Here is a 288,358-nt window from a genome sequence, read left to right on the forward strand (position 1 = left end):
GGAATGCCCTGACTGTCTGGGTTGTTGGAGCTATCCAGTCCATGATGGCCTGGATCTTGGGCTGTAAGGGCTGTACCTGGCCTCCACCTACAAGGTGGCCCAAGTACACCACAGTGCCCTGCCCTATCTGGCATTTGGATGCCTTAATAGTGAGACCTGCATTCTGCAGAGCCTCTAAAACCTTCCCATGGTGGATCAGGTGATCCTGCCAGGTGGAGCTAAAGACAGCAATATCATCAAGATAAGCTGCACTAAAGGACTCCAACCCAGCTAGGACATGGTTCACCAACCTCTGGAAGGTGGCAGGGGCATTCTTTAACCCAAAGGGCATCACAGTAAACTGATAATGCCCATCAGGGGTGGAGAATGCTGTCTTTTCTTTTGCTCCTGGGGCCATGCCAATCTGCCAGTACCCGGCAGTTAAGTCAAAGGTACTGAGGAATTTGGCAGCCCCCAATTTATCTATCAGTTCATCTGCTCTTGGGATAGGGTGAGCATCTATCTTGGTGACAGAATTGAGCCCTCTATAATCCACACAGAACCTCATCTCTCTCTTTTCACCCTGTTGATGAGGTTTGGGGACCAGAACCACTGGGCTAGCCCAGGGGCTCTTAGAAGGCTCAATGACCCCTAACTCCAGCATCTTGCTGACCTCAGCTTTGATGCTTTCCTTGACTTGATCTGACTGTCGATAGATTTTGTTTTTGACAGGTGCACTGTCACCAGTGTCCACATCATGGGTACACCAGTTTGTCAGACCAGGGGTCAGGGAAAAGAGGCTAGCATATTGTTGCAAGACTTGCTTGCAGTCAGTCTGCTGTTGGGCAGAGAGGGTGTCTGAGAAAATCACACCCTCTACTGACCCATCTTTTGGGCTGTAGGATAGGAGATCAGGGAGTGGTTCACTCTCTGCTTCCTGTTCTTCATCAGTCACCATCAGCATGGTGATGTCAGCCCTATCATTGTAGAGTTTAAGGCGGTTCACATGGATGACCCTTTTGGGTGTCCTGCTAGTGCCCAGGTCAACTAGATAGGTGACCTCACTCTTTCTTTCTAGGATAGGGTAAGGGCCACTCCATTTATCTTGGAGAGCCCTTGGTGCCACTGGCTCCAAAACCCACACCTGTTGCCCAGGTTGAAATTCAACCAGTCCAGCTTTTTGGTCATACCAGTGCTTCTGGAGCTCCTGGCTGGCCTCAAGGTTCTTGGATGCCTTTTCCATGTACTCAGCCATTCTGGACCTTAGGCCAAGCACATAGTCCACTATGTCTTGTTTGGGTTCTTGAAGAGGCCTCTCCCAGCCCTCTTTTACAAGACAAAGTGGTCCCCTTACAGGATGACCAAACAGAAGTTCAAAGGGTGAGAAACCTACTCCCTTCTGTGGCACTTCTCTGTAAGCGAAAAGCAGGCATGGTAACAGGACATCCCATCTCCTTTTGAGTTTTTCAGGGAGCCCCATGATCATACCTTTCAATGTCTTGTTGAATCTCTCAACAAGGCCATTGGTTTGTGGGTGGTAGGGGGTAGTAAACTTATACTGCACCCCACACTCCTTCCACATGTGTGTTAGGTAAGCAGACATGAAGTTGGAACCTCTGTCTGAAACCACCTCCTTAGGAAAACCCACCCTGGTGAAGACACCCAGGAGGGCCTTGGCTACTGCAGGAGCTGTAGTAGTCCTAAGGGGAATTGCTTCAAGGTACCTAGTGGCATGATCCACTACCACTAGAATAAACTTGTTCCCTGAGGCTGTGGGTGGCTCAAGTGGACCCACAATGTCCACTCCTACCCTTTCAAAGGGGACCCCCACCACTGGTAGTGGAATGAGGGGGGCCTTTGGGTGGCCACCTGTCTTGCCACTGGCCTGACCGGTGACACAGGAGCTGACAAACTCCTTCACCTTTTGGTGCATCTGGGGCCAGTAGAAGTGACTCACTAGCCTTTCCCAAGTTTTGGATTGCCCCAGATGTCCAGCTAGGGGGATGTCATGAGCCAAAGTTAGGAGGAACTCCCTGTACTTCTGTGGCGCTACCACCCTCCTGGTGGCTCCAGGAGTGGGGTTTCTTGCCTCAGCATACAGTAATCCCTCTTCCCAATAAGCTCTGTGGGTACCACTGACATCTCCCCTGGCTTCTGAAACAGCTTGCTGCCTTAGGCTTTCAAGAGTGGGACAGTCTTGCTGACCCTGGCACAGCTCTTCCCTAGAGGGTCCCCCTGGGCCCAAGAGTTCAACCTGGTAAGGGTCAAGCTCCATGGACTCAGTTCCCTCAGGGGTATCCAAATCCTCTCCCTGGGGAGAGGGGTCCTGAATGGTTTGCTGTGTAGAAGCTGGTTCCCCAGTCTTCTTTCCTTTTCTCTTGGTTGGCTGGGCCATTATTCCAGACTCCAGACCTACTTTTTTACCCTTCCTCTTGCTCTGTGCTCTGGTTTGCACACACACCAATTCAGGGATGGTTAGCATGGCTGCATGGGCCTTCAGTTCAACCTCAGCCCAGGCTGAGGTTTCCAGATCATTTCCAAGCAGACAGGCAGCTGGCAACTTTGGAGAGACCACTACCTGTTTCAGGCCAGTAACCCCCCCCCCCCCCCAGCCTAATGTTACCATGGCCATGGGATGACTAGTGGTGACACTGTCAGCGTTGGTGACTGGGTAAGACTTCCCAATCAAGTATTGCTCAGGGGAAACCAGTGTGTCTTTCACCATTGTGACATTGGCACCTGTATCCCTCAGAGCTTCTACCCTAGTTCCATTCACCCTGGGGTACTGTAAGTATTTCTTTAGGTTGGGGGGCCACACAGCTACAGTGGCAAAATCCACTTCTCCCAAGGAGACTAAACTTGCTTCAGTGTGTTCCCAGATTTGCTCAGGGTACACCTCTGATCCCATTTGTATGCTTGCTGCCCCAGGAGTAGCTGTACTGGGTGCCTTAGGGGCTTTGTTTTGGGGGCAAGCTACAGTTAGGTGTCCCTGCTTTTTACAGGTATTACACCAGGCCTTTAAGGGATCAAAGTTCTTCCCCCTATATGGTTGGGGCACATAGGGAGTAGTTTGGGTCCCACCCACCTGAACAGGTTTTTGGGGCCCTTTGGAAGACTCAGACTTTTTATCTTGGGGATTCTCACCACCTTTCCCCTGGGGAGGTTTTGTGACCACTTTCTTTTGGTCACCCCCAGTGGTTGTCTTGGTCACCCTAGTCTTGACCCAGTGGTCTGCCTTCTTTCCCAATTCTTGGGGAGAAATTAGACCTAGGTCTACCAAATGTTGATGCAACTTTTCATTTGTGCAGTTACTCAAAATATGTTCCTTCATGAATAAATTGTACAATCCAGTAAAATCCTGCACACCATGTCCAGCTAACCAACCATCCAGTGTCTTCACTGAGAAATCTACTAAATCAATCCAGGACTGGGTCTGGGTTTTGTGAGCCCCCCTGAATCTAATTCTATACTCCTCAGTGGTGAATCCAAATCCCTCAATCAGAGCTTTCTTCATGAGGTCATAGGATCCTGCCTCTGGCCCAGAAAGGGTCAGAAGCCTGTCTCTGCAGTTACCAGAGAACAGTTCCCACAGGAGTGCCCCCCAGAGAGGTTTCTTCACTTTTCTGATATCACAAGCCCTCTCAAAGGCTGTGAACCATTTGGTGATATCATCACCTTCCTCAAATTTAGGGACAATCCCTTTGGGGATTTTAAGGTCAGAAGTTTCCTCCCTATCCTTATTTTTGTTATTGCTGCCACCATTGATGGGTGCTAAACCCATCTCTCTCCTTTCTTTTTCTAGAGCCAGGAGCCTGGACTCTAGCTCTAATCTCTTGGCCAGCCTCACAAGGCTGTCCTCTTCACTGGGGGGTCCCCCCGTGTTCTCTCTTGGACCAGAGCCACCTGTGTAGTCTCTAGGTTCCCAGATGCTAATTCTTGAGAGGGAGGGTATGGGTGCCCTCTCCTCCCTAGGGAATAGCCCAGGGGGGTTGTTGTCAACCTCTTCTGCTTCCCTTTCCTCATCTGACTGGCCATCACCATGTTCAGATGTGTGGTCCTTAGCATACTCAGCCAAGAGCTCCTGGAGCCCTAGTTTGGTTGGATGCATACCCATTTGTAATTTTTTAAGTTTACATAAGGACCTCAATTCCTTGAAAGACAAGTGTAAGTAAGGTGTGAGGTCGAGCTCCTCCACCAGGTCCATATTATTATTATCACTAATAGCTGGGTTTGTTTGAGACATTCTAAACTGACAGTTCTAACCCTCTACCCTGACTATAGTGACTTTTATTGTTCTAATTTCTAATGGGACTTAAGCAAGGCCCTAGCAAGACTTTTAGTAATTTTGGAAAGACCAATCAGATTTCTAAAGGCAATTTTTAAGAGTTCTGTCGTGTGATCATATGGTAACCAAGTAGTCCAACAAATGCAAGTTTGTATCCCACCGCTGCCACCAATGTGAGAAAGTGGCTCTGTATATACTGTACCCTAATAGGTACAGGGTGTACAGAGTCCACAGTCCCCCAGGGGCTGATAGAGGTTAACGTTAGGTATGACCTTACTCTCTAAAGTGGTAGCTTGGTCGAGCAGTAAGGCAGTACCAGAGGACAGTGTAAAGCACTTGTTGTACACACTCAGTCAGCAAATGGTCTCACACACTCAATAACTGAACTCTAGGCCAATGGTTTATATATATAAAATATATGCTTGTTTTATTTTTAGAACCACAAAGGGAATAAAAATATACTTTCTCAGAATGAGAGGTTGAAAATAAATACTTTTGCAATAAGCAATGGATTTTTGTAAATAGTCACAGTTGGTTGCAATAAACAATCCTATTTCCTAAACATAACAATGCATTGAGCTCAATGATAAATTCAGGTTATTTGTAATAAATTACTTTTCAGATTACTTTTGGAATTCCAGGTCTGGTTCCTAAATCCAGCCCTGGGACAATATTCAGAATCAAGTGGTGAAAGTCGACTTAATTACTGTACTGATTTTTAAATAATACTTAGCTATTTAAAAAGTTGACACTTAGAAAATATTTCAAAGAAAACATTCAATGGATCTCTATGGCAAGAAATTCAAGTTGCAGGTAGAGTACTTTATCGTTACTTTTGTAATCCAGGTCTGGGTACCTAGACTCAGCACTGGGGTCTTTATCAGAAACAGGTAAGTAATTACGTTTGCAGAAATTGTACGATTTTAAAAGAATATTTCAAGATTGCAGAAATCAACACTTAGAAGAAATTTCACAGAAAAGCTTTCAATGGTTTTCTATGGAAGAAAAAGGAGTTAAAGGTAAGTGTAGTTGTGGGTACTTTTCAGAGTCAGTGCTGGGCACCAAGATCCAGCACTGGGAGCTCACCTAAGAGCAGGTGAGTAAATTCGTTTTTGGTACTCGGCTGATTTTTGGTGAATATTTTGAGTTTTGAAAAGTTCACACTTAGAAGAATTTCCAAGAAAAAGCCAGCCAATGTAACCCAATGAGGAACATGAAGATCGCGATTTAAGGGTAAGTTCTCGACTGGCAGAGTTGAAGTTCTGGGCATAGACTCAGGGGTCTCCCAGTGTCAGGTAGGTACAGTCAGTTCACCCTCAGCGGTTTCAGGACGGCCGGGTGCAGAGAGTTAGGCCCAATGTTAGCCTATAAGAAATAGGGGGGCCTGGTTTGGTGGCTGCTGACTAGCAGGCCACGCGGCTGTGGGAGCTGGGCTCCTGGTCACTCACTCAGGGCAAGTGGGGAAGTAGGCTAGTGTAGAGATTGCACTGCCAGGGCCACTCGGGCGGCTGGGTGCAGGGTGCTTTTGAGCCGTCGGGCGCTCAATGGAAATCAATGGGAATGTTCCGGTTAGGAAAAAGGCTGCAAGCTCGGGGATGAGGATGCTTCAGGTGCCACCACCACTTCGAGAGGTAAGTTGGGTAGTTGTAGGTTAGGTGGGTACCCCGGGATTGGGCACAGGGGGCCGCAGGGCGCCGGGTGCAGGGGTGCCTTTTGATGTCGGAAATCTTACCCTCTTGTTGATCGCGGTTGGGGTGGCACTCTGTTCTGAGGCTGCAGGCTTCTTCCGGAATGTCGAGGGGGGTCCTTGGGTGCCGGACTCGGGGTCACAGTCGCCGTGGTGTCGTCCTCAGGGTCTTTGTCCACTCCGGCACTGGCCAGGCTTGGCTGGTGCAGAGTGTGCTGGGTTCGCGGTTCCGGGCTGCTGCCAGGGGTTAGAAATAGGTTTCTGAGTAGAGCCTCTACTCATGGGAGTCCCAGGGGCTTAGAGCCAAAAGGTAGCCAGGTCCTCCGGGGTTTGGTGAGGTTGCTGGCCACTAGAGATGCCGCGCTGGTGCAGGTCCGGGAGTCGACAGGCCGGTAGGGCTGGGGCCAAAGCAGTTGGTGTCTTCTTCCCTTTTTAGCAGTTGCAGGGCAGGTCTTTGTTCTTCTTGCTCTTCTTATAGTTTTTCGAATCTGGAATCTGGGGAAGGAAGGTTCAGGGTGCCCCTAAATACTAGATTTAGGGGCGTTACAGGTAGGTGAAGGCCAGGGACCAATGGGTCCTTGTCCTGGGGTGGGTACACCCCCTATCCTGCCTCTCTCCTGTGGGAGGGGGGCAGTAGCCTAATCCTGATAGGGTAGGGCCCCCCCATCTTCAAGATGGCGAGAGCCCGGAGATGTGCTTCACCACGCCTCCCCCACCTGAGGGGTGGGGTGGGCAGGCTGGCACATCCCCTGTCCTTGTATGGGGTTTCCGGCCAAGCTTCCCGCCAGAGTGGGGGGTTGCAGTGGCCTGGGGAAACTCCAAGAGGCGGCATGCCTTTGAAGCTTCCCTTTGCTCATCCTGGGGGGAGGAGATTTATCACCTCACCCAGGATGTGCATTGTTGCAGGCCCGGGAGAGCAGGGGCTCTCCCACCCAGGGGTCCAGCAACGTGTCTGCTGTGTGGCAGCCTGGGCAGCCTCAGAGCAGACGTGGATTGTAGGTTAGTTGTAAGGGGGCATCTCTAAGATGCCCTCTGGGGTGCTTAGTACATTAAATCCCACACTGGCATCAGTGTGGGTTTAATGTGCTGAGAAGTTTGATACCAAACTTCCCAGTCTTCAGTGTTGCCATTATGATGCTGTGGAGCTCGTGTTTGACGAGCTCTCAGCACCATGTACTCTTAAATGGCAGCACTGCACTTACAGTGCCCAGGAATGGACCCGGGTACTGTAGGGGCACAGGGCTCCTGCTCCTGTGCCCACACCATAGGCGTAAGGCACCCAGCTAGAGGGGTGACTGATATATGCCTTGGCAGTGTAGGTGATGGGCATGGCACACAGAGATGTGTGCCATGTCGACTCTTTGTTTTGTCCTGCACCCAGACACTCAGCCTGCAAAGGCAGTGTGTGTGTGTGTAAGGGTACAGGGCCTCTAAGGGTGGCACAATGAGTGCTGCAGCCCCTAGAGGCCTTCCCTGGCCACAAGGCCCTGGGTACCTAGGGTACCATTTACCAGGGGCTGACATGTGGCTAGGGTTTGCCAATTTGGAGTTGGTGTGTTTTAAGGAAGGAACATAGGCCCTGGGCACCTGATTGGCAGGAGTCCAGGGTACACTTAATCAAAGTACATTCAGCAATTTAGCAAAAAGTGGGGGCATACCATGCAAGAAAGATGGCACTTTCTCACACTCCCCGGTTACAAAGGGGACTATTGCGAGATGGATAATGCAGCCCTTGCACAAAACTGCAGGAACATCACTAAAAGGCCAAGAGCCCTGCTCGACAAGGAAAAAAAAGAGCAAAACTCACTTACCTAATAAGTGTTGCTACGGGATATTTTCAGTGCCGCCACAGGGTCTTCTGGACCCACTTTAACACTGTGTGGATATTCAAGCCAGCAAAAACGCCCAGGCTGGACAAAGAAAGTTAGAAGAAGTGTTTGCAAATACACACTCAAACAGTTCTGGCCTCACTACAAAATCAATGCACAGCCTGTGAATCCAGAAAAGATTCATGCTGCAGAATGTAAAGGTTACTTACCAGTAGGAGTGGTTGTGCAGCTTGAAGAATTTTCTGGATTCACATGCAACCGGCCCACCTCGGAAGGAGGAGGTGACTAAAGAAATGATATGAAACAAAAGGAAACCACCCAAGTCCCCCAAGGGGGAACAAATCGGAAGATGGGAGCCACGTTGAAGGGTTTCCGGGGCATAGTCTACCAACATTCAAGGAGACTTATGCTCTGTCTTCAGAAATCCAAAGTTGCCACTCCCTGAGATGATGAAGCTGATTGTTCCTAAGGACAGTTAAAACAAGCATTGGCACAGTCAATAGGTCCCGCCTATGTGAGATCAATTTGCTTTGCCATTTTGTTTTATAGTCATGTTGTGCAACAGCCCACCTGCTTCGCAGCATGGCTGAAAAAGTTGAGAGAAAAAAAAAGTTCTATGGCGCATAGCACTTTTCTTTTTTTCTTTACTTTTTACATTTTTAACCATGCTGCACAGCAGCCACACAGCTGTATAACATGGCTTAGAAAAAATTCAAAAAACAAATAGTAGAGCTATTTGTCATTGTCAATATTTTCTTTGCAATGTTGAACAGCTGCGTGGTTGCTGTGCAGCATGGCTGAAAGTTAAAAAAAAAAAAAAAGCATTATAAAGTGGGCAGCATTTACTGCATCATAGCACTATTTTTTTCCTTTTCCTTTTAACCATGCTGCACAGCACCTGTGGCGCAGTACAACGTGGCAAAAAAAAATGACGAAGCCAATAGATCTCCCATAGGCAAAACCTATTGTCTTTGCAAATGCTTGTTTTTAAATGACAGATAAACGGCTAGAGCAATTAAGCCTTAGGGTGGGCGTTATGCCGATTTCCTGCTGCCCCAACATATGGTTCCATCGATTGTAAACATGTGTGGCACTTTGGTGGCACTTCTGTGTTTCAGGCAGGCATAGGTAGGTTCTTAACTTCCAGAGTGCTGCTCTTAATATTGTGCGCCACTGGTTTAAAGTTGTCTCACAGAGGGATTTTCTTCCTCAACATCCCAAGAGTGCAACAGGGATGCTAAAACTCTGGACACGAGACATCAAGCAGAAAAACCTGATTGGCCTCAAGAATAAAAGCAGATGAGGGATCAATACTTAAAATGTTGACTCTGGTGCGTTTTAATAGCAGCAACACATTTGGAAATTACAAGTTCTGTGTGGTTTATTGAAAGCACAAAAGACACCACAAACTGATGTGCCTGATTAAAGGAAGAGGGAATAAACATGTGAACGAAGTCGTGAAAAATGAAGTGTAAGGATAACTACAGTGTGATGTAAACAAAAGCAGGCAGTAAAGTGTGAAAACGTGTGTGAGTGTAAGAGAAGGATCTGCTCAAAGGAGAACAAAGTGAAAGAAAGAAGAGCGGGAGAATGAAATAGGTAATAAAGGAAGACTGGAGAGAGGTGTAAATGGGTAACTAAAGACGGGGTAAAGTGAGAAAAGGAGCGTTTGAGCTGGAATAATAGCATGAGGAGCGGATGGACATTAAGATAAATCCAGCTGTATTTGGTCCATGCTCCACACAGAGAAAAGGAAGTGATGCTTTGCACGTGCTGCCAAATTAGAAGGCCACAAAGAAGAAGGATATTGATGCCAATAAACTGTAAGTGATGGGTGAACAAATTGCAACTGGAACCTACCTTGGTGAAGAAGCCAGATCCACACTCAAGATCTCAATCTCTTATGGTGCAGATTCTGTATTTTTCACTGTCTGCTTTTCTTTCTCCATTGTTAGAATACTCTACAGGTGCTGTACTGGATCTGGAAAACTTTCTCCATAGGAGTGCTGTGCAAATTTGTGCTGACTCGTGACACCAGATCAGAAGTGACAAAGCAGAGCCACATATAGGCACCACCCCTGTCCACGGACGCCCGTTCCTTTCTTTCCACACCTCCTGATGTATATCAGGTGCTCCACTCCAACTGTCATTTTTTCTGATGGCTTCTAAATGGATTTAACAAGTGTGCTCGGAGAGATTTCCCCACTCAAAACAACAGCTTTTCAAGAAGATGTAGATCACAGACCCGCACACTGTTTGTCGTTGGTTTGTGGGCTCGGGACACAACTCTAAAATTTGGTGATAAGTGTGACGTCGTGAACCCACAGACAATCTGAGACCAGAATACAAAGCTGTATGTCACTCAACACAAAAAAATGATGCAAGTCCTGCTGCAAGTCTCGACATGGTCTCGGATCAAAGGCCATTCCCACGATTGCTCAACCTCGCCCTCAAAATCCTCCGGCAAGTCCAAACACAAGCATAAGAAGGCAAAGCAGAATTTAACCCCATCTCTGACTCCAAAGAGAGGTAGTGAGGGCATTACAGTGTCTGTTGCACCCCTTTGGGGTCTTCGGCCACAGGACAAATTTCTCATCTGGTCCCGAAAAGCCCCACATTTCCCAGGCCATTAGCCCTGCAGCAAATCAAGAACTTCAAGGAGGCTATGCTGCAAATTTTAGGTGTGCTTCTGGCTTCCTCAGGCTCACCTTCAGACCCCATGGACATATAGGCACCTTCATTTGGGTAACTACCGGCTGGTCTGTGCCTGATGCCATCTTTTTTCTTGAGACCCATCACCGGGCGTGTACCGGCACCAGTACAGACTTCTACTTGGGCCTAGAGATCCACACCAGTTCCTGCAACACTGATGCTTGAAGACAATTTTGTGCCAATATCGGACCTCAAGACACCTCACATCACCCCGACCTTCAATCATTGAAATGTCTACCCTTTGAGGCGAGAATCCATCTCAACATTGCCTGTATGACCCACAAAGCACTACACCCTCTCTTATCTGTCTAGGAATTTACCTTATCTGACTGAAACTGACCTTCCAGAAGTACTAGCACCCTTCTACTTAAGCCATCTAAATTCAACAAAATGAAAACCTTCAATCGATCCTTTTCTGGAATTACACCTACTATTTGGAACTCCCTCCCTCCAGAGACCAGTTGCAACCCTTCCACTTCCATCTTCAGGAAAGAAGTGAAACTGCTACTAGCCAATAAATTCCTCTCACACTGAGGTCACACCCCCCTCGTGTCAATCACGGGCCTACCTGCCTGTGTGACGTTTTATCTTTCCACGCATCCGTCCGCATCGAGTTCAAGCTGTATCTCCTCTCCCAACCTTTACATCATCCCGACACCAATCGGACTCCACCCATGCCAGTATTTATGAACATTTGAAGGTTCCTCTCTCTCTTCTACTTGCTTATTTATCCATACCAATCTGTATTTATTTTTATGTATATCATTTTTCGTATGTATAATAACTGCCTCTTGTTATAGTTGTAAAGCGCTCTGTCGCCCACAATGGTCTTGTTTGCGCTGTATAAAATTCTGAAAATAAAAAGAAATAAACATCTTCAGCTCAAGCTCGACTGATTGTTCACTAGTAAGTCACTAAACCAGTGGACACGCAACTTGACTCTAACCCATTGCCTCTGCCAAGCCACACGTATGAACAGAAGCTCCATTATCTTGTTGGTTCTGACTGTGATGGGGTCACCCCACAATGTTTTTGATGCTGCTGATGGCTTGCTCCCCTATCTCTATACTGATGATTCCTTATATGTAGATTTAAGAAGGTACATGCATGTCACCTTGACGGAGTGTGACTTGCCACTTGAGCTTTGGCCACCAACAGAAGAGTGCCTCGGGTTGTGAGGCTCTGGAGGGCAGTTGTCTTTAGAATTGCAGTTACCCTAAATTGAGATTATGGCACATGTTCCAACAGAGATTTTAAAGCCTGGGCCAGATACTTCTGATACCGTTTAACAATCTGCTCACTGATAATTTGATGGCCACTTCGTTGAAGCCTTGTCCTTGCCGCCATTGAGTAGGCAGGTGGCCAGACATCACAGACCGGCGCCTGGGGACCTGGGTTTTCTCATGTAGCAGCCCACCTCAGAAAGCCTCATTGCACTGGTTTTGACCAGTAAACTGAATCCTATCTCCCTTTCAACCACTCCTCCATATAGAGACTCCTAGAAGATTGAGGCTTTTGGCAAGCACATTTTCTTCCACAAGTTTATCATTGTGATACATAAATGCTGTTTGTTTCCGGGCTCGTTACAGACGTGCCCTGTGGGGCATGGTCAGCGACATCATGCTAGCAGTCCCAGAGGACGTTGGAGCCTCTTTGGCACACAAGATTCATGACAGACAGGATGTGGCCAAACATGTTATCCGCCCAAGTCCAGATACTATGGATTGCTTCTGGAAGGCAGTCAGTAGTAGTATTGTGCTTCATAGACCCTCTTGCATGAGTTCCACAGGCTTCTATGGGGATGGACAGGCCCTCATGGATATGTCCTTTGTCACATTTGTTCAGTGAGAAGGTAGACTCTGTTTTGAAACGCTTTCGGCACAGAAGAGTGAAGGTGTCCTCTTTTGGACTGTTGACGCTGCCAGTTCCCGCATCAATGTCGAAAGTTTAGGGGCTATTCCAGAAGACAGGTGTATACCTAGAGACAGCCTTCCATCCAGTGCAGCAAGCACCCGGGTCCCTTCAAGGCCATACCTGTGAGTATGGCAGCAAGCGTGCTGGCCAGCAGGGGCATCAGTCTTCCACTTCACCTCTCCCAACAGCCACCAAGCCAATTTATTTTGCCCGTAATAGTGCATTCCCAACCGGTAGGGGACAGGATGTCACATTCCCCCCCAGGTTGGCGATCCATCGCATCCTATAGATGGGTCTTACAGATCGTTCAAAATGGCTATGCCCTGCCTTTTATTTCTGCCTCTCCCACTAATTCCTCCAACACCAGTAGTAATTTCAAATAAGCACCTTTCCATTCTGTTACAGGAGGTGCAGCTGTTACTCTCCAAGGGAATTATTGAGAGGGTTCCAGTCTCGGAAAGATGAGGGAGTTGTTTCTCTGTGTTCTCGGTCTGATGGAGGACTGGGCCTGAGGTCTATCTTGGATATTCAGCTTAAAGAAGGACAAAATAAAAATGCTCACACTGGTCCAGATTCTGCCTGCTCTGGCCCCAGAGCAGACAGAATCGTGACCAGTGTGAGCATTTTTAATTTGTCCTTCCATAGGCAATCGGAGGCCGAATGTCCAAAATAGACCTCAGTCACCAGTCCTCCTTCAGACCGAGAGCTGGTGACTAGATGGTGTCCTTAGACCTGCAGGACACGTCTTGCAATTTAGCAGGTATCTACCTTTGAAGGTAGGCCATGAACATTTTCTGTTTTCAGTACACCCTTCCAGCCTTACCAGAGCCCCTTGAGTGTTCACAGACATGATGATGGTGGTCGCAGCCCATCTTTGGATGAAGGGAATACAAGTATCCCTGTACCGTGTGTGCTCGCCATACTTGTGGTACTTTACCTGAGAATATTTTTTGGCAGCCTACGCAGCAACCCTACACACATACCTACTCCCTGCTGACGAGAGGCAACTACCTCGAAACACGTGTCCAGGGATGGCTAACGCGACACTTATTTTCATTTTAAACTTTTGGCATAGGCGTACCCGCCGACGCTACTTCATGGACCACAATTCTTTGGGGTAACACGCTGGTAGGACTAGCAGAGTGCGGCCAATCGGATTTTTGTTTACATTCAGGCTCCCTCGAGCCGGTGGGGCTGACGAGCCCATGGCTACGCACCTGCGCGCCTTGAGTGGTACTTTACCTGAGAATATTTTTTGGCAGCCTACGCAGCAACCCTACACACATACCTACTCCCTGCTGACGAGAGGCAACTACCTCGAAACACGTGTCCAGGGATGGCTAACGCGACACTTATTTTCATTTTAAACTTTTGGCATAGGCGTACCCGCCGACGCTACTTCATGGACCACAATTCTTTGGGGTAACACGCTGGTAGGACTAGCAGAGTGCGGCCAATCGGATTTTTGTTTACATTCAGGCTCCCTTGAGCCGGTGGGGCTGACGAGCCCATGGCTACGCACCTGCGCGCCTTGAGTGGTACTTTACCTGAGAATATTTTTTGGCAGCCTACGCAGCAACCCTACACACATACCTACTCCCTGCTGACGAGAGGCAACTACCTCGAAACACGTGTCCAGGGATGGCTAACGCGACACTTATTTTCATTTTAAACTTTTGGCATAGGCGTACCCGCCGACGCTACTTCATGGACCACAATTCTTTGGGGTAACACGCTGGTAGGACTAGCAGAGTGCGGGCAATCGGATTTTTGCTCGCCATAGTCAGTTGTGGACCATTCCAGATGACGGTGAACCTCTTGACATCGGTGAGATTCACTATAAACAAATCGAAGTCCCACCTGACACATTCGCAAAGGTTTCCTTCATTGAAGTTATCCTGGACACAATGGATTTCAGGGCTGTCCTGCTTCAAGTCCAGGACATTCAGGCTATGATTTCAATGATTCAGACTCAATTGTGATGAGAGTAGTCCGGAGGTTTCTTGGCCTTCTGCATCTTCCTGATCAGTTATGCCTAGTGGCACATGTGGGCTCAGCAAGGGAATTTGGATTTCCAATGGGCCGTGCACACAGGCAATCTGAACTGATGCCAACTAGGTCTCGGAGGAGGTGGTTCAAGATATGCAATAGTGGTTCTCCAAACGAAGTTGGTCCAGCTGCAGGCCGCTTTTCCTTCTCTGCCGGAGCTGATTGGGACTGATGCGTCTCTCTTAGGCTGGGGGAAGTCATGTGAGGAAGGTGCCAATCAGGGGACTTGGTCTCCTGTGGAAACATTAACCCCCAGTCAAGATATCTGGGTTAAATCCATTGTTCTTTTGCTCACCATGTCACCCCAGTTTGGACCCAGCTATATGCAAATCAGTCTTGACCCTATTCCTCATGGGAACAGTCCAGCTGAACTGCCTGGTGGACGAGGAGTGAAACCCCGAAACCGGTCCCAGTATGCTTGTTTCCAGTCCAGGGAGGACCTGGCTTGGCAGTTCAGGCTAGACTGTTCCCATGAGGAATAGGGTCAAGACTGATTTGGGTATATATATGACTGGGGTGAATGTTTCATTTGTCTGCATTCCAGCCATCATCTATGTGTCTTTTTCTTTCTCGCCCTAAGTGCACCGGGTATGCCCAGAAGTGAGTCCCAGGCTCACTGTGTCACTGGATTCAAGCTAGCCTGGCCGATATGGGGTGATGCTCCAAAACCGGTCCCAGGATGCTTGTTTCTGGTCCAGGGAGGACCTGGCATGGCAGTTCGGGCTGGACTTGTTCCCATGAGGAATAGGGTTAAGACTGGGGTGGCGTGGTGAGCAAAATAATGATGGATTTAACCCAGATCTCTTGCCTGGGGTTGAATGTTTGATTTGCTCTGCATTTCGTCCATCATCTGTGTCTTTTGCTTTCTTGTCAAGGGGAACCTGGTGCAGGTTCTCATACACAACACCGCTGCCATTGGGCACTGCTGCAAGCAGGGTAGAGTGGGCTCTTGGCTCAACCCAGTAGGCTCTGTAGGTTTTTAGAGTGCCAGGGCATTTTCCTGATTACAAACACCTGACAGGGTGCCTGAATGTAAGAACCATTGAGGGAGCAGGCAGTGTCTGGCAGACCACTAATGACGTCTATTTTCTGAGGTGGAGCAGGGTGTCTTCCAACAGTGCAGATAATGATGGCTCGATTGTTTTTCTATTTTTATTTATTTTCCTCCACAGTTCCACAAGAAAACTAATTGGGAAATAAGTTCTGATTGGAATGGAACATAGGACTCCTGTCTGCCATCCCGCCCTTGCCTCAAATTCTGAAAGTGTCAGAGCAGAAAATCCTCGGGTTGGTTTGTTGCTCAGAATGATCCACGTCTTGATATTCCCAAGCCAAAATAGTTGTGATGGCACAGGTCAGTGGGAGGATCAAGTGAGAGAAAGAAAGGAAAGGAAAGGAAGGGAAGGGAACAGCGGGGAGGGAGACACCAGAAATCATAAATACTTCTACTCCTATCTCATATAGTATGTATACCACCATACATCAACGAACCATATAAGGCAACTCCATATACCTGTAACACAAAGAATTACACAAGCATCGTGAAGTATTCTACATATTCTGTGGCTTCGGTGTAGGAACATCAATCCCTTCATCATGGTTGCTGTGTAAGAATATATAAAAGAACATTTATAGAACATTGAAATACCATGTATATTTATATACTGTAGGTAATGGTTATCACAAAAGAAACCAGTATATTGCTCCATATGATGACATACCCTCTCTAGACTCCATCCATTAGGCGTCACAGGGGTCGAGTGTAGTCCCGTACCACTCCTGAAACCACCCCTGTTAAATAGAGCCAGAAAAATAGCAAACATATATATCACTTTCCAGGATTGTAGGAGTTCACATTTATCCCCAAAAGACACTCATGAGTTACTAGCCACAATGTTCTCGCTAGTTAAAATGACCAAAAAATCATAATCCCATAAGCGGAAGGTAATAATAGTTTACTCTCCACTTGTTGCAAACAAATATTATTCCCGCCACATGAACCACAGGCAGTGGTTCGCCAAGGGCAGGAATCACAGAGCGTTTGTAAAGCAATGTGGGTGGGGGTGATCGAAAACTCTTCCTCCGCATGAGCAGAGAATCTCGCCAACGGAAGACAGAAAGATTTCCCACCCTGCATGTTAAGAACGAGTGACTAAGGTTCATGGTGCAGAGCACCCTTACCAGACCACTGGGAAACAGCAATCCAACCGCGTTGATTCCAACATCAAAATTTCCGACGCTGCAGCAAGTTCCGTAATCTCCTTTATGGGCGGTTCTAGACTACGCAGTGCGTTGGTGTGCACTGCATCAAGGAAACAGTAGTCCAAGTCTTCTTCTGTGTTGTTTCCTTCGCTGAGCAGCAAGGATCAGTAGCGCACAGCGCAATTACGGTCCCAGTTGACCAAACTAGCGCGCTCGAGGCAGTGTGCTCATTACAGTACATCCCCTCCCTAACAAGAGTGCGCCAGGGGGCTAGGTTTCACTGGATTCTGTGAAAGGAAGACACTAGTCTAGGAGCGTGAACACCGGATGCTGGTTCCTAAGAGTTCTCCTGAGGTCCAAACCCTTTCCAAGCTACTAGGTACCATAGCTTGCTTCCTCGTAGTTTTGCGTTGATGATTCCTCGTACCTAGTATTCTCTGTCATCATTTACCAGAACCGGTAGGGGTAGTTTTCTCACTGGGGTGAAGGAGGGTTTCAACAGAAAAACATGAAAAACTGGATAAATCCAGAGATGGGTAGGTAAGGTCTGTTTCATTGTCACTGGACTAAAACATTTGCTGATTTTGTATGGACCTATATATCTGGGGTTGAAAACAGTGTTTTCTCAAACGAATGTTCTTGGTGGATAACCAGACTGTGTCTCCCCTTTTATACAAAGACCCTGGCCTTCTATGTTTATCGGCAGAAGTCATGTATTTTACTTTTGCTTCTTTTAAATGTTTTTGTGTATTTGCTAGTGTTTCTTGGATATTGGTCACTCTTTTTGATACTTCTGGTATCTTGGTGATCTCAGTAGTATGGATAAAAGGAAGGAACCTAGGATGATGTCCATAGGTGCTGTAGAATGGAGATGCATGTGTAGAACTGTTTGTGGTGCTGTTGTAGGCGATTTCAGCTAGCCAAAGATAGTCCACCCACTCTTTGGTGCCCCCTTGATGCCCTCGTTACTAGCAGACTTGACTACAGCAATGCACTCTATGCCAGAATCAACAAAAACCTCACCCGCAAACTTCAAAACATCCAGATCAACTCCGCCAGACTAATCCTCAACCTGCCACATCACCCAGCACCTGCGCTCACTCTACTGACTCCCCATCGAGGCAAGAATCACCTTCAAGATTCTCACCCACGCACACAAAGCCCTTCACAACACCGGACCAGCATGCCCGAATAACCGACTCGCATTCTACGCACCCCAAAGGACCCTTCGATCAGCCCAGCTCTCCCACACCGTGGTCCCTCGCACTAGGAAGTCCAGATCGGGAGGCCGCTCCTTCTCCTTCCTCGCAAACAGAGCCTTGAACGCCCTCCCACGCCACCTCAGACAGACGACATCGCCCCCCAACTTCACGAGGGACCTCAAAACATGGCTCTTCGATAGACCTCCTCTTTGATGGACAGGACCCTGCTCCTTCCCCCCACGCCATGAGACAATTGCGGGTGAGTAGTCACCCTCTACAAACCCATGATTGATTGATTGTCAACATAGCAACGCAGATACTGCTTCAGTGTTTGGTTAAGTCGTTCTGTCTGTCCATCCGTATGTGGGTGAAAACTCATAGACAGGGCTGTGGTTATGTGTAGGGATGAGCACCACACCTTCCAGAATTGGGCTATGAACTGGGAACCCCGGTCCAACACAATGGACCTTGGTAATCCGTGCAAACGAACAATGTGCACCATGAGTAAGTGAGCCAATTGACCTGCCGAAGGAACCTGTTTGCAGGCTATAAAGTGTACCATCTTCGTTAAATAGTCGATGACTATGACGATCACAGTACACCCTTTATCATTTGGAAGAACAACAATGAAGTCCAGTGATATGCTTTCCCAGGGAGTGCCAGGAGTAGGAAGGAGCTGTAGTAAACCTTCTAGCCGTAGATGATCTGTTTTCATTTTTGCACAGGTGTCACACGACTTTATCCATTTTGTAATGTCCACTTGGAAGGACGGCCACCAGAATTGTCTGTTGATGCGATCTATGGTCTTTCCTACCCCATGGTGTCCCGCACTCAGTAACTCATGACCCCAATGAAATACTTTCTTCCGCAATGTTTCTGTAGGTACCAAAATAAGGTTTCTGTTAATTGGGAATCCATTCTTTATTTGCCATTCTGTATGTCTCTTCAACCATGTTCTCCAAGAGAAGGTGTTAACCCTTTTGATCACTTCTTTGAGGAAGGTATAGGGTTCTATGGCACATAGTACCTTTGTGGGATCAATGATGGAACGTTCCTGACTCACTTCCTGTTCTTTAGTAGACGACTGTCTAGTGAGGGCATCCGCTTTTTTGTTTTCACTACCTGGTCTGTAGGTAATGATAAAATGATATTCTGAAAAGAATAACATCCATCGTAGTTGGCGAGGGGTAAGGTGTCTAGCAGCTGTCATAAACTGCAAATTCCTGTGGTCTGTGTACATAGTAACAACGTGATTGACTCCCAACAAAAAGTGTCTCCACTCCAAAAAGGCATCTTTGATGGCCAAGAGTTCTTTTTCTGAAATATTGTAGTTCCTTTCGGCATCCTTTAGTTTTCTCCATATGTATGCCACAGGATGGAGTGGTCTAGTAGAAGAGTGTCTTTGAGACAAGGCAGCTCTTATTGCAACGTCGGAGGCATCTGCCCCAACAGTGGAGGGTTTATCCGGATCAGGGTGTGTTAAGACCGGGGCAGTTATGACGGCAATTTTTAAGGCGATGAAAGTTTCGTTTGCGTCTTTATTCCGCTCGAATACCTGTGATTTTCTCAGCAGCTTGGTTATAGTGCAACCAATTTGGAGAATTGGTTTATAAACCTGCGATAGAAATTCGCAAATCCAATTTAGCACTGGACAACTCAAATGTTTTGTGGAGGTGGCCATTCCTTCACAGCAGTTATTTTTCTTTCGCTCATTTCCTGTCCTGATGGAGTGAGCATGACTCAGAGGAACTCCACAGTGCGTACGTGAAACTCGTACTTGCTTAATTTGCAGAACAGGCGGTTCTTTTGCAGTATTTGTAACACAAATTTAGCAAGTTGTATATGCGTGTTCTCATTTTCCGAATAGATTAGGATATCATCTATGTATACTACCACATAGTGGTCCAGGATCTCACGCAGAACGTCGTTCAGGAAATATTGGAATGCCGCCGGGGCGTTGCATAACCCAAAGGGCATTACCAAATATTCAAATAATCCGTGACGGGTCTTAAATGACATTTTCTATTCATCTGCACTGCTCATGCGAACCAGGTGGTAGGCTCCCTTGAGGTCCAATTTAGTGAAGATCTTCGCTTTCTTAACCTGCTCCAGTAACACCGGAATCAGTGGTAAGGGATAATGGTTCTTCACCGAAATAGTGTTCAATGCCCTGTAATCAATGCAGGCGCGTAGATCAACATTTGCTTGTGGAATAAATAGAAGTGGAGGAGCTGCCGTAGACTTAGATGGACAAATAAAACCTAACTCCATGTGTTTGTCTAGGTAGGCTCTGAGGTGGAGGTTTTCAGGCTCAGACAGGGCATATATTCTCCCACTAGGTACCACAGCCCCAGGAATGAGATTGATTTGACAATCATATTGTCTGTGAGGGGGTAGCTCTTCCGCTTGTATATCATTAAACACCTTGACGTATTCTTGGTATAGGACAGGTAGTTGTATATCCTTTTCGGCTACTGTGGCTATATAGACAGACCAGAGGCCAAGGCTGTAGTAGGTCCTTCTGGTATCCTTAGGCAATGTTCACGACAATAGGGTGAAGTCATTAGTACTCTTCTGGTCACCCTATTGGTTTCTGGATTGTGCTTCTGCAACCAAGGTAATCTGAGAATAATCCCGTATTTAGGAGCTTGTATGATGGCGCGCAGGGATGCTGTGGCAAGAAGTTTCCGGATCCAGTCTCATGCCTGGGGATAATTCTACATGAAGGAATCTGCGGCTAGAATCGTCTCTACCAGATATATCGTTACCGAAGGTAAGTAACTCGTACTTCTATAAACAAATGTCCCTGTTGAGTAGAGTCTCCATTATGTAAGGAAGGAAGGTACGTCTGACTCCAAGAAACCCCTTCTTCTTTCTTCAAGCATGTTAGCTTTCTGATGGTTTGTCCATGGCAGCAGTCACCATCCTACTGCTACGGAATCCATAGGTCTTCTGTTTCATTGGGCATTCTTTAACGAAATGTCCTTTCTGTCCATAGTATAAACAAAGGCCTTGTTTACGGCGAACGTCTTTTTCTGCTGGGGATAGTGCTGCTTGCACAGTTCCGATCTCCATCGGTTTTTCTATAGATGCGTTATTTTGTTCTGTGAATCTGGGACGTCCAAAGCGAGTCATAGGTCTCTCCGTTTATGATCCCCCTTGCGCTCACTGATTCTGTGATCCAGCTGTAATACCAGGCTAATTAAATCTCACAGGAGGTAGGCTAAGGGTCGATTTAGGCGATCACATCCTTGAGATCATCACGAAGTCCTTGATGGAAAAGCGCGACTTATTTAGCCTTTGGCCACTTGGTTTCCACTACCAGCCTCCGTAAGGTGTTGAGATACACTAGCAGGTCCCTATTCCCTTGCCTTAACTCTAGTAGCGCCCCATCTGCAGTTAAGGACTCTGCACATCTGTCAAACACTTTTACAAACTCTGCTCTAAAAGCCTCCCAATCATATAGAAGCGGGTCCTCTCTACTTACTAAAGGTACAGCCCACTGGGCAGCATCGCCCGCTAAATATTAGATGAGAGAGGCTACTATAGCTTGGTTGGTGAGAAAGGACTTTTGCTTGCAGGAAAAGTGTAGCATAACCTGCGTCAAGAACACTTGCACCTTATCTGATTCTCCATGGTACCTCTCTGGAGTTTCTAACAGTAAAGTAATAGGCATTTCCACTACTACTGAGCTTGAAGGCATCATGGACTGACTGCCTACATCAAAGGGATTCCTTTGTATGTGTACTACCCGGGCTTTTAACTCCGCGGTTTCATAACGGAATGCCGCCAATTCCCCTGGTCGTCTGCTATAACTGTCAAAACGTCTTCAAGACGATCGGGAGGATAATAATTAGTGGGTTGGAAATTCTGTCAGAACGGAAAATCCTCAGGGTTGATTTGTTGCTCAGAATGATCCACCTCTTGATATTCCCAAGCCAGAATAGGCGTGATGGCACAGGTCAGTGGGAGGGTCAAGTGAGGGTGGGAAGGAAAGGAAGGGAACAGCGGGGAGGGAGACCTGAAAACCAGAAATCATAAATACTTCTACTCCTATCGTATGTATACCACAATACATCAACGAACCATATAAGGCAACTCCATATACCTGTAACAAAAAGAAATACACAACCAGCTTCAAGTATTCTACATATTCTGTGGCTTCGGTGTAGAGACATCAATCACTTCATCATGGTTGCTGTGTAAGAATATATCAAAGAACATTCAAATACCATGTATTGCTCTATACGATAACATACCCTTTCTAGACTCCACTAGACATCACAGGGGTTGAGTGTAGTCCCATACCACTCCTGAAACCACCCCTGTTAAATAGCGCCAGGAAAATAGCAAACATGTATATCACTTTACAGTATTGTAGGAGTTCACATTTATCCACAAAAGACACGTGTGATTTACTAGCCACAATGTTCTCGCTGGTTAAATTTACCCAAAAATCATAATCCCATAAGCGGAAGGTAATAATAGTTTACTCTCCAATTGTTGCAAACAAATAATATTCCCGCCGCATGAACCACAGGTAGTGGTTCGTCAACGGCAGGAATTACAGAGCGTTTGTAAAGCAATGCGGGTAGGGGGGATCGGAAAACCTTCCTCCGCATGAGCAGAGAAGATCGCCAACGGAAGACAGAAAGGTTTCCCACCCGAACGCTAAGAACGAGTGACTAAGGTTCATGGTGCAGAGCACCCTTACCAGACCGCTGGGGAACAGCAATCCAACAGCCTCGATTCCAACAACAAAATTTCTGATGCTGCAGCGAGTTCCGTAATCTCCTTTATGGGCGGTTCTAGACTACGCAGTGCGTCGGCGCGCACTGCATGAAGGGAACAGTTCCAAGTCTTCTGGGTTGTTTCCTTCGCTGAGCGGCAAGGATCGCTAGCGCACAGCGCAATTACGGTCCCTCTTGACCAAACTAGCGCGCCCGAGGCAGTGTGCTTATTACAGACGAACCTTCTTGGTATGAGCATCTGACCTCCAACCAGGCTAACACTCGGCATTGACCTGTCTCCACATCAATATAGGTTCCTCCACCTATATCTGCGTTATCTGCACCTGCATTTGTGGAGATTGAGTGGTGGCAGCTGAATGCGTATATATAATCATCTGCCTGGAGTGGTGGGTGTCATCCTTGCAACCAGGCCTCCTACCATGACATCTATTTATGCTGGGTGCTTGCATAAATTAGTTGTCTGTTGTCGCATTGGTAAGATTGACCCCTTACAAGCAAAACTATTGGACATCCTTATGTATGTTTTCATCTCTGGCCCAGCAAGGCCTTGCAGTGAGCATTATTAAAGATCATTTGTTGGTCCTTTTGGGCCTATCAACGTTTGATGAACCAACCTTCCTTGGTTAAATAACATGTTGTGATGAGATTTATGACATTTTTGGTACCCATGTTCTCTTCCAATATGTCTGATACCACATTATGACCTTAACTTGGTCTCAATGTTCCCCATGTGTTCACCCTGCGAGTCAATGTACAGCAGCTCGCTGGATCTCCCGAATTTCAAGATGATCTTCCTCATTGTGATTACATCAACTTATCATGTGAGTAAACTTCAGGCACTTTCAGTGCAACCACCATACTCCACCATTTTCTCAGACGATTTGGTGCTGAAGACTAAGGTTGCATTCTTCGCTTCCCTTTATTCCTCAGAAGATGAGGAGAGACTCCATACCAAGGACCATCCATTCTCCAGAGGAAAGAAAGGGAAGGCTCTGCAGAAGAGCACCATGCTGAGGTGGAGCTACCTCTGTATTAAGACCATCTAAGCACTGGACAAGAAGCAGTCTCCACAAACCCTCCCACATGCGGTTACTGCTTTGGTATCTATTCTAAGGCGATGAAGCTATTTTTAGAAGTATCCATCAGAAGAACAGAAAATTTACTGAAGCGGCAGAAAGAAGCAGCGCCCCTGGTGTGGCGTGTTGTGCCATTTGCACTGATTTTGCAGCGCGGAACAAGCTCCCGGTGGTAAAAAAAAATCTGCGTGAGCAGTGCAACGTGCTGAAATGGCACGGCTCGTGGAACTCTGCAGAATCTCATGGAGTTTTTATGCAACCCCGTAATAACTCTGCAAGTTAGCCCCACCCCTACTTTAAATACTTAAAAAGCTGTAATCTTAAACCGCAGAATCTGATACATTTTGCCCCTGCCGTATCTCCATCACAGCTATCTGCAAAAATCTATTGCCAACCCCCTTGATGAAGCATGTCACCAAGGGGAAACCCTGGTGAGTGAGGGGACTCTAGAAAGAAATTCTTCTTTCTAATCAGTAGACTTTTCTACTCCACTTTTCTCCCATAGCTAGGTTCCAAATTCCGGTTTTTCTGTGTTTATTACTGATTAAGGATGGTGAACCCAGCTGTAACCTCTACCTCCCCCCTTTTTTGATTGAGCACAGTACCTCAGACACAGTGCGAACGGGGCCAGTTTTATTATATTAACTGCTGCTCAAACTTTGCTCATCAGAGGAGCACGTCCATAGATTATCCTGAATGTTCACATGTGACTAATTGCCAGCCCAGCTGACTTCTATCCCGATCCTGAAAATGACGGCCGTCTGTTCTACACCAGACTGGCTTCCGGATACATCACACATACAGGTAAATGTGAAGATAAGCTTCTCCAAGAGATCTGGCAGAACGCACTTCTTATTACGTTCTCTAGAGTAGAATCAGTGTTAGTTAGGGTTATCATTACTCATTTATTTATATAACCACTGCAACGTTATAATGGTAATGGTCGCATTGTTCATCTTCTTCACCCTTCTGGTAATGCTGGCAACAATGCTTTGTTTCCTTCTACTAATAATTGCAGATCATGTATTTTACACAAGACTCCAATTGCGTCAATAAATGTTGGAAATGCCAATTAGCGTATTTCTTGTGTCTCGCTTTGGGCATGCTTATGTAACCATGAAAGGGTAGATCTGTTTCCATGATTTCCTTGCGAGAGGGGTCATATGGTCGTGTTCTAAGGTTGCAGACACATCTGGTACAGTGTCAGGTTGAGGGGTCCAGATTGCGCATTGACACATGGAGTGTCCAACCCTGATGATCTCCTAAGGGATGAAATGAGTTGGCTGAGCTGATTGACTTTTGTTTGGTAAAAAGAATCAATAAAGTGGTATTTGAACACGTCCTGCCAACCATATCTTGCCCCTGGTGTGGGCAGAGCACTTTCAATCCCTGCATGACAATGGCCTGACCACTACCACCAAAGATGGCGAGGTTTTAACAATACAGATCAGATAGATCTTGTAGTGACTTTTGATCTACAGGACATACAGCAAGCAGTAGGTGCTACAGTGCAGGGGGAAGCCCCCGGACCAGATGGTATCCCCGTAGACATTTACCTTTTTGATAAAGCCTAGTGGGCCGAGTACAATTTGCTTTTGAGCAATGCTATAGGCAAAGGAGCCCCTATTCCAGAGTCTTGGAAAGGTGCTACGGTGATACCTATTTTTAAAGAAGGGGATCGCAGCATGCCTTCTAGCCATAGGCCGATTTGTCTGATCTTCTGCTGGGTCGCTCTGGATAAAATTAGTATATGGGCTGAGCAAGGACATATTCTTTCTCTCTTTCAAGCAGGCTTCAGGGTAAAAATCAGCACGGTGAACCAGATATTTCATTTTCTCTTTATGTGACCTTTGTCGACCTGAAGTCAGCCTTAGATTTGGTCTTTCGGCCAAAGCTGTGTCAGGTTCTTTGGCAGATAGGAATGCCACCCATCATCATGCTAGAGTTCAATGGGGAGACCAGGGGCAGCCTACGTACCCAAGTCTGATCAGGAAGGCAGTCTGGCAGGGCTGCGTTCCTGTCTGAACCCTGTTCTTTTATTTGAATGATGTTGTGAACTTTCAGCAGTTTTCTTGGACGCAGTATTCCTCGCTAATGTGAAAGTACAAACTCTGCTATTCGCCGACGATACCCTTCTTGTGTCACAAAGGGCGGCAAACCTTATTAACACGCTTTGAGGAGTTTTGCACTACTAGAGGTCTGGTGATTAATGCATCCAACACGAAATTAATGAAATTGAACCAACGCAAATCATTTAGAGGGGAAATGTACCTGGGAGGGGATAAACTGGAAAGGGTGGATGTGTTTGAATACCTAGGCATCAAATTGTCTTCTAGTATGTCTTGGAAGTTTCACATCGGAAAAGCCACCCGTAAGCATAAATGGGTATCAGGTGCTATCCTGAAGGAACACCATGACTCACACAGCAAACCTATTGTGCCTCCCCTTCAGATGTATGATACTAAAGCTTTGGCCGTGACATTATATGGTGCCGGAATTTAAGGGTTTGGTAATCTTTCGGATATGAGTAAATCGGAACGCAAGTTTACCAGAACACTAGTGTCCCTTCCATCCAGTACACATTCCCTCACATTAGATCCTAACATGGTGTTACATCCTTGTGAGAAAGTGCCATCTTTCTTGCATGGTATGCCCCCACTTTTTGCTGAATGTACTTTGACTGAGTGTGCCCTGGACTCCTGCCAATCAGGTGCCCAGGGCCTATGTTCCTTCCCTAAAACCGAAATTGGCAAACCCTGGCCACATGTCAGCCCCTGGTAAATGGTACCCTAGGTACCCAGGGCCTTGTGACCAGGGAAGGCCTCCAAGAGCTGCAGCACTTATTGTGCCACCCTTAGAGGCCCTGTATCCTCACACAAACACACTGCCCTTGCAGGCTGAGTGTCTGGGTACAAGACAAAACAAAGAGTCGACATGGCACACATCCCTGCGTGCCATGCCCACAACCTACACTGCCCTGGCATACATCAGCCACCCCTCTAGCTGGGTGCCCTATGCCAGTGGTATGGGCACAGGAGCATTAGCCCTGTGCCCCTGCAGTACCCAGCTCCATTCCTGGGCACTGTAAGTGCAGTGCCGCCATTTAAGAGTATATGGTGCTGGGAGCTCGTCAAACACGAACTCCACAGCACCATAATGGCAACACTGAAGACTGAGGAGTTTGGTACCAAACTTCTCAGCACATTAAACCTGCACTGATGCCAGTGTGGGATTTAATGTACAAAGCACTACAGAGGGCATCTTAGAGAAGCCCCCTGAAACCTAATCTACAATCCACGTCTTGTCTGAGGGGCTGCCTAGGCTGCCACACAGCAGACATGTTGCTGGACCCCTGGGTGAAGAGCCCCCGCTCTCCTGGGACTGCAACAATGCACATCCTGGGCGAGGTGCTAGGTTGCCTCCCCCAGGATGGGAAGGGGAAAGCTTCAAAGGCATGCCACCTTTGTGAGCTACTCCAGGCCACTTGCTGTACTCAGCAACTGGCCCCCACCGGTTCTGACCCCCACTCAGGTGGGGGAGGCGAGGTGAAGCACATCCCCGGGCCCTCGCCATCTTGAAGATGGGGAACCCTACCCAATCAGGACTAGGCCACTGCCCCCCTCCCACAGGAGAGTGGCAGGATAGGGGGTGTACCCACCCCAGGACAGGAACCCAGTGGTCCCTGCCCTTTACCTAACTGTAACGCCCCTAAATTTAGTATTTAGGGGCACCCTAAACCTTCCTTCCTCAGATTCCAGATCCTAAAACAGCAAAGAAGAAAGAAGACCTGCTGTGCAGCTGCTAAGAAGTGGAAGACACCAACTGCTTTGGCCCCAGCCCTACCGGCCTGTCGACCCTCGAACCTGCCCCTGCTAAATCCCGGCACCTCCTGTGGGCAGCCACCTCACAAACCCCAGAGGACCTGGCTACCTTGTGACTCTGAGCACCTGGGACTCCCACGAGCAGTGGCTCTGCTCAAAGCAAGTATCTAACCCCTGGCATCAGCCCGGAACCGCGAACCCTGCACACTCTGCACCCGCCAAGCCTGGCCTGTGCCGGAGTGGACAAAGACCCAGAGGACGTCCCCCCGGCGACTGTGACCCCGAATCCGGCACCCAAGGACCCACCTCGACGCTCCTGACAACGCCTGCAGCCTCAGAACCTGGGACCCCCCAACCGTGATCAACAGAGGGTAAGATTTCCCGACACCAAAAGGCACCCCGGCGCCCTGCGGCCCTCTGTGCCCGACTCCTGGGTACCTACCTATCCTCCAACTACCCAACTTACCTCTCAAAGTGGTAGTGCCACCTGAAGAGTCTTCGTCCCCGAGCTTGCAGCCTTTGTTCGTCCTTGAGCTTTTCCATAGCAATCCATTGAGCGCCCGAAGGCTCAAAAGCACCCTGCACCCAGCCGCCCGTGTGGCCCTGGCAGTGTAACTTCTACTCCTACCTACTTCCCCATTTGCCCTGAGCAAGTGACCAGGAACCCAGCTCCCACAGCTGTGTGGCCTGCTAGTCAGCAGCCACCAACCAAGGGCACCTGCCTCCAATAGGATAACATTGGGCCTAACTCACTCTGCACCCGGCCGCCACAGTGCCACTGAGGGTGTAACAACTGTACTTATCTGACCCTGAGAGACCCCTAAGTCTATGCCCAGAACCTTAACTCTGCCAGTTCAGTACTTACCCAAAAGCTGATAACTCACTTTTCTTCCATAGGGTAACATTGACTGGTTTCTCTTGAAATTTCTTGTGTGGAGTTTCTAAACTTTAAAATACTCACCTAAAATCAACAGAGTAACGAAAACGGAAATACTCACCTGCTATTAGGAGAGATCCCAGTGCTGGATCTTGGTGCCCAGCACTGACCCTGAAAAGTACTTACGACCGTACTTACCACTAACTCACTTTTCTCCCATAGGAAACCATTGACTGTTTTTCTGTGAAATTTCTTCTGTTGGTTTTTAGCAAACTGCAAATATTCTTTAAAAATCGTACCAACTGTCAAAACGTAATTACTTACCTGTTTTAGGTAGATGCCCCATTACTGAGCCTAGGAGCCCGGCCCTGGATTACAAAAGTAACGAGAACATACTTTACCCGTAACTTGAATTTTCTCCCATAGGAAACTATTGACTGTTTTTCTGTGAAATTACTTCTGTCAATTTTGCAAACTTATAAATATTCCTTAAAAATCGTCTGTGTAACGTAAACGCAGTTTCTCAACTGCTTACAGGTGGCACACTAGTGCTGTATTTAGGATCCAACACTGACCTAGAAAAAGTAACCATAACCCCACTTACCTGCTAAGTGTGTTTCCTTCCATAAGATAACATTGGTAATTTGATTAGAAAAAGTTTTTAAGTGTCAACTTTTGAAATAGCAAAGTATTGCTTAAAAATCACAACATTAACTCAAAAGTATTTATTCACTTGTTTCCAAGAACTGTCCCAGGACTGAATCTAGGATCCAGTCCTGGAGTTAGACAAGTAATCCTTAGAGTAATCAATTGCATATAACTTAAAATTCCCATTGAGCTCAATGTATTATTGTGTTTGAAATTGTGTTGCCTAGCCCTATTGCAACAAACTGTAACTATTGCATTACAAGTCAATTGTCTTTTGCAAAGTATATAACAAAAGCATCTCATTCTGAGAAAGTATATTTTTGATACCTATTGTTGGTTCTAAAATTAAACAACCATATCTTTTTTATACAAACCATTGGCATAGAGTTCAGTTCTTGAGTGTGTGAGACCATTTGCTGACTGTGTACACACTGTCCTCTGATACTGCCTTACTGCTCGACCAAGCTACCACTTTAGAGAGTAAGGTTATATCTAACTTTAGCCTCTGCCAAACCTCTGAGGACAGTGGACTCTATACACACTGTACCTTTTTGGGAACAGTATATATAGAGCCACTTTCCTACAATCCTTCCTTCATTCCCTTTTCCCTCGTGCCCTGTCTCATGCTTGGAACAGGGAACCGTGTACCTGTGTTGTATAACTTTGGTTACATGTTCCAGAGCCACTGTACAGCAGTTACAGTTACTGCCTTCCTTCATCCAGATGTACTGTGCCGCTCTGCAAATAAACTTGAATAAAACCTACCTCTTTGCAACGCCTCGTCTTTACAAGTGGTGATGAGTGGGAGAAGACTTCACCTGCTACATTACTCTTTGCGGCACAGGTGCAGCGACGTCTTCTAAACCTTTTCTTCGTGTTCCTGCCTTATCCTCTTTATCGGAACGTCTCCGTTTCTGTCCTTTGACCTCCCCTGGTCTGTTTCTGAAAATCCAGTGGTCCTGACTGCTCCGGTGCATCTTCGGTGAATTTTCGCCTGTTTTGGTATTTCTTCGCCTTTCCCTAGCTGGGGCTGACCGCCATCAATCTCCAAACCTTCTGTGTCGTAGAGGTTGTCTCCGAACGCTGTCTTCCTGGAAGTTTGGCAACGGTAACCTTGAGACCTCTTTCCTCAACAACGCTTAGCGCCTGGCAACACAACACGGCTGGCGCATTCCTTCGACCTCACGCCCTTGTTTTCATCATCCTGTTCCTGATGCAGGTCACGCCGTGCGTCGTTACGCCGGTGGCCATTTTGGATCGGGTCTCCTTTTATGACTTTCAGCGTCTGGTATGAGAAAACATCACGCTATGCTCCTGCATACCCGTGATTTCGTGGGAGTATTCCGACATCTTGAGTACTTCTACATGACCAGCCTTTCTCATCAGCTCATCATTTTATTTGGCAATACACACGGTGATGAGCACACCATTGGCAACCTGTCCAGGTAGGAAAGGCTGTTCACTCTCTATGACAGGCACACCTTGACCTATTCCATTCTACCTTACACAGCCTGCTCCTCCGCGGTGACAGGCACACCTTGACTGCTTTGCTCTTTACTACGCTTCCCAGTAGCCTGATTACGGTGACAGGCACACCACTTCATTATTTTAAATGCGTTCTTGCCTATAATAATTCTCCTCGTCTGTACCAGTATTTTACTAATGCTCTAAAGTGTATTCACTTCTACTTTAGTTTTATATTTGTTGCTGTTATTGATATTTTACTTATAGTTGCTACTGTTTTACTGCCATGCAGTTTGATCCACCCTGTACATTTTTACAAAGCAAGGGAGAACCTCCCATCCAATGGACGAGATGGAAAGAAGAGTGTATTACCTATTTAAAGGCGATTGATGGTGAACGCATGTCAGCTAAAAGAAAAAAAAACATTTTCCTCCATTGTTTGGGTTCCGAAGGTCAAGTAGTTTACCGAACTCTACCTCCTGTTAGATCTGGGGGTGATCATAATGTGTACGATGAAGCCATTTTGCACATCGAGAACCGCTTTAAACCTACTACCAGTGTTGCCCTCAATAGATTTAAGAATTTACACCAGAGCCCAGGAAGAGGGAGAAAGTTTTGACGAGTTCCTTACGGCTCTCCATGCTCTATCCTTGCATTGCAATTTTGGGTTGATCACTGATGAAATGATCAGGGACCAAATCATTGTTCATGTCAGAAGTAAAAAGGTTCAAGGGCAGCTGTGGATTATGGGTGATCCTAACCTAGAGGCTGCCATCAGCACAGCTAAAGCCTTAAAACAGTCTGAGAAGTGGATGCAGTCCCTCAACAAGGAGGTAAAGTCTCCCACTTCCAGCAAGGTTAGTAGTGTTATCCCTGGTACATCTAAAAGTGCTTCTAATCCTAACTACAAGAATAAGCCCAACCCCAAACGTTTCTACTGTTACAGATGTGGCAATCCTGGACACATGGCATCTTTCCCACGTTGTCCCGCCATTGGAAAGGAATGCAGTAAGTGTGGACGGATGGGCCATTTTTCTAAAATGTGCAAAGATATTAAGAAAAGTACTCCCACCAATTATTCCAAGGGGAAGGTTTGGTGTGTTTCCCGCGATCCACTTTGTTATGACAATACCCAGACTGATTTGGAAACTGGTATTGTAGTTTCCATTTGTGATTTCTTTGATAACTCTACGGCCGATAAGATTGCCCCCCCCCCCCCCCATGTCTTGTGTGCATTCTGGGAAAGAAGCTTGAATTAATGGCAGACTCTGGGTCACCTTGGACCATAATCACTAGAGAATACTGTTTAGAGTCCTTTGGAGATCTAGTGGACTTTAGTTCCTCGTGTAAACCTGACATTGTTGCACAGAATTTTGATGGTTCCAATATTGATTTTATGGGTTTCAAGGAAGTACTCATCGAATATAAACAAAGTGCAGCAGTATTAAGCTTTATGTGGCCATTAAAGGGGTGAATGTTTTAGGATGGTGTGACGAAGCCAAGCTTGGTATAGTTTTGACCCCAAGGAATAATTAACCTGTGTCCGTCCTTGCCATAACTCCTACCAGTGCTGACTTTACTAAACTATTCCCTGATGTCTTTTCGGAGAAACTCGGAAAGCTTATAGGTTTCAGCCACAGGATCAAGGTCAGAGAGGGCTCAGTACCTGTTAAGCAAAAAGCTTAGCAGGGTCCCCATCAGTGTATGAAATGAAGTAAGAAAATGCTGGATGACATGGTTGAAGGTGGCATCATCGAGGAGATTGAATCATCTGAATGGGTTTCCCCAATTGTTTTGACCCAAAAACCTGACAAACGTCTGAGGCTCTGTGTTGATATGAGAGCGTTAAATGCTAATTTAGTTGCTGATTGCCACCCTCTACCCAACATCAACGAGATGGTGTACATGTTGGATGGTGCCTGCATTTTCTCCATCCTCGACCTCCATTCTGCATACCACCAAATTGAACTCACTGGAGATTCTAAACACTTCACTGCATTCATTATGCCCCATGGGTTATTCAAATTTAAAAGGATGCCTTTCAGCCTGGCATCGGCCGCGTCCGTCTTTCAGAGAGCCATGTATCACATTTTTAAAGAGGTCAGCAATTTTGTAAAATGTTTCCAAGATGACATCCTTATTTTTTCCAAAAATGAAGACGATAATGTCCGTCATGTCAAGGAGGTTTGTGAGAGGTTGGGGAAGTGTGGATTGACACTTAAAGCTGGAAAGTTTAAGTTCTTTTGTAAATCTGTGGAATATCTCTACCACACCCTCTCGGGGGATGGCGTTGTACCCAAAAAATCTCTTGTGGATGCCATCATCAATGCACCTTCTTCTGACAATAGAGAGAAGCTTCTCTCTTTTGCGGGATTGTGTGAGTACTATAGCAAATTCATACAGAATTTTGCTACTCTCAGAGAGTTGACCAGAAAATCCACCAAGTTTGCCTGGTCGGATAGACAAGAAACAGCTTTCCCTCAAATCAAAAACGAGATAGTGAACGCTCCCACTCTTCAATCTTTTTGGTTGAACAAAAGGTGTATCATTACTGTTGATGCAAGCTTGTACGGTTTGGGGGCGTATTTAGTCAATGCTGTGGCAAGAAAGAGTGGTGTGTATCCTTTGTGTCTAAAACTCTCTCGGCAACAGAGAGAAGGTATGTTAGCATGCATTTGGGCCATCGAACATTTCCGCAACTATGTGTGGGGCAGTAGATTTTTGCTCAGAACCGATCATAAGCTCCTCATTGGCATCTTATCTCCGGGGGGCAGTGGGGTGGAACTCTACAGCCCGCATTGCCAGGCTCACATCTAGGCTACAAGAATATGATTTTGAAGTTGTATATGTCCCTGGTAAAAGCAATGTTACTGCCGATTTCTTGTCCTGACTGCCCCGCTCTAATGATTGTGTTTCTCATGATGAACAAGATGTAGATATAGTTGCCACCATTAAGGATTTTGTCTCCGATGAGTTTTTGGGTTTGTCTGAATCTGAATGGATGACTGAGATGAATAATGATGCAGTGTGTCTGTGAGTGTTTAAAAAGGGCTGGCCTAAAGAAAGGTCCCCCACTGCTGAAATTGCCCCTTTTTGTCAAGTCTCAGATGAAATTGAAGAAGGTGGCGGTCTACTCTTCAAAGGGGGGAAGTTCATCCCTCCTACGTCTATGCAAAGCAAGATTTTGCTGCTTGTTCATGAGGGACATCTTGGTGTGTCCTTGATTAAACGCCTCATTAGAGCCAATTTTTGGTGGCCTGGCCTCGACAAAATGGTTGACAGAACTGTTAGAGAATGCCCAGACTGCATCAGTAGTGACAAAATGCTCAAAGATTTTTATGCTCCCCTCAAAACCCTGACCTGACCTGACCTGAGTCTCCTTGGCAGATGGTGGCTTTCGATATTTAAGGCCCCTTTAAACGCTTGCCCTCTGATTCCCGTTCTGCCCTTGTGATGTTGGACTACCATTCTAAGTGGCCGGAAGTGAAGTTTGTGGCCAATGCCACTTCTCAAGTCATCATTACATTTTTCAAAGCGGTCTTTGCACATGAGGGGTATCCCGAGGTTCTTATAACGAATAACAGGGTAAAACTCACGTCACAGGAGATGGAGTATTTCCTCCGTAGGTGTGGTATCGGGCACGTAACCACATCCCTTTACGAACCAAGGGAGAATGGGCAAGTGGAACGGTTCAACCGTGTCCTTAAGGATGGCATTGAATTGGCCAGCAAGTCCAGTGAACCCTGGAGAGATGTGTTAAGAAAGAAGTTATGGATGTACCGCATCACTCCTCACACCGTTACAGGGATGAGCCCTTTTAGGCTTTTGAAGGGTAGAGAACCTATTTCAGATATATGGCCATGGTGGATCAAGAGGGTTAACAAAGCTGTTGATAACATTGAGTTGGATCTTGTCGCAAGGCGTGTGAAAGTTAAGTAGGACAAGATGAAAGAGCTGTCTGATTCTAACATGAATGTGAGAGTTCCTGACTTTGCTATAGGAGAGTGGGCTAAGATTTAAAAAACAGTTTTTTTGGTGAAAGGGGATTCCAAGTTCGGTCATCCCATCAAGATTGTTAAAGTTTTCAAGAACAGCATTGTTACTCAGGATGGTAAAGTGTGGAACGTTAGAAGAGTTGCTAAATGCTGGTCTTCTGGGCCAAGCACAGACAATGACGAAGAATTTCTATTGCGCTACTGTCCCAATTCCAAAGATGGCCTATCACAACCTACTCAATCTTTAGCATCCAGGGTTAAGAAAAACAACAGACCCAGTTTTTTACCTGCAAGATACTTGTCCTGATTCCTCGTTCCTTGTGTTGTTTTCACTTGTGTCATTTCTCTCTCCTTTGTTATTAGGGGTGAGATGTGTTACATCCTTCCTTCATTTACTTTCCCCTCGTGCCCTGTCTCATGCTTGGAACATGGAACCGTGTACCTGCCTTGTACAACTTTGGTTCCATGTTCCAGAGCCACTGTACAGCAGTTACAGCCTTCCTTCAACCAGGAGTACTGTGCCGCTCCGCAAATAAACTTGAATCAAACCTACCTCTTTGCAACGCCTCGTCTTTACACAGGGTGTTGTGAAAGTATAAAACGTACCAGCTCCAAAATGCTTTTTAAGGGATTTATTTCTGGTAAATACACAAGGCCCACGGAAACAGCAGGACAGTGCGTGCAACCGCCACGGCGAACAGAGCCTGTGTCACGGTGCCGCGCTGACGTCATTTATATAACGCTCCGAACATTCGGAGCAGGACCGGTGACAAGCACCAACACCAACAAAGGACTTCGCTAGAAGTCCGACATCTCCCCCAAGTTCATTTCATCCTCAACACAGGGGTAGGGGGTAAATCATTGATAAGGCTAGGCTTAGAGCAATTGTATCCTGGCGGAGGCTTAGAATTACCCAAGGATTAGCTAATTATGCAGAGGCCTTTCAGGGCATTATTAGTTTAAACAAATTCCACAAAATCGAGTGGTGAAAAAATATCAGAAATGTTTAGTCTGCACTAGGTGTGTTGGGCCATTGGGAGGGTCTATGCAATTTGAACCGTTTCCATCAAAAGATCAAATCAAGAAGCTATGTTGGCATTGGGTGGACCACAAAGATTCAGCTGGCAACACCATGGGGTCTCTGTCTATGAATTTAGTGCGGTTCAAGTCGAGCCCTCTGCACGAAAAATACCTGGACTGCATTACCAGTCCTTCAGATAGGACATTGCATGTCCTGTTCAGGTGAGGATCTTTACCACTCACGGTGTTTACTGCCAAATGGGCGTCTCAACTTGAGCCCTCATGGATCTGCCCGAGTTGTAAAATGCAAGAGGAAAACATTGCCCATGTTTTGTTTGTTTGCAATACCTATTCGCATCCAAGAATGACCTGGATCAAGGCGCTCTGCCTTACTTTAGAACAAGAAACTGCGCAAGAGCTTTGAGAATCTTACAATCTGACCCTAGACCTTCATATGCATGTGCTGTCGCGAAGTTTCTGGGTTGGATGTGGTCCACATGACGAAATGTTCTAGCTGCAGCTTAGGCAATTTCTGCTGTACTGCTCATCTGTAGTTCTTATTAGCTAAGCTTTCTCTCTATATGTATTTTAGCTGTCTTATTAGTGTACACATATTGTGTATGTGTTCCCAGCTAAGTACTTGGTACCATTGTATACGTTGTTGTAACATCGATTAGCTATGATGCTATCTAGTGATTGCCCATGTTAGGTGTATTGTGACCCAAGAGTGGATTTTGTGTTATCGTCACACTATACCATGCTCTGAATGAATTGCATAGTAAAACGTATGACACTGGAATGTAGCTGATGAGGCCGACATCTAGGAGATCGGCCCAGCTCTAGAATGGCCTCTGCATTTATTTTTAATTCTGAAGTTATGAGTCACTATTTATGTGACCAGTACTAATTCTTACGTTGTTCCAATCCAGGAAAGAGTCCAAGATCAGTGATCACAAGAAACTGGGCACTAGAAAGAGCTATTGGTTGTTAAAAAGAAAGTTCACAGAGAGAGATTATGGTGGAACATCGACAACATTATAATAGGCGGAGCCTTCAATCAAGGAACTCCCTCTCTTACCATTACTACAGACGCGCCCCATGCTGGTTGGGGAGCATACATGAAAACCCTCAGCATTGGGTATCTATGGAACCCAATAGAACCAGTGCAAGACAGATATGTGCTAGAACTAGAGGCAGTCATCCTGGCACTGAAGGATTTTCAGGTGCACATCAGAGGAAGGAGAGTGCAAATCCATACAGACAATGCAACTACAATGTTCTACCTCAACAAACAAGGAGGGACATGGTTGCATCTACTGTGCAAACCATCCCATGACATATGGAAGTGCGCTGTACAGAGAAAAACAAGCATAGTTGTCATACACGTCCCTAGCATTCAAAACATGTAGGTGGGCAGGCACAAGTGGGAACCAACGCCAACATTAGTAGAAACAGTTTTTCAGACGTGGCGTATGCACTCGCCACATTTCCCTCAGGAATGCCCTGTTGAGAGACTGGCCAGGGACATTTAATTTGCATACACATTTCCCTCTATTCCTTTGATACCGCTGGCAGTCCGCGAGCACAGGCAAGCACCAATGGCTATGGAGCGGTAGCACCACAGTGGGCCAGCCCATGCTGCTGTTCAACATCTCTAAAAAATACTAACAAAGCCACATCGCACTGCGAGAGTGATTTGGCTTTGTATTTGTTTTTTTTTGTGGTGGACAGGAGGGGCCGAGAAGGTATGGAGGGCCGGGTGGAGAAAGGGAGGGGGAAGTATGGTGGGATGGGCAAGCAACACAAGGGAGTTGGGGGAAGGGAGTCGGTCGAAGACCAATAATGGAGCCAAGAGTTGGGAGAGCACAAGGAAAAAGGACAGCAGGAAGGGCAAGAGGAGGGGGTTTTGGGTAAAGATGCTGTGAAAAGACGCCCTTGGTGTATGGAAGCACCGTCCTCTGGCGGTACTGCAGCTTCATCTGTACAGGTACATATGTTAACCCTGAATTTACAGCATGTTTAGGTGTAACCAATACCACTTAACACAGGGACGGGAGAAAGACTAGGTACCTGCCTAGGTTGGTTATTTAAGCACTAGTTTTCCAGACGCCTTTCTTAAGGGGGCCTTGGGAGCAATCCTGATCTTAGAGCCAACAAAAGTCTTCTCAGAAAAGGGATTTTAAGAACTGAGAGCACAGAGTGTGGGAAATACACTGCCGAAAAGTGGGAGTAGCAAGTTCAAGAAATCCAAATGACCCCTTGCTGCCAGACGAGAATGCATCTGGAAACAGAATTTCACTGGAATAAGATAACTACCATGTATGCGTGGGAGGGAGACTAAACCGCGGATAGCGGGTAGAGAGGTGAAATCGTACAGTTGCATGCCCTCTATAAGACTGCATAGCAAACCATTTAAAACAAGTATCTGGAGGAGATACAGGAAGCAGTGCTAGGTCCATGCTCCACTCAGGGACGGAAGCCCTGGCAAAAGCAGGGGTAGCCGAGCAGCCGGAAGAAGCAGGAGGTGTGATCAGTAGGAAGCAAAGAAATAAGAGTGACGTGTACGCAGCCAATGGCAAGTATTGGGTAGACTCTAAGCCCGTTTTAAGCTTTTTAGGTCTCGCCTGAGCCAGCGCATGCGCTGATCTGGCGAAACCTAAAAAAAGAACTAGAAAGAAAATCTAGATGGTAGAATAATGCCCAGCATGTGAATCCAGAAAATTATTCCTACAGGTAAGAAATCATGTTGTGTTCTATTAGAAACACTACATCCGGTGGAAAGGAGAAGTGATAATCTGTTGGTGCTTCCCAGTTTCTTAAAGTAGGGTAGAGAGGTGTTCAAAAACCCATCTCCTGGTAAGAAGCCCTACCACAAGATGAATGTTGAACCAGATTCAAAATGTTTGACCAACAGAAAATAGTTATTATGGGACCAGCGGAACGCTGAACATGGTGGGAATATGTATTCATGCATGCAGCTTCCACTGACCCTTCAATGAACCAATTGGCTACCAAAGAAATTTCCCGTCCTTTGGATTTTATTGACAGTATAAAAGCCCTGATGAAGTGACACATGAGTGAAATGCGTTGGCTGTTTTGCTGAGTTTTATGCTGTTTATTGGAAGAAGAAGAAAGAATTCATCTATAAAAGAAGTTGGACTTCCTTGGTTCTTTGGACTTAAAAACTATTGTATCTTTGTTGCCTTTCTGTTTTTGAGTAGCCTTAGCAGTGTGGATTTGAGACGCTGATCCAGGTAACACAATTATTAATCTGAGGAGAATGTTTAAAGGTGTCAGCCGGTAGATGGGGTGAGGATCCTGGAGTTGTCCGCATTTTTTTGTGAAATTCGAATTGCCCTGCATCAGGCCAGGAGAGTATGGTATCTGACACTTCTAGGCATGAGCATCCGTCCTCTGATAAGGCAGCCATTTCGAGAGGACCCCATGCCCCAGAAATAGGGCAGGGTGCCTCATCCGAACCGCCAAAACGTACACCTCCATGCATTGAAACTGAGTGGTGGCAATTGACTGCATTTGATTTGTCATTTGAAGTGGTGGATACCCCTTTGGCGCCAGACGCCCTCACATAAATCCATTGATGCTGGGACAAGCACGCAAGCTGGTGGAGTCCTGAGACACTCCTCACAAGCACAGATCTCAGACTTCCTTATGTTTGCTTCAAGGGCATCTTTTACTGTTGAACATCGTTACACGAAATCCATCTATCTTGAGCGCTGGGGCAACTTCGTATCCTGGGATGGTGCCTGGCATTCTGACCTCTCACAAACAAAGCTGACGGATGTCTTTTTGTTTATTTTGTCTTTAGTCCGGCAAGACCTTGCAGTGGGCACTATCAAAAGATTATGTGCTGGCCCTTGCAGCCTCTCTGTGTTTGCTGGACCAAGGGTCCTTGTTCAAATCACTTGTGATCAGGTTTGTTTAAGATTTGACATACATGTTCCCTCCCAAACCATTTAAGATGCCCCAGTGAGTCCTTAGCTTGGTCTACACATTCTCCATGATTGCAGCCTTCGAGGCATTGCTCATGGCATCGCCTCTTTCTGTAAACTGTCTTCCTCGTTGCCATTGCGTCGGCTTGTCACATGGGTGAACTGCAGACACCTTCAGTGCAACTTCCAACACCAGCTTCTTAACAGACAAATGTTATGCTGAGCATTTGGGAGGCCTTCTGACAGAATGTGTGACCCTCTCCAATCTCCCCACCTCCACGCTGGGCAATTGTTCCCTCCACCAGCATTCATTTCTGCTCCTCACCATTCGATAGAGGATGGCAGGCGCCAAAGGTTGGACCCTAAAAGGGCTCCTGGTAGTTATACTGATTGTAACCAAGACCATTAGGGGGGACCATCGCCTTAAAAAGAGACGGCTGTGCAGAACAGGATCCTGATGAAGTGCGCAGTCCTCTGCACTGACCAAGAGGCAACCCATGGAACATCTGCAAGCCCATTCCACCAGGACCAAAGCTGCTACCACTGTGTTGGTGCAAGTGGTGCCTGTACTACTGCCTTGACAGGCAAGACCACCAGGAAAGACTCTTCATCCACTCAGGTCTGCAAAACTTTTTGGTTTGAGTCCACTCCACAGACACTCCATCTCTGGGAGGTACAGCTTTGGGATCTATTCTGAGGTGAGGAATCTGAGGTAAGAAGCATTCATCAGAAGAATAAGTTAATTACCGTTGATAATGCAATTTCTCCTGGTTAGTTTAACCTCGCTGCCCTCCCATCTACTTTTTCTGTGAAGTGGCCTCTTTTTAACATCTAACAAGTCCCAAGTTGGTGATCAGCATTCTGTTACCAACAATTGTTCATGCTCTGCATCTGATGGTGTGAAAAGGGGAAAGACAATGAATTGACGTCATCACGCAGGGGTGTTGTTTATATTCTGCTCCGCTTTGTCACTTCTGGGGATGGTAGGGAGTCAGCGCAAAGCTGCACAATGCCATCTACCGGAGAGGAATCTGTTGGGAGATAGAGTATCCATCAGAAAGAGTGTAACTGAAATTAAGTCGCTTTTTTGTCTGAGAAGGAGGTGTCTGAATTCCCTGTATTTCTGAAGCATCGTTAATAAGGTTTAGGGCATGGAAAGGTAGTCAAACCATGTATATGTTCTATGAATGTGGGAGTGGAAAGTGTAATCACTGGTCTTAGGGTTAAGAAATTGCCGTGGATCTTCCATTCAGTACCTTTGGCATTGCTTTGAAGTTTGGTTACTTAGCTTGAGGTCTAACCACTGATCTCAGATCAGATTGAAGTCATGTCTTATCATAAGCTCCACCTCCCCCCGCCACTTCAGTAAGAATCTGCAGGAAGGCCTCTTGAGATGTGTTTTGGGTGTCTGCATTGATAAGTGTAAGAGCATCACCTGACACACACCGCAGAACCAGCAGACATCTTCCACTCATCTCCCACCCGGATCCATCTTAACCTTGACGAAAGTGGCAATAAGGTTTTGCCTACAAAAAGATCGCAATCCCTGTTGTGTTGAAGTTTTGCGAAGTGTTGTGGGTATTAACGGTCTCATTCTGCAATGGTCAGACCTCAGGAGTACCTCTCCTCGAGAAAGACAATTTCCGATAACTCCATGTTCTACAGCGCTTGTTTAGGGGGTTCAGACCCTTCACTTTGAGAATGATCAACTGACATGCGGGGTCTCCTCCTTACCTCTAGAATGTGAAACTTGAACATCTCTAGCCTAATCTCTACATAACATGGCCCACCATTAACGAGGACCAGAACTGGAACCCCTTGAGACACCAACTGATCTGACTTCCAAAGAAATGATGGAAACTAAACTATATGTCCTTTTTCCCCCATGGTCTGCAGATTCCCTGCTAACTTATCGCGTGATTTAGAGTTTGACAGAGAGAGTAGTGTCCGTCGGGACGGCAGAGAACATTACCTTAGCCATCCCGTAGGTTCACTGCCCGCTAAAATTAGTGATGACCGCTGGCCCAGCAGTCATTTATGTACATTGAAAGGAACCGCTACTGCAGTCTTTCAATCTATTGAAAGGTTTGGTGGGCATCCGCTGTTGGTTTTCACTGCCACCCACGACGTTTTTTTGTTTCACAGAAACGAATCCCCAAAGTAGAAGTTTGTTGCGGAAAACAAAATATGATTGACCCCCTACACTCTGGGAGTTTTATCCCAGGATGTGGGGATAAATTATTGTTTTTTTCTGTCCCTCACCATGTTTCCTGGCGGTAACAGACAGGGAAAAAAAGACAGTACACCGTACACCCTAAATAGGGAAGGCAGTGTAATGTCTTTCCTCTGATAGCCCCCACTCTGTGAGCCCTTCGGCGGAAGTATTCCATCAATGAAATACCTAAGGTCCAACCGTCTCTAACTGAGGTGGGCGGGCTGAGGGTTCGGTGAGCAGGGCACTCTGTTGCTTTTGCAATGGTTTAGGCTGTCTTTCAAGCTCTAATTCCGGCCCCAGTGTCAGAGGTCCCCGCTCTCCTTAAATGGCATTGTTCTTCCAAAGACCTACTGCCAAGAATCTCTCCCTTGTTGTGGGAGCTCCTGGGAAAGCTCTTGGGGTCTAGCTCCCCACTCCCCCAGTTCAACTCTTGAGTAGAGATTCCTCTGAAGTCAATCAGCTAACCTCTCGCCCAATTTCCCTTTTCTGCACTAATCCTCTTTGGCTTCTAGGGGCTTTATTTTCTAATCCCGCCCTGGTGCCTGTTATGCTTTGTCTTATGTATTCTTTGGCATCAACCTCATCTTCAGTAGTTACAAGTTCTTTGGTATTTTCAGTAGTTGATATTGTCATGTCCTTGTCTTTACGTTTCAGCTGTATATTCCTTAGATATAGCTGCTGCTGTCCAGTATGCTGTTTGTTGAGCCCTTGGATTACTTGACGGACGGAACACAATTGTCTTCTGGGTTGTGGTGTGGCTTGACTGGTTTCTTCTCCAAAAGGTTACTGCTGCCACATCCTATCACAATGCATTCAGAATTGGGACCCCAATCTTCCGCGGTTACCCTGCTGCCATAGTGAAAGTCCCGAGCCCAGATGAGGGTGTGGCCAACCTTCTCTTTTAGTCAGCTTGGAGGTTTGCACCAGAGAGCTTCCAATGATTCCCTTGTCGTGAATTTGGCACTTTAGTGAGCACAATATTCTTGTAGTTGCTTATCATGAACCATGTTGAACTTTTTCTGATTGAGGGCAATCAACATTTGGACGCCATCAGTGGGCTCTGGCACCCTGTTGTGAATTGTAATGCTGCCCGTCATCCCATTCTGTATTGACTCCATTGGGGGACCAATGCTGCACAAACAAGGTCTGGGTAAAGGTGGTATGGGATAGCTGTAAACCGACGCCGGGGTAGGGTGGGAGGATTCATGGGCTTATCCTTAGTGCTCCCCGCGTGGCGCTTGATGTGTGTTATAACTGAGCAGGTGGGAGAGATGGCTTTGAGCTGGAGAGGGTTGATTGAGCACCTTGCTCTGGGAAGCTGTAGTCTTCTGAGATGCTTTTGTCAGCAGCTGTTGGCGAATGTTATTGTTTTTCTTCCACACCCTTTGGCAAGTCTGGAATGTTGTTCATACCCAGTGGGATCTGAGTCTAGGCCTGCAACAGGGGTTACAATGGAAGGGGGCCCCTACCCCTGCTCTATGAAGGCCCTCGTGTATATGGACCTGTGACCCACTTCGAAATGCGTCGCTGGGCTCTGGCGACAGTATCCTTAGTACTTTTACAGGTGGACATGGAGGTACTACCACAGGCCTTAGGAGAAGAGTCCGCGCATGGTGGGACAAAGTTCCCATAACTTCTGCTCAGGGCCTCGGGCTCTTTTTTACCCCTCTGAGGGGCTCCCCAAAAACACCCACTTTTGTGAGTATTCTCTCACATAAGCTTGATCTCTCAGCCTCATCGACACTAGACGGAAATGGGAGAGAATGAAGGGAAATAGCGTTGCGAACCTAAACGAGGCAGAGCGTGAATGACCCCACTCCTTTCTAGTCCCACTCCAGCCCCTCTCCTCTAGCTATAATCTCTGATCAGGGGCGTCACAGAAAATTACACCCCCCCCCCCCACAGAATGTAAAGTGGAGCCCCTGAGACTCCCCTATGTCACACACATTCATTGGCCTTGGACTAAATGGGGCCTCTGAAGGATCTGCGCCCACCCCCTCCTCCTTGCAGGGCTTGCTGCACTCCCATGCCTCTGATGTCCCTAAACATACACAAGGCTTCCCCAATGCAGGGTATAGTATGACAAACACGGAGTGGATATAGAGATACAGGGAGGACACTGAAACTAGAGAAGGAGCAACGATCCACCAGGCTGGTACTAAAGCCGAGGCTACGGCCTCAAATATCCGCTGTGTGTCCACGGGCACTGGCGCGTCCTGCTGCTGGAGCGCTGGAAGCTCATGGGAACATGCAGGGGTGGTGGGTTGTCCACTTGCCGTCAAGGCAGCCCATCCAACAAAGGGCAGTCTCCCCAGCCAAGCCCCACGCCAGCCGACACATCCCATGCATGAACGCAGCATCCCCCTGACACGTGGGGCAGGACGCCTGCGCTCCAGTGTGCAGCTGCGCATCATTCTATTTTCTGCATCTCTCGAGCGTACCTGAGTTCACGCACGAGCGCAGTGTCTCCCTGGCACGCGGGGCAGGGCGCCTGCACGCCGTGCGCAGCTAGGCGTCATTCCATCTGCTGCGTCTCTCCAGTGCACCTGCGCTCAGAAGACAGGTGTCACCTGAGTCCTGAATACACACAAAGGAGGCCATGAGGAGGTTTAAGGACCTGCGTGGGCAAACTCCCCACTCTTACTAATGTTAGTCACAAAAGGAGCCCACGGGTTCATAAGTAAGTCAAATGTGCGTGTGGATAGAAACAACCATGGTAAGGAGTGGGGATCCCTTTTCAGGACGGTTCCCCTCACACACCATAGGTGTCATGCTTCATCATAGGGGTACCTCCTTGCGTCAACAACCTGGTTGTGATGCAGGCTACAACCCCCTCACTGCGAGAGAGGAGCTCAGAGATGTTTTATTGAGAGAAGGGGTTATCCTAAAACCCTATGTGAGTGTGGTGTGTTGTATGGGGAGTGCAGTGCTGAGGTGAATAGTGGTTTAAAACTGACTACAAGGTTAGCCACAACAAAATGTATTATGGTACCTTGTGACAGGATTAAAAACAAATAACGTGTAATGTAACTGCTGACATTAGAGACAGCTGCATTTAGAAATGATCAATATGTTTCGGCCTTTGTACCTGTAAAAGTGTTGCGGCCTTCGTCAGGATCATATATAAGCTGCCGTTAAATTTTTGCCGGCACGCCCGCACTGCGGGTTTTGCTACCGGAGCTTTGGGAGCCCCAACGTCACTTTGTGTCCACCCCAGGAGGGCCAGCAGCAACAGGAGGCACAGGAGCAGGGAGCCAGCCACATCGCTGGGGTGGGACTCGGTCGCCACGCAGGCTCCACTGCTTACACGGCCCGGGAGGCAACGTCACCCTCCCGGCGCCATTAATTCTTTGCCGGCACTCCCGCAGTGGGGGACGCTCATAGGCGTGCCCGGGCTGCACCCAGGCGAAGCTCGGGCCAAGGGCAGGCCCGTCTGCGTGCGGCTAGACTAGACTAGGCTGGGCCGGGCCACCCCTCTTGGCCTTACAGCAGCTGCCGATAACTGGTAAGGAGGTGCAACACTTGTTTATCATGTTCCATTGAAAAACCCTTTCAGCGGGACAGTGGGCAAAAGGAAGTTACCGTCCTCGGTAGGGAAGCTGCCAACGAAAAGTGCACCTATCACCAAGTACTTGAAAAATGCCGTGAGGTTGATAAATAGTGAGATCGTTCATGTGGAGGAACAACTTGCAGCTACTAAAACTGCATTAGACGCTGTACTAAAAGGGTCTGCATCCGAGGGTGGGCGTGACTCCTCAGTACCCGCAAGAGATAAGGTTACTGAGATAGATCTACACATCACCAATGTAATTAACAAGGACACTGTTCCCAAATTTGGCAAATCCTTGTATCTTAACTACCCCATTGAATATTTCAGCGCTGTCCAATAATATAGACCTGCTTTCCCCGCCAGCAAAAAAGTCAAAACAATTATCTTATTTGAATGATGGACATGGGGATAACCAGATAGAGAAGGCTAAATCCAAGCTAAAGTCAAAAAAGGAGGAAAAAATGCTGGGGCTGCAAAGGGGATAGGAATCCTATAGACTCTGTACAAAGGTCGCAAAATTTGGAAACTTTATTGAAAAAACTTAATGGCAAATTAGATAGTATTGAGCGACGTTTGATGTCAGAAATCAAACTAGTTCAGAAGGATGTGACCTACCTAATGGATCTGGTTTCCGAATTACTACCCCCAAAACCATTGAGTAAGACTATTAGCGCTAATAATCCAGTTGTAAGGCCAAAAGAAGGATCAAGTACCCCTATCTCCGCTGGTGAACTTAATCCCTTGCACGCGCGGCAAATTCCGCCGCGGTGCGATAGTGGGTGGGGCTGGGCGTGGCGCCCAGGTACTCAGGACGGCTCCCGGCCGTCATAAATCACGGTGGGCGTGTGCTCATGGCGGCCGGGAGCCGTCCGAACTCCGCCCACTAATTAATTCGCCCGCACAGGCGGGGAATTAGCTGCTCGTGGGCGGAGCGACAACGGTCGGACTGCTCCCGGCCGTCATGAGCACACGACTACCGTGACTCATGACGGCCGGGAGCCGTCATGAGCATGGAAGTGGTTAAGCAAAGAACGACCCTTTCTGTTCTACCATCAAAGGCCGCTCAAACATACGATATGCTCAAGATCAAAGGCCCAATAAGGATGATACGGCCCCTTCCTCCAGACCTGTAAAAATCAACTTGGTGGACACATTGAACAGGTTCATGCACAAGAGCAATAAAGTTGAGGAGCCGTTACATCTCCCCCCCCCCCCCAGTCGACTCCATACGTCATTGTATTGAACAACGTCCCAAAATTAGCAGGCAAAAATAGTGAATCATATGAGACTTTGAAAGTGGTACACTGGATCTCTCTAAAGACTAACTTTGGAACTAATTTGTTACAACAGAACATCATAATGTTAAGGAGAGTGAACTGGGTGGGTAGTTCTAGAAAACAATATCAAGCAGATTGTGTTGTGGTGAATTTTCGTAGCAGGGACCATGGTAGGGAAGTTGATGGAAGTATTTTTAAATAATTCCACTGAGCCTTGTTTTAAGCAACATGATTGTATAACTGCTGTCCCACTTGGTTTCTTTAATAGACCTAGAAATAGTAGATTAGGTACAATTTACGGATATGGTCCAATTACAATCGCTCCCTCATATAACAAGTATGCATCCCTGAGAAGATGTAGCGAAATTGATTGACAGAGGGAGGTTGTGGATGAGTTTATCGTTAGAAATATGGATTAAATCTCAAGCTGTAGCGATTTAGAGGCCGATCTGTGTGTACAAGTTCGTGGGGAGGATTTGAGCGAGCCATCGGTTAGCAATAAGAACCATATTTTTTCCTGTAATTTGGTGGAGGTCGAACCTGGTATACGAACTCATGAGCTCTTACATATTAGGTCTTGGAACGTGGCAGGGATTAAAAACAAGATTAATGAAGAAGAATGGTTAAAAACGATAGAGGGGTGCACTTTAATCTTGGTACCGGAAACCTGGCGCACTGAGTCATGTTTTTTATTAATGGCTTTCAAACGATCTGTACTAAGGCTAGCCCCTCTAGAATGGGGAGAGCAAAAGGAGGCTTAGCGGCCTTAATTGCTGTAACCTCCCCTTAATACTAAGAAAAGCCAATATTATGTCACAATATTATCAGCTTTTACATTTTTGTTCGTAGGAGAAACAGTCCATTATTGTAATAACTTTTAATAATAACATCTTCGATAACACCAGATCTAGGATCATTAAGTTATTAGAAGAAGACCTGGATTGTTTTACGAAAGGAGTGGGAGGAGATTATATACTCATTTGGGCGGGTGACTTTAATTGTGAGAAATGCGAAATGGTCGCGGGAGAGCCATGTGGGTATTGTGATTGTTTTGGTGATAAAATTCCCTATTTCCCACATAATTCTTATGGGGAAGCTATCAACAATGCCACTCACGAATGTAATCTAGCAGTTATGGAACCAGACAACCTTGATGGAGAAACCATTACCCAAACATATGTAGGAGCTAGGTCATCCTCCAATATCGACCATTTTATTGTGTCAGACAATTATAAGGGACTGGTAGAAAAATTCCTGATCAATGTAAATTTGCTCAGCGATCACCACCCGCTAATTATGTCTTTGAGACTTAGCTTGACAGGAAAAGAAAGAGGTAAGGCAGCGGACATAAATATCAAGACTCAAGGTGACGACGGAGTCTCCATAAAATGGTCGGGTGTGAAACCAACCATTTTTATGGATGACCTTAAAGGGAAAAAACAAAAAGATATAAATTCTTGTCTGGACAGTTCCTCTCTAAACCCTGTAATCATAAGCGCCTTTAGTAATATCATGACTGAAATAGCAGGTGACTTAATAGCTAAAGAGAGGGAAAATGACCGTAATAATTCCAGATGGTTTAATCAGGAGTGTTCAAGGTTAAATAGGGAATTAAAAACAGCCCTGAAAGCCAAACCAAGGGACAGTGCTAGGATTAGTATTTTAAGGGAAGGTTATAAAAACACCCTGAACCAAAGGAAAATAGAGATTCCTGAGGAGGCCTGGGAAAAATGAATCCAGGCTGCAGAGACTCGAGATGCAGTTTTATTCTGGAAAACAATTGACCACCCCATTCTTCAAGGAGAACACTGCAGTGAATATTGACATTGCTGTCCCCCGGGAGATTGGATAACGCATTTCAAGGGCATTTTTAATCTAGAAGCTGCTAAACTCACGAAATGTAAAAATGGTAAATTTAATACAAGTGAAGCCCGTAAAATCACCCCCAATAACGCCAGAGGAAATTAAATCGGCCCTACAAAAAAACACCAATGGTAAGGCCGCGGGACCGGATGGGGTACCCATTGACGTTTTTAAACACAATATTGATTTCTGGACCTCTATTTTATTTAATGTTTTTAATGCCACTTTAGGAGGAGTGCTGCCTGCATCCTGGGTAGAAAGCGTTATTGTACCTATTTTTAAAAAAGGGGATAGAGGGAAGGCTAATTGCTACCGTCCCATATCCCTTCTTGACTCAACCTCCAAAGTGATGGGCAGAATCATGCTGGGGAGATTAGAAAACTGGGCCGCCGAGAATAACATTTTAACAGAGGCCCAGTATGGATTCAGAAGGGGTATTGGGACGGTGGAACAATGTGTAAATTTGGCGCTATTGATAGGAAAATATACACTAGCTAAGGAAGGGGTTTTACATCTTTGTTTTGTAGATCTCACTAGCACTTATGATCTTGTAAACCACACTAAATTATGGCAAACATTGAAAGGGCTAGGTGCCCCAATTGATATCATTATATATTTATCCCAGATTTATACATTTTTATCCTCCAAAGTACGGTTTGGTACAATGGGTGAATGTACCCCGGATTTCAGGGTAACGCGTGGAATACGACAAGGATGCGTTCTTGAGCCCCTCCTATTTTCTTTATATATTAATAATATGGATCCCTGTTTACAAAACCAAACAGTAGATGCTCCAAAAGTTGGGGCACGCCCCACTCCAGTCCTTCTATGTGCAGACAATGCTGTCCTGTTATCAAGGACAGCGAACGGTCTGCAATGTCTCATAGAAAAAGTAGTGTTGTACATGTCCGAAAAAGATCTCCAGTTAAATCCTAAAAAAACTTTTGTTATGACATGCGGGAGGAATAGGCTGAAGAATAGACAACATCATGTGGGAGAGGCTGTTATTAATAGAGTTTTAACTTTTTCATATCTGGGATTACTTGTTAATAGGAGTGGTACTTGGAACAAGCATATGGAATCTTGTATTTTGAAATTATTAAGAACAATGGAGGGTATATTTAGATTTTCAGCAAAAATAGGAAACAAACCCATCTGTGAAATTCTCGCCCTGTATAGAAGTAAGTGTGTTACAGGTGCCTCCTATAGGGCAGCTATATGGGGGAGAGCCAACATTGCCTCTTTACAAATCCAAGAAAACTAATTTTTAAAAAGAGTTTTGGCAGTCCCAAGTTCCACAGCCAATTACATAGTTCACAAAGAATTGTCCGTACCGTACATAAGCGATCTTATAAATACAGCAGGACTCACCTTTTGGCAAGGGATTTGGCCAAAAGATGAGACCAAGTTTACCATGGATTGAATCATGGACATCTTGTCGCTCGACCGTAGTAGAAAAATTCCCTGGCTAGAGCATATTCATACCCTTTTAACATGCTGTAAGGTAGACTTTGATAGAAAGAGCCCCGTGCTTATACAGGACTGTAGTAAAAGTGACTTGAAGACAAGATATATTACTGCTAGGGAATGTGAAAGAGAGGTTGAAGTCAGGCTAAAACAACTTGTTATTAGTTACTGTGAACGCCCTTCATTGATAGGCACACAAAGATACCTAACATAGATTTTACTTAACGAGGTTTAGGCTAGGTACACTACATCATATAATAGAATTTCCTAAAATGGAAAAGTGATGTCATAACCTCCCGAACTGTCGGTGCGACGGAAAGTCCACCCAGTGCACGATGCATTTTATACTTTTTTGTAGTTTTTATAGGGATATCTGGAAATCTGTTTTAAAACCACTTTTTTTAATCTAATACTCTTTTCTATTATAAACATGCTTTTAACTTTATATGTTGCTTGGAAGATGAAAAAACAATGAATGCTTTTACCTTTTTATGCAAATGGCAATCAGGAGAAGAAAGGATTACTCACACTTGGATGCTCTCATATATGAAAAACCTGATTGTAATTAGTTGTGTCATCCCCTTTATCCCGAAATATGTCAACACTTTGCACTTTATGTATTCTTATGGTATAGGCATCCCTCTTATCCTGATAAATGTCAATGCTGCGCACCTAATGTATTTTTATGACATAGGCTATTTTGCACTTAAAACAACGTACAAATGCGTATTTTACTATGAAGTATTGAGTGATTATGAAATATGCTGTTTTTAACTTGAATGATAAACTGTCCTCTCTGATTAGAATGCTTTTATGGATGTATATTTTACACCGAATAAAGCTGATTTGATTTGACTGCATGAAGGGCATAGCAGAATGTCCGGCATGAAGAGAAAAGCCAGGGAGTCTTTTTGGTGGCCCGGGATGGACATGGAGGTGGAAGAGTATGTGCAGTGATAAGTCCCACCGCGTGGAAGGATCTCCTATTGTTTCCACTCATTTTCAGAGCAAGCCGTGGGAAAGGGTGGCTATGGACATATGCCAAAGGGATAACAAATATCCCAATATTGGTATTAATCGATTATTATTCCAAGTGGCCAGATGTGGCATTTCCTGGAGAAATTAAAGCACCAAATATAATTGAGTTTTGTGACCAAATTTTTCACACGGATGGTTGTCCTGACATATTAGTTATGGACATAGGGCCCCAATTTGTAGCGGAGGAATTTAAATCTATCTATCCAAAATGGGCATATTTCACCATACTACTGCTGTTTACAACACCAGTGAAAACTGTCTTGTCGAGACGTTCAACCGTGTCTTGAAAGAATGTGTTCAATTGACTGAGACTAGTGGTGGGTATTGCAAGGAAGCGGAAAAAGAAATCTGGAGTTACCGCACCACTCCCCATTCCATCACCAAGGAGACCCCTTTTAGACTCCGGAAGGGCAAACAAACAGGGACAGAGATTTCTCCTGCATGGATGCTTAAGGATTCTCCACGGAATGTGTGTAAAAGGAGTTTAGAGCACAAAGTCAAAAAGCACCAGGACACGTATGTATGTAGACATAATGACAAGTTAAAAAGAGGAAGGTGAGTGTTTGCAGTTGGAGATTGGGTAAGAACTAACAGCATGGGTCTTCAAAAAAGGGGATCGTCAAAATGGTTGGTGTCCAAATGTATACTAAGGTTGCTGGCAACAACGTATGGTTGTCTGATGGCAAAAAATGGAATATCCGAAGTGTTACTTTGCGCAGTGTTGTAGGATGAGATATGTGGTTTAAAAAGTTGGGTGGTGATCAAGTGGAAAAGGTGAAGAATGGCACATGTCAGGAGGAGAAGATGTTTAACAGTTATGGTCAGTCTGTTGCTGTGGGAAGTACCAGGTGAGTCAGGGAGAGTCCCAAGTGGCATACCCGGCTGGGGGGGCGACCCTTGACCCTGTAACCAGGTAGGTCGCCCCCCCAGCCGTCACACGGTCCTCCTTGTGTCGCTGCCCCCGCTCTTGCTGGCGCCTGCTCCGCCGCTGTCAGGTTGTGTTACCGCCTATTGCCTGCTTTTGTTGCTGTATTGTTTCTTTTGTACCCTTGTGAATACTTTCCATCCACTTGTGGCCTGCATTTTGTCACTGTATTTATCTTTTCTTTTGTACCCCTGTGACTACTTTTGTACCCTTCTGTGCCTCTTTTTCCCCCGTATTACCATTGTGTCCTTTTTTCCCGCTCCCCGCTCTTCCCTTCTGTATCCCCTTGCGCCGCTGCGTCCCTGCGTCCCTGCCCCCCCGCAGGTCCTATTCGCCACCCTGCTCCTGCCTCTCAGCTGCTCCACCCTCCCACAACCCCTCATATGGAGGCCGCGCAGCGGCCGCGCAGCGGAAGCGAGCAGCGGGCGCACCGCTGGCGCGCCGAAGGCAAGCCCGTCTGCGCCGGTCTACGCCTGGACCACGCCCAGTGCCAGAACCCCTGGCCCCTGCCGTAGCCAGGCCACCCGTCTGAAGTACGACTCCGCCGCCCTCAACGCACTCAACACCGGACGACCACCCGCCTGCTACCGAGCCACCCCGAAGCGCACCACGGACCCTTCACCTGTCAAGCCTGCAAATTCACCTGCCTCCGAACCTGCCCCTCGCACGCCAAACCGAGCAACAACAACCACCTCAAGTGCGTCCTCCTTAATACACGCTCCGTCCACAAGCACGCCATCGAACTCTGGGACCTCCTCGACACAACAGCACCAGACGTCGCCTTCCTCACAGAAACCTGGATGAACGCTTCCTCGGCCCCCGAGATCGCCATAGCCATCCCGGACGGCTACAAAATCACCCGGAAAGACAGCATCAACCAAACGGGAGGAGGAATCGCCATCATCTACAGGAACACCATCAACGTCACAACCAATGCCGAAGACACACTCTCCGCTGCAGAACACCTACACTTCCAGATTCACACCGACCCCAAAACCACCCCTAGAGGAACACACATCTACAGACCTCCGGGCCCGCGCACACAATTCAGCGAAACCATCGCCGACTTCATCAGCACGCATGCCCTAGCCTCACCAGAATACATCCTCCTGGGGAACCTGAACTTCCACCTGGAGAAAAACAACGACAACAACACCACCGCCCTGCTCGACAACCTGGCCAACATCGGACTCAAACAACTGGTGAACACCCCCACTCACCTCGCTGGACACACGCTCGACCCCATCTTCTCCGCCAGCAACCACGTCTCCTTCAGCCACTCCACCGAACTACACTGGACCGACCACAGATGCATCCACTTCAGCTCCAAAAAAACTGCTTCCCACTGCCGAACGCAACAAATCCCCCGAAGATGCCGGAGCAAAATCACCACAGACCAACTCCTCTCATCACTAAGCCAGTACCCGCCAACCGACACCGCTGACACCAACGACGCAGCCCACAACCTCGCACAGTGGATTACCACCTGCGCCGATGACGTCGCTCCACTGAAGAACCACCCAGGCAAGACCAGCAACAGGAAAACCCTGTGGTTCACAGACGCCCTCAAAAACTCAAAGAAAACCTGCCGAACACTCGAAAAAACCTGGCGCCACGATCGAACTACAGAAAACATGACAGCCCTCAAGAACACCCCCGCAAACACCACCAGCTGATCCGCACCACCAAAAGGACATCATTCAAAGAGCGACTAGACAACAACACCCACAACAGCAAGGAACTCTTCACCATCATCAAAGAGCTCTCCAACCCTAGCGCCAGCAACAACGACATCACACCATCACAAGAACTCTGCAACTCCCTCGCCACATTCTTCCTCCGAAAGATCGCAGATATACATGACCGCTTCGGACCCCAGACTCCGCCTCCAGTCACCGAACCAGCGACCCCCACCACCACCCTCAGCGCCTGGACCCCCATCAGCACTGAAGACACCACCAACGTCATGAACTCCATCCACTCCGGCTCTCCCTCGGACCCATGCCACCCATGGAGAGAAGGAAACTCCAATTGCAGGATTCCACCTAGCAACCATAGATGTGGAATCCTTCTATACTTCGATAAGCCATGAAGTTGGCTTAAACGCCACTAGTCACTTCCTAAAACAAAGAAATGTCCAGGAACTATAACATACCAGGATGCTCCTGGAAATGATATAACTGTGTCTGAGAAACAACATCTTCCTCTTTAACAATCAAATTTACTCCCAAACGTGCTGGACTGCAATGGGAGTTTCCTTCTCTCCAAGCTATGCCAACCTTATCATGGGTTGGTGGGAGAAAACCATAGCTTGGAGAGAGGGAAATGAGTAATACACAGCCAAAACGGCATTATGGTTGCGCTTCATAGACGACCTCTTCCTGATCTGGAATGGAAGTCAGGAGAAATTCTTGGAATACATGCAGATTTTCAACAACAACAATGTGGGCTTGCAATTAACACACAACATCAGCAAAGAACAAATACAATTCCTGGATGTTACAGTCTACATAGAGAATAATCACATTAAGACCAAGATATACAGGAAACCGACGGCAACCAAAAGCATACCACACGGAAATAGTTCCCATCCCGGTCAGCTTAAAAAGAACATTCCCTATGGGGAATTTGTAAGGATGAGACGTAACTGCCCCGACAATATGGAAATGGAGAAGAACTTTCAAGAGACAGAAACCAGATTCTTGCAAATAGGATATAAGTACCGGGATGTCAAGCAAGGAAAAGAGAGGACGAGATGCCTGACTTGAGTATCTATCCTCATAAGTAAAAAAGAGTATAAGAAAAAGAAGGAGGACAACATCATCAGACTGATGCTCACATACAGTAAGGAGGATTACAAAATCATCAGTATCCTCCAAAAATACTGGAATATTCTGAAGAATGGCCTGGACATTGGGAACAAAATAGGAGAGAGACCAAACGTAACATACCGCAAAGCACCATCACTAAAAGACAAATTAATCAGGAGTCACTTTGCATCGAATCCCAAAAACAACTGGCTATCGAACCAACAAAAGGGATTTATACACTGTACAAAATGTAAAGCCTGCAAGGGAGGCAAAAATGTGAAGTAAATTAAGGACTTCAGGGGCAGGACTTTCACTATGAATGAAAGAATCACACGTGAGTCAACTCCCTCTATGCCACTACATTCCACTTTCCTCCAATCTATTCTACGACACACTACTCTACTTTACGCCACTCCAATCCACTCTATGCCACTCCACTCTATTCTACGCCACTCGACTCTATGGCACTCTATTCCACTCTATGCCATTCCTCTCTTCTACACTACTCCACTTTATGCCACTCCACTCTACGACAATCTACGCTGTTCTACACCTCTCTACTCTCGAACACTCTACTCTACGCCACTGCAGTCTGCGTTACACCATCCCACGACACTCTATGCACTCCATGACACTCTACTCCACTCTGCTAATCTACGCCACTCGATTCTACTCCACTCTATGCCCTTCCACTCTACTCCCTCCATGACACTCCACTTTAGTCTACTCCACGCCACTCAACTCTATGCCACTCCACGCCAATCAAAAACACTCCACTTTACGACACGCCACTCTATGCCACTCTCCTTCACTCCACTAATTTGTGCCATGCTTAACAGCAGCCACACTGGTGAGCAACATGGCTAAAACATTTCGGGAAAGCCAATAGCTCTTGCATAGGTGAGACCTATTTTCTTTTTCTATCAGTACTGCACAGGAGTTCATGTGTTTCTTGCTCTCTCCCTTGTGTGTTGCTTCTCCCCTCAAATCTGAGCGCCCATCACTTTCCGTGTTGCTTTTCTCCCCTGACTCCAGCTCGCATGTTGTTTCTCTCACCCCATAAAATACAGCTTTTTTCTGCTTTTGTTTACACCGCCTCAGTTCTTCCATTGCTTCCCTACCCCACACGTTCCTCCCACTGCTCCGTACAATCTCTTTCCCCCCCTCTGGTGTTGCTACCCCACTCCTGCCCATTATTTTACATTGATTTGTGTTTTCTTTTTTTTTGAGAGAGCTCAGCATCTGCTAGTTGCCACTGGGTTGCTCTTTTCACTTTGATGCGCATTTTCACTTTTTTTTTTTTACTGCTCCAAAGTTGTCATCAGCTTCCTTGAAATTATTCATTAAATGTAATTTAAAAATGGCCACTGCTTCATGACTTATACGTGCGCCCATAGTTTTCATTGGCTTGTGTCATTGTACTTTGTAAACTGTGGCTTTTTATTGTTAGCGCCATGAGACCTTTGGTGAATTGTGCGCTATACAAAAATCTCTGACATTGACATTGGTCAATAAGCTTAGTAGCCCCTCCTTAGTACCGCTTGTCTCATTTTGTAACCTCCCATCAGGACACCCCCTGTTACATGTGTTGATACTCAGTAGGCTTTATTTACAGACTCCGAGCACTATTTGATTAAATGATTTGACAAGTTCTCCCCCAAAGTTTTTTTTTTTTTTCATAGCATGGGGCGCCACGCTGATACAATGGTGACCGTGCCTTTAGTTTGTTGTTTGCGGCGCCGAAGGCTGCTGCATGTTCTTTTTCTTACTATTTGTTCACTTTTTTTGGTTACAAGCGCTCCATACCGTGCTTTCACTTTAATGTCGGCTACGCCCCTTTCTTTAGACACGGCTTGTCTAAGAAAGGTGCGCGGCCGCTATTAAAGTAAAACCGCTGCATGGGGCGCTTTTTAAAAAAAAAATAGCGTTTGTTTGTCATTTACAATGCCAAATGCTCAAACACTGGTAAATGAGAGACCTATCGCATTGCAAATGCGTGTTTTATTTTTGTCAATAGGGAACAACATTTGGCAAAATTGGCCTCGCCAGAAGTTCTGGGGGTGATATTGAAAGGAAAGACCTAATAGCTTTGCCAAGGCTTTTTTTTCCTGACTCACTCTTTGTGTCCCCACCATAACAAATCTAGATGCTATTTTTCATGCCAAGATGCAGAATGATGCCTCCTTTGCAGAATGTGGTGGGACCCCCTGAGACCCCCATAGGTCAAACATTCCAAAGGATGGTGCTGAATGGGGGTGGGGGCTGGAGGGCGGGGCCCCCTTGCCCCACAGGGACTGCAGGGGCCTGCGTTACCCCCTGACCACCACACCTATATCGGCAAAGTTTCATCTGTGAAGTCTGCCCTCACCTGCCCTTCCTTCCCCTCACACTGGGACCAACATACATGCAGGCACACACCTCGAAGGACTTAACAGACTCCTGTGTACACAGACTAACATATAAACATGCATCCATGCACACAGAACAATGGACAGACGCCCGTGGATACTGACATATAGACTCCTGTGTACACCCATGAACACACGACACCCTCTGGTACAGACACAGACCCGCATGTACACAGACAGACTAAGATACACTATAGTCAATGACTACATCACTCTAGAACACTCATATGATGACACACGAGGGCAGTTCGTGTGCTGAACACAGTGTATCCAACCCTGGGACCTACTTTTACAAACCACTGTTACCTTGTGTGTTAGTCCAACACAAACAAAATTGTTACCTAATAGCAGAGAGCCTAAAACATGCCGGCATGGCATGCATGAAGACATCTGGGAACCGTAGTGACTACAGTCTCCAGTTTTGACATGTTCTGCTTTGTCTCCACAAATCCTACTTGTGTTTTTTATGTTCATAATGTAACCCTCTTTCACAGTAATTAAATGTGTTTCCCATTGGCACTCTGCAGCAGCACAGATGAAAAGGCAAACTGTGTTATTATGCTGCGCTCTCATACTTTTTATTGGCCTGTTTTAGGCTTTGCTGCTCCTGTGTGTCATGAAATAAATTGTTACAAATGGACATGGGCTGAATAAGACCATCTGAGCTACTTTTAAACTAGTCCATTTCAGTCTGGCAGTGCGGTGGCATACAGGCAGACCACATGACTCCTTACCAACGGTGCTTGTGCATAGACCAATGTTTTTAGGTATGGCCTAGAGGAAGCCTTCACTATAAAGCCAGCCTTATGTTTCCAAACACTTCCTAGTGCAGAATACATGTAGAGGCTCTCAGCCAGCCTTCTTCGTCCACTGGTCTGTTTAAGTTTCATTTTCATTTTGCTTCCGCCCACCACCGCTTACGTCATGGGTCAAAGACTGGCACACTGCACACCAGCACCATGGTAGAAGCCTTTGCTCTGTTGGAATGGGCACAGAGGCCTCCCGGAGGCTCTTTCTTGGCCAGTCCATAGCAGATTTTGATACACAGGACAATCCATCCAGGGATGGTTCTCTTCTGCACAGCTTCACCCTTACCCGCCCCAGAGAACCCCACAAAGAGCTGACCATCCATCCGATGGTCCTTGGAACTTTCAGTGTAAAGGTTCATAGCTCTCTTAGGGTCTAGGCGATGGAGTCTCTCCTCCTCTTTAGTTGGATAAAGCGGGGCAGAGAAAGCTAACAGGGAAATGGACTGTCCTATGCAGGAAGGTGTTAGAATTTTCAGGGGAAATACTGCTTTAGACCTGAGCACTAGCTTGTCCTGGAAGAAGGTGGTGATATATGGTTGCTAGTCAGACTGCATTTCTGCGGTGAGCTGACATTATCGCTATGAAGAACACTGTCTTTAAGGTGAGCAGTCTGAGATGGCAATTGTGCATTGGTTGAACAGAGTGTATATAAAAAAAAGTGAGAACAAGGTTGAGGTCACACTTAGGCTTCACAAATGGTGTTGGTGGGAACATATCTGTCAGCTCTTTTAGAAAATGCATCACAACGTGTGATTTAAATAAAGATGACTGATCAGGTAAATGTAAAAAGGTAGAAAGATCTGGCAAATTACCTTTAGTTGTCTCCAGAGCAAGAAAGGCATACAGGCGTCCCGAGCAAAAGTCATCTTCCAGCGAGAGCCAGCTAGGGAACTGCACCATGCAACATTTTGGACATTGTACGTTCTTGGCAGTAGCAAAAGATCAAGCCAGCGTTCTCCCTGTTTTTGGAAGATGCCCTGTGCGAACTGTGTGTAGCCGCCATTCGTGATCCACACAGAAACGTTGGTTGAGTTAATCTGTCTTTTAAAGGTCTCTCCAGTTGCTGTAAGACTAGGGGAAATACCTTGATGACCCAGTCATTTCCAGATGTGCAGGGCCTCCTGGAACCAGACCCATGACCCTGCTCCACCCCATTTGTTGAAGTACAACGTTGCAGAGGTGTTTTCCATAAGAACCTACATCCGGTCTTCCTCAATGGACGAGAGAACACTTTCAATACCAAGCGACCCGCCAGCAACTCCAACAAGTTTATGTGAAGGTGGGTTCATACCACAGGCCTCTGATTTTCACCTCTCTCAGGTGACCTCCCCAACCCAGCAACAATGCATCTGTCACAACTGTTAGCTCTAGGTAGGGTGTTATCTTGCCCCCCACCGATCCAATATTGGAATCACCTCCACTACCCCTGATCTTTTACAATCTCCTCATCACCGCCATGGAATCTGACAGGTTCCTTTGGTGCTGGGCCCACTGAAACATCAGATCTAACTGCAGAGCCTGCATGTGCCACCTGGCGTGCTTCACAAGCAAGAGACCAGGAAGCCTCAGAGCCACTCTCACTGAGACGAGGGTTGAAACTTTGGGATCACAGCCCAAATGTCCTGGCTCTTTAAAGCAGAGAGAAGGCAAGGAAAAGCACAGATCAAGGATCGCACTAATGAAGGGGAGCCTCTGTGAAGGAGTCCGGAGAAACTTCAGGCACGTAGATGGAAAAAATCAGCAAAGTCAACAAGTTGTCCGTCATGTAGAGGTGGTCATGAATTTCTGGGCCAAACTTGCCTTCAGCAACCATTTGTCGAGATATGGCAAGATTGGTGTTCCCAACCTCCAAAGATGGGCAGCAACCACCCCGTCACTTTTGTGAACACCTAAGGTGCACTGGTAAGGCCGAAGGGGAGTACTGAGAACTGAAAGTGCTTTTCAACTACCTGAAATCACAGGTAGCTCCTGTGGGTCTGCATGATGGGGATGTAGAAATAGGTGTCCTGAAGATCCAGTGCCACCAACCAGATTTCTAGATCCAGGGCAGATAGAACTTGGTCTCAAGTCAGCATCTTCAACTTGTCCTACCTCAGGAAGGAATTCAGAGGGTGGTGATCCAGGATAAGGTGGAGTACTCCTTCCTTCTTCACACTAGGAAGTAACGGAAGTTACCACCAATCCCAGCTTCTGATGCAGGAATCCTCTCTAAGGGTCCCTTATACATGAGCGCCTGAACCTCACCTTGCAGAATGGACAAGTGGTCCTCCAGGAGGCATTGTGGTGTTGAAGGAATGTCCGGAGGAATGGAGAGGAAAGGGAAGCCATATCCATTGATGTGATGCTCTACCACCAGTGGAGGTAAAAGTTGATCTCACCTACTGGGCTGCCGAGGGCAAATGAAAGTGGTTTTGTGGCAGATGTGGAGAGGGGCTGGAAACTGACCCGTTTGTTACACCCGAGAGCCTGGATGCTGGTGGCCAGATACCCAATCTCTGCCTCGTAAGGCCTGGGATGTCTGCTTTTGCTGAGGCAAGGTGCAACTTGGCCTCCTCTGGTACCCTCTTCTGAAGCCTTGAAAATGGCAAAATTGTTGGGGGAACTGCATGGATGGGGTGCCAGTATTTGTGAGCGTGCTGCGCCTTTGTTTCCTTCAAGCATTCGAAGGCTAAGTCTGTCTTCGAAAAGACTTGTGCCATCAAATGGCATTTCCATCAGGGATTGTTGTACATCGCTCGAGAACCCTATTGAGCGAATCCAAGTATGGCGCCTAAGAACCACACTAGTCCTACTGCCCTAACCAAACAGTTGCTAGTGTCCAAGCCGAGAGTACAACATATTTCGCTGCTTCCTGACCATCATGTATAATTTCTTAAAGGGTGGTTCTCTCTGAATGACCAAGACGAAGGGGGCAGACCCTTCCGTTGATGTGCCAGAGGTAGGTCAATGAAGGCCAGTGTCATAGGAGGTATCCAGGTCACTGGCATCTTGCAGGTCTAAAAATAGATTCTCATTGTCATAAATGCGTGAAGTATAGTCATCATCTGGGTCAGGCAGTCTGCACTGTAAAGGAAGCATCTCCAAATCTGAATAAGCTAAGGGCAAGGTATTTGCAACTTCGGTGGAGCTCACTGCAGATGTGCCTCTCTGTCTGAAAGGAGGTAAACCTCCTGAGTCTGCGACATTGGTGCCAGCATCAACGCTTGGGCCTCTGGTATGGGTTGTGGCATTGTAAGGGGTGTCAGGCTTCACACCCCAGAGTCGGGGCTGACCTACGAGTGGGATCGAGGGATGCAGTTGGCATCAGGGATTCGTTCGTGTAGGGGGTTGACTGACTGGGGGCCCCCTTGGATCCTTAGGCCCAAAGGCTCTCTAGAGGGATCCTGTAGGGTACTGAACAACCTCAGCATGACCTCTCTAAACATTTGCTTTTCTTGAGGTGTCACCTATGGACCCAGGAACTAAGGTTGCAATGGGATCAGGGTTAGGATCGGTTACAATGTCAGAGACTAAGGGGCTCACATACAAGTAAATGACACTACTCTGTGCCACAAGCTAGCTTGCAGCGCTGCCCTGCACGATAAGGAAAGTGCAGGGATGCTTCGTATTTACAGCAATACAGCACATCCCTGTCCTTTCATTTGTGCTGGTGCTAGTTATGCAGCCTTGCGCCTATACAGACACCCTGTGCCTGCTTTGAAATAGGATTGATTTTGTGCAGGAAGGGACACCTTCCTACACAAAAACAACTGTTGCGCCTGCCCTAGGGAGGCACTTGGTTTTGACGGGAAAGCGCCATAATCCATGGGCGTTGAGCAGGACCATCCAACGCAAAGCACATGGCACGCCTCCTCGACGCAGTGTGAGGCAACACAGTGACTAGAGCTGCGTTGCCTTACACCATATCAACGATGTAGGAGGCTGGCTCTGGATATACTATACTAAAATGAGGTACAGTGTGCACAGTGAAACCCCAAAAGTAGGCAGAGGTAAAAGTAGATAGCACCTCACTCTCTTTTTGTGGTAGTGTGGTCGAGCAGTAAGGCTTTATCAAAGGGTAGTGTTAAGCATTTGTTGTAGACACTAAATCAGCAAATGATTGCACACACTTAAAGACTAAACTCAGAACAATTTGCTTTGTATAAAAATATTATTTAGTTATATTTATTTCTTAAAACCAAGAAAGCCTGGCACACGTAAGTGATTTCATCATCATCATCATCAAACCTTTTATTTTGGCTGAGAGCCATAATAAGTTAAGTTACAATCACAAAAATAATACATTTCAAATCACATTCAATAAAAGCATCATACAACATCCTATTTACATTGGATTAAAAAAAAATCATCAATATATAAAATTAGTATATAGTAAATAAGACCGACCTGCTAGACCATCACGATAAAGATAGTCGTATAGACAGATATTCTTCATAGAAATAAATACTCTTATGTGGTTAAAATAAGTTAGCGAACAGGCCACTAAAAGGAATACCCCAGTGGGAGGGTTAATGAAATTGCACATGTGAGGTGGTAGGACACTGCGTAAGCCTACTATGCCTTCTGCTACAAGCTCGCTAACCTGGGAGGCGTGTTGTCTATAACCTTCTTCCTCTGGCTCGAGGCACAAAGCAGATAACGCGATACTGCCAATGCAAATAGTTCTCTGGTATCACTCTTAAGAAGTCTTAGTGCTGCCCTCCATTGTCTCGCACCCTTGGAGTTTAAAGCCGCTTTCAGCCATTTAAAACGCGGAATTCTATACTGTGGGCAGAAGAACACAAAGTGTTCAACTGTTTCCGCAATAGTAGGGAAGTTTGGGCAGAATTTAGTGTTTGAGGGCGTCCTGTCCCATTTCGCAGTGTGAGCTCTTAATGGCAACATGCCACACCTAAATTGTACATATAAACACTTTGAGCGGGATGGATGCATGCGGTCCTTATAGGGCTCTGGGCTAGGGGAACATTTATGGAGGAGGAACTGGCCGGTGATGGTATTTTCCTGGTGTGCTTTCCATGTTTGCAGTACAATTTCCTCCCAGAACCGGCTTTTAACTTCACGGGCGTCACCTTTGGTGATCTGCTCCGGAGTATTCCAGAAGTTGGCCATACCTATTCTGTAGGGTAACACTTTTATTGCCTTCAGCCAGGGTGTACTTAAGTCCTTGTCAAGGGACACCAACTCATTCACACAGTCCCTGTACGTTACTAATTCCCTAGTAGACCAAAGTCTTATACAGAATAATAAAGGCTTAAGTTGGGCCATTAGATGAATAGGTTTGAGAGCTAGATCAAATCTTAGTGGGGTAATAGGAAAAATTGGAGGATGATTAAAAGACCCCATATAAACTTATTCTCAATTCTTGTCAAAACTTCTTCTTGGACATGACCCCAGAGTTCAGCTCCAAAGGTCGCTGATGCAACAGCTGTTGCTCTGTACACGGCAAGAACCGGAGACAGAACGCCTCCAGAGGAAGCCCTGAATTTTCTCCCTATGGCATAGGTTTTCGATTGGAGGGTGGCTTTACTTTTCTCCAATTGGGGGCCCCACGTCTGATTATCACTCAACCTAACTCCCAAGTAATCAAAATATCACACTTTTTCAAGGCTGGCCCCCTCTATGTGCACACTGCCTCTATGTGTTCTGTGGGGGTTAATGGTCATGACTTTGGACTTTGAGGAATTAAGCTCAAGACCTCTTTCCTCGCAAAAGGAGACAAAGGCATTTAGTTGTGCTTGCAGCCCCATTGGAGTGCGTGAAATTAGCAGGGTGTTGTCCGCAATCATCAGAATAGAGTCGGCACACCTGCTAATTTGGGGGCATCGTGAGTACAATTCTTCAGTTTACTTACTGCTCCATTGATGTAGAGGCTAAATAGGGTCGGGCGAGAACACACCCTTGTCTAACCCCTTGGATGATCTAAATCCTGTCTGACAGATCCCCAGCAGTATTCCACCTGACCTTAGCATAGGTACTTGTATGTAAGACTCTCAGAATCCTAAGTAGGTCTGGAGGAATACCATATCCATCCAGTACCTCTCACAGAGTTTCCCTTGGAACTAGGTCTAATGCCACCCTTAGGTCTATAAAGGCGACATATAGGTGGTCACGCTTCAAGGTGACATATTTCCAGGTTATCACCTTGAAGGGTAGGACCTTGTCCAATGTACTAATCTTGGGTCTAAACCCAGCCTGTGCCTCTTCTAGGATGTTGTTCTTGTCCATCCAATTGTTAAGTTTGAACAACACCTGCCTAAAAAGATTTTTTGGGTGTTATCCAAGAGGCTAATGGGTCTGTAGTTTGAAGGGTTGCATCTATCTCCCTTTTTAAAGGCGGGTATGATAATTGTTCCATGCCATGTAGGTGGAATGAAATTACCTTTTAGGATACTATTACATACAACGTTCAGGTATGGTACCCAGATGTCCGGTTGAGACAAGAAGAGATCATCTGGAATACCATCCATCCCAGGCGCCTTTTCTTTTTTTATTTACGTAACTGCTAGGTGGGTTTCATCAATAGTAAAGGTAAAGTTAAGTTTTGATGTGTCAGATCTACTATACTCGTCGTGGATTGAGTTTCCCATTGGGTCACTCGTGGCTTCTGGCAATAAACCCGTTGGATTGTTCTGGTTCAACTTGCCTTTATACAGGCCACTAAAATGTGAGACCCATAAATCGGGTTGTAGAGTTGGCTCCAAATCGTTAGCACTAGAGGAGTTAGCAGAAATTAATTTACAGAAGGTCTTGTGGTCTCCCATCTCTAGGGCTTCTGCCATAAGTAACCACTGATCCTCCTCCCAGTCTCTTTTGGGCTTTTCTAATGTAGATTTGTACTTTTTCTGGCCTTTGTGATTCAAGCCTCTTTGTCCCTTTTTATTCGCACGTAATAAGAGGGATTTATCTAAGGGGCAATATTTTGAATACCAGCAGGGGGTTTTCCTTCAGAGAGCCTCTCTTTTTTGGTTCTTAACAAAGCACAATCTTAATGTGCCCATCAGTTCTGAATGTATAAGGGCAAAGTTGATGCTATCTATGTCTGCGAGGTCTACCTGAGAGAATTTCCACATGAAAACATTGTATAGGTGTGTCATTCGCTTTGTGTCCATCTCCATGGCAGCCCACTTAATTTTTCTTAGATTAGATGCTGGAACCATAGGTGAGACGGTCACCACTTGGTTTAATTTTGCATCAGCAAACGCAGCTATGGAGAAGGATGCACTTAGGGCTTGGTGGTCAGTATCCGGTCTGGGATCACCTTCATGTCATATAAGTCAGCCCATAGCTCCGAGTCCAGGAGAATATAATCTATTCGAGCAATACTGAAGCCTCTTTTAAAAGTTGTACGGGGGGACAGTCTGACTCAGTATTCCCGTTAACCACACTTAGGCCATGATCTAATATCAAGTCAACAATTTGGGTTCCCACTTTAGTGATATTGCTTCCTTCACTAAAAGTTGACAGCGGCGACGTGGGAGTTCGTTCAATCATCCAACTTGTTGTATCTGTAAAATTCTGCCCGCCATTTGTTAGTATTCTGGTGTTAATATCACCTGCTACAATCACCAAAGCCTTCCGGTTAAACTGCCCCATCAGAGCTTCTACTTTTACCACTATAGGGGATTAGGCATTAGGAGTAACAGACCTCATATATACGTTGACCAAAGCTATGTCTCTTGGGCCTGTTTGGGTTGAGAGTTGGATTTTGATCGCTAGTACGTCACTTGAGCTAGCTGCAACTGGTCTCGCAACAGGAAACAAGTCAAGGCGTAGCCATATTAATGGCCCCCCTGATGGGCGTCCAGCCTGGGAAGGGATTGTATTCTCGCTAAAGGTTTGGAAGTGTGGTCGAGAAATAGAATGAGTGGCCCAAGTCTCTTTCAAAAGTATGATATGGTGTGTGTCAATAAAAGCATTCCATTCTGGATCATTGAGTTTAGATTTAATCCCCGCAATGTTCCAAGAAAGCTGTTTTAGGCTACATATGTTAGAGGTTGTGATTGACCAGGAGGTGAGCCCTGTTTGTTCACCTTGGTATTTCAGAAGAGTGGCTCTGTTGTTTTTAGTGGAAATGTCCCTTTTACTCTCTCCGGGATTATCAATAGGAAATTTAATAGAAAAATCCCTTTCATCAGTGGGCGAGTGCTGTCATTCAAGGGCTGCACGGGAACCCAGGGTGTCATTTCTGAGTCGATCAATGTCAAAGGTGTTTTTGTGGTTACTAGAATTGCTATGCTTGCATTGCCCCTCTTTTGTGGATGGGTTTTGAATATCACCTGTTAGCTGCACATTGGTGGTGACCGGGGATTAACCTAGAGTCTAATGCAAGTATCAGAGGGGGAATTGAAACATAGTTCTAGTGCAAGTAGCCCATCGGCCAGATCCTTACCCTTAAAGGTTACACCAATGTGATCCCACTGATCGTTGACAATGCAATACCGTTTGGCATCGCATATGTCCTCCCTAATGATGGATCTACAACCTCTTTTAAACCAAATCCAATGAATAACCTTATTTACTAATGAGTCATAACTTTCCGGGTGCGTGCTTTGATTTTTAGGTGTGTTCATCAAATAAAGGTCAACAGGTTTGCCACGTCTAGGATCAGTGAATGCACTATTGGGTATGTGAAGTAAGTAGACAATAGATAGTCTCTGAAAGTACTTTATTTGGTTGAAATCTTCTGGCACTCTCAGCAGCTGGCTGTCATGACATCGGTGAAGGCAGCCTGTCAACATTCCAGAGCTGCCTTCACTCCAACATTCTAAACTGTACCAAATGCAGGGAAAAAGGGAGGGGGAACCTGGAACCTACCAGGTGGCAAGTTATAACACATCTTTCCCCTTTAATAATAGCATTGCAAATAACATGAACGAAAGATAACAATAGGCAGGGCCCTGCTGGAGAGACTGGGGCGGGGAAACCTATTCTGTTCACACCCTTCTGAAATCCTTGTGCCAACTGGGTGGATTGCGTTGTCTGAACCCCCTTCCCTCTAGGGTCGCCCTTGCTCTGGGTCCCGTTTCCAGATTCCCTCTACGCCCCTCTTGGACAGTCTCCCTCTGTCCTGTGGCCACCCGATCCATGCTCCACTTCCGCCCATCTTCCATGATGACAATGTTTCTCTTGACCTCCCTTATTTTTTCTGGAGCATAGAACTTGTCCTCCTTACTTCCCCTACCCTCAGGTTTGCGAATGTACACTCTTTGTCCTCTGCTAAATGGTCTTTCCTTAGCACCCCATTTGTTGTCATATGATTCTTTGTACATCTTTTGCCTAGCATCCACCTTCCTACTAAACTCTTCTGGATTGACCACCACCGGATCCTTGGGCTTCATCCAATTGGGTGACAGTTTAGATCCTGCCTTTCTTCCTCTCAACAGTTCGAAGGGTGTGTGTCCCGTGGATAGGCTGGGCGTTGTGTGGTATGACCAGAGCATGTCTCTCAATGCCGCTTCTATGTTCCCCCCAGACTTGACTGCTAGTTGGATACTCTCCTTCAGCATCCGGTTGGCTCTCTCCACTTTGCCGTTGGCTCTCGGGCAGTACAATGGAGTACGTATGTGCTTTATGGACATGTCCCTTAGGAACTCTCTCATCTCCTCCGACACCAATTGAACACCGTTGTCTGCGATCAAAGTTGAAGGTATGCCCTCCTTTGAGAATACGTCACTCAGGAATTCTACTATTGCTTTGGTGTTGATGTTGTTCACAAATTTGTGGGTGACCCAATTAGAATAATAGTCAATGATCACTAAAATGTACCATTGTTGTGGACCCTTGGCCCTGATGGGGCCAGTGATGTCAAATCCCAACTTGTCCCACGGGGACTTTGGAACCTCCACCGGACTAAGTGGCGGTCGCCTAGTACATTTAGATTTGTCGCTTACTTCACACGCGTAACACTCTTTCACTCTCTCTTCCATGCTTGAATCCATGCCTGGGAACCAATATTCCGATCTTAATCTTGCCTTGCATAGACTCCTCCCCAGGTGACCTTCATGGGTTAGGTCAATGATTTGTTTCCTTAACCCCTCCGGGGGAACAAGTCTGCCAGCCTTGAGGAGATACTCTCCTTCAATTGACAGTTCGTTGCGTACATTCCAATAGGGTCGTAAGTGCTCCGGTAGGCCTCCACATTTGTTTGGCCACCCTTTGACTACCCATGTTTTCACTTCTCGAAGGGTATTGTCCTGTTCCATGTGTCCATCCCACTGTTCTCTAGTCATGGCCGGGATTTTTATCTCCAGGACCTTCTCTCTGTCAACGACTTCTTCTTCCTGTCCCTCCACTGGAGCTCTGGATAAAAAGTCTGCTACTTTATTCTGTTGGCCTGGTACATACGTAGTTTTGAAATTGTAGCCTTGCAACCCTAACACCCACTTCGCAATGCGGGGAGTGATATTTTCTAAAACTTTATTGCCGAACAGGTTGACCAAAGGCTTATGGTCTGTGCATACTACGAATGGCAATCCCCAAACATAAAAACTGAAATGTTTAATTGCCCAATACACCGCCAAAGCCTCCTTCTCGATGGTGGAACAGTTGGACTCCGCCCCGGACAGGGACCTTGATGCGAATGCTACTACTTTCACCGTATCATCCACTCTCTGTGAAAGCATGGCTCCCACGCCTTTTCCGCTAGCATCTGTTGTGATTATGGTGTCCTTGTTTATATCAAAGTTTCCAATGAAAGGTGCTGACACAATAGACTCTTTAATGTTCTCAAAGGCCAGTTCCTGTTCCTTCTCCCACACGAATGGCGTGTTTTTAAAAAAAAATTCCCTGAGGGGATGTGCTATCATAGCAAAATTCTTAATGAACTTAGCCATGTACTCGGCTAACCCCAGAAATGAAAGTACTTCTTCCTTGCAAGATGGCATGGGTGCTTTTCTTACTGCCTCCACCAAGTCTATTTTGGGCTTTATCCCCTCCTCCGAGATGGTGTGCCCTAAGTAATCCACCGTCGTTACACCCACTTTGCATTTGCTCTCCTTTGTGGTGAATCCTACCTCTCTTAAACGCCTGAGCACCCTTTTCACATTTTCATCGTGTTCTGTGTCACTTGACCCATAAATCAATATATCGTCCTGAAAACACATTGACTTAGGACAATCTCTCAACACATGCTGCATAGCTCTTTGAAACGCTGCTGCCGCCGACGCCAACCCAAATGGCATTCTCAAAAATTTATAGTTGCCAAAAGGTGTGGTGAAAGCGGTCAATGGTTGGGACTCGGGATGCAGCCTGATTTGGTGGTAGGCCGATGAGAGATCGAGCACACTAAAAAACTTGGCTCCCTGCAATGTACTCAACATTTCATGTATCCTTGGGAGGGGATGCCTGTCCACCACAATGTTAGCGTTCAACGCCCTCAAGTCAACGCATAGCCTAATGCTTTTACCTCCATCCTTACTCGTAATTACAATGGGCGCCAACCATGCAGAGCATTCTATTTCTTGTATGACCCCTTGTTCGATCAACTTCTCCAATTCCATTTTTAGGGGCTCTCTCATCAGCAGAGGAATGGAGCGTGTTTTGTGTACTGTAGGTGTTGCCCCTTCCTTGAGCGCTATCCTATGCATGTAGTTTTTTAGTACCCCCAGATTTTCATTAAACACTTCTGGGAATTCTATTACCAGGTTTGACCCCACAACCGGGGGATCTATGAGTAGTACCTGCTCTTGGTTGTTTGGATCGAGCCTAATTCCCAATTCTTTTTGATGTTTCCACCCTAAAAGACTTGATCCTTCCCTGGTCACATTTACCTTCCCCACAGTGTGCCTGTCTTTGAAGGATATTCTCATTCTCACCATCCCTTCCAACTGGATAGGCACTCTGTTATACCCTGAGGGGGCTATATCCGCTGTCTCTAATATGATGTTATGCTTTGCGAATTTTTCCCTGAACACTTGCTTGTCTATTAAAGTAAACGGAGAGTACGAGTCTGCAAACACTTTAAACTTCTCTCCATCCAGTCTTATCTCACAAGTGGGGTACTGTGTATTTTCCTCCTTACTTTTATCCTCTATCTGACAAATAAAATTTTTCTCCTCCCCCACTGCTTCTTCTGAGTTGTCCACCATGTGTACCTTTGTGCTACTTACATTGCACGCTTTAGCAAAATGTCCCTTCCTGTTACACCTCCTACAAGTGACATTCCTTGCCGGGCATCGCCAGTTGTTGGCCAAGTGATTGTGGTTCCCACACCTAAAACATTTCAGACCCTCCATCTTATTGCTCACCCCTTCTCTGTACTTGTTCTCCACTTTACAAACGGCTTCCCCGTCCGATGCCTCTTTAGACATGGATTTCTCTTTCCTTTCTTCTGACACCTTCATCTCTCTCATACATATAGCTGTATGTTCCAGACCTTTCGCTATGCTTATGGCTTCCTCCAGATCCGGATTCCTTGTGAGTAACTCCTCCTGCACCTTCTCCTCATTGGTGCACCTTACTAATTGGTCTCGGATTAGTGAATCTGTAAGCGCCCCAAACTCACATGTAGCCGCCATTCCTCTCAACACAGCTATATAAGAAGACACTTTCTCCTCTTTCCTTTGCACCCTTTTGAAAAATTTGTGTCTTTCTAGAACTACATTTATTTTCACTTTAAAATGCGCTTCTAATTTTCGTAATGTGTATTCATAAACATCAACCCCTTCATCCTCATCCTGAACCTCATCCTCTACCAATCTTCCAGTTATGTCCTCATAAACTTTCCTTCCCTGTATTCCTAAATTATGTAACAGTATATGCTGTTTCCTTATGTTAGAGAAGTTCCCACCCCCAATGGCTATCAGGTAAGATTTAAAAATACCTTCCCATCTTTTCCAGGGGATGTCAGGTTCTCCTAATTCATTCAAGAATGGTGGGGGTTGACTCATTCCTGCCCCTGCCATTATCAGATACTCCCCAACACTGTATTAGTCACTCTAGTACCTCTACAGCTTTAAACAGGGGTGGATATCTATTATTTTTTCCCCTTGATGTACATGTGCGTGGCAAGTGGGCTGGGGGGATATAGTCTGGCTATTTGGCAGAGAGTTCCCTCTTCTCTCCTCAAAGATGTCTGACCAGCTTCAAATGCATCAAAGTAAGTAAACTTCCACTTAACCTACTATGAATTTAACTTAGTGTTCAGTCCCCTTTCTATTTCTTCTGTGGTGGGCTCCCAGAGTTCCCTTCGTGAGTCTCAGGCTCCTCTTCCTGCAGCTCGTATGTTGATGAGGGCAGCGTGTGCTTCTGAGGAGAAAGTAGCAGATACTATTGATGCGCCAGTCAAGTGAACACGAAGGACTCTCTCGCTGACGAATACACTCGATACCTCCCCGGAGGCTTTTCTCCTTCACGTACTCACTCCCATCCTCGGCGTGACTCCAAGCTCCGTTGCCATTCGCCGAAACTGCAAGGACTCCCCTCACGCCGGTGTACGTCTGATACCACAGACAGACTTCCAGGGCACCTCCGACGTCGTGTGAGGCTGTGACCTCCCCTTCAGTGTCACGGAATAAGTTACAGCAGGCAACGCCACCCGCCAGCTGATCACCACACTTTGCCTCCGCAGCCGCTATCGCTCCGATAACACCTCACCAGATTGCGTTGTAAGGGACGCACGAAGGCACTTCACACCCCAGCCGGCAGAAGGGCAATAAATCCGGGCCAACTTGATTAGTGGAGCTATGTGGACACTCGGCTGACCTTCCTTTCTGGACTTTGCCTCATGCCTTTCCACCTGTCACATTTCCATAAATTTCCGGGCTTCTTCCAATTCTTCCGGTAACGATCGCCTCACCTCCGGAGATGGCCGCAGTACCCCTGACGCAGTATCTGCACCTTGAAATAACTTTAATCCGGATGGTAACTTCAAATCGCCAGCATGCTGAAATTCACGCAGGGAAGAGTGCCACGCTGTCCCTGCCACAGCCGCAGTTCCACTCGTCGCCAAGATGAAGTAAGTAGACAATAGATAGTCTCTGAAAGTACTTTATTTGGTTGAAATCTTCTGGCACTCTCAGCAGCTGGCTGTCATGACATCGGTGAAGGCAGCCTGTCAACATTCCAGAGCTGCCTTCACTCCAACATTCTAAACTGTACCAAATGCAGGGAAAAGGGGAGGGGGAACCTGGAACCTACCAAGTGGCAAGTTATAACAGTATGCTTTCTTGATTGCTGCAAAGGGGCTAAGGTTCGCATCTAGCAAGTTAGGATTTAGATACGTCTGTTCTCGCCAGGGTATTTTATCTGGCCCAAAGGGAATAGAAGCCACCCGGCTTCCTTTCATGGGAAACCCCTTAGGATGACTAGGATTATGGTTTTGCACATAAGGTTTGCGAGGCCCCATAGATATTGGATACAGTCCAAAAGACACATCAGCCACTGTAGTTACATCATGATTTGATTCATGCGACAGAGGACCAACTGGAGCGAGAGGAGAATGACCCGGCAGTCTTTCCCACGTGGTCAGATTACGGGAGTTATAGTTCATAGGATTAGGCCGATCTCCAATTTGAATGTCAGTCGTAGACTTTGGTCTCAGAAGCGGACCTCGCCTGGACCCAAACTCGATAGATTGCTTCTGTATGACTAAGTCAGTAAGGGTGCGCAGCTTAGCTGTTAAGAACCTGGCCATCGTTTCCATAGACTCCCTTAGTGAATTAATTTCATTCCTTAATGCTACTAGTTGATCATTTATCGGCACAGAGTCTTTATTTAAACAGGTCTTCACGATGTCGTTGTCCCTTGGTCTTTGGGAGACATTATTATCCATAGTCTCAAGACTTTCTGGCACAGTGTAGTGGTTCGAGCATTTGATTGTTCTGCTGGTAACATGGGAGGGTGGACCGATGCAGATGGCAATCCCCAGACTCGAGCCTATAGTTGTGGTACTGGCTGGAGAGGATGCTGGCAATTTGTCAAGGTAAGTGACAATACTTTTTGGGTGCTTTTAGTCACCACCTTTAGCCTGCCCAAGCCCAAATGAGGCCTTCACTTGCCTGTTTGGCCCTTTGGAGCTCGGTTGGGAAGCAAGCAGGTCCTCTACTTCCTCAATAAGTTCATCAATTTGGGCGAGAGTACAGTTATCAGCCGCATGTCTTGGGATTTTCTTTGCGTTTCATGCTCCCAGGATTCTGTCAGAATCCTTTCTTTTGCCCATGGCTTGGTCATGTTTGAGTGCTTGAGGCAAAGCCTGGCCCTGCCCAGTGCAGTAATAAAATCAAACAGCTTGAAAAATAGTGTAAGACACAGCAATCCAAGTTAACATACAGAACCTACAGTTTAAAGCCAAGGGGGGTGGGCCAGCCCTGCCTCTTCCTGGCACAGACAGGCGCAGGACGGGCCAGCCCTTGGCCCGGGTGCATCCCGCGCCACAGGAAGACGTTGGCGCTTTTCAGAGCGTCGGGCAGCCCCTCCTCCGGGCAGAGAGCATGGCTTCCTGGGGCTTAGAGTCCCCCACTGCTCCTGCGGTAATGCTGATGTCCCGGCTGGTGTCCAGTGCCGCAGGAAGACGTTGGCCCTTTTCAGTGCATTGGGCAGAAAGCAAGGCTTCCTGGGGCTTGAAGTCCCCCACTGCTCCCGCGGTAATGCTGATGTCCCGGGAGGTAAGTGATTTATACTTTGCAGTAACAATACAGTTTGAATTGTATATATACTTTGGTTTGGTTACAGTAGAATTACTGGAAATGCAATACCTTAAATTATTGTTCATATACTTTATATGACTTTTCAATAGCAGGTCATGTATATTATTTTGCAGATTACTTTTCACTGCACTGGGACATTTCCTGTAAAAAGGTAAGCAAATGCGTTTTGGTTACTTGTACACAGTTGTATAGACTTTTATAGATTTTCCAACTCTACACTTAAAAACTTTTTCGTAGAAAACAGTCAATGTTATCCTATGGGAGGACATAGTGTTCTCGGTTAACAGGTAAGTACTTTGTTGTGGGAGTTGATTTTCTGGGGTTAGACTCAGAGGTCTCCCAGGGTCGAGAATGCACTCTCAAAGCACCCTCAGCGGCACTAGCGTGGCCAGGTGCAGAGTGCTGAGGCCCAATGTTATCCAATGGGGGATAGGGGGGCTCCGGTTGGTGGCTGCTTACGAGCAGGCCACAAGGTTGTGGGAGCAAAGCTTCTCAACTTTAGCTCAGGGCAAATGGGGGTTCAAGTTAGCACCAAAGGTGCACCCTCAGCGGCACTAGGGCGGCCGGCTGCAGGGTGCTGTTTTGGCGTCGGGTGCCCTGTAACTTTCATTGGGGATTCTACTGTTTGCAAACACACTGCAGGCTTGGGGACGAAGGTCTTCTGGGAGTGACCACCACTTGAAGAGGTAAGTTGGGATGCTGGGGGTGGCTTGACACCATCGGTTGGGCCGCCCAAGGCCGTGGGGCATCGGGTGCAGGGGTGTCTTTTAGGGTCGAATCTGCTTACCAGTTCCTGTTCGCGGTCGGGGGGACCCTCAGGATTGAGGCTGCAGGCGTCAACTGGAAGCTTGAGGCAGGTCAGGTATCATTGGATTTCGTGTCAGGATCGCCAGGGAGACCTCCTGTTGGTATTCGGCACTCGAACTCGGGCCATGGGCAACAGGTGCAGAGTGGTGCAGGCTCACTGATTTTGCTGGAGCTGGAGTCTGTGGGTGAACAAATCCAGTGTTCACTGGAGACAAAGTCTTTTCTTTGGAAGGCAGGGCACGTCCTCGGGGTTCTTGAGGTTGCTGGCTGCAGAACATGCCGGTGTGTTGCTTCTGCAGGTTCGAGGTGGGGACAGGCCGTAAGGGCTGGGGCCAAGTCAGTGGATGTCCTACTCTTCTTTACTTCGGCACAGCTGTTCGGTCCTTCTTCTTTTAATCGTTTCTTGTCTGAGGAGGCTAGGTTCACGGGTGCCTTACAGGTAAGTAAAAGGTTGGGACCAATGGGTCCCTTCCTTGGGGTGGGTACACCCCCTATTATGTCACCCTTCAGTGGGAGGGGGGCATATGACTCACTCTGGTTGGCTGGGTCTCCCCTTTTGCAAGATGGCAGCGACTGCGAATTGTGCTTCACCCTGCCTCCCCCATCTGAGGGGTGGGGTTGGCAAAGGTGGGCACACCTCCCTTCCTCACTTGGTTTTCCCACCGGTTCTCCCGCCCAAAGTGGGGGTCAGAACCAGTGGGGACCAGTTGCTGGAAGCAGCAAAAGACCTGGGGCAGCTCACAAAGGAGGCAAGCCTTTGAAGCTTCCCCTTCGTGGACCCTGCCCATTCTGGGGGAGGAGGCTTGGCACCTCATCCCAGGATGTGCATTGTTTCAGGCCCCTGAGAGCATTAGGCTCGCAACCCAGGGGTTCAGAAACATGTCTGGCGGTGGAAGCTGGGGAGCAGTCACTTAGCCTTGACACTTGTGTTAGGTCATTTTTCAGGGGGCATCTCTAAGATGCCCTCTGTGTGCATTTTCCATTAAATCCCACACTGGCATCAATGTGGGTTTAATGTGCTGAGAAGTTTGATACCAAACTTCTCAGTTTTCAGTAAAGCCATTATGGTACTGTGGAGTTCGTAATGGCAAACTCCCAGCAACTTATACTCTTAATGGCATTACTGCACTCACAATGTCTAAGAATTGGCTTAAACACTGTAGGGGTACAGGGCTCATTCACCTGTACCCTGCCCACTGGTATAGTGCACCCAGCTAGAGGGGTGGCTGATCTATGCCAGGGCAGTGAGTTGTAAGCATGGCACACGGGGATGTGTGCAATATCGACTCTTCACTTTGTTCTGCACCACAACACGCAGCCTGCAAAGGCAGTGTGTGAGTGTAAAGGTACAGGGCCTCTAAGGGTGGCACACTAAGTGCTGCAGCCCTTAGAGGCCTTCCCTGGTCACAGTGCCCTGGGTACCTGTGGTACCATTTACCAGGGACTGACCTGTGGCCAGAGAGTGCCAAATGGGTTTGGTCTCCAATGCAGTTTTAGGGAAAGAACATAGGCCCTTGGTACCTGATTGGTAGGAGCCCAGGGCACACTCAGTCAAAGTACATCAGCAGTTCAGCAAAAAGTGGGGGCAACCATGCAAAAAGAGGGCACTTTCTCACATATGAGGCTATGAAAAGTCACACAGGGAGGCTTTCCGTGGCCTCGTAGATATGGGTCTGCACTGTGCGTCACCGGAACGTCCAAAAAAGAGACATTCCGGTGGCGTACTGTGTTTGTAAATAAGCCCCTTAGTCCGCAGCTTGAGAGAACCCTGGTTGGGTGTCATGCGACACCTTGTGGGGGGATCAACGGGAGCCGTATTTCAACCTCTCATGTTTTTTCGTTTCAAACTTAGCTGATGATTTTGATCTGGAGGAAGAGAGCTTGTGAGAATGACCTCGGGAACAAGAAAGTGTTTGAACCTCAACTTTGCGTGGGACAGGACCTTTCATGCCTTTTGCCGTTGTTCTGCGAAGTAGAGATATGTCCCTTGCACAAAGGAAAAAAGTTTTAAAATATTGTCTGTCAAGCCTGGTGGGATTCGAGGGAGCGTGCTTCCGATCCACACCGGAAGGCCCAGAAAGAAAGGAAATGACATCAGCACACATGGTTGCTGACTATGTCGTTTTCCCAACATCGCCTCCTCTGCAGAATGGATCTGATGCAGAGCTGCATGCTGTCGTCTACAGATGCACAGGGAAATTGCTGAAGAAATCTGGATCCAGTCTGACACCTGGGGTGAGGAATCTACAGTTAGAAGTAACCATCAGAAATCTATTGCATATGTTTGCAACAAATAATTGCACGCTTGTCAAGGACAGACCTATTGCTTTTGCCAATGCTTATTTAATAAAACAACAGACGTCAGATTAGTGTTGTGCATCAGGTAACCTCAATGCACCTTGCATGCCTTCTGATTACCTCTCTTGCTGCAATTTCACGAAGCACAAGCGGGTGTCTTCTTCAAGTGGGAATCATTGGTTTATTTTACAGGAAAAGAACACAAACATCAGAAGGGAAGGCATGAAACCTCATAACATTGAACTGTCTCCAATGCTTATTTGAGTGCAGTTCTTGGTGTTCTGCAATATATATCTCTCCATATACATCTTTATGTACAACTGACTCACAAATACAAAAATCCTGCTTTTGTGGAAACTGTGATGTGCTTTACACTAAAGTCTGTATGTCCTGATCTCCTCTGCCTCCTGCTGCTGTAATCCTGGGATGCAGAGTGCAGGCGAAACAGGCCTCTGAAGCTCGAGCTCAGCCCTGACCACCAGGCAACCCTTTTTGGAGTCGTAGGACCCGAATTAAGGTCTAAAAACACGTCAACCCTCACTGCTGTGCCAGTAGTGAGACTCGCCCGGAGCTCTGCTAATGCACCTCAATCCTGGCCCACAGTACCCCCCTCATTCCAGTACTGAGTCACCCAGAGCTCTGCCAATGCACCTCAATTCTGACCCACAATGCCACTCTCTTACCAGTACTGAGTCACCCACAGCTCTGCCAATGCACCTTAATCCTGACCCACAGTGCCTCCCTCATTCCAGTACTGAGGCACACACAGCTCTGCCAATGCACCTCAATCCTGACCCACAGTGCCCCCCTCATTCCAGTACTGAGTCACACACAGCTCTGCAATACACCTCAATCCTGACCCACAGTGCCCCCCTCATTCCAGTACTGAGGCACACACAGCTCTGCCAATGCACCTCAATCCTGACCCACAATGCCACTCTCTTACCAGTACTGAGTCACCCACAGCTCTGCCAATGCACCTCAATCCTGACCTTCAGCGCCCCTCTCATTCCAGTAGTGAGTCACCCACAGCTCTGCCAATGCACCTCAATCCTGACCTTCAGCGCCCCTCTCATTCCAGAACTGAGTCACCCACAGCTCTGCCAATGTACCTCAATCCTGAACCACAGTGCCCCCCTCATTCCAGTACTGAGTCACACACAGCTCTGCCAATGCACCTCAATCCTGACCCTCAGTGCCCCCCTCATTCCAGTACTGAGTCACCCACAGCTCTGCCAATGCACCTCAAACCTGACCCTCAGTGCCCCCCTCATTCCAGTACTGAGGCACAAATAGCTCTGCCAATGCACCTCAATCCTGACCCACAGTGCCCCCCCTCATTCCAGTACTGAGTCACCCACAGCTCTGCCAATGTACCTCAATCCTGACCCACAGTGCCCCCCTCATTCCAGTACTGAGTCACATACAGCTCTGCTAGCATATCTCAACCCTCTTGTGCAGGACCGACTTGGCTTGGCCAGCGATGGGAGCTCGTAGTAACCCGCATCACAATTCTTTCTTTGCCCTCTGCTGATGTAGTCCTGGTGCCCGGCACAAAACATTAAGCGTGCTTCCCAGAGACAGCGTGCCCTAGACCTGCCCAGCGCATGAGACGCTGACACAGCTCTTATGAGAGCCACATATTCTTGAATGATGGACGACTCACACGGTGAAGGTGTTCGGCCAGACACTAGTGTAGAGGAGGGACTTTGACATCAGGAGCAGGCTCGTCCAATACCTGTGCATCCCAATGCTACGTTGCGCTCCACTACCATATTGTCCTCTACCACAGCAGGTTGGTAGCCGGGCCTCTTTCTCTCCTTTCCCAAGTGATGGACTTGTCTCCTGTGTGTGCCCCACACAGCAGCGTGGTCCTTAGTTTTCACAATTCTGCTGTAGGCGTGCACTGGTTCAACCAGAGGTGATTGACATGTGCCACAGCCAATGCTGGTCTTCCCCAGGGAGGACTCCATTAATTTTATGGCAGAGGTAGGGTACCATGATGGTGAGGAGCATGTCTTTCTGCTCTCCGTGTTGACCCAGCCCGAGCACCACTGGGTGCTCGGGCTGGGACTTCTTTCCATAACAGTCCATGTTGGGATGGTGGAGTTTACTGCTCGTGGCCTTCAAATGTGGACATTGTCGCCCTCCAGGAGCAGTGTACATCACCTCAGTATGTCTTCAAAGCTGGGACATAACCCCTCAGACGTAGAGTGCAACAACAACATAGATCACCCAACTGATGGAGACGAAGACCCCAAAAAGAAGACTGAAGAGCACAAGGGAGCGCGCCTTCCTGGAGGCCTCATTCGCCATGTTGATGTCACCGCGGTTCAGGGCGGCCCGGGTCTGTGGGGAGGAGAAAGGACAGATGTTAGTTATGGTAGCCAGCGAAAGGGGTGATTGCTAGCAGGGTAACCCTACAATACCAACTTGGATTGGGGTGGCAAAGGCAGGCTGGGAGGTATTTCTTGCTTACAGCACAGAGTTTGTAGTTATTTATTGTCTGAGCAGCCTGAACAGATCTGCATGACCGAGGCTACTGCAGAAGGGATCTGGGAACCTGCCTGTAGATGGCAACAGAAACATTGTTGGGTCTGGGAGAGAAGGTGCAATATGTAGCATAACTAAGCACCCTCTTCAGACACAACTAAACTTCTACTCTGGAATGCAAGTACTGTCTATGATGTGTTCTGCACAGAAGATGTAGGCTGTGGGTGGGCTGAAGATGTGGGTACTCTGAATTGAACAGGGGTTGGGGTGGGGGGCATTTCAGGACCCCTTTAAAGTGGCAGGAGGTGCTGGTGCATCGGAAGCTCATCAGGGTGATGGATCGAGGCTTCGTGAAATAAGGACAGGTTTGTAATACAAGGGACAGCCAGTGGGGTTATGTGTCTGTCCTCTTGCAAAGTGAGGGTTTGTGAAAGACTGCTTGGTGTAAAAACACCCATGTGAAGCACCCGTAGAGGGCCGTGTGGTTACCATACATGCTCCCTCTAGCAAGTATCATCTGCTCTCACAACATCAACGTTCTCTCCTGTGCCAACTACACATAACTCATTCTCTCCCTCATGGAAACGACGCCCAGTACCCAGGTCAAGTTCAAACCTGCGTGACTGAAATCGCCCTCTGGGTGAAGACCGACTATCTAAAGCTGAACACCGACTAGACAGAAATTGTGATCTCCTAGAAGGTCATATCACTGTGGGACTCCACCTGGTGGCCAACAATGCTAGGACCAATACCCACCCGTACCACCCACACCAAGGGGCATATCAGCAACAACCGGCGATAATTATTGCTAAGAGCACTTAGCGCTAGGATAATTATCGCCGGCTATCGCTGGATTCTATCGCAGAGATAGCATGCTATCAGCAACACATATCTCCAAAGCGATAGAAATCCAAGCGTTAGCTACAAAACAGGGCGATTATCGCTGGAAAACCGGCGATAATCGCACTGCGACAGGCGATACCTTGCTGAAAGGGCATGGTGGACTTAGCCATGTAATCCACCTCCCATTGGATTACATGGCTAAGTCAGATGAAAAGCAGGCGTACATAAACCTGCGTTAAGCGCGGTTAGCGCTTCTTTTATTATCGCTAAGCAGGTTAGCGATTTCCTTGTTAATTGGAGAAATGTCGTTTAGCGACATTCTCCACGTAAGTTTGGCAAGGTACGCCCACTTTGCATCTCATTAGAGATGCAAAGCTGGGCGTTAAGGGGAAGGGTGCTAAGGCAAGAATTCACGCGATAGCGTGACCTTGCTGATAAGCGATAAAATTATCCCCGCTTTTCAGCCGAAAACGGACGCAAAAGCGGCGATAATTTTATTGCGCCGCCTTGATGATACGCCCCCAAGAACTTCGGGATCATCAACAGCAAACTAGACATGACCACCCAAGGCAGTGTCATCACTGCCTCATGCTTCCATACCCTGAAGATGCTGAGGAAGATTTTCAAACAGCTCCCTATCAGCACCCGGAAAACCATCACAAATGCCCTGGTCACAAGCAAGCTGGACCACAGGAAGACCCTCCATGCCGGGATCAACACAAAACTCACCAGAAGACTGTGGACCAATCAGAACCTGGTGGCTAGAGTCACTCTCAACCTCCCACCACACACTGATATCACACCACACCTGAAGGAGCTCCACTGGGTCCCCATACACAAACAAGCACAATTCAAGCTAACCACCCACACTCATATCACACCACACCTGAAGGAGCTCCACTGGGTCCCCATACACAAACAAGCACAATTCAAACTCACCACCCACACTCATATCACACCACACCTGAAGGAGCTCCACTGGGTCCCCATACACAAACAAGCACAATTCAAACTCACCACCCACACTCATATCACACCACACCTGAAGGAGCTCCACTGGGTCCCCATACACAAACAAGCACAATTCAAGCTCACCACCCACACTCATATCACACCACACCTGAAGGAGCTCCACTGGGTCCCCATACACAAACAAGCACAATTCAAGCTCACCACCCACACTCATATCACACCACACCTGAAGGAGCTCCAGTGGGTCCCCATGCACAAACAAGCACAATTCAAACTCACCACCCACACTTACAAGGCACTACATGACACTGGCCCAGCATACCTCAACAATTGCATCTGCTTTCACAAACCTACCAGATGCTTCCACTCACCCTGACTCCTACTTGCACAAATCCTACGCATAAGGAAAATCAGATCCGGCAGTCGAGCCTTCTCCTACATCGCTCCTAAAGCGTGGAACGACCTGCCGCTACACAAAGGAGCCTCCTCCTGACTTCTTGAATTATACAAGCAGCTGAAGACCTGACTTTTCGAGTAGTCCCACTAGGTCCTAGGTGTGGCTATACTCACACCATCTCAGCACCAGGATACCCTCCCGGGTGATAGTGTGCTCTACAAATCTGCATAACATAACACCACAGGGTGTCCGCAGCCTGATATCTGTTGCTGGGGGCCGTGAACCAGGAAAGGAAGAGACCTGTTGTAGGTTGAGGTACTTTTGAGTGTTTGAGGGGGATTCAACGAAGGTCCATTTTGAGGGTGTTCCAGTGCAATAATTGTAGATGATTGGGGCATTGCAAGTAGCTCTTCTTCCCTCATAAGAGGCATGCCCCTCTTACCTTGACTGAGGATCCCTCGATACCTCGTGCACAGAGCCCCTCCCACTCTGTATGAGAAATGCTCTTTACCTTATGTTAAAAGCGCATCTTGACCTTGTTCAGACAGCCCTTCTAACCTCATAGGAGGATCCTGTTTTACCTCTTACAAGGAGTTGATCTTACCCCCTACAAGGAGCCCTACTTACCTTGTATGAGGAGCTCTTCCCTTGCCTCATGAGGACCCTCCCTTACCTCGAGCGAGGAGCTCTCCGCACCTCATGGCAGCACCCTTCTCTTGAGCACAGACTCCCTTGCCTCATGAGGACCCTCCCTTACCTCGAGCGAGGAGCTCTCCGCACCTCATGGCAGCACCCTTCTCTTGAGCACAGACTCCCTTGCCTCATAAGGACCCTCCATTACCTCGAGCGAGGAGCCCTCCACACCTCATGGCAGCACCCTTCTCTTGAGGACAGACTCCCTTGCCTCATGAGGACCCTCCCTTACCTCATGTGAGTACACAATGGCGATGATCCCAGTGAGCAGGCAGCAGAAGAGCATCACCAGCACAGACTCCACCATGTAATCCTTGGGTGGCCGCCTGGCCTCTGGCCTGGGTGGGTGTCCCATCATGTGCTCGTGGTACTGCAAGGATGAAGGGAGAGAGAAGACACGTGGTTAGTGGCAGAGGCATAACAAAGAGCTGCTGAAGCCGCCCATAGGGACCTCTCTGTGATCCAAGCTCTTTAAATATCTCTGAAATGGCCTTCCCCATGCAGGGGCCATCCTCTGATCCAAGCCCTTTAAATATCTTTGAGATGACCCTTCCCAGGCAGGCCCTCCCTCCCGCTCCGATCCAAGCCATGAGAATGTTTCTGAGGAGGTAGAGACAATGCTTATCATTCAGGAGCCTCCCTCTGATCCAAGCCCTTCACATGTCTCTGAGGGGGGCACCCCCATCCAGGAGGCCTCCCTCTGATGCAAGCCCTTCACATGTCTCTGAGGGGGGCACCCCCCATCCAAGAGGCCTCCCTCTGATGCAAGCTCTTCACATGTCTCTGAGGGGGGCACCCCCCCATCCAAGAGGCCTCCCTCTGATCCAAGCCCTTCACATGTCTCTGAGGGGGGCACCCCCCATCCAGGAGGCCTCCCTCTGATCTAAGTCCTTCACATGTCTCTTAGGGGGAAACTCCACATCCAGGTGCCTCTCTCTGATCCAAGCCCTTCACATGTCTCTGAGGGGGGCACACCCTATGCAGAGTGGCTCCCTCTAACCCAAGCCATTCACATGTCTCTGAGGGGGGCACACACTATGCAGAGTGGCTCCCTCTGACCCAAGCCATTCACATGTCTCTGAGGGGGGCACACCCTAGGCAGAGTGGCTCCATCTGACCCAAGCCATTCACATGTCTCTGAGCGGGGCACACCCTATGGAGAGTGGCTCCCTCTGACCCAAGCCATTCACATGTCTCTGAGGGGGGCACTCCCTATGCAGAGTGGCTCCCTCTGACCCAAGCCATTCACATGTCTCTGAGGGGGGCACGCCCTATGCAGAGTGGCTCCCTCTGACCCAAGCCATTCAGATATATCTTAGGGGGGCACGCCCTATGCAGAGTGGCTCTCTCTGACCCAAGCCATTCACATGTGTCTGAGGGGGGCACGCCCTATGCAGAGTGGCTCCCTCTGACCCAAGCCATTCACATGTCTCTTAGAGGGGCACGCCCTATGCAGCGTGGCTCCCTCTGATCCAAGCCATTCACATGTCTCTGAGTGGGGCACACCCTATGCAGAGTGGCTCCCTCTGACCCAAGCCATTCACATATCTCTGAGGGGGGCACACCCTATGCAGAGTGGCTCCCTCTGACCCAAGCCATTCACATGTCTCTGAGTGGGGCACACCCTTGCAGAGTGGCTCCCTCTGACCCAAGCCTTTCACATGTCTCTGAGGGGGCACACTCTATACAGATTGGCTCCCTCTGCTCCAAGCCATTCACATGTCTCTTATGGGGGCGCACCCTTTTCAGAGTGGCTCCCTCTGACCCAAGCCATTCACATATCTCTGAGGGGGGCTCACCCTATGCAGAGTGGCTCCCTCTGATCCAAGCCATTCACATGTCTCTTAGGGGGGGCGCACCCTATGCAGAGTGGCTCCCTCTGACCCAAGCCATTCACATGTCTCTGAGGGGAGTGCACCCTATGCAAAGTGGCTCTCTCTGATCCAAGCCATTCACATGTCTCTGGAGGGGGCGCACCCTATTCAGAGTGGCTCCCTCTGAACCAAGCAATTCACATGTCTCTGAGTGGGGCGCACAATATGCAGAGTGGCTCCCTCTGATCCAAGCCATTCACATGTCTCTAAGGGGGGGCGCACCCTATGCAGAGTGGCTCCCTCTTACCCAAGCCATTCACATGTCTCCTAGGGGGGCACACCCTATGCAGAGTGGCTCCCTCTGACCCAAGCCATTCACTTGTCTCTGAGGGGGGCACACCCTATACAGAGTGGCTCCCTCTGACCCAAGCCATTCACATGTCTCTGAGGCGGGCACACCCTATGCAGAGTGGCTTCCTCGGACCCAAGTCATTCACATGTCTCTGAGGGGGGCACACCCTATGCAGAGTGGCTCCCTCTGACCTAAGCCATTCACATGTTTCTGAGGGGGGCACACCCTATGCAGAGTGGCTCCCTCGGACCCAAGCGATTCACATGTCTCTGGGGGCACACCCTATGCAGAGTGGCTCCCTCTGATCCAAGCCATTCACATGTCTCTGAGGGGGACAAACCCTATGCAGAGTGGCTTCCTCTGATCCAAGCCACTCACATGTCTGTGAGGGGGGCACACCCTATGCAGAGTGGCTCCCTCTGATCCAAACCATTCACATGTCTCATAGGGGGGAACTCCACATGCAGGTGCCTCTCTCTGATCCACGCCCTTCACATGTCTCTAAGGGGGGCACACCCTATGCAGGGTGGCTCCCTTTGATCAAAGCCATTCAAATGTCTCTGAGAGGTGCACTCCCCATCTCAGGGGGGCTCCTGTTATGTTTCATATAGGTATCCTAATATAGGCCTGGGTAATATCATACACCCTCACCTAAATTACCTCCCTTTTACTACACAGTAACAAGCATTTAGGATTGAACCTTTACCTATTTCTAGTCCTGCGTGCAGAAGGAGGGTTTTTCCTAAACAATAGAGTCCTATAACTTCATCAATAGACTCGCACAGTATGAATGAATATTCATAAGAGTTCTTGGAAACCAGGCAGGGGCTACACCACCTACCCCACCATATCTACGTACAAGGTTCATCCCCTAAGTCATCCTCAAAACCAACAAAGGCTAATACATGAGACAAGGGACAAAGAAATCCTAGATACTTTTTGTATAAATACAGCACGTCTTGCTAGGGTCCGTAGAGGGAACCGAGACTTCCAGGATGGCACACTGACCAGAGACACTGAGGCTCCTGCATGCAGACGCTCCAGGTGACAGTGGTCTAAACATCCCTCACAGAATGTCCAACTCGAGACCAGGACGGGCTCCTACATTCTCACACTTCAGGTATGTGGGGTTTGACTAAATCCTAGAGGGATTCTTGGCTTCACACCTACTCACATGCTGGGTACACTTAGGTGCATCTAGATAGGCATGGTAGGAGTACGCACACTTTTATCCTGCATTTTATATTCATGTATTTATTCATGCTGTTTGCAAGATGGTAGAACTGTACTATCCTTTTATATTCACTGTACTGCTCATCATATATATCTCCTACTGATTAACGGTTGTTGCAGCACATCTATTTTACACTAGAAGAACAACTGTGCAATAAATACTTATTGTAACACGCCCCACTGTTTCTTCTGTGTAACTCTCTGAGACTGAATAAGTGATCACGAGTGACTGAGCGAAAAGTAGTACATTGTTTCCACGATCCTGAGGGATCAGGGCTGTCATGTTCTAAGGTTGCCAGAAACTATTCTCTCCCCGATAAGTGGAGACACAGTGACTAGTGGCACTGTGAGCTAGCTAACGCAAACAGGTTAACATATCCGGTGGGGGTCCTTGGAACCAGTCTACCACCAAACCCACAGTTTATGTTATCCGGAACGCGCAGGTCCTGTATGGGTAATATAGGAACTACACGACATGGTGCCGCCAACGTTGGTTGGGTACTTATTTAACAGTAAAATCTGAGTAGTTCAGTCGTGCTATCTCTCAGAGACCCCTACTCACAAAACACCAGAGACGTCTGGAGTGGGTGGGCACAAACTCCACCACAGCTGCGTAGGCGAAATAGCCTATTTATTGGCTTTTGGTTATTCAAGCTTGAAGGACATAGTGTTCCTAAAATTGTGCAATTAAACCTTATCTTAGTACCCTTGAACAATCTTCTTCTTTACTAAAATGAGTTAGGGCGAAAATAACACAGTAGTAAATCTAACCTCAGCAGAAGAAGATTTAAACGCAATTCAAATTGCACCTAAATTCAGACATACAATCACCCTGAAACTATTAGAAAATGATTTATCAGCTGGGGTGGCTTAGTAGCTTTTGTGATTGAGGCACACAAATCAAACAAAACAGAGGTATTCTATTCATGGGTTACATTCCCAGAAGCAGATGCGAGTACACAGACATTTACTACTATACAGAAGGAGATGCACCAGAGGAATATGGTCCGTTCGAGGACATAGAGGTTCCAATCACATACCAGGATCACCTATACTGGTTTAAAGGCACCCTACCCCACATAAGAAACAGAGTAAGATTAGGCCTGCTCGGAGGAGAGGGGGCAACCTGGCGAATATTAGCAATACATCATGACATTGAAACAATGCCACAGGCAGACTTACTCATACAACACAGAGAATTAATTAAAATTCACAGAAACCTGACGCAATTCGTCATGAGGACTTTCACAGTCCAACCAGCAACAGTTGCAACAAATGGAACTCAATCTCAGGGTACAGCAACAAAAATCACACCACAAACGTTACACACAGTAATGGGCAAAATGCCCACGAAACGTGAACAAATGCCATTCTGGATAGCTCAGAAAATAACTCCGCTCAAGGCAGTATTCCCGAATACTACCCTGTATGAAAGCCACCGAATGCTAACAATCTGCTTGCCCATGGGGATAACACCACAAGTAGAAGATTGTACCACTTGGGGTACAGTTTCTGCTGCCATAGATACCAGAACTCATGGTATTCCTTTATTAGCTGTAATACCAGATGTATTAAGACAAATACAGAACGAGTCCGGAGCAGAACCGACTCTGAACTTGGGGATGAAGTTACTAAATAACTATGACCAGGTATCAGCCATAATACTAGCTAATATTAAAGGGGAAGCAGCTTCAGTGGCAATCCGCCAACGCCTAATGGAGTTCAGTCTGTTAGAATAACAACACAATCTACCCAAAATAATTGAAACTGCATATGTAGAATTAGACAGAAACAGTTTGTGTGGGAAAGCATTAAAACCACAGCTGATGGGCAGTCCCGAAAAGGACACTTCCAAGCAGACACCTGCTTCTTCAAAAAAGAAGTGGGATAATAAAAATCAACAAAACTTTAAGGGAAACAGATCTGAATCCCGAGGTAGATCTCCTCCACAGGAGCCCTCTGAAAAGAGGTACAACTTTTGAAATAGGGATAATATTAGGAAACCTGACAGGTATCATGATATTGATACACATTCCTCTCGTTCCTTTCAGGGCTTGACGAAAAATTCAGAGAGAGAAGGACGGTCAGAACACAAAGAAGAGCGTACAAAGTCCAGAGACAAGCAGCACGCTCAAGACTATACTTCCAAAAACAGAAGAAAAGCCAAAATCAAAACCTCCATTTCAGAAGAAGAAAGTTTCAGGCCTGAAGATCAGACATGCCCAGGATTCTGAGGACACAGCTTCTGAACGGGGAATGGGCTCTGACAATGCTAGACAGTGTGGCAGAAGTAACAATAGCTCGCCAGAACCTGATGGAATTTCTGGTGACAGCGGACTTGAATGTTTACATCACGGTGGAAACACCAGATACAAGGGTGAGCGTCCCACATAAATGACATGAAATAACACTCCAAATGGAGGGGGACAAGCCCAGGAAAGTTAAAGGTCTCTTTTGGGTAAATCTGTCATCTGGTTACGACATCTTATTAGCAGAACAAGATTGTCCGCCAGCATACGTTATGGAGTGCCCTAGGGGAGAAACTGTATTTTTTTCAGCATTCTCTGACCTTGTTCCCATAGATCTTAAACAAGCATATGCACGGGAGTGGGCAGTTGCCCTAGCTCCAGCATTGTACAAAAATCATGCAAGGTGGGATGAGGATTCAACCCACCACGTGATCCGGTTAAAAGTTTCACCAAATGCACAGAGGCAATACCCAATAAAGCAAGAAGCTAGAAAACAGGTCAGGGAGATCTTAGATCAACTTTAATACCAAGGGGTGATTGAAAAATGCACCTCTCCAATGAACAATTCTTTAGCAAACCACAGGAAACAGGAAAGGTTAGTGGTGGTATACAGAGTAGCACATCAATTAACAAACAGTATATTTCCTAAACTTTTCTATAGCCAAGTAACAGTATTGGTGCCACTCAAGGTAACACAAAACACCCCACTACCACGGATGTCACCACACAGAGGTATCAAAGAACTCCTGTGCTAGTCTTAACAAATCAAGTTTACCTCGGCACTCTTCAAGTTTTTGTGTCACTATTTTAAATAGTGTAACCAGTTTATAATTAAACAAAGTGACCGCTCACAGGCAAGTAATCCAACAGATAAACTTATGCAAAATTCAATTTAATGACATTTGACAATATTCCATTTCAATTATGGAGACCTAATGCTTTAAAGTGCAATCCAAAAACAAAGACATATAGTGCTACAATTGTTGCTATCGGTAGTTGTCCCACGGAGGTCTTATTCATATAACCTTTCTGTTGTCAACGATGGAAACAGCCGACACGTGTTTCGTTACGATTGTAACTTCTTCAAGGCTGTGAATAATGCGAATAACAGTACAGATATTTACAAAAAGGAACAATTAAAGGTACACATATCACCATATATGTGATCCTCTGAATATGATCCACCTCGTTTAGTCCATAAAATTAGTTTTAAAAAACGAATAGACACAGATCGTGTGAAACCAGTCACCACAAGAGAACTATGCGTAAGCGTTAGCAGGAAAGCCAGAAAAGGAATCCGTACCACCACCAAGTAAAACTTCTTATCCGTGTGTGGACAATAGAACTTGCCCCAAGTGAATTGAAAAATAGATAAACCGAAACTATGTGAAAAAGACACTAAACCAAGCGAACAGAAACTAGAAAGAAGTCAAATTGATGATTTAACTATAACAAAAGTCCTCAAAGTAAACGAGGCGAAATTATGTAACATCCCAAACACCTGAGTGTATATCATGGTTGGCTATATCTACCTTATATGTGAAACAACGTTGTTCCAAATTATTAGGGATTTCCCCATGTACGAAAAAAAAATGTTATTTGCGTAGCAGTAATGGGGGATCCTGGAACAAAACAAGTAAGAGAATAAAAGTGAGCATACCACAATAGTATAAATAAGCTAAAAATGACAGAAAATGGCCTTAATTTAATAACAGTAGGCCCCTTACATGTGTTTTGCCTCAGTCTCCAGTCAATCAAATAGTCAATAGAAAAAAGTAGCTATCGGAAGGGTATTTTCAGCATTTGTCCTTCCAATAATTATGTACTCTGTCACTGCCTATAAAAAAGAGAACATTAGATTGGGACCTATATAGAGCTTCTTCTGATGAGAAAAAATAATAAATATAGCTCCAATTCTTAGTAAGTTGGTGTAGAGTTGGCACAATAAGTGCAAACTGTCTATTAAAAAACAAATTGGAAAGAGAAAATTCTTCTTGACGTAGGTAAAGGGCTATATAAAAGTCCAAATTGTATCACTTATCAACATAAACTAATGTCCGCTACAAAACATGGTAATATATGCAACTCACATTATATGTGTATCCTACTTCATGTAGTTGTCGAAGGTTTGCGAGATAAAAAGGTTCATATGAAAGTCCTAGATAACGAAAAAGAAAAAGGTAGACTAGCACAGGGAATTCAATTGTGTTAAAGTTAGTACTCATTGTGATTCAACGTGTCCCGAAATTTTAGCAATTGCAGCAGAAACTATATATAGTCGAGTCTCCATGTTGGTTATTCATGGGGCGGGTACGTGCCAAAAAACAGCGAGACCGTCCCCCGGAAGCCGGAAGAGGGAGTTCCGGGTTATTACGAAACCCCTGAACTGAACATGGAAGAAGGGTTAACGAATTCCCTGTAGTCAAGAGCGGCGGCCATATTGGAGTAGTATTATTACCCCCGAAATATGTAGGAAAACCAGAGAAACCCGTAACATTTAAAAATAGCTAGTTGTTGGTCTTTCTATGGGCCAAAAGTCCATATTAGGCAACGAAATCACGGTGCAAAAAATATCTAATTATAGTTGCAGATTAGTTGTGAAATTCCATGATAAGGAAGCTAAGTAGTTCTATAACCGGCCGGTGAGACAGAAACATAAATAGCGAGATGACCCAAAATGATGGTGTGATAGAAGACAGACACCACATAAGTGAGAGGTGGTCATTTAATTCAATGTTATACATAAAAACATTCCTCATTGTTCACGGTATAAATTTGACTGAAAATTTACATAGCTAGAAAGAGCAAAAAGTAAAGTTTTATGTTCCCAGCACCAAATCAGATATATGCATAAATCCTTTGTTTCCTGTCATGAAACCTGACAATACATATTGTCTAGTTTTAGATTACAGACATCTAAACACTTGCACAAAGACATTCGCTGTCCAAAATGCACATAGTGCCGCATTAATGAACAACATTGTGCGGAACAAATACAGAACCACACTTGATATCTCAAATGGATTTTTTTGCCAAAATATAGGCAAGTATTTGACCGCGTTCTCAGCGTTGGGGTCCCAGCGACAATTTTGTTGCCTCCTCCAGGGGTATAAGAACAGCCCGGGGGTATTCTCAGCAAGAGTAATGGAGTTACTCCAAAATTTTGATGAGGAAGCATTGTCCTATGTGGATGATATTTATCTAACGGACGATGACTTAAAAAGTCACTTGACCAGGGTGAGCACCATAATTATGGGATTCGCCTCTGAGGGCTACAAATTTAATTTTAAGAAATCAAAAATAGCCCACCTCAATGTCCTGTTTTTAGGATATGAGCTTTAAAGTGAAGGGAAAAAGCCGGGCAGCTAACTAATTAGAAAAGTGTGCGCTGCTTCAACCACCAAAATCATTAAAAAAATCTGCAATCAATACTGGGATTCCTGAATTTCGGGAGAACATACATTTTGGATTACGCAGAAAGAGTAAAACCTTTCTACGACTTAATAAAACCTGACTTTTCAGTTAGACATTGGACACAGGAACACACAAACATCCTACGTTCACTACAAGACATGATAGCTTCCAAACACTTACAGACACGAGTAAATGTACGCAACTTAGTGATCCGAGTAATAGCGGGTCAATGCGGGTACCCTTACTTAACCTTCAATGAAGGCGAAACTGTACCAATCGCTTACAAATCACACCTGTACACAAGCGCAGAAATGTTTTCCACTTCAACAGAAAAAATCCTGACAGCAGTTCAGACCGCTGTAGCAAGAGAAAGAGCACTGGTTCAGGGGAAATGCATAATCATCGTCACCCCTAAGAGGCTGTTCCAAAGGCTAGCATTCCAAATGCAAAAGCCTTGCATCCGAGATGGATACAATGGGCTAATTCTCTTACTGCAACAGACGTTGAACACGGATTGGATCCAAGTCTAAAAACACAAGCATTTCTGCAATACGAACAAGAATATCCTCTACCAACTTAAATTTTGCCTCTAGATCATTATGAATACATTATTTACACTGATGGATCTGCTTAACCGGCCATAGGGAGTAAGCAACAATACAGCACAGCATGTGCTATAGTTAAAAGTTGCATGCGGAATGGAAAATTCCATCCAAGTTGCACCGAAACGCAATCTCTAGGAGACTGCACGGCCCAGTTGGCAGAGTTAAAAGCACTGATACTTGCACTTGTAAATACGGATCATGAATTCCCCACACTAATTGTGTGTGATTCCTTTTACTGTGTGCAGTCATACAATGAATATTTACATCATTGGTAACAAAACGGGTTTAAAGATGCGAAAGGTGGCACAATTAAGCATATAATGCTATGGGAACAGGTAGTTGAGTTGAAAAACGAACTACTGCGGGCTCACGTCATACACGCACTGAGTCATCAACGTGATGGTATTCACGTTCAAGGGAATTCATTGGCTGATGAAGCCACGAAGGGGGCTGTACGCACAGCTTCTGTAGCTGCAATCACTCATTCAAAAACGAGAATAGACAGTGAAATTATGGTGGCTGGCATTGCTTCGCGCAAAGGCAGCTCAGCAGTACCAAAGACATTTCCACTCAAGTACTCCTACAAGTTAGATGCGAACAACATTCCATATGCTCAGGTTCCTGGAGTGGGGGATAGAGTAATACCAAATATGGATCGTAGGCAAGGTTTAATTATTGCTGCACACAAGGGTTTGGGCTCTGCACATACAGGTGTTACAGCAACTATTTCGTTGCTGAAACAGTGCTATTGGTGACCAGGTCTAACAAAACAAACTAAAGACTATGGGGCAGATTTATGACGACTGGCGCATCCCTGCATATCAGCAGGGATGCGCCAGTTATTATGCGCCACAGCTGCGCCACCATGGATGCGCCGCATTTATAATGCGGCGCACCATGGGGCAAAAACGGCACAGATGCGTGACGCATCTGTGCCGAAAAGTGGCGCATTGCTGGAGTTGAGTCGCAAGCGCTACGCAGCTCCAGCAATGATCTGGGGGGCCCTATCTGTACAATGCTGCGTCAATCCTTACGCCTGCTTCAAGCAGGCGCAGGGTTTTGACGCAGCATGGGCCTAAAAGTGACTGAGTGAAATCTTGTAGATTTCACTCAGCCACTTTTAGGAGGCGTTCCTGCGCCGGAACGCCCCCACCTGCCCTGGAACGCCTACATGTGGCGCAGGGCTTTACAACGTGACGCATCTGGGAGATGCGTCACGTTTGTAAATACCCCGCACCATGGCGCAGGATTTGCGCCGCTGCTGCGTCACAAAAGTGACGCAACGGCGGCGTAAATGAGGCGCAAGTGCAACATAAATCTGCCCCTATGTCTTGAAATGTGACATCTGCCAACAGATGAAAGGCTCCACCATAACAACGCCCGACACAGACACCATTACTAATATCTGACGAACCTCTTGCATGTGTGTATCTGGACCACTGCTGCCCCTTACAATCTGATGGGGCTTACAAGTATATCATGGTTGCAGTAAATTCATGCTCAATATTCCTATGGGTTTGGCCTCAGCGCTCGGCTGACGCTCTAACTGTTCTCAAAGATTTGCGAGTCTTTATAGGGACATACGCAGTTGGCACGTTACATTTTGACCGTGCCCGTCGTTTAGCTCTCGGGCTTACAAAGAGGCCATGGAAAGTATGGGTGTAGCATTGCGGTACTCCTCTCCATACCATCCTCAGGGCAATTCAGTTGTGGAGAGGAAAAACCGGGACTTAAAGCAATCTTTAACAGCTAGGGTCTTAGGCACGGGCGGTAGTTGGGTCAATTATCTCTACGGGGTACAGCAAGCACTCAACCAGCCAAGAAGTTCTCTAGGGGGTGTCACTCCATATGAGGTCCTATTTGGGACGAGAATGTGGGTACCTGATCTTGATTGTGAAGGCGCAGTGGTGGATGAGAAACCATTTGATATCCATAATCGTTTGGCTGTTTTACAGGATCTAAATGAATCCAGGACACAACAAAGTAACGTCCTCCAGAAACAGACCGCCACTGGGGAAGTCAAGGCAGTTACGGCAGGACCTGTCTGGATCCCATAAGTCATGGATTTGGTCAGAGAGAAAATAGCGGACAAAAAAGAATTTGGACCATCATACAGAAAGCCTGTACCTGTCCTAGCAATTCAAGGAATAAGAATTGTACTTTTGCCGCCTCTTGCCGGGTAAAAGGAGAAGAGACTTGTCTCAATTGACTTAATCAAACAACACTATGTGGCCGATATTGAACAGTAGGCCTCGTGGACTCCACAGTAGCAGACACCCTCCTCTAGCTACAATCCAAGAAGTTCAAACAGAAAGACTCATCACGTTCGAAGAGCCTCCTGTATGGAATTAAGGACATTGCAACAATGCTATGGTACTCGTTCCCTTTGAACCAGAAGTTCAACTTCAAAATCAAACTCAAAGTAACACACAAGTTGCAATAAGACCAAACACTGATGTTTACATAAACATGCCTCGACGAGAGCAAAATACGATTTCAACAAATCCAGATGCAATTCCTACAATTGATCGAACTGCTTCTGGCTACTCCATGAACTTTGAGACGTTTTCCTTGGATCCAAGTGAACCAGAAATTACGCCAGCCCAACAAACACGCAAGCAACAAGTCAAGAACTTTCTCAACTTTCTCAAGCATACTTACCTGGTATCGCCTTGGGTAGAACTCTGGGTAATTACTGGGATACTGTTCTTTCTTTTCTGGCTAGGCTTAGTTATAACTTCTAGCATGCTTATTAATGGATGATACCTTCAACAAAGCTCTACAGCCCAAAAAGTAAATTTGATTTTAAAACCGCATCAATCATCTCATCGTGAACAAAGAGACTTGTCATCAGTGAACGTCACAGCAATTCCCATACCAGACAGTATAGTTTGGGACAAGGTTGATTTTGACATATTCAGTCCGACTGAACTATTAAAACTTTCTCGTGTTTAAAATTTCATTAAGAGATATCATTACCTCCAGTACATTGTCTGATGATTGGGACTCTGAAACTGTTAATAACATGTTGTCTGATTTAGAAAAAGCTGCCGCATTTCCGTACACTGAAATGTTAGAAGGTAATTCAGTCTATGACACGTTGTACTGTTACCAACATTATCGTCATCATTTCTTGCACAAATCTATTTCACATAGAAATGTTTTTGAGTACCACCAGTGGAAACATTACCCTACACCACCAAAAGGTAGTTCACAAACATTTGCACAGAAATTTGATTATTTTTTTCAGGGTTTAACATCATTGACCCCACGTCATTTTATTACAAAGTGGCATCCACATCTGCCCAGAAAATTATGCTGACAAACACCAAACAGATTTACTCTGCTTCCTTTATTGCCCAAATGTCTGGACAGGGTTTTGACCTATGGAAGGACATACTAGACGACTTAAAATCAGTCTGGGGTTCTAGAGACTTGTAGGTTCAGGAAACAGAAGCACTATTTAGAGCATGCCTCATTTCACAGCAGATGATATTTCTAAATGACACAGTGCAACAGACTACCCAAGAACAAGGACCTGAACACACCTCGGTTTCCAACACCATCACAAATGGGGGTGTGACAAAATTCGACTTCACAAGATGGGGCAACAATAGATGAAATTTTACAGTACAATAGATCAGACCCTAATTGGAAAGAATGGTTGGTTTGGCCCTTAGACATGATTAGATGGCAGAAAAGATTCTGGGATACCACCGAAGGGTTCAGTATCCATAGGCCAGATCCACGTTATGTACAAAGAGGACACCCAGGGGTAGTGACATCCACACTCACAGAAGTGAAACAACACTTCTCCTTACTCACACAAGACATAAATCTTAGGGATTTTTTACTAGGTCCCAGGAAACCCCATTGGAAACGTTTCATATATGCTGGCATTTATGCTGCCTATAATGAAATTTGGAAAATATCCCAACAAGAGGCCGCAGAGAGAATACGGGAAATAGACCGTATTAGCTTAGAGAAATCTCTAGCAGTGGTAGACAACGGGTTAACACCTTTGACCTTCAGGATATATTCCTTAGGCAACATTGCATCTTCTGCGATAGACATACTGGAACAGGATTTAGCCATATTACAACATGGGCAATCTCAGCTACGTTCTGTTATGTTATTGAGCTGGACGCTACAATCTTTGCGTGCAGGCTATGTACCTTGCAGTTATATAAACAGTATGTCTCTGAATACAATCTAACAGATAAACAGATAGAAATGGCACAAAGGGGAGCAAAATATACAATGCTGCATATTTAAAAACTGGACAGACTACCGTTTACGGTAGCGGATTCTCCGATTTCAGAATGGCTCACCCATGGCCACATAACTCTACCGGTCACTACTTTTCAGTTTCAATATTGCCTTGAGCAAAGGCAGGCTGGCAGATATGGAAAGATGGGTAAGGACTACATTAAGGAATCTTGGGAGTTACCATACAGATTTCGATGCCGGAGTGGGGATATCGAGAAGTGTTTCTAAGCGGTACAAACTGCAAGATCGTTTTAAGCGGTTCTCTCATGTGCCAGGACATTTCACTGCACGGAGCTTGCAATGGTTCAATAGCAAACTTGTCCTGCCACATGAAAGGGCCTCCAGCAGCTGTGATTACATTGGTATTCGAGCTGCTCTCAAATGGGAGTAACTTGATGCTGAACGATCAAGGTTGCTGTGGGATGCTTCCTGGCATTGCCTATCTGGTCACTGTGAACTTGAGTGTTACTTGCTGTATGCAAGTATTGTTTCCCCTAACAAGTACAGTCAGGGAGGCGCCGTTATGGCCTTTGTTGAATTTCCTTTGTTTCCTTTATACAGTTTGATACTTTGAGCAGATTGAAAGCCATGCTTTTACAGCAAACCGTACCCTTAACCTCCGCTCGAGAGACCTTTGAGCTTCAAATCGCAAGGACCTCGACTGAGATACAGGCGCTTATACGTATAAACTGCCCCATTCATTTTGCAGAAATGGTGAGTCGTATCTTTAATATGTCTGATACGAGTGGTATTGTACACCTATTTAAGACCATAGGGTCAGAATTTCTAAGCACCTTTCAGACAATCCTCGGAGTTATTCCAAATGTTATACACGCCGTATAGGGAAGCATCTTTGGAGGTCTTCCGCTGATCCTGTTCTCTATAGCAGGAATCCTGATTGTAATTTTTCTGCTACGCAATGGACGGCCCAATCACCAACGAGATGGCAAAAGCACTCCTGGAGCGCAAATACCGTGAGCGCATGGTACAACATCTGGGCATACCTCGCCTACAGAAACTGAGTGCCTCTTGGTTCCTATTGTTTAGACCAGTCTGGATGGACTGCATCTTACCTGTTCTTCAATGCCTGTTTTGTGGTGAAGAATGCGTGTTGGATCTCTGTCTGACACTTGCATCGGACACACCAGCGGACTTGAATACCAGGTTGGAACCCCTGAGGGCCCATGCTCACTAATGTCCCCAGCGCATTCCCATATTGATTGCAGCATTCCTTGAGAATCCGCAGGTGCCTTTTACATCTGGGTTGAGGATCAGCTCTTCCAATAGCATTCAGGTTTCGACAACAGCACCGGCTGCCTCTACACCAGCTATTGGCAGTTCTGAATACCATCTGTGTTCTATTGACGTACTCTGCGAGGTGTTACAGGGACGATCCTCTGCAGCGGCGAGCAACAGCGATGTTGCGTCTCCCAGCCAGGACACTTAATCTGCAATTGGCTCATCGTGTGCTGGGAGAGAATTCGGCATTTTCCTTTCTGTTTCAAAAGTAGTCTAAATTTGGAACATTTCCTCAAATTGACACTTTCACTGAGAAAGCATGGCCTTTTATCACTTATAGTGGTTCGACTTATATAAACAAACTCGATAAGGACTTTGGCTTGGAGTGACATTTCCGAATCTGAACTTTAGAAACGATTTTTCTTTTTTCCGCCCTATTAGACTGTTTTTAAATGGGTTTTTAGAGGCTATCAGGTACATGCATCAATGTAGGCTTTTGCGATTCCTTAATTGCAATTATTAAGGAATCGCAATTAAGGAATTGCGAAAGCCTATGCATGTAGGAATCGCTATAAAATTAGCTATTCCCAAACATTCCTTAATTGCGAGTCGCAATTAAGGAATGCCTTCCCATTCATTCCTATGGGCCTGCAGGCCCATGGGAATGAATGGGAGATTGCATGCGCAATTTGCGAGTACCAACAGGTACTCGCAAATTGTGCATGCAATTTCAAGGCTGCAAGGGTGTCAAAAGGACACCCGGTTGCACCCCTGAAAATGATCTGTTCACACATGTTGCGCACACACATGCCCCAAGGGCATGTGTGTGTGTAACCTACAACTTTGAAAAATGCTCTTTAGTGCATTTTTCAAAGTTTTTGCAAATTACCATCAAGTACAAATTGATGGTAATTTGCGCCCCCTATTAGCAAAATCGCAATTTGTGATTCCATCATACATTGCATTTAAGGAATGGCAATTTGCAATTCCTTAAATGCAATCACAATTTAAGAAATCTCAATAATTTGCGATTTCTTAAATTGCGACAGGTTGATGCATCGCAGAAGCCCTTTTGCGGGTGCAGACGAACGATTTTTGTGAATCGCACCCTTTGCACTCGCAAAAATGGTTGATGCATGTGCCTGTATGTTGTTATAAAACTCACTGATATTTTTATGTTCTACTACCGAGTAAAACAAAGCAGTTATCTAGTATTTTCATCATTGTTGACTGTTCGGAAGAGGAGTGGGTGTTATGTTTCATAGGTACCATAATATAGGCCCGGGTAATATCATACACCCTCACCTACATTACCTCCCTTATACTACACAGTAACGAGCATTTAGGATTGAACCTTTACCTAGTTCTCGCCCTGGGTGCAGAAGTAGGGTTTTTCCTAAACAATAGAGTCCTATAACTTTATCAATAGACTCACGCAGTATGAATGAATATTCATAAGAGTTCTTGGAAACCAGGCAGAGGCTACACCACCTACCCCACCCTATCTACGTACAAGGTTCATCCCATATGTCATCCTCAAAACCAACAATGGGTACTACATGAGACAAGTGACAAAGAAACCGTTGATACTTCTTGTATAAATACAGCACGTCTTGCTAGGGTTGGTAGAGGGAATTGAGACTTCCAGGCCGACATACTGACCAGAGACACTGATGCTCCTGCATGCTGACGCTCCAGCTGACAGTGGTCTAAACATCCCTCGTGGGTTGTCCAACTCGAGACCAGAACGGGCTCCTACATTCTCACACTTCAGGTAATGGGGTTCGACTAAATCCTAGAGGGATTCTTGGCTTCACACCTACTCACATGCTAGGTACACTTAGGTACATTCTAGATAGGCATCGTAGGAGTACGCAAACTTTTATCCTGCATTTGATATTCATGTATTCATTCATGCTTTTTGCAAGATGGTAGAACTGTACTATCCTTTTATATTCACTGTACTGCTAATCATATTTATCCGCTACTGTCTAACAGTTGTTGCAGCATATCTATTTTACACTAGAGGAACAACTCTGCAATAAATACTTATTTTAACACGCCTGACTGTTTCTTCTGTGTAACTCTCTGAGACTGACTAAGTGAGCACCAGTGACTGAGCGAAAAGTAGTACATTGTTTCCACAAACCTGGGGATCAGGGTTGTCATGTTCGAAGGTTGCCAGAAACTATTCTCTCCACGATAAGAGTAGACACTGGCGGTACTGTGAGCTAGCTAATGCAAACAGGCTAACATTTCTCGGTGGGAGTGCTCCGAGTCAGTGGGCCACCAGTCCCACAGTTGGTGTTATCGGAATGCGCAGGTCCTGTATGGGTAATATAGGAACTACACAACACTCCCTCTGACCGAAGCCCTTCACATATCTCTGAGGGGGGCACTCCCCATCCAGAGGGGCTTCCTCTGAACCAAGCCCTTCACATGTCTCTGAGGGGGGCACTCCCCATCCAGGGTCCTCCCTCTGACCCAAGCCCTTCACATGTCCCTGAGGAAGGTACTCCCCATGCAGGGGGGCTTCCTCTGAACCAAGCCCTTCACATGTGTCTAAGGGGGGCACTTCCCATCCAGGGGGCTCCCTCTGATCCAAGCCCTTCACATGTCTCTGGGGGGCACTTCCCATGCAGGGGCCTCCCTCTGATCCAAGCCCTTCACATGTCTCTGCAGGGGGCACTTCCCATCCAGGGGGCTCCCTCTGATCCAAGCCCTTCACATGTCTCGGGGGGGCACTTCCCATGCAGGGGGCTCCCTCTGATCCAAGCCCTTCACATGTCTCTGAGGGGGGCAATTCCCATGCAGGGGCCTCCCTCTGATCCAAGCCCTTCACATGTCTCTGAGGGGAGCGGTCCCCATGCAGGGGGCTCCCTTTGATCCAAGCCCTTCACATGTCTCTGAGGAGGGTACTTCCCATGCAGGGGGCTCCCTCTGATCCAAGCCCTTCACTTGTCTCGGGGGGCACTTCTCATGCAGGGAGCTTCCTCTGATCCAAGCCCTTCACATGTCTCTGAGGGGAGCGGTCCCCATGCAGGGGGCTCCCTCTGATCCAAGCCCTTCACATGTCTCGGCAGGGGGCACTTCCCATCCAGGGGGCTCCCTCTGATCCAAGCCCTTCACATGTCTCGGGGGGGCATTTCCCATGCAGGGGGCTCCCTCTGATCCAAGCCATTCACATGTCTCTGAGGGGAGCAGTCCCCATGCAGGGGGCTCCCTCTGATCCAAGCCCTTCACATGTCTATGAAGGGCGCGGTCCCCATGCAGGGGGCTCCCTCTGACCCAAGCCCTTCACATGTCCCTGAGGAAGGTACTCCCCATCCAGGGTCCTCCCTCTGTCCCAAGCCCTTCACATATCTCTGAGGGGGGCACTCCCCATTCAGAGGGGGCTCCCTCTGACCCAAGCCCTTCACATGTCTGAGGGGCAACTCCCCATCCAGGGTCCTCCCTCTCATCCAAGCCCTTCACATGTGTCTGAGGGGGGCACTCCCCATGCAGGGGCCTCCCTCTGATCCAAGCCCTTCACATGTCTCTGAGGGGGGCACTCCCCATGCAGGGGGCTCCCTCTGATCCAAGCCCTTCAAATGTCTCTGAGGGGGGCACTCCCCATGCAGGGGGCTCCCTCTGATCCAAGCCCTTCACATGTCTCGGGGGGGCACTTCCCATCCAGGGGGCTCCCTCTGATCCAAGCCCTTCACATGTGTCTGAGGGTGCACTCCCCATGCAGGGGCCTCCCTCTGACCCAAGCCCTTCACATGTGTCTGAGGGGGAACTCCCCATGCAGGGTCCTGTCTCTTACCCAAGCCCTTCACATGTCTCTGAGGGGAGCGGCCCCCATGCAGGGGCCTCCCTCTGATCCAAGCCCTTCACATGTCTCTGAGGGGAGCGGTCCCCATGCAGGGGGCTCCCTCTGACCCAAGCCCTTCACATGTCTCTGAGTGGAACGGTCCCCATGCAGGGGGCTCCCTATGATCCAACCCCTTCACATGTATCTGAGGAGGACACTCCCCATCCAGAGGGCTCCCTCTGATCCAATCCCTTCACATGTCTATGAAGGGCGCGATCCCCATGCAGGGGGCTCCCTCTGATCCATGCCCTTCACATGTCTCTGAGGGGGGCACTCCCCATGCAGGGGCCTCCCTCTGATCCAACCCCTTCACATGTATCTGAGGGGGGCACTCCCCATACAGAGGGCTCCCTCTGATCCAATCCCTTCACATGTCTTTGAAGGGCGCGGTCCCCATGCAGGGGGCTCCCTCTGATCCAAGTCTCTTAGGTAACCCAAGAGTGGTGGGCAAAGCAAAAGAAGGATTCAAGCTACCTGTACACAGGTGGAGAGTCACCTTGGGGGGAGAATGTGGCGCCCTAGAGTAAAATACATAAATGTGGGATCTGCTAGATTATAGGATTTCTCAGGCCAGGATGTGTCTGTTGTGAAGTGAGGGAGCCGCTTCCCTCTGGCCACCACGGTTGGTAAGCAGGACATTATTAAGTTAAAGCATGCACTCTTGACTCCACTTGTGACCTGTGACCAGCTTGCATTGAACTTGGTTCAATGGGATTACCAAGTAAGAGAGCCCATGGCCCATCCTTATCTTTTGTTTGGGTGTTCCGAGTCCACCAGGTGCCACTGGACCAGCCTAGATCTTTACTCCTTACTTGACACTAGGTCAGGAAGCTTGACTAACAGTGGATACGTTCAGACCTTACTAGTAGTGAACATTGGAAGATGTCAGAAGGCTCGACTACTAGTAGATGTCAGCAGGCTCAACTGATAGTGGATGTCAGGAAGCTCAACTAGCAGTAGATATGAACAAACCAACTAGTAGTCAATATTGGTAGACTTTACAAGCAGTTGACTTAAGCCGGCTTGACAAGCAGTGGATATCAAAAGGTTCAATTGGCAGTGAATGTCAATGGGTTTGACTAGTAGTGGGCGTCTGCAGGCTCAACTAGTAGCAGACGTCTGCAGGCTTGACTAGTGGTGGACGTTGGCAGGTTCGGCTGGCTGTGAACATCAGCAAGCTTGACTAGTAGTGGATGTTGGCAAGCTTGACGAGTAGAGGATATTGGCAGGCTCATCTAGTGGTGGATACAGGCAGACTCAAATAGTAGAGAACATTGGTAGGCTTTACAAGCAGTGGACATTGGGCGACTAGACTACTAATGGACATCAATGGACTCCACTGGTCATCAACTAGTATTGTATGTCAGCAGACTCCACTAGTAGCATAGCAGGTGCCATAAGGCTTAACTAGCAGGAAATATTGAAACACTACATTAGCAGTGGACAGTGGTAGGCTTTACTCATTGTGGACATTGGCAGGCTAAAAAAACAGCGAACATAGGTGGGTTTTGCTAGTAGTGGACATCAACAGAGATGACAAGCAGTTGCTATCTGCAGACTTGACTGGCACTAGACATCGACAGTCTCGACTAGAAATGGACACTGATCTAACAATGGACATCATCAGGCTTGCATCAGGCTTGTCTAGTAGAGAATGGTGGCAGGCCAACTAGTAGTGGAGGATGGGAGGCTAGACCAGCGGTGGATAGCAGCACACTTGACTAGCAGTGGACATTGGTAGACTTTACCAGCTCTGGACATGAGAGGATCGATGAGCAGTTGCCATCGACAGACTTGACTGGCACTGGACATCAACCGGGTTTGGACACCGGTAGGCCCAACTAGTGCTGGACACCAGCAGGCTCGCCTAGCAACTGACCAATTCAGGGTCAACTTCCTGTGGACATCAGCAGGCTTCTCTAACCTTGGACATGAGCAGGCTTGATTAGCACTGACATCGGCAAGCTTGACTAGCATTGGACACAGGCAGGCTTCACTAGCATTGGGCATCTGCAGACTTGATCTAGAATTAGACACGGGCAAGGTTGAACTATTAAAAGCAGGAAGGGGCACGGACGCGCAGCGGACTCCAGGCTGAACGGTCGCTACTTGGTCCTCAGCCTCCTCAGCATTGTTCAATTGCCAAATAGGAAACTGTTTTTAAACTTTTAAATGTTTTAAATCTTTGCCCTACTTGCACTGTACTGCCTTACCTGCATTTTGCACCTAATTTGGACTTAAACGCGACAGTAGTAGCCTGCTAAACAGACACCTGTCTGTCAGTGTTGCCCTGTCCCTGGTCCACCGCTGCTTGTGCCGTTTGTGCGGAGGGACTCGGGGCTCCATTTCCCACACTTCAGGTTAGGCTTTGTTTTTCCTCACTTCCGGTTTGGTGTCTGCGGTCTAGCGGTTTCGCGTCCTCCCCTTCTGCCTATTTAAAGCAGGAAGTGGCGCGGACGTGTAGCTTATGTTTGCTTTGGCGCGCCAGCAGCACGCCGAAGGCGCACCAAAGGCAAGCCCGTCCGTGCCTAACCGCCGACAGCCGCCAGGAACCCTGCCCATTTCAAGGCAAACAGGCAGGAACTGAGGTCAGTCACTCAACATGGCCGCATTGTTCTATTCCAGTTCAGAGTTAAAATCACTAAACGTGCCTCTTAACACTCTGAAACAGAAAGCATTATCAGGCACTGAGGTGTTTTATGATTCTCCCATGAACGGCACTCAGATTACCAATAATGAACCCGCAACGGTACCCATTTCCCATAAAGTTAAAATAAGGGATACCTGTGACATTCCCAAACAATTAAGTGGGTTCTACCATTAATGCCCGGTCGCTCCCCAAGCATGCATTAGAATTATGGAGTCTTTTAGATCTGGAAAAACCTGACATCTGTTTAATTACAGAAACATGGCTTCATGACCAGGCATCCCCTGATGTAGCTACAGCACTCCCACCGCAATATCATCTAACTAGATTAGATAGAGCTGTTGGTAGAGATGGGGGGATAGCAGTGGCCTCTAATGAAAAATGAGTTATCATTATGTTAGACTCCTGGAGTACGGGAACAGCGGAAATACTCATTTTTAAAATTACAACTCAATCACCGGAAACTTGGAGAGGGGCTCTGGTCTATCGACCCCAAGGCCAAAAAAACAACTTGTAAATCATTTACTGGAAATAATTGCACCACATTTATTAGCCTCATAGGAGATTTTAATTATCATGCGGAGTTATCATTGGATTCTGATACAAACCAATTGATAACGACGCTGGAAACATTGGGATTGGTCCAGATGGTGGTGGACTCTACCCATCAGGCCGGCCACACCTTGGATCTGTTATTTACTAACTCAACCAAACTTACAGTACAGCAACCTCTACCTCTACTCTGGTCAGACCATAATCTGCTAAAATGTTGCATTCCCATTGATGTCTCCAGCAATCGCCAGAACAATGATTTCACCTGGATTAGGCCCTGGCGTAAAGTCACCCTAAAAGCTTTTTCAGCTCATTTTAATTTTGAATCTGTTTCTCACTCAGGAAACGTAGATCAGGTAGCTATGGCTTTTCAAAATGCCATCACACTGTCTTTGAACACAGTGGCACCCCGTCAAAGGTCAGGGTCAAAGCCAAAGCATCACCATGGGTCACGCCAGAATTAAAAATCGACAAACTCTCCAGTAGGACGGCTGAAGGTCAATGGAGGAAAACCAAAACCATTGAAGACCGAACAAGATATAAACAGACCCACCGCATCTATCTAAATAAGATTATACAGGCCAAAAAGTTGTATCTAACTGATAGGATTAATAATGCCGCAAACTCCAACAAAGAGCTTTATAAACTGTTGAAGGAGTTTACCATCCCCCACGCTGACCAGCGCTTCCTTCCCCCCACGCAAGAATGGGTTGACACATGTCCTCCTTCTTTGACAAAAAGGTCAACGTTATACATAGGTCTTTCCCTCAAGACAACCTTAAAAACGCTGATCTTCACCCAGCTGAAAATAGCCATCCTACTCAGCCTTTGCTGATGGAATTTAGAAAGCTGTGACTTGTGAACAAGTATCAGCAGTCGTAACAAAGATCAAATCAGGCTCTCCAGCAGATCCTCTCCCACCCCGTTTTTTCACGAAAATAGCACCCCTGTTAACATCGAATCTTACAGAGATCTTTAACATGTCACTAAATCAAGCCATGGTCCTGACCAGATGGAAAACAGCTTAAGTCAAGCCCATCCTGAAAAAGCCAAACTCAGATCCCAGGGTACCAGGTAACTACCGTCCCATCTCGCTACTGCCTTATTTCGGGAAGGTGCATGAATCCCTGGTAAATAAACAACTTACCGCCCACTTGGAAAATCATGGACTCCTTGATCCATCGCAATCAGGGTTTCGGTCGGCACATAGTACCGAAACGGCAGTAGGAGAGATGGTTGATAATATCAGGCTGGCCCTGGATAAAAGAGAATAAGCTATGCTGGTCCTTCTGGACCTGTCGGCCGCTTTCAACACCATCTCCCACAGCATTTTAGAACAGCGGCTCTGGGAGGTGGGAGTCAGGACCGTTCTCCCACCGTATATATAGATACCCTGTAATGTAATGTAATGTAATGTAATGTAATGTAATGTAATGTAAAAGAAACTTGTAAAGCGCAACGTTCACCATGCGGTTTCTTGGCGCTAGGGTAAGCAGCTACCTGGGGAGGAAGGGGTGGGAGACAAAGAAGGGGGAGAAGTTAGTTATAAGCGAAACGGAAGAAGTGAGTCTTGAGAAGAGATCTAAAGTGGGGATAAGATGGGGCCAATCTTATATCCAAGGGGAGAATGTTCCAAAGGGACGGGGCGAGAAACGAAAATCTAAGACCGCCCCATTTCTTGCGCTTAATTCTGGGAACTTTGAGGAGGGCCAGATGGGCCGAGCGCAGATTGCGAGTAGGAACATAGGGGTGGATGAGAGAAGAGATGAACACAGGGCTGAGACCAGCCAAGGATTTGAAGATGAGGCACCCCAGCTTGAATTTGCAACATTCAGAGACAGGGAGCCAATGCAAGGATTTTAACAAGGGGCGAGTGTGACAGTGCCTAGGTTGATGGAAAATGAGGCGGGCTGCCTGATTCTGGACGAGTTGCAAGCGCTTTTGCTGATAGTCAGGGATGCCTACATATAGGGAATTGGCGTAGTCGATTCTGGAAATCACTAGAGCTAAGAGGGCCAGAGTGAGGGCTTCCGTAGTGAGAAAGCAGGCAATTTTGCGGATTTTACGCAGCTGAAAAAAACAGGCAGAGACAGTGGCGTTAATCTGAGGTTTCATTGAGAGGTCGTTACTGATGATGACTCCCAGACTTTTTGCCGAGGTGGAAGGACGGGGAGGCGCACCCAGACTGATGGGCCAGAAGTTCGAGTTCCAAGGATTGGAAGGGCCTCCGACAAGAACCAGTTCGGTCTTGTCGGGATTCAGTTTCAAATGGTTAGCCCCCATCCAGTTGCTGATGTGACAGAGGGTGGTTTGAAAATCGGAAATTGACTGGTCCGAGGAGTCGATATTGAAAACCAATTGAATGTCGTCTGCATAATTAAATGCAGATACATTTTTGTCTCGGAGAGAGCTGATCAGGGGAGTGAGGTAAAGATTGAAAAGTAGAGGGGACAAGGAGGATCCCTGAGGCACACCACAGGTCAAGTCGACCTTGTCTGCGGAGAACTGTGACAAACGAACCGCTTGTTGGCGGCGGGAGAGAAACGAGCGAACCCAATCAAGGGCAGTACCCTCGATCCCGGCCTGTCTGACACGGTCGACCAGGATCGAATGGTCGACCGTGTCAAAGGCGGCCGACAAGTCCAGGAGAACCAGGGCCTGGCAGATGTTAGAGTCGGCTCCTCTTCGCAGTTCTTCCATGACGGAGAGTATGACCATCTCGGTGGAATGAGCAGGCCTGAATCCGGCTTGTTGGGGGTCAAGAAAATGGGAACGCTCGACATGGGAGCTCAGAGTGTTAGTGACGTGGGTTTCAAGAACCTTTCCAAGATAGGGGAGGAGGGAGATAGGGCGAAAATTACTCATAACTGTTGGGTCCGCAGTAGGTTTTTTCAAAATAGGTACCACTTCTGCTGTCTTGAAGCTGCAGGGGACTTGGCCAGAGATGAGGGAGGAATTCAGGAGAGCCAAAGGGGGAGCGGGGCAGGCCGAGAAGGCCTTGCATAAGATCTTGGGGGGGCAGCAGTCAGTGGCGGATCCAGAGGAGACTTTGCTGAGGAGGGCAGGAAACTCCAATTCCGTGATGACAGGGATCCGTGAAAGATGCGGAGAAAGAGAAGGGTCTACACAGGGGGGAGCTGGAGACGGGCAGGGGAACGGGAAGGGTGGTGCCTGGATACTGTTTTTAATTTTTGCAACCTTCTCAATGAAGAAGTGGTTGAGGGAATCGCAGAGCGTCTGGGAAGGGAGGGGTTTAATGGACACTCTGTCAGGATGGGATAGTTCCTCGACGATCGCAAAGATGTTTTTAGCTTTATTGGCTGACTCCATGATTTTATTGGAGAAGTGTGAAGTTTTTGCGGACGCAATGGCGGCTTTATAGCCTTTAAGAAGGGACAAGAACTCTGCCCTTGCTACGGGGGAGTAATTTTTACGCCACTGGCGCTCGGCTTGCCTAAGGCCGAGTTTTAGGGCTTTTAGGTCCTCAGAGAACCATTTTTGTGCGTCGTGGAGGCGTCTAAGTTTGATCCGTTTGAGGGGAGCGACCACGTCACTGGCCGACTCGAGCCAGAGGTTTAGGTTCTGAGCATGGGTGTCTACAGAGTCGGATTCCAAGGGGATGGAGGTCCTAAGTAAATGAAGGAAGTGGTCGATGTCTGCTTTGTTCCAGTTACGGGCTGAGTGGTTAGAATCAAGGGAATTACTAGGGGGAGAAAGGATTTTAAGGGAAAAACCAATAGAGAAATGGTCGGACCAGGCACACGGCGAGATGAGAAGGGCCGATATCACAAGATTGGAGGACCAAACCTGGTCGAGGATATGTCCTCTGGTATGAGTGGCAGCATTAACATGTTGGCAGCAATTTAGGCTGCACAATAGCTCAGAGAAGGCTGCCGAACAGGCGCTTTCCTTCTCGTCCAGGGGCCAATAGTTGAAGTCCCCGAGGACAAGAATTTTGGAATTATTAATAGTTATCTGGGAGAGAAGATCTCCAAACAGGGATGGAAAGTCTGGCATAGGTTGTGGGGGACGGTATACTAAGACGCAAATGAGGGGGGGTGCAGAAGAATCCAGTCTAACGACAAGACAGTCAACCTGGGGGATACAAGGGGTGGTAATGACAGAAAACCTGAGGGGGTGTTTAATGATGGCAGCTACGCCACCTCCAGGTTTGCCGGAGGCCCGATTGCTTTGAAGGATATAATAGCCAAGAGGGATGGCGGCCAGAACATCAGGGGAGGAGCCGTCATGCAACCAGGTTTCGGTGAGAAATAAAATGTCGGGACTGTCGGTGTCGAGAAGGTGGAAAATTTCAGTCTGATGCTTTGCTAATGAGCGAGTATTGAGGTAACATACTTTGAGTTCCAGATTACGAAGCGGACGCAGGGAGGGAGGGTGAGGAGAGATAGAAGGGACGATGGCGTGAGAGCAAGCAGCTAACTCGGGAAAGGAGCGACGAGTACAGGCTAACCCCAAGAGGTTGGCTTACTGGCCTCACGTAGTGGGCCAGTAAGCATAGGAGTTCCCCAGGGAACCATCTAGAGCCCTATGCTTTTCATCCTCTCTGTAACACCTCTGGCCAGGGAAATCAGGTCCTATGGTTTTGAGGCCGTGTCTTACGCTGATGACACTCAGCTGTTGATCACATTTGGTCCCGACCCTACAGACACAGTGATCCGGTTTAAACACGGTATGATCCGATTCCATATCAACAACTGGATGGGCAATAACAAATTACAGCTGAACGGCAGTAAGATAGAGATCATTTTGTTTGGCAGGGGTGAAGAGTATTGGTCTAACAATTGGTGGCCACAGGAATTGGGCACATGCCCATCCCCTAAACAAGCAGTGCATAATCTCGGAATAACTATTGACATTAAATTATCCATGAAAAACCATGTCAATCTTGTATTAGGCACTTGGTATGGGATCTTGCGGAAACTACGCAAAATCTTTAAATGGATACCTATTGAATCCAGGAAACCTCTGGTGCAGGGTCTAATTGTAAGCCGATCGGACTATGGGAATGCTTTATTGGCTTCCCTAAATGAAGATCTTTTATCCAAACTGCAGATCCTGCAGAACACTGCTGCCAGACTCATCTTGAATCTTCCTCCGAGATTTCCTTCAGCCCCCAGCCTGAGGTCCCTCCACTGGCTTCCGGTAAGAAAGAAAGGCCATTTTAAAATCCTATGCCTCACCCATGAGATCATATATGGAACTGGTCCCTGTTACCTAACGAAAAAGCTTAACAGGTACCAGCCAGGAAGACTGTTAAGATCCAGCTCAAAATCTCTCCTTACCCCACTTCGAATTCGCACTGTACGAAGTGGTGGTCGATACTTTTCCTTTCTTGCCCCTTACCGCTGGAATAAACTTCCGTACCATCTTCTCTCCATGACCGAACACAAGCATTTCCGGAAGGAATTAAAAACATGGCTATTTGATCAGAAATAATGATGTTTGGATTTGACCATCAGTCTACTGGAGTCCCGCAAGCGCCATGGGACCTTATGGTGATCTGTGCGCTCAACAAGTTCCTTTGACTTTGGCTTTAAACTAGCATTGGACATCGGCAGGCTTGAACTAGCATTGGGTATGGGCAGGCTTGATTAGCATTGGACATGGGCAGTCTTGAACTAGCACTGGACATCGGCAGGCTTGAACTAGCATTGGACATGAGCAGGCTTGACTAGCATTGGACATGAGCAGGCTTGACTAGCATTGGACATCGACAGACTTGACTAACATTGTACATCGGCAGGCTTGAACTAGCATTGGACAGGGGCAGGTTTAACTAGCATTGGGCATGAGCAGACTTGAACTAGCATTGGACATGGGCAGGCTTGAACTAGCATTCGACATCGGCAGGCTTGATTAGCATTGGGTATGGGCAGGCTTGATTAGCATTGGACATCGGCAGGTTTGAACTAGCATTGGACATGGGCAGGCTTGACCAGCATTGGACATCGGCAGGCTTGAACTAGCATTGGACATGAGCAGGCTTGACTAGCATTGGACATGGGCAGGCTTGAACTAGCATTGGACATGAGCAGGCTTGACTAGCATTGGACATGGGCAGGCTTGAACTAGCATTGGACATGGGCAGGTTTAACTAGCATTGGACATCGGCAGGCTTGATTAGCATTGGACATCGACAGGCTTGAACTAGCATTGGACATGGGCAGGTTTAACTAGCATTGGACATGAGCAGGCTTGATTAGCATTGGACATCGGCAGGCTTGACTAGCATTGGACATGGGCAGGCTTGAACTAGCATTGGACATGGGCAGTCTTGACTAACATTGGACATCGGCAGGCTTGAACTAGCATTGGACATGAGCAGGTTTGACTAGCATTGGACATCGACAGGCTTGACTAACATTGGACATGAGCAGGCTTGACTAGCATTGGACATGAGCAGGCTTGAACTAGTATTGGACATGGCCAGGCTTGACTAGCATTGGACATCGACAGGCTTGACTAACATTGGACATGAGCAGGCTTGACTAGCATTGGACATCGGCAGACTTGACTAGCATTGGACATGAGCAGGCTTGACTAGCATTGGACATGAGCAGGCTTGACTAGCATTGGACATGAGCAGGCTTGACTAGCATTGGACATGGGCAGTCTTGAACTAGCATTGGACATGGCAAGGCTTGACTAGCATTGGACATGAGCAGGCTTGAACTAGCATTGGACATGAGCAGGCTTGATTAGCATTGGACATCGACAGACTTGACTAGCATTGGACATCGGCAGGCTTAAACTAGCATTGGACATGGGCAGGCTTGACTAGCATTGGACATCGGCAGGCTTAAACTAGCATTGGACATGGGCAGGCTTGAACTAGCATTGGACATGGCAAGGCTTGACTAGCATTGGACATGAGCAGGCTTGACTAGCATTGGACATGAGCAGGCTTGAACTAGCATTGGACATGGGCAGGCTTGACTAGCATTGGACATGGCAAGGCTTGACTAGCATTGGACATGAGCAGGCTTGACTAGCATTGGACATGAGCAGGCTTGAACTAGCATTGGACATGAGCAGGCTTGACTAGCATTGGACATCGGCAGGCTTGACTAGCATTGGACATGAGCAGGCTTGACTAGCATTGGACATGAGCAGGCTTGACTAGCATTGGACATCGGCAGGCTTAAACTAGCATTGGACATGGACAGGCTTGAACTAGCTTTGGACATGAGCAGACTTGACTAAGATTGGACATGAGCAGACTTGAGTAGCATTGGACATCGGCAGACTTGACTAGTATTGGACATCAGCAGGCTTGAACTAGCTTTGGACATGGGCAGGCTTGAACTAGCATTGGACATGAGCAGGCTTGACTTGCATTGGACATGAGCAGGCTTGAACTAGCACTGGACACGGGCAGGCATGACTAGCTTTGGACATGGGCAGGCTTGAACTAGCATTGGGCATGGCAAGGCTTAACAAGCATTGGACATTGGCAGACTTCAACTAGCATTGGACATGGGCAGGCTTGAACTAGCATTGGACATGGGCAGGCTTGAACTTGCATTGGGCATGGCAAGGCTTGTACTTGCATTGGGCATGGCAAGGCTTAACAAGCATTGGACATGGGCAGGCTTGAACTAGCATTGGACATGGGCAGGCTTGAACTAGCATTGGACATAAGCATGCTTGACTATTACCGGACATCGACAGGCTTGACTAGCATTGGAGATGGGCGGGCTTGACTAGCATTGGACATCTGTTAATGATCGATGGGGCATATGTGGCTACTGATTAGATAGTGCCAAACGTTTGAGCTTTAATTATTAATTGGCACATCATTAATAAAACTTAGGATCATCTCTTACTCAGCTCCTCTCGGCGGTACAGAGGATGGGTGTAGACCTGCGATCCCTCCCTTAACCCTTCAGCTGGTATGCACAGTGGTGTAGGGCTACGATCTCTCACACAGCCCCTCATCTTGCTGCATACAGTGGTGCAGGACTGCATCCCTCACCCTTCCTTCCCTTCGATTGTGGTACGTACAATGGTGCAGGCTTGCAGTCCCTCACCCAATCCCTCAGCCTGGTACATACAATGGTGTAGGGCTGCAATATCTCACCCAATCCCTCATCCTGGTATGTACGTACAATGGTGTGAGGCTGTGATCCCTCACCCAATACCTCATTCTGGTATGTACGCTGGAGTAGGGATTCAATCCCTCACCCAAACCCTCATCGTGGTGCATACAATGGTATAGGGCTGTGACCCCTCACCCACCCCCTCATCCTGGTATATACAATGGTGTAGGGCTGAAATCGCTCATCCAACCCCTCATCCTGCTACGTACAATGGTGTAGAGCTGCAGTCCCTCACCCAACCACTCATCCTGGTACGTACAATGATGTTGGACTGCAGTCCCTCACCCAACCACTCATCATGGTACATACAATGGAGCAGGCCTATGGTCCCTCACCCAACCACTCATCCTGGTACATACAATGGAGCATGCCTATGGTCCCTCACCCAACCCATCACCGTGGGACATACAATGGTGTAGGCGGGTGGTCCCTCACCCAATCCCTCAGCCTGGTAGACCGGACGAAAAAGGGCTGCGATCCCTCACCCAATCCCTCATCCGGGTCTGTACAATGGTGTACTGCTGCGACCCATCACCAAACCCCTCATCTTGGTATGTATGATGGTGTAGAGCTGCAATCCCTCATCCAACCCCTTATCCTGGTCTGTACGATGATATAGGGCTGCGACCCATCACCAAACCTCTCATCCTGGTATGCATGATGGTGTATGGCTGCGATCTCTCACCCAAACCTCATCTTGGTACGTACAATGGTTTAGGGCTGTGATCCCTCGTCCAACCCCTCACCCTTGCACGTACAGTATTGTAAGGCTGCGATCCCTCACCCAACCTCTCATCCTGGTACGTACAATGGTGTAGGGCTGCGATGTCGGTGGGAAGCTCTGGGTCTGGAACATGACCTGGTCAGACGGTCCTGGCTGGTACATGATGGGCACTTGGCCTGCATAGTGGCTTTGGAAAGGTGGGTAGAGTAGGTGAACAGTTTTAGGGTCCGGAGGGGAGTAGGGGGGTGGCTCGCCCACAAAATTTGGGTTTAGGATTCCGGTGGTTCCCTTGGGGACTTGGGTTGTGTCTTTGGATTCCGTGGAGGAACTGAGTTCAGCATTTCCATTGGTCGACGTCCCAGCTCTGCTCGTCGTCACTGGCAGGCCGCCATGAGGCGCTAATTGAAGAGCATGACCACTGTCTCCGCTGGCCTCAGGGTCTGTCCGGTCAGGGCCTCCAGCTTCACTCGGAGTAGACGATGGACCAAGTCCGGCTGCAGATTCTAGAGAAAAAAAGACAGAATCTTCAGTGCAATGCAGCGACACAAAACACATATGGCCTACCCAATATGTGATGCTGTGACGAATTGTTGAGCAGGCGTTGTAGGAAACTGGGTTTTTGTTGCAGTTGCCCTCCCCCCACACCCGGGAGGGTATCCAGGGGTTAGATAAGGGGGTGACTGTACAAACCAAGTCTGTTAGCTGGGCGAAGAGCCATGTCTTCAGTGTCTTGAAGAACTCAAGGAATGAGGAGGGCTCTCGGATCTGCCCCGGGAGGGCATTCCAATGTCCTTAAAGTACACGATAAGGCACCACTGGGGCAGCTCTCCAGATAAAATGATGCTTTGTCAATTGGGCACCGCCAATCTCCTCGCACCAAGAGTATCTTTGAGACTATTTTGTCTATTTTGCCCTCTTTGGCCTCTTGTGGTGGCACCATAACGCTACTGCCGCAGTGGCCGTAATGTAGCACTAGCCATACATTGGGGCGATAGGACTGGGCCTTGGGAGCGCACCTTGGGTACCGCTATCTCCGCACAAGAAGCTAGCAGTGTGCCAGAGTATGAGACAAAGGTGGATGGCCAACAAAGGCCAACAGTGAGGAGAGGTGAGGAGTGAGACCGTCACAAAACCAGTTTTATTTTAAATCAGGACATGGGAGGCGATAGAAAGAGAGCTAAATACATAGGGATGCGCCAAATTTAAAGCCATTGGTACAATTCTGATATCCAGATACTCGAATCAGAAAACCACTGTAAAAATGCGGCAGTGAAGGACCAATTATGTGTGAAGATTGATTCAATTATGCGGCAAGGAAGTGCAAATTATGCAGCATATCATGGAATTAGAAGCAAATGATTCACCTTATTTACATTTTATCACACAAATGCATATGGGGTCCCAGTGCTATAAAATACATCGATTTTTGGGTAACTTTTCCAGGAGTCTAGGTGCAATCAGGGGATACTGGACTCAGATTGTATCAATGGGAGCCTTTTACCACTCATGTCCCTGGGCTTTACCTCACTGATGAACGCAAAGCTGAGCACTGAGTCCAGCTCTTTACTACTAGCCTCAGAGTAGTGACGTTGAGCAGTCTAAGGCTTACACAGGGAGGTGGTGTGGAGTAGAGACTCAGAACTCACTGAAGCATACAATAACAGTTAGTCAAGCCACTGCTTGTACTTGAGAGGATACTTCATAAGAAATGCACCAGGCAAAAATAGCCCGCCTGGCTGTTCCTGGGAAAGGAATACTGTTCTGATATAACTGCAAGGTATCACAATAAGATCTGGGTGCAAAGACATATACCCCCATGTGGCATGATGCAGAGTGGACTGCAGTGGCGTGGAGTGATGCGGATTAGAGGGGTGTGTGGTAACGTGGAGTATGCATGGTGTGGTAGCACACTGCCATTACAGACAACACATCTTCAACTGAAATGACCATCACATTTGCACAGACGTACAGTTTTACTGATAAAAGTATACAGTGCACAAAGATAATGTGGAAATGTTATTACCCAAAGTACTGATTTGATCATCTGCGCAGTTCACTTCAAGAAATAGAAAAATAAAATAACATCATACAACCTTCCTCAAGCAGACCCCCAGTGGCCAGCGTAATTGTCATATAAATCCCCTTCTTTGAAGTCAGAGAAAGACAAATAAATACAAAGCGCCCTGGAAGACACAGCCTGACATTTTACCTCTGACTTTGAATGCACAGCAAATGTGACGAGATAAGAACAAGATTTAAAGGCCTGTTTACAGAAAGTGAGTTCGGGAGGCACTCAAGCTGGACAGCCTAAAGCAAATAAAGCCAGCAAATAGAAAGCCAGAAAATGGGTGTTACAAACCACAAAGTCATTGGTAAGCAACAGGCAGAATGCATTCCTAGGTCAACTTTCTGAATGTCCCCAAGATGTCTTTAATGAACCAGATGCTGCAACCTAATGATCTCTGTTGCAAAAGCAGTAACCCACTGAGCTATCCACATAAAATACAGTTCTGCAATCTGCAAGGGACACATTCTTTGCAGCAGTGAGGGAATCTGTGTAGGAGGTGGTCAGAGGGTTGTGGGCACCCAAAAAGATTGTCAAGTTCTTTGCAGCATAAACATTAACCCTCTGCACTACATTATGATGACTCAAAACTGCCACTAGACAAATCCCCAATCTTTCTCCAGCAGAAACATTAATCACCAGATTTATCTTGGCATTTTTATTGTTGCCTGAAAATTGCTAGGCACACAAGGAATTCTGCAGCAGGTGCTTTCAAACCCATAAGTTATTTTCAAAGACAGCGCCCCTGAGCTAAGTGGCAGGTGCAGCTGCGCCGGTCGGTCGCAACACCCTAAACCTTGGGCTGCTTCCGGCGATGCTTCCTCGTCTGGGCGTCTGGCCATGTGAGCATTCGTACACATTCTCCAGTAGAGTGGCAGAGCTTGGCCCAACGGTCTCCTACGTTGCCTTCTGGGAGCGCTCTTGTGCGCAGGAGTATGTCTCAGTCCGATGAGGGGAGGTGGCACGGACGCATGTCACAAAGGACTAAGGGCATTCGCTGGTACAGGCCTTTCCTGTGAGTGAACCAGGCCTCTTCTGTGGGTGGTACAGGGCTCTCCTTTGAGAGACCCAGGGCTGTCCTGTGAGGGAACCAGGCCTCTCCTGTGGGTGGTACAGGGCTCTCCTGGGATGTGGTGTGAGATATGCCCTGTGTAACGCCATGTATTGGATATACTTGAATTTAGCATTGCGGGACACTTTCTTGGGGAAGCCTAAGGCAACCATCCATTCCTTATCCATGAGGCTACGCCTGATGTCTCCCTCCCATTTCGCGCATAGAGGGTCAAGTGAGATTCCTGCGTGTGCCCAGATGCCCCTGTAGAGCCAGCGGACCAAGTGGCGTCCCCTTCCCATCAAGTATACTTCATGTACTAGTTCATGTTTCGGGGGTTCTTCCCCATTAGGGGACCACTGTTTTTTAACATAATGTGTCATTGCAGCGTGAAGCAGGAATAGTGTCTGGGGGACTCCCTGAGTCTGGGCGAAGTTATTATGATCTGCCAGTACATCATCTGTGAATACGCTACCTATTGTCTCCACCCCCTCTTGTGTCCAATGTAGTATGCGGCGGGTAGTAATCAGTCCTTTATTAGTTGGTATGCCTAACAGCGGAATATTGTATGGGTATGGGATAACTGCCTTAGTGTATTGTAATGACCGTTTCCAGTAAACCAGGGCTACTTTAAGTAGAGGAGGGGTCGCAAGAGGCAATTGGGCCCCCGGCAGTAGCAGTGTGTGTATTGATCCTTGGGCCAGTGTCAGTGGCGTGTAGTCAATTTCATGCAGGTTACGCCCGGCCAGCCAATATGATAACCACTGCAGCTGACTGGATATGCAGTAGGCTCTGAAATCGGGGGCTCCCAGTCCACCCTCCCCAGGTCTTAGCCTGAGTTTTGCTAAGATGATTCTCCTGTGGCCCTTCCCCCATTTGAGGTCCGTGAGTAGAGCATCCAGTGTGCGGAAGATACTATGTGGAATTAGGAGTGGTAGGTTGGTAAAGAAGTAAAGCAGCCTTGGTACCAGGACCATCTTGGATATAGCTACTCTCCACATTACCGAGAGAGGAAGTGACGTCCAGAACACAATCTGGGTTTTTAACGACCTTATAGTTTTCATAAGGTTGCCTTCAAGCAGGTCCTGTGACGTCCTTTAGATTTGAATACCTAAATATTTAAAGGTATGTGTTGCAACAGTCAAATTTGTAGAGCCAAAGTAGATAGGTTCCAGGTTTTCCTTATGTGTCATGTAGAATGCATTTGATTTCGTATCGTTCATTTTTAACCCAGAGATTATTTCAAAATGTCTAAAAATAGAGGGAATGGGCTCGATATCATCTAGCAGATCATGGCGGTACAGTATTAAATCGTCCGCATATGCTGATACTACATGTTTGGTGCCTCCTAAGAGGATTCCCCTCACCCCGGCCTCCGTCCGGAGTTTTAGAAGAAGGGGTACTCCAGGGCCAGAACAAACAGGATTGGTGAGAGAGGACATCCCTGTCTAGTACCTCTCGCCACAAGGTACAGATCAGAAATATGGGAGCCCGTTCGGACCCGGGCTGTGGGAGCAGTGTACAAGAGTTTGACCCATTGGATATATTTAGGTGGTATACCAAATTTGCTCAGTACCATAAACATGTAATCCCAGTGTATTGTGTCAAATGCCTGCTGAAGATCAAGCGCGATGCACCCTGTTTTATCCGATATTTTGGCTGCTTCCTCCATGACGCAACGCAAATGGCGTATGTTTAGGGACGTATTGCGGCCTAGTACGATGCCGCATTGGTCCAGGTGGATAAGTTTAGGGAGATAGGGAAGGAGACGACGGGCTAGTATTTTACTAAGTATCTTGTACTCCGTGGATAGGAGGGACAGGGGGCTATATCCTGCCATATCCCGTGGGTCCCTATTTGGTTTAGGGAGCGATATAACTAGCGCCTGCATAGTTGACAATGGGAGCATGTGAGTGTCTTGCGTTGTCTTGTATAGGTGTTCAAGGTGTGGTGTCAGCTTGCCTACATAAGTAGAATAAAATTCCACCGGCAGTCCGTCTAGGACTGGTGTCTTGTTACGTGGGAGTTCCCCTATGGCCTCTTTAATTTCTGTCCTAGTAATGTGATCCTCCAGGTACAGGGCCCTCTTGAGAGTGAACCAGGACTCTCCTATGGGTGGTACAGGACTCTCCTGTGAGTGACCTAGGACTCTCCTGTGGGTGGTACAGACTCTCCTGTGAGTGAACCAGGACTCTCCTGAGGGTGGCACAGGGATCTCCTATGAGTGATAAACATGTAATCCCAGTGTATTGTGTCAAATGCCTGCTGAAGATCAAGCGCGATGCACCCTGTTTTATCCGATATTTTGGCTGCTTCCTCCATGACGCAACGCAAATGGCGTATGTTTAGGGACGTATTGCGGCCTAGTACGATGCCGCATTGGTCCAGGTGGATAAGTTTAGGGAGATAGGGAAGGAGACGACGGGCTAGTATTTTACTAAGTATCTTGTACTCCGTGGATAGGAGGGACAGGGGGCTATATCCTGCCATATCCCGTGGGTCCCTATTTGGTTTAGGGAGCGATATAACTAGCGCCTGCATAGTTGACAATGGGAGCATGTGAGTGTCTTGCGTTGTCTTGTATAGGTGTTCAAGGTGTGGTGTCAGCTTGCCTACATAAGTAGAATAAAATTCCACCGGCAGTCCGTCTAGGACTGGTGTCTTGTTACGTGGGAGTTCCCCTATGGCCTCTTTAATTTCTGTCCTAGTAATGTGATCCTCCAGGTACAGGGCCCTCTTGAGAGTGAACCAGGACTCTCCTATGGGTGGTACAGGACTCTCCTGTGAGTGACCTAGGACTCTCCTGTGGGTGGTACAGACTCTCCTGTGAGTGAACCAGGACTCTCCTGAGGGTGGCACAGGGATCTCCTATGAGTGACTGAGGGTGGTACAGGGTTCTCCTATGAGTGTTGTGGGTGGCACAGGACTCTCCTGTGAGTGAACCAGGACTCTCCTGGGGGTAGGACATGGCTCTCCTGCAGTGACGGGTCCGTGTAGGGCGGTGACGTGGCGCAGAGGAGGGGCAGGGTGGGGGGTTGCAAAATGCGGCATACAGCCGAGTTCAGGTAAGTTACGAAAAAAATTAATAAAACGAATTTAGTTGCGCGCGCTGCATCGCCAAATGTGATGCAGCGGTTCTCGTGTTGATGGTACATACCTCTCCTGTGAGTGACTGAGTGTGGTACAGGGCTCTCCTGTGAGTGACTTAGGACTTAGGACTCTCCTGTGGGTAGGACATGGCTCTCCTGTGAGTGACCGAGGGTTCTCCTGTTGATGGTACATACCTCTCCTGTGAGTGACTGAGGGTGGTACAGGGCTCTCCTGTCAGTGACGTAGGGTTCTCATGTGGGTGGTACATGGCTCTCCTGTGAGTGGTACAGGGGCTGTCCTGTGGGTAGTACATGGCTCTCCTATGGGTTTACAGGGACCTTCCTGTGGTTGATCCTGTGCTTCTCATTTGATGACTGTGGGCCCTCCTGGAGGTGACTTGGGATGACCAAGACTGTCGTGCGGGTCACCAAGCGAGAGGAGTGAGGTTCATTCAAGCATTGATCCATCGTCTTTCTCTGCATTTCTTACCCATGTAAGACTGTGGTGACTTAAACGTTCTTCCATAACCATCACTCATTCACCGCATACAGAGGTGTGAGGTCCATGTTTCCATTGCTCCTCAGCCCTCTTTCATGCACACAGAACTTGGGGATGCAAGGAATCCACATTCATCTCACCGCCAGCGAAGCCATGTCAGGCAGAGGTATAGGCAGGGCCACTGGAATTATGTGGCAGGAGAGGGCAAATTATGTGGCAGGGTTGAGTAAATTATGCGGAATAAAAAGCCAGAGTATGCAGCATAATGCGGTTACATTATGTAACAGTATTACTTCATAATTTTATCATTTTTAAACTTGGTAAAAGGTTGCACCTCATTTGCACCAGTTTTACACGCAAATATAGCAATATGTTATGTTATGTTATGTTAAAAGGGATTTGTAAAGCGCACGTTCACAAGACGGTTTCTCTGCGCTAAGCGGGGTCAGTTGCAGGTACAGTAACAGTGGAATTAGTTGTAAGCCTTGACGAATAACCATGTTTTAAGGGATTTCCTGAATTGAGTGTAGGAGGTGGTCAGCTGCAATTCGGGGGAGAGGGAGTTCCAGAATTGGGGTGCCAAGGCTGAGAATCTCAGACCACCATGTTTTTTTACGTTTGAATGGGCAAGGGGTCATCAGGTTCATGTTTGAAGAACGTAAATCGCGGGGGGACATAACGCTGTATTTTGGAAGTGATAAAGGCCGGACCACAATCCGAGAGTGCTTTGTAGATCGTGCAGCCTAATTTAAAGAGGCAGCGTTGGGTCACGGGAAGCCAATGTAGGCTTTTTGACAGAGTTTTCACGTGGTGAGACTTAGGCTGACCATAAACAAGCCTGGCGGCTTGGTTCTGCACCAGTTGTAGCCGACGTAGTTGGTAGACTGGAATACCGGTGTACAGGGAGTTAGCGTAATCAATACGCGACATAACCAGGGCGAGAATGACTTGGATCCGGGCCTCAGTGGTTAAATATCTGCTTATTTTTAGAATTCTCCGAAGATGAAAAAAACAAGCGGAGACCACAGAGCTTATCTGGGCCTTCATAGCGAGATTGTTGCTGATCACGATTCCCAGGCTTTTGACCGAGCTGACTGGAGGAGGCGGGCACCCCAATGAATGTGGCCAAAAGTTGGAGTTCCAGGGGTTTGCTGGGCCACCAGTGAGAATCAGCTCGGTTTTATCGGGATTTAGTTTAAGATGATTAATGTTCATCCAGTTGCTGATGAATTTCATAGTAGACTGAAAGCTCTCCATTGATGAAGGGGATGAGTCGATATTGAACACTATCTGGAGATCATCAGCATAGTTAAAGGTTACAACCTCTCTCTCTCGGAGGGCCAGAATCAAGCGAAAAATATACAAATTGAAGAGGAGGGGGGAAAGGGATGAGCCCTGTGGTACCCCACAAGTCAGTCTTCTTTTTTCAGCAGAAAAACTGGCGAGGCGGACTGCTTGACAGCGATCACTGAGTTATTAAGAAGCGACATTGGAGGCTCGGGACAGTGGAGGAAGACTTCCCGAAGGATGTGGGGGGGGACAGCTGCCCGTAGGGATCCAGAATAGACCTTTATAAGTAAAGAAAAAAAGGCATCTTGGGTAATAAGGGGGATTTCATCAAGGTGGTGAGGATTGGTGTGTGAGCATCGAGGGTCTGGTAGTGCGGAAGACTTGGGGATACTAGATTTGATGATGGCGATTTTTCAATGAAGTAAGTGTTGAGGGAGTCGCATAAGGATTGTGACGGGGTGGGTTTTGCTATGACACGATCTGGTTTAACAAGTTCATCTACTATGAAGAAGATGTTCTTGGCTTTATTGGTGGATTCTAGAATTTTTGATGAAAAGTATTCAGATTTGGTCCTGAGAATGGCGCTTTTGTAATATTTAAGTGCTGCAATAAAGATGGTCTTTTTATGAGGGCAATAGTCCTGTCTCCAATTTCGTTCGGTTAGTCGCAAGGCCTGTTTCATCGCCTTCAAGTTGTGAGAGAACCAAAGTTGTGCGTCATGGGGCCTCTTATTTTTAATTTTCTTCAAGGGAGCTATGCTATCTCTGGCAGATTCCAGCCAAGCATTGATATTTTACGCCTGAGTGTGAGGGGATGCCGTCTGGCCAGAGGGTATAGAGGCGGCTAGTAGGGCGCAGACTTCCGTGGTGTCTACCCGGCTCCAGTTCCTTGCCATGGTAGTGCCTGGGGGTGAGACTTTGGGAGTAGGGGTACTCGGGGTGGTAATAAGCAACAGAAAGGTGACCCTGTCCAGCTTTGCAAAAGGCCATTGAATGCGTTGCAACAAGTGTTGCTGCAGTTTTAGTAACATTTGAACCGTTGGAGCAAGAAACAAAATTTATTTTTTGATAAAACCTGCAGATTATGCGGCAGGTGATGGATTGTGTGGCAAAGGCGGCATATCTATAATTATGCGAGACTAGCCACACAATCGCATAGTTCCAGTGGCCCTGGGTATATATCATGCAGCGTTCATCACACCGCCATCTCTCTGCATGTAAGAAAGAGGCATATGTCATGCAAATATTCATCCATCTTCCATGGCTCGTTCATGTCCGAGAGGGGTATAGATCATTCAAACATTGATCCCACCGTCTTCACTAATGGAAGAGAGAGGTATAAGTGATGCAAACAATCCCCCCCACCATCTCATCCATGTAAGATAGAGGTATAGGTCACGCCCTTTTCATCCCTCCGCCGTCTCCTCTGCATTAGAAAGAGGCATATGTCATATTAGGACATTGGAACGTTGGGAGCTGCATTGAAGACAATGGAGCGCTCCGGGCTTTTATGGGACCTATTTGAAAACCCACGTCTTCAGCTTCTTGCTGAATCTGACAATTGAATCAATCAATCCGGATTCATAAAGCGCCGCAAATCACCTGGGAGGGTCTCAAGGTGCTGGAGTTGCTCGCTGCTTCACAGTGAGGAAGGAGAAAGCGCTCAGAGAAACGGGTTTAAGGAAGGAGGAAGCAGTAAAAGAGGTGGCTCTGATGTGCAAGGGCAGGTTGTTCCAGGATTTAGGAGCGATATAGGAAAAGGTCTGACGGCAGACTCTGGTTCTGCGCATGCGTAGAATGTGTGCAAATAGGAGTCTGCCTGAGTGGAGGTGTCGCTTGGGTTTGAGGATTGTGATGCGGTTGTTGGTTTAAGCTGGATTTGTGTTGTGTAAGTCTTTGAAAGTGTACGTGAGATTTTGGAAGGAGCTTGTTTGTTTGTGGGAAGCCAGTGAAGCTCCTGAGGTGCAGGAGGTGAGCTTGCAGAGTGGTAGGTTGAGTGTGATTCTGGATTCTGAGTTCTGTATGATCAGAGACACCTGGTCTGTTGCGTGCTGGTCATGAGCATAGGTCATGCAACGTTCACCTCACCGCCATCTCTTGTTCATGTAGCAAGAGGTATGTACCATGCAATAGTTACCTCTCTGCCATCACATCCGTGTAAGAGAGAGGTATAGGTCATGCAATATTCATCCCACCACCATCTCTATTTCATGCGCAAGAGAGGTATAGGTCACACAAAGTCCACAAGTCGTGTTACACCAGCTCTTTCCTGCACCAGGAAGTACAGAGGTTCCTTCCAGTCCAAGGACCTCTACCTCAGTTCTGTTCAAAAGTTCTTTCTCCTGCCTTCATGGACCAAGACCTTCTCCTCTCCATGCCAGGCAGTACAGATGTTCCTTCCAGCCCAGGTACCTCTACCTCAGTTCTGTTCAAAAGGTCTTTCGCCTGCACTCATGGACCTCATCTCTCTTCAACACTATGCGGTACAAATGTTCCTTCCAGGACAAGTACCTCTACCTCAGTTTTAGTCAAGTTCTTTCTCCTGTGTGCTACCTTTTGTGTCTGGGTTTCGTCACTATTTTGAGGCAGCCCGACGCAAAATCATCTTTGGTATTTACAAACCCATACAAATGTCGATAGGTGTCGCGTTGTAAGAAAATGTAATGCAATGCAGCACACTTGGCTGCCTTGGGTTACTTTACGTCAGGTAGATGTTCCATGGGTGATGCATGAGCGTTCTGTGCATCCACCCGCGGGTTTTGATGCAAACCCATATTTACAAAGGGACTGAGCCAAAACGGTGCACCTGCCTGGGTCTGGCATAACAAGGAGAAATGTGTCTATTTCTCCTCGTTATTTCCTTTTTGCATCTAAGCTCCATTATGCAGTACACATACAAAGAGGAAAAATCCTCCCAGGATAGTTTTTGAGCAGAAAGATACCCCTTGCACAAAAGTCATCCTGACCATAATGCAGACACCCTTGCACTACAGTGCAAGGTGCCTGCAGTGGCGCTAGGCAGCCCAAAGTGGGCCAACGCATGGAGAGAGCTGGACTGCGCCCTGTCTTTGAAGATATAGCATAGTTATGCTCTCTTAAAGTAATGCAACGCAGCGCAGAAACTTTTCATGTTGCGCTGCGTTGCACCACTTCTTTGGAAAAATTGCCCTTTTGACCAAGAAAGTAGCAAATCTGCTCTTCTAGAAGAACTCCTTAAATGGATGCAAATTTACAACTTTGTAGAATTCTGGGAGGAATGCTGCAAGTACTGCTGGGAATCCCTCGAGCTAGCATTCCAAACCATTGTTGTTCCCCAACTGCGCCACTCTAGACCGAGGGCCTTGTAGGAAAATAGTATCTGCTTCTTATGGTTACCCCCACTTTTTGCTGATGTCACACTGTTCTTGGACAAGTCTGACTGTGATCCTGTTATTCAGGTCCCCAGTCTATCTGCTTCCTCCCTTAAATTGCTATGTATGTACTTTAGGTACACTCCAGATTGGATACTGGGGTACCCTTATCAGTCCCTAGTATATGGTACACCATGTGCCCAGGGCGTAGATACCCCAGAGGCCTCCCATGGGCTGAAGCATGTATTATGCCACCCATGAGAGGCCATTCAAAATGACACCACAAGCCTGCTACAGCAGACTGTAAGCTAGTGCTTGCACCATTTACTTAAGATATAAGTTCACTATATCTATCTAAATCACTACACAAAACCTATCAGTCACCCCTATTGCAGATCTTATCAATCATGAAGGCAGGATTCTGGCCTTTATGTGAGAGGGTGCCCCTGCATGAGCAGAGCCCCTTTGCAGCCTTCGGAGACTATTCTCCGGGATTGTCTGTGATGCAGCCAGACATATATGTTTAAGTGCATTATAACCTGGCGGTAAATGCTAACTTTAAAACGGCTGCTTAGAAACATGTTGTGTTTGGTGTCAAACACCTTGGAATCATACCTCCACACCAGTAACCGTGTGGGAGGTATGATTCCACCCTTCCAAAGGGACATTTGTGGGTCACCGGTCTACCCGGTACCAGCTTTCTCGACCTGGGTAGCACAAAATGGACGCTGCCAGCCACAGACACGATTCTGCTCTCCTGCTGCTGAGCCAAGCACGAGCAGAGGAAGGCATGACAATAGGCATCCTGTCACAGGGAGGTGTGACCACCTCCCAGACAGAGTTTAATGTATTGGGGCTGGGTGGGTGCACTCTGAGAGTGCCAGAAAGGCTGCACTGGGGGCACATTTGGTGTCCTGTGCATAGTCCAGCTCAAACCGGTTCTGGGAGCCATTGGCTCCTGCTCTGGTGCAAAACTGGACAAAGGACATGTGTGTACCCACCCCTCTGTCCTGCCCCTCCCCTAGGAGGGTCCACAGAATCTTTCCAACCCCTTCCCATGGGTATAAAGTGGGTTTACCTGACTACAGGACTTTGGATTTAACCTGGACAAGATTCTGCTAAGAATAAACCAAGTACTTCAACTGCCTGCACGACGCGGGACGACTGAAGAATCTCCCTTGGAGTAAAGGAGTTACTCCCCTGCAAAAGCAGGCACCTAAAGGCATCTGACCAGTTTGCCTCTCCATAGCTCCTGAGGACTCCGAAGATTTCAGCAACACAGGAAGTGGGTTCCCAAAGGTCCCTGAGGTAGATCTGACCTCTCAGCGATTCTGAGATCAGTGTCCCTCGTGGGGACTGTGCAACCTGAAAAGCCTATGCACCGCATACATTTGCAATTGCATATGCTTGATGACAATTTCCGAGCTTGTGCATTAGACTCTGCTTAGTCCTGACCCCGAGCAGTATTTGCACTGAATATATCCGGCCTCTACTCAACGAGTGTCCTGTGGGCTGGTACTTTGCAAACTAGCTTGAGGTCTCCTCGCGATCCTTGGACCGTTGGCCTTTGGGTCCTGGTGATGGTCACCTTGTTTGTTCTTGGGCTTACCTGGTTGCTCAAGACGTGTCCTGACTCTCCATTGCTTGGAGAGTCCCCTTGACCTTGCTGGTCCACACCGTAACCTGTTTACTCTGACCACGTGGGTTGCATTTGCCAAGGCTTGTTGGTGCTTCAGCCGGATATCGACCCCTCAGGACTCGATGTCCTTTATGGGACACCTCACCTCCAAATCCTAGTCATCCTCGACATCTGATGGTCCCCGTGGTTGCAGATTCAAGAAACCCTTTTTTGCACCTGAAGCACTCAACGTCGGTGGGCATTCGACTACTGAGCCCCTGGTCACCTCAAGTGACCCAGACTCTGTCCCCTCTGCTTTCAGGTTCTTCTCACCTCAAATCCAGACTTGGATTCCACCGGACATTCTTCGCCCTCCTGGCAGCACTATTTCTTTGCAACTCTCCATTGAAAACGACAAAGATTTCCGACACCATTTGACCCCTATGCACCCTGCTCCTCTGGGATAGGTAACACGGGTACCTCGATACTCACTGGTGGGTTGGCCTTAGAACCTCCTATGCTCCAAAGGGTTTGCTCGAAGTCGTCGTAGAAGTGTTCTTAACTTGTAACTTTACAATTGTGACTTTCCCATAGAGTTGTATGGAGCACACGGTCGTGTTTCCTCACTGCACCCGCCCTCCGTAGGCTCCCTGTGTCACTCCTCTGGGTGGTTCCTTGGGGTCCCAGCAATTCTACGTGCTCCATGCACTGTGTCTAGTCAAGTTGTGATTGTTATACCATTTTTTTAGTATATGGTTCGGTCTCCCCCGGAGCCTGCTGTGTAATTTGCTATTTACAAATGTTCTATTGGTTCAGTATTGTGTACTTTTTGCCGTAGTCTCATGTAGAGACTAGTAGAGAGTGTTATATTAATAAATACATATTTTTATACAGCACTGTGTGGTTCTACTTTCATTTAGTCATTTAGGAGGTGATATTCTAGTAAAACAAGCTGCTTTACATTCCTTCAAGATTAAGCCTGAAGGCTGCTCTCCACAGCTACCACTAGGATAGCTTCTAAAGGTTATCTTTGACCTCATACATCATAAGGGTTGTTTGGACTGGTACAGGGTGCCCACTTTAATTAGCGGACAGCATATACCAGGCCACCTTCTCACAGGATTTAGCAGATGGAGTATAGATAGACAGCTCTGCCTGCTAAATGTAAAGATATCAGCTCCCTCCCGATGGCCTGGGGGCTGGGCAGTAGCTGCCCTCTCTAGAGATGGGACCAACAGGACCCAGTATTCTCCTGGCAGAACAGCTGCAGCATGATGGGCCCTCAGTGGCACATTGAGAGAAAAGGGGGCAAGGCGAGGTTGGACATGGACAGGGCCGACACCTTTCTTACCACCTTAAGACTGCCTTCCCTACACGCTGCGACATCTATTTACACATAAACATAGAATATGACACTGTAGACTAAGGTACCCGGACTGGAGAAAGTCCACATAAACCGACATGCAAGGCGTCTGCTATCGTGCCATGCAGTGGAGCCTCGCGATACCGAGAGGTTGTAGAAAGGTGCAGTCCATGGAACCCATGGCTTAGAACTTAGGGTCTTATATACAAACCCCTTGTGCTGCCGGTGCACCACTTTTTATCAGCTAAAAAGTGGCGCACCAGTTGCGCAAGAGGCATGTAAATAAGCCTATTAGTTTACTTTCTCAGGCTTTTGAGCCTACCAGGGTCGCCACCTGACAGGTTTTCTACCAGCACCACTGGTATTTTAATATCCCCTGGGGTACAAAGATAAGCACAATCACTGAAAGCCGGTATTTCTAGCCCTTTTCTGCACATACTTCGAACAGCAAATATACGTAGAAAGGGCTTTCAAATGTGTTCCAGGGCTGCGTTAACAATCCCTGCCTAATAATTAGGGCTCCAAGTTTTACGGTATTTACTGTTTTGAAGGTTTCTGTCTATATTTATCCGTAGTTATTTTTTGACCATCTTATCTGTATTTTATACATATATATTTTGTGGATAAATGAAGTTGTACATTTACTTATTTATTTAACTGATAAATGCACACCCATACTTTGATGTCTGTCATAGTTTAGCTATTTAAGCTGCCAAGTATCACATAACAATACACCCCCGGTAAATATTAGCATTGTACCACAAATGTATGTTGACATTTGCCGTTACTTAAGGAAATGTAATCCTGTTCTTTTTTATTCTGTAAGCTGTCTATCTGCTCAGCTGTGATCCTACAATTTATGAAAGACAGCAAAGAGAGTCACTTAAAAGAAGTCCAATTTTCTGTATGTATATGCTTTCAAAAATAAATGTAGACAGAAAACACATTGTTTTCTGTCTGTATTTATCTGTAAAAATTTGTAAAACTGAAAACTGTGAGCCTTACTAATAAAAGAAATAAAGTTAGAAAAGTAATGTTACAAATACATATATATGATTTGTTTAAAGTCCTATTTAATATCATGTCAGGGCCTTTGCAGACTCGTAAATCAACAGCAGAATGGCGTGTATTTCTGTCTGGAGAAGGCGGTGGCCCTTCTGATTTCCAGAGCAGGCCCTTGCTAAGATAGCGCTCTGGGCAGAGAGAAGCTCGGCGCTCTTGCTCATTCTAGTGCATACGAGGCAGCAGGGGGCCACTTTGTGCTCACTGGACAGTCCCTCGCTGAGCAGCGAGTGACCCCTAAACACAAACATCTCCGGACCTCCCCCGCTCACCTAAAGCACCCATAGCTTAGCTGCCTCACACCGACGGAAGTGCTTTTGGCCGGGGCATAGCTTGGGAGGCAGGGGTGTTTGGGAGGTTACATCCCTCTAATAAATGTATTTTGTGATAATTAGTTGGGTGCAGGTGCTTTCAGTCGGGAATGGTGCATTGTCTGTCGGATTTCACGAGGAACTTTTACACACACAGACCAAAACGCACACACACTCTCTCTGTTTTGAAAGTCTACAAAAATGTTGGTTATTTCACAAAATAATGTGCTTCCTCTTAGTACTCATACCAATCCGCATCCCTCTCCCTTTCCGCTGCCCCATAAGCCCCTCTTGTGCGCCCTGCAGGTCATATAATGTATTTTAACATTATGTGCCACTGTGATTGTTGGGAAATCTGAGGCTCACCCCCCAATCTTACTGAGCAGGCTCTGCCCCCGGTTGTTGAGTGTGCAGCAGGGGTGATTTCGACTGTCTTCCAGGTAATTTCCCCGCCCTACGGCAATGCTTGAGATTGTCACTCAAAAGAACCGTGCCCTGAAGTGCGATAAAACCGCGCAGCTCCGGTTTCTGGACTGCTGCGTCGGACGCAAAAAAGTTGAGTTAAAAGCACTGTTTTTCAAAGGCCACAAGATGGCGCTAGTGTACAACGGGAAGTAGAGGATTCTCAAAATGGAAATACCCTACTATCAGAGACATCCAGTGCGCATGCTCTGTGTACGTCCAGGGTGTAGGCTACATGGACGTCCCAAGTGTATGCTACATGGAAGTCCTGGGTGCATGCTACATGGACGTCCCAATGTGCATCCCTGTTGATGTCCCAATGTGCATGCTACATGGACGTCCTGGGTTCATGCTACTTGGATGTCCCAATGTGCATGCTACATGGACGGCCTGGGTGCATACTACGTGGCCATTCCAAGCAAGATGTAACGTGGACGTCCCAAGTGCATGCTACATTGATATCCCAAATGCATGCCTCATGGATGTCCCAAGTGCATGCAACATGGATGTCCCAAGTGCATGCTATATGGACGGCCTGGGTGCATGCTATATGGACATCCTTGGTACATGCTACATGGACGTCCTGGGTGCATGCTGCAAGGACGTCCCGGTTGCATGCTACATGGATGTCCCAATGTGCATGCTACATGGATGTCCCAAGTGCATGCTACATGGACATCGTGGGTGCATGTTACATGGACAGCCTTGGTGCATGCCAAATGGACGGCCTGGGCGCGTGCTACATTAACGTCCCAGGTGCATGCTAAATAGGCGTCCCGGGTGCATGCTTCATGGACATTCCGGGTGCATGCTTCATGGACGTCCCGGGGCATGCTACATGGATGCCCCGGGTGCATGCTACATACACGTCCCGGGTGCATGCGACATGGACGTCCCGGGTGCATGCATGTGAGAAGTTGGCCTGGTATATGATGCTCACTAGTTAAAGTGATCACCTTGTACCATGCCAAGCAACCCTTATGGTGTGGTTGTAAGTCAACCTTTTCGGACTAGCTGCCCTAGTGGTAGCGTAGGCTAAGCAGTCTTTGAGGCTAAACTCGTTAAGCGTGTTAAGCCAGCTGTTTTACCAAATGCAACCCCCTTTTATACCAATGAAAGGACACCCACAGATATATATTCAAAATATATATGTATTTATTTCTCAAAGTAACCCCTAGTCTCTTTATGAGCACAGGAGCACAAATCGTCAAACAAGATTACAGTAGACTACACAGAAGTTGCACTTTATATGGATAGGCCCTGGTGGCCGCTCAAACCATATACTAAAATAGTGGTATAAGTACCACGAACAGAAAAGGGAAAATGCCTAGGGCCTCTAGAATCGCTGGGCCTACAAGGAGCTAACTTCAGTTAGTGACCAGGAGGTCCACGGGTGGCGTGTGCAGAGCAAATAGTCACACGCGTGCTCCCATAGGTTTCAATGGGTGCGTAAAAAGTACAAAGTTACTGCAAAGAGGATCTTCCGGATGGACTATGACCTTAAGATTGGAAACACAGACACTAAAGATGTTACTCTACACTTGGGCACCGGAGTGCCAGCTTTACCTCACCCACAGGAAGCGGGTGCATAGGTGTCGAAGTGCGTCGGGTTTCTTCTATCGGGTCACTGGAGCCTGTGGACAAAGATGCTGCAGGCGGTCGGTCCGGGAGAGATGCGGTGGATCCAAGGGTGGATCGGAGTTGTAGAAGACCTGTAAGCAGAGGGGACAGTGTTCACAGTCACTAGCCAGTGACCAGCGTGGCACCAGGTGGGTACCAGGCAATGTCGGGTGCAAACAGGAAGAAAGGTGTAGCTTGTCTCTGCAGCCACGTGGTCCCTGGAGGTCAACGACGTCCAGGAGTCGGTTCACGAGCTGTCCCACGCAGGCTCTCGCTGTCGGCGGTGTTGGCGACTTGATCGAAGCAAACAAGCCTTGGCAAAAGCAATTATTGTGGAGAACAAGATAAGCTGATGGTTCTGACCAGCAAGGTCAGACGGACTGCTCCTTTGGAGGGGAGCAAGGGCCAGTCTGGAGCAATCAGACCAGCGGTGTAGTTCTTGAAGTTCGTCGCCAAGATGGCTACTAGCCAGCGGGCCAGCAACCGGTTAGGCGCGTCGAGTGGCAAAATGCAGAAGGGCCCCACGCAGATCGTGGAGATGCTGGAGGGCTCACCTTTGGTGCAGATGCTGCTCGAGGGTTGGGCTTCTCAGATCCCAAAGCACAACTTGGAGAGAGCCTCGGTTGTTGCGCTTGCAGCTTGTCGTCGTCGTTCCAAGATGGCTGGCTCCACGTGTCTCGGTGCCTCCACGGGTCTCCTCTTTTCAGGGACTGTGGATCGGGCGGTGAGAGGTCTGGAGGTCCAGGTCTTGTCAGTCTTTGGGCTCGGGCTCCGGCGGGAGGCGGCGGCAAAGCAGACGTTGATTCACTGGATGGTGCTTGCGTTAGCAAGGTGGTCACTCCCTGACCACAGGGGAGATTTCCTTCAGTCTTCTGTGCAGCAGAATGTCGAAGTTCCCGTCTTCTTCTTAGTTTCAAGTTGATTCCAGGATGTCTGAAGTCTTAGGACACAGCTCCTACCTTTAAGCAGATTCTAGGGGCCGGACTACCTGCTAGGTCCCTCCCTAAGGGTGGGACCAGGAAGGGGGGTGGTTACACCCCCAATCCTTTGTCCAGCTCGCCCCAGGCCCGGGACTGGTGTGCCCCAGGACCGGTTTGAACTGGCATATGCACCGAGGCTCCTTGTGAGCCACAGGCATGTCTGGTTTCTTTCAAGCCCTACCTGACCAATACACAAAATCCTGTCTGGGGTGGTGCACGCACCTCCCCTGGCAGGAAACCCTTTGTCCACACCTCCCAAGCTGGAAGGACTCCCAGCAGCAGGAGGGCAGACTTGTGTCTGTGGTGGCAGCATCCATTTTGTGGAGCTGAGGCTATGTCTGATTTTACCCGGGTTTCAGGTACTGTACATGTCGTGTCCCTCTAGAAGGGTGGAATGCTAACCCCGTCACCAGAATTGGCGAGGGGTTAGTATTCCAATTCGTATGACACCTTACTCGACATGTTTTGATAAAGCCAAACCAAAGTTAGCATTTAACCGCGAGGTTCATAATGCACTTAAGAGTATATGGTATGACGATATCTGGAAACAGTAGAAGGAAGTTGTTCCGACCACTGCAGACAGGCTCAGCTCATGCCAGAGCACCATCTCACATGGAACCAAGCACTCTGCCTTCAGGATTGTTAAGGCCTGCCATAGGAGTGACTTATAGGTTAACATGTGTCCCATTTAAGGTTAGGTATAGGTATACTACACCTAAGTAAGAGGTGGTTACACCAACTTACCCCAGCTGACTGATCAGCCAGTTGTGTCAAATTTGTTAGGCCAGGTCAGGGGTGGCACAATACATGCTTCAGCCCCTGGTAGGCCTTAGATACACCAATGCCCTGGGTACCTAGTGTACACTGGTACAGGGGCTCACAGGGTGATCCAACCAATTGGGTATGTACCTAGGGTACATGGAGTCCATTTTAAAGAGAGAACAGCCAGGCTGAGATCCTGAATGGCAGGATCTCAGGCCAACTAAGTCGAAAAACCAGCTAGACACTAGGCAAAAATTTGGGGGTAACCATAGTCAGATATCCACCTTCCTACGCAACCCCCCCCCCCCCCCCCCAAACGAAGGGAGATAAGGCTGACCTTGACCAGGTAAGCCTATATTGCCCAAGTGGCCATATAAGGAGGAACCAGCACTGGCATGGTTACCCTCTGTCTCATGGTCCACTAAGCAATCCCTCACCCTAAGGGTATCAGAGGGTCTCCACCATAGGGAATCTCTACCTTTGGTGTGTCTTGGCAAAGTAAAAGGCTGGTGTGGAGATGGAGTACTGAAGTGAGTGTCCTCAAAGTGAGGCCTCAGCTTCCTCCAATCATCCTCCACCATGGATGCCTTTCTTTCCTTAACTGAGTTGCACTGTGCTCTCAGGGTCAGCCTCTGGCTACCTAAAGCTGGAGGCTGGGTCCCTTTTGTGGGCTTACTGGAGGGACAGGTCAGGTCTGGGGCCCTAAGGTCCCATGTTTGCCTGTGCCCAACAGAATCCCTCTGGGGGAGGTCCCTAACTACCTGTAAAGGAGATCCCTCAGGAATGTTTTTACTCATCACCTGACTAGGGCTACTAGCCAGGCAATCCTCATTCTTTTGATGGGGGGGTTCTTGTGGACAGGGGCCCTCTGGGGGTCCACTGGCCTCCCTGACCTCTGCAGCCCTGGGCTGACTGGGGCAGGGTAGAGAGAGGCAGGCTACCTGCACCAGACTGGGTCCCACCTTGGAAGGGGCCACTGACATCAGAGGCTCTACCAGGCCAGGCCTGGCTACCTCTGGGGCAGTTCCTTCACAAGGGGTGAGGTCAGCTCCCTGAGGAGGCTGACTTTTTCCTAATGTCTGGGGAGAGGGAGACTTTTCTTCCTCCCCACTACTCTCTGTTTGTGTGGAGTGATCCATAGTTTCAGGCTTCACTACACCTATGTCAGTCTGAGTATAGGCTGAGACCATTACAGCCTTGCCAACCTTTTCAGGGGGGCACTCAGTTTGTGTTTGAGCTGTGACTGTCACAGCTCTGCCAGTCTCTACAGGGAAGTCTGTCTGTGCCTGGGCTGTGGCTACCACTGCCCTTCCAACCTTTCCAGGGAGGAAATCTATTTGGACAGGGGTTGTGAATGGCACAACCCCACTACCCTTTTGTGAAAGGCCTACCATTTTAGAATGGGTGTCTTGTTCAACTCCAGCCCAGGCTGAGAGTTCTAAGTCATTCCCTAGTAAGCAGTCCACAGGCAAGGTTGGGGACACTGCCACCCTTTTAGGGCCAGTGACACCTCCCCAGCTGAGACATACCTCTGCCATGGGATGACTGTTCTGTTTGCCATCAATGTTAGTCACCTGGTAGGAGAAACCAGGCAAAAGCTGCTCAGAGGGAACTAGCCAATGGGCCACCATTGTGATGCTAGCTCCAGTGTCTCTGTAGGCCTCAGCTTTGGTACCATTGATGTAGGGCTCCTGTCTGTACCTACCCAAAGTGTTGGGACAGGCAGTGAAGTTGGCAAACCCCATGCCACCATCACAGACAAGAGTAGTTGCTGTAGGGGAATTGGCTAAGCCAGGGTCCCCTTGTGTTCCCCAAGTGAACCCACCCAGATTTCTGGGGGCACTCCCACCACCTGGGGGATTACTGCTGACAGTAAGAGGTGGTGTGACAGGAGTAATTGGAGGAACAGTTTTGTTTTTAGCCCTTGGGCAACTGCTGTCAGTTTTCCAATGCCCAGGAGTTTTACACTCATGGCAGTAAGGCTTTTTACCTGTGGTAGAGGAGGGAGCTTGGGACCCACCACCCTGTGTGGAGTTTTGGGGCCCTGAGGAAGATTTCTCTTTTGCTTTATCCCCACCCTTCTCTTGAGGTTTGGTGGTATCTTTCTTTTGGTCACCACCCTGATTCTTAGGCCTGATCCTGGTCCTGACCCATTTATCTGCCCTCTTTCCCAATTCTTGGGGAGAGGTCAAATCTGAGTCTACCAGGTGTTGATGGAGGAGCTGGTTTTGACAGGTACTTAAAATCTGTTCTCTCATCATCAAATTGTACAATCCTGTATAATCAGATACCTTACTTCCCAGCAACCAACCCTCCAAAGCCTTAGTGGCACATTCAACATATTCAGACCAGTCCTGAGTCTGTGTCTTCTGGGTGTCTCTGAACATTAACCTGTACTGTTCAGTGGTTAAGCCTAACCCATCAACTAGGACACTCTTCAGGGCTCTGTAATTTCTGACATCCTCTTCCCTAACAGTGAGGAGTCTGTCTCTGCCTCTTCCTTCAAAGGAGAGCCAGAGGATTGCTGCCCACTGGTCTTCAGGAACCTGCTGCACTTTGCAGGCTCTCTCAAGAGCAGTCATCCATTTGTGGATGTCATCCCCACTTTTGTAGGGGGGCACAACCTTAGACATGTTCCTATTATCAAAGACCCTATCTTTGTCCTTAGGGACAATGCTGCCACCAGTGGGTATAGACCCACTCTCTCTAGGTTGCCTAGCTTTGTTCAGTTTCTCTTCCATCAGGGCTACCTCTAGCTCCTGCTTCCTGATCCTCAGCTGGGCTTCCTGCATTCTGGCCTCATGTTCCCTCCTCTGAGGGGTAGTCATCCTTCTCCTGGAGTGACCTTGAGAGCCTCTAGAGGCATGAGAAGCATTAGAGTCACCTGAGCGATTCCTTTGCCTCCCAAGCCCCTGGTTAAGTCCACTGGGGAGATCCAATGGGATGATCCCATTGTCAGTCCCCAATAGCCTTAGTTTAGCTGGGCCAAGTATAACACTTGGCACTGGGCAGGTTCTCCCTTCATCCTCACTACTTTCTGTATCCTCCCCACTTTCCTCCTCTGTAGTATGATTCTCATCTAAGGGATGGCTATTGGAAAGGGGTACTTCAGTAGCATCTTCAGAAGGGGGGCCTCCTGTTCCTGTCCCTAAGGGGCCTAACTGGGAGGCTTTCCTGAGAGCTTTATGATCTTCATCAGCCTGTAAAAGCTCTCTGAGTTCAGCAGAAGTAGGATTCTTGGGCTGTTTAAGGCCCCTGATATTTGCCAACTGCCTGAGCTCATTTTGATTAAGGGTAGCAAAGATGGATGGTGTCCTCTGGGGGTCACTCTCAACAGAGATGGGTACAGTGGACCCCTCTGCCCCAGCCATTGCTCTTAAGTGTGGGTGGATGTGTTGCAATCTACCTACACTTGGGTTTACCTACTAAACCTATCTAGTAGTTGTAGTCAGGGTGTGCTACTCCCTTTGCTCTACAACAACTAAGTTCAGTAGAACTTATGTATATCTAATCTTGTTTTATATGTACCTATAGGTACCTATGTGATCTTTCAATTGGTAACCAAGAGATTACAATGGTAAAACACAGCAAGCTCAAATCCAACCGCTGCTCACCAATGTGAGAAGTTGGCCTGGTATATGATGCTCACTAGTTAAAGTGACCACCTTGTACCATGCCAAGCAACCCTTATGGTGTGGTTGTAAGTCAACCTTTTCGGACTAGCTGCCCTAGTGGTAGCGTAGGCTAAGCAGTCTTTGAGGCTAAACTCGTGAAGCGTGTTAAGCCAGCTGTTTTACCAAATGCAACCCCCTTTTATACCAATGAAAGGACACCACACAGATATATATTCAAAATATATATGTATTTATTTCTCAAAGTAACCCCTAGTCTCTTTATGAGCACAGGAGCACAAATCGCCAAACAAGATTACAGTAGAATACACAGAAGTTGCACTTTATATGGATAGGCCCTGGTGGCCGCTCAAACCATATACTAAAATAGTGGTATAAGTACCATGAACAGAAAAGGGAAAAGGCCTAGGGCCTCTAGAATCGCTGGGCCTACAAGGAGCTAACTTCAGTTAGTGACCAGGAGGTCCACGGGTGGCGTGTGCAGAGCAAATAGTCACACACGTGCTCCCATAGGTTTCAATGGGTGCGTAAAAAGTACAAAGTTACTGCAAAGAGGATCTTCCGGATGGACTATGACCTTAAGATTGGAAACACAGACACTAGAGATGTTACTCTACACTTGGGCACCGGAGTGCCAGCTTTACCTCACCCACAGGAAGCGGGTGCATAGGTGTCGAAGTGCGTCGGGTTTCTTCTATCGGGTCACTGGAGCCTGTGGACAAAGATGCTGCAGGCGGTCGGTCCGGGAGAGATGCGGTGGATCCAAGGGTGGATCGGAGTTGTAGAAGACCTGTAAGCAGAGGAGACAGTGTTCACAGTCACTAGCCAGTGACCAGCGTGGCACCAGGTGGGTACCAGGCAATGTCGGGTGCAAACAGGAAGAAAGGTGTAGCTTGTCTCTGCAGCCACATGGTCCCTGGAGGTCGACGACGTCCAGGAGTCGGTTCACGAGCTGTCCCACGCAGGCTCTCGCTGTCGGCGGTGTCGGCGACTTGATCAAAGCAAACAAGCCTTGGCAAAAGCAATTGTTGTGGAGAACAAGATAAGCTGATGGTTCTGACCAGCAAGGTCAGAGGGACTGCTCCTTTGGAGGGGAGCAAGGGCCAGTCTGGAGCAACCAGACCAGTGGTGTAGTTCTTGAAGTTCGTCGCCAAGATGGCTACTAGCCAGCGGGCCAGCAACCGGTTAGGCGCGTCGAGTGGCAAAATGCAGAAGGGCCCCACGCAGATCGTGGAGATGCTGGAGGGCTCACCTTTGGTGCAGATGCTGCTCGAGGGTTGGGCTTCTCAGATCCCAAAGCACAACTTGGAGGGAGCCTCGGTTGTTGCGCTTGCAGCTTGTCGTCGTCGTTCCAAGATGGCTGGCTCCACGTGTCTCGGTGCCTCCACGGGTCTCCTCTTTTCAGGGACTGTGGATCGGGCAGTGAGAAGTCTGGAGGTCCAGGTCTTGTCAGTCTCTGGGCTCAGGCTCCGGCGGGAGGCGGCGGCAAAGCAGATGTTTATTCGCTGGATGGTGCTTGCGTTAGCAAGGTGGTCACTCCCTGACCACAGGGGAGATTTCCTTCAGTCTTCTGTGCAGCAGAATGTCGAAGTTCCCGTCTTCTTCTTAGTTTCAAGTTGATTCCAGGATGTCTGAAGTCTTAGGACACAGCTCCTACCTTTAAGCGGATTCTAGGGGCCGGACTACCTGCTAGGTCCCTCCCTAAGGGTGGGACCAGGAAGGGGGGTGGTTACACCCCCAATCCTTTGTCCAGCTCGCCCCAGGCCCGGGACTGGTGTGCCCCAGGACCGGTTTGAACTGGCATATGCACCGAGGCTCCTTGTGAGCCACAGGCATGTCTGGTTTCTTTCAAGCCCTACCTGACCAATACACAAAATCCTGTCTGGGGTGGTGCACGCACCTCCCCTGGCAGGAAACCCTTTGTCCACACCTCCCAAGCTGGAAGGACTCCCAGCAGCAGGAGGGCAGACTTGTGTCTGTGGTGGCAGCATCCATTTTGTGGAGCTGAGGCTATGTCTGATTTTACCCGGGTTTCAGGTACTGTACATGTCGTGTCCCTCTAGAAGGGTGGAATGCTAACCCCGTCGCCAGAATTGGCGAGGGGTTAGTATTCCAATTCGTATGACACCTTACTCGACATGTTTTGATAAAGCCAAACCAAAGTTAGCATTTAACCGCGAGGTTCATAATGCACTTAAGAGTATATGGAATGACGATATCTGGAAACAGTAGAAGGAAGTTGTTCCGACCACTGCAGACAGGCTCAGCTCATGCCAGAGCACCATCTCACATGGAACCAAGCACTCTGCCTTCAGGATTGTTAAGGCCTGCCATAGGAGTGACTTATAGGTTAACATGTGTCCCATTTAAGGTTAGGTATAGGTATACTACACCTAAGTAAGAGGTGGTTACACCAACTTACCCCAGCTGAGTGATCAGCCAGTTGTGTCAAATTTGTTAGGCCAGGTCAGGGGTGGCACAATACATGCTTCAGCCCCTGGTAGGCCTTAGATACACCAATGCCCTGGGTACCTAGTGTACACTGGTACAGGGGCTCACAGGGTGATCCAACCAATTGGGTATGTACCTAGGGTACATGGAGTCCATTTTAAAGAGAGAACAGCCAGGCTGAGATCCTGAATGGCAGGATCTCAGGCCAACTAAGTCGAAAAACCAGCTAGACACTAGGCAAAAATTTTGGGGTAACCATAGTCAGATATCCACCTTCCTACAATGCACCATGGACGTCCCAGGTGCATGGGACATGGACGTCCCGGGTGCATGCTACATGGACGTCCCAGGTGCATGCGACTTGGACATCCTGTGTGCATGCTACATGGACGGTTTGGGTGGAAATTACGTGGGCACACTGGGTGGAAGTTTGTTTTCATCACAGAAATGTTTAGCCACCTTTCCATTCTACTAGTTCCAACACTGCACTTAGCCACCGCCCGCACCCCTCTGAGCACACTGGCACTTACAAATTACACAAACAACTGGTCTCCCAGGTGTTTACTTCATGCCCAGTACTTTTTAGCCTTGTGAGAATGGTGATTGATAGAGAATAAACATATGCCCAGAAAGAGGCAGAAATCTCCACACACATTTTTACGTTTATTTTTGAAAATAGGACTCTTAGCATTCAACAAGAGAGCTAACCACGGGCCTAATTTACAAAGCTCTGTTCCCGTCTTAAGACTGTCTTACATCAGGACAATAATTTAGTAAATCACACCCACCTTTCCTACCTTGAAACAGTATCTTTATCTAAAAAACTCTTTGTAAATCCAGTTCATATTTCTTTCCTTAAGATAGTCTTAAAATCAGCCGCGGTCGGTAGTAGGAGTAACTGCAGGGCGGTGACGTGGGGAGGTGGAGGGGCAGGGTGGAGGTTAGTAACCTATGGATTACGGAGGTTTACAGGTAAGTTAACATATAAATTAATAAAACGAATTTCGTTGCGTGCACTGCATCCCCAAATGCGATGCAGTGCACGCAACGAAATTTGTTTTAAATAATTTATATGTTAATTTACCTGTAGACCTCCGTAATCCATAGTTTACTACCCCCCTCCCCACGTCACCGCCCTGCAGTTACTCCTACTACCGACCGCGGCTGCTTAAAATTGTCTGAGATTCAAAGACAGTCCATCCACAGCTGGTTTGGTTGCGAGAGTCGTTTTTTAGGTTTAGACTAAACAGCGTGTGCACTGTCTTACGAGACGTATAGTCTAATTAAACTTAATCTGTGGGCTTACCATTTGCTAGCTCCATAGTCGATCTGAAACCATTTGTCCATGGCATGCACGCGTAATGCCTCCTCTTGGGTTTAGCCCTCCCCGAGAGCATGGACCAAGTACTAGTATATATCTGCTACTCCTGTTTTAAGAGCTATTTTTTCTTTGTCTGTGAGCACTGCACACGAGTGCCTGGGTTATCGGTCACACTGTCTCCTCCCACAAATCCCTGTACACTTGGGAGACAGGTGGCTCTAGCCGCCACCTAGAATGAGCTTTGTTTACTATATAATAAACGTCGAAAAACGTGTAAAAGATATTTATAAACCGTAAGCTTTGCATCCCATTGTTCTGCAGTCAAAAGTGTTGAAAAGCGAGAAGTACATTACAGATATATTTCCAATTGCGCTGTTTTACATCGATTTTGGCAGTTGGAATTCTGTGCAGAGAAATACCTTGGAGAAAGCAGGGACCGAACAGCACGCTTCTTGGCCATTCGGATGCTGCAGGCATTCTCGGAATTAGGTCCTCTCCTTCCACAGGGCACTGCGTTTATGTGCACAATTATCTCCGGCGTCCATCCAGCGGCAGGTTAGGTAATGGGCCAGAATGAAGGGGACTGAATAGATTCCCCCTCGAGACCGCGGGGACAGCCGAAGAGGCACAAGACTTTCCTTTTAAGGGGTAACAGGTTGGAACATGAGAGAGGTATTTCTTTAAGCACAAGTAACACATACAAACCTGAAAAGAAGTACCATAGGAAGATTGGGTGTCTTTTCCCTACTCCTATTAATCTATTTGTTTATTTCACTTTCACACAGTCCTGACGAAGCGCACTGGGATCCATTAGGGACACAATTATAGCGCGAAACATGTTGACCAACACGCATACTCACAGTCACACACGGGCACTAGGAGCAGCAGAGTAATACCCTGACCTCTATGTTATTTGTTAATAGAGGTGCCCCTACGCCCCTGTATAATTCTTTTATCCTTACCTCCCGGACCAACGAATAAAAATTATCCTCACGGTGCGGTGGGGTAATTTTAACACACCAGCACCAACCCCTTTAGGCCCACACACCCGCATGCACAACTGCGGCGTCTCCTAAAAAGATCTCCGACAAAGAGTCCTCTCGCGGGGCCCGTGGAGGACAGCAGTGTCACCCTCACAAGGAGCGAGCAACACCCGATGATGAAGCATGACACTCGCAAGGGTGTGTGAGGGCACTAATTCCTAAAGGAGAAATTCCCCCACCTTCATCAATTGGGAACCACATATAGAGACCTCTTTCTTTTCCTCCATTTCTTCCGCCAACATAACCAAATTGGTTATGGATTTTAACTTTAGGAACAGTTACCACACAGTGATTACACAATTATTACTGGACAGGCGCGGCAGTCCTTCTTTTGTGTTCATGGGTGTGGTTGTTTTTGCTTCATGGCAATGATGTCAGGGCGTGAAGCATGTGACGTGTTTGGGAAAGAGGACGCCCTCCGGGAGCAGTATGATGAAGAGTTACTTGCTGTAACTGGCGCAGGAGAACTCTGAGTTTAGAGTGTCAATGAGTGACAGACAACACATTACACTCCAACCACTACCTGCAGGTAACACGTCATCAATATGAAGTGAGAGTTTCAGAGTGGTCAACACTCCCATGTCACTAAGTGTTTCTTTTTAGGTCTCGGCAGGGCTTTAAGTGGGCCGGGTCTCACCAGTGCTGACCGCCGGCAGATTTTTAAAGGGGGCCTTGAAACGGGTTCCTCACGGGCTCTGTTTTGTGCTCTGGCACAGGCGGTCCATTTTGTAGGTCGAGCATTCGAGATCTCTTGTATATACTTTAGTATATACTTATATATGTCTGTACTTTGTGGGCTCTGGAGATCATCCCTAGGACTTGTCTGCTTACGCTTAGGGACTTTTTTTCCTGTTCAACTGCCTCTATTTAACTGCCTTGATAGAAAACGACCAGTAGAGGTCAGTAAAATACCAGAATTGCTTTCTGCTTGTTCAACTGCATCTATTTAATTGTCTTGGTAGAAAACTACCAGTAGAGGTCAGTAGAAAACCAGAATTGCTTTCTGCTGAGGGATTTTTTTTTTTTCTGGCAACTGCCTCTATTAAACTTTCTTGATAGAAAACGACCAGCAGAGGTCAGTAAAATACCAGAATCACTTTAGCATTCTCTAGATTCCAGTCCATAGAAATTGTCTTCCATAAGCACCAATAGACAATAATATTTTTTTCAAATCTTGTATTTTCAGTGATATGACCACCGAAGGCCCTGCTTTTATATTAAAAACAGAGCTTTGGACTATACCATTTCTCGCTGAAAGGCAATATTTCTCTCCATGTGTTCCCATCCTGGTGTGACATGCAGTTTGGTGCTTACTTGCCCTCCATGTTAAAGAACAGTAGATGTTTCAGCACCCAGGCTAATGCGCTGCATAGCTAAATACATATAAGGTCCCAAATCCGAGACCGATTGCATTGCAAATGCTTTTTCTGGACTTCAGTGACAGCAGGCACATCGATGTGTGCGTGCTCACACTGCTCACTTCTCACTAGTGGAGAAGTTGCGGCATGATGTCATGCCGGGTGAGCGTTGTAGAGGAAGGGAAATTCTTTAAAAAAAGTCATTTTCTCTCTGGATTTCCCTTCTCTTTTTGAAACACAGCAGCAGCAACATCGTTGTGGTGTCACCAGGCCTGGCTTTAAGTGGAAGCATTTTCAATATTATATACAACAAGCCATAGTTGCTGCATATTTATTGCATGCAACTAACAATCACTGACAAAGCCAATAGTCCAGACATTTCTTGTAGGTATGATGTTACTTGTTTTATCATATATCTCTGGATGCGATGACAGAAACAGCAAAGTACAAGTCGGGCAGCACACTACGCCAAGCACAGATTTTAAGCTTACGTGTTTTTAAGTCACGCCCTAAGTTACATAGCCACGCCCCTTTGAAAGACCCCTCAGTTTTTTCATCCCCCTTAGAGCCCTGGGTCTCTGAGAGGAATGGAAAACACATAAACTAGACTATAAATCCCTGGAGCGTCTGGGAAGCAAATCCTCTCACATATCCAATCAAACACAATTTTCACAACACAGGAGACATTACAGTGCTTGCTTTAATGACATTTAAAGAAAAACAAACTGTTGCCAAGGGTGAATCACGTGGGTAAGTGTCAGGAGTCAGAATATGTGTAAATTAATTCCAAAACTGTGTACTAGTGACTACACAACAGAATGAACATTTTTCAGAATTTAGAGAGCAGGGTTGATGATACATGAAGTTCACACCTGTTCAGGCCCGTCAGCAGCCTGTTACCTTCATGTGCATCCTGTACCTGGCGGTGCTTCCGTCACACACATTCAGAGCACGCGGCACCGGAAGCACCCCAAGAACAGTATGTTTATGCATCCTCATTGGTCCGGGGGGCTAGCAGACGGCTCTTATCAGAGCCTGCTCGAGACAGCGAGGAGCGAGCCAGACAAAGACAAAAAGCAAACAAACGACGGCCTGGATGAAAGTCAATGTGTTACCTAATCTGAAATTCGAACGCTTTCGGTGAATTCCCAGAACTGGTTAGTGTCACTTCATTAAAGATAGGTTGCGGCCATTTGCTGCTTCTCGCAGCCGGACTCCCGAGCACCATTCCCATCCAGGCACAATGATGAAACTTTTATTGCCAGAGAACGAGAGAGAGCTCTCCCTCCCTCCCCACTCACTTCTCACCATCCATGAATGAGATCAGCTTCATGGTTTCCCATCCTTTTATGATTTTTAACGAATCAAATAAAAGTATATTTGACTTGACTTGACTTAACAGCGACATTGACAACCCCAATAGCACAAGATTGCAGAGACCTACTGGCTTTGCCAATGCTTGTTACAGAGAGTATCCAGACCTTGCCAGCTCCTATGCTTGGAGGTTGCCTGCAGGCATGGCTCTAGCAGAAATGTGCATTTGCACGTTCAACTTACATATTTTTCCTCCACAAGGAAATATGTATTTCCATGGGAAGAAAAGTCTTTCCCTACAGCCCCTGAAAATGTTTGAGGCGGTTTCATACCCCACTTACACATTTGCTGGAGCATTTCTGCACTAAAGGTAAGTGAGAAAATATGTGTGAAAAGGCGCTAAGAAGATGTATGAATACCCAGGGAGTTATGACTTGGTGTTTCCCCCAAAGCCCGAAGGCCATCCTCTATGTACATAGGTTTGTATATATGTATGTATGTATGTATGTATGTATGTATGTGGTATTTCTATAGTGCGCACCTAGCCAAAAGCCACCTCTGAGGGAAACCGACTTTCCCCTACTATCACTGCAGGATGTCCTCAACTTGGGTGCATTTTCAGTAATACTGGATTGATTGTGAAGACAGAAGATGTGGGAAATCGTAATAATGTGAATCAGGATGTGGGAATTCCGATGCTTCTTAAAACCACAAAATGATCAGAATCTTTAGATGGATCCCAACCAACACCAGAAAGACCATCACTCAGGCCCTCGTTACCAGCCGTCACGACTACGGCAACACCCTCTACCCCGGCATCTCCACCTTGAGCCTCAGAAGACGCCAGACCATACAGAATGCTGCAGCCAAACTTATCCTCAACCTCCCCAAACGAACCCACATCGCCCCCCACCTGGAGACCTCCACTGGCGCCCCATCCAGAAGAGATGCCAGTTTAAGATCCTCACACACGCCTATAACACCCTCCATGAGCTAGGACCTGCCTACATCAACCATCGACTGAACTTCCACCAACCCTCTATACACCCGCGCTCCTCTTTACTCGCCCTCACACACCCCGCACCCATTGCAGCCGCAGCAGTGGCCCCTCCTTCTCCTACGTCGCTGCCAAGACCTGGAACGACCTTCCCCTCCAGCTCCGTACAGCCCCATCGCTGGCAGACTTCAGGACGAGACTCAAGACCGGGCTCTTCGACGGAGACACAGCGCCCAGATACCCCTAGGGATGGCACTGTTGCGCTTTACAAATGCTGTTTGAATGATTGATTGATTGAGTTATGAATCAAGCTGAATAACATTTCTCAAACTGTGCCAAACTCACAGGGATTGCTGAGCCTCGGTGTGCTTTAGGAAGTTAGGGCGAACGGAGAATGGCAGTGAAACAAGTTAAAATTACAGAGAATAGAAGTGTCAATATAGGTAATGCCTCACGACTTGCGTCACTATGTACACACTTAAGTCGGGTTTGTGTTAGCCAGATGGGGCGATCGATGCGGGTCTGTCGGTAAATGTTTGCGCACGTAGATTCCTTGACACGGTTTCCCAACATTTGTTGGTAAGATGCCTTCCAGAGTACTCAGTACTTTGAACAGTAACAGGTAATAACAACTTGTCTTTTATACCCTGCTTCAGACCACCTTTCTGCCATAACAGGTGACAATATTACGCAATTTAGAGCCGGATTACAAGTTGAATGGTACTGGTGAGATGATAAATCGGCACGTAAAAACAGAGTTACTGTGCGGTAACATTGCACTACTACTGTGCAATTAAGGGGTAAAACACATATAATGGGGAATTACCACAGAGGACCGGAATTACTGGTCATTAAACGCAGAATTCCCAGTTCTGTGCGGTTTAACACATACATTTACCACCTGCTCTGAGCCGGTGGTAAATATCTGTGTGAGGTGGAGTGAGGTCAGTGTGGGAAGTAGGGGAGACAAGCAAAGTGGGCAGGATCTGTGGGGTACCACATGCCCATACTTTTTTACTTTAACAAAAAGAGTTCCCCTACTTTTTGTTAAAAGACAACCATCCCGTGGCATTTAATTCCGCAATTAAAGATGCTTTAGATGTTTTAGTGGAATTGAGAGAGTCTCCTGTGCGTTGAAATGGAGGGAGGGGCAGAGCTAAAGAAGAAACAAGCTTTCTTGCCAGGGTGCCTGCTTGCCTGAAAGAAATGTAAATGTGCAAAACTGTTTAATCTGCAAATGTAAAGGCTGCTTGGAAGCCGGCATTGGCTTTAATTGATGGAGTCACTTGAAGCTTCCTGATGGCAAAGATGTATTCTTTTTGAGAGGTATTGTAAGGGTGTTACCAGCTGAGCTACGGAGTGTGTGCTTTTGACGGACAGTTATAAAATATGTTTGCACTAGATACAGTCTGCGTATTTCTAAAATCTAGAAGCATTTTTTTTAATCATAAACCTAAATCTTTCTGCACATTTTGTGGCAGCCTATCTTATATTGTGTGTAATGCAACTTTAAAATAACAACATACCAGTGGCGTAACTAAACTTGAGAAGGTCCCCCTGCAAGGTCCATGGAGGGCCCCCTGCTCCGGATTTAATCAGGACCTCTCAGGCCAGAGTACTGTGCTGAGGGGGCCCCCTGCAGCTTGGGACCGCCCCACCGCGGGGGTTGCGGGGGCCTTTTTTCGCCACTGTAATATATTAACAGCACATTCTGCCACAGGCTGGGACCTCATAGCATTGAGACTACTCAAGTCCCTAGTCCCCATTGCACAAATCAGGACTCAATTCTGTGTCTCCACTGACACCCACAGACATCTGCTGTGATCGCATTAACCAGTAGGGGTTTCATAATGTAAAACAGCGCATTTCATACTCATTAGCTTAACTTGCATTTATTTTTTATTGAAGGCATGCTATGTTTTATATGAAGTTGCCTGAAGGTGAAGTACCCCAAAAATAGTAAAAGAACATTTAGTTTTTTTTTTAGCAATGCTTTTGACCCCACCCCAATTGCACTAAGTTCCCATACTTTTAATGCACTTTGCTGGAGGGGAGGGAAACCTAAGTTCTGTCTGGGTGGGGTGGGGGGGCTCTGCATACTCTCCCAGTTCTTCCCCCACCTAGTAAAACTGGGTTCAGTACTTCATCACCCGGGAAAAGGAAGTGAGGGAACACCGGCCCGCTCAAAATTAGGTATAGCAAAATTCCATTCAGTAATTCCCCTCTGTGTGACACATAATCAGGGGCTTACGGGTACTCAGTTCATTGGCCCGGAAGGATGGTAGGTCGAGTTAGCATTGCTGGGGTGGGAGTTAGTGACCAGGATACAAAGCGCACACAATCCACAGACATTACTGAGGTACAATACGTTTAGAAGAGGCTCCTCGTGGCTCATTCGGAGCCCTCCTGGCCCTTCTCTTACAGGAGTATGTTGTAACCTGTATTGTATTTACCTGGTTCCTTTCTCCCTAGCTGCTCAGCCAGTGTGGATCTGATGCATGGAATGCTGGTGTGATGGGCATGAATGGAATGTGTGGGTGCCTGGATGCTTGAGTGTGTCCGTTGGAGTAAGGGCTGAGCAGCAGGCAGACTGCTCCTGGTGGGGCTGCATCTCTACAACTCAACTACCTGTAACTAATCTCAATATATCTACATAAAACTACAACTTGGCTACGGACCGAATCACTACAGAGATACAGGAATTGAATCGTTGATCGTTTTCCTATGTATGTACGCTACTTACTTTACACAGCCCTTGCTACAAGGCAACAGAGAACACTACAAGAGGAGGGATTTCTAATGTGAGTGTGCCCACACAGTGAAGGGGAGCGGGTAGACAAATGAGGGGGACAGTGGTCAGAAAGGGCACAGAGGAGGAGCAGGCAGAAGGAATGAAGGGTTAACGTTTAAGACACGAGTCATGGGTATCTACTGATTTATGGAGAAAAATGGTTGAATTTCCAAAATAAATGTAGAACTGACAATTCAGTGATAAGTGATGCGGCGCTATGAAGACTTATTACTAACATCATTCCCTTGGTGCCAGATGCATCGCAGCCATGGCTGCTGTGTTTTACCCATGGAGAGGCATTCCGTATTGACAAGGCCTGTTTGACATCAGTGCCGGCGACCCTGCCTGACGCACAAACATGATCGCTGCTGGTCTTGCATATGGTGGTCACTAATGTAATCTGTTCTAATGTGGTCACAGTTACTGCTCTAACAATGTTAGTAGCTTGGGGCGGTTTTCATTGGACATAAGTAGCTCTTATTAAGGTTGGAGACCACTGTACTAGGAGGTGGGGGACAAGGGAGACAGGAGGGCAAAGGGCTGTGGGAGGGAGAAGGGGTAAGGGAGACTCAGGGCGGGCGTCAGACCTTTGTTAGGGGTTCTGGACAGTCAGTGGTCACTGGGCAGTGTCTGCGGTGGGTACGGTGTCCTGGGGCACATTACAGCTCTCTGTGGGCCTCTCAGAGTGACGCTGAGTGGTCAAGGCTCACTCGATGATGCGATAGTACTTAGAAGCCCAGAAGCAGCATCTCACAGTACATATAAACGCCTGGGGCCAAGATATGTCTCCAGCATTCATGCACCAGTCACTTGCCCCTGCGGCACATTGTCATCCTGGAGCTGCTTCAGGAGCAGGACTTCAGCACGCCTTAGTTTTATTACAAAACATACTAACGTCTCAGCCTATGGGACACCGGTGCCTGACAGCATGAGCTGTGTGTCCCTGTCTCAGCGGTCCTCGGCCACAGGCTCGTCTCTGGACAACTCCATGCCCTGAACGCCCAGTCGCGGAAGGTCTGGTAAAAATACAGAGCAAAAGTCCTTGGACCCCCTCTATAACAACTGCTGGTGGGTGCATTTGTTGAAGTAGCTGGGACCTGCCCCCTTCCTTGACACTAGATGGGCCTGCTCTTCACCCTCCTACCATTCAAAAGTGTCACGAAACACAAGTAGCCCAGTTGACAAGTGATGTATGTTGTCTGGGAGCTCCAAGATGTGTCAGACATACTACATGAAGGGCAGAGGCAGCAGGTTCCACAGACAAAGAGTGCATTGTTCAACTAACTCTTGCTTTTTGAGAGTCACAGGGTAGGGGCAGCATGGAATGAGGACATGATTTGCCGAGGAGCACACTGTTGGGTCAAGTGGAGAAGGGGACATTGGAATCCATGGCCTGTGATTCACAATAGAGATGACAAGTCACCAGATAGATCTCTTATCCCTCCCAATGTATCATCTTAAGCTGCCTTTGGGGTTGTAATGCTGCTCAATACCAAATGACAGGAGAGACCAGGTACACCCCCCGCAGACCTGTGTCTGGTGGTCTCCCCTATGCGCTGCGTACCACGCCTAATAGAAGGCAGATAACGGGGCAGTGTCAAGCACTGTCCTCACCACAAGCTATTCTCCCTGACCAGGGGGCCGCTCTGTCCTCCATAGGAGGACAATGCTCGTTCCGGGAAGGATGTCTTTGACCCACATTAACCCCAGAGGGACTGACCCGCGGCCCCGATTCACAGACATACACAGAGTATACTTCCACAATGTGAAATCAATGTCGGACGATACCCTGTCGCTGCGACCGTCGGCATGGGAGCGTCCACAGACCTCGTGTCCGTGGACATAGACCAAACCATGCTGGAACCTCCAGTGCTAGCCAAGGCCAAAGTTAGAGTCTTCGCCTAGAGACAAACAAAGCCACTGCCCATGTGAGGGTGCTTCAGGTCTTTAGTTTCACATGAAGACAAGGGCAGCGACATCACCATCTATGTAGCAGAAGGAGGCAAAGGAATGCCACTAAGCTGTACCACAGCCATACCTGAGGCCTTGTTGCCTTCACGTTTGCAGTGCAACTCGAAGAACTCTCACGCATCATGGCTAAGTTTGAAAGTGTGTTCGATGAGAATGGCTGTCTGAAGATCAAAGTCATGCAGTTGCACATTGACAAGTCGATGCATCCGGTAGCCCTCCGACATTGTCATATTGCATTCCACCTCCGACCAAAGATGGAAGAGGAACTCAACAAGCTAAAATGTGCCGACATCATTGAAAAGGTCACAGGCTCCACGCCATGGGTGTCACCCATCGTAGTGGTGAAAAAGCAGAAAGAACCTTGAGAGGTCTGCATCTACGTAGTCATGCTGCTCCCAAACATCGCAATCAGATGCCACATGACTCCCACCATTGACAACATCTTAGGAGAGCTCAACGACGCCCAGTGGTTCTCTAAGGTAGACCTGCGATCAGGATACCACCAGCTGGCCGGACACCCAGAGCTGAGGTATATAATCACCTTCTAAAATCACGTAGGGCGCAGGCGTTACCACTGCCTCAACTTTAGCATATCAAGCACCGCAGAAGTATTTCAGAACACCATATATGAGTTGCTCACAGGACTACCAGGCACAATGTCTGTGATGACATTTTCATATTTACCAGGTCAGTCCGGGAGCCCCAGGAAAGCCTTTGTGGGGTACTCAAAAGGACCCAGGAGACAGGTCTCACACTTCACAGAGAGACGGGTGAATTAATGAGACTACAGATCAGCTTCTTTTGATACACGCTCTCAGTGAATGGGGTGCCCCCGACAAGGTGAAAGACCTTGGAGACGCTCCTGCGCCAACCAGAGAGGCAAGGAGTTGGCCTAACGGCTAGGGCAGTCAACCTCGAATCTGGGGAACTGGGTTCGAGTCTCGGCAATGACGCTGAACATCCTGTGATTCTGGGCAAATCACCTAATCTCCCCGTGCCTAACAAAAATGAATGTGTCCTCATGTAATGCAACTGGTGCTATGCAAAGCGCTCTGATACCCGATACCTTCAGGTCAAGTTTGCGCTATATAAAACTCCATAAAATAAAAATAGAAAAATAGATTTTAAAAAAACAACTATCTGAAGTGAGGAGTTTTCTGGACATGATTATCTACTGAGGACGATTCATACCTGACCTAAGAAACCTCACACAGCCCCTCAGAGACCTCACGAAGGCCACAACTCCATGGGTGTGGGACGTGGTATATAAACACGCATTCCAAGCGACGAAGGGCGCTCTCTCTGCAGACACCATTCTCGCCTACTTCGACCCCGCCAAACAGACCAGCATTGCAGTCGACGCTCGCCCGCAGCAGTCCTCATGCAGCAGCAAAGCCATCGTGACTGGGTCCCAGCAGCATACGCCAGTCAGTCACTCACCGCCACAGAACAACGGTACTCACAGATCGAGAGGGAGGCCCTAGCCATGTACTGGGCCTGTTGACACTTTCACCTGTACATTTAGGGTCGTCCCTTCGTCATGACAACCGGTCACAAGCCACTCACACCCCTTTTTCAAGCCTCCTCTTCACATTGAGGAGTGGATGTTTCGGCTGCAGGAATATGACTGCAAAGTGGAATACAAGCCCGGAGGAACACATCCGGCTGACTGCCCGTCTCGTCACCCGTGTGAGGCCACCCAGAAAGAAGCAGGAGATGCAGGGAAGACCGAAGAATGTGTGTGGTATGTAATGGAGAGATCCAGGCCCCTACCGCTGTCTCTGGACACCACCCTCAGTGTGACCGAACAAGACGAATGCCTACAGCTAGCCATCGTCACAATAAAAACCGGGAGGTGGGACCCTCAAGGGGTATCAATTGCACGCAACACCGGAGGCCAGAGGCCCTCTAGAATCGCTACACCATGTATGCCACGAGCTGGTAGCTGATGTGAGTGTTGTCGTGTGTGAGGACCCTGTCTGGTGAAACCTGCGAGCCTCACAGCTCAGGCTGTTAGCCCATAATGGCCACCAAGACATAGTAAAACAAAGACCCGCCTCCGGACAAAAGTCTGCTTCCCACTCATGGACAAAATGGTGGAGGCGTCTGTGCGACCGCACCATGCCTGGGTCACTGCTCTGCAGGACTGGCTCATTCGGAGATATTGTGAAACGTGACGTGTGATGAACCTTCACTCAATTGTACCACAAGTGAGGTCAGAGTTCTCCCAACCCCCTCGAGGGCGGGGCCTGCTCACTGCTCTCTCTTGCTGGGTTCTCTGTGAGTGAAATGGATTTACCCCAATCTATAAGTCCAACTGTCAGGCACTGACGTCATTTCCATGTGTGCCAGTCACAAGTCTTTCACCTCAATCTTTGTCTGACTACATAAAGCGCACCGAAGCACCGGCCGCTAGGAGCTCACCAGGACTTATATTGTGACCCGTAGGCCCGGGCCTGCTGCAGAGAGCACATGGCGCTTGCAGCCTGCATGCTGGCAGAGGGGCCGTGACCAGCAGCCTCGTCCCAGGCCTGCGGTCCCGGGTCAGAGCTCCCCTCTTCACAGGGACACACGGACAGCCTCGTCCCAGGCCTGCGGTCCCGGGTCAGAGCTCTCCTCTTCACAGGGACACACGGACAGCCTCTTCCAACCACCATCTTCTGAGTACCTACACCAAACCCTTCCTAGAGCTCGCCTGCTGCAGGCATCCTCCCAGCATACACTCGGCTCAGACGTCTGACCAATCAGCTGCGTCCACGCCCTTGGACAGGGCTCACTACCCTAGGACAGTGCGAGCATTAGCGACGATAGAGGCAAACATGCCTGTTCGCCGATGATGCGCTCTCTCTGTCCTCCACTCCAAAGGTCACCACTCTTTGCCGCCGCCTGGTGGGGGCGTCCACCTCACCTCACCGGTGTACCGCCCTCTCACCAGCCCATCACGCACACGCAGTGCACACCCTAGCTCAGGAACACATACACATGTAAAGATGCCAGCAGGGGCGGGCGCCTTCGGGTAAAGAGCCCTGAATGTGTGAATGAATGTGCCCTTGCTGTGTATTTGTTTCAATTAACCGGATTCAAACTACATCCGTATTGTCAGATTGAGGACAGGGAATACTTTTCCCAAGATCACACATGTTGGTAAAGCAGCATAGTGCCAATATCGGCAACAGTTATCACAACACACATAAGTACATAAATAAAACACACGACACTGAATGTAAGTGGAGAAATATTGCTGCAGGTTTATTAGCATAAGCAATATGCAAACATGGTGGGTTATCTTACGGGCGATCCCAGGGCAGGCCAGCCCCTATGCCGCCTGCCCGTCTGATAAGCCTAGAGTCACCATGGCAACGCCAATTGGTGTATACCTAATGTTGGGAGGGTCCCGCCCTCCCACCTGTGGACCACCAGTCCACTTGCTACACACGCCCCCCCGTGATGGGTGGGCGGAGCATACATGGCAGCCCCCGGTTGCTCAGACCCACAACCGCCTGTCGGTTAGCGGGGCGCCGTCGGTCTTCCAGTGGACACGCTAAAGATCCCTGGGTATCCTGGCTTAGCACCACACGGTGCTGCTGCATGCTATACCCCTTGGTATGTGCAGACCCTGGATCGCCCTGTAACTCCTCCTGCAACACAAAGTGAGAATTGTTAGAAAACCTGGCCCCCCCATTGTCCCTCCGGACGCCGGGTAAGCGGATGGGCGGGCAAGGCGAACGAGCGGACAAGAGGGCGAGGAGGGGGCGGAGACAGAATATGTACCCCCCTGGCTCCTCCCCGCCGGAAGCAGCTATCTGCTGGGGTCTCCCTTGGTCCATCCCAGGGACACGACCTCCCACCCCTGTGCCTTCCTGTGGCACTAAGGCGGCCGCCCTCAAAGGGGCGGGCCGCTGCGCAACCCCCCCCCGGGCAGCCTTACATAGTGCCAATATCGGCAACAGTTATCACAACACACATAAGTACATAAATAAAACACACGACACTGAATGTAAGTGGAGAAATATTGCTGCAGGTTTATTAGCATAAGCAATATGCAAACATGGTGGGTTATCTTACGGGCGATCCCAGGGCAGGCCAGCCCCTATGCCGCCTGCCCGTCTGATAAGCCTAGAGTCACCATGGCAACGCCAATTGGTGTATACCTAATGTTGGGAGGGTCCCCCCCTCCCACCTGTGGACCACCAGTCCACTTGCTACACACGCCCCCCCGTGATGGGTGGGCGGAGCATACATGGCAGCCCCCGGTTGCTCAGACCCACAACCGCCTGTCGGTTAGCGGGGCGCCGTCGGTCTTCCAGTGGACACGCTAAAGATCCCTGGGTATCCTGGCTTAGCACCACACGGTGCTGCTGCATGCTATACCCCTTGGTATGTGCAGACCCTGGATCGCCCTGTAACTCCTCCACAGCCTTGGGAGTGGCCACCGTCACTACCAGGGCCCCCCACCAAGGTAGACCTATTTCCTTACAACCTGCTGCAGCCAAAGCTTCCCCTAGGCCCAGTAGGTCCAGTCTATTCGCACCATCTCTGGAAGTAACAAGGTCCTCATAGTGAGGAGATCTTGCCCTCCCTGCTTGGCCTTGAACCCTGATTTGGAGGGACTAGTCGCACCCAATGCTGAGAACCTTGCCTCTGAGGCACGGTTGCTGGTTACTCTCAACCGGCCCGAGCTGCTGAGCCACGTAAAAGAACTGCACTCTGTATGTAGATTAAAAGGTAATGAGCGGGCATGGCAAAGCATTTCATAGAAACCCGCTTACTGCCACAGTTCCAGCGTAGCTGTGAGATTCACTTCCCTTGCACCATTACAATAAGTTAATAGAAGTTGTCCGTCTTCCCCCGGCTCAAGGTACTTCGCTAGCAAAATATATTGGTGAACGTGACCTGGCCTGTGCACCTGCCGGACTGCTGGCGGAATCGCAGCGGCACTGGTGACCCGACCACAGCTGCGCACATGAATTACATAACAATAACCTTAGCATCACGGAGCGTGCTGTGTGGCCCAAGGACCGACTATCTGGGTATCATCGGTTACATTCGTGTCCAAGTGAGTGCAGCAACGTGAAGGCCTAGCCCAGAAATGCGCCACTGGAGAGGCCTGAGGGAAGAGAGGACTACTGATGGAACAAGCTATCAATGAAAATAGTAAGCTGGGTGATCTATGGGAAGTGCATGTCCTAGCAGGATAATCATGTAGTTCCAAATGTCCTAATTGTGCCCGTACAGTGGACAAGGCTTGTAAGTGATGCACATCAGAAGTGTAACAAGACTGAAAGCACCCAAAATTAAGTCCCTCCTCCTGCCGTATTCAATATCCAATAGAAATACTATACTCTATTCTGAAATGAATGAATGTACTCTTAACATTGGCATCTGTTATATAGCGCGAACTCAGCCCGAAGGATAGGAGCGGTGTGCATGAGCACCGTAATTACATTACATGCTCAGTCACGGGGATATTAGGTGATTTGCCCTGAATCACAGGATGTGGACGCGACCTCGAGGCTCGGGCCCTGGTATCCTGCACCAAAGTAAGCAGCCTGAGCCTCAGGGCCCTGCACAAACGAGGCGCTCCACACCCCCCACAGCCGACATAGCGCCTCCATCAACCCGGGATGTCTGGCGACCCAGGGAGGCCGAGGTGAGCGTCGCCCCGCAAACGAGGCAATGCGGACCTCACAGTGCCAGTCCTCTCTACTGTGAGAATGCTAACATGACTCCGTGGTCGCAAGGAGCGAGCCACGGGTGTCATATAGCGCAAACTCGACCCGCAGGATAGGAGCGCTGTGCAAGAGCACCGTCTATTGAGGGTCTCAGATAAACCTCCTCTCGCCACCGGGAGAGGCGACTGTCGTGCGGGCCCCCGAACCAGGGAGGCCCCCAGCCGCTCCCGCCGGAGTACCGCCCGCACAACCTGATCTACCCCGCCACCCTACGCTCCCCCACAGAGCAGCCCGTGGAGGAGGCAGGCCAGCGCGCGTTGGCCGTGGACAGGCTTGCACGAAATGTGGCTCATGGTAACAGCCAATGAGTTACATGATACCGGAGGTATTGGAGGGCTTACATAGCCGTACATCACAATTCATGAACGGGGAGGTAAGTGATATGTCGTAAATCACAGAAAGTGGACGCCCACGAGGCTCGAACCCTGGTTCCTGCCCCAGAGGCGGCAGTGAGGCGATTTGGATTGCAATATGGTGCCAAAGGAGCATACATTTGACAGGCCCAATGCGACGCACTCATCTCTACAAGTAAGGGCTGAGACTCCCTCAGTCATCCCCCCCCTGCCACATCGGCGTCATTGTACAGCGTTTTTCATTTTTTTTTTTTTTTTTTTTTTTTTTTTGGGTCATCGTGTGAACTACTTTCATATATGTTAGGGGACAGTTCACACACGTCACATGCTATGGAATTACATGTTCACCGCCTAAATGTGGCATATTATAATCTACTGTTGGTTCTCCATCTCAGGTGAGGTGTGCTTGTGCATGTCTACTTCTGACATGCCATTTGGGGCCAAGTGGCGAAGGAAAGATTTGCCTAGAATCACGGGTGAGGACGCAACCTCGAGGCTCGAGCCCTGGATTCCAGCACCAAAGACGGCAGCCTGGCTGTTAGGCAGCCAGGGCTCGTGCACACGCCTGCTAACATAACTCGACACAATGGCCTCACTAAAGGCACACTGTGCTCACTAAAGGCACACTGTGCTTCTACTAGCAGGGAACGCACATCGCACCCAGAGCCCACTGGATGCAGTGGAACATAATTTCTGACTTGCAACCTCCGGCAGCGTAGCTACCTCGTTCAGGCCGTTGCGGTCCCCCACTGCGGTGCCTGCTTGTCTGCCTGCAGTCCGGGCGCTGCGCCCCAGCACATCGGAAACATTGCTGGGCCGGACTCCCTGCCCTGCCCCTGGACCAGAGACTTAACCCCAGGGGAAGCCCGCGAGGAACCCGCTGCCCCCTGTCCCGTCCTCCCAGAAAGCTCTGATTCGCCCCAGAGGGAGCCCGCGAGGAACTCGCTGACCCCCCCCCCCCTCTCCTCCTCGGGAACAATGACCCTCAGGAACGGTCGTGTGACGCTATACATGAGCACCGTAGCAGTGCCGGAGATGGAGCGCTGTACATGCGCCCCGTGAAGTTGTACCGGGGCACATTAAGATGAATGATTCACCCCGGACCACACTGCCTGTGAAGTGGTGAAGTCGGGATTAGAACTCGAGTCTCCCGTTTCCCCAGTCAACTATTCTCAAAAGGCCACCGGATCCCCCCCTTTTACAATATGCAAGTCCCTCTGAGCACCCGTGAAACATTGCACAGGGTTGGGCCTTATATTTCAACACCGCATAATTACTATTGCTCAAGATCGGAGCGCTGCACCTAGGCCCATGAAAGCATTACACATGATTGGAGCGCTATACGTGGGCATCGGGAAACAATCATGAGTCTGACACGGGTGTGTGCGTGCTTAAGCCCCGGCTCCCAAAGATGTGGACGCGCCCTGGCACCGAACTCGGCAAGTTGAGCCGCCGGCCCACACCCAGGCCCATCCCCCCTAGTGCGGGGGGGGGGGGCGGGACGATGTGCTCGCCCAGGCCTTAACTAGCTGCCCGAACCCCGCACCCAAGGCTTTTGCCACTAGCAAAGGCACTGCTCTGCAATCCAGATTCAAAGCATGACCGGGCTCTGGGTTTGCCATGGAAAGCTGGGGGGGGGGGGGCGTGATAATCCCCAGCTCCCGGGTGAGGACTTGCCCTCGAGACTCGAGTGAGTATACGGCAGATGTGCCGAGCAGCAGTTGCCGCGCGCGGCCTTCTGCGCCGAGGGGACCCTAAATACCCAACGGGAGTCGTCCGGTTAAGCCGACGCACCACATCCGAGATGTGCAGCTAGGCCCTTCTAGAGCGGCGTAGCTGATTACCGAGAGCCCGCTGGGAGTTCAACATTTTTTGCCGCGCTGTCTGCCCCAACCCCCCGCACATGATAGTGGGAGGACTCGACCCATACTGCGATAGGATCACCGCAACAATGGAGATGGGGAGTAGGGGTGCAAACTAACCTCGATGTCCGCGGTGTAGACTCCGGCGACCACAGGCGAGACGGCGAGAACCAGAAGGCGAACGAGCGGACAAGAGGGCGAGGAGGGGGCGGAGACAGAATATGTACCCCCCTGGCTCCTCCCCGCCGGAAGCAGCTATCTGCTGGGGTCTCCCTTGGTCCATCCCAGGGACACGACCTCCCACCCCTGTGCCTTCCTGTGGCACTAAGGCGGCCGCCCTCAAAGGGGCGGGCCGCTGCGCAACCCCCCCCCGGGCAGCCTTACAGAGCCGAGTCTGCAGTGCAGCCCTGCTTGCTTGAAAAGATATAACTTCAGCAGACAGTACACTTTGGTAGACAGCCTGTGACACCCGGTGTGACGACACACACAGCGCAAACACCGCGACCCCGGCTCAGCAGACAGCGTCAGTTCCCTCGGTGCAGCAGGCAGTAATATCATTTATTACTGTAATAAACAGAAACATGCAGCGCTCTCTGTACACACCCGACCACCCAGAAGGACATTCTCGCAAGGACTAGCAGTATCTGTAATAAGAGTAGCAGCAGTAATATTTACAATAAAAGTAGTAGCAATAGTATTTGTAATAGAACTACCAGCAGTGTTATTTGTAATAAGAGTAGCAGCAGCAGTATTTGTGCTGAGTAGCACAGTGGTATCTGTACTGAGTAGCAGCACTAGTAGTTGTAATACCAGTACCAACAATATTATTTGTAATAAAAGTTCCAGCAGTATTATTTGTACTAAGAGTAGCAGCAGCAATATTTGTAATAAAAGTAGTAGCAGTAGTAGTTGTAATAGCAGTACCAGCAGTATCATTTGTAATAAGAGTAGACGCAGTCATATTTGTAATAAGAGTAGTAGAAGTACTATTTGTAATAAGGGTAGCAGTAGTAGTAAAAGGAGTAAGTGTGAGTATAGTTTCAGTTTAGTAGGAGTAGCAGCAGTAGCACTAGCGGCCCCAGCAGCAGTTACAGTGGTAGTTGAAGCAATAGTAGTAGTAGTAGTAGCAAGAGCATCAGCAGCAGTTGTAGCTGTAGTAACAGTTGTAACAATAACAGTAGTGGCATAATTAATGTTTATATTAGCAATTCTAGAGTCAGTAGTACTAGAAGAAGGGTTGGTAATAGCAGAAAAGTAGTAGCAATGGTATTAGTAGGAGTACTTGTGCTAGCAGTAAGAGTAGTAGTAACAGCAGTACTTATGGTAGTAACATTAGTAGTGATACTAGTAGCATTAGCAGCAATACTAGTAGCAGTAGCAGTAATTGTAGCAATGGTTGCAGCAACATAATTAGAGATGTTACTGCTAGTAACTGTGGTAACAGCACTAGGAGTAGCATTAAAAGTACCAGCAGCAGTGATAACATAGTAACAGTTATAGCAGTAGAAGTATGCATTGCAGTATCAGTAGTAGCAAATGTAACAGTTCTGGTTGTTACAGTAGTAGTGTTTGAAGTATTAATAGTGGCAGTAGTAGAAATGACAGTACTATTAGGAATAGTAGTAGTAGGAGTAGTATTTCTAGTGGTAGTACCAACAGTAGAAGCAGCAGTAGTAGCATTAGGCGTAGTAGAAGTAGTAGTATTTCTATCAGTAGTACCAACAGTAGAAACAGCAGTAGTATCATTAGGAGTAGTAGAAGAAGTAGTATTTCTATCAGTAGTACCAACAGTAGAAACAGCAGTAGTAGCATTAGGAATAGTATTAGTAGTATTGTCAGTGGTAGTACCAACAGTAGAAGCAGCAGTAGTAGCATTAGGAGTAGTAGAAGAAGTAGTATTTCTATCAGTAGTACCAACAGTAGAAGCAGCAGTAGTTTCATTAGGAGTAGTAGAAGAAGTAGTATTTCTATCAGTAGTACCAACAGTAGAAACAGCAGTAGTATCATTAGGAATAGTATTAGTAGTATTGTCAGTGGTAGTACCAACAGTAAAAGCAGCAGTAGTATCATTAGGAATAGTATTAGTAGTATTGTCAGTGGTAGTACCAACAGTAGAAACAGCAGTAGTAGCATTAGGAATAGTATTAGTAGTATTAAAAGTTCCACAGAGTGTTTCGGCCCACATTATACACGAAGAGGTAGGAGAACCCTTTTTAGAGGATAAAATCAAATCCAAACCTCTCCTGGCATGGGTGAAAGTATGGACCAACCCTGAGGCGGCCCTTACAAGACAAATCATCGAGGACTGCCTCAAAAGAGATAAAGGCCACGCAATCCCCTGGCTGAAATTTGCCAAGAAGTCGTTAATAGAGATTGGTTGCTCTAAATACTTCTCATCCCCCGACTCTCTGACCCTGGAGAGCAAGATCTTGGTTAAAAAACTTTTCCTCACACACCTGAAGACATCAAGGGCGGAAAAAGAGAAGCATAAACCCACTAATCACTCGTACAACGACCTCACTGCGAAGCAAGGTATGGAACCCTATCTGAGGGTCATGTACAACGCGCAGGATCGCTACCTCATGACCCGTTTCAGAATTAACATGTTACACCATATCCTTGCAGTGCCATCTGGGTTTACCCACACAGTGGAAGAGAAGGGTACCTGCGGCTGCGATCTTAGATCTCCGCAGGATACCCTCCACTTTGTTTTACTGTGTCCATTCTACACGATGCCAAGACGCAAGTTCCTGGTGGGAATCCTGAAAGACCAAAAATTTAAACACACAAAACTGGCGCTGAGATTCCTACAGGAAGCGGAGGACGCTTATACCCTGTTTTGCACGATAAACTTTATTCGAATTGCAACAAGACTAAGGAACACCAGAGACATTGGCCCCTAAACGTGATTTGAACATTTAAAAACTCTTCAAATCCCCTGGCCCTCTACCTGAGTACAGAAAATTTTAATATTTATATTTTTAAACTGAATATCACTTGCTGTGTTTTTAACTTGTGTAAATATATATTGTATTTGCGCTTTTATGGTGTCTTTTTAAGAACCGAATAAAGATTATAAATTGAAATTGAAATTGAAAATAGTAGTATTGTCAGTGGTAGTGCCAACAGTAGAAGCAGCAGTAGTAGTAGCATTAGGAATAGTATTAGGAGTAGTATTTCTAGTGGTAGTACCAACAGAAGCAGCAGTAGTAATGTTAGGAATAGTAGTAGTGATAGAAGTAGTATTTCTAGTGGTAGCACCAAAAGAAGCAGCAGTAGTAATGTTAGGAATAGTAATAGTGATAGAAGTAGTATTTCTAGTTGTAGTACCAACAGAAGAAGCAGCAGTAGTAATGTTAGGAATAGTAGTAGTGATAGAAGTAGTATTTCTAGTGGTAGTACCAAAGGAAGCAGCAGTAGTAATGTTAGGAACAGTAATAGTGATAGAAGTAGTATTTCTAGTTGTAGTACCAACAGAAGAAGCAGCAATAGTAGCATTAGGAATAGTAGTCGTAGAATTTTTATTGGCAGTATCAACAGAAGCAGCAGTAGTAGAAATATTATTTTCAGTGGTAGTACCAACACTAGAAGCAGCAGTAGTAGCATTATGAATAGTAGTCGTAGAAGTAGTATTTCTAGTCGTGGCACGAACAGCAGAAGTCGCAGAATAGCAGTAGTAGAAGTAGTATTTGCAGTGGTAGTACCAACAGAAGCAGCAGTAGTAATGTTAGGAATAGTAGTAGTGATAGAAGTAGTATTATAGTGGTAGTACCAACCGTAGAAGCAGCAGTGGTAGCATTGGGAATAGCAGTAGCAGAAGGAGTATTTCTAGTGGTAGTATCAACAGAATCATCAGTAGTAATGTTAGGAATAGTAGTAGTGATAGAAGTAGTATTTCTAGTGGTAGTACCAACAGAAACAGCAGTAGTAATGTTAGGAATAGTAGCAGTGATAGAAGTAGTATTTGCAGTGGTAGTACCAAGAGAAGCAGCAGTAGTAATGTTAGGAATAGTAGTAGTGATAGAAGTAGTATTTGCAGTGGTAGTACCAACAGTAGAAGCAGCAAGAGTAGCATTAGGAATAGTAGTAGTAGAAGTAATATTTTTAGTGTTAGTATAAACAGAAGCAACAGTAGTAGTATTAGGAATAGTAGTAGTAATAAAAGTAGTGTTTGTAGTGAAATAACCAACAAAAGCAGCAGTAGTAGTATGAGGAATAGTAGCAGTAGTAGAAGTAGTATTTCTAATGATAGTACCAACAGTGAAAGCAGCAGTGGTAGCATTAGGAGTAGTAGAATTAGTATTTCTAGTGGTAGTACCAACATAGCAGCAGAAGTAGTATTAGGAATAGTAGTAGTAGTAATGGAAGGAGTATCTCTAGTGGCAGTACCAAGAGTAGAAGCAGCAGTAGAATCATTAGGAGTAGTAGAAGGAATGTTTCTAACTGTAGTACCAACAGTAGAAACAGCAGTAGTAATGTTAGGAATAGTAATAGTGATAGAAGTAGTATTTCTAGTTGTAGTACCAACAGAAGAAGCAGCAGTAGTAATGTTAGGAATAGTAGTAGTGATAGGAGTAGTATTTCTAGTGGTAGTACCAAAAGAAGCAGCAGTAGTAATGTTAGGAATAGTAATAGTGATAGAAGTAGTATTTCTAGTTGTAGTACCAACAGAAGAAGCAGCAAGAGTAGCATTAGGAATAGTAGTCGTAGAAGTAGTATTTTTATTGGCAGTATCAACAGAAGCAGCAGTAGTAGAAATATTATTTTCAGTGGTAGTACCAACACTAGAAGCAGCAGTAGTAGCATTATGAATAGTAGTCGTAGAAGTAGTATTTCTAGTCGTGGCACGAACAGCAGAAGTCGCAGAATAGCAGTAGTAGAAGTAGTATTTGCAGTGGTAGTACCAACAGAAGCAGCAGTAGTAATGTTAGGAATAGTAGTAGTGATAGAAGTAGTATTATAGTGGTAGTACCAACCGTAGAAGCAGCAGTGGTAGCATTGGGAATAGCAGTAGCAGAAGGAGTATTTCTAGTGGTAGTATCAACAGAATCATCAGTAGTAATGTTAGGAATAGTAGTAGTGATAGAAGTAGTATTTCTAGTGGTAGTACCAACAAAAACAGCAGTAGTAATGTTAGGAATAGTAGCAGTGATAGAAGTAGTATTTGCAGTGGTAGTACCAAGAGAAGCCGCAGTAGTAATGTTAGGAATAGTAGTAGTGATAGAAGTAGTATTTGCAGTGGTAGTACCAACAGTAGAAGCAGCAAGAGTAGCATTAGGAATAGTAGTAGTAGAAGTAATATTTTTAGTGTTAGTATAAACAGAAGCAACAGTAATAGTATTAGGAATAGTAGTAGTAATAAAAGTAGTGTTTGTAGTGAAATAACCAACAAAAGCAGCAGTAGTAGTATGAGGAATAGTAGCAGTAGTAGAAGTAGTATTTCTAATGATAGTACCAACAGTGAAAGCAGCAGTGGTAGCATTAGGAGTAGTAGAATTAGTATTTCTAGTGGTAGTACCAACATAGCAGCAGAAGTAGTATTAGGAATAGTAGTAGTAGTAATGGAAGGAGTATCTCTAGTGGCAGTACCAAGAGTAGAAGCAGCAGTAGAAGCATTAGGAGTAGTAGAAGGAATGTTTCTAACTGTAGTACCAACAGTAGAAACAGCAGTAGTAATGTTAGGAATAGTAATAGTGATAGAAGTAGTATTTCTAGTTGTAGTACCAACAGAAGAAGCAGCAGTAGTAATGTTAGGAATAGTAGTAGTGATAGGAGTAGTATTTCTAGTGGTAGTACCAAAAGAAGCAGCAGTAGTAATGTTAGGAATAGTAATAGTGATAGAAGTAGTATTTCTAGTTGTAGTACCAACAGAAGAAGCAGCAAGAGTAGCATTAGGAATAGTAGTCGTAGAAGTAGTATTTTTATTGGCAGTATCAACAGAAGCAGCAGTAGTAGAAATATTATTTTCAGTGGTAGTACCAACACTAGAAGCAGCAGTAGTAGCATTATGAATAGTAGTCGTAGAAGTAGTATTTCTAGTCGTGGCACGAACAGCAGAAGTCGCAGAATAGCAGTAGTAGAAGTAGTATTTGCAGTGGTAGTACCAACAGAAGCAGCAGTAGTAATGTTAGGAATAGTAGTAGTGATAGAAGTAGTATTATAGTGGTAGTACCAACCGTAGAAGCAGCAGTGGTAGCATTGGGAATAGCAGTAGCAGAAGGAGTATTTCTAGTGGTAGTATCAACAGAATCATCAGTAGTAATGTTAGGAATAGTAGTAGTGATAGAAGTAGTATTTCTAGTGGTAGTACCAACAGAAACAGCAGTAGTAATGTTAGGAATAGTAGCAGTGATAGAAGTAGTATTTGCAGTGGTAGTACCAAGAGAAGCAGCAGTAGTAATGTTAGGAATAGTAGTAGTGATAGAAGTAGTATTTGCAGTGGTAGTACCAACAGTAGAAGCAGCAAGAGTAGCATTAGGAATAGTAGTAGTAGAAGTAATATTTTTAGTGTTAGTATAAACAGAAGCAACAGTAGTAGTATTAGGAATAGTAGTAGTAATAACAGTAGTGTTTGTAGTGAAATAACCAACAAAAGCAGCAGTAGTAGTATGAGGAATAGTAGCAGTAGTAGAAGTAGTATTTCTAATGATAGTACCAACAGTGAAAGCAGCAGTGGTAGCATTAGGAGTAGTAGAATTAGTATTTCTAGTGGTAGTACCAACATAGCAGCAGAAGTAGTATTAGGAATAGTAGTAGTAGTAATGGAAGGAGTATCTCTCGTGGCAGTACCAAGAGTAGAAGCAGCAGTAGAAGCATTAGGAGTAGTAGAAGGAATGTTTCTAACTGTAGTACCAACAGTAGAAACAGCAGTAGTAGTATTAGGAATAGTAGAATTATTATTTCTAGTGGTATTACCAACAGAAGCAGCAGCAGTAGTATTAGGATGAGTAGTAGTAGAAGTAGTATTTCTAGTGGTAGTACCAACAGTGGAAGGAGAAGTAGTAGTAGTACTGATAGTATCAGTAGTAGAAGTAGTATTTGTAATGGTAGTACCAACAGTGAAAGCAGCAGTACTAGCATTAGTAGTAGTAGAAGTAGTATTTCTAGTGGTAGTATCAACAAGAGAAGCAGCAGTAATAGCATTAGGAGTAGTAGAAGGAAGGTTTATAGTTGTAGTACCAACAGTAGAAGCAGCAGTAGTAGCATTAGGAATAGTAGAATTCGTATTTCTGGTGGTATTACCAACAGAAGCAGCAGTAGTAGTATTAGGAGTAGTAGTAGTAGAAGAAGTATTTCTAGTAGTAGTACCAACATAAGCAGCAGGAGTAGTATTATGAATAGTAGTAGTAGTAATGGAAGTAGTATCTCTAGGGGTAGTACCAAGAGTAGAAGCAGCGTAGAAGAATTAGTAGTAGAAGAAGTAGTATTTTTAGTGGCAGTAACAACAGAAGCAGCAGTAGTATAAATAGTATTTCCAGTGGTAGTACCAACAGAAGTAGCAGAATTAGTATTAGGAGGAGTAGTAGTAGAATAAGTAATTATAGTGGTAGTACCAACAGTAGAAGTAGCAAGAGTAGCATTTGAAGTAGCAGTAGAAGTACCAACAAAAACAGCTGTAGTAGTATTAGGAATAGTAGTAATAATAGAAGGAGCATTTCTAGTGGTAGTACCAAGAGTAGGAGCAGCAGTAATAGCATTAGGAGTAGTAGAAGAAGTAGTATTTTTATTGGCAGAAATCAACAGAAGCAGCAGTAGTAGAAATAGTATTTTCAGTGATAGTACCAACACTAGAAGCAGCAGTAGTAGCATTATGAATAGTAGTCGTAGAAGTAGTATTTCTAGTCGTAGCACGAACAGCAGAAGTAGCAGAATAGCATTAGGAATAGCAGTAGTAGAAGTAGTATTTGCAGTGCTAGTGCCAACAGAAGTAGCAGTAGTAATGTTAGTAATAGTAGTAGTGATAGAAGTAGTATTTCTAGTGGTAGTACCAAGAGTAGAAGCAGCAGTGGTAGCACTGGGAATAGCAGTAGCAGAAGGAGTATTCCTAGTGGTAGTACCAACAGAAACAGCAGTAGTAATGTTAGGAATAGTAGTAGTGATAGAAGTACTATTTCAGGTAGTAGTACCAACAGTAGAAGCAGCAATAGTAGCATTAGAAGTAGTTGTAGAAGTACCAATAGAAGCAGCAGTAGTAGGATTAGGAATAATAGTAGTAAAATAAGTTGTATTTCTAGTGGTAGTACCAACAAAAGCAACAGTAGTAGTATTAGGAATAGTAGTAGTAATAAAAGTAGTGTTTGTAGTGAAATAACCAACAAAAGCAGCAGTAGTAGTATGAGGAATAGTAGCAGTAGTAGAAGTAGTATTTCCAATGATAGTACCAACAGTGAAAGCAGCAGTGGTAGCATTAGGAGTAGTAGAATTAGTATTTCTAGTGGTAGTACCAACATAGCAGCAGACGTAGTATTAGGAATAGTAGTAGTAGTAATGGAAGGAGTATCTCTAGTGGCAGTACCAAGAGTAGAAGCAGCAGTAGAAGCATTAGGAGTAGTAGAAGGAATGTTTCTAACTGTAGTACCAACAGTAGAAACAGCAGTAGTAATGTTAGGAATAGTAATAGTGATAGAAGTAGTATTTCTAGTTGTAGTACCAACAGAAGAAGCAGCAGTAGTAATGTTAGGAATAGTAGTAGTGATAGAAGTAGTATTTCTAGTGGTAGTACCAAAAGAAGCAGCAGTAGTAATGTTAGGAATAGTAATAGTGATAGAAGTAGTATTTCTAGTTGTAGTACCAACAGAAGAAGCAGCAAGAGTAGCATTAGGAATAGTAGTCGTAGAAGTAGTATTTTTATTGGCAGTATCAACAGAAGCAGCAGTAGTAGCAATATTATTTTCAGTGGTAGTACCAACACTAGAAGCAGCAGTAGTAGCATTATGAATAGTAGTCGTAGAAGTAGTATTTCTAGTCGTGGCACGAACAGCAGAAGTCGCAGAATAGCAGTAGTAGAAGTAGTATTTGCAGTGGTAGTACCAACAGAAGCAGCAGTAGTAATGTTAGGAATAGTAGTAGTGATAGAAGTAGTATTATAGTGGTAGTACCAACCGTAGAAGCAGCAGTGGTAGCATTGGGAATAGCAGTAGCAGAAGGAGTATTTCTAGTGGTAGTATCAACAGAATCATCAGTAGTAATGTTAGGAATAGTAGTAGTGATAGAAGTAGTATTTCTAGTGGTAGTACCAACAGAAACAGCAGTAGTAATGTTAGGAATAGTAGCAGTGATAGAAGTAGTATTTGCAGTGGTAGTACCAAGAGAAGCAGCAGTAGTAATGTTAGGAATAGTAGTAGTGATAGAAGTAGTATTTGCAGTGGTAGTACCAACAGTAGAAGCAGCAAGAGTAGCATTAGGAATAGTAGTAGTAGAAGTAATATTTTTAGTGTTAGTATAAACAGAAGCAACAGTAGTAGTATTAGGAATAGTAGTAGTAATAACAGTAGTGTTTGTAGTGAAATAACCAACAAAAGCAGCAGTAGTAGTATGAGGAATAGTAGCAGTAGTAGAAGTAGTATTTCTAATGATAGTACCAACAGTGAAAGCAGCAGTGGTAGCATTAGGAGTAGTAGAATTAGTATTTCTAGTGGTAGTACCAACATAGCAGCAGAAGTAGTATTAGGAATAGTAGTAGTAGTAATGGAAGGAGTATCTCTAGTGGCAGTACCAAGAGTAGAAGCAGCAGTAGAAGCATTAGGAGTAGTAGAAGGAATGTTTCTAACTGTAGTACCAACAGTAGAAACAGCAGTAGTAGTATTAGGAATAGTAGAATTATTATTTCTAGTGGTATTACCAACAGAAGCAGCAGCAGTAGTATTAGGATGAGTAGTAGTAGAAGTAGTACTTCTAGTGGTAGTGCCAACAGTGGAAGGGGAAGTAGTAGTAGTAGGGATAGTATCAGTAGTAGAAGCAGTATTTGTAATGGTAGTACCAACAGTGAAAGCAGCAGTACTAGCATTAGTAGTAGTAGAAGTAGTATTTCTAGTGGTAGTATCAACAAGAGAAGCAGCAGTAATAGCATTAGGAGTAGTAGAAGGAAGGTTTATAGTTGTAGTACCAACAGTAGAAGCAGCAGTAGTAGCATTAGGAATAGTAGAATTCGTATTTCTGGTGGTATTACCAACAGAAGCAGCAGTAGTAGTGTTAGGAGTAGTAGTAGTAGAAGAAGTATTTCTAGTAGTAGTACCAACATAAGCAGCAGGAGTAGTATTATGAATAGTAGTAGTAGTAATGGAAGTAGTATCTCTAGGGGTAGTACCAAGAGTAGAAGCAGCGTAGAAGAATTAGTAGTAGAAGAAGTAGTATTTTTAGTGGCAGTAACAACAGAAGCAGCAGTAGTATAAATAGTATTTCCAGTGGTAGTACCAACAGAAGTAGCAGAATTAGTATTAGGAGGAGTAGTAGTAGAATAAGTAATTATAGTGGTAGTACCAACAGTAGAAGTAGCAAGAGTAGCATTTGAAGTAGCAGTAGAAGTACCAACAAAAACAGCTGTAGTAGTATTAGGAATAGTAGTAATAATAGAAGGAGCATTTCTAGTGGTAGTACCAAGAGTAGGAGCAGCAGTAATAGCATTAGGAGTAGTAGAAGAAGTAGTATTTTTATTGGCAGAAATCAACAGAAGCAGCAGTAGTAGAAATAGTATTTTCAGTGATAGTACCAACACTAGAAGCAGCAGTAGTAGCATTATGAATAGTAGTCGTAGAAGTAGTATTTCTAGTCGTAGCACGAACAGCAGAAGTAGCAGAATAGCATTAGGAATAGCAGTAGTAGAAGTAGTATTTGCAGTGCTAGTGCCAACAGAAGTAGCAGTAGTAATGTTAGTAATAGTAGTAGTGATAGAAGTAGTATTTCTAGTGGTAGTACCAAGAGTAGAAGCAGCAGTGGTAGCACTGGGAATAGCAGTAGCAGAAGGAGTATTCCTAGTGGTAGTACCAACAGAAACAGCAGTAGTAATGTTAGGAATAGTAGTAGTGATAGAAGTACTATTTCAGGTAGTAGTACCAACAGTAGAAGCAGCAATAGTAGCATTAGAAGTAGTTGTAGAAGTACCAATAGAAGCAGCAGTAGTAGGATTAGGAATAATAGTAGTAAAATAAGTTGTATTTCTAGTGGTAGTACCAACAAAAGCAGCAGTGGTAGTATAAGGAATAGTAGTAATAATAGAAGGAGCATGTCTAGTGGTAGTATCAAGAGTAGAAGCAGCACTAATAGCATTAGGAGTAGTAGTAGTAGTAGTCGAAGTAGTATTTTAATGGCAGTATCAACAGAAGTAGCAGTAGTACTATTAGGAATAGTAGTAGAAGTAGCAGTAGTATTTCTAGTCGTAGTACCAACAGCTGAAGCGGCAGCAGTAGCATTAGGAGTAGTAGTAGTAGAAGTAGTATTTCTATTGGTAGTGCCAACAGTAGAAGAAGTAGTAGTTGTATTAGCAATAGTAGTACTAGAAGTAGTATTTCTAGTGGTAGTACCAATAGAAGCAGCAGTAGTAGTAGCATTAGGAATAGTAGTAGAAGTAGTATTTCTAGTGTTAGTATAAACAGAAGCAGCAGTAGTAGTATTAAGGAAAGTAGTAGTAGTAGTAGAAGTAGTATTTCTAGTGGTCGTACCAACAGTAGAAGCTGCAGTAGTAGCATTAGGAGGAGGAGTAGTAGTAGAGTAGTATATTTAGTGGCAGTACCAACAGTAGAAGCAGCAGTAGTAACATTAGGAGTAGCAGTATCTTTAGTGGCAGTACCAACAGTAGAAGCAGCAGTAGTAACATTAGGAGTAGTAGTATCTTTAGTGGCAGTACCAACAGTAGAAGCAGCAGTAGTAACATTAGGAGTAGTAGTATTTCTAGTAGTAGTGCCAATAGAAGCAGCAGTAGTAGTAGCATTAGGAATAGTAGTAGAAGTAGTATTTCTAGTGTTAGTATAAACAGAAGCAGCAGTAGTAGTATTAGGGAAAGTAGTAGTAGTAGTAGAGTAGTATTTTAGTGGCAGTACCAACAGTAGAAGCATCAGTAGTAACATTAGGAGGAGGAGTATTTTTAGTGGTAGTGCTAACAGTAGAAGCAGCAGTAGTAACATTAGAAGGAGGAGTATTTTTAGTGGTAGTGCTAACAGTAGAAGCAGCAGTAGTAACATTAGGAGGAGGAGTATTTTTAGTGGTAGTGCTAACAGTAGAAGCAGCAGCAGTATCCTGCCTGTTGGAACAGAGACACTCCTGTCCTTGCAGAGTATGCCGCTGTTACCAGCTCCGCGTGCGCTATAGCCCTAGGACAGCAGTGTGCCTTAGTTGTGTTTATTGTGTACGCATCATTAGTGAGGTACGGTGCGGAGTGCCCGGCTGGCTCCGGGGTGTAAGTCTAATCAGCCTGGTTAGACATTATTCAGTTATTGCTCCGGTGACAAGTGCCAGGCAGTATCGAAAGAGTGAGGTGACTGAACCCCTACAACCACCACCAAGACAGCTTAGTGACTGACCACATGCGCTGGGATGAAATCTTCCAGGACTTTTTTTCTTCCTTTTGAGATTATCAAAAAGGGTGTTTATAAGCTACTATTAAGTATTGCTCTACATTAATTGCTAATATTATCACATCATAATTATTAGCTTAACTTAATTTCCTCTTGTCTCCTTTTAACTGATACCTGCTGGTTTACATGGATCCTGCCTCAGGTTACACCAGCTTTAAATACAGATGCCTCAATGCCTCCAATAACTCACCTCTCTTTGCCTTCCTAGTGGGCATCATAAACTTTGAAGCTATGGTAAATCTACCCTGCCCATAATGCATTAAATGCAAGACAGTACTACGAGTACATTCAAATAGCTATGTCCATGTATACAATTAGTAGCTTTGAAATGTGACAAAATAATTATTATATTAATTCCAGATTAGGATGTACTCTATGTGGAGCTGATGAAGGGAAATTTATAGAAGGCCTCATATAAATGAGATGTCGTAGGTGCAGTACAGCAAGCTGCACATAGATGTCCCTAGTGAACGAGGCACCAGCACTGCTTGTCTAGGTGCAGTAGCACAAGCTGTGTCCAGAGGTCCCTAGTGAGCATCATAAACGTTGAAGATATCGTAAACCTACCCTACCCATAATGCATTGCATGCAAGACAGTACCACAGGTATATTCAAATAGCTATGTCCATGTATACATTTAGTAGCTTTGAAATGTGACAAAATAATTATTATATTAATTCTAGATTAGGTTGTACTCTATGTGGAGCTGATAAAGGGAAATTTATAGAAGGTCTAATATAAATGTGAGATGTGCTAGCGAGTAAAGTAATCACTGCCAATTTAGTTAAGGACTAAGTGAGTGTCCTGTCTGAAGGCCTTTAAGAAAGTAGTGCCTTGAGGCTGTAATTAAAAACTAGGGCTTAACAACACATGTAACATGGGGTGTCCTCATGGGAGGTTACAAGAAGAGACAAGACGGTACTAAGGAGGGACTACAAAGCCTAATGACCAATGAAATGCCACCATTTACAAAGGACAGGTGCCATTTAAAAAGATGGGTGGGAAGTAAGTGGAGCTTTATCCACATATCCTGAATATAGCATGTCTCGAAGAAACAGCGCAAGCGCTGCCTAGGCGAGACCTAAAAATCAGACATAGACGCGCCCACATGGAACTTCAGAGTACAGGGAAGGAAAGAGCAAAGTGAGGGTGTCCAAGCGGATCATGGGGTAGAGGTTCCTCAACTTACCACAGCCGGTCCCTGTACTGGCCATGGCTTCTCCAGCGCAATCTGGTCCCATCGGTGCGGTCCTAGTCGCAGAGGTGCTCAACAGTGATGGGTGCAGTGCTACCCTGGCATCATGGGCATCGACAGATCAGTGGCATCTAAAACAAAAAACAGAAATCAGTAGCCTGTTTGCCACTGTGTCTCCACTGAAGGCAGAGCTTCTCTAGTCCAGAACATTTGAGTTTCTCTGCCAGAATGCACAGCACCTGCATACGCACACACCCCTGCTCCATAGCTCCTCTCTATACCCCTTGCAAGCCTAGAGCACCTTTCTGCGCCCCTTCCTAGTCCTCTCTATGGCCCCTTCGGGTCCATAGCTCCTTTCTGTGTTCGTCCGGTTCAGAGCTCCCCTCTATGCCCTCTGCTGCCCCACCACTCCTGTCAAGGCCCCTCCTGGCACAGAGCTCCTACCTATGCATCTACTGTGGATCAGAGCTCCTCTGTATACCCTCTCCTGCTCCAGCACTCCCGTCTAGGCCCCTAATGGCACAGAGCTCTTACCTATGCACCTACCCTGGATCAGGGCTCCTCTCTATGCCCTCCCCTGGCCCAACACTCCTGTCTATCCCTCTCATGGCACAGAGCTCCTACCTATGTACCTCTTCTGGATCAGAGCTCCTGTCTATGCCCTCCCCTGCCCCAACACTCCTGTCTATGCCCCTCATGGCACAGAGCTCCTACCTATGCACCTCCCCTGGATCAGAGCTCCTGTCTATGCCCTCCCCTGCCCCAGCACTCCTGTCTATCCTGTGTATGCTCCTCATCGCACAGAGCTCTTACCTATGCACCTCCCCCGGATCATGGCTCCTCTCTATGTCCTCCCCTGCCCCCACCACTCCTGTCTATGCCTCTCATGGCACAGAGCTCCTATCTATGCAATTCCCTGGATCAGAGCTCCTCTCTATTACCTCCTCTGCCCCAGCGCTCCTGTCTATGCCTCTAATGGCATAGAGCTCCTACCTATGCACCTCCCCCGGCTCAGCGCTCCTTCTGGTATAGAGCTCCACTGTACACCCCATGTTTCCCAGAGCTCCTCCCTCTATACCCAGAACAAGTGTATGCACCCCAGGTCCAGAGCTCCTGTTCCTAGCCCCTTCCATGGTAGTGCATCCTGTTAATGATCCTTCCCTGGTCCGTGGTGCCTGTTTATGACCCTTCCCTGGTCTGTAGCGCCTGTCTAAAACCCTTCCCTGGTCCGTAGCGCCTGTCTATGACCATTCCCTGGTCTTTAACGCCTGTCTATGACCCTTCCCTGGTCCGTAGCGCCTGTCTATGACTCTTCCCTTGCCTGTAGTGCCTGTCTATGACCCTTCCCTGGTCTGTAGCACCTGTCTATGACCCTTCCCTGGTCTGGAGCGCCTGTCTATGACCCTTCCCTGGTCCGTAGCGCCTGTCTATGACTCTTCCCTTGCCCATAGCACCTGTCTATGACCCTTCCCTGGTCCGTAGCGCCTGTCTATGACCCTTCCCTGGTCCGTCGCGCCTGTCTATGACACTTCCTTTGCCCGTAGCGCCTGTCTAAGACCCTTCCCTGGTCCGTAGCGCCTGTCTATGACTCTTCTCTGGCTCGTAGCGCCTGTCTATGACTCTTCCCTTGCCCGTAGCACCTGTCTATGACCCTTCCCTGGTCTGTAACGCCTGTCTAAAACCCTTCCCTGGTCCGTAGCGCCTGTCTATGACCCTTCCCTGGTCTGTAGCGCCTGTCTATGACCATTCCCTGGTCTGTAACACCTGTCTATGACCCTTCCCTGGTCCGTAGCGCCTGTCTATGACTCTTCCCTTGCCCGTAGTGCCTGTCTATGACCCTTCCCTGGTCTGTAGCACCTGTCTATGACCCTTCCCTGGTCCGTAGCGCCTGTCTATGACTCTTCCCTTGCCCCTTGCACCTGTCTATGACCCTTCCCTGGTCTGTAGCGCCTGTCTATGACCCTTCCCTGGTCCGTCGCGCCTGTCTATGACTCTTCCCTTACCTGTAGTGCCTGTCTATGACCCTTCCCTGGTCTATAGCGCCTGTCTATGACCCTTCCCTGGTTGGTAGCGCCTGTCTATGACCCTTCCCTGGTCTGTAGCGTCTGTCTATGACCCTTCTCTGGTCCGTAGCGCCTGTCTATGACTCTTCCCTTGCCCGTAGTGCCTGTCTATGACCCTTCCCTGGTCCGTAGCACCTGTCTATGACTCTTCCCTGGTCTGGAGCGCCTGTCTATGACCCTTCCCTGGTCCGTAGCGCCTGTCTCTGACTCTCCCCTTGCCCATAGCACCTGTCTATGACCCTTCCCTGGTCCGTAGTGCCTGTCTATGACCCTTCCCTGGTCCGTAGCGCCTGTCTATGACTCTTCCCTTGCCCGTAGTGCCTGTCTATGACCTTTCCCTGGTTCGTAGCGCCTGTCTATGACCCTTCCCTGGTCTGTAGCGCCTGTCTATGACCCTTCCCTGGTCTGTAGCGCCTGTCTATGACCCTTCCCTGGTCCGTAGCGCCTGTCTATGACTCTTCCCTGGTCTGTAACGCCTGTCTATGACCCTTGACTGGTCTGTAGCGCCTGGCCTGTCACGATCCTGATACAGCACTCTCATCTATGCCCCATCTTGGCGCATAGCTTCTCTCTGTATTTCTTTCTCAGCCAGAGCCCCTTTACATGCCCCCTTCTACACTACCACTGACCCAGAGTACCTTTCTCTGCCCATAGCTCCTGTCTGTGCCTTTCACTGGTCCAGCGCATCTGCCTGTGCCTTCCCCCTGAGCTCCTGTCCGTGCCTAGCTACTGCTCCAGAGCTCCTGTCTGTGCCTTTCCCCTGGCCCAGAGCTCTTGTCTTTGCCTTCCTCTGGTCCAGAGCACCTGTCTGCTGTGCCTTTCCCTGGTCCAGGGCACCTGTCTGTGCCTTTCCCCTGGTCCAGAGCTCCTGTTTGTGCCTTCCCCCTGAGCTCCTGTCCGTGCCTATCTACCGCTCCAGATCTCCTGTCTGTGTCTTTCCCTGGTCCGGAGCTCCTGTCTGTGCCTTTCCCTGGTTCAGAACTCCTGTCTGTACCTTTCCCCTGGTCCAGGGCCCCTGTCTGTGCCTTTCCCCTGGTCCAGAGCTCCTGTTTGTGCCTTCCCCCTGAGCTCCTGTCCGTGCCTATCCACCGCTTCAGATCTCCTGTCTGTGCCTTTCCCTGGTCCGGAGCTCCTGTCTGTGCCTTTCCCTGGTTCAGAGCTCCTGTCTGTGCCTTTCCCCTGGTCCATAGCTTCTGTCTGTGCCTTTCACCTGGTCCAGAACTCTTGTCTGTGCCTTTCCCCTGGTCCAAAGCTTCTGTCTGTGCCTTTCCCTGGTCCAGAGCTCTTGTCTGTGCCTTTCCCTGGTCCAGAGCGCCTGCCTGTGCCTTTCCCTGGTCCAGAACTCCTCTCTGTGCTTTTCCCTGGTACAGAGCTCTTGTCTGTGCTTTTCCCTGGTCCAGTGCTTCTCTCTGTGCCTTTCCCTGGTCCAGAGCTCCTCTCTGCGCCTTTCCCTGGACCAGAGCACTTGTCTGTACTTTCTCTGGTCCAGAGCTCTTGTCTGTGCCTTTCCCTGGTCCAGAGCTCCTCTCTGCGCCTTTCCCTGGTCCAGAGCGCGTGTCTGTGCTTTCTCTGGTCCAGAGCTCTTGTCTGTGCCTTTCCCTGGTCCAGTGCTCCACTCTGTGACTTTCCCTGGTCCAGAGCTCCTCTCTGGGCCTTTCCCTGGTCCAGAGCTCTTGTCTGTGCCTTTCCCTTGTCCAGAGCTCCTGTCCGTGACTTTCCCTGGTCCAGAGCTCTTGTCTGTGCCTTTCACTGGTCCAGAGCTCCTCTCTGGGCCTTTCCCTGGTCCAGAGCTCTTGTCTGTGCCTTTCCCTGGTCCAGAGCTCTTGTCTGTGCCTTTCCCTGGTCCGGTGCTCCTCTCTGTGCCTTTCCCTGGTCCAGAGCTCCTGTCCGTGCCTTTCCCTGGTCCAGAGCTCCTCTCTGTGACTTCCCCTGGTCCAGGACTCCTGTCTGTGCTTTCCCTGGTCCAGAGCTCTTGTCTGTGCCTTTCCCTGGTCCAGAGCTCTTGTCTGTGCCTTTCCCTGGTCCAGAGCTCCTCTCTGTGCCTTTCCCAGGGCCAGAGCTTCTCTCTTTGCCCCAAGTCTTCGGGAGTAATTTAAGGGGGTTTGGGCACACAATGGGCCAAAGATGTAGCTGTTCTGGTTGGCTCACCTACAACGTGCCCTCATGAAGGGTGTGTGCGTGTGTGAACATGGCTGAATATGTATTTACATACATACAATGTCACAGCCATATCATTTAAGCAAACACAAAAAGAACTATCAAATAGAGGCTCAGGCATTGCGGGGCTTAATTTGTGCTGGGACCCGCAGCCAGTTCAATTAAAGATCAGTGCGCCTAATACTAAGGCTGCTGGTCTTGAACCCACCTCAGCATCTATAACCCACAACAGACACTCTCTGCCCCTTCATCTCTCTAGTAGGCTCTGCTTTCCACCTTTGTGACAGGTTTTCCGTCTTTCTCGTCTTCCGTCTTTCTGTTTTGTTTATTTTTCCGTCTCTTGCAAAAAAATAAATGTTGGTCCCCAAATATAAGTGCTGGTGGCCCCCACCGGCAACCACGGCTCAAATTAAGCACAGGTCTTGCCTTGGTCACTGCAGTGAAAGGTACTTGTACATTTTTGTGCGGTATATATGTAGTTATGTAAATTCCAAAATAAACACTAATTTGATGTTCCATTTATATAAAAAAAACTCAGTTCACGACCCTTTAAAACACTCCTTTGTTTATATTCTATTACCTGGCTGGTATGAGGGAACGTTTATAGCACTTTGAAATGAAAACTCATGTTTTTGCCTCAATCACTGCTTTGGCATACCTGCCAAAACTCGATTTAAGAGGGAGACTAGATTTTTTTAAGCAACAAATGGCTCTATTTTAGTTTTTGCCTGCTTAGAAACCCAACTGGAAGGCATTGCCCTCCACCACCTGGTCAGAACTGTTGGCATGCTTTTTGCAGATAAAGAACCTTTCGCTTGGTTGAATTAATATATGCATGCCAGAATTGTGTATTTAAGATGAAAATGTGTGTATTTCCAGAACTCATAAGCTGATGGTTGGAGAAAAATGGCTGAATTTCCCAAAGATATTTAAAGCTGTTGTAGTGAGGATATGGGATTAACAACGTGCATTGCTAAATTAGCATCAGTTCGTTTTTGCTTGACTGTCATCCTGCCGCTTTTGCACACGTGACTACAAAGGCTCTGTTTTTGTAGACACTTTGCTTGCATGTGTTCACATGAGAACAGTCTGCCTTTCACAAACCTTGCTGTGCTCTGTGCTTCTCGTCTGCACATAATGTTCAAGGTCAGAAAACAAAATCCCTCTTAATCGGCTGTTGTCAGTCCCACGCACCATAGACATAACAGAGAACGCAGCTGCACTACTGGATTTTCAGTGCCTTTTAATATTACACAGGATGCATTTTTAGGCACTTGGAGAAATCTTTCAAGACAGAAGAGCTGTGCTTGTCCGGAGATGTAAACCTTTGCATCTAAGACTTTGAGGTATGGGGTCCCCTGACAAAGCCCAGAGGTCTTCTATTAGTATAATTAACTAGTTCCTAGCACGGGGAGGGTAGTAAGGCGCTGTAGTCCTTTTTCCACTGTCATTGTAATATGTTATCCCCGTTCGTATTTTATGGAATTGTAACAATGCTGATTATATTGTTTTTATGCATTTTGCTGCTAGTATTTGCTTGTGTACTGCACTATAGAGCACGTTAGTTAAAATGTTATAAAGTGTCTCTGATTACTCACGTTGTGGACTAGTATGAATGTTAACGAAAGAGTGTTCTTGTTCCCACTACTCCTGAGAGGAACGGAGTCGCTTGTTCTAGGTTGTCTAATCATTGGTAGCTTCGCTGTAGTACGGAGAATGAATGAGACACTATTGCTGGCTGTTTACCCAGTCTCGCTAAATGCTACCCTCTCCAGCCTCCATGGTCTGATACACTTGTTCTCTCAGCGCCGGGACACCTCCTCGTGAGGTAGCTGTTCGCGCTATACAAAATTCTGTATTATTATTATTATTATTATTATTATTGCTAGTCGGATTGGGGTTCTAGGTTCTGAAGTGGGTTTTTTGGTACACCACACTACACCGAGGTCCTGGTTTCCTACGCACAGTTCTGTTTATGAGCAGAATCCCTGCAACACTGTTTTCTGACTGATAAATCAAGTAGGGAGACTTGTTACTAATATTGTTACTTTTGTGCCGGGGCACTGCACTGTTGCTGGCATGTATTACTTTATTAGAGGCATTCCAATCAGGCAAAGTCTTGTTTATATTCCTTTTTAGGTCTCAGCTAGACAGAACTTGCACTGTCTCTTCAAGACATGTTGGGGCAGATTTATGAACCCCTTGCGCCACTTTTGCGTCACTTTTCCCATGTTAAAAGTGACGCAAAAGTGGCGCAAGGGGCTCATAAATCTGCCCCGTTGTATATACTTTGTGGGCTTCAGCCCGCCCATAGGCTTCCCATTTGCTAGCTTCATCGTCGCTCTCATATTCTGTTTTCCCCGTTTGTCCATGGCATGCATGTGTCATGCCTCTACCTGTGTTTAGCCCTCCTTGAGAACATGGACCAATTACTACTATCCTTCCACTGCTCCCCATTTACCAACTGTTTTCGGAACTACTTTGTTCTTTAATTTGGCGCTCCTGTTTTCACTTGCTCTGCGCTCTGCTGTAAACAGGGCTGTAAATCTTGTTCTTATAACATCACAAATGCTGCTACTCTTATGAGTCAATGTGCACGATACAATGCTGAGCTCGGGGGCTCTGTGCACACACCGTACTGCTCCGTCCACATTGCTTAAATCGCTCTCCCCCATGCTGTATAGTTGTTTTAAGAAGGCAGGCGCTTGCAGGTGGAACCCCTTCTCTGCCCATAATCACATGACTCACTTTCCCACACTGCATGGCACAGCCGGGAAAAGGCAGGCAGCAGAAATCCAGGCCAACTGTTTGTAAAATGTACCTTTAACCCTGACGCTTTACGGCAATAAATGCATACTCTGAGGCAGGCTGGAGGTCGGGACGGTTTATTAAGTTATTTTTTCATATATATTGTGTTCTTGAATTAATTCGCCCTCGTCAGTTTTGTACAGGTTGTTTCGCACTCTCACAACCACAACCAGACTGTATCATATGAAGAAATTGTATAGTGTTTGATGCAGGTTTTGTTGTGGCTTCATCTGTGCGTACAAGAATCCACAATATCTGTTCATTCTTTGTGATCCTATGGATTGTAAACTGTTTTGTTGCACCTTTTAATATTCCAATATTCCATTCTAGCATAGTTCTTAAAGCAAGCGATTTACGACGAGAGCTGCTCAACATCCTGTGATCCTGGGTAAATCATTTAACTCCCTGTGTTTAAAAAAAATAAATGTGACCTTGTGTAATGTAACTGGTACTCTTGTAAAGCCCTCCAATACCATAATTGAATTTGTGTTATTATGAAAGAGTCGAGTTTTGCATAAAAAAAAATCACTATCAGGTCCCAAAGGCGAGACCTATTGGCTTTACCAATGCTTGTTTATATTACTTCTGGCTACCTTCCCTCTTAAATTGAGGTGCTGCTGGTAATTTTGCAAATGGTGGCCACTAACGTAATCTCCTCTGATGTGGTCATTATTATAACACTAATCCTAGAAGCTTGCAATGATTTTAATTGAACATAAGTAACTCTTATGACACAAAAGGTCTCACAACTGGCAATAGCTTGGGGTAGCATTCCAGCCCATTGCTCTTTTTCCCACCATGCTAACTCAGCTTGGACCCCTCTACATGCAAATCAGTCTTGACACTGCTCGAATAGGCAAAAGACACAAGTGATGGACGGAATGCAGAACAAATCAAAACATTCACCCCCTGTCAAGAGATCTAAGTTAAATCCATCGTTCTTTTGCTCACCATGCCACCCCAGTTTAGACCCAGCCATATGCAAATCAGTCTTTCGAATGTTCCTCATGGGAACAGTCAAGCCTGAACTGCCAAACCAGGTTCTCCCTGGACCAGGAACAAGCATTTTAGGACTGGTTTTGGGGTAACACACCTCATCAGCCAGGCTAGCTTTTATCCAGTGGCACAGTGAGCCCGGGACCCACAACTGGGCATATCCAGCGCACTTAGGGCGAGAAAGCAAAAGACACACAAGTGATGGATGGAATGCAGAACAAATTAAAACATTCACCCCCAGTCAAGAGATCTGGGTTAAATCCATTGTTCTTTTGCTCACCATGCCACCCCAGTTTAAACCCAGCCATATGCAAATCAGTCTTGCCCATGTTCATCATGGTAACAGTCAAGCCTAAACTGCCAAGCCAGGTCCTCCCTGGACTGGCAACAAGCATTCTAGGACTGGTTTCAGGGTTTCACCCCTCATCAGCCAGGCTAGCTTGAAACCAGTGGCACAGTGAGCCCAGACGCATGTCTGGGAATACCCATGCACCTAGGGCGAGAAAGCAAAAGATACACAAGTGATGGACGGAATGCAGAACAAATCAAAACATTCACACCCAGTCAAGAGATCTGGGTTAAGTTCATCGTTGTTTTGCTCACCATGCCACCCCAGTTTAAACCCAGCCATATGCACATCAGTCTTATTTATAATATTTAAATTACATTGTGACTGTATTTATTTGTTCTATATATAGATAATTGTACTCATTTATTACATTTTGCAAAATGGTCCATATGATAAATGTAACATAAAATAGTTTCATAGATTAATTAGATTATTGAATTACTTTAATTTCTAAAATAATACATTTTATGAGTATGTTTGTAGTAGGCTTTTGAAGTTTACATTTAATTTTAATTAAATGCATTTAATATATTGAAAAATATCGTTTTTTAAAGTGTATATTTGTGTGTTTCATATTGTGATTATTTGTAATATTAATTCGAAAAGTCTGTTATTCTTATCTATATTTTGGATTTCGATATTTTTAAACTTTAGATATTTCTTTAAAGCAATATTTGGATTCAATAGTTTCGATATTTTAATTACAAGTATAGTGTTGACAAAATTATGGGTGTCGATATTTTGACTTCGATATTTCTGTATATCAATATTTTTAATATCAATATTTAGCGACAATCCGCACTTCCTTAGCTGTAAGTAGAAGAGGGGAAGCCACTGAAAGATCAAGTCATTTGCCTGGTCTGGCTCTTTTTGGGGTCCTCTAGAACGATTGAGCCCAAAACAAGCCAAGGTTTCATGTTGCCTCTGCGTTCCACCCAGGCTCTAACCATATACAGAAATAATTAAAGCTAAAGCAGTAACTTATGATGTAAAAAAGGAGGGAGAAAGAGATGCCCATCTGGTGGTTGAATTGGACAATGTGAAACCAGAAAACCCGGGCTCAACCCTGGCTTTCATGTTTGACCAAATAGTGTGATCCTAAGGAAATATGGGGCATATTATCAAGCCAGGCGATAAAATTATCGCCGCTTTAGCGGCAGAAAGCTGCACCTAATACGGCGATAATGGGCTTGATAATATGCTCTATGGAATTCCAATTGAAGCCCATGTTAGATGTGAAGGATGTCTAACCTGAGCTTCAATTGGAATTCCATAGAGCATATTATCAAGCCCATTATCGCCGTTTTAGCTGCAGTTTTCTGCCGCTAAAGCGGCAATAATTTTATCGCCTGGCTTGATAATATGCCCCCTTATCTTTTAATTGAACCTCTTTTTTCTTTATTATCACGTGACAGCATCTTCAAATGCATGAGTCAAGTTTGTGTGCTGTGCACAAACCTCTCCTGTTTCATTTAACAGATTATAATGTTGCTCTATGCATAAGAAGAATCAAGGCCACATATAGGGTACACATGACACCTGACGTGCCTCTTAGTTCACTAGTGGCATTGTGGTCCCGGCTGGCGTGAATGCTTGTAAGCTCATGTTTAAAAACTATCACTATCAATTTTAAATAAAAGCCTCTCAATGCAGTGATATAATCTGATGATATCGAAGGTGATACGCTTCAGCATGTTGAAGAAATAGACGTTTTTGAATTTTGAAGAAACTCTATCGTACTTTTACATGATATCTGCTGCTTGATTTACATGCTTAATATTTTCAAGGCCCGCGGCTTGGCTCTGAATGGGCTCTACCTGTTCATTTGGTGGCTCGCCCACCTCTAGCTATAAGTGTCTTTTAATGAGTTTACAGCATCTGTCGCTCAGAGCTTTCTAATCCCTGCTTGGCTCTTTTAACTGAATTTACAGCTTCTGTCTATCCTTGCCCTCCTGCCCCCTTGGCTTCTGTAACAAACCACTCTCATCTCTCTTATCCTGGGCTCCTATCAGTCCATTTATAGCTTTGTATCTGCCACCTGAACTTTGATAAGGTGTTCCTGCCCCTCTCCCAGCTCAGAGATTGAGTATGTACTGTCGGCTGGAAGATTTCTGTATCAGCCAGTCCCCCCTCCCTCCAACTTTTCCAGCTCCTGTATCTGCCCCTCCTGGGCTCAAGCATTCTGTCTGTCCCCAGTTCTAAGATTATGTCTTCAAACTCATGACCTTAGTATCTGCCCCCCTGAGCCCTGCGGTTCTGTATCTGCACCACCTGTACTTATGTACCTGCCCCCCTGAGCCCTGCGCTTCTGTATCTGCCCCCACTGAGCCCTGCGCTTCTGTATCTGCCCCCACTGAGCCCTGCGCTTCAGTATCTGCACCACCTGTACTTATGTACCTGCCACCGAGCTCTGCGCTTCTGTATCTGCACCACCTGTACTTATGTACCTGCCCCCCTGAGCCCTGCGCTTCTGTATCTGCCCCCACTGAGCCCTGCGCTTCTGTATCTGCCCCCACTGAGCCCTGCGCTTCAGTATCTGCACCACCTGTACTTATTTACCTGCCACCGAGCTCTGCGCTTCTGTATCTGCACCACCTGTACTTATGTACCTGCCCCCCCAGCCCTGTGCTTCTCTATCTGCACCACCTGTACTTATGAACCTGCCCCCACTGAGCCCTGTGCTTCTGTATCTGCCCCTACTGAGCCCTGTGCTTCAGTATCTGCACCACCTGTACTTATGTACCTGCTCCTCCGAGCCCTGTGCTTCTGTATCTGCACCACCTGTACTTATGAACCTCCCCCCGAGCTCTGCACTTCTGTATCTGCACCACCTGTACTTAAGTACCTGCCCCCCCGAGCCCTGCACTTCTGTATCTGCACCATCTGTACTTATGTACCTGTCCCCCGAGCCCTGCTCTTCTGTATCTGCACCACCTGTACTTATGAACCTGCCCCCGAGCTCTGCACTTCTGTATCTGCACCACCGGTACTTATGAACCTGCCCCCGAGCTCTGCACTTCTGTATCTGCACCACCTGTACTTATGAACCTGCCCCAAGCTCGAGCTCTGCACTTCTGTATCTGCACCACCTGTACTTATATACCTACCCCCCTGAGCCCTGCGCTTCTGTATCTGCACCAGCTGTCCTTATTTATCTACCCCGAGCTCTGCGCTACTGTATTTGCACCACCTGTACTTATGTACCTGCCCCCATGAGCCCTGCTCTTCTGTATCTGCACCACCTGTACTTGTATACCTGCCCCGAGCTCTACACTTCTGTATCTGCACAACCTGTACTTATGTGCCTGCCCCCGAGCTCTGCTCTTCTGTATCTGCACCACCTGTACTTATGACCCTGCCCCCACTGAGCTCTGCGCTTCTGTATCTGCACCACCTGTACTTATGTACCTGCCCCCAGAGACCTGCGTTTCTGTATCTGCACCACCTGTACTTATGTACCTGCCCCCGAGCTCTGCTCTTCTGTATCTGCACCACCTGTACTTGTATACCTGCCTCCCGAGCTCTAAACTTCTGTATCTGCACCACCTGTACTTATGTACCTGCCCCCCCGAGCTCTGCTCTTCTGTATCTGCACCACCTGTACTTATGTACCTGCCCCCATGAGCCCTGCTCTTCTGTATCTGCACCACCTGTACTTGTATACCTGCCCCGAGCTCTACACTTCTGTATCTGCACAACCTGTACTTATGTGCCTGCCCCCGAGCTCTGCTCTTCTGTATCTGCACCACCTGTACTTATGACCCTGCCCCCACTGAGCTCTGCGCTTCTGTATCTGCACCACCTGTACTTATGTACCTGCCCCCAGAGACCTGCGTTTCTGTATCTGCACCACCTGTACTTATGTACCTGCCCCCGAGCTCTGCTCTTCTGTATCTGCACCACCTGTACTTGTATACCTGCCTCCCGAGCTCTAAACTTCTGTATCTGCACCACCTGTACTTATGTACCTGCCCCCCCGAGCTCTGCTCTTCTGTATCTGCACCACCTGTACTTGTATACCTGCCCCCGAGCTCTACACTTCTGTATCTGCACCACCTGTACTTATGAACCTGCCCCGAGCTCTGCACTTCTGTATCTGCACCACCTGTACTTATGACCCTGCCCCCACTGAGCTCTACGCTTCTGTATCTGCACCACCTGTACTTATGTACCTGCCCCCAAGCCCTGCGCTTCTGTATCTACACCACCTGTACTTATGTACCTGCCCCAGAGCTCTGCTCTTCTGTATCTGCACCACCTGTACTTATGAACCTGCCCCCGAGCTCCAGCTCTGCACTTCTATATCTGCACCACCTGTACGTATGAACCTGCCCCAGAGCTCTGCACTTCTGTATCTGCACCACCTGTACTTATGAACCTGCCCCCGAGCTCGAGCTCTGCACTTCTGTATCTGCACCACCTGTACTTATGTACCTGCCCCCCCCAGCCCTGCGCTTCTGTATCTGCACCACCTGGAGTTAAATACCTACCCCCCTGAGCCCTGCGCTTCTGTATCTGCAGCAGCTGTACTTATGTATCTACCCCCGAGCTCTGCGCTACTCTATCTGCACCACCTGTACTTATGTACCTACCCCCATGAGCCCTGCTCTTCTGTATCTGCACCACCTGTACTTGTATACCTGCCCCCCGAGCTCTACACTTCTGTATCTGCACAACCTGTACTTATGTGCCTGCCCCCGAGCTCTGCTCTTCTGTATCTGCACCACCTGTACTTATGACCCTGCCCCCACAGAGCTCTACGCTTCTGTATCTGCACCACCTGTACTTATGTACCTGCCCCCCGAGCCCTGCGCTTCTGTATCTGCACCACCTGGACTTATGTACCTGCCCCCCGAGCTCTGCTCTTCTGTATCTGCACCACCTGTACTTGTATACCTGCCCCCCCGAGTTCTACACTTCTGTATCTGCACCAACTGTACTTATGTACCTGCCCCCCCAGCTCTGCTCTTCTGTATCTGCACCACCTGTACTTGTATACCTGCCCCCCTGAGCTCTACACTTCTGTATCTGCACCACCTGTACTTATGAACCTGCCCCGAGCTCTGCACTTCTGTATCTGCACCACCTGTACTTATGACCCTGCCCCCACTGAGCTCTACGCTTCTGTATCTGCACCACCTGTACTTATGTACCTGCCGCCCGAGCCCTGCGCTTCTGTATCTGCACCACCTGTACTTATGTACCTGCCCCCCGAGCCCTGCTCTTCTGTATCTGCACCACCTGTACTAATGAACCTGCCCCCGAGCTCTGCACTTCTGTATCTGCACCACCTGTACTTATGAACCTGCCCCGAGCTCTGCACTTCTGTATCTGCACCACCTGTACTTATGAACCTGCCCCCGAGCTCGAGCTCTGCACTTCTGTATCTGCACCACCTGTACTTATATACCTACCCCCCGAGCCCTGCGCTTCTGTATCTGCACCACCTGGACTTATGAACCTGCCCCCGAGCTCGAGCTCTGCACTTCTGTATCTGCACCACCTGTACTTATGTACCTGCCCCCCCCAGCCCTGCGCTTCTGTATCTGCACCACCTGGAGTTAAATACCTACCCCCCTGAGCCCTGCGCTTCTGTATCTGCAGCAGCTGTACTTATGTATCTACCCCCGAGCTCTGCGCTACTCTATCTGCACCACCTGTACTTATGTACCTGCCCCCATGAGCCCTGCTCTTTTGTATCTGCACCACCTGTACTTGTATACCTGCCCCCCGAGCTCTACACTTCTGTATCTGCACAACCTGTACTTATGTGCCTGCCCCCGAGCTCTGCTCTTCTGTATCTGCACCACCTGTACTTATGACCCTGCCCCCACAGAGCTCTACGCTTCTGTATCTGCACCACCTGTACTTATGTACCTGCCCCCCGAGCCCTGCGCTTCTGTATCTGCACCACCTGTACTTATGTACCTGCCCCCGAGCTCTGTTTTTCTGTATCTGCACCACCTGTACTTGTATACCTGCCCCCGAGCTCTACACTTCTGTATCTGCACCAACTGTACTTATGTACCTGCCCCAGAGCTCTGCTCTTCTGTATCTGCACCACCTGTACTTATGAACCTGCCCCCGAGCTCCAGCTCTGCACTTCTATATCTGCACCACCTGTACGTATGAACCTGCCCCAGAGCTCTGCACTTCTGTATCTGCACCACCTGTACTTATGAACCTGCCCCCGAGCTCGAGCTCTGCACTTCTGTATCTGCACCACCTGTACTTATGTACCTGCCCCCCCCAGCCCTGCGCTTCTGTATCTGCACCACCTGGAGTTAAATACCTACCCCCCTGAGCCCTGCGCTTCTGTATCTGCAGCAGCTGTACTTATGTATCTACCCCCGAGCTCTGCGCTACTCTATCTGCACCACCTGTACTTATGTACCTACCCCCATGAGCCCTGCTCTTCTGTATCTGCACCACCTGTACTTGTATACCTGCCCCCCGAGCTCTACACTTCTGTATCTGCACAACCTGTACTTATGTGCCTGCCCCCGAGCTCTGCTCTTCTGTATCTGCACCACCTGTACTTATGACCCTGCCCCCACAGAGCTCTACGCTTCTGTATCTGCACCACCTGTACTTATGTACCTGCCCCCCGAGCCCTGCGCTTCTGTATCTGCACCACCTGGACTTATGTACCTGCCCCCCGAGCTCTGCTCTTCTGTATCTGCACCACCTGTACTTGTATACCTGCCCCCCCGAGCTCTACACTTCTGTATCTGCACCAACTGTACTTATGTACCTGCCCCCCCAGCTCTGCTCTTCTGTATCTGCACCACCTGTACTTGTATACCTGCCCCCCTGAGCTCTACACTTCTGTATCTGCACCACCTGTACTTATGAACCTGCCCCGAGCTCTGCACTTCTGTATCTGCACCACCTGTACTTATGACCCTGCCCCCACTGAGCTCTACGCTTCTGTATCTGCACCACCTGTACTTATGTACCTGCCGCCCGAGCCCTGCGCTTCTGTATCTGCACCACCTGTACTTATGTACCTGCCCCCCGAGCCCTGCTCTTCTGTATCTGCACCACCTGTACTAATGAACCTGCCCCCGAGCTCTGCACTTCTGTATCTGCACCACCTGTACTTATGAACCTGCCCCGAGCTCTGCACTTCTGTATCTGCACCACCTGTACTTATGAACCTGCCCCCGAGCTCGAGCTCTGCACTTCTGTATCTGCACCACCTGTACTTATATACCTACCCCCCGAGCCCTGCGCTTCTGTATCTGCACCACCTGGACTTATGAACCTGCCCCCGAGCTCGAGCTCTGCACTTCTGTATCTGCACCACCTGTACTTATGTACCTGCCCCCCCCAGCCCTGCGCTTCTGTATCTGCACCACCTGGAGTTAAATACCTACCCCCCTGAGCCCTGCGCTTCTGTATCTGCAGCAGCTGTACTTATGTATCTACCCCCGAGCTCTGCGCTACTCTATCTGCACCACCTGTACTTATGTACCTGCCCCCATGAGCCCTGCTCTTTTGTATCTGCACCACCTGTACTTGTATACCTGCCCCCCGAGCTCTACACTTCTGTATCTGCACAACCTGTACTTATGTGCCTGCCCCCGAGCTCTGCTCTTCTGTATCTGCACCACCTGTACTTATGACCCTGCCCCCACAGAGCTCTACGCTTCTGTATCTGCACCACCTGTACTTATGTACCTGCCCCCCGAGCCCTGCGCTTCTGTATCTGCACCACCTGTACTTATGTACCTGCCCCCGAGCTCTGTTTTTCTGTATCTGCACCACCTGTACTTGTATACCTGCCCCCGAGCTCTACACTTCTGTATCTGCACCAACTGTACTTATGTACCTGCCCCCCAGCTCTGCTCTTCTGTATCTGCACCACCTGTACTTGTACACCTGCCCCCCTCAGCTCTACACTTCTGTATCTGCACCACCTGTACTTATGAACCTGCCCCAAGCTCTGCACTTCTGTATCTGCACCACCTGTACTTATGACCCTGCCCCCACTGAGCTCTACGCTTCTGTATCTGCACCACCTGTACTTATGTACCTGCCGCCCGAGCCCTGCGCTTCTGTATCTGCACCACCTGTACTTATGTACCTGCCCCCGAGCTCTGCACTTCTGTATCTGCACCACCTGTACTTATGAACCTGCCCCGAGCTCTGCACTTCTGTATCTGCACCACCTGTACTTATGAACCTGCCCCCGAGCTCGAGCTCTGCACTTCTGTATCTGCACCACCTGTACTTATATACCTACCCCCGAGCCCTGCGCTTCTGTATCTGCACCACCTGGACTTATATACCTACCCCCCTGAGCTCTGCGCTTCTGTATCTGCACCACCTGTACTTATGTACCTGCCCCCATGAGTCCTGCTCTTCTGTATCTGCACCACCTGTACTTGTATACCTGCCCCCGAGCTCTACCCTTCTGTATCTACACAACCTGTACTTATGTGCCTGCCCCAAGCTCTGCTCTTCTGTATCTGCACCACCTGTACTTATGACCCTGCCCCCACTGAGCTCTACGCTTCTGTATCTGCACCACCTGTACTTATGTACCTGCCGCCGAGCCCTGCGCTTCTGTATCTGCACCCCCTGTACTTATGTACCTACCCCCCCCCCGAGCTCTGCTCTTCTGTAGCTGCACCACTTGTACTTGTATACCTGCACCCCTGAGCTCTACACTTCTGTATCTGCACCACCTGTACTTAGGTACCTGCCCCCCCCGAGCTCTGCTCTTCTGTATCTGCACCACCTGTACTTGTATACCTGCCCCCCGAGCTCTACACTTCTGTATCTGCACCACCTGTACTTATGAACCTGCCCCCGAGCTCTGCACTTCTGTATCTGCACCACCTGTACTTATGACCCTGCCCCCACTGAGCTCTATGCTTCTGTATCTGCACCACCTGTACTTATGTACCTGCCCCCGGAGCCCTGCGCTTCTGTATCTGCACCACCTGTACTTATGTACCTGCCCCCCGAGCCCTGCTCTTCTGTTTCTGCACCACCTGTACTTATGAACCTGCCCCCGAGCTCTGCACTTCTGTATCTGCACCACCTGTACTTATGAACCTGCCCCCAAGCTCGAGCTCTGCACTTCTGTATCTGCACCACCTGTGCTTATGTACCTGACCCCCCCCCCCCAGCCCTGCGCTTCTGTATCTGCACCACCTGGACTTATATACCTACCCCCCTGAGCCCTGCGCTTCTGTATCTGCACCAGCTGTTCTTATGTATCTACCCCCGAGCTCTGCTCTTCTGTATCTGCACCACCTGTACTTATGACCCTGCCCCCACTGAGCTCTGCGCTTCTGTATCTGCACCACCTGTACTTATGTACCTGCCCCCAGAGACCTGCGTTTCTGTATCTGCACCACCTGTACTTATGTACCTGCCCCCGAGCTCTGCTCTTCTGTATCTGCACCACCTGTACTTGTATACCTGCCTCCCGAGCTCTAAACTTCTGTATCTGCACCACCTGTACTTATGTACCTGCCCCCCCGAGCTCTGCTCTTCTGTATCTGCACCACCTGTACTTGTATACCTGCCCCCGAGCTCTACACTTCTGTATCTGCACCACCTGTACTTATGAACCTGCCCCGAGCTCTGCACTTCTGTATCTGCACCACCTGTACTTATGACCCTGCCCCCACTGAGCTCTACGCTTCTGTATCTGCACCACCTGTACTTATGTACCTGCCCCCAAGCCCTGCGCTTCTGTATCTACACCACCTGTACTTATGTACCTGCCCCAGAGCTCTGCTCTTCTGTATCTGCACCACCTGTACTTATGAACCTGCCCCCGAGCTCCAGCTCTGCACTTCTATATCTGCACCACCTGTACGTATGAACCTGCCCCAGAGCTCTGCACTTCTGTATCTGCACCACCTGTACTTATGAACCTGCCCCCGAGCTCGAGCTCTGCACTTCTATATCTGCACCACCTGTACTTATGTACCTGCCCCCCCCAGCCCTGCGCTTCTGTATCTGCACCACCTGGAGTTAAATACCTACCCCCCTGAGCCCTGCGCTTCTGTATCTGCAGCAGCTGTACTTATGTATCTACCCCCGAGCTCTGCGCTACTCTATCTGCACCACCTGTACTTATGTACCTGCCCCCATGAGCCCTGCTCTTCTGTATCTGCACCACCTGTACTTGTATACCTGCCCCCCGAGCTCTACACTTCTGTATCTGCACAACCTGTACTTATGTGCCTGCCCCCGAGCTCTGCTCTTCTGTATCTGCACCACCTGTACTTATGACCCTGCCCCCACAGAGCTCTACGCTTCTGTATCTGCACCACCTGTACTTATGTACCTGCCCCCCGAGCCCTGCTCTTCTGTATCTGCACCACCTGTACTTGTATACCTGCCCCCCTGAGCTCTACACTTCTGTATCTGCACCACCTGTACTTATGAACCTGCCCCGAGCTCTGCACTTCTGTATCTGCACCACCTGTACTTATGACCCTGCCCCCACTGAGCTCTACGCTTCTGTATCTGCACCACCTGTACTTATGTACCTGCCGCCCGAGCCCCGCGCTTCTGTATCTGCACCACCTGTACTTATGTACCTGCCCCCCGAGCCCTGCTCTTCTGTATCTGCACCACCTGTACTAATGAACCTGCCCCCGAGCTCTGCACTTCTGTATCTGCACCACCTGTACTTATGAACCTGCCCCGAGCTCTGCACTTCTGTATCTGCACCACCTGTACTTATGAACCTGCCCCCGAGCTCGAGCTCTGCACTTCTGTATCTGCACCACCTGTACTTATATACCTACCCCCCGAGCCCTGCGCTTCTGTATCTGCACCACCTGGACTTATGAACCTGCCCCCGAGCTCGAGCTCTGCACTTCTGTATCTGCACCACCTGTACTTATGTACCTGCCCCCCCCCAGCCCTGCGCTTCTGTATCTGCACCACCTGGAGTTAAATACCTACCCCCCTGAGCCCTGCGCTTCTGTATCTGCAGCAGCTGTACTTATGTATCTACCCCCGAGCTCTGCGCTACTCTATCTGCACCACCTGTACTTATGTACCTGCCCCCATGAGCCCTGCTCTTTTGTATCTGCACCACCTGTACTTGTATACCTGCCCCCCGAGCTCTACACTTCTGTATCTGCACAACCTGTACTTATGTGCCTGCCCCCGAGCTCTGCTCTTCTGTATCTGCACCACCTGTACTTATGACCCTGCCCCCACAGAGCTCTACGCTTCTGTATCTGCACCACCTGTACTTATGTACCTGCCCCCCGAGCCCTGCGCTTCTGTATCTGCACCACCTGTACTTATGTACCTGCCCCCGAGCTCTGTTTTTCTGTATCTGCACCACCTGTACTTGTATACCTGCCCCCGAGCTCTACACTTCTGTATCTGCACCAACTGTACTTATGTACCTGCCCCCCAGCTCTGCTCTTCTGTATCTGCACCACCTGTACTTGTATACCTGCCCCCCTCAGCTCTACACTTATGTATCTGCACCACCTGTACTTATGAACCTGCCCCAAGCTCTGCACTTCTGTATCTGCACCACCTGTACTTATGACCCTGCCCCCACTGAGCTCTACGCTTCTGTATCTGCACCACCTGTACTTATGTACCTGCCGCCCGAGCCCTGCGCTTCTGTATCTGCACCACCTGTACTTATGTACCTGCCCCCGAGCTCTGCACTTCTGTATCTGCACCACCTGTACTTATGAACCTGCCCCGAGCTCTGCACTTCTGTATCTGCACCACCTGTACTTATGAACCTGCCCCCGAGCTCGAGCTCTGCACTTCTGTATCTGCACCACCTGTACTTATGTACCTGCCCCCATGAGTCCTGCTCTTCTGTATCTGCACCACCTGTACTTGTATACCTGCCCCCGAGCTCTACCCTTCTGTATCTACACAACCTGTACTTATGTGCCTGCCCCAAGCTCTGCTCTTCTGTATCTGCACCACCTGTACTTATGACCCTGCCCCCACTGAGCTCTACGCTTCTGTATCTGCACCACCTGTACTTATGTACCTGCCGCCGAGCCCTGCGCTTCTGTATCTGCACCCCCTGTACTTATGTACCTACCCCCCCCCCGAGCTCTGCTCTTCTGTAGCTGCACCACTTGTACTTGTATACCTGCACCCCTGAGCTCTACACTTCTGTATCTGCACCACCTGTACTTAGGTACCTGCCCCCCCCGAGCTCTGCTCTTCTGTATCTGCACCACCTGTACTTGTATACCTGCCCCCCGAGCTCTACACTTCTGTATCTGCACCACCTGTACTTATGAACCTGCCCCCGAGCTCTGCACTTCTGTATCTGCACCACCTGTACTTATGACCCTGCCCCCACTGAGCTCTATGCTTCTGTATCTGCACCACCTGTACTTATGTACCTGCCCCCGGAGCCCTGCGCTTCTGTATCTGCACCACCTGTACTTATGTACCTGCCCCCCGAGCCCTGCTCTTCTGTATCTGCACCACCTGTACTTATGAACCTGCCCCCGAGCTCTGCACTTCTGTATCTGCACCACCTGTACTTATGAACCTGCCCCCAAGCTCGAGCTCTGCACTTCTGTATCTGCACCACCTGTGCTTATGTACCTGACCCCCCCCCCCAGCCCTGCGCTTCTGTATCTGCACCACCTGGACTTATATACCTACCCCCCTGAGCCCTGCGCTTCTGTATCTGCACCAGCTGTTCTTATGTATCTACCCCCGAGCTCTGCGGTACTGTATCTGCACCACCTGTACTTATGTACCTGCCCCCATGAGCCCTGCTCTTCTGTATCTGCACCACCTGTACTTGTATACCTGCCCTCCGAGCTCTACACTTCTGTATCTGCACAACCTGTACTTATGTGCCTGCCCCGAGCTCTGCTCTTCTGTATCTGCACCACCTGTACTTATGACCCTGCCCCACTGAGCTCTACGCTTCTGTATCTGCACCACCTGTACTTATGTACCTGCCCCCGAGCCCTGCACTTCTGTATCTGCACCACCTGTACTTATGTACCTACCCCCCCCCCGAGCTCTGCTCTTCTGTAGCTGCACCACTTGTACTTGTATACCTGCACCCCTGAGCTCTACACTTCTGTATCTGCACCACCTGTACTTAGGTACCTGCCCCCCAGAGCTCTGCTCTTCTGTATCTGCACCACCTGTACTTGTATACCTGGCCCCCGAGCTCTACACTTCTGTATCTGCACCACCTGTACTTATGAACCTGCCCCCGAGCTCTGCACTTCTGTATCTGCACCACCTGTACTTATGACCCTGCCCCCACTGAGCTCTATGCTTCTGTATCTGCACCACCCGTACTTATGTACCTGCCCCCGGAGCCCTGCGCTTCTGTATCTGCACCACCTGTACTTATGTACCTGCCCCCGAGCCCTGCTCTTCTGTATCTGCAAAACCTGTGCTTATGAACCTGCCCCCGAGCTCTGCACTTCTGTATCTGCACCACCTGTACTTATGAACCTGCCCCCGAGCTCGAGCTCTGCACTTCTGTATCTGCACCACCTGTGCTTATGTACCTGACCCCCCCCCCCCCCCCCAGCCCTGCGCTTCTGTATCTACACCACCTGGACTTATATACCTACCCCCCTGAGCCCTTCGCTTCAGTATCTGCAGCAGCTGTACTTATGTATCTACCCCCGAGCTCTGCGCTACTGCATCTGCACCACCTATACTTATGTACCTGCCCCCATGAGCCCTGCTCTTCTGTATCTGCACCACCTGTACTTGTATACCTGCCACCCGAGCTCTACACTTCTGTATCTGCACAACCTGTACTTATGTGCCTGCCCCCGAGCTCTGCTCTTTTGTATCTGCACCACCTGTACTTATGACCCTGCCCCCACTGAGCTCTACGCTTCTGTATCTGCACCACCTGTACTTATGTACCTGCCCCCCCGAGCTCTGATCTTCTGTATCTGCACCACCTGTATTTGTATACCTGCCCCCCCGAGCTCTACACTTCTGTATCTGCACCACCTGTACTTATGTACCTGCCCCCCGAGCCCTGCTCTTCTGTATCTGCACCACCTGTACTTCTGTACCTGCCCCCCCAGCTCTGCTCTTCTGTATCTGCACCACCTGTACTTGTATACCTGCCCCCCCCGAGCTCTACACTTCTGTATCTGCACCACCTGTACTTATGAACCTGCCCGAGCTCTGCACTTCTGTATCTGCACCACCTGTACTTATTACCCTGCCCCCACTGAGCTCCACGCTTCTGTATCTGCACCACCTGTACTTATGTACCTGCCCCCCCGAGCCCTGCGCTTCTATATCTGCACCACCTGTACTAATGTACCTGCCCCCCGAGCACTGCTCTTCTGTATCTGCACCACCTGTACTTATGAACCTACCCCCGAGCTCTGCACTTCTGGATCTGCACCACCTGTACTTATGAACCTGCCCCCGAGCTCTGCACTTCTGTATCTGCACCACCTGTACTTATGTACCTGCCCCCCCAGCCCTGCGCTTCTGTATCTACACCACCTGGACTTATATACCTACCCCCCTGAGCCCTTCGCTTCAGTATCTGCACCAGCTGTACTTATGTATCTACCCCCGAGCTCTGCGCTACTGCATCTGCAGCACCTATACTTATGTACCTGCCCCCATGAGCCCTGCTCTTCTGTATCTGCACCACCTGTACTTGTATACCTGCCACCCGAGCTCTACACTTCTGTATCTGCACAACCTGTACTTATGTGCCTGCCCCCGAGCTCTGCTCTTCTGTATCTGCACCATCTGTACTTATGACCCTGCCCCCACTGAGCTCTACGCTTCTGTATCTGCACCACCTGTACTTATGTACCTGCCCCCCGAGCTCTGATCTTCTGTATCTGCACCACCTGTATTTGTATACCTGCCCCCCCCGAGCTCTACACTTCTGTGTCTGCACCACCTGTACTTATGTACCTGCCCCCCGAGACCTGCTCTTCTGTATCTGCACCACCTGTACTTATGACCCTGCCCCCACTGAGCTCTACGCTTCTGTATCTGCACCACCTGTACTTATGTACCTGCCCCCCGAGCCCTGCGCTTCTGTATCTGCACCACCTGTACTTATGTACCTGCCCCCCCGAGCTCTGCTCTTCTGTATGTGCACCACCTGTACTTATGAACCTGCCCCGAGCTCTGCACTTCTGTATCTGCACAACCTTTACTTATGTGCCTGCCCCCGAGCTCTGCTCTTCTGTATCTGCACCACCTAGACTTATATACCTGCCCCCCTGAGCCCTGCACTTCTGTATCTGCACCACCTGTACTTATGTACCTGGCCCCCCGAGCCCTGCGCTTCTGTATCTGCACCACCTGTACTTATGTACCTGCCCCCCCGAACGCTGCGCTTCTGTATCTGCACCACCTGTACTTATGTACCTGCCCCCACGAGCCCTGCGCTTCTGTATCTGCACCACCTGTACTTATGTACCTGCCCCCTCGAGCCCTGCGCTTCTGTATCTGCACCACCTGTGCTTATGTACCTGCCCCGAGCTCTGCACTTCTGTATCTGCACCACCTGTACTTATGTACCTGCCCCCTCGAGCCCTGCGCTTCTGTATCTGCACCACCTGTGCTTATGTACCTCCCTCCCGAGCTCTGCAGTTCTGTATCTGCACCACCTGTACTTATGTACCTGCCCCCCGAGCCCTGCGCTTCTGTATCTGCACCACCTGTACTTATGTACCTGCCCCCACGAGCCCTGCTCTTCTGTATCTGCACCACCTGTACTTATGTACCTGCCCCCTCGAGCCCTGCGCTTCTGTATCTGCACCACCTGTGCTTATGTACCTGCCCCCCGAGCTCTGCACTTCTGTATCTGCACCACCTGTACTTATGTACCTGCCCCCCGAGCCCTGCGCTTCTGTATCTGCACCACCTGTACTTATGTACCTGCCCCCACGAGCCCTGCGCTTCTGTATCTGCACCACCTGTACTTATGTACCTACCCCGAGGTCTGCACTTCTGTATCTGCACCACCTGTACTTATGTACCTACCCCCGAGCTCTGCACTTCTGCATCTGAACCACCTGTACTTATGTACCTGCCCCCCCCGAGCCCTGCTCTTCTGTATCTGCACCACCTGTACTTATGTACCTGCCCCCACGAGCCCTGCTCTTCTGTATCTGCACCACCTGTACTTATGTACCTGCCCCCTCGAGCCCTGCGCTTCTGTATCTGCACCACCTGTACTTATGTACCTGCCCCCTCGAGCCCTGCGCTTCTGTATCTGCACCACCTGTGCTTATGTACCTGCCACCCGAGCTCTGCACTTCTGTATCTGCACCACCTGTACTTATGTACCTGCCCCCCGAGCCCTGCGCTTCTGTATCTGCACCACCTGTACTTATGTACCTACCCCCGAGGTCTGCACTTCTGTATCTGCACCACCTGTACTTATGTACCTACCCCCGAGCTCTGCACTTCTGTATCTGAACCACCTGTACTTATGTACCTGCCCCCCCCGAGTCCTGCTCTTCTGCATCTGCACCACCTGGGCTCCGAGCAGCTGTGTCTGCACCACCTGAGCTCTGAAATTCTGTATCTGCCCCACCTGAGCTCTGAAATTCTGTATCTGCCCCACCTGAGCTCCGAAATTCTGTATCTGCACCACCTGACTTCTATGCTTCTGTATCTGCACCACCTGAGCTCCGCGTTTCTGTACCGCCCCACCTGAGCTCTGCGAATTTGTACCTGCAACACCGATACCTGCGCTCCTGTACCTTCACCACCTGACCTGTGCGCTTCTGTCCCTGCCCCACCTGAGCTCCGCATTTCTGTACCGCCCCATCTGAGTTCTTAGCTTCTGTACCTGCCCCACCTGAGCTTTGAGCTTCTCTACCTGCCCCACCTGAGCTCCTAGCTTCTGTATCTGCCCCACCTGAGCTCTGAGCTTCTGTACCTGCCTCACCTGAGCTCTGCGCTTCTGTACCTGCCCCACCTGAGCTTTGAGCTTCCCTACCTGCCCCACCTGAGCTCTGAGCTTCTGTACCTGCCTCACCTGAGCTCTGCGCTTCTGTACCTGCCCCACCTGAGCTTTGAGCTTCCCTACCTGCCCCACCTTAGCTCCTAGCTTCTGTATCTGCCCCACCTGCGCTCTGCTGAGCTTCTGTACCTGCCTCACCTGAGCTCTGTGCTTCTGTACCTGCCCCACCTGAGCTTTGAGCTTCCCTACCTGCCCCACCTGAGCTCCTAGATTCTGTATCTGCCCCACCTGAGCTCTGAGCATCTTCATCTGAACCATCTGCCTTCTTCTGAGTCAAGAGGCTCTGTATCTGCCCCACCTGAGCTCTGAGCTTCTGTACCTGCCTCATCTGAGCTCTGCGCTTCTGTACCTGCCCCACCTGAGCTTTGAGCTTCCCTACCTGCCCCACCCGAGCTCCTAGCTTCTGTATCTGCGCCACCTGAGCCCTGAGCATCTTCATCTGAACCATCTGCCTTCTTTTGAGTCAAGAGGCTCTGTGTCTGCCCCATCTGGGCTCTGAGCCTCTGTACCTGCACAACCTTAGCTCTGAGCTTTAGTACTTGCACCAGCTGTTCACTGTTTGTGCCACCTCCTTAGGGCATAGTTTCTGTAAATTGCCCCTGCATGAGCCCAGACAAAGCTTCTGTGTCTGCTTCACCTGAGCTTGTGTGTCAACCCTAGCTCTGAGCTTTTGTATTCGTCCCTCTTAAGCAGTGAGCTTCTGTACCTGCCCCTTCTGACCCAAGAGCCTCTGTGTTTGCCCCAGCTGAGCTCAGACCTTCCATATCTTCCCTCTCTTGAGCTCAGCCCGTGGCTTCTTCTGCCTCCTCCTGAGTCCAGGGGTTCCATAACAGCCAATTGCAAGTGAATGGCAACTGTATTTTAGAACTCAAGACTTGTGGCCCACCCCTTCCAGAGCTTGGGGCTTCCGTAAATGCCCCTCCTCTCAAGCTTAGAGCATCTGTAAATGCCCCGTTCATGAGCCGAGACTATGCTTCCATACTTGTCACATTCAAGCACTGAGTTTGTGTACCTGCCCCCTCCTGAGCTCCTAGCTTGGGTATCTGACCTATTCCGAGCACTGAGCTTCTGTACCTGCCCCCTCCTGAGCCCTGAGCTTCTGTACCTGACCCCTCCTGAGCTCCGAGCTTGGGTATCTGGCCCATTCTGAGCACTGAGCTTCTGTACCTGCCCCCTCCTGAGCCCTGAGCTTTGGTATCTGCCCCATTCTGAGCACTGAGCTTCTGTACCTGCCCCCTCCTGAGTCCTGAGCTTCTGTACCTGCCCCCTCCTGAGCCCTGAGCTTTGGTATCTGCCCCATTCTGACCACTGAGCTTCTGTGTCTGCTCCCTACTGAACTCTGAGCTTGGGTATCTGCCCCATTCTGAGCACTGAGCTTCTGTACCTGCCCCCTCCTGAGCCCTGAGCTTCTGTACCTGACCCCTCCTGAGCTCCGAGGTTGGGTATCTGCCCCATTCTGAGCACTGAGCTTCTGTACCTGCCCCCTCCTGAGCCCCGAGCTTGGCTATCTGCCCCATTCCGAGTACTGAGCTTGAGTATCTGCCCCCTCCTGAGCTTAGAACTTGGGTATCCATTCCATTCCGACCACAGGGGTCTGTACACGCACCCTCCTGAGCTTCGAACTAGGGTATCTACCCCATTCCGAGCACAGCGTTTCTGTACCTGCCCCTCCTGAACGCCGAGCGTGGGTATCTGCCCCATTCCGAGCACAGAGCTTCTATACCTGCCCCATTCTGAGCTCTGAACTTGGGTATCCAGCGAACAAAGTAACAGAAACCCAATGGATGGACACTCACAACACCACCCGGACCAACACCTCTACCAACCTGGAACAGACCATCCAGATTTTCTCCGCCTAGCTCTCCAACTGCACCAACAAAGTGACCCACATGAAGCTGGACAATACCAGCAGATGCACAAAATATGCCAGCTGGTGCACACCAGAACTCCGGACGACCTAACGCGAATGGATGGTGCTCCAACAGAAATCCCACAGACAACACCGCATACAAGTCAGCCCTCATGAAATACCACCAACAGCTCAAGGACAGAAATATAGACTCCCTGACAGACAACATGGAGGCAAGCGCCAACCACACCAAGGTGCTCTTCAGCATCGTCAGAATGTTCTCCTGCCATTCAGCCACCGAGAACACGGTCCGCCCCTCCCAAGAACTCTACGACACACTAGCGAACTATATCCATCATCTACAGCAACTTCGATCTCCAACCCACGGACATCAACAACCTCCTGACACAAATGGACACCAGCCACCCGCTCGCCACATGGAACCCACTCACCATGCAGAACACCACAGCTATCATGACCTCTATCCAATCCGGAGCACCAAGGGACCCCTGCCCCCACCGCGTCTTCAACCTCATACACAAAGAAATCAGCAGTGCACTCACCTCCATTCTCAACACACACATCCTAATGGCCGCTTTCCCTGACGCATGGAAACACGGAGATGTTAGGCTCCTCCTGAAGAAACCCTCCGCCGACCCCAGCGAACTCAAAAGCTACTGCCCCATGTAGCTGATCCTATTCCCCCCAAAGTCCTTGAGAAGGCCATCAACCACCAGCTCAGCGAACACCTAGAGAGAACAACCTACTTGGTGCCTCCCAATCCGGCTTCCGTGCCAACCACAGCACCAAGACCGCCCTGATTGCCGCATTCGGCAACATCAGAACCCTCCTCGACCGTGGTGAAACAGCGGCCTCGATTCTCCTCGACCTCTCAGAGACATTCGACACCGTATCCTACCATGCCCTTATCAGAAGACTACACGACGTCGGCGAACAGGGAGACGCCCTCAAATGGATAGCCTTGTTACTTACAGGTTGCACCCAAAGAATCCTCCTACCGCCTGTAGGAGAGTAGGATCTGCACTTATGTTGCCCCCACTTTTTTTCTAATGTTTACACTGGTTTCTGGCTATAGTCTGGCTGGGTCCCTGCTAATCAGGGCCCCTGCCTCTCTGTTCTCTCTAAACAACTTGGAGTGCATATTAGATGCACTAGTTATTGGATACTGTGGTACCTTATGAGCCCCTAGTATATGGTACCTTAGGTACCAAGGGCATAGGTACTTCACATGCCTACCAGGGGCTGAAGCGAGTATTATGCCACCCCTGGGAAGCAGACTAAATCTGACACCACAGGCCTGCTACTGCAGCCTGGGTGAGGTAGTGTTAGCACTCCTCACTGAGGTATAGGTTCCCTATATCTCACCTTACACACACATATAAACCTATCAGTCACCCCTAAAGCAGGCCCTAACAATCCTGAGGGCAGGGTGCTTGGTTTCCATGTGAGGAGGTGCGTCTGCCTGAGCAGGGCCCCTCTGCAGCTCTCAGAGTCCATTCTCTGTAGCTGTTTGTGGATGCGGTTAAACCATATACTCTTAAGTGCATTATAACCTAGCGGTAAATGCTAACTTTGGGATGGCTGCATCAAAATCTGTCGTGTTTGGTGTCAAACACTTTGGAATCATACCCCCACACCAGTAACTGGGGTGGGAGTATGATCCCACCATTCTAAAGGGATAGACAAGTACACACTGTGGAAACATGGTAGAATCCTGAAGAGCCCTGGCAGCACAAAATGGATGCCACCAGCACAGACACTGGGCTGCCCTCCTGCTGCTGACCGAAACTCGCAGTGGAGGAGGCCCAACAATAGGCATCCTGTCACAGGGAGGTGTAACCACCTTCCAGACAGGATTTAGTGTATTGGGGCTGGGTGGGCGCACTCCTAGAGTGCTTTGAAGTCCTGCACTGGGGGAGCAGTAGGCTCCTCTGTGCATATGCTAGCTCAAACCGGTTCAGGGGCTACCAGCCCCTGCTCTGGTGAGAAACTGGACAAAGGGAAGTGGGTGTAGCCACCCACTCCCCTGACCCTCCCATAGGAGTGGTCATAGAGCTAGTCCCTCCCTTTCTTTTAGTATAAGTTAGGGAACCCTTGCCATTGCAAACTAGATATCCCTGGATGATGCTCTGAAGAAGAGTCCTGGACCTTTGACGTTCCACTACCTTTGGAAGACTGAAGAATCTCCCTTGGAGTCAAGGAATGACTCCCCTGCTTGGCAGGCACCAAAACTTTGCATCAATGGTCACAAACTTACCTGCTCCCGCCAGAGTCCGAAGTCCCTGCAGCCCCGGAAGTAGATTTCCTGACTTCTCGACAGACATCGTGAGTTCCCAGTGAAGCTGAGGCCAGTGGACCCCACGAGTGACGAGGAACAGCAATACCTGGGTACCGTGCACTATTGTCGAGTGCAACCCCTTCACGACATTCTACGAACTTGTGCATTGGACCACGTGTGGTCCAAGCCTCCAGCAGGATTTCCTCTGAAGATCAGAGGCCTACCTTGTCCCGAGTGACCGTGGGCTCCTGGTGAGTGAATCCTCCCGAGGCGTCTTTGCGATCCCTTGCCGGTTGGCTTGTGGGTCCCCAGAAGACTTTTATACAGAACTAAAGGACTCTCCTGGTTGCTCCAGGCCTGCCCTGACTTACTCTCACTGAGTGAGTCCCTCAGACTTTGCTGGTCTGCACCGCTGACTTTCTTCACTTTCCACAAGGCTTGCTGTTGCCAAGGCTTGTTGGCTCCAATCCGGTTGCTGACACCTCAGTAAGCTGCAGACTTTGTGAGACACTTCAAATCCAGCTCCTGGTCATAGTCGACACCTCCTGAACCTCGTGGCTGAAGAGTCAAGACACCTGTGATCACCTGAAAACACCCGACTACTGTGGGCATCCAGCTTCCTGGCCTCGGGTCACTGGCAAGTGACTTTGAACACTGTCTCCTCTGCTTTCAGGTCTTCTTTCTTCAGAATTCAGCTTTGGATTCCACCGGACACTTCTCCTGTCTTCACAAGCAGCAAGTCTTCTTTGGCTCCCATTGCAAACGACGCCGCGACCCGACACCAAAAGACACCTATGCACCCGGCTTCCCTGGGTGAGGTAACTCGAGTACTATGGTGCTCCTGTGTGTGTTGGCTCTAGAATTACTTACCCTGTAAGTGACTTGCTTGTAGACTCTCCCGAAGTATCCTAAAACTTTAATATTCCAACCGCGACTTGCTCCATTGAAGTCTATTGGGATCCACGGCTGTGTTCTCACACTGCATGCGTCTCCCGTGGGTCCTTTACTTACCTGCCTTGGGTGGATTAGTGAGGCCCCAGCGCATCTGAAGACCTTAGGCCTTATCCCTTCTCAAGTCGTTCTTCTTATACCTCTTTTTTAGTATATGGTCTGGTACGCCCCTAGGGCCCCAGCCATATAAGTGCTTAATTGTTGTGAAATGTTGATTTGTGCATATGTCCTTGACTTCTAATCTCATAAAGAGATTAGTAGAGTGTGTCTAGTAATAAATACATATCTATTTTATATATATACCTGTGTGGTGTCCTTTCATTTAGTGATTCAAGAGATTATAAGGTAAAACAAGCTGCTTTACATTCCTCTGAGACTTAGCCTGAAGGCTGCTCTCCACAGCTACCACTAGGATAGCTTTCTTTAAAAGGTTGTCTTAAACCTATCTACCATAAGAGTCGAATTGTACTGGTGCAAGGTGGCCACTTTAACTAGTGACCAGCATATACCAGGCCACCTTCTCACACCGCCCTTCACCTCCGAGCCCAGGAGAATCATCTGTGGCATCCCCCAAGGCCCTCCTCTCAGTCCCACCTTGTTCAACACCTACATGACACCCCTGGCCAACATCTTCTGAACTCACAGACTCAACATCATCTCCTATATAGACGACACCTAACTCATCCTCTCACTCACAGAAGACCCCACCACCACCAAAACAAACTTCCGCCATGACGACTGTCACTGACTGGCTGAGGACCAACTGCCTGAACCTCAACACGGACAAGAGGAAAGTGATGATCTTCGGGAATAACACTACCCCGTGGGACGACACCTGGTGGCCCCATGAACTTGCACCCACTCCAACTGACCACACCTGCAACCTCTGCATCTTCCTGGACAGCAAACTCATCATGAAACGCACTCTACACTGGAATGACCACCCAACTCCTCAAGAGACTCTAGACCCGTGGTACTCATAGTACGGCCCGCGGACCGGCAGCGGCACCATAGGCCTTTCTTGGCGGCCTGCGGACCTGGCAGGTAACTTACCCATGTCCCCCAGAGAGAGAGAGAAAGTGGAGAGAGGGAGGGAGGGCGCTAGTGAGAGAGAGGGAGATAGAGAGATGGAGAGAGGAGAGAGGAGAGGGGGGAGGGCACCAGTGAGAGAGGGAGAGGGAGAGAGAGAGAGGGAGGGCGCTAGCGAGAGAGAGTGGAGAGAGAGAGTGGAGAGAGAAAGACAGTGGAGATAGAGCGGAGAGAGAGAGAGAGAGAGGAGAGAGAGACTGACTGACAGAGACAGACTGACTGAGAGAGAGAGACTGACTGACTCAGAGACTGACTGACTGAGAGACTGACTGAGAGAGAGAGGGAGAGAGAGACTAACAGAGAGAGAGAGACTGACTGACAGACAGAGAGAGAGAGACTGACTAAGAGAGACTGACTGACAGAGAGAGAGAGACTGACTGACAGAGAGTCTGACTGACAGAGAGAGAGAGAGACTGACTGACAGAGAGAGAGCGATTGACTGAGAGAGACTGACTGAGAGAGAGACTGACTGACTGACAGAGAGAGACTGACTGACAGAGTGAGAAAGACTGACTGACAGAGAGAGAGAGACTGACTGACAGAGAGAGAGAGTCAGAAAATGATTGCCTGAAGGAGAGTGACTGACTGAGGGAGAGAGGCTGACTGACTGAGAGAGAGAGAGAGAGAGAGAGAGAGAGACTAACAGAGAGAGAGACTGACTGACAGACAGAGAGAGAGAGACTGACTGAGAGAGACTGACTGACAGAGAGAGAGAGAGACTGACTGACAGAGAGTCTGACTGACAGAGAGAGAAAGACTGACTGACAAAGAGAGAGCGATTGACTGAGAGAGACTGACTGAGAGAGACACTGACTGACTGACGGAGAGAGACTGACTGACAGAGTGAGAAAGACTGACTGACAGAGAGAGAGAGACTGACTGACAGAGAAAGAGAGACTGACTGACAGAGAGAGAGAGACAGAAACTGATTGACTGAAGGAGAGTGACTGACTGAGGGAGAGAGGCTGACTGACTGAGAGAAAGAGAGAGAGAGAGATGGACTGAGAGAGAGAGAGGCGGACAGAGAGCGAGGGAGACTGACAGAGAGAGACTGAATGACTGACTGAGAGAGAGAGACTGACTGACTAAGAAAGAGAGAGATTAAGAGAGAGACTGACACAGAGAGAGAGAGAGAGAGAGAGAGAGAGAGAGAGAGAGAGAGAGAGAGAGACCGACAGGGAGAGAGAGAAACTGACACACAGAGAGAGACTGACTGAGAGAGAGAGAGACTGACTGACTGAGACTGACTGACTGAGAGAGATACTGACTGACTGAGAGAGAGAGAGAGACTGACTGACTAAGAGAGACTGACTGACTGACAGAGAGACTGACTGACAGAGAGAGAGTCTGACTGAGAGAGAGAGAGAGAGAGAGAGAGAGAGAGAGAGAGAGAGAGAGAGAGAGAGAGAGACTGACTGACAGAGAGAGAGAGACTGTGATGGAATTGGGGTCAAGGTGTGTATGAAGCTATGCAATGCCTCTTAAGATTGCTATTGCCTGCTAATAAAATGTATTATCAAAATGTGCTCTTTGTAGTTACATCTGCTTTTGAAATACAGCATTGTTGCATTGCCTAATGTTTTGAAACGGGTTTGATTTTTTAAATTCTAGCCCTGCCCCCCCCCTGACCCCACCACTACCGGTGCGGCCCCTGGCCACAAACCACACTGTAATTTTGGCCCCGACAAAAAGTTTGTGAGTACCCATGCTCTAGACCATACAGAATGCAGCAGCCAGACTCATCCTCAACCTCCCCAAATGTACCCATATCCCCCCCCCAGGAATCTCCATTGGCTCCCCGTTCAGAAGAGATGCCAGTTCAAGATGCTGACTCAATCCTATAAAGCCCTCCACAACCAGGGTCCAGCATACATCAACAACTGCCAACTTCCACTAGCCCGCCAGACTGCGCTCTGCCTCCCTCGCCCTCGTTCCTCGCATTCTCCAAAGCCACAGCAGAGGTAATTCCTTTTCCTGGCTCACCGCCAAGTTCTGGAATGACCTACCCCTCCACTTGTGAACGTCACCCTCACCCATGAACTTCAGAAAGGAATTCAAGACCTGGCTCTTCGACTTAGACCAGCGAGACCTCAGTACCTCGATACCCCCAGGGGTGAATAGCCGCGCTCCTATAAGTACTGATTGATTGACTGATTGATAAGGCGAGAGTATCTGTATCTGCCTCTCACAACTTGAGATTATCTGTATCTGTCCCTCACAAGGCAAGAGTATCTGTATCTGCCCCTCATAAGGCGAGAGTATCTGTGGCTGCCCTTCATAAGGTGAGAGTATCTGTATCTGCCCCTCATAAGGTGAGAGTATCTGTGGCTGCCCTTCATAGGGCGAGAGTATCTGTATCTGCCCCTCATAAGGCGAGAGTATCCGTGGCTGCCCCTCATAAGGCGAGAGTATCTGTATCTGCTCCTCACAAGTCTAGTGTATCTGTATCTGCCATCAGAAGGTGAGAGTATCTGTATCTGCCCCTCACAAGGTGAGAGCATCTGCCCCTCATAAGGCAAGAGTATCTGTATCTTCCCCTCATGAGGCAAGAGTATCTGTATCTGTCCCTCACAAGGTGAGAGTATCTGTATCTGCCCCTCCCAAGGCGAGAGTATCTCTATCTGCCACCACCAGGTGAGAGAATCTGTATCTTCCCCTCATAAGGCGAGAGTATCTGTATCTTCCCCTCACAAGGCGAGAGTATCTGTATCTGCCCTCCCAAGGCAAGAGTATCTCTATCTGCCATCACCAGGTGAGAGTATCTGTATCTGCCCCTCATAAGGCCAAAGTATCTGTATCTGCCCCTCACAATGTGAGAGCAACTCTATCTGCCTCTCATAAGGCGAGAGTGTCTGTATCTGCCCCATATAAGGCGAGAGTATCTGTCGCTGCCCTTCATAAGGTGAGAGTTTCTGTATCTGCCCCTCATGAGACCAGAGTGTCTTTATCTGCTATCACAAGGCCAAAGTATCTGTATCTGCCTCTCATAAGGCGAGAGCAACTCTATCTGCCCCTCATAATGCAAGAGCATCTCTATCTGCCATCACAAGGTGAGAGTATCTGTATCTGCCCCTCATAAGGCCAAAGTATCTGTTTCTGCCCCTCACAAGGCGAGAGCAACTCTATCTGCCTCTCATAAGGTGAGAGTATCTGTATCTGCCCCGCATAAGGCGAGAGCATCTCTCCTCTCATAAGGCGAGAGTGTCTGTATTTGCATCACAAGGCTAGAGTATCTGTATCTGCCCCTCATGAGGCAAGAGTATCTGTATCTGCCCTTCACAAGGCGAGAGTACCTCTATCTGCCATCACAAGGCGAGAGTATCTGTATCTGCCCCTCACAAGGCGAGAGTATCTGTATCTACTCCTTACAAGGCGAGAGTATCTGTATCTGCCATTACAAGGCGAGAGTATCTGTATCTGCCCCTCATAAGGCCAAAGTATCTGTATCTGCCCATTACAAGGCGAGAGAAACTCTATCTGCCTCTCATAAGGTGAGAGTATCTATAGCTGCCCCACATAAGGTGAGAGCATCTCTCCTCTCATAAGGCGAGTGTATCTGTATCTGCCATCACAAGGCGAGAGCATCTGTATCTGCCATCACAAGGCGAGAGTATCTGTATCTGCCCATCACAAGGCAAGAGTATCTGTATCTTCCCCTCATAAGGTGAGAGTATATGTATCTGCCATCCCAGGGTGAGAGTATCTGTATCTGCCCATCACAAGGCGAGAGTATCTGTATCTTCCTCATAAGGTGAGAGTATCTGTATCTGCCATCACAAGGCAAGAGTATCTGTATCTGCCCATCACAAGGCAAGAGTATCTGTATCTTCCCCTCATAAGGGGAGAGTATCTGTATCTGCCAACACAAGGCGAGAGTATCTGTATCTGACCCTCATAAGGCAAGAGTATCTGTATCTGCCCATCACAAGGTGAGAGTATCTGTATCTTCCCCTCATAAGGTGGGAGTATCTGTATCTGCCATCACAAGGCAAGAGTATCTGTATCTTCCCCTCATAAGGTGAGAGTATCTGTATCTGCCATCACAAGGCGAGAGTATCTGTATCTGCCCATCACAAGGCGAGAGTATCTGTATCTTCCCCATATAAGGTGAGAGTATCTGTATCTGCCATCACAAGGCAAGAGTATCTGTATCTGCCCATCACACGGCGAGAGTATCTGTATCTTCCCCTCATAAGGTGAGAGTATCTGTATCTGCCATCACAAGGCGAGAGTATCTGTATCTACCCCTCATAAGGCGAGAGTATCTGTATCTGCAATCACTAGGAGAGAGTATCTGTATCTGCAATCACAAGGAGAGAGTATCTGTATCTGCCATCACAAGGCGAGAGTATCTGTATCTGCCCATCACAAGGCGAGAGTATCTGTATCTGCCCATCACAAGGCGAGAGTATCTGTATCTGCCATCACAAGGCGAGAGTATCTGTATCTGCCCCTCATAAGGCGAGAGTATCTGTATCTTCCCCTCATGAGGCAAGAGTATCTGTATCTGTCCCTCACAAGGTGAGAGTATCTGTATCTGCCCCTCCCAAGGCGAGAGTATCTCTATCTGCCATCACCAGGTGAGAGTATCTGTATCTTCCCCTCATAAGGCGAGAGTATCTGTATCTTCCCCTCACAAGGCGAGAGTATCTGTATCTGCCCTCCCAAGGCAAGAGTATCTCTATCTGCCATCACCAGGTGAGAGTATCTGTATCTTCCCCTCATAAGGCGAGAGTATCTGTCTCTTCCCCTCATAACGCAAGAGTATCTGTATCTTCCCCTCATAAGGCCAAAGTATCTGTATCTGCCCCTCATAAGGCCAAAGTATCTGTATCTGCCCCTCACAACGTGAGAGCAACTCTATCTGCCTCTCATAAGGCGAGAGTGTCTGTATCTGCCCCATATAAGGCGAGAGTATCTGTCGCTGCCCTTCATAAGGTGAGAGTTTCTGTATCTGCCCCTCATAAGACCAGAGTGTCTTTACCTGCTATCACAAGGCCAAAGTATCTGTATTTGCCTCTCATAAGACGAGAGCAACTCTATCTGCCCCTCATAATGCAAGAGCATCTCTATCTGCCATCACAAGGTGAGAGTATCTGTATCTGCCCCTCATAAGGCCAAAGTATCTGTTTCTGCCCCTCACAAGGTGAGAGCAACTCTATCTGCCTCTCATAAGGTGAGAGTATCTGTATCTGCCCCGCATAAGACGAGAGCATCTCTCATCTCATAAGGCGAGAGTGTCTGTATTTGCCATCACAAGGCTAGAGTATCTGTATCTGCCCCTCATGAGGCAAGAGTATCTGTATCTGCCCTTCACAAGGTGAGAGTATACCTCTATCTGCCCCTCACAAGGCGAGAGTATCTGTATCTGCCCCTCACAAGACGAGAGTATCTGTATCTGCCCCTCACAAGGCGAGAGTATCTGTATCTGCCCCTCACAAGGCGAGAGTAACTCTATCTGCCATCACAAGGCGAAAGTATCTGTATCTACCCCTCACAAGGCGAGAGTACCTCTATCTGCCATCACAAGGCGAGAGTATCTGTATCTGCCCCTCACAAGGCGAGAGTATCTGTATCTACTCCTCACAAGGCGAGAGTATCTGTATCTGCCATTACAAGGCGAGAGTATCTGTATCTGCCCCTCACAAGGCCACAGTATCTGTATCTGCCCATTACAAGGCGAGAGCAACTCTATCTGCCTCTCATAAGGTGAGAGTATCTATAGCTGCCCCACGTAAGGTGAGAGCATCTCTCCTCTCATAAGGCAAGAGTGTCTGTATCTGCCATCACAAGGCTAGAATATCTGTATCTGTCCCTCATAAGGCGAGTGTATCTGTATCTGCCATCACAAGGCGAGAGCATCTGTATCTGCCATCACAAGGCGAGAGTATCTGTATCTGCCTATCACAAGGCGAGAGTATCTGTATCTGCCCATCACAAGGCGAGAGTATCTGTATCTTCCCCTCATAAGGTGAGAGTATCTGTATCTGCCATCCCAAGGTGAGAGTATCTGTATCTGCCCATCACAAGGCGAGAGTATCTGTATCTTCCCCTCATAAGGTGAGAGTATCTGTATCTGCCATCACAAGGCGAGAGTATCTGTATCTGCCCATCACAAGGCGAGAGTATCTGTATCTTCCCCTCATAAGGCGAGAGTATCTGTATCTTCCCCTCACAAGGCGAGAGTATCTGTATCTGCCCTCCCAAGGCAAGAGTATCTCTATCTGCCATCACCAGGTGAGAGTATCTGTATCTTCCCCTCATAAGGCGAGAGTATCTGTATCTTCCCCTCATAACGCAAGAGTATCTGTGTCTTCCCCTCATAAGGCCAAAGTATCTGTATCTGCCCCTCATAAGGCCAAAGTATCTGTATCTGCCCCTCACAACGTGAGAGCAACTCTATCTGCCTCTCATAAGGCGAGAGTGTCTGTATCTGCCCCATATAAGGCGAGAGTATCTGTCGCTGCCCTTCATAAGGTGAGAGTTTCTGTATCTGCCCCTCATAAGACCAGAGTGTCTTTATCTGCTATCACAAGGCCAAAGTATCTGTATTTGCCTCTCATAAGGCGAGAGCAACTCTATCTGCCCCTCATAATGCAAGAGCATCTCTATCTGCCATCACAAGGTGAGAGTATCTGTATCTGCCCCTCATAAGGCCAAAGTATCTGTTTCTGCCCCTCACAAGGTGAGAGCAACTCTATCTGCCTCTCATAAGGTGAGAGTATCTGTATCTGCCCCGCATAAGACGAGAGCATCTCTCATCTCATAAGGCGAGAGTGTCTGTATTTGCCATCACAAGGCTAGAGTATCTGTATCTGCCCCTCATGAGGCAAGAGTATCTGTATCTGCCATTCACAAGGTGAGAGTATACCTCTATCTGCCCCTCACAAGGCGAGAGTATCTGTATCTGCCCCTCACAAGACGAGAGTATCTGTATCTGCCCCTCACAAGGCGAGAGTATCTGTATCTGCCCCTCACAAGGCGAGAGTAACTCTATCTGCCATCACAAGGCGAAAGTATCTGTATCTACCCCTCACAAGGCGAGAGTACCTCTATCTGCCATCACAAGGCGAGAGTATCTGTATCTGCCCCTCACAAGGCGAGAGTATCTGTATCTACTCCTCACAAGGCGAGAGTATCTGTATCTGCCATTACAAGGTGAGAGTATCTGTATCTGCCCCTCATAAGGCCAAAGTATCTGTATCTGTCCATTACAAGGTGAGAGCAACTCTATCTGCCTCTCATAAGGTGAGAGTATCTATAGCTGCCCCACATAAGGCGAGAGCATCTCTCCTCTCATAAGGCAAGAGTGTCTGTATCTGCCATCACAAGGCTAGAATATCTGTATCTGTCCCTCATAAGGCGAGTGTATCTGTATCTGCCATCACAAGGCGAGAGCATCTGTATCTGCCATCACAAGGCGAGAGTATCTGTATCTGCCTATCACAAGGCGAGAGTATCTGTATCTGCCCATCACAAGGCGAGAGTATCTGTATCTTCCCCTCATAAGGTAAGAGTATCTGTATCTGCCATCCCAAGGTGAGAGTATCTGTATCTGCCCATCACAAGGCGAGAGTATCTGTATCTTCCCCTCATAAGGTGAGAGTATCTGTATCTGCCATCACAAGGCGAGACTATCTGTATCTGCCCATCACAAGGCGAGAGTATCTGTATCTTCCCCATATAAGGTGAGAGTATCTGTATCTGCCATCACAAGGCAAGAGTATCTGTATCTGCCCATCACACGGCGAGAGTATCTGTATCTTCCCCTCATAAGGTGAGAGTATCTGTATCTGCCATCACAAGGCGAGAGTATCTGTATCTGCCCCTCATAAGGCGAGAGTATCTGTATCTGCAATCACTAGGAGAGAGTATCTGTATCTGCAATCACAAGGAGAGAGTATCTGTATCTGCCATCACAAGGCGAGAGTATCTGTATCTGCCCATCACAAGGCGAGAGTATCTGTATCTGCCCATCACAAGGCGAGAGTATCTGTATCTGCCATCACAAGGCGAGAGTATCTGTATCTGCCCCTCATAAGGCGAGAGTATCTGTATCTTCCCCTCATGAGGCAAGAGTATCTGTATCTGTCCCTCACAAGGTGAGAGTATCTGTATCTGCCCCTCCCAAGGCGAGAGTATCTCTATCTGCCATCACCAGGTGAGAGTATCTGTATCTTCCCCTCATAAGGCGAGAGTATCTGTATCTTCCCCTCACAAGGCGAGAGTATCTGTATCTGCCCTCCCAAGGCAAGAGTATCTCTATCTGCCATCACCAGGTGAGAGTATCTGTATCTTCCCCTCATAAGGCGAGAGTATCTGTATCTTCCCCTCATAACGCAAGAGTATCTGTATCTTCCCCTCATAAGGCCAAAGTATCTGTATCTGCCCCTCATAAGGCCAAAGTATCTGTATCTGCCCCTCACAACGTGAGAGCAACTCTATCTGCCTCTCATAAGGCGAGAGTGTCTGTATCTGCCCCATATAAGGCGAGAGTATCTGTCGCTGCCCTTCATAAGGTGAGAGTTTCTGTATCTGCCCCTCATAAGACCAGTGTCTTTATCTGCTATCACAAGGCCAAAGTATCTGTATTTGCCTCTCATAAGGCGAGAGCAACTCTATCTGCCCCTCATATTGCAAGAGCATCTCTATCTGCCATCACAAGGTGAGAGTATCTGTATCTGCCCCTCATAAGGCCAAAGTATCTGTTTCTGCCCCTCACAAGGTGAGAGCAACTCTATCTGCCTCTCATAAGGTGAGAGTATCTGTATCTGCCCCGCATAAGACGAGAGGATCTCTCCTCTCATAAGGCGAGAGTGTCTGTATTTGCCATCACAAGGCTAGAGTATCTGTATCTGCCCCTCACAAGGCGAGAGTATCTGTATCTGCCCCTCACAAGGTGAGAGTATCTGTATCTGCCCCTCACAAAGCGAGAGTAACTCTATCTGCCATCACAAGGCGAAAGTATCTGTATCTACCCCTCACAAGGCGAGAGTACCTCTATCTGCCATCACAAGGCGAGAGTATCTGTATCTGCCCCTCACAAGGCGAGAGTATCTGTATCTGCTCCTCACAAGGCGAGAGTATCTGTATCTGCCATTACAAGGCGAGAGTATCTGTATCTGCCCCTCATGAGGCCAAAGTATCTGTATCTGCCCATTACAAGGCGAGAGCAACTCTATCTGCCTCTCATAAGGTGAGAGTATCTATAGCTGCCCCACATAAGGCGAGAGCATCTCTCCTCTCATAAGGCAAGAGTGTCTGTATCTGCCATCACAAGGCTAGAATATCTGTATCTGTCCCTCATAAGGCGAGTGTATCTGTATCTGCCATCACAAGGCGAGAGCATCTGTATCTGCCATCACAAGGCGAGAGTATCTGTATCTGCCCATCACAAGGCGAGAGTATCTGTATCTGCCCATCACAAGGCGAGAGTATCTGTATCTTCCCCTCATAAGGTCAGAGTATCTGTATCTGCCATCCCAAGGTGAGAGTATCTGTATCTGCCCATCACAAGGCGAGAGTATCTGTATCTTCCCCTCATAAGGTGAGAGTATCTGTATCTTCCATCACAAGGCGAGAGTATCTGTATCTGCCCATCACAAGGCAAGAGTATCTGTATCTTCCCCTCATAAGGTGAGAGTATCTGTATCTGCCAACACAAGGCGAGAGTCTCTGTATCTGCCCCTCAGAAGGCAAGAGTATCTGGATCTGCCCATCACAAGGTGAGAGTATCTGTATCTTCCCCTCATAAGGTGGGAGTATCTGTATCTGCCATCACAAGGCGAGAGTATCTGTATCTTCCCCTCATAAGGTGAGAGTATCTGTATCTGCCATCACAAGGCGAGAGTATCTGTATCTGCTAATCACAAGGCGAGAGTATCTGTATCTTCCCCATATAAGGTGAGAGTATCTGTATCTGCCATCACAAGGCGAGAGTATCTGTATCTGCCCATCACACGGCGAGAGTATCTGTATCTTCCCCTCATAAGGTGAGAGTATCTGTATCTGCCATCACAAGGCGAGAGTATCTGTATCTGCCCCTCATAAGGCGAGAGTATCTGTATCTGCAATCACAAGGAGAGAGTATCTGTATCTGCAATCACAAGGAGAGAGTATCTGTATCTGCCATCACAAGGCAAGAGTATCTGTATCTGCCCATCACAAGGCGAGAGTATCTGTATCTGCCATCACAAGGCGAGAGTATCTGTATCTGCCCATCACAAGGCGAGAGTATCTGTATCTGCCATCACAAGGCGAGAGTATCTGTATCTGCCCCTCATAAGGTGAGAGTATCTGTATCTTCCCCTCATGAGGCAAGAGTATCTGTATCTCTCCCTCAGAAGGTGAGAGTATCTGTATCTGCCCCTCCCAAGGCGAGAGTATCTCTATCTGCCATCACCAGGTGAGAGTATCTGTATCTTCCCCTCATAAGGCGAGAGTATCTGTATCTTCCCCTCACAAGGCGAGAGTATCTGTATCTGCCCTCCCAAGGCAAGAGTATCTCTATCTGCCATCACCAGGTGAGAGTATCTGTATCTTCCCCTCAGAAGGCGAGAGTATCTGTATCTTCCCCTCATAACGTAAGAGTATCTGTATCTTCCCCTCATAAGGCCAAAGTATCTGTATCTGCCCCTCATAAGGCCAAAGTATCTGTATCTGCCCCTCACAACGTGAGAGCAACTCTATCTGCCTCTCATAAGGCGAGAGTGTCTGTATCTGCCCCATATAAGGCGAGAGTATCTGTCGCTGCCCTTCATAAGGTAAGAGTTTCTGTATCTGCCCCTCATAAGACCAGAGTGTCTTTATCTGCTATCACAAGGCCAAAGTATCTGTATCTGCCTCTCATAAGGCGAGAGCAACTCTATCTGCCCCTCATAATGCAAGAGCATCTCTATCTGCCATCACAAGGTGAGAGTATCTGTATCTGCCCCTCATAAGGCCAAAGTATCTGTTTCTGCCCCTCACAAGGCGAGAGCAACTCTATCTGCCTCCCATAAGGTGAGAGTATCTGTATCTGCCCCGCATAAGGCGAGAGCATCTCTCCTCTCATAAGGTGAGAGTGTCTGTATTTGCCATCACAAGGCTAGAGTATCTGTATCTGCGCCTCATGAGGCAAGAGTATCTGTGTCTGCCCTTCACAAGGTGAGAGTATACCTCTATCTGCCCCTCACAAGGTGAGAGTATCTGTATCTGCCCCTCACAAGGCGAGAGTATCTGTATCTGCCCCTCACAAGGCGAGAGTAACTCTATCTGCCATCACAAGGCGAGAGTATCTGTATCTACCCCTCACAAGGCGAGAGTACCTCTATTTGCCATCACAAGGCGAGAGTATCTGTATCTGCCCCTCCCAAGGCGAGAGTATCTGTATCTACTCCTCACAAGGCGAGAGTATCTGTATCTGCCATTACAAGGCGAGAGTATCTGTATGTGCCCCTCATAAGGCCAAAGTATCTGTATCTGCCCATTACAAGGCGAGAGCAACTCTATCTGCCTCTCATAAGGTGAGAGTATCTATAGCTGCCTCACATAAGGCGAGAGCATCTCTCCTCTCATAAGGCAATAGTGTCTGTATCTGCCATCACAAGGCTAGAATATCTGTATCTGTCCCTCATAAGGCGAGTGTATCTGTATCTGCCATCACAAGGCGAGAGCATCTGTATCTGCCATCACAAGGCGAGAGTATCTGTATCTGCCCATCACAAGGTGAGAGTATCTGTATCTTCCCCTCATAAGGTGAGAGTATCTCTATCTGCCATCCCAAGGCGAGAGTATCTGTATCTGCCCATCACAAGGCGAGAGTATCTGTATCTTCCCCTCATAAGGTGAGAGTATCTGTATCTGTCATCACAAGGCGAGAGTATCTGTATCTACCCCTCACAAGGCGAGAGTACCTCTATCTGCCATCACAAGGCGAGAGTATCTGTATCTGCCCCTCCCAAGGCGAGAGTATCTGTTTACTCCTCACAAGGCGAGAGTATCTGTATCTGCAATTACAAGGCGAGAGTATCTGTATGTGCCCCTCATAAGGCCAAAGTATCTGTATCTGCCCATTACAAGGCGAGAGCAACTCTATCTGCCTCTCATAAGGTGAGAGTATCTATAGCTGCCTCACATAAGGCGAGAGCATCTCTCCTCTCATAAGGCAAGAGTGTCTGTATTTGCCATCACAAGGCTAGAATATCTGTATCTGTCCCTCATAAGGCGAATGTATCTGTATCTGCCATCACAAGGCGAGAGCATCTGTATCTGCCATCACAAGGCGAGAGTATCTGTATCTGCCCATCACAAGGCGAGAGTATCTGTATCTTCCCCTCATAAGGTGAGAGTATCTCTATCTGCCATCCCAAGGCGAGAGTATCTGTATCTGCCCATCACAAGGCGAGAGTATCTGTATCTTCCCCTCATAAGGTGAGAGTATCTGTATCTGCCATCACAAGGCGAGAGTATCTGTATCTGCCCATCACAAGGCGAGAGTATCTGTATCTTCCCCTCATAAGGTGAGAGTATCTGTATCTGCCAACACAAGGCGAGAGTATCTCTATCTGCCCCTCATAAGGCAAGAGTATCTGTATCTGCCCATCACAAGGTGAGAGTATCTGTATCTTCCCCTCATAAGGTGGGAGTATCTGTATCTGCCATCACAAGGCGAGAGTATCTGTATCTTCCCCTCATAAGGTGAGAGTATCTGTATCTGCCATCACAAGGCGAGAGTATCTGTATCTGCCCATCACAAGGCGAGAGTATCTGTATCTTCCCCATATAAGGTGAGAGTATCTGTATCTGCCATCACAAGGCGAGAGTATCTGTATCTGCTCATCACACGGCGAGAGTATCTGTATCTTCCCCTCATAAGGTGAGAGTATCTGTATCTGCCATCACAAGGCGAGAGTATCTGTATCTGCTCATCACACGGCGAGAGTATCTGTATCTTCCCCTCATAAGGTGAGAGTATCTGTATCTGCCATCACAAGGCGAGAGTATCTGTATCTGCCATCACAAGGCGAGAGTATCTGTATCTGCCCATCACAAGGCGAGAGTATCTGTATCTGCCATCACAAGGCGAGAGTATCTGTATCTGCCCATCACAAGGCGAGAGTATCTGTATCTGCCATCACAAGGCGAGAGTATCTGTATCTGCCACTCATAAGGCGAGAGTATCTGTATCTGCCATCACAAGGCAAGAGTATCTGTATCTGTCAACACAAGGCGAGAGTATCTGTAGCTGCCGTCATAAGGCGAGAGTATCTGTATCTGCCATCACAAGGCGAGAGTATCTGTATCTGCCCCTCATAAGGACAAAATATCTGTATCTGCCGTCACAAGGTGAGAGCAACTCTATCTGCCTCTCATAAGGCGAGATTATCTGTATCTGCCCCTCATAAGGCGAGAGTATCTGTATCTGCCGTCACAAGGCGAGAGTATCTGTATCTGCCCCTCATAAGGCCAACGTATCTGTATCTGCCCGTCACAAGGCGAGAGCAAAGCTATCTGCCTCTCATAAGGTGAGAGTATCTATAGCTGCCCTACATAAGGCGAGAGCATCTCTCATCTCATAAGGCGAGAGTGCCTGTATCTGCCATCACAAGGCTAGAGTATCTGTATCTGCCCCTCATAAGGCCAAAGCATCTGTTACTGATCCTCTTAAGGTCAAAGTATCTCTGTGTGCACCTCATTAGGCGAGAGCATCTCTCCTCTCATAAGGCGAGCGTGCCTGTATCTTATTCTCGCAGGGGCCAGAGTATCTGTATCTGACCCTCACAGGTCGAGAGTGTCTGTATCCGACCCTCACAAGGTGTGAGTATTTGTATCTGCCCCTCACAAGGCGAAAGTGTCTGTGTCTGCAATCACAAGTCGAGAGTATCTGTGTCTGCCTCTCATAAGGCGAGAGTATCGGAACTGACCCTCACAAGGTGAGAGTATCTGACCCTCATAAGGTGAGAGTATTTGTATCTTCCCCTCATAAGGCGAGAGAATCTGAACTGACCCTCACAAGTATCCTTGTCTGCAATCACAAGTCGGGAGTATCTGTGTCTGCCTCTCATAAGGCGAGAGTATCGGAACTGACCCTCACAAGGTGAGAGTATCTGACCCTCATAAGGTGAGAGTATTTGTATCTTCCCCTCATAAGGCGAGAGAATCTGAACTGACCCTCACAAGGTGAGAGTATCTGACCCTCATAAGGTGAGAGTATTTGTATCTTCCCCTCATAAGGCGAGAGTATCTGAACTGACCCTCACAAGGTGAGAATATCAGACCCTCACAAGGTGAGAGTATCGGAACTGACCCTCATAAGGTGAGAGTATTTGTATCTTCCCCTCATAAGGCGAGAGAATCTGAACTGACCCTCACAAGGTGAGAGTATCTGTATCTGCCCCTCTTGTACACAGAGATGTTGTGCCTGCCCCAGTAGAGCCCAGGGCATCTGTGGATGCCTCGACTCAGCCCAGGGCTCTGTCTCTTCCCCTCCTCAGCACACATATGTCTTTCCCCAACTAAGCCTAGGTTTCTGCCCTTTCCCTAAGCCTGCAGCTTTCTCTGTGCCCTTGAACTCCAATCTTCAGTTTGCCCCAGGCTGAGGCCTCTCTGCAAGTGCCCTGCACCACAGCTTTTATTTCTCAAGTGCCCTGCCCCACAGCTTTTATGTCACCAGTGCCCTGCCTCACAGCTTTTTTGTTTCAAGTGCCCTGCCCCACAGCTTTTATGCCTCAAGTGCCCAGCCCTGCACCTTTTATGCCTCAGGGACCCGCCTCAAGTGCCCTGCCCCCCACCTTTTCTGTCTCAGGTGCCCTACTCCACAGCTTCTATGCCTCAAGTGCCCTGCCCCACAGCTTTTATGCCTCCAGTGCCCTGCCCCACAGCTTTTATGTCCCAGATGCACTGCCCCACAGCTTCTATGCCTCAAGTGCCCTGCCCCACAGCTTCTATGCCTCAAGTGCCCTGCCCCACAGCTTCTATGCCTCGAGTGCCCTGCCCCACAGCTTTTATGTCTCAAGCGCTCTACCCTGCACTCTAAGTCTTGAGTACCCTGCAGCTTTTATGCCTCAAGTGTCTTGCCCTGCAGAATGTATGCCTCACATGGCCTGCCCCGCATCTTTGATGCCTCAATTGCTATGCTCTGCCCGCCCCACAGCTTTTATGTCTCAAATACCCAGCGCACTTTAAGTCTTGAGTGCCCTGCAGCATTTATGCCTAAAGTGTCTTGCCCTGCAGCTTTGATGCCTCAATTGCTCTGCCTCGCAGCTTCTATGCTTCAATTGCAGTGCCCCACACCATTTATGCCTCTAGTGCCCGCCCCCCACCATTTATGCCTCTAGTGCCCGCCCCACACCATTTATGCCTCTAGTGCCCGCCCCACACCATTTATGCCTCTAGTGCCCGCCCCACACCATTTATGCCTCTAGTGCCCGCCCCACACCATTTATGTCTCTAGTGCCCGCGCCACACCATTTATGCCTCTAGTGCCCGCCCCACACCATTTATGCCTCTAGTGCCCGCCCCACACCATTTATGTCTCTAGTGCCCGCCCCACACCATTTATGCCTCTAGTGCCCACCCCACACCATTTATGCCTCTATTGCCCTGCCCCACACCATTTATGCCTCTAGTGCCCGCCCCACACCATTTATGCCTCTAGTGCCCGCACCACACCATTTATGCCTCTAGTGCCCGCCCCACACCATTTATGCCTCTAGTGCCCGCCCCACACCATTTATGCCTCTAGTGCCCGCCCCACACCATTTATGCCTCTAGTGCCCGCCCCACACCATTTATGTCTCTAGTGCCCGCGCCACACCATTTATGCCTCTAGTGCCCGCCCCACACCATTTATGCCTCTAGTGCCCGCCCCACACCATTTATGTCTCTAGTGCCCGCCCCACACCATTTAGGCCTCTAGTGCCCACCCCACACCATTTATGCCTCTAGTGCCCGCCCACACCATTTATGCCTCTATTGCCCTGCCCCACACCATTTATGCCTCTAGTGCCCGCCCCACACCATTTATGCCTCTAGTGCCCGCCCCACACCATTTATGCCTCTAGTGCCCGCCCCACACCATATAATGCCTCTAGTGCCCGCCCCACACCATTTATGCCTCTTGTGCCCGCCCGACACCATTTATGCCTCAAGTGCCCAGCCCCACACCATTTATGCCTCAAGTGCCCTGCCCCACACCATTTATGCCTCTAGTGCCCGCCCCACACCATTTATGCCTCTAGTGCCCTGCCCCACACCATTTATGCCTCAAATGCCCGCCCCACAGCTTTTATGTCTCAAATACCCAGCCCTGCACCTTTTATGCCTCAGGTGCTCAACCCGCAGCTTTTATGTCTCAAATACCCAGCCCTCCACCTTTTATGCCTCAGGGACCCGCCCCAAAGCTTTTATTTCTCAAATACCCATCCCTGCACCTTTTATGCCTCGGGGACCCGCCCCAAAGCTTTTATGTCTCAAATACCCAGCCCTGCACCTTTTATGCCTCGGGGGCCCGCCCCAAAGCTTTTATGTCTCAAATACCCAGCCCTGCACCTTTTATGCCTCGGGGACCCGCACCAAAGCTTTTATGTCTCAAATACCCAGCCCTCCACCTTTTATGCCTTGGGGACCCGCCCCAAAGCTTTCATGTCTCAAATACCCAACCCTGCACCTTTTATGCCTCGGGGACCCGCCCCAAAGCTTTTATGTCTCAAATACCCAGCCCTGCACCTTTTATGCCTCGGGGACCCGCCCCAAAGCTTTTATGTCTCAAATACCCAACCCTGCACCTTTTATGCCTCGGGGGCCCGCCCGCAGCTTATATGTCTCAAATACCCAGTCCTGCGCCTTTTATGCCTCAGGGACCCACCCCAAAGCTTTTATGTCTCAAATACCCAGCCCTGCAACTTTTATGCCTCAGGGACCCGCCCCAAAGCTTTTATGTCTCAAATACCCAGCCCTGCACCTTTTATGCCTCGGGGGCCCGCCCGCAGCTTTTATGTCTCAAATACCCGGCCCTGCACCTTTTATGCCTCAGGTGCTCAACCCGCAGCTTCTCAAATACCCAGCCCTCCACCTTTTATGCCTCGAGGGCCCGCCCGCAGCTTTTATGTCTCAAATACCCAGCACTCCACCTTTTATGCCTCAGGGACCCGCCCCAAAGCTTTTATGTCTCAAATACCCAGCCCTGCACCTTTTATGCCTCGGGGACCCGCCCCAAAGCTTTTATGTCTCAAATACCCAGCCCTGCACCTTTTATGCCTCGGGGGCCCGCCCGCAGCTTTTATGTCTCAAATACCCGGCCCTGCACCTTTTATGCCTCAGGTGCTGAACCCGCAGCTTCTCAAATACCCAGCCCTCCACCTTTTATGCCTCGGGGGCCCGCCCGCAGCTTTTATGTCTCAAATACCCAGCACTCCACCTTTTATGCCTCAGGGACCCGCCCCACAGCTTTTATGTCTCAAATACCCAGCCCTGCACCTTTTATGCCCCGAGTGCCCGCCCTGCACCTTTTATGCCTCAAGTGCCCGCCCCGCAGCCTTTATGCCTCAATTTTCCTGTCCCACAGCTTTTATGCCTCGACTGCTCTCCCCGCAGCTTGTATGCCTCAAATGCCTGGCAGCAGCTTTTTTGCCTCAAGTGCCCGCCCCCAGCTTTAATGCCGCGAGTGCCCGCCCTGCAGCTTTTATGCCCCGAGTGCCCACCCTGCAGCTTTTATGCCTCAAGTTGTTTCCTCTGCAGCTTTTATGCCTCGAGTGCCCGCCCCGCAGCTTTTATGCCCCGAGTGCCCGCCCTGCAGCTTTTATGCCTCGAGTGCCCGCCCTGCAGCTTTTATGCCTCAAGTTGTTTGCTCTGCAGCTTTTATGCCTCGAGTGCCCTACTCTGCAGCTTTTATGCCTCAAGCCCTTTGCTCTGCAGCTTTTATGCCTCGAGTGCCCTGCTCTGCAGCTTTTATGCCCCGAGTGCCCTGCTCTGCAGCTTTTATGCCTGGAGTGCCCTGCTCTGCAGCTTTTATGCCTCGAGTGCCCACCCCGCAGATTTATGCCTCGAGTGCCCTACTCTGCAGCTTTTATGCCTCAAGTCCTTTGCTCTGCAGCTTTTATGCCCCGAGTGCCCTGCTCTGCAGCTTTTATGCCTCGAGTGCCCTTCTCTGCAGCTTTTATGCCTCGAGTGCCCACCCCGCAGCTTTTATGCCTCGAGTGCCCTGCTCTGCAGCTTTTATGCCTCAAGTCCTTTGCTCTGCAGCTTTTATGCCTCGAGTGCCCTGCTCTGCAGCTTTTATGCCCCGAGTGCCCTGCTCTGCAGCTTTTATGCCTCGAGTGCCCACCCAGCAGCTTTTATGCCTCGAGTGCCCTACTCTGCAGCTTTTATGCCTCAAGTCGTTTGCTCTGCAGCTTTTATGCCTCGAGTGCCCGACCCACAGCTTTTATGCCCCGAGTGCCCGCCCTGCAGCTTTTATGCGCCAAGTGCCCGCCCTGCAGCTTTTATGCCTCGAGTGCCCTGCTCTGCAGCTTATATGCCTCAAGTCGTTTGCTCTGCAGCTTTTATGTCTCGAGTGCCCTGCCCACAGATTTTATGCCCCGAGTGCCCGCCCTGCAGCTTTTATGCCTCGTGTTAGAAAGGATAGACGGACCGGGAGGGTCGGCCGGGGTCAGGAGGAGAGGTCTCCGGGGAGAGCCGTCACAGACAGATACCACACACGGATAAGGTTCAGTGTTCTTTATAAGCACTTCTTAAGGTACGGTTGAATGGTACAAGGAGGTCTGGACTCAGGGGTCCCCTCGGTTCAAGTCTCTCAAAGCAGGGTAAGGGGTAGCGGGACAGTCTGTCTACCAGTCAGGTAGTTTGGATGAGATGAGGATTAGCTCACAATCCTCGAGCTTAGTTGGTGCGGGCCGCGGCAGCGCCAGCAGGTCCCGGAAAGATGGTCGATGTACGGTCCGCGGCAGCGCCAGCAGGTCCCGGTGAGGATGGTCGTTACAACGGGCCGCGGCAGCGCCAGCAGGTCCCGGAAAGATGGTCGATGTACGGTCCGCGGCAGCGCCAGCAGGTCCCGGTGAGGATGGTCGTTACAACGGGCCGCGGCAGCGCCAGCAGGTCCCGACGAGGATGGATGTTGTAGAAGGCCGCGGCAGCGCCAGCAGGCAGGGCGATGGTTCACAAGAGCGGGCTACGGCAGCGCCAGTAGTCCGTCAAGGCTGAGTTCTCTCGGTGTCTCTCGACTCCAGGATACAACTGCCTTCCTGCTCCGGAGTTGCCCCAGTTATAGGGCAGGCGCCCTTTGATGTCCGGACCCTCGCACTTGGAGGTTGGAGGGCCCGGGATGAAGGTGTCCAGACACCCAGCAGGGGGTGGAGCCAGCGCCTGGGGGAGCTGGAGGCGATCGGCACCTGGCGGGGGAAGAGCTCTTGACACTTCGTTCTCCCATTGACCTGCCAAGTGGTCCGCTCACCTCCTGGGTGGATGGTGGTGCCGGGATGTCGGGGCCGGCCAGGCCCGGGGTCAGGGTCGGGCCGAGGCCACGCGGCCTCGTGGTGCAGGGCCCAAGATGGCGGCTTGAACCGGCCGGGGGGGCCGGTGGGGCTGGGCCCCGTGATGAGTAGAGGTCCGAGGGCAAAAGGTCCGTCGGGAGACGGGGTACGGGTGCTTTTCGTGGGTTATGCCTGGTGGGCCGGAGCTCGGGCCCTGTCGTGCGGGGAGGGAGCAAGCCCTTCGTGTGGCCTGTCCAACATGCGTCCCCCCCAGCTGAAGGCGGGGAGAGTCACCCATCTCCTTGGGGACTCTCTTCGTCGAGGCGGAAAAAGCGGGACAGGCCATCCGCGTTGGCGTGGTCTTGGCCTGGTCGGTGCTCAACAGTGAAGTCCATTCCCTGCAGGGAAATGGACCAGCGCAAGAGTTTTGGGTTCTCCCCCCGCATCTGCATCAGCCACTGCAGGGGTCGATGGTCGGTTTGTACCCGGAAGTGGGTACCGAAGAGATAGGGCCGGAGCTTTTTGAGGGCCCACACCACTGCGAAGGCCTCCCTCTCGATGGTGCTCCAGCGCTGTTCTCGGGCCAGGAGACGTCGACTGATGAAGGCCACCGGCTGGTCATGACCTTCGGGGTTTAACTGAGAAAGGACGGCCCCGATGCCGTGGTCGGAGGCGTCGGTCTGTACCATGAATTCCCGACTGTAATCGGGGGCCTGGAGCACAGGGGCGGTGCATAGAGCGGCCTTCAGCTTCTCGAAGGCCGCTTGACAATCGGGGGTCCAGTTAATCCGCTTCGGCTGGTTCTTGGACGTGAGACCCGTGAGGGGCCCCACGATGCTGCCGTAGTCCTTCACGAACCGCCTGTAGTAGCCGGTGAGCCCCAAGAAGGCTCGGACCTCGGTCTGGGTGACGGGGGGCTGCCAGGACTGGATGGCAGCAATCCTAAGTTGTAGCGGGGCCACCAGCCCGCTTCCCACTTGGTGCCCCAGGTAGGTCACAGACCCTTGGCCAATTTGGCACTTGCCGGCCTTAATTGTGAGGCCGGCCCGCTGGAGGGCCTGTAGGACCTCTTGGAGGTGACGGAGGTGGTCGGGCCAGTGGTGGCTGTATACAGCGATATCGTCCAGGTAGGCAGCGCTGAACTCTTCGAGCCCCGCCAAGACCTGGTTCACGAGGCGTTGAAACGTGGCGGGGGCATTCTTCATGCCGAAGGGCATGACCTTGAATTGGTAGTGGCCATCGGGGGTAGAGAAGGCTGACCGTTCCTGAGCCCTGGGTGTGAGGCCGATCTGCCAGTAGCCCGCTGTTAGGTCGAAGATACTGAGGTAGCGGGCGGCCCCCAGCCGGTCGATCAGCTCGTCTGCTCGGGGGATCGGATGAGCGTCGGTCCGGGTGACAGCGTTCAAGCCCCGGTAGTCGACGCAGAATCTAAGTTCAGGTGCGGTGCCGGGGGCAGCGGCTTTGGGGACCAATACCACCGGACTGGCCCAGGGACTGTCCGAGGGCTCGATGACCCCGATTGTGAGCATCTTGGCCACCTCCTCCTGTATACAGGCCCGTACCCGATCTGGTACGCGGTAGGCCCGGTGTCGGACAGGGGGACTGTCCCCGGTGTCCACGTCGTGCAAACACCAAGGGGTGACCCCGGGGGTGAGGGAGAACAGGGTAGCGAACTGCAGCAGGAGGTTCCGGCAGCCCTGGCGTTGCTCCGAAGTGAGGGTGTCAGAGAGCCGGACCCCGTCCACGGAGCCGTCATTCTCCTGAGTCTTCAGAAGATCCGGGAGGGGTTCGGAGTCTTCCTCTGCCCCACTGTCCGTAGCCATCAGGAGGCTGAGTTCTGAGCGCACAAAGTGTGGTTTGAGTCGGTTGGTGTGGAGGACCCGAAGGGGGTTCCAGGAGGTCCCCAGGTCGATGAGGTAGGTGACGGGGCTTTTGCGCTCGACCACTTTGAAGGGCCCCGTCCACTTATCTTGCAAGGCACATGGTTCGGTGGGGGACATCACCCATACTTGTTGTCCAGGCTCGAACTCAACGGAGGAGGCATTGTGATCATACCACCTCTTCATGTCCTCCTGGCTGGCCTCGAGGTTCGCCTTGGCCATCTCTCTGAAGCGCCGGGTCTGATTGCGTAGGGCCAGGAGGTATTTGAAGACGTCTGGAGGGGTCTTTAGGGGGGCCATCTCCCAACCTTCTTTTACTAGGCTGAGGGGCCCTCGCACAGGGTGCCCGTACAGGAGTTCGAAAGGGCTAAAACCGAGGGACTTCTGGGGAACTTCGCGGTAGGCGAAGAGGAGGCACGGGAGTAGTACATCCCACTGGCGACGGAGGGGCTCTTCCAATCCCCCAATCATCCCCTTGAGGGTGCGGTTAAAACGCTCCACTAGTCCGTTCCCTTGGGGGTGATAGGGGGTCGTGAATCTGTAGGTGACCCCGCATTGTTGCCAGAGGGACTTCATGTATTTGGATATAAAGTTCGTGCCTCGGTCGCTGACGACTTCTCGGGGGAAGCCTACCCGGGAGAAGATCCCCATTAGGGCCCGGCCAACCACCGGAGCGGTCACGGTCCGTAGGGGCACCGCCTCGGGGTAGCGGGTGGCATGGTCCACCAGTACTAAGATGAACCGGTGTCCTTGTGCCGTGCGGGGGTCCAGAGGCCCCACGATGTCTATCCCCACCCTCTCGAACGGGGTGGTGACCACAGGGAAGGGCTGCAGAGGGGCTTTCAGCTTCCGCCCACTCTTCCCGCTGGCTTGGCATGTGGGGCAAGATCGGCAGTGGTTCAGGACGTCATTCCTCATCTTTGGCCAGAAAAAGTGGGTCACTAGGCGGCTGTACGTTTTATCTTGGCCCAGGTGTCCAGCCAGGGGGACATCGTGGGCCAGGTTGAGCAGAAAGTCTCTGAAGCGGAGAGGTACCACCAGCACTCGACCGGCCCCCAGCTCGGCGATTCTTTGCTCGCTGTATAGCAGGTCGTTATCCCAGTAGACCCAGTGAGTTCCGGTGGAGTCCCCTGCGTTCTGGGCGCTGGCTTGTTGGCGGAGTCCCTCGAGGGAGGGACAGGTCTTTTGTTCCTGGCGGAACTGTGCTTGGGTGGGCCCCCCCTCTTGACGCCACTGAGCCAGGTCAGGAAGGTCCTGGGGTTGCGCGTCCCCTTCGGCCGTCGGGTCTGGGAGGCTGGCCTCGTCGTTGTCTTCTACTGGGGCGACTGGGGGCGGAGGTGCTGGCCATTCTGGTTCTTCCGATCGAGGGACGGCACGGGCGGCCATGGACCGGGTGGTTATGCAGGCCCAGTCCGGGAGGCCCAGCATCCCCAGGTGCTCTCTTCTCTCAACGGTGGCCCACGGGGAACTCTCGAGGTCATTCCCCAGGAGGCAGTCCACGGGGGCATCGTCCCGGACCGTCACCTTCAACAGGCCGGAGACCCCTCCCCATTCGAATGGAACGCAGGCCATTTGACACATACTTTCAGAGTTGTCTGCCGAGCGGACGGGGCAGAGAATGTTCGGCAGGATCTGCTCGGGCTTCACCAGGTGACAGCGGACGGCCGTCACACTGGCGCCTGTGTCACGCAAGGCCTCGGCTCGCTGTCCATTAATGGTCACCCACTGCCCGTATTTCCTGGTGTTAGCGGGTAGGGGAGCCCGCGGGACCATGTCTCTTCCCCCTAAGCACGCCAGGACCATGGCGGCCGGTTCCCACTCTTGCTGGGCCGGCTCATACTCCTCTGGTTCCTCCAATGATCGCTCTTCCTCCAGGGCGGCGGCAGCTACCTGGCGGGGCTTGGGTGTTTGGTTCTGCGGGCAGCTCGGGTCATTGGCGTAGTGGCCGACTCGCTGGCATCGGTGGCACGTGACGTTGGCTCGGACCCCAGGACGCCACGGGGGGTTGCCCCGACCGGCCGGAGCCGGGGTGCTGGCCACGGGTGTTGCGGGCAAGGCGTCTCTCCCTCGCCCCTGGCCCCCTCCTCCTCCCCGAGGACGGTGCTGGCCTTGGTTGTTTCTGTTCTGTTCGTGTGGCCCCCTCCGGCCCACTCGGGTGCTTTCCCATCGGTCAGCTTCGGCGGCGAGCTGCCGGGGGTCAGTCAGCTTACTGTCGAGGAGGTGCTGCCTGAGCTCGACGAAGCAGTTGTTCGACAGGTGCTCCCATACCATCAGGTTAAAGAGTTGTTCGTAGGTGGTGACCTGGCTCCCCTTTATCCAACCCTCGAAGGCACGGCTGAAATAGTTCACGTATTCTACCCAAGTTGTACCTGGGATCCGGGTGCAATCTCTGAACCTCTGGCGGTACATCTCGGGTGTGAGGCCGTAGCGGGTGAGGAGGGCAGCCTTCATGTGGTCGTAGGACGACATTTGGTGATCTGGGAGCTGCAGTAGGGCATCGCGCCCCTCGTTGATAAACCTCCCCCAGAGTCCGGCTCCCCAATCACTCCGGTCGATCCGGTGGGAGGTCATGGCGATCTCGTAGGCTTTAAACCACTGTTGTATGTCGTCTTCTCGGACATACTCGCGGACAACATCCTTGGGGATGTGGACTTTTTTCTCGATTGGCCCCGGGGTGTGTGGTCGCTCAGGCACCCCCAGTTCTTTATTCTGTTTCCGAAGTTCTATTTCCGCCAGTTTGCGCTCGTGCTCGAGCGTTATTTTTTTCTCCTCCAGCTCTCTCTGTCTCTGCTTCTCTTCTCGTTCATCTCGGAGCCGCATGTGCTCGAGGTTGAGTTTCTGTTCAGCTAACTTGAGCTCCCCATCCATCTTGAGTCGTGCCATTTCCAACTCGTGCAGTCTGGTTCTTTCTCTTTCTCGGATCTCCTCCTGCGAGAGGCCCGTTCCCCGCTCCTCGGGAGCCGTGGCGTTCCCCTCCGGTGTGATGCTGCTTTGGTCGGAGGGTCCGGCGACCCCAGTTTCTGCCCACGACTCTAGGGCGTGCTTTAGATCCTCTTTGGTACTCAGGCCGGTGGTAGCAATGCCAAGTTCTATGCAGAATTGTCTCAGTTCGCGGTGGTTGTATTCTTCTAATTTATCCATTTGGAATTTCTCGGTGGAGTTGCTATCTTTGGCTGACATCGTGTTGTTGTCGTGGGGTGAGCTACTCTCTGTACGATTACGCGTTGATTCGGATCGCGCCGCTGGCCACCAATGTTAGAAAGGATAGACGGACCGGGAGGGTCGGCCGGGGTCAGGAGGAGAGGTCTCCGGGGAGAGCCGTCTCCAGCGATCGTACAGATAAGTAACTTCCCCCCCACAGACAGATACCACACACGGATAAGGTTCAGTGTTCTTTATAAGCACTTCTTAAGGTACGGTTGAATGGTACAAGGAGGTCTGGACTCAGGGGTCCCCTCGGTTCAAGTCTCTCAAAGCAGGGTAAGGGGTAGCGGGACAGTCTGTCTACCAGTCAGGTAGTTTGGATGAGATGAGGATTAGCTCACAATCCTCGAGCTTAGTTGGTGCGGGCCGCGGCAGCGCCAGCAGGTCCCGGAAAGATGGTCGATGTACGGTCCGCGGCAGCGCCAGCAGGTCCCGGTGAGGATGGTCGTTACAACGGGCCGCGGCAGCGCCAGCAGGTCCCGGAAAGATGGTCGATGTACGGTCCGCGGCAGCGCCAGCAGGTCCCGGTGAGGATGGTCGTTACAACGGGCCGCGGCAGCGCCAGCAGGTCCCGACGAGGATGGATGTTGTAGAAGGCCGCGGCAGCGCCAGCAGGCAGGGCGATGGTTCACAAGAGCGGGCTACGGCAGCGCCAGTAGTCCGTCAAGGCTGAGTTCTCTCGGTGTCTCTCGACTCCAGGATACAACTGCCTTCCTGCTCCGGAGTTGCCCCAGTTATAGGGCAGGCGCCCTTTGATGTCCGGACCCTCGCACTTGGAGGTTGGAGGACCCGGGATGAAGGTGTCCAGACACCCAGCAGGGGGTGGAGCCAGCGCCTGGGGGAGCTGGAGGCGATCGGCACCTGGCGGGGGAAGAGCTCTTGACACTTCGTTCTCCCATTGACCTGCCAAGTGGTCCGCTCACCTCCTGGGTGGATGGTGGTGCCGGGATGTCGGGGCCGGCCAGGCCCGGGGTCAGGGTCGGGCCGAGGCCACGCGGCCTCGTGGTGCAGGGCCCAAGATGGCGGCTTGAACCGGCCGGGGGGGCCGGTGGGGCTGGGCCCCGTGATGAGTAGAGGTCCGAGGGCAAAAGGTCCGTCGGGAGACGGGGTACGGGTGCTTTTCGTGGGTTATGCCTGGTGGGCCGGAGCTCGGGCCCTGTCGTGCGGGGAGGGAGCAAGCCCTTCGTGTGGCCTGTCCAACACCTCGAGTGCCCTGCTCTGCAGCTTTTATGCCTCAAGTCGTTTGCTCTGCAGCTTTTATGCCTCAAGTGCCAGCCCCGCAGCTTTTATGCCTCGAGTGCCCGCCCTGCAGCTTTTATGCCCCGAGTGCCCTCACCGCAGCTTTTATACCTCGAGTGCCTGCCCTGCAGCTTTTATGCCTCGAGTGCCCTCCCCGCAGCTTTTATGCCTCGAGTGCCCGCCCTGCAGCTTTTATGACTCAAGTACCCGCCCTGCAGCTTTTATGCCTTGAGTGCCCGCCCTGCAGCTTTTATGCCCCGAGTGCCCTCCCCGCAGCTTTTATGCCTCGAGTGCCCGCCCTGCAGCTTTTATGACTCGAGTGCCTGCCCTGCAGCTTTTATGCCTCGAGTGCCTGCCCTGCAGCTTTTATGACTCGAGTGCCCGTCCTGCAGCTTTTATGCCTCAAGACATTTGCTCTGCAGCTTTTATGCCTCGAGTGCCCTGCCCGGCAGCTTTTATGCCTCAAGTCATTTGCCCTGCAGATTTTATGCCCCGAGTGCCCGCCCTGCAGCTTTTATGCCTCGAGTGCCCGCCCCGCAGCTTTTATGCCCCTAGTGCCTGCCCTGCAGCTTTTATGCCTCGAGTGCCCTGCTCTGCAGCTTTTATGCCTCGAGTGCCCTGTCCCGCAGCTTTTATGCCTCGAGTGCCCTGCCCCTCAGCTTTTATGCCTCAAGTGCCCGCCCCGCAGCTTTTATGCCTCGAGTGCCCGCCCCGCAGCTTTTATGCCCCGAGTGCCTGCCCTGCAGCTTTTATGCCTCGAGTGCCCTGCTCTGCAGCTTTTATGCCTCGAGTGCCCGCCCTGCAGCTTTTATGCCTCGAGTGCCCGACCCACAGCTTTTATGCCTCGAGTGCCCGCCCTGCAGCTTTTATGCCTCGAGTGCCCGCCCCGCAGCTTTTATGTCTCGAGTGCCCGCCCTGCAGCTTTTATGCCTCAAGTGCCCGCCCTGCAGCTTTTATGCCCCGAGTGCCCGCCCTGCAGCTTTTATGCCCCGAGTGCCCACCCTGCAGCTTTTATGCCCCGAGTGCCCGCCCTGCAGCTTTTATGCCCCGAGTGCCCGTCCTGCAGCTTTTCTGCCCCGAGTGCCCACCCTGCAGCTTTTATGCCTCGAGTCCTTTGCTCCGCAGCTTTTATGCCCCGAGTGCTTTTCTGTGTTCTGTATTCAAACCATCTAACCCTCCCGGCTGTATTTCTATACCTTGACTGATTCTCAGGTGTGTATATTACCACTCATACCAGGGGTGTTTGTATACCCTCGCTGAGTCCCAGGTGTGTGCATGCCTCCACACTGAGCTCTAAGTGTATATATGCGTCCGTTCTGAGACCTAGGTGTGTATATGCCTCTGTCCTGAGTCCCAAGTGTGTATATGCCTTGGTTCTGAGCCGCAGGTGTGCATGTGCCTCCGTTCGGAGTCCCAGGCGTGTATAGGCCAATATTCTGATCCCCAGGTGTGTATATACCTCCGTTCTGAGCCACAGGTGTGTATATGCCTTCGTAGTGAGCCCTATGTGTCTATATGCCTCTGCATTGAGTCCCAGGTGGGTACATGCCTCCGTTCTGAGTCCCAGGTGGGTACATGCCTCCGTTCTGAGTCCCAGGTGTATATATGCCTTTGTTCTGAGGCCCAGGTGTGTATATGCCTCTGTTCTGAGCCCCAGGTGTGTAGATGCCTGAATTCTAAGTTTCAGGTTTATATGTTCCTGCTTTCTGAGCCCCAGGTGCATATATGCTCCACACTGACCTTCAAGTGTATATATGCCTCTGTTCTGAGCCCTAAGTGTATATATGCCCCTGCACTGAGTCCCAGTTGTGTATATGCCTTTGTTCTGAGGTCCAGGTGCGTATGTGTCTCCAATCTGAGGCCCAGGTGTGTATAGGCCTCTGTTCTGAGGTAAAGGAGTGTATATGCCGCCGTTCTGAGGCCCAGGTGTGTATAAGCCTCCGTTTTGAGCCCCAGGTGTGTATATGCCTCCGTTCTGGGGCCTAGGTGTGTATATGCCCCCACACTGAGCTCCAATTGTACATATGCCTCCGTTCTGAGTCCCAGATGTGTATATGCCTCTGTTCCGAGTCCCAGATGTGTATATGCCTCAGTTCTGAGTCCCAGATCTGTATACGCCTCTGTTCTGAGTTCCAGGTGTGTATATGTCTCTGTTCTGAGTTCTAGGTGTATATATGCCTTTTCTCTGAGCCCCAGGTGTGTATATGCCTCTGTTCTGAGTTCTAGGGGTATATGTGCCTTTTCTCTGAGGCCCAGGTGTGTATATGTCTCCAGTCTGAGTTCCAGGTGTGTATATGTCTCCGTTCTGAGTCTCAGGTGTGTATGCGCCTCTGTTCTGTGCCTCAGGTACGTATATGTCTCCGTTCTGAGCCCCAGGTGTATATGTGCCTGCGTTCTGAGTCCCAGGTGTGTATATGTCTCCACACTGAGCTCCAAGTATACATATGCCTTAGTTCTGAGTCCCAGATGTGTATATGCCTCCATTGTGAGTCCCAGGAGTGTATATGCCTCCGTTAGTGTATATGCCTCTGTTCTGAGTCCCAGGAGTGTATATGCCTCCATTCTGAGTCCCAGGAGTGTATATGCCTCCGTTCTGAGTCTCAGGAGTGTATATGCCTCTGTTCTGAGCCCCAGGTGTGTATATGCGTCCCCTGAGCCCCAGGTGTGCATTTGCTTCTGTTCTGAGTCTTCGGTATATATATGCCTCCGTACTGAGTCCTGGGTGTTTATATGCCTCTGCACTGAGTCCCATGTGTGTACATGCCTCCATTTCGAGCCACAGGCTTGTTTATGCCTCTGTTCTGAGGCCCAGGTGTATCTATGCCTCGTTCTTAGCCCTAGGTGGATATATACATTTGTTATGAAGCCCAGGTGTGTATATACCTCGGTTCTAAGCCACAGGTGTGTGTATGCCTCCGTTCTGAGCCCTAGGTGTGTATATGCCTCTGTTCTGAGCCCCAGGTGTGTATATGGCTGCATTCTTTGGCCCAGGTGTATATGTGCCTGCCTTTTGAGTCCCTGGTGCATATATGCTCCACACTGACGTCAAAGTGTATATATGCCTCCGTTCTGAGCCCCAGGTGTGTATATGCCTCTGTTCTGAGTTCTAGGTGTATATTTGCCTTTTCTCTGAGGCCCAGGTGTGTATATGTCTCCAGTCTGAGTCCCAGGTGTGTATATGCCTCCGTTCTGAGTCCCAGGTATGTATATGCCTCCATTCTGAGCTCCAGGTGTATATGTCCCTCTGTTCTGTGCCGCAGGTGTGTATATGCCTCTGTTCTGAGTTCTAGGTGTATATATGCCTTTTCTCTGAGGCCCAGGTGTGCATATGTCTCCAGTCTGAGGCCCAGGTGTGTATATGTCTCCAGTCTGAGGCCCAGGTGTGTATATGTTTCCAGTCTGAGGCCCAGGTGTGTATATGCCTCTGTCCTGAGTTCTAGGGGTATATATGCCTTTTCTCTGAGTCCCAGGTGTGTATATGCCTCCGTTCTGAGCCCCAGGTATGTATATGCCTGCATTCTGAGTCCCAGGTGCATACATGCCTCCACACTGAGCTCTAAGTGTATATATGTCTCAGTTCTGAGCCCCAGGTGTGTATATGCCTCTGTTCTGAGTCCCAGGTATGTATATGCCCCTGTTCTGAGTCCCAGGTATGTATATGCCTCCATTCTGAGCTCCAGGTGTATATGTCCCTCTGTTCTGTGCCGCAGGTGTGTATATGCCTCTGTTCTGAGTTCTAGGTGTATATATGCCTTTTCTCTGAGGCCCAGGTGTGTATATGCCCCTGTTCTGAGTCCCAGGTATGTATATGCCTCCATTCTGAGCTCCAGGTGTATATGTCCCTCTGTTCTGTACCGCAGGTGTGTATATTTCTCCTAAGTCCCCCATGTGTGCTAATACCCCCGCAGCACAGAGTGTTCACAGAGTGGGAAATACGTCTTCTCTTAGTCCTCAGGTGTGTGTATTTCCTCCCAGAGCTTCAGGTGTGTAGAAATATCCTGCCAGAACCTCAGGCGCCGATATGCCTCAACTTTGACCTCAGCTGTGTATAAACCTTATCTCTGAGCCCTCATGTGCACAAATACCTTTCCTCAGAGTTTCCCAGGCACGTATATGGTTTCTGTAGTCCCCAAGTGTATATATGCCCCAACTTTAAGGCCCACACATGTGCATATACCTCTTCTCAGAACTGCCCAGGTCTGTGTATGAGTGTTCAGACAAAATATCGAGTACAAAAGATCGGCTTACCAAGTATTTAGTCGAAAACATTGTGATATGGTAATAACGGCAACAAGAATATCATTGTCAAGAATATCGGATTGAAGGTAAGTAATATTGTTTCTGAAAATATCGAAATCATTATTATCGTTTACAAAATATATTTTGTTTTACTTCAATTTTTTAATTATTGGTATGTATTTTGGTGTATATTTTAAATGTATATGATGTAAACAAATATATAATTACTGTTTATGTTTTTTAATATGGTTCTTACATTTTAAGTAGTTATTAAATTAAATTTATTTATTTTTTGTGATTTTTAGTATAGGGGACAGGGTGGGAAGTTTTTAATTATAATACATTAATGATTATTTTTAAATTAATATTAATTATTTAATTGATAATTAATTATGTTATTTGTGCAATTCCATTTTTTACATTTAGGGGCTGATTACGATGTCAGTCAGAAAGGCTCCGAACAAGGTTCGAATTTACCTAACCTACATTCCGATTATGATGAAAAGGTAACCGTTCAGTCTTTCAGACTCGATTCTGACCGGCATTCGGAGACTCCGAGTCGGTCGGAGTCGAATTGTCACATCTATGGACCACGTTTCCGACCGACGTATTATGATGTCGGATTTGGACAGCCTTTCAGAATCGGTCTGTCCGACATGAAACGGCTGTCAGAAACTGACTTTGGGGGCCCATTAGCAGGCCCCCCTTCACCTGGAGACCCCCAGTTGGGGCCCATGGGGGCACTCATCGGACCCCTCTTTAGAACCATGCACAGTGTGCCAGGCACCATGGGGGGCCTGCCACAGGGTGCAAGGTTTTCCGCAACCACCCCTTTTTAGGTCTCGCCTGACCCAGCGCATGCGCTGGTCTGGCGAGACTTATAGAGAGGGCTCCAAAAAGTGCTACCAGGCCAGCCTAGAGCTACAATGCATGTGCGCGGGTGCGAGCTCCGCGCTTTACCGCGATTACTTTCACTTTAGCGGCCGCTTTGATGTTTGATCGTGATCGGGATCCCTTTCACTTTCGCGGCCGCACGGCCGCTTGGCATAGCCAATAGGTCTCGCTTTTGGGACCTTATAAGTCTGTAGTTATGCATTTATAAGGTCCCAAAGGCGAGACCTATTGGCTATGCCAATGCTTGTTTAAATGGGAGCCTATGTTGTCGTTTGGAACACAAGCTCCCATTGAAGTCAATGGGAGTCCAACCAAACGGTGTTCAGAAACATCATAATCGGTCGGTCATACTCACCGATATATATTTTGTAAAAATTTTTTAGGAGTTTGTTGTGTGTTTTGTGGGGGTATATTGTGGGAAACAAATTGTTCATATTTAATTAATAATTGTTTTTTATTAATGATAATTAGTTTGTTGATAAATATTTTTGTTGATAGTGGAAATAATTTGCTTTTTAAAGTTAAGTTTTAGGTGCGGATTTTGGAGTTTTGAAGGGGTATATGGTGGGAAGCAACTAAATTAAAATTATTCGAGAAATACTTTTTTGTTAATAAATAATGTATAAATAAAAATATTTATTTACATTAAAAATATTTTTGTATTTTATTATAATAATATCTGTAGTTATTTATATGTATTTAACAATATAATATGTATTTCTTTTATTTAATTTTTAATATAAAATAGTTTTAACATTTATATTTTTATTTGTTTACTATGTTTTTTAAATGATTTTATTGTGTTGAAGGGAATTTGTTTCTTCCTAATGTTGCATTGACTGCGGTCGAAATTGTGATTTTTAACCCTTCCCAGTCCAACACTTTCCCTAATTTTGCACTAATTGAACTGGGAATAGTAAATTTGACCACTCTACAATCCAACACTTTCCCTACTGTTGCACTCATTGAAGCGGCAATAGTAAGTTTTAGCCCTCTGCAATCCAACAGTTTCTCTACTGTTGTATTTAGTGTACCGGTACTTGTACATTTTACACCTTCTGAGTGTGACACTTTGTCTACTCTTGTATAAATTGTAGTGGGAGTAGTATATGTATTATTTGTAAAATGTTGTAGCTTACTTTATATTGTTTACATTTATATTAATATGTGTTTCGTTGTTTAAAATATAATATTTATAATTATTAATGTTTTTAATATTTTATTTATTTTTGTAAATTGATTTAAAAAAATATGTTACTTTTTTATTTGAAATTAAAATGGTTTTATTTTATGTTATTGGATATATGTTCATATATTTATTTTTTATATTATTACATTAAAAAAGTTTTAAATTATAATATAAATTAAAAACATTAATTTAATAATATTAAATTAGATATACAATAGCATATATATTAATATGCTTGTTGCTTTTAATCTTTGAAAATAATTATCTTTTTCAAAATACTTTTTCAATGTATTTATTATATTTAATATATTAGTATTATTATTTTATTTAATTAATGTTTACTATTTAAATTTATACATATTTAAAAATCGACTGTTTTAGTCAACTATATTAGTGACAACTATATTTTTCCAGATAATTTTGTAATTTTAATTTTAAGTATAGGCAGTCGATATTTTTGACTTGATATTATTGTATGTAGATATTTTGGTGGTCGATATTTTGTCAGTGAACCGTGTGAATACTCCTCGCCAAACCCCAGATGTTTGTATGCCTTCTTTCTGAGCCATGGGTGAAAATATGCCTCACCTTTAAACCTTCATTAGCTCCTATAACCCCCTCATGTCTGTAATAGTTCCCTCTGAATCCCCAGGTGTATACTTCCTCCTCTCACACTCCAGGTGTGTACATCCCTCTCCCAATAGCCCCAGGCATGTACCGTCCCCCCTCAGATACCCTGTTTTTATATGCACAATCTCCAAGCCCCCAAGTGTGCCGGTACCTCTTTCCAGGTGAGTATATACCTCCTCTCAGAGTTCTGCAAGTGTGTATCCTTTCAGAGCCCCAGGGATGTAATTCCGCTTCTGAGAGTTCCCTGGGTGTGTCAATGGTCTTCTCAGAGCCCTGGGTGTACATATACCTTGTCTCAGAGCCCGTATGTATTCCTCACAGAGTCCCAGCTGTGTATGCACCTCATCCCAGAGCCCCAGCTATGACCACATACACGCATTACAGAATACCATGTGTGTTTATACCTCATCTCTGAGCCCCAGGTGAGTTTATACTCCTTGCGGAGTCCAAAATGTGAATATACCTCCTTTCTGAGCCCTCGGTGTGTATGCATTCCTCACAGAGTTCCACCTATGTATGTACCTCATCTCTGAGCCCCAGGTGAGTGTATACTTGTTGCGGAGTCCCAAATGTGTATATACCTCCTTTCAGAGCCCCAGGTGTATATGCATTCCTCACAGAGTCCCAGCTGTGTATGGACCTCTTTCCAGAGCCCCAGTTAGACCACATACACTCCCTACAGAATACCATGTGTGTTTATACCTCATCTCTGAGCCCCAGGTGAGTATATACTCCTTGTGGAGTCCCAAATGTGAATATACCTCCTTTCAGAGCCCCCGGTGTGTATGCATTCCTCACAGAGTCCCAGCTGTGTATGTACCTCTTCCCAGAGCCCCAGTTATGACCACATACACTCCTTACAGAATGGCAGGTGTGCATATACCTCATCTCAGAGCCTAAGGTGAGTGTGACTTCTCGCAGAGTCCAAGTCTGTCTATAGCCCATCTCAGAGTGCCAGGTGTGCATATACCTCATCTCAGAGCCCCAGGTGAGTGTGCACTCCTCGCGGGGTCCAAGTCTGTCTATAGCCCATCTCAGAGTGCCAGGTGTGCATATACCTCATCGTAGAGCCCCAGGTGAGTATGCACTCCTCGCGGGGTCAAAGTCTGTCTATAGCTCATCTCAGAGTGCCAGGTGTGCATATACCTCATCGTAGAGCCCCAGGTGAGTGTGTGATCCTCGCAGGGTCCAAGTCTGTCTAAAGCCCATCTCAGACTGCCAGGTGTGCATATACCTCATCGTAGAGCCCCAGGTGAGTATATACTCCTTGTGGAGTCCCAAATGTGAATATACCTCCTTTCAGAGCCCCCGGTGTGTATGCATTCCTCACAGAGTCCCAGCTGTGTATGCACCTCATCCCAGAGCCCCTGCTATGACCACATACACTCCTTACAGAATACCATGTGTGTTTATACCTCATCTCTGAGCCCCAGGTGAGTATATACTCCTTGCGGAGTCCCAAATGTGAATATACCTCCTTTCAGAGCCCCCGGTGTGTATGCATTCCTCACAGAGTCCCAGCTGTGTATGGACCTCTTTCCAGAGCCCCAGTTAGACCACATACACTCCCTACAGAATACCATGTGTGTTTATACCCCATCTCTGAGCCCCAGGTGAGTATATACTCCTTGTGGAGTCCCAAATGTGAATATACCTCCTTTCAGAGCCCCCGGTGTGTATGCATTCCTCACAGAGTCCCAGCTGTGTATGTACCTCTTCCCAGAGCCCCAGTTATGACCACATACACTCCTTACAGAATACCATGTGTGTTTATACCTCATCTCTGAGCCCCAGGTGAGTTTATTCTCCTTGCGGAGTCCCAAATGTGTATATACTCCTTTCAGAGCCCTCGGTGTGTATGCATTCCTCACAGAGTCCCAGCTGTGTATGTACCTCATCCCAGAGCCCAGGTATGATCATATACACTCCTTACAGAATGGCAGGTGTGCATATACCTCATCTCAGAGCCTAAGGTGAGTGTGCACTTCTCGCAGAGTCCAAGTCTGTCTATAGCCTATCTCAGAGTGCCAGGTGTGCATATACCTCATCTCAGAGCCCCAGGTGAGTATGCACTCCTCGCGGGGTCCAAGTCTGTCTATAGCCCATCTCAGAGTGCCAGGTGTGCATATACCTCATCTCAGAGCCCCAGGTGAGTATGCACTCCTCGCGGGGTCCAAGTCTGTCTATAGCCCATCTCAGAGTGCCAGGTGTGCATATACCTCATTGTAGAGCCCCAGGTGAGTGTGCACTCCTCGCAGGGTCCAAGTCTGTCTATAGCCCATCTCAGAGTGCCAGGAGTGCATATACCTCATCGTTGAGCCCAGGTGAGTGTGCACTCCTCGCAGGGTCCAAGTCTGTCTATAGCCCATCTCAGAGTGCCAGGTTTGCATATACCTCATCTCATAGCCCCAGGTGAGTGTGCACTCCTCCCAGAGTCCAAGTCTGTCTATAGCGCATCTCAGAGTGCCAGGTGTGCAAATACCTCATCTCAGAGCCCCAGGTGAGTGTGCACTCCTCGCAGGGTCCAAGTCCGTCTATAGCCCATCTCAGAGTGCCAGGTGTGCATATACCTCATCGTAGAGCCCCAGGTGAGTGTGCACTCCTCGCGGGGTCCAAGTCCGTCTATAGCCCATCTCAGAGTGCCAGGTGTGCATATACCTCATCGTAGAGCACCAGGTAAGTGTGCACTCCTCGCAGGGTCCAAGTCCGTCTATAGCCCATCTCAGAGTGCCAGGTGTGCAAATACCTCATCTCGAGCCCCAGGTGAGTGTGCACTCCTCGCGGGGTCCAAGTCTGTCTATAGCCCATCTCAGAGTACCAGGTGTGCATATACCTCATCTCAGAGCCCCAGGTGAGTGTGCACTCCTCGCGGGGTCCAAGTCCGTCTATAGCCCATCTCAGAGTGCCAGGTGTGCATATACCTCATCGTAGAGCCCCAGGTGAGTGTGCACTCCTCGCGGGGTCCAAGTCTGTCTATAGCCCATCTCAGAGTGCCATGTGTGCATATACCTCATCACAGAGCCCCAGGTGAGTGTGCACTCCTCGCGGGGTCCACGTCTGTCTAAAGCCCATCTCAGAGTGCCAGGTGTGCCATACCTCATCGTAGAGCCCCAGGTGAGTGTGCACTCCTCACAGGGACCAAGTCTGTCTATAGCCCATCTCAGAGTGCCAGGTGTGCATATACCTCATCTCAGAGCCCCAGGTGAGTGTGCACTCCTCGCTGGGTCCAAGTCCGTCTATAGCCCATCTCAGGGTGCCAGGTGTGCAAATACCTCATCTCCGAGCCCCAGGTGAGTGTGCACTCCTCGCGGGGTCCAAATCTGTCTATAGCCCATCTCAGAGTACCAGGTGTGCATATACCTCATCTCAGAGCCCCAGGTGAGTGTGCACTCCTCGCGGGGTCCAAGTCTGTCTATAGCCCATCTCAGAGTGCCAGGTGTGCCATACCTCATCGTAGAGCCCCAGGTGAGTGTGCACTCCTCGCGGGGTCCAAGTCCGTCTATAGCCCATCTCAGAGTACCAGGTGTGCATATACCTCATCGTAGAGCCCCAGGTGAGTGTGCACTCCTCGCGGGGTCCAAGTCTGTCTATAGCCCATCTCAGAGTACCAGGTGTGCATATACCTCATCTCAGAGCCCCAGGTGAGTGTGCACTCCTCGCGGGGTCCAAGTTCGTCTATAGCCCATCTCAGAGTGCCAGGTGTGCATATACCTCATCGTAGAGCCCCAGGTGAGTGTGCACTCCTCGCGGGGTCCAAGTCTGTCTATAGCCCATCTCAGAGTGCCATGTGTGCATATACCTCATCTCAGAGCCCCAGGTGAGTGTGCACTCCTCGCGGGGTCCAAGTCTGTCTATAGCCCATCTCAGAGTGCCAGGTGTGCCATACCTCATCGTAGAGCCCCAGGTGAGTGTGCACTCCTCGCGGGGTCCAAGTCTGTCTATAGCCCATCTCAGAGTGCCAGGTGTGCACATACCTCATCGTAGAGCTCCACAAATGTGCATTCTCCTTGCAGAGTCCCACGGGTATATAAACGTCATCTCATACCCCAGGTGAGCATGTACTCCTCGCAGAGTCGCAGGTGTGTATATACTGCTAACAGAACCCCCAGGTGTGTGTATGCTCTGCGCAGATTCCCAGGTGTGTATACCTCATCTCAGAGACCCAGGTGTGTATGCTCCCCGCAGAGTCTCAGGTGTGTACATACCTCATCTCAGAGCCCCAGGTGAGTGTGCACTCCTCGCGGGGTCCAAGTCTGTCTATAGCCCATCTCAGAGTACCAGGTGTGCATATACCTCATCTCAGAGCCCCAGGTGAGTGTGCACTCCTCGCGGGGTCCAAGTTCGTCTATAGCCCATCTCAGAGTGCCAGGTGTGCAAATACCTCATCTCCGAGCCCCAGGTGAGTGTGCACTCCTCGCGGGGTCCAAGTCCGTCTATAGCCCATCTCAGAGTGCCAGGTGTGCATATACCTCATCTCAGAGCCCCAGGTGAGTGTGCACTCCTCGCGGGGTCCAAGTCTGTCTATAGCCCATCTCAGAGTGCCAGGTGTGCCATACCTCATCGTAGAGCCCCAGGTGAGTGTGCACTCCTCGCGGGGTTCAAGTCTGTCTATAGCCCATCTCAGAGTGCCATGTGTGCAAATACCTCATCTCAGAGCCCCAGGTGAGTGTGCACTCCTCGCGGGGTCCAAGTCTGTCTATAGCCCATCTCAGAGTGCCAGGTGTGCATATACCTCATCTCAGAACCCCAGGTGAGTGTGCACTCCTCGCAGGGTCCAAGTCTGTCTATAGCCCATCTCAGAGTGCCAGGTGTGCACATACCTCATTGTAGAGCTCCACAAATGTGCATTCTCCTTGCAGAGTCCCACGGGTATATAAACTTCATCTCATACCCCAGGTGAGCATGTACTCCTCGCAGAGTCGCAGGTGTGTATATACTTCTAACAGAACCCCCAGGTGTGTGTATGCTCTGCGCAGAGTCCCAGGTGTGTATACCTCATCTCAGAGACCCAGGTGTGTATGCTCCCCGCAGAGTCTCAGGTGTGTACATACCTCATATCAGAGCCCCAGATGAGTATGTTGTCCCCACAGAGTCCCAGGTGTGTATATACCTTCTCTCAAAGACCCAGGTGTGTGTATGCTGCTCTCCACAGAGTTACAGGTGTGTACGTACCTCTCTCAGAGTCCCAGGTGTGTACCTACCTCTCTCAGAGTCCCAGGTATGTACGTACTTTTCTCAGAACCCCAGGTGTGTAAATTCCTCATCTCGGAGACCCAGGGGTGTACCTACTCTTCACAGAGCTCCAGATGTGTCACATACCGGCCTTCGGCGCCCCCTTGTGCATGTACTTCTCTCAAAGTCCGAGGTGTGTAAATACCTCATCTCAGAGGCCCAGTTGTGTGTATGCTCCCCACAGAGTCCCAGGTGAGATTATACCTCATCTCAGAGCCCCCGGAATATATGTACCTCATCTCAGAGTCCCAGGTGTGTGTATGCCTCATCTCAGAGACCCCAGGGTGATTGTACCTCTCTCAGAGTCCAAGATGTGTGTATGCTCCCTGCAGAGTCCAAGGTGTGTATATTCCTCATTTCAGAGTCCCAGGTGTCTATATATGTCTACCAGAGTCCCAGGCGAGTGTATATCTCATCTCAGAGACCCAGGTGTGTACATACCTCTCTCAAAGTCCCAGAGTTGTGTATGCTCCCCACAGAGTCCCATGTGTGTATATACCTCATCTCAGAATCCCAAGTGTGTATGTATATCTCTCAGAGTCCAGGTGTGCATGTACTTCTCTCAGAGTCCCAGGTGTATAAATACCTCATCTCAGAGACCATGGGGTGTATGCACCTCTCTCAGAGTCCCAGGCGAGTGTATATCTCATCTCAGAGACCCAGGTGTGTACATACCTCTCTCAAAGTCCCAGGGTTGTGTATGCTCTCCACAGAGTCCCATGTGTGTATATACCTCATCTCAGATTCCCAAGTGTGTATGTATGTCTCTCAGAGTCCCAGGTGTGCATGTACTTCTCTCAGAGTCCCAGGTGTGTAAATACCTCATCTCAGAGACCATGGGGTGTATGCACCTCTCTCAGAGTCCCAGGTGTGTGTATGCTCCCCGCAGAGTATCAGGTGAGAGTATACCTCATCTCAGAGCCCCATGTGTGTAGTTACCTCTCTCAGAGCCCCAGGTGTGCATGTACCTCATCTCAGAGCCCCAGGTGTGTATTTACCTCCCTCAGATCCCCAGGTGTGTATGTACCTCATGTCAGAGCCCCAGGTGTGTATTTACCTCCGTCAGATCCCCAGGCGTCCATGTACCTCATGTCAGAGCCCCAGGTGCGTACATACCTCAGGTGTGAATGTGCCTCCCTCAGAGACCCAGGCGTCCATGTACCTCACGTCAGAGCCCCAGGTGTGTACATACCTCAGGTGTGTATGTGCCTCCCTCAGAGACCCAGGCGTGCATGTACCTCATGTCAGAGGCCCAGGTGTGTACATACCTCAGGTGTGAATGTGCCTCCCTCAGAGACCCAGGCGTGCATGTACCTCATGTAAGAGCCCCAGGTGTGTACATACCTCAGGTGTGTATGTACCTCCCTCAGAGACCCAGGCGTGCATGTACCTCATGTCAGAGCACCAGGTGTGTACATACCTCAGGTGTGAATGTGCCTCCCTCAGAGACCCAGGCGTCCATGTCCCTCATGTCAGAGCCCCAGGTGTGTATGTACCTCCCTCAGAGCCCCAGGCGTGCATGTACCTCATGTCAGAGCCCCAGGTGTGTACATACCTCAGGTGTGAATGTGCCTCCCTCAGAGACCCAGGCGTCCATGTCCCTCATGTCAGAGCCCCAGGTGTGTATGTACCTCCCTCAGAGCCCCAGGCGTCCATGTCCCTCATGTCAGAGCCCCAGGTGTGTATGTACCTCCCTCAGAGACCCAGGCGTGTAAGTACCTCCCTCAGAGCCCCATGCGTGCATGTACCTCATGTCAGAGCCCCAGGTGCGTACATACCTCAGGTGTGAGTGTGCCTCCCTCAGAGACCCAGGCGTGCATGTACCTCCCTCAGAGCCCCAGGCGTGCATGTACCTCATGTCAGAGCCCCAGGTGCGTACATACCTCAGGTGTGAGTGTGCCTCCCTCAGAGACCCAGGCGTGTATGTACTTCCCTCAGAGCCCCAGGCGTGCATGTACCTCATGTCAGAGCCCCAGGTGTGTATGTAGCTCCTCAGAGACCCAGGCGTCCATGTACCTCATGTCAGAGCCCCAGGTGCGTACATACCTCAGGCGTGCATGTACCTCCCTCAGAGCCCCAGGCGTGCATGTACCTCATGTCAGAGCCCCAGGTGTGTACATACCTCAGGTGTGAGTGTGCCTCCCTCAGAGACCAAGGCGAGTATGTACTCCGCATAGTCGCAGGTGTGTACATACCTGCCGCCGGAGCTCCAGGTGTGTTATTCCTCCTCTCCTCGTCCCCCACCTCCACTGCCTCGCCCGGCTCCCTCCGAGTGCCAGCCCATGGCTGCCCCTCGGTCTCCTGCCCCGGTCCTCCCTGGCGGGGTATCGTTTCCTGCTGCCGTGTTTCTTTTCATTAATAATTCACGAGGCTGTTTGCGGATGGCTGTGTCAACAAAGGCATTGCCCTGGGACGCGGCTCCTGGTCAGACCAGGCGGTACCAGTATACCCCGCTCCCGAGGGGACCGAAGGCCGCAGGGACAGGCGAGGGGAGCCTGGTACCGACTCGGGATATTGGGCAATCACTCCTCAAAGCCGAGCCCTTATCGGCAGATAAGAGAAACCGCGGGAGATTAATCATGGTGAAGCCGGTGCCAACCACCAGCAGAACCCTTACCCTGACCTCCGGCCTAGCGCCGCGCTCAGAGACCACTGGAATACAGCACTCCGCCAGCAGTACCAGCACACACCCAATGGAATCTCCCTCACACTCATATAACATGTCAAACAGACAGCAGTCACATGCCTCACACGCCCACCAGTGTAATATCCCACACACAAGCATAAAACGTGAAACAGACAGCAATCACATGCCTCACACGCCCACCAGTGTAATATCCCACACACTCATGTAACATGTCAAACAGACAGCAGTCACATGCCTCACACGCCCACCAGTGTAATATCCCACCCACTACCATAAAACGTGACACAGACAGCAGTCACATGCCTCACACGACCACCAACATCAATGGAATATCCCACACACTCATGTAACATGTCAAACAGACAGCAATCACATGGCTCACTCGATCACCAGTGTAATATCCCACACACTACCATAAAGCGTGACACAGAGCGCAGTCACATGCCTCACACGCCCACACTACCATAAAACGTGACACAGAGCGCAGTCACATGCCTCACACGCCCACACTACCATAAAACGTGACACAGACAGCAATCACATGCCTCACACGCCCACCAGTGTAATATCCTACACACTCACAATACACGTGAAACAGACAGCAATCACATAGCTCACACTTCCACCAACATCAATGGAATATCCCTCACACTCATATAACATGTCAGACAGACAGCAATCACATGGCTCACACGACCACCAGTGTAATATCCCACACACTACCATAAAACGTGAAACAGACAGCAATCACATGGCTCACATGCCCACCAACATCAATGGAATATCCCACACACTCATGTAACATGTCAAACAGACAGCAATCACATGGCTCACACGACCACCAGTGTAATATCCCACACGCTACCATAAAACGTGAAACAGACAGCAATCACATGGCTCACACGCCCACCAACATCAATGGAATATCCCTCACACTCATATAACATGTCAAACAGACAGCAATCACATAGCTCACACGCCCACCAACATCAATGGAATATCCCGCACGCTCACAATAAACGTGAAACAGACAGCAATCACATAGCATACACACCCACCAACCGCAATGGAATATACCGTACACCCTCATAAAATGTCAAACAGACAGCAATCACATAGCTCACATGTGCAATAACCCCAGTGGAATATCCCACACACTCACAATACACGTGAAACAGACAGCAGTCACATGGCTCACACGCCCACCAGTGTAATATCCCACACACTACCATAAAACGTGAAACAGACAGCAGTCACATGCCTCACACGACCACCAACATCAATGGAATATCCCTCACACTCATATAACATGTCAAACAGACAGCAGTCACATGGCTCACACGCCCACCAACATCAATGGAACATCCCTCACACTCATATAACATGTCAAACAAACAGCAATAACATGGCTCACACGATCACCAATGTAATATCCCACACACTACCATAAAACGTGAAACAGACAGCAATCACATGCCTCACACGCCCACCAACATCAATGGAATATCCCACACACTCATGTAACATGTCAAACAGACAGCAATCACATGGCTCACACGATCACCAGTGTAATATCCCACACACTACCATAAAACGTGAAACAGACAGCAATTACATGGCTCACACGACCACCAGTGTAATATCCCACACACTACCATAAAACGTGAAACAGACAGCAATCACATGCCTCACACGCCCACCAACATCAATGGAATATCCCACACACTCATGTAACATGTCAAACAGACAGCAATCACATGGCTCACACGATCACCAGTGTAATATCCCACACACTACCATAAAACGTGAAACAGACAGCAGTCACATGGCTCACACGCCCACCAACATCAATGGAATATCCCTCACACTCATATAACATGTCAAACAGACAGCAATCACATAGCTCACATGCCCACCAACATCAATGGAATATCCCGCACGCTCACAATAAACGTGAAACAAACAGCCATCACATAGCATACACACCCACCAACCGCAATGGAATATACCGTACACCCTCATAAAATGTCAAACAGGCAGCAATCACATAGCTCACATGTGCAACAACCCCAGTGGAATATCCCACACACTCACAATACACGTGAAACAGACAGCAGTCACATAGCTCACATGCCCTCGAACATCAATGGAATATCCCACACACTCATATAACATGTCAAACAGACAGCAATCACATGGCTCACACGACCACCAGTGTAATATCACACACACTACCATAAAACGTGAAACAGACAGCAATCACATAGTCTACACACCCACCAACACCAATGGAATATCCCACACACTCCCATAAAACGTCAAACAGCAATCCAATCACATAGCTCGAACACCCACCAACACCAATGGAACATCCCACACACTCCCATAAAACGTAAAACAGCAATAACATAGGTCACACACTCACCAACACCAATGGAATATACCACACACTCACATAACATATCAAACATCAATCGCATACCTCAAACACACCAGCACTAATGGAATATACCACACACCAACATAACATGTCAAACAGACAGCAATCACATAGCTCAAGCATCCACAAACAGCTAAAAAAGGGAATATTCCACCCACTCACATACAGCGTGAAACAAACAGCAATCACTTAACTCAAACACCCACTGCCGCCTACACAAAATGAATCCCATCAACTACCCAATATCTAAAAAATCCTCCACTGATGACACCTATCGTGACCTATGCAAAGCCTAGAACAGAAGCCAACAATTGCAAAATATCTCAAGCACACACACAAGCACTTACACAGTACCCTAAAAATACAATCCCACGTGTGCAACACCATAAACACCCATCAACAAAATATCACAAATACGCACCTACATGGTACCGTAGACATTCAACAAATCCAAAGAAATACCGCAAACACTCTTCTTAACCTACATAACGTCCCAAACACCCAATGGCTACACAAAACCTAAAAAACTTACTACAAGATACAAAAGATCTCAAACATTAACAACTGTAAAAATTCCGCAAGACCCCACCAGTTGATTCACAGTACTTGAAGCATGTAGCAACCCCTACCAAATACCCCAAACACCCACCAACACCTGCACAATACCCCCAGACATACACAATGTTAACTGAATACCTCAAATACCAGTACCAACAAATAACCCAAATGATCAGCATCTACATGGTACCTCTAACATCCTCTCCACCCTATCCGCTACACCAAACACATCAGCAGCTTTGAAATTCTACAACCACCAACCAACTCCTACCTCCTATCTCAGGCATCTCCATACTTATGCAAAATACCCCAACACCTACACAAGACATCACACACCAGTCACCACCTGCAAAATATCTCAACCACTACTCCCTACTATGCATCCCAAATACCAACAATCAATTACGTAACAGCTGACCACTCCAATACCATTAAGAGAATATGCAAATGAACACCATCTACAGGGACCCAGCCACAAACCACTCTCAGCAGGCTGTCATATAATCCAGGTACACCGCCACCATAGCACCCTCGCCACACACTACGAAAACCACCTCCAACATTCACCACCAACCACTGGAAATACACATGATGATCACCACACTCGCCCACTACCGAACAACCGCTGAAACCCTCGATTCTACCTTCAACAAACACCACCATACCATCCCAGCTGCGATCACGCGATTCCCTCAAACTCTGATCGCTGTCTCTAACATATATCACCCTATTGTATATCGACTCCCTCCAACACTGACCATCAAACCTTCAACACCCACACCCACACCTAAGATAACCACCAACATGGCTCCCCCCGCACAGATAATAAAAACACATGAAATAATCACTGTCACTAACCCGCCCCGTTGTGGAAAATATGTGTTAAAGGCAATAGGCGTTCCTGGTTGGGTTGATATGCACTGTGCTCGTTTGCCAATGTAGGCATGTTTGTCGTTTATACAGAATCTCGCAGATTACTGCACTAGGCGAGCATTGTGGTGTCGGTGACCCGCCGGAACAAAGCAGGGGTATAGAAAATGTGCATTAAGATCATCCTTATTAGATCCTATTGAAAGGGCGAATGTTGCACATACTCGTAGTTTTATTGCAGTGCCCCTTATGGGTGTCACCTGGGCAAACGTGTGTCCTGCACAGGGGGTCTGAGTTGGTTCTGGCTGTTATGGTGACAAGGTAATGATAGCGTCATGGCCTGATTATTTCTTATGAAAAGTCAAAATAAATGCACTCGGCCTGACGTATGGATTGTGAAAAGTGTCTGTTAAAGCCAATAGGCATTTAAGGGCGGTTTAAAGCCTGCAGATACATGGAAGGGGTTTTAGTGTTGGTTATCCTCTCTGTCACGCGGTGGGTATAAAAGATTTGCACTCTGAGAATCCTTGTTAGAGTCTCTTACAAGAGATAATGTTACGCTTTACCAACTGCAAATTTGCATACTTTTGTAATTTTATGAGTGTGTACCTGGTGGTTGCCTTGTGGGAAGCCCAGTAGCGATTCATTGAACCACCGCCAAGACATCCTGGCAGACGGGTTGGCCGGTCCTTTAGTTTTCAATGTTCTTCTTTTATAGTTCTCCTTTCATTTATTTGCTTCTCCTCTTTTTATTTTACATTTCTTGCGCGGATACCACACCTCCCTGGCTGTGCTTGGGGCTGCTTGCTTGCCGCTCATTTAATCTGCAGTGCCGTGCGTCGCATCCCACCCGGGCACTTCCTCTCAGCCGGTGACCATGATGGAAAGCTGGTGTCCACGGTGTGTCCTTGTCCCACGATTCCATGATGGCTCGTAGATTGGTTCTTTTTTCTGCTTCTATTCTTTCAGTTTAACTTTCATATGTTGTTCTGTGTGTTTTATTGTGGTTGTGTTAGAGGAGGAATGCAAGAAACAGCCAGTGGATGGATGAATGGGTGAATGAGTGCATGTGTACAAAGATCAGTGACATAGTGCATGTTTGATTACTTTTTGAGAGCTCAAACCAATCAATGACACAAACGGCACTTTTATTCATCAGTCAGGCCAATTGGCGTTGCTAGGGTTTGTTAGTAACTCAAAGGAGCTCTACCTTATAATTCACTGCACGAACCTAATCACTGAACTCACAACAATTGGTAACGCATTTTGAAATATCGCACAAATGTGTCAGAAAGAAAAGAAACGGTTTCAACAGTTGCCTAAAATGAAGAAGAGAAGCTCCCATTGCAAGGTGACTGGAGGAACCATCACAGAGCATTATTCCTTTAATATTTTCACTTCTTAATTCTTCTGTAAATGTTCTAAGATGTTTTGAACCAGTGTAATTTTGTTTTAAAAAACAAATAAAAGAGATTGTCTTAATTGAAACAAAAATACATTTCTAATAATGATTAATTTAATCACTACTTTTGAACCAGAGACGCAGTGGCTTTTGTTCGCACCCCAATAGTAGTACACCTGGTATATTTTTTAATAGACATAAAATATCTATTTCCTAACCTCTTTTTAAAAGTAAATGTCTATCTGTACACCCTTCTACTTGTTACTCGTTATTGTGAAAATCAGCGAAGATACATATCATTAAGGTGCTATTACTCTCAGTAGCGTTCATCCTCCTCAACCTCTCAGCGGCGTTCGACACAGTCTCTCATCGCACCCTAATATGCAGACTCCACGATGCAGAAATCCAGGAAAAGGCCTTCGACTGGATCCGCTCCTTCCTCTCTGGCAGAACCCAGTGGGTCAGATGCCCCCCCTTTCCTCTCGGACCCTACATCTACCACCTGCGGAGTCCCCTAGGGCTCCTCCCTCAGCCCAACGCTCTTCAACGTCTACGTGGCTCTGCTCGCCCCCATCGTCAGAACCTACGGGCTCAACATTTTATCGTATGCACAAGACACCCAACTCATCCTCTCCCTGTCCAACGAATCCAACATCGCCAGACACAACTTTCGAGAAGGTATAGAAGCCGTCGTGAAATGGATGAAAAACAGCTGCCTACAACTAAACACCAACAAAACAGAAGTACTCATCATGGGCCCAAACCCCGAGGCCTGGAGTGATACCTGGTGGCCCCCCGCCCTCGGAAACCCGCCAACCCCCACGGACCACGCACGCAATCTGGGAATCATCCTTGACTCCGAGCTCAAAATGGACCGCCAGATCAACTCCGTCTCGTCTTCCTGCTTCCACACCCTCCGCCTCCTTTGTAAGACCTTCAAATGGATCCCCCTCGAACACAGAAAGACCGTCAGTCACGCCCTGGTCACCAGCAGACTCGACTACGGCAACGCACTCTACGCCGGAATAAACAAAAACCTAACCCGCAAGCTACAGAACATCCAGAACACCGCCCTAAAGACTGATCCTCATCCTGCCAAAACACTGCCACATCTCCCAGCACCTGCGCACACTCCACTGGCTCCCCGTCGAGGTGAGATCCACCTTCAAGATACTCACCTACGCACACAAGGCCCTCCACGACACCGGACCAACATATCTGAACAGCTGACTCAAATTCCACGCACCCCAAAGGACCCTACGATCAGCCCAGCTCTCCTATGCCGTGGTCCCCTGCACCAGAAAGACCAGATCGGGAGGCCGCTCCTTCTCCTTCCTCGCGGCCAAAGCCTGGAACAACCTTCCGCTCCACCTCAGACAGACAACATCGCTCCCCATCTTCACAAGAAACCTCAAAACCTGGCTCTTCGACGGACCCCCTCCTTGATGGAATTGATCCTGCACCCCACCACCCCCTAGCACCTTGAGACCCTCACGGGTGAGTAGTCATGCTTAATAAACCCCTGATTGATTGATTGACTCTCACAGTCCTACAGAATATATGGATAGTTTCTACAGAAACAGTTTCTATCACGCAGACCTTATACACTCTTCAGTTCCATTCTATGCCCCTTGTGTCATCTGACCACACTAATCATAGCAGAGTCTTCGTTTTGATGGGAAATTGTTTGCAATTTTTTGCAAATGTGGTAGCACTTTTATTAACAATAGACCTGGAAGTAATTTTATTTATGCCTGAGTAAACAGGGTCATTTTTCATTACTACTGTAATTAAACAATTACGCGATTAGACCTGCTCAAGTAAGTAAGAGTAATTTGGGGCAAAATGCCCCCCTCAGGAGCAGAGGAACGATAAACTTATAGAGCCTGAGCAACTGCTGGCTGGTGCTGTTAATCTACGATTGTCATATGGCATTTAACGCTATTTTCATGCGCTTTTCATGTCCTATTACATTTAAGGTTATTTTCTTAGCACAAAATGCATCCTCTGGCCTATTTCAGAGACAAGGGTACATTTTTCACTAACAAAATAGCACTAAATGCTGGATTCCGCTTCTCACATAGTTACGAGTAACTTTGTGGGATTTATGTGTAATTACGCTAGTGGCTGTTACATGAGTTACATACAACCCTAGTTTACACCTTTGTTAACATTTGAGTCTAATTGGACTCGAAGGTCCTCAAAATGGGACATAACTCTTGTACTCAAGATCACTTTGTTTGAAAATGTAGGGTTGTGGGGTGGAGGAGGAGCTGAATGGGGAGGTACGAGACCAGGCGAGGCCGGTCCATTTGGGCGGAGGGGCCACGCCCCTCCACCTTTTGCCCCGTAGGAACAGCATCAGTCAGGCTGAACAAAGTCAGCCTGACAGACACTGTTCACTTTCAGTTCAAGCAGCCAGCAGCCAGACATGCTCCGTTGCTGAGACCCTCCCCTGAGTGACGAGGGGTAGCGTCACTGATTGCCTGGCACCCGGGTGCTTCAATTTTAAGCCCTGAAGAGCCCAGGGTCGAGTGTCAATCAGTGACAATTTATCACAAAGTGGGATGGGGTGATTAGTCTCACTGACCCCATCCCACTCTGTGATGGCGTGGGGACTGCTGCCTTCCCTCAATGGCTGACCTTAAGGTCAGCCAATTGTAATGTCCGGCGCGCGACGAGGTGTTCTAGCCTTCCGCGCTGCCGGAGTGCGCTAGCGCTGACGCGTGACGTCAGACGCTGGCGGTTATAAAAAAAGAGGCGTGGCCTCGGCGAGTCAGTCGGAGCCGCGTGTGAAGTCTAAATCACCGGCTCCTGTGGTTCTTTAGCGCGAGCGCGCTAATATGTAAATTAGCATAAAACAAACGCTACACTGGCGACGAGGGAGTGTTTTGGACCCTGTTAAATGTGCCCGTGTCCCTACAGGGCTTAGTGCCTGCACCATGCTGGTGGCCAGAGATCGGTGATCTCCCCCTGGAGGCCTGCAGAGGCGGCTGGTGCTGCCCGTGGGAGGAGAGGTGAGAGCCCCGTCCATATGCCCCGGGAGCATTGCCCAACGACCTCCTGGTGGCTGATAATGAACTTGGTGTTTGCCAGCACATGCCTGTACAGTGACCCGGAGCAGGCCCATGCCCTGTTGCAGCGTCAAGACTCCTAGGACCCTGCAGCTGGATCCATGAGTGACGTGCCCCCGCAGGGTGGAGGGGTAAGGGTGGACCACACCAGAAGCGCGTAGGGCTCGCCCCATTTGTGTCCGTCCAGGGGAAGTGAAACAGACAGTCTCCGCAGCACGCTGTGCACGTGCCAAGATGGCGTCGATTCCCGCCCTGGAGCCATTCGTCGTGGATGGTGCCCCGTCGTCCCTTGCCCCGCGCTGGAGGGATTGGACAGACCGCCTACAAATATATTTTGAGGGGGCAGGCATCTCGAGGGAAAGACGCAGAGCATTGCTACTCCACCTGGGAGGCAAAGACATCCACCGCATCTACAAGACCATCGTGGAAGCAACGCCGAAGACTTACCTCACGCTGCTGAACGCTCTAAACGCCCATTTCGAACCCATGGCGAACAGAGACTATGAAAGATTTATCTTTCGTCAAGCCAAGCAGGAGGCGGAAGAGTCCCTAGATGCGTTCCACGGCAGACTGAAGGAGCTAGCCAGCACGTGTGGGTTCCGAGATGAGCAGGAGGAGATCCGAGGACAGATCATACAAGGGTGTTACTCGTCCAAGCTCCGAGTCACTGTCCTCCAGGAAGACGGCAAGCCCCTGGCGGACATCCTCACACTAGGACGGTCAAAGGAGCTATCACAGGCGAGGGCCTCGCACATGGAAGCAGCCCTGCATCGCCCCGTGAAGACTGAACAAGTACAGGTGGCGGAAACGGTGAATGTGGTACGGCCCAAGGTGAGACCTGCCGGAGGGAAAAGACAACCGGACACGAAAAAGAAAGAATGCGGGTATTGCGGAGGCCAGCCCCACCGCATACAAGACTGTCCGGCAAGAGGGAAAAAATGCAGCGCATGCGGATGGATGAACCACTTCGCAGCGGTGTGCAGGTCCACCAGACTCAAGAAAGAAGCTGCACATGCGGTGCGAGAGGAGGCGGATAGCGAAGACATGGACGATGACACCGAGGAGTACCCAGTCCACTACGTGTTTGCGATTAACCAGCCACAAAGGAAGATGCGCAGACTTCCAAAATGTTGCATCTTGATCCACCAACAGGAAATAAAAGCGACCATTGATACAGGGGCGTCCATTGAGCTGATGGCCGCCAACGTCTATCACCAGCTATGCACCAAACCCCCGCTGCAAGAAGCAAAGATCCGAGTATTTGCATACGGCCAGAAGACGCCCATCCCTCTCATCGGGTGTTTCAAGACGGAACTGCAACACGGGGAGAGTAAAATAGGCACCACCATCTATGTCACAGAAGAAGGCAGCGGGATGCTGTTAAGCGGGCAATCGGCCGAAGAGCTGAGACTGATAACGTTTGCCATGGCGGTCCTAGAGGAGGAGCTGGATACCATCATGGAAGAGTTCGGAGAGGTTTTCAAAGGAATCGGGTGCCTGAAAGGGAAGGAAGTGTCCTTACATATTGATCCATCTGTCCAACCGGTGGCGCTGAGGCACAGGTGAATTGCGTTCCATCTGAAGAAGAGGAGCTGGAGGCTCGGGAAAAACAAGGCATCATAGAGAAGGTCAGCGGGCCAACCCCATGGGTATCCCCGATCGTCATTGCCAGGAAGCCAAAACAGCCCGGACAAGTCCGTATCTGTGTGGATATGCGCCTCCCCAACGCCGCCGTAAAAAGGGAACGACACCTGACGCCCACCATTGATGACATCTTAGGGGAGTTGAATGGGGCCAGGTGGTTCTCGAAAATGGACCTCCGATCAGGCTACCACCAGCTGCCACTCTATCCAGACTCGAGGTACATAACCACCTTCTCCACACACGTGGGCCTCAGACGGTATCGGCGTCTAAACTTCGGCATCTCGAGCGCCGCCGAGGTATTCCAAAATACCATTAGAGAAGTCCTCAGCGGGCTCCCTGGAGTGCTAAATGTAAGCGATGATCTGCTGATCTATGCGTCAACCATAGAGGAACACCACCAGAGGTTGAGGGGAGTCCTCAAAAGGATCCAGGAGTCAGGCCTGACCCTGCACCGGGAGAAATGCCAATTATTGCAGAACAAGATTAGTTTCTTCGGGTACACCTTCTCAGATCAAGGAGTGGCCCCAGACCCAGACAAGGTGAAGGACGTTCAGGAAGCCCCAGCCCCAACAAATATCTCAGAAGCCAGGAGTTTCCTGGGCATGGTAAATTTCTGCGGACGCTTCATCCCTTACCTCTCCAACCTCACCAAACCTCTCAGGGAATTGACAAAATCATCGACCACATGGCAATGGGACCCCGAACAAGAGCAAGCTTTTCAAGCAACGAAAGCAGCCCTTTCGGCAGACACCACCTTATCGTACTTCGACCCTGCGAAGCCCACCAACGTGGCGGTGGACGCAAGCCTCTATGGTCTGGGAGCGGTGTTGGCTCAACTTCAGAGCAATGGAGAGTGGGCCCCCATCGCCTACGCGAGCCGGTCCCTGACCGAGACAGAACAGCGCTACTCGCAGATTGAGCGAGAGGCCATTGCCATCCACTGGGCCTGTAGACATTTTCACGTATACTTGTATGGCCACCACTTCACGGTGGCGACTGATCATAAGCCCCTCATACCTCTCTTCCAAGGGTCAGCATCGAAACCACCACCCCGAATCGAAAAATGGATACTCCAATTACAAGGGTACGACTACCGGGTGGAGTACAAACCCGGGGCCATGAACCCGGCAGATTATCTGTCGAGGCACCCGCGGAAAGCCACCCAGGAAGAAAAGGAAGAGGCGGAGGACACAGAGGAATATGTCCGGTTTGTGACGGAGCGGTCACGACACCCTTCCGATGAGCCTAGCTGCAATCATCGAAGCGTCGAGAGGAGACGAATGTTTGCGAGCAGCAGCGGAGGCCGTCAAGTCAGGGGATTGGAAGGCAATCCAAGAATCGCAAAGTCGGAGGACACCCCAAGCCAAACTGACACTGGAATCCATCCTGAGAATAAAGGGAGAACTGTCTATCGACGGCCAAGGATGTCTTCTACGAGGCCCCAGACTGGTCATGCCGGCGAGCCTCGCCCAGCAGGCAGTAGACCTAGCCCACAGAGGGCACCAAGGAATGGTGAAAACTAAGGGCAGGCTCAGAGCCAAGGTATGGTTCCCTGGCATGGACGCTATGGTAGAGCAGACTGTGAGAACCTGCAATTGGTCCCAGTGGTAACCGAAGCAAACCCCCAGAGGCCGTGGGAGTGCGTGAGTGCCGACTTCGGACACCTCCCAGATGGACGTTATGCACCAGTCATCATCGATGATTTTACCAAATATCCAGAGGTCGAAATAGTGGGGAGGCAGACAGCCACCGAGGTGATGGCGAAGTTCGAGAAAACCATTGCCACTCATGGCATATTTGAAGTGGTCAAGACTGACAACGGACCCCCCTTCCAAGGGCAGGAGTTTGCAGAGTACCTCAGGAGTTGGGGGATCCATCATCGCAAGGTGACACCACGCTGGCCCCAAGCCAATAGAGAGGTGGAGAGATTTATGCGGACCCTCAATAAGACCATACGTATAGCCATGGCGGACGGATCTCCATTGGAAAGGGCGATTTATAGTTTCCTGAGGGAATACCGGATGACCCCCATGTCACAACAGAGGCAGCGCCGGGAACGGCCACCATGGGAAGAATAGTGAGTGACACGCTTCCCCACCACCCGACCTGGGTTCCGGTACAGGCCAGTAACGAGAAGACTCTGGCCAATCGGACTCGCTCGAATGATCAAGCCAGCAGACGGAGAGGAGCCAAGGAGTCAACGATCCAATGGCAAGATCAGGTGTATGTCAAGGACCGATACCCTGGAAGCAAATTCAGACTCCCTTTCGAACCACGACCATGGACCGTCACCCGCCGGACAGGCACGATGGTGACCGCCCTGAGAGGATCTGAAACTGTTACCCGAGACGTGTCCTTCTTCAAGAAAGTCCATCCTGGGACGCCTTCACGTTCCGGGCTCGAACCAGAGGGACGAAGCCCCAGCCAACTGAGCGGAGACCAGGAGGGGGAGGAAGGTCCGGATGAAGATGGTGATCCCAGAGATTGTGACTCCCAGTCCCTGCCAGCCACTCCTGGGGGTAACCTGCCCAGCTGCTCCCCGTCCCGGGAGGAGCACAACACCCCAAAACGCAGGACCCCCGAGGTGGCCCTATCCAGAGGCGGCCAATCCCGCTATGGCCTGCGGAAGAATCCCGCACCATCGTCCCAGCTGGCTGACTATCTGGTGTAACCCGCAAGGACTGGCAGACTGGTAACAGATCCAACGTTCATTTGCATTTTGTGTTAATTAGTTGTTGCTTTGATAAAGTTTGGAAGGAGTGTAATGTCCGGCGCGCGACGAGGCGTTCTAGCCTTTCGCGCTGCCGGAGTGCGCTAGCGCTGACGCGTGACGTCAGACGCTGGCGGTTATAAATAAAGAGGCGTGGCCTCGGTGAGTCAGTCGGAGCCGCGTGTGAAGTCTAAATCACCGGCTCCTGTGGTTCTTTAGCGCGAGCGCGCTAATATGTAAATTAGCATAAAACAAACGCTACACCAATGAGGGAAGGCAAAAGTCCTAAGACTTCTAGAACCGCTGAGACAGCGCAGAGCTGGCTGAAGGTAAGTGTGTTTTGTTTTCTTTTTAAATTGTTTGGTGCGTGCGTGCATGCATGTATGAATGTTTGGGCAAGAGTCTTGTGAATGAATGTGTTTGTGTGTGTGTGTGCGCGCGTGTGTGAACGCATGGTTGTGAGTGTTATGTGTATGTGTGCGTGTGTGTGTGTCCTGTCCGTCTCCCTCCAAAGCTTGCCCGGGCCGCCACTGTACGAGACGATGCAGTTTAACTCATGGCATACTTATAAACCTATACTACTCAGGTGCAGTGTGATATGTGGCTGTAATTTACCTGTTTGAGTAGCTGGACTTATTGTTAACATTCAATAAAATTAAATACAAAATAAAACAATACTTCCTGAAAAGTCGAGTTTCATGTCAATACCTGTGGCCCCATAAAGTTGTTTCTAACCCTCTTGGACAGACTGCAATCAGTCAGATTTCCTTTGTAGGATGCTGGCTCTTTATATGATAATCAAAATGAGATATATTGTGTAACGAGTCCAGGGGTTCCCTTATGAGTGGACCGGTGTTTGCTCTGGCAATCCCAAGGTGCTCTTCTAGGGGTACGATGGTCGAGCAGCCTTAGGCTTATCACAGAGGAGTGCAAGACATCTGAAAATGCACACAGTAGTTAAAGAGTGAGACACACGACTCAGTAAGGAGATTCACACAATTTTTTTAAAATAAGACGTATCTTTATATATGTTTAGGCACTAGAAGTAAATTGTTCAGGTAAGTACTTTTTTGAATGGTAATTCTTTTTAGTTCAAAAAGTAAACACTGAAATTTCCGGAAGCTGCAATGTGAACCTATGGGAGGCAAAGTCAATGCGGCGTTCAGGTATAGTACAGCGGGGAGAGGATGTGGCACAGTGGCCATAGCTGCAGACTCGGGACGGAGCTGGGGGTCTGGGTTTGAGCCTCGGTGGATCATCTTGTGATTCCAGGCAAATCACTTAATCTCCCCATGCACAAGGACAGCACCTGGATGCCTTCCGGGTGATGAGCTGCGGTATATAAATCTACAAACTTAAACTCCAGCGATTTATGGGACCTATTTCCAGGAATTAAGGGGAGTGGTGGGTAAGGTCTAAGGCAGCACCAGCAGAACACCACCAGCAGCACTAGGGTGGCCAGTTGCAGCGGTGCAGAACAGCATATAGTGCCCAAAGCTACTCTATGCGGATCGGTCTTTGCGTAAAGAGGCTGCAGGCTCGGACTGGGAGGCCAGTCGGGCTGAACCAACAGGGGGCTAAGGCCTCACGATGCTTGGGGACGTAGGGACACCTTGGGGCGGAAAGGCGGGGCGGGGGGTGTAGAGGTGTCTTTAGACATCAGGTTTGACTCACCGGGAGCAGTCGCAGTAGAGGGGACTTGCATGCAGAGGCTGAAGGCGATGTCGGAAAGTTCACTGGGGTGAAACCACGGTGGACTCGGTCTCTGGAGGGCTGGGATACCACGATGACACTGTTGGCCCACTTCAACTCGAGATTGGAGAGACGGGTGCAGTGGTGTCTTCAGGCATCACGTTTCTGCGGTCACAAAGTCCTCTCAGGAGTCTTTGGGGGCCTGCTGTTTGCCAGGAAGCAAATCCGCTGCTTCTTGGGAGGCCTTGGTTCCTGGGTGAAGTGCTGACAGGTCTCTCGTGCTTTGAAGACTCAGCAGCTGCAGGACAAGTTGACTCTTGGTGCAATTATCGAAGTCAGCAGGCAGGCCAGCAGGGTTGGCTCCAGGTCAGTTGCTGGGTCTTCAGTTCTTGCAGAATTCAACTCTTCACGTCCTTCTTTGTTTTTCAGGTCAGCAGGATCTGATTTCCTGGTGCCCAGGGACTCCAATAAATACTAAATTTAGGGGCATTAGGGGAGTGTAGGGTAGTAGTCAATGGACTACTGACCTTTGGGGTCACTATGCCCCCTATATGACAACTTCCTGTGGGAAGTGGGCATAACACTGTCCCACAGTTCCTAAGTGTGCCAACACAAAGATGGCTACTTCTGAAAAAATGTACCCACATCAGGTTGGGCCACCTGAGGAATGGTACTAGCCGGGGGTGGGCATGCCCAACTGACCAGCTAATTTCCTGCCTGTCCAGGTGCTAAAGGGCTCTGGACAAAGGGGGGTTTGCCACCTCTCCGATGAGGGGAGCCACATTCGCATTTCAAAGGCGAGAGCTTCTTTGAACCTTGCTGGCCTAGGAGTACTAATCAGTAGGTCATCCTGAGGGAGGGGGTGTGAACACCCTCTTCCCGTGCAGGCTGTGTTTCTGATATCCTTAGAGCAAAGGCCCTTACCCTACAAGGTCAGAAATCTGTCTCATGTGGCAGGCTGGCAGAGACCAGTCAGACAACACACCAGAGGCTGTAAGGTTTTCAGGGGGCACCTCTAAGATGCCCTGTGTGCATGTTATTACAAAACCACCACTGGAATCAGGTTGGGTTGGTAAATAGGAGATGTTTGATACCAGTTAAGCCATCATGTAGCTGGGGAACTCCTTTTCACCAATGTCCAGCATATGTTCTAAAATGGCTTCCCTGTGTACTTGCACTGGCAGTAAAGGAACTGACCAGCACAAGGGCATATCTGCTCATGCATGGGTGTCCTCACATTTAATACCAAGCACCTTGCCTTAGGGCTGTAAGGCCTGCTGTAGGGGTGACTTACAAGTACTGCATGCAGTGTTAGGGGACCTGCACACAGGGATGTGTGTCAGGTTGTCTTTTCAATGTTGTCTGCACCAAGACCCACACCCTGCGATAGCAGCCCTGTATGGGTTTAGTGACGGGTCCCTTTGAATGGCACATTTCGTGCTGCAGCCCTTGAGGAACCCTCTTTAGTACCTCTGGCCCTAGCTACCAGGGATATCATTTACTAGGGACTTATAAAGCGTGCTAAAGGCATTGCCAATTGGGGGAACAATTGGACAGTTTTGGGAAAGAACACTGGTACTGGGAACCTGGTTAGCAGGACTGCAGTACACTTCAGTCAAAGTTGCATCAGATACCAGGCAAAACGGGGGGGGGGGGGGGGTAATGCAACAACAACCCTGTTTCCTACATTCATCCTTTTGTTCCTACCCCTCAATTGCTACCAGTAGTGCTGAAGTGCTAGCATTCTTGACAACAAATCAAGAACTTTGGGGGATTTCCTTAGTAAATATCGAGGCACCCACAAAGTATCCATTATTTGTGCCAGGCTTCTCCGGGCCCTAGACACAGGCTTGGGAGTGACTCACACCAGTCTCTTGTGTTGGCCATTGATTGGGTTCAGTGAATGCAGATGCCAGTCAATTCTCTCACATCTCTGTAGCTGGGTCAGCCAATGGAGTAAACCAAGGCAACTAGTCTTACAATAGGAGGGAGTGTGGTGAGTCTACGATTGGCTGGGACAGCTTGGAGCACTAACACGTGAAGTTCCAAGTGCGTGCCAAAGAAGCAAAGGTTTTCATCAACATTAGAACCAGGGCTGGACAGTTCCAGCAAGTCGAAACCTGTCCATGACTTCTTTAGATGATATGAATGGAAACCCAGCAGAGGGACAGCCGGAGAGGCAAGATTAGAATCTGAAAGGTTCCACAGGGACTGGCTCCTGTTCAGAACTCTAATATTGTCCGCAGTCCTGCTCTATTTAGAACACTTAGGGTTTCCCATATTCTGCCCCAATTTAGAACCTACATTATTTTTCCTTCTTTAGTACCTATTTTTAATCCTATTAAACACTCCTGGATCAGCTTTTACCTAGTACCGTATGGGCCCCTCCGTATTCAGTTCCGATTTAGAACCCCTGCTTCATCTCTACAGAGCACCTGAAACATTTTCACAAGTCACTCCTATTTAGAATCCAAGGGGTTCTCCAGGCTCTGCTCCTATTTAGAACCCTTGAGAGTTCTACTTCCTTGAGTCCTAGGGGTTCCCACGTTCTGCTCCTATGTAGTCTTCTCAGTGTTTCTCTGTGCTCCTAGTACTTAGAATCCTAGGGCTTCACCATTGGTCCTGCTCCTATTTAGAACCCTTAAGGTCCCCTGGTTCTGCTACTTGCTCGAATCTTAGGGGTTTCACTGGTAATGATCTCTATTTAGAACCCCTGGGGTTCCTATATTTTTGCTCCTTCTCAGAATCCAAGGGTTTCTTTCTGTTTAAGCTTCTATGTGGAACCCTTTTTGTTTCACCCAGTGTTGCTCCTACTTAGATTCGCGGGGTTCACATGATACTGCTCCCTCGTGAACACCGTTACAGACTTCTTTTTAATGAGCCTAAGTTAGCCTGTGTTTCCATTTTTTCTCTGTCTTTAGCCGAAGATGGCTGCTCACTTCTTGTTTATTATCTACAACAACAGGCGCCACAGTTATAACATGGCCCCTTGCTGCGTAGATCTCAAGGTTTCAGTAAGGCCCCTTAAAATCAGCCTGTGGACAGAGCTGAAACACTTTGTGTCCTTATCGCTTAGTCTGTTTAGAATCTCATGTCTCTGAGCCCAGTTTATTTTGTAAATACAAGTTGAAATCAATGGTCAAACAGTGTATAGACTTCAAGATTTGCCCATTAAGTAGGAGAGGTCTTTGGTCTAAGATTATCGGCAGAGGTCACGCCACATTGCCGTATCAGCCACTCTTGATCAAAGAATTTGGTCGGGAAGCCTAACAGAGGGTGCTCTGTCACCTAGAACACATTTCCTTCCCCAGCAGAGCTCTGATAAAGGACACTTGCATGAGCTCTCAACAGATCTGATGTGCGATCATCCTTCAGAAACTCTAGAGGCAAGTTTGCTGTTCAGTGCTACAACTAAGGGCCTGATACGATGTCAGTCAGAAAGCCTGTGACCGACAGTCGGATTCCCCTAGACCGTGTCTGAACCCATCCGCCCGATTTGGTCAGATACAATTCCGACCGACCGATTACGATGCTTATGGTTGGAAGGGGAACCATTAGTCATTCTGAATCGGTTCCGACCGGCATTCAAAGAATCCAAGTCGGTCGGAACAGATTCATACAGCTCAACGGACAGCGTTTCCGACTGACCGATTACGATGTCGGATTCTGACAGCCTTTCCGACTCAGTTTGTCCGACATGAAAAGGCTGTTTGAAACTGACTTTGGGGGACCCTAGCAGGCCCCCCTTTATCCTTAGTCCTCCTGTTTGGGGTCGAGAGGGTACCCAAGGGACCCCCTGTAAAACCATGCACAGTGTGGTAGGCACTATGGGATGCCTGCAACAGGGTCCAAGGTTTTCTGCAGACACCTATTTTTCCCATAGGAGTCTTTGTTGTTGGTCGGAACACAGGCTCCCTTTGAAGTCAATGGGAGTCCTTCCAAACGGTGTTCAGAAGCATCATAATCGTTCGGCCCGAACCGCCGACCGCGAGTCGGTCGGAACAGAATCCAACAAGGAGTCGGGCAGTTTAGTTTACAACCGACACCGTAATGAGGCCCCTAAAATACAGAGTGGCGCTTAGGAATACCTAGACGGTGCTAAAACGCGAGGAACTTTCTAAACATGTTGGAAACGCTCATTTTATTTTCGCTGCTTATGACATGCATAATTTCTTTCATATTTTCATTCTGTGTGGTTACTGTGTACCTTTTAAGCACTACGTTAAGACTTTTTAAATAAACGTTTTAAACAAATCTCTATTCCGTCTAGCACTATGCTTGATTGTGTTGTTCAAGAATGAAATATTGTCTGGATTGCCGCTGTGTTCCTGAGACGCGACTGCTAAGTAACCCGACAACAATGCCTTCACAGGCCTGCTTGGTGGGTTAGTGACAGAGCTGAAGTTCAAGGGCGTTTATTTATCAGCATAGTACCTTGAACTAAATCCTTGTACTCGTAGTTAAAAATCCAACCCCTGCAGATCTGGGAAATCCCAGAATTCACAGCATTTCATGCCCCACATGGGGCTATGGTACAAATTCTGGAATTTTCCAGATCCGCAGGAGTTCGATTTCTAACCCATGATATATTCATTGAATATTTATTTGTTCTTTTTCTCATTCTATAGGAATATTTTGGTTTTATTGATCTGTACCATATTTATTTATCATTTTTCTTGCACCCATAATTTCATGTAATGTTTATCAATTCTAGAGTTCATATATAGTTCACCTGAACCTGTGCATGTGTCTTCATACAGTCATATTCGATGCTATTTTATTTGTATTCTTCAAAACTAAATTGTGATCTATAGATTTTTATTTTTATTTCAGGAGATTTTCATGCTTATTTTTTCCACTTTGAAAATGAAAATTCAAAAAATTACCTAAAAAAGATGCGTAACAAAGTACAGGCTTAGAAATGAATACACAAACCATTAGACAACCCCCTGCAAGGTCTGCCTGGGTTGGTCGCACCTCAAGCTTCGCACAGTTCCTGCGCGCCTGTGCTGCCTACTAAAATACCCTATGGTGCGTGGGGGGTGATATAGGTGTCCATGAATTGATAGGCTGAGCTCCCTCCAAGTGAGCTGAGATATGGAGAACCAGAGAACCAGAAATGTAGAAAACTGGTCAAAAAATTGTAGTCTTGACTTTTCAACTGTAACCAGAGGCCAAAGTGAGCAGGATCTGTTTGAAATGACAATCCCAAGCTATTCTAATTTTACCAAAACAATTCACATACTTTTTGGTTAAAAGCACAACCTTTCTTGAGAAGTTAATTCCGACCTTGGGGTGTCTGACTGAAAGAGAAAGAGGGGTTCCCTGCACCGCAAAGCAAGGGAAGGGGAAAGACAACTATAGAAGAAAGTTTCTCCCGAGGGTGCCTGCTACCTGAAAGAATTGTGAATGTATGCAAATTGGTTCCTAGCCAATCAAAAGGCTGCTTCGGAGCCAGTATAAACTTTAATCGATAGAATCATTTGAAGCGTCATGGTGACAAAGAGTTGTTCTGTTTTTAGAGTTATTAGAAGGGTGTTATGGGTGTCCTTTTAATGGAAACCTAAAATAAGTTTGCACTAGGTTTTGTCTGATTGTGTATTAATAGTTTATACAGACTGCATAATAATTCCCTTATGCTGCTTGACACACTGGCATAAGACAACACTGCTACCTGACCAAACTAAGCGCAACAAAACAGTCATAGGATATTTGGATCTTTTTAGCTACGCCTCTGATCCCGCCCCTCACTCATTGACCCCACCCCTCAGTCGTTGATCCCGCCCCTCACTCATTGGCCCCACCCCTCAGTCGTTGATCCCGCCCCTCACTCATTGACCCCACCCCTCAGTCGTTGACCCCGCCCCATTGCACTCAGGATCACAGTTTCCATACTTTTTTATGCACTTTGACCACTAACTGTAACCCTTTCAGCTGTCCATCGTCCTTGTGCCTTCTTCCCTCTTAGACACACGTGTGAGTGGAGGAGGAATTCAGACCACCACATGGGCCACGGTCACTCCCAGTCAGCATTGGATTGGGGAGGCGGACAGTCGGGCATTGGCCGATGGGCCGGTGCCTTAGGGTCACCAGTGGGACGGTTTTTGTCACCCGGCCCACAGAGCCTTATCGTCTTTCCCACCAGGAACCTCGCTGTGAAGCACCTTTCCCAGAGACATAAATTGAGAGGATGTAATGTTAGGGTCAGAGCTGCCCAATGTGGAACAATGGAAGTAGGTTTGAGTCCCGGCCTCACCTCAACATCCTGTGATCCTGGGCAAATGACTTAATTGCCCAAGCCCTAACATAAAAATAAATTTGATCTTCTGTTATGTTACACGGTGCACATATAATTGGCCGAGTCTACGCTATATCAAACTACAATAAAAAAACATAACCTCAGTTTGCTCCTGATTAAAGGATCTGGAAAGGCCGGAACTTACTAATGAGAGCGGATTCTTTATTCAATAATAAAAAAGTCTGTGTTCCTTCTTAGCACGGCTCTTCTTCCTTTGTTTAGTTTTAACTATCATGAAAGAAGCTTTAGGCCACATTTTAAACTGCTTTCAAATCATGTTTACTGTTTAAACTTTAAAGTACATATCGATCAAGGGAGAAAATACCAGCTTTAGGTGTTTTTCTTCATTTTCGTACTGGCAAGGGCATTCAAATACTGGTAATGCTTGTTAACAAAATGGGCAGGTGGCAAACATAGCCACACCAGGAGTTGTGGCCCTTGGGCCACTTTATTTCACTTCGCCCGCTCGGCCATAGTGCTTCTAGTTTTCACCAATGTTTCTGGCTCTATGAGCTTTAAAATACATATTTACAAACATTTCTCTAAAAATGAGCCCGATGAGACCAGCCAAATGCTGTTTCGTGAACGGGCGAGATCCAGGAATGTGGGCCACTTTTTGGGGGGTTCCCGGGCCGAATTGTGATCCCAATATATGTGGAATGGGACAAACTTTGGGGGTGAATGACGCCTTGTGGATATCAAGGAACCTCTGCGCGACTCGACCGAGACAGAGTGACGCATAAATTATGCAAAACCCGACTGAATTCTGGGCCACTTCCCATTCGCGCCAGAGGTAATTGAAAGTAACATCTTTTAATCCCCCAAGGACGCTCCAGCCGATCTATGTTTATTCGAGCTCATAAACAAGAGAACGTTCGAGGCCCCCTCGACCCATGGGACATCAAGGAACTCTGTGGAGAATGTGGAGAAATATAAACATATTTGGAGATATTACACAAAGACAAAACTAAGCAAGAAAAACGACACCCCCTAATGATAAAGTAATGTGCGCAGAGAAGCCAAGCTCCGGTGACTTAAGTTTCGTCCTGTGCATATAATGCGGTGGGATGTGGGCTCAGGGGCCTTGGCAGGTGGTGGCACTTAAAAGGTTAATGCAGGTGGACGCGGGCCTGCGAGCTGAGCCCAGGTAAGATCGTCCAAGATGGGGCATCTATAATTCACAGGCTTTGCAGGTAAAGTGATTCCATCAGGGAGCCATTACACCTGGGGCGCAGCTAAACATAGGCGCCGCTCCCTGGTGCGGGCACAAGTGCCGCTCCCTGGTGGGGGCACAAGTGCCGCTCGCCGGTGGGGGCACAAGTGCCGCTCGCCGGTGGGGGTACAAGTGCTGCTCCCTGGTGGGGGCACAAGTGCCGCTCCCTGGTGGGGGCACAAGTGCTGCTACCTGGTGGGGGCACAAGTGCCGCTCGCCGGTGGGGGCACAAGTGCCGCTCGCCGGTGGGGGTACAAGTGCTGCTCCCTGGTGGGGGCACAAGTGCCGCTCGCCGGTGGGGGTACAAGTGCCGCTCGCTGGTGGGGGCACAAGTGCCGCTCGCTGGTGGGGGCACAAGTGCCGCTCCCTGGTGGGGGCACAAGTGCCGCTCCCTGGTGGGGGCACAAGTGCCGCTCCATGGTGGGGGCACAAGTGCCGCTCGCCGGTGGGGGCACAAGTGCTGTTCCCTGGTGGGGGCACAAGTGCCGCTCGCTGGTGGGGGCACAAGTGCCGCTCCCTGGTGGGGGCACAAGTGCCGCTCCCTGGTGGGGGCACAAGTGCCGCTCCCTGGTGGGGGCACAAGTGCCGCTCCATGGTGGGGGCACAAGTGCCGCTCGCCGGTGGGGGTACAAGTGCCGCTCGCTGGTGGGGGCACAAGTGCCGCTCGCTGGTGGGGGCACAAGTGCCGCTCCCTGGTGGGGGCACAAGTGCCGCTCCCTGGTGGGGGCACAAGTGCCGCTCCATGGTGGGGGCACAAGTGCCGCTCGCCGGTGGGGGCACAAGTGCTGTTCCCTGGTGGGGGCACAAGTGCCGCTCGCTGGTGGGGGCACAAGTGCCGCTCCCTGGTGGGGGCACAAGTGCCGCTCCCTGGTGGGGGCACAAGTGCCGCTCCATGGTGGGGGCACAAGTGCCGCTCGCCGGTGGGGGCACAAGTGCTGTTCCCTGGTGGGGGCACAAGTGCCGCTCGCCGGTGGGGGCACAAGTGCTGCTCCCTGGTGGGGGCACAAGTGCCGCTCCCTGGTGGGGGCACAAGTGCCACTCCCTGGTGGGGGCACAAGTGCCGCTCCATGGTGGGGGCACAAGTGCCGCTCGCCGGTGGGGGCACAAGTGCTGTTCCCTGGTGGGGGCACAAGCGCTGCTCCCTGGTGGGGGCACAAGTGCCGCTTGCCGGTGGGGGCACAAGTGCTGCTCCCTGGTGGGGGCACAAGTGCCGCTCGCCGGTGGGGGCACAAGTGCTGTTCCCTGGTGGGGGCACAAGTGCCGCTCGCCGGTGGGGGCACAAGTGCTGCTCCCTGGTGGGGGCACAAGTGCCGCTCCCTGGTGGGGGCACAAGTGCCGCTCCCTGGTGGGGGCACAAGTGCCGCTCCCTGGTGGGGGCACAAGTGCCGCTCCATGGTGGGGGCACAAGTGCGGCTCGCCGGTGGGGGCACAAGTGCTGTTCCCTGGTGGGGGCACAAGTGCCGCTCGCCGGTGGGGGCACAAGTGCTGCTCCCTGGTGGGGGCACAAGTGCCGCTCCCTGGTGGGGGCACAAGTGCCGCTCCCTGGTGGGGGCACAAGTGCCGCTCCATGGTGGGGGCACAAGTGCCGCTCGCCGGTGGGGGCACAAGTGCTGTTCCCTGGTGGGGGCACAAGCGCTGCTCCCTGGTGGGGGCACAAGTGCCGCTTGCCGGTGGGGGCACAAGTGCCACTCGCTGGTGGGGGCACAAGTGCTGCTCCCTGGTGGGGGCTGGGGCGTAGCTTCGGGGAGGGGGGTTGCTTGGGGTGTGGCACCCCACAAATACATCTATTGTTGGGTTGGTAGTTGGGTCGGGGGGCCTGAGTCGGGCTTTCTAGGTTTGTGTCACTTGTTCTCATCGTCCAGATTTCACTAAAAGGTTTTATCTTGTGTATTTTTGGGATCAGGTTTGGAATTTATATGGTGATCAGTTTACCCAAAAAAGAGTAAACCTGCCCCCACAGGATCGATGCGCATCTGCTACGTTTGTACATTGGCAGTAGTGGGCATGGACAGCTGTGCCAGTCTCAGGTGTCCAGTCACACTCCTGGCAATCAAACACCCAGAGGTGATGGGAGGAAGCAGTGTGTCCTTCCACAGCAGTCGTTCAGTTAACATTGTACACCAGCTTTTGTCGCCCACTGTGCCACTCCGGACAGAGAGCCCCATTTAGGGTTTGGCAGACAGGGTGGTAAGGGACTTTACGTCTGCCACCCTGCTTTTAATCTGCCTGCCAAATTTAGAGACCTTCGCTGGCCGCAAGGACCCTTCTATACATCGGCAGGAACCGCTGTAATGACGGTCCTGTCAATCAGGAGCAGCCCGTCCCCAAGGGTGGAGGGGCCACACCGCCCACCTTTTGGCCACATAAAGAGGGTCTGTCAGGCTGGGCAGAGGGTCTGTTTATTTTCATGTCAGGCAGCCAGGAGCTAGGCATGTGCTAAATGTGCAGGCGCCTGGCTGCCTGAAGGGAACTTTTCCGGGCTGAAGACGTCTCACCCCTTGTGGGCGTGACCTCTCCATCCTGGCAAAAGTGCCTCGAGGCCCTCCCTAAATGACATGGGGGGGCGTCATTGATAGAATGAGGGCTTGATGCTCTAAGTCCCCAGGGCCAAGTGTCTGTCACTGACACTTCGCCACAGAGTGGGTTGGGGTCAGCAACTCTTACTGGGAGAGGATGTGGTCCGTGGGCTAGACTGCCGACTTTGATGCTGGAAACCAGGGTTCGAGCCTCGGGGTCGCGTCCACATCCTGTGATTCTGGGCAAATCACTTAATCTCTCCGTGTCTGAATGTGTAATGTAAATACAGCGCTCCAATACCTTCGGGTCGAGTTCGCGCTATATAAAAGATGCAAAAAAACCCCAAAAAACTGAGCCCATCTCACTCTGAGATAAAGAAGGGACTGCTGCCTCCTCTCGCTGGCTGACCTAAGGGCAGCGACAGAGACGGAGGCACAGTCCCAATCCTCATGGAACCTCTGAGGCTTCCCTCCCCGAGATACCACAGAAGGTAAGCGTTTTGTAATGTTTGGTGTGTGAGTACGTGTGTGTATTGATAAATGTGCGTGTATTTGTGCATATGTGCTGTGAATGGTGTGTGTATGTGTACACACTTGTGAATGCATGGGAGTGTGAATGAGTGCATGTAGAATAATGAGTGTATGTGTGTGCGTATATGGCCCGCCCCCCCCCCTCCCCCTTGCTGGTATGACCGTCCGCCAATACTGTCAATGTAGGAAATGTTTGGCTGATATCTCCATCAAACTTTTGCAAAGATTTTTATTTTTCAAAAACAAACTCCCAAACTGGAAGCTTGATTTTGAAAAATAAAAAACTAATGATGTTCACACCATGAGAAGCTTCCCCCATAGCGGAGTGGCAATTTTTAGGTCGAGCCTGGGCAGAGCCTACGCTGCTCTGCGAGGCATGCTGTATTCAGCTCCGCTCCGTCCACTCTCCCTCCATGTTTCTCATTGGCTTGCGTCATTGTCCTTTGTAAATGTTGTCTTCTGATTAGTTAATAGGCTTGCTAGTCCCTCCTTAGTACCGCCATGTCTACATTTGTAACCTCCCATGAAGACTGGCCCTTTTACTTGTGTAGTTACACATATGTTTTCTTTACAGTCAGTCAGCACTATTTCCTTCAATGATTTTCTTCTATACAGCGCAACACAGGTGGCGTGCTGCGCTGCTTACCAGAATCTTTCAATACTAAAAAATTAAATTCGGCGAGCCGTGCCTTTCTTTTAATTGGTGCGGCTCACAGCAGCTGACTTCTCCTCCTCTTCGTTCGCTCCCTCTCTTCTGCTGCAACAGTAAGCAATGCAATAGGTCTCGCATTTATGAGAGTTGAACCTATTAGTATTGTAAATGACAATGCTTTTTATTTATCTGTTTTAAAAACAAATACATAAATAAAATGCATTGTCATTTACAATGCCAATGCCTTAAACTCTTGCAAATGCGATACATATTGTATTGCAAATGCTTGTTCTTTTTTACTGTCTCTCGCGGCCAGGATATACCTGGACAGTAAAAAAAAAAAAAGGGACCCAAACATCCACTCTAAATAGGGTGGATGGTTAAATAGCTTACTTCTGATGCCACATACACTGTTGGGCATCAGAGGAATTTTACACTGATAGATTCAATTTTATTCCATCCGATTAAAATTCGAGGTCTGCTCGACTCAAATCAGATGGGTGAATCTAGAGTTTGGCAGACAGAGTACTCCGTCGCCTTGGGGGGCGCTAGCTGGCGCACGACCAAGATGGCCGCACGCCTGTGAGGCTCTGGTTGCTTGACCTTTGAGCCTTCCACTTATCCTTCACCACTGCTACATCTTTCGCAAGAATGCATCGGGATTAAATAGCCCAACACGCAGGCTGCCTCCGGTGTTGATTTCAGCTGCCAGCGGCGTATTGCGGGGCTGTCGGAGCCGTTTGAAGAGTGAGGAGGAGAGGTGCTGACGATCTGCCTGGGGGTCTGCCCAGCTACGCCTGTCACCCGAGTGCCGTGGCGCCCACGTTGTTGGTGGGCCTCACTCGGACAGACGTGTGCGAAGGGAAGACGTGATCTTGACGGACCGTGCGCCCAACATCGCTGGCATTCCGAGGCATTGTGATGGCGGAGAGGCAGTGAGTGCGGGGAGCTCAAGCTTTACCTTCCAGCCGCGGCTCTCGTTCTCAGGTGGGATCCGTACAGCTGCCCTGACATTTAGCCCCTGCCAGAGCTATCCAGGCCGTGGGCCTCGTGAGGTATCGTGGGACTCCCACTGCAGCCTATGTCGAGGAGAGGGGCTCTGCCACCTTTACTCCAGCCTTTCTTTCACGCTACCAATTAAAAGCAAAAAAAACTAAACAAACAGATAAAAGCAGCAACAAAAAAGAGGTGCTTTTAAACTTTGTGTTTTGGGCAGTACTTGAATGCAGCGCTGACACCCTCTGCTTGACCGCTGCCTGTCCACCCCCTGGGCGGAAGTACCCTGGTTGTTTTTTGGAGTGTGGTGTACGTTCCATCGGACCTGCTGACTGCCTGCGTTTCTCCTCCTCCAGGGCTGTGTGGTGGACCCGCATGTGGCTTGCACATCGATTTTTCAAAGGTATTCCTGCACATACACCGCGCAAGTCCTGACGGTACGCTCCTTGCTGGTGAGCCGCCCTCCTCTTGCTCTCACTGACCAGGTGGCTTGGTTTGGCGGGAGCATCATCGGGAGACTGTGGAGTTTGGGGACACAACACAACATGGCCGAGTGCCTTCGTGATCCTTGGACCCCCACTCCTGGATTACCAAGTTCCTGGGTGCTGCTGTTCTCGCTCACATCCGGGGAGGGTAGCGTAGCCGGTGCTACAGCTCTTTGCTGCTGTCATGGGAAAGCAGGATGGTCAACAGCCTAAATTGGTGTTCAAGGCAAAGCGGGTGACCACGCGCTCGAACTCGGGGGACTCCGGCTTGACGTCTGGTGAGATGTCGCGCACACCGCCTCCTGCGCAGGAAGATGAAGTCAAGACGCTACTTCTGGCCCTGTAACATAGCCTGTTGGATTTGTCAGGGAAAATGGACACTATGAACACTCGCTTGGACTTTATTGTCCAGAAAGTGGACAAGCACGATGGGCAGTTAAAGGAGGCTGAGCTCCGTATATTAGATAATGAAGATACCACCTCACAACTGCAGAAGCAGGTATCGCACATGGACAAGTTACTCAAGGTGATCGCCGCCAAAAAATGAAGACCTTGAGGCCCGCAGCCACCGGAATAACATCAGGATCGTGGGCATACTGGAAAGCACCAACACGGGGCACATGAAGGAGTATGTTGAGCGGCTTCTACGTGGAGCCAGCGAGGAGGATCCATTTTCTGCCCAATTCATTGTGGAGCGCCCATATCGCTCCTTGGGGCCTCGCCCCCCTCCCGGGAGAACCCCCAGACCGATTGTGGCTCGTCTCCTCAATTATCGGGATCAGGATGCGGCCCTAAAGCTGGCGAGGGAAAATAATACTTTGCGATACGAGGGGGTCGAATTCACCATCTTTCTCGACTTTACGGTTGCGGTGCAGGAGGCGTGCCGGAAATTCATTGGAGTCAAACAAAAGCTTTGTAAAGCCCAAGTTGAGTATGCCCTTCTTTATCCGGCTCGCCTGCGGGTGTCCCATAGAGGGAAGAGCACCATCTTCACGAATCCACACCAGGTGGAAGAATTCCTAAAAACGCTTCACCGACGCTCTGCTGAAGGTGCATCCAATGACCATGCTTCTAGATCGCCTTCTCCTCCTGCGGAGTGACGATTTCTTCCAGATACACGGTTGATGTTGGGAGCTGTGTGGCGCCCTACGGGATTGACCTCCAATGGCTTGATGACCCCTTCCAGCTGCACAGTCTGCGTTGCGACCTATGTCGCCCTCATGGGAGTGAAGGCGTTACTTTGCTTCACTTCGCATATCTACGGTCAGTTTTGCTCAGAATAGTCGATGAAGATGTGTTGACCCGGAGTCACAGTACCTGAGCATACCGGCTGAACTCAGATAAGTGACCGTTTATGATGCGGACATGGTTTACACTCTCTTTATTGATTTTGCTTGTAACTATGTTCCATAATAGTAGAAGGTATACTTTTATGCAGTGCCAAGCACGCTCTCCACCCCCCCGGACGGTTCTCTCCTTACTGGACCATGGCGATCACCACTGAACAGGGTTGTGGGAGGAGAGCTTCCCGAGGTGCCCTGGCGACCCCCCCCCATGGGCAATCCCTTTATAAATTTGTTGATTTTTTTTCTGTTGTCAATACGCTTAGTTTCATTGTGGTGCGCAATGTTATGGTTTCATTGGGACTTGAATGGGTGGGACGATACCGGCACAATTGGGGTACTGTTGTAGGTGGGGGTGGGTGGGGGTTTCTTATTGCATTATAGCGGTTCCAGCATGAAGCATAGCCAGTCGTTTGCACTGCCACATATGGTACCATGTACATATGCATTTAGTTATGTGATGTCACTTGATACTTATCTAAGGCATTGTTATGGCAGCGAACGCTGACCCCTTACGTATAAATTTGCTTACATGGAATGTCTTATCCCTCTGTACCTGTATCTTCTTTTATCCCTCTGTACCTGTGTCTCTTCTCTTATCTCTCTATACACATGTCTATTCTATTGTCTCCCAGTACCTGCGTCTCTTCTCTTATCTCTATGCTCCTGGGTCTCTTCCCTGTACCCATTTCCCTTCTAATACCCACCTGTACCCATGTTGCTTCCCTTATTCTCTGTACCGCATCTCTTTTTTTATCTCCCTGTACCTATGTCTCTTCTCTTATCTTATCTTTCTATACTGTTTCTTCTCCTATCTCTCTTCTGTTATCCCTCCGTACCTGCATCCATTATCTTATCTCCCAGTACCCGCATCTCTTCTCTTATGTCTCAGAATCTGTCTTTCTTCTGTTATCTCCCTGAATCCGTGTCCTTTCTCTTATCTCTCTGTACCTGGTCTCTTCTCTGTACCCATGTTCCTTTTCTTATCTCCTTGTACCCACAACTGTTCTCTTATCTCGCTGTACCTGTGCCTCTTGTCTCTCGGTATTGGTCTTCCTTCTCTTATCTCTTTGTACACGTCTCTTCCCTTATCTGTCTGTACCACTTCTCTTTTGTATCTCCCCGTACCAGTGTCTCTTCTATTATCTCTCTGTACCTATGTCTCTACTCTCCACCTGTGACTCTTCTCTTATCTCTCTGTACCCGTGTCTCTTATCTCTCTGTACCTGTGTCTCTTAACTTTCTTTACTGTGTCTCTTGTCTCTCTTATCTCTTTGTACCTGTGTCTCCTCCCTTATTTCTCTGTACCATGTCTCTTTTTTTATCTCTCTGTACCCGTGTCTCTTCCCTTATTTATCTGTACCGCTTCTCTTTTTTTTAAATCTCCCGGTACCAGTGTCTCTATTTTTATCTTTCCGTACCCATTTCTCTCATCTCTCTGTACAGTCTCTTCTCTTCTCTCTCTGTACTGTCTCTTCCCTTATCCATCTGTACATGTGTCCCTTCCATTATCTCATTGTACCTGTGTCTCTTCTCTCATCTCTATGTACCTGTGTCTCTTCTCTTTTCTCTCTTTGTAGAAACGTGGGTTATTATGCAATGAGGCTGGTTAGGCTGCACTATGCAATAATCTCATGTTAGCCAAATAGGTCATTGGATGCACACAAATAAATCCCTAGCTCAGTCCTGGTAGTGTGACACAGAATAGTCAGGCTTCACTAGAGAAACACGTGTTAAGATTTCAGAGCACCAACCCAGATGACATGACTCAAAGGAAATCCAACATCTATTTGTGAAAATAAAACTGATTTTTTATAAATGTAGACACCAAAACAAAGACAATTGGATGAGTACAACCAGAGTTGCACATTTTTAAAGGGAAAATAAATCAGTGCTTTTCACTCCTACAAAACATTAACATTGTGCTCATGGGCAAATAAACTAGTGACAAATGGTCACTCGCAGGTTCTGTGGAAACCACCGGGTGAGACGGGTCCTGTGACCAATCCTGGATAGTCAGTTGAACCACAGGTGCAGTCTTTAGCGCCTTTTCTTTGTGCAGGTCCTAAAGTCGCAGACTTGGGTCTCTTCTTTGTCTTTGGTTGCAAGTTGAGCAGATCTGAGGTTCTGGTGCCAGTGCAGCCCCTTAAATCTTGGGTTTATGAGTGTTAGGGGTGTGGCAGCTAGTAGCCAATGGGCTACTAGTCACGGCGGATAATCTGCCCCTGAGGTGACCACGTCTGGGGGAGTGTGTCACCTTCTCTACTCTGACGCGTCTACTCTGCCACTGCTAAAAATGGCAGACACCTTCTTTGACTGTAATAGTCCAGGTAGCCCACACTGGGCTTGTGTCTAGCCTTCTGGGGGTGTACACCTCCTGACTATCTAATTTTCTCTCCTGCCTGGGTTGTAAATATGCTGGGGCAGGGAATGGGCTTTTCCTCCTCAGGGAAGAAGCCTACTTGCTTATCAGACAGGTGAGAGGTTTGAATCTCACAGCGTTAACATGCCACTTTACTAGCCATCCTGTCAGGGGGAGGTGACAACTCCCGCCCAGGCAGGCCTTTGTTTCTGATTCTTGGGAGTGTTCACACATTCTGCCAGGGGTTATATTCCTGTCCTTGGCGAGCAGAGGAAAGGCTTGAGCAACCAGATGGACAACCTCTAAGGTAGCTACCTAGGTGCATGTCACATTAAATCCGACTTTGGGAAAATGGGTCTGTTTCGGTGAGAAAAGTTTTTTGATACCAAACATGACACTTTTCGGTGGGGCCATAATGGAGACTGGGACTGACCAGGTGCTAGCCCATGTTATCCTAAGGCCCCCCTGAACACTTATGGTAGCCCCTAATGGAAGGAGCCTACTATAGGGACATATAAGTTTATACTTACATGCTCACAGCATTAATATAATGCACCCTGCCTCCCGCTATCGGCCTATCTTAAGGATCACAGGCATTTATTAAAAATAGTGCTGTGCCCTTGCCACTCATGGTGAGGGCAAAGTTGAGTTTGAGCAGTTGGCACTGCTCATGCAGTCTGCAATGGCATGACTGCTGTCATCTTTTTACATGGGTCACTCAGGGTGACACTATCAGTGCTTCAGGCCCTGGTGAGCCCTTTAACTCCCATGCCCTGGGTACTACTGGTACCACTTACCAGGGGCTCATAAGTGTATTAAAGTCCCTGCCATTTGGGGGTACCAATTCACATGCATCATATTTTAGGGAGATATCCTGGGGCCTGGTTAGTAGGATCCAGTGCACTTTCAGAGTCAAAACCATCAGCATTTGAGGAAAAAAGAGTGGGGTGACTATACAAAAAGGGCACTTACCTACACTCTTCTCTTTTATTACCGGTGTCTCTTCTGTTATCTCCCTGTACGTTTGTTTGTTCTTTTATCTCTCTGTACCTGTGTCTCTTCTCTGCACCATGTCTCTTCTCCAATCTCCCTGTACCAGTGTGTCTTCTCTTATCTCCCTGTACCCATCTCTTCTCTTATCTCCCTGTACCAGTGTCTCTTCTCTTATCCCTCTGCATTTATGTCTCTTTTATGATTCCTCTGTACCCATCTCTCTTCTCTTACCTCTTGGTATTCATGTATCTTCTCCTACCTCTGTGTACCTGTATCTCTTCTCTTACCTCCCTGTATCTGTGTCTCTTCTCTTACCTCCCTGTATCTGTGTCTCTTCTATTATCTCTCTGTACCTGTCTCTCTTCTGTTATCTCCCTATACCCATGTCCCTTCTCTTATCTCTATACCTGTGTCTCTGTTCTATACCATGTCTATTCTCTTATCTTCCTGTACCAGTGTCTCTTCTCTTATCTCCCTATACCTGTGTCTCTTCTCTAATCTCACTGTACCAGTGTCTCTTCTTTTATCTCCATGTACCCGTGTCTCTTCTCTTATCTCCCTGTACCTGTGTCTCTTCTCTGATCCCTCTGTACCCGTCTCTCGTCTCTTACCTTTATGTACCTGTGTCTCTTCTCTTATCTCCCTGTACTTGTGTCTCCTCTCTTATCTCCCTGTAACTGTGGCTCTTCTCGTATTTCTCTGCATCTCTTCTATGATCACTCTGTACCAGTCTTTCTTCTATTATCTTTCTGTATCCACGTCTCTTCTCTTATCTCGGTATATCCCTGTCACTTCTATTATCACCCTGTACATGTGTCTCCTCTCTTATCTCTCTGTACCCTTGTCTCTTCTCTTATCTCTTTATATCGTTGGCTCTTCTCTTATCTCTCTGTACTTGTGTCTCTTCTCTTATCATCCTGTACCTTTGTCTCCTCTCTTATTTTTTTTGTCCTTGTCTCTCCTCTTATCTTTGCATACCTTTGCCTCTTGTCCTATATATCTGTACCTGTCTCTTCTCTGATCCCTCTGTACGCTTATCTCTTCTCTTATCCCTCAATATCCTTGTGTCTTCTTTTATATCTATATACCCTGGTCTCTTCTCTCATATATCTGTATCCCAGTCTCTTCTCTCTGTTCCTGTGTCATATTATCAGAGTCTTCATTTCCCAAAGCATTTGTATTTCTGGATATGATCAGTGGATTTTTATAGCACAGCCGTCATTTTAGTTAGCCTCTTGACTAATTACATTCTTGTGTGCAGAATTAAGTGCCTAATTTGCGCAGGTGTTTGCCAGTGCTGGGCACCTGCACTTAGTTCTGAACACCAGCAGTTATATTTCTGACAGTCCACCACATGGTGGCACTGCCTGGCAATTTTGATCAGAGCCCATAATTAATATAGCAATACCTGGTGCAGGCAATTCTTACAACTTTGGTGAGATGGAATAATCCAAATTGTCACATTAGCAGCAGGAGACAATGGCACAGACATTTACCAGCACTGGCAGGGTATGCAAGCTGCATTGGCCTCCCATGAAGCCCTGGCACTTATGTTTTTAAAAATAAGCTCCTGGGCAGATCTGTGTGCCCATTTGCAGGTGTACCTGATGGGGGTTCTTCTCCCTGTGGGGTGGCGGTGTGGACACCTTGTCTTGGCCCGCAGAGATGTGCGATGTGTGGTTGTAAGGTGAGAGTTTCCCTACAATGGTGATCTGTAGCGCCTGGAGAGAACTCGTGACCCTTCGATGGACAGAAGTAGACAGACAGAACAGAGAGGTAGACCAACAGCTGGATGATAAGGCACGTAGATACACACCTGTCTGCTGTCTCTGTCAGAGGAGGGGTCGGTCTGCTGCTTGTGACAGCAAGGGACAGCTCTGCCAGCGACGAGAGGTCACTCTGCTGTCTATGACAGTGAGCGATACCGCTGCTGTCTGACTGGATAGTGGCACTTACCAAATGAGGACACTGATGTCAATGGCAAGAGATCAGTTGGCCACTTTTTCCTGTCCTGGGCCAGTGTGTTCTCAGAACCTCACCCACAGGGACTGCCGGACCTCCCTGCTCCGTTTACTAATTAATACATTCAACTGCAGGGGCCGGAGAGGTAGGACACGGGAGAGAAGAGCAAGGCTTTTTCACAAAGCTTATGGACTGATCTTGTCAGTGGATTGCTCCCTTCTCTTCACAGCTCTGCTTGGTAGCAGCTGCTGCCCCCGTAGCTGCTGCTGACCTTCTGGTCAGTGGTTCGAGGCCATCCTCCACCCTCAGGCTCCTGCCTGCGCCTCATCCCTCGCGGTCCGGTGGTAGAGTGTCTCTGCTCTGCCCTCTGTCTCTCTGCCTTCTGATCTCTTTTCCCCTCCGTTTAATTTTTCTTTGCTTTCTTTTACTTTTTTTCCTCTCCTGCCTCTTTTTGCGCCTTTTCCCTCCATGTTTCTGCCGCTGCTCGCCCCCAGCAGTCATGCCACCGTCCAGTGCATATTCCCGCTTCACCGCCTTCCAGCTGTCCAGCCCTCCCCTTCACACTACTTATGGCTGCCCCTGTGCAGCCACGCTGCTAGCACATCAAAGGCAAGCCTGTCTACACCAGTCCGCGCTTGGACCGCATCCAGTGCCATGGACCCTGGTTCTTGGACCATCCACCGCTACTATGCCAGCACCCTCCATGCCCTCAACACCGGATGCCACACCGCCTGTCGCTGGACATCACCGATGGACACTCAAGGTGCTTTTTCCTGCAGGAACTGCAACTTCACCATCGCCTACCACCGCACAACAGACAACCCACTGCACGATCGATAAACACTGGACTCGGCTACCTCAACTGCATCCTGCTCAACACACGCTCCCTCCACAAACAAGCCGTAGAGGTCTGGGACCTGCTCGACTCCGTCGACCCCGACATCGCCTTCCTCATGGAAACCTGGATGAACTCCACCTCCTTCCCGGACATCGCCAACGCCATCCCGGTTGGCTACTAGCTCAACCACAAGGACCGCATCAACAAGCCGAGGGGAGGCATTGCCATCATACACAAAAGCACCCTCCGCTTCGCCGCCCACACGGACGACCTCTTGACCAACATGGAGTACCTCCACTTCAAGGTCCAGACCAATCGGAACTCGACTCTCGCGGTACCCTCATTACAGATCCCCCAGACCCTGCCCACCCTTAAGCAATTCCATCACACCCCACGCTCTCGCCTCCACAGACTACATCCTACTTGGCAACCTCAACTTTCACATTGACTACTCCAATGACAAAAACACCTCTTCCCTGCTGGAGTACCTCGCCACTGTTGGATTTACCACCACTGCATCCACTTCTCCTTCACCACACTCACCACACACCACCACGCCCACCGCTACCCTCGCAAATACTGGAACAAGGTCACTGAAAAACAGCTCACCACCTCCCTCAGAAAAATCCCTCCACTGACATCTGCAGACACCAACACCTCAGCATGCAACCTCCACCAATGGATCTCCGACTGTGCTGACTCTGGCTCCCCTGAAGAAATCCCCAAGCAAGCAACACTTCAAGAAAGCCAACTGGTTCTCTCCCACCCTTCATGAGTCCAGACGCACCTGTGGACAGCTCGAGAAGAGATGGAGGAGCAGCAAGACCCCGGAAGACCACTTAGCTTTCAAGAGTGCTGTCACCACACACCACCACCTCATCAGAACAACGAAGAAAGGGGCCCTACAAGAAAGGATCAATGCCAACACACTCAACAGTAAAGAACTCTTCACCTCGGTCAAAGAATTCACCAGATCCAGCACAGAGACTGCTGACATCCCCCTCTCAGAAGACCTCTGCAACAACCTCTGCACCTATTTCCACCGCAAAATCAAGGAGATATATGACAGTTTTGACAGCCTCGATTCCCAAGACCCTCCCACCCCACCTGCAACTACCACACCCTACGACACCGGACCCCAACAGACCCTACTCAGCTGGATTCCCCTCACTGCGATGACACCCCCAAGATCATGAAGAGCATCCACTCCAGAGCACCCTTGGACCCCTGCCCACATCACCTCTTCGATAGAGCAGGCAACACCATCGCCCCCGAACTCTGCTGCACCATCAACCCCACCACCTACCCGGAATACTGGAAATGCACAGAGATCAAACCCATGCTGAAGAAACCCTCTGCCGACCCAACGGAACTCAAGAACTTCAGACCCATCTCTCTTCTCCCTTTCCCAGCCAAGGTAATCGAAAAGGCCATCAATGCCCAACTTTCTGAGTTCATCCAAGCAAACCACATCCTGGATGTCTCCCAATCTGGCTTCCAAAGCGACCACAGCACCGAGACAGCCCTCCTCGCTGCCACAGACGACGTCTGCGCCCTCTCCGACTGAGGCGAAATGGCAGCCCTCATCCTCCTGGACCTCTCAGCCGCCTTTGATACTGTCTCTCACCACACCATATGCACAAGACTCCATGATGTTGGCATCCATGACAAAGCACTAAAATGGATCCGCTCCTTCCTCACCAGCCAAACACAGACAGTCAGACTTCCTCCGTTCCTCTTGGAACCCACAGAGATCAGCTGCAGAGTGCCTCAGAGTTCCTACCTGAGCCCCACTCTGTTTAACATCTACATGGCCCCGCTTGTAGCCGTCGTCAGCAACCATGGACTCAACATCATCTCCTACGCCAACGACACCCTGCTAATTCTCTCATCACCAACAAACCCACAGTCGGCAAAAACAACTTTGATAAAGGCTGTTGCCACCTGGGTGAAGAACGGCTGCCTCAAGCTCAATTCAGACAAGACTGATGTCCTCATCATGGGCTCCACCCCCTTCACCTAGATGACTCCTGGTGGCCCGCAGCACTTGGAACTCCCCTCACACCCACAGATCACGCACCAAACCTCAGCATCAAATAGATCCCCACTGAGTACAAAAAGACGGTCACCCACGCAGGCATCAGTAGCAGAATCAATGACAACTGACTCTACGCCGGCGTCACCCAGAAAGTCATTAAGAAACTGCGGAACATTAAGAACGCCTCTGCCAGACTCACCCTCAACATCCCCCGCCGCAGCAACCCCCAACCGGAGACCCCCACTGGCTCCCAGTCAATAAAAGAATCACCTTCAAGCTCCTCACACACGCCTACAAAGCCCTAAATGACGCAGGACCTGCATACCTCAACCACCGCCTCACATTCCACGCACCCACCAGAGACCTCCGCTCCACCCAGCTGTCCCTGGCTACTGTCCCACGTATCCACCAGACCACGGCTGGAGGAAGAACGTTCTCCTACCTCACAGGAAATACCTGGAACACCCTGCCTGTCCACCTCAGGCAATCACTGTCACAGCCTCAATTTAGGTAGGACCTCAAGACCTGACTCTTCGACTGAACCAAAGCGCCTGCGATGAACCAGCAGCTGCCCCCCTCAGTACCTTGAGACCCTTGTGTGTGAGTAGTCATGCTTTACAAACCACCCGATAGATTGCTTGATTAACTTTGGGAGGACTCGAGCCATAGGCCGCAGGCAGATTGTTGAAGAGAAGGCCTAAGGCACTGTCTGACTGTGCCAGTCCTCTCGCCCAGACCATGGGCAGCTGGTATGGGTACCAGGGCCCCAAACACACACCCACGTGAGTATGTACGCAGACATACATGCCTCACCCCAGTAGCAGTATCCTGCATGCACTGGGTTAGAGGCAATCGGTCTGTGGTGCTCCTGGGAGGCTGAATAGGACTAGTCCAGGGCGATTGTGACCAGAGAGGGGTAGGTCTTCCTAGGCGGGGTGAGGGCTGCATGAGGTGGGGGGCAGCTGTCTCACTGATGAACTACAATGGAAGGATGTCACAGACAGGCAGTTGCCACAGGTTGTGACGTAAATATATGCTTCGGCTCGGGAAGGGCAGCAAGAACTGTGATGAATGGAGAGGCAACGGGTGGACGTATAGACATGCAGTCAAGAATACAACATTATCCAAAGTGGGACAGCTGTAGTTTCAGGTACGTTATCCTCCAGAAGATAAAAACAAGCGTTTGCAATGCAATAGAGCTTGCATTTGCAAAAGTTTAAGGTATTGGCATTGTAAATAGCAATGCCTTTTATCTGTTTTGATAATTAACACATAAATTAAAGGCATTGTCATTTACAATGCCAATAGCTTAAACTCTTATAAATGCGAGACCTATTCAAAGAAGCAGCCACCATTGTCCCGGACTGCTTGGAAAGTGAAAGCGCACATGGTGCGCTAAATGTTGCATGAAAAGCATGTCGTGCCTGCAGTAGGAGAAACTCATTAAAGAAAATAGTGCTCTCAGACTAAATAAGACATACTGTATAACAACAAAAGTGAAAGTAGACAGTATCCTACTGGCAGAACACCACAATTTAATCAGAATACACAATTGTTGCTGTTTAAACAACTCTCTTCCCATTACTTAACAAAAATAAAATCAGGTGATCACAACTGGGTAATGGGAGAATGTGAAATGTGTCACAAGTAGCTATCGGATAAAGCTTTCTATCAACAACTGCTATTTACATTTTTAAAAATTGAACCCTGGCAGTATTTCTTTGTGTGAAAGAGTATGTGAGTGTAGGCTGATCTGAATTATGGTATACATTCTTGGCTTAATGTGGCTTCAATTGAAGCTTAGCATGCCGCACTTTATAAAAACAGATACATTTTAAAAGAAAAGGATTTTGGCGGTGCGCGCGATTATAAAGTTGTGTGGCTGCCATATGCGCTTTATTAAAAAAATCTAATAAAACAAAATTCAAAAACGATTTGGTTTACACACAGAATTGTGCAAAGATATGAACATGGCCATGGTGGCGGAAAAAACAGTGTATGTACCAAGGGGATGCCCCAAAAAGTGGATAAGACTGTGGGGAAGCTGGAACACCTATAGGGGAGGAATGTGCGCATTACCAACGGTGACTACTGACCTAGAACTGCATTAAGGTAATAGAACCCAATACCTGTGCGAAAGTATGTATGCGCAGCAAGATACCAGCAATGTCATAACAACAAACACGACTGATGAATATGATAAGACTGTATATGTACAGTGTGTAATCTCTAATTGAACAACCTAATTATGCCAAAAATGTTTGAATAAAAAGATGTATTTTTTAAAAGAAACGATTTTGTTTAGCCGCGCTATATAAATAGCGCAGCTGCCATTATTAAAGTTCAAGGCATCAGGGGAAAGGGGTGCTGCAATGAATATCAAGCTTGGCGTGCATTGTGGGAAAGTGTATTCAACAGCAGGCAGGAGACAGCCTGTAAAACTAGCACGGAACAACACAAGTAACAGGGGAAGTCCCCATGGGAGGTTACAAGAAGAGACAAGGCGGTACTAAGGAGGGACTACTAAGCCTATTGACCAATGAAGAATCACCATTTACAAAGGACAGGGACAGGAGCCAATTAAAAAGATGGGCGGAAAGTGGCCAGAGCTTCATACACATATCCTGAATACAGCATGTCTCGAAGAGACAGCGCAAGTGCTGCCTAGGAGAGACCTAAAAAGGGGCAACAGAGCTGAACTGCAATGTTTAAATATGTTTAGACATATTTAAATATTGCCAATTTAGCAGCATAAGCGTGAAAAAATTGAGGGAAGGCCCCGAGGATGTTTTTTTGCAGGGGGGGGGGGGGGGTGTAGCACTAAGAAGTTTGAAGACCACTGATGTAGAGTAATGCACCTAAAATAACAAGGTGCTACCTAGAAATCACGGGTTAATCCCCCAAGTTATGTACGGCAAGAAAATGTTTTAACCCTTTTTAGTTAAATTTTTATTTGATAGAAACAGACAGTAAACGCACAGAATCCGAGGCCCAGATCCGTGATTTTTTTTATTGGGGAGGGTGGGGGGTTCAATGCATTCAAGGGAGGAGGGGGCTCAAATGGACATATATATACGGGTGGGTGAAGTACATATAGACATGTATACAGAGTTCTGAACAGGCAGATATTCATTAATTAATTGCTTTAAGTATAGTTGCTAATCATCAATCAGAATCTTCTAAAGCGCGACTACTCACCCATGATGGTCTCAAGGCGCTGAATGGGGAGTGGGGCTGGGTCTGCGGCTCAGTCGAAGAGCCAGGTCTAAAGGTCCTTCCTGAATTGTGGCAGCCATGGTGATTGTCTGAGGTGCAGATGCAAGGAGTTCCAGGTCTTTGCAACAAGATAGGAGAAGGATCTTCCTCCAGCCGTGGTCTTGCGGATCTGTGGGATGGTGGCCAGGGCCAGTTGGTGTGGTACTGTAAAAATCGGAACCATGTAGGTGGCATGGTCCCACCATGCCAAGTTTGGTATCAGCAAACCGCAAATGAGCAACGCGGTATGTAGGAGTGTTTTCATCATGTTCCACTGATGCATTCACCGTGTATACGATACTATCCATGGGTTCCATTTTACAGTAGTAGCCATTTTTGTGGTTGCCCTCACATAGGCTGCGCACTAAGGCCATACCTAGGCTTAAAGGACACGTACACCTTCGGTGACTTCTCTCTGACCTGTGCAAGCCGACTCCGCTGCCCGAGGTCAATCCTGTCCGGCCGGTTCCTTTCTCGCGGCCTAATGTGATTAGCATCAGGGCTCGACCCATCATAAAGCCCCTGTTCGCACACGATCCCTGACTAAGCTGTTTTCACACCTGACTCTGTTTCCTACTTTATGGCTTGTTTTACGAGCAGGAGGTGCCCGTGTTTATTGGGGTCTGCTGATATCTGATGAGGGATCTGAGCCTTGCTGGGTAAATAATTATGGGCTGGCTGAACTGAAATGTGGGATGGTCATCATGACTCTGCCTTTTCGTTTGTAATGAATACATATGAATGACCATATCGTAAAACGAGGAATGTGTGCCTGAAGCATGATATTTTGTATATAAGGAGAAGACTGGTTTTGTAGGAGAGCAGTCTCCTGAGAACATACATCGTGTTGTACTTCTCGGATATCTGTGATTGGTCTGCAGCCAATAAAGACGTTCTTTGAATTCACCTAGAAGACTCTGTGTTTCTGTGGGTCTGAAACAGGAAGAATCCGAAGTCTTAGGGTGTGTTCCCCTGCACCGCTGCGTTCTAAAAACCCGGCACTTCAGTTGGTGCCCAACGTGGGGCGATTTCAGTGGTACCGGTCCAAGCCAGAGGTTCGTGAGGAGCTTCGTGTGGAAATTCTGGAGGAAGGCCGCCACTTCATCGACCCCTGCATGTCGACGTGGTCCGAAAGTCTTTTCTGCGAGGTTCTCCGCGTCCCGACGGCTACTAAGGACTGCTGCCCTGATTAATCGCCCTGTTTTGGACCCTTGACGATTTGGTAGAGCGAAACAATTGAGAGAGTCTTCTGGTGAAGTCATCGATACCTCAGTTAAGTATAAGTGGAGCGTCTCCCAGTTTGTTTGGTATCCTTCGGGATTTTGGTATCCTTCGGGATCGCTTTGATTTGGGTCTTGCAAGTGCCAAAGCCAGAGGACTCGTGTATTCACGATACTATCGTATTCGATAATCCTTTGAAGTTTGAAACTAGACTAGTGAGCAAAGATGCCTGGTTCTAGTATATTTGGAAATTTGTTTTGTTTTGGTTGTAAAAGGGACTCCCGATTGGAGGATTCGTGTCCGGTTCCTCCAATTGGAACTCCAACTTATGATCTTTATGTGAAACATGGCGTGGGCCCCATTACGTATAATGAAGTATGGGTCCGATACACCAGAAAGGATGGTGTTTTAAAATGGCCCCAAAATGGTAGTTTCGACACAGAGATTCTAGATAATTTAGAAGTTAAATTGTTCAAGAAGAAAGCCCGGCCGGCAATGTTTGATTCCTTCCGCCTATGGCGAAAGGAAGCTAAACAAAAAGAAATTAAATTAGCAAAGAAACATAAAAGAGAGAGAGGTATGTCGATCATGCAAGCAGCTTTGCAGTTTAAGGATAATGAAGAGGACCGAATGGATGAGCAGTTGCATAGGCAACGCAAACTAGTCATTGATAAATGTTACCCAGTGTTGCCACCCCTTCAACAAGATGAGTCAAAAGAGAAAGAGAAAGAGTCCCTTATGTCCCATTTGCTAAGTTCGCCACCCCCTTATGCGCAAAATGCTACAGCGCCTCCACAGCCCGTCAATGTGCAGCCTCCAGCTAATGTGCAGCAAGCTTTCCCGCAGCCGCCAGCTCCTCCCCAGCCAGCTCCTGTCCTGGTAGCACAGCCTTCCCAAGGGTCGCCGATTTTGCTACCTACCACTTCTGCGCCCCTTGCGACTTTTCCGAGCACATCAGCTGCCTCTCTTGGTGCCCTACCTACTGCTACCCCTGTATCTGTATCTGCACCCGTTTTTCTTGCCTCGACTTCTCCTTCTGCACGACAGCGAAGAGCTAGTGCAGTCACTAGCCTTATATCACCCCTCTTCGGGTCGTCTACTACGACCCATGATCCACAGCGTAAGCAGTTACGTAGTCAAATACCTGGTCCTAGGGAGAAAGAAGAACTGGACCGCATGGCACGTAGATGGATTGTTTATCCTTCTAGATATGATGTAGAGTCTGTTGTTAATGTTTTTCATCAGTGGGAAGCGCCACAACAGCGGTACGTTTTTGAGAAAATGTGTGAAATTCTATGTGAGGAATTGGAAGATAATGATGTAGACTCCAGTCCGCAAGAGTTGTGTCAAGTGCGATTTGAATTTGGAAAAGGTACGATTGTGGGTTCTGATGTTGAGAAAGCAGTTGCGACACTGCTGTCTTTCAGGAATGGGGATTGTCAGCAATCGTTGTTTGGACAGGAATTCCCTGAAGGGAAACAAGTAAAAGCGCGACAATATCCGATGCGTGAGGTTCCTCCAGTTTGGAGACCTGGTGATGCGAATGCTAATCCATCTGTTCTGGCACATTTGCAGCGTGTTTGGGTACATGTTCCCTGGAAACGATCTGAAGTTTTAGCCCTTAAACAGACATTGCCTGACCCCCGTAAGAACCCTGCAGGATATTATAAGGAGTTATCACAGACTGCAGAATCATGTGTCATGAACCTGGCAGACATAGATATTTTGTTCGGAAATGTTGTTCCGCAGCCTTTGTGGGGATTGATTCGCAATGCAGATCATGCTGCAGAATTAGGTGACACATGGGCTAATATCATTAATGTGGACAATGGACAGGTCGGTGGTGCCAAGCCTGATCCTGTGGAAGCAGAACTCCCTGGTAGAATAATTAATTATATGAAAACTTTAATGCCCGCGATACGTGTAAATTGGGATAAATTATCCGCGTGCAAACAGAAGAAAGATGAAACAGTGTACGATTTCTTCACTAGGTTTGAAGAAACATTTGTCGACCACAGTGGTCAGGACATGAGTACAGAAGGTGGCCAACGGTTATTTGTCGATAAATTTGTGCATAATTTGCTTCCAGAGTTGTGTAAGAAATTAAAAGATTCGGAGAGTTCTTGGGCAGTTTCCTCTTCAGAACAAATACTGGCTACTGCACAGTATTATGAAAATAGGGATAAAGATGAGAAGGATAGAACAGATAAGAAAACGAAAGAGTTGAAAACGAAGGTTCTTTTACAGCAGGCTTATCCGCCATGTGCAGGTCAGAATAATTATAGGCAAACACAGGGTATCTATCAGCAACCCCAACAGTTTCAGAATAATCAGCAAATGTATGGGTATTATCAACCACGTGTCCCTATCGGTCCCAATCAATGTTCGTATTGCAAGGAGGAGGGTCACTTTAAAAATAATTGTCTCAGATTGTTACAACGCACGAATAATGCTTATGGCACAAGAGGTAGAGGTGGCCAGCAAGCCCCAAGAGGTAGAGGGCGTGGAAATGTTCCCCAGAACGCGCGTCCTCTTCCGCCTCAAAATACGATGAATAGTTTTGATCAGCAAGCCAATGCGACCGGCAAGACAGCGCAGTACTATAATGACTACTATGCAGAAGATGATAATACGGAAGGGGATGATTACTAGGACAGCCGTAGACAGAGAGAGGGAGTTGTTGCAGTGCCAGTGGACCAGAGCGGACCGTATGTTAAGGTGACTACAGCAGGTATAACAGAGCCCTTTCTGCTGGACACTGGTGCTGCAAAGAGTTCAATTATGCGCTCCAAACTCCCTGGCGCGCCTTTGTCTGGCGAAATGAATGTTTCCGTAGGTTTTTCTGGCGCCCCGGTTAGGAACCCGATCTTAAGTCCTATGGCCCTTTCTGTTGGACCTTGCGAGCTGAAAGCACCCCTCATCCTAACGACAGGATGTAATGAAAACTTTTTAGGATTAGACCTGTTGAAGAGATTACATGCGACATTATATTGTTCTCCCTCAGGAGTACAACTTACGCTGGGTAAGGAAGTAATTTCTCCCATGTATTTGTCAAAGAATGAATTGCCAGCCGAATTGACGTCTATTCCTGATGCCCTCTGGGCCACTGGCCCTAACGATGTGGGCCTTTTGGAAATACCGCCTTACGTTGTCACTTTAAAAGCCAATGTTAAATTGCCCCGCATTCCCCGGTACAAGATCTCTAAGGAAGGTGAAAAAGCGTTGTTAGCAATTATCTATGATTTAATTGAGAAGGATGTCATTGAAGAGACAAGAGGCAACGTTTGCAATAGTCCGGTTCTGCCTGTTTTGAAACGTACTGACCCTTCGCAGCCACCTGTTTACAGATTTGTGATCAATCTTAGAGAGGTCAATAAGGTTGTTGTGCCACAGTTTCCAGTGGTCCCTGATATAACCGCCTTGTTGACTATGATCCCAGCTTCCGCTGCTTGGTTCTCAGTAATTGATTTGAAGAATGCTTTCTTTAGTATCCCGATTGCAGAGGAGAGCAGAGATATTTTTGGCTTTTGTTTAGGAGGTCGAAGCTTCCGTTTTAAACGTGCTCCACAGGGCTACTGTGAAAGCCCATCAATATACAGTCAGGCTTTAAAAGCACAGCTTGATGCCCTTGTTTTACCTAAAGGCGCTACCCTTATCCAGTATGTTGACGATTTACTAATCGCCGCAGATACTGAGGAGATTTGTAAGCAAGCTACATCATCATTGTTGCGTCATTTGTCTCCCTTCCATCACAAAGTGTCTCTCTCTAAGCTGCAATATTGTCGACAAGAAGTGACCTACTTAGGTCATCTCTTCTCGAAGGAGGGAAGGAAGCTGACCCCAGAAAGAATCCAAGCCATTGCACAATTAAGCGTGCCTAAGACAAAGAGAGAAGTGCGTGCTTTCCTAGGCATCACTTCATATTGCAGGCACTGGATCCCGAGTTTTTCTTTATTGGCAAAACCATTGCTAGCAT

General features: G+C 48.5%; 1 protein-coding gene across 2 annotated transcripts; it reads right to left on the reverse strand.

The window, feature by feature from the left end:
- Nucleotides 1-76,726: 76,726 nt before the first annotated feature.
- PRRT1B (proline rich transmembrane protein 1B) lies at nucleotides 76,727-243,002 on the reverse strand. 2 transcript variants are annotated; one of them, XM_085613932.1, is made up of 5 exons: nucleotides 242,838-243,002; nucleotides 171,146-171,282; nucleotides 113,126-113,544; nucleotides 82,203-82,340; nucleotides 76,727-78,921 (listed from the first exon to the last, which is right to left on the reverse strand). In XM_085613932.1, exons 2-5 carry the CDS (start codon nucleotides 171,195-171,197, stop codon nucleotides 78,775-78,777), a joined length of 756 nt encoding a protein of 251 aa, XP_085470058.1. In that variant the 5' UTR covers nucleotides 171,198-171,282; nucleotides 242,838-243,002; the 3' UTR covers nucleotides 76,727-78,774. The 2 variants fall into 2 exon arrangements, with proteins under 2 accessions (XP_085470058.1, XP_085470057.1); XM_085613931.1 differs by having other exon boundaries at nucleotides 242,765-242,903.
- Between the last annotated feature and the right edge of the window lie 45,356 nt (nucleotides 243,003-288,358).

The sequence above is a fragment of the Triturus cristatus genome, chromosome 1_2 (genome assembly GCF_964204655.1).
Source record: "Triturus cristatus chromosome 1_2, aTriCri1.1, whole genome shotgun sequence".
Lineage (NCBI taxonomy): Eukaryota > Metazoa > Chordata > Amphibia > Caudata > Salamandridae > Triturus > Triturus cristatus.

What these genes read in the sequence shown, in the direction of transcription:
- PRRT1B (XM_085613932.1), bottom strand. Translation starts at nt 171,197, where the DNA reads ATGGGACCAGATTGCGCTGGAGAAGCCATGGCCAGTACAGGGACCGGC. An exon ending in CATCGCAGCCCTACACCATT is followed by an intron (nt 82,341 to 113,125) that starts GTACGTACCAGG and finishes TCATCCTTGCAG; the next exon opens with TACCACGAGCACATGATGGG. An exon ending in CCATTGTGTACTCACATGAG is followed by an intron (nt 78,922 to 82,202) that starts GTAAGGGAGGGT and finishes TCCTCCCCACAG; the next exon opens with ACCCGGGCCGCCCTGAACCG.